The sequence below is a fragment of the Carettochelys insculpta genome, chromosome 3 (assembly GCF_033958435.1).
Source record: "Carettochelys insculpta isolate YL-2023 chromosome 3, ASM3395843v1, whole genome shotgun sequence".
Classification (NCBI taxonomy): domain Eukaryota; kingdom Metazoa; phylum Chordata; order Testudines; family Carettochelyidae; genus Carettochelys; species Carettochelys insculpta.
Genome location: NC_134139.1, coordinates 51,160,198 through 51,418,723, shown reverse-complemented (window position 1 = coordinate 51,418,723; position 258,526 = coordinate 51,160,198). Strand labels below are relative to the sequence as shown.

Sequence of the window (258,526 nt, the reverse complement as noted above, 5' to 3'; positions counted from 1 at the left end):
ACAGGGGGCAATCACTCACCACTAAACAGACTGGATGCAATGGTGAGGCAGCATGATGAGTGTGATTTTCAGGACAGATGTAAGCCTAGTTGAACTTGGCCATCCATCAAAGACTTAGTGATGAAGTGCACTCTGTCTACATGCTCAGTTTTTGCTACCTAATCCACTTACATGCATGAAAATAGTATAGCCTTGAGCACATCTCATTTGGTTGCCTGGGATGCTAATCAAGTTAATTGCATATTTGCTAATTGCATACTTCAGCTCTCTGCCAACTGCATTGAGATTTAAATGCTGATACTCAGCTTATTCACTCTGGATAACAGAATAGTTATATTCCATTTCAGATTTTGCACATTCATTTGGTTTGGGGAATGCTGATTATCATAAGTGGGAAGTAACAGTGGGTCTCAAAAAACTGGTTTTCACTAGAAAACCTTCAGTGGTGTGATTTTAGTGGCAATATAGAACAAATCCCAGGGCGTCCCACAGAAGCATCTGAGGTCTGATCAAAACTGAAACCTGGGGCAAAAGAAGAGAAGACATTCATATATGGGGGAACATGGACACATCAAGAGCACAGCTATTGCATGTATACACAACACAAATCCAGTCGGTCAAGACCTCTCCCAGGAGGAAGGAACAGTAGTGTCTCTCTCTCTCTCTCTCTCTCTCTCTACTTCCCTCTAGTAGCCACAGATTACTCTGAGGACATAAGGGGGCAAAATCCTTTAGCGGAAGCTTTGTTTTGTTTCCCAGGATCTGGCTCCAAATCATTTTGAAAACAGCTCTTAGTTCTTCTGGTTTTCATCTGAGGCACATGAACGTTCAGTCTCCTAAATGCCAAGCTTGGGTAATTGCGTACATCTCTGACCAGAAGATTCAGAGCTGCAAGCACCGTATGAACCCAGTATTTTGCCTATCAGGATAAGACTATGCAGCTTGGTTTTGAAACGCTGCCACACTGCAATGTAACCAACAAATTGGAACTGTCTCACACCCAGCTGTCCTGCCCAGGCAGCAATCTAGTCTAGATGGGCGTTTGGAGACTTTCCTTTGAGTTGGCTGGGCAAGCTGCTGTCCAGCAGTACAAGTGCTGAATGTAGAGGAACCTGCTAAGAATGAGGTTTGTTATTTTTCTACATAACTGCACTGAAGCCCAGGTGAGTCACCGGTGAGCATTAATAAGATGAATTACAGTCCTGGGGCTTTAAAAATCCTACTTCACCCACAGAAAGGGTACTTCCGTAGTTTTACAGGAGCTCATGTTCTTCAATTTCATTTTTCCTTCAGAGTAGGAAATCCTCCTGAAGGTCTTAGGTAGAGGTGCTCCACAGACATATTAATGATTTGAAAGTTGCCTAGGTTAACAACAGTCACTTCATCAGTAGCTTCAAAAATATCAAACGACTGAGTATTGGCATATTAGAAATACTGTATCTTGGAGATAAAGGATGCAGAGAGATGTATTCAATGGCAGAGGTCTACCCTGAATGGAGGTTCCTAGGTCACACACAGTGAACCAGACTATGTTAGGATGTATGACACACCAGAATCCTTTATGACATGCACCCTGGCAACAAAGCTCACATTCCAAGAGGTCATCAGTACATTCAGTCAACAGAGGGAGATGTTGGATAGGTGCAGTGGACCTGTTTCATCATTTGAATAAAGTCTTTACATTAGTCAAATAGAGACACCGAGGGAGGGGGAAATATTTTAGGTGGACCCAAAGGGTACAAATAGGAGTATAGCGATGAAATGAGATAAAGGGAAGTGTTGTCAAGAAAATTGTCCTAGCAAGCAGGTGAATAGTCTCCCAGTGGAGGTGGTGAAATGTAGTGGACATTTAAAAGCAGAGACAGGAATAATCCAGAAGATCCCCATCTGAGACCCATTTTATCTGAGCTACCAGCATATGAGGCTCCAGATAAGCTGCTCTGGTTTTGGCCCATCTCCGTGGAAAACTGGATGAAGAGTGTGTATTGTAGACTGGGCAAGACAGAGTCAAGGGTACAACCCTCTACCAGCCCTCAGGTGACTGGGCCCTCCAATGCATTCTTATTCTCATGTTTCTGGGCGTTCCAAGATTCTATGAAAAAAGAGAGAGATTCTCTTTCCCGCATTAACATTCACTACTCAAATTCTCAAGCAGTCTAGGACACAAATCTAATGGCCACAGGGGAAAAAATATCCTTTTTTTCTTCCCTTCGCCACACCCCCCAAAACCTAGAGTCATTGCCTGATGTTATAATCCATAATGGCATCAAGGAAAAGTCCCTTTTTTGTGAGTGCAGGGAAATGGGATATTATCACATTTTATTCCCCTCTCTCAAATATTCTTTTGATCAAGGCTCTGTGTGATCGTGGGGGGTGGAAAGCAGCCTTTCTGCAAGAATGTGCCTGGTCGCATTAGGTTTGCTTCCAGGATTTGTCTTGTAGAAACCAGCCCTTGGAGAGAAATAATCCATTCTGTAGTTCTGGCTCTTTATTTCTTCCTTGAGAGAGCTGAAAAATGTGTGAGATGCACAAGTAAATGGCCTAATTCTGCTCCAACTGAAGTCAAATGGCAGCGGGACCTAGCATCAATCTTGTTGTTTCATGTAATTTCAAAAACTGCTCTTTTGGTGAGCTGTGCTACCCCCTGCTGTTCAATGTAGTTCGTGCTCCCCAGTCAGCAGCCCAAGGAGGCTGAAAATACTCTGAGTTGAATGGCACCAAACTATGGTTAATGGCAGGCACTGAAAATGAAACACACAGAAAATGTATTGGGTGTATATCAAAGGAATAACAGGGGAGCAAAGGAATGTAACATGCAGGCCAGAAAAAGGCAACATGTAATGGAAAACGTCCTTTGTGCTATTTTATAAAGCTAGCTCGATGGTGTGCCTTAGGGAGCAGAATACCTTGGCTCCAGAATAAAAATGCAAAGAACAAACAGGTAGGGTCTGCTTCCTACCTCGATAATTTATCTAGTCCATTTTAACTTCCCCTATTCTGGATAAATCCACATTATCATGCTTGAAATCTACCCTCTTTAATGAACAAGTCAGATTTCATCAGATAGAAATGTGTCCTAAAGTTCATGTTAAACTCAAATTTTAAAAGATAAAAAACCCACAAAGCCAAATGGTCTTAAAATGATGGGACTAAACAGAGATGCTGTTTCTAGCTCATTTGTTGACTTCCTTTGTGACCTTGGGCACGTCACTTAAGCTCTCTGTGCCTCAGTTCCCAATTGTAAAATTTACCTCTCTTTTGCTCCATCCAGCTGTACCTGTACCAATCTGTTCCCAGTAAATCTCTGGCTCAGCCAGAAGATGTTTAGTCTATAATTGCAAATGTTTGCTATATAAGCTTTGCTCTTTATCACTCTTAATATTCCTCTTATCTCCCACAAATACTATGAAGTACCTCTTGCCAGCTAGGCCAGCAAAACAAAAACATTGAGGTTTGTGGACCAAACTATTTGAGAGCTATGATCAGTAAATGCTCAAAATTCAACTAAAGGCAAATTTTCATCCCCACCCACCACCACAATGAAATCCCAGACCCATTAGCCAATAGGTCTCTGTCTACACTGGGAGCATCTGTCTACAGAAGTTACTGGCAGAAGAGGCGTTCCGACAACTTCTGTCGACAGAAGGCATCTACACATAAAACTGGGTCAATCTTTTGCTCGGCTATGTCAACAAAAGGGCCCTCTACACAGCTATTTTGTTGGTAGTTTCTTTTGACAAAACGTAATTTGTGTGTAGATGCTTCGTGAGATTTGTCAACAAAAAACCCAGTTTTGTCTACAAAACTCTGTAGTGTAGACATAGCCTAGCAGTTTTGCCACTGACTTCAACAGAGCCAGGATTTAACCACAACTTTAAAAGCCTTTAACAGTTACCAAATTTACCTGACAAGAGCTAATGACGTTTCAGGAAAATCAGTTTTGTCTGAGTCAAGTGCAGGATCACAGTGGGGCAGCTGCTATTCTGTATCACTGAACATAGTTTTTAGCACATCTTTAACTTTTTCCATCAAACCAAGTAGCTCCAGGCCAAACAGTGAGACATGGCTGATATTAGCATAGTCTGCAATGTTTTGTCTAGGATCAAAAGCTAGCACATTCAAACAAAGAACAGAATTTACATCTGGGAATCCCTAAGAGTATCACAAGAAGCTAACAGTGAGCACTGGCCATACTTCCATACATAGCTTCATATATTAGAGCCAGAGGAGGAGCTATTGGTCAAGACATCATCATGATCTGACCCTGTGCTCTCCATGGAACACAGAACTTTTACCTGGGGTGCTACAAGAAATGGACTGGAGCTACCTGACTTTAGACATGATGCAGTGATGTACTGAACTCAATGACCAAGACCCCACTAGCGCCAGTGGCAAATGAGGTGTCTTTAGCATTTTGACTGAAAGATGGTGAATAAAAGGCATTCCTTGCGTAGTTTCATTGACGGTGAAATTACACTCAGGAGGAATTTAGCCCTAGAGGTTTTAGAAACCTAACTGTCAATCAGAATGAAAATATTTTCATTTGGAGAAAGTTTTACATTTTTTCTATCAAAATAGAAATTGAAAATCAAAATACATTTGGCTAAAAATAATTCCAGATTTGTTTTCTGAAAAAAATTTTAAGAAAAAGCTGATTTAGAAAATCAAACGTTTTCACTTTCAGATTCTAATAAAAAATACAGATATGTACATGAAATACAGAAAAGAATTCCCACTAAAAATAATCAACATTTTCCACCACTGTCTTTAACATTAGAGTGGTGAGCACTTATAGTTCAGGCTAATATTTTGTCATGAAGGTCACTGAAGTCATGGAACCCATGACATGCAGACTTTTGTGACACTTCCCTTCAGCCCAGGGCAGCAAGTCTGGATCTATCAGCTAGCAAGGCCTCATGCAACTCCAGTCACTGCTGGCCGTGGGAGTCCCTCCTTCCCTCCCTGCCACCCGGAGCCCCTCACCTGGCACCGCAGGTCATGAGGGGACCTGCACAGCTCTGAGATGCTGTTATGGGTGGCAGGTGGAGAGACCCCATAGCTTGAAGCTGCTGCAAGATGCACGGGGGGGGCAGAACTTGCCCTTTCAGCCACCATGGTTGGGAGGAGTCCTGAAGCACCAGTAGCAGTGTGTGCTGGACGCTCCTCCTCTCCTGTTCTCAGATTTTTAATAAAAATCTGAACCAGGTCAGGGGCTTCTGTGAATTTTTGTTTATTGCCCATGACAAAATGTTAGCCTTACTTACAGGTTTAAAGCATAACCCGAGACCTGGACCGTACAATAGAGATGAAGGGTGTGGCCAGTTTTTATTAAAAAAAATAAAGCTCTTTTCTTCAACTGGAACATTAAAAAAGATCTTAAAAAAAACCTCCAAGCACTCTTAGTAGGTTAATCCTACAAGTCTTGCATGAGTGTCTGCAACCCACATTTGCAGCAGCCAACAGGTAAGCCCTGATTACGGTGCATGTCAATCTGTTTTAGATTCAGCCAAGCCAGCAGAAATGAAATCAATACAAAAAGTGGAAATTTCAAATCTTGTCACTTTGGACATTTCACGTGCTTGCCAAACTAAACGTGTATATGACGGAGTGTAGTCCCATATCCACTCAGGTGAGCACCACACTGATGGGTGAAACATGCATGGCAAGCACCCTGCTAGAATTAGATTTCTGTTACTTCCTGAACCCCTATCACTGCGAGCGGAACCGCCAGAGGATCCACTGATATGGCAAAACCCGGCCATACAGCAACTGCATCCAGACTCCAGACTCCAGCAACATGGCACTCTCCTAGTGACAGAGAGCCATCGCTAATCAGTTCACACAGGATCAGTCCTATCACTTAGCCCTGGTTTTGTTCAGGGAAGCCGCTGCACCTTCCAACCTTTGAACACACAAAATCTAATCTGCTACAAAAAGCATGGCACTAAGAACCTATACCTAAGGCATTTCTAATGACTTACAACCTGATAGTAGCTAGGCACCAGCATAACGCACAGTGAATTGCTGTGATTTAAAGGCCCCCTGCTTGAAGTAACACAAGTTACTGCAGCTCCTTTCTTCTTAAAGCATCCTTTAAAAATGCATGAAACCATAGTAAAGCCCAGTGGTAAATACAACCTATTGAAGTTTAGCTTGCTAAGCAGTGCCAGGCCATCTGGCAAAAGGCATGAACCACAAAGCAAATACTTCACTGCAATGATGACAACTAGGGAAACCTACCTTCATCCTTATTTACATGGTTCCATTAACACTTAGGGAAGATTTGCACAGGATTTGGCTATAGCTTTTATGGTAGTATAGCACTGAGTCCAGGTTTCCATGGTCTCCCGGCCATCCATCACCCCTCCGCAGTCACTGCCTAGGTGTCACACTGTCACAGCTCACTAAGAAATTAGACCTGATGGGACCTAATGAGATTCATAAATCCATTAAGAGAATGTGATCTGATTGGTTCCTTTTTTAGGCACTTGGCAAACAGATCTCTGAGACCGGGGAAGACTAGGTGACCTGCCAATGGACTTGCTTTTAAATGAGGCGGGGGGTGGTGGGGAAGATACCTGCTCCACACTGCTGAGCCAAAAGAATTTACAGTCTACTAATTGTTCCAATACAGGCAAGCCAGAAGCTGCCTTTGCTATATGGGAAAATTATGTATTTTCCACTTTATAAATTTCAGAAAGCATAAAAGGTTTATACTGTAAAGCAAAAGTGCCATGGCTAGCAGGCTCAAAATTTGACCTCACTTAGGCTATTTCCTTCTAGCACTGCTTCTTTAGACTTTGACTTCACAAACTAAGCAAGGTCAGGCTGGGAACCTACCAAGGAAAATCTGGAGTACTGCAGAAAGCTGTGCTGATGATTCTGTAGGCAGAACTCCGTTAGGAGTCCTCAGTGAATCAATCAGCCCAGCAGATTGTTCAGGGACCTGTGATGCAGAAACTGCCCGCTTTTAGGGGATAAAATAAAACTAAGGTAGTAACTTGCCGTGCCTAGTAAACAGCCCAGCGCCCTTTCCCCAAGTATAAAGATGTTAGCCCCAGAATCTAGTCAAATAGAAACACATTCTGCTGGTGTACGTGCCCCCTGCAGTTTCCACCGGATGCACTATTTTCCTCACTTTCTGTGCTAAAAGAGTTGTGATGCATTGCTGCGTAATGATAAACAATAGCCATGCTCCACCTGAACCAGGAGGACAATAAGCAGCCTGCAGGCCACCAGATGCTTTATTTAACCAAGAGTCTGCAGGTACAGCTCCTTGCAGCTCCTGTTGGCAGCAATTCACCATTCCCAGCCAAAAGGAGCTAGCACAGGCTGGGCCACCATTCCCCGCAGCTCCCATTAGCCGGAGGGCAAACCGTGGCCAATGGATGCTGCAAGCAGATGTGCTCGCAGATGCCCAGATAAATAAAGTGTCTGGTGACGAGTCAGGGCTAACTCTGACAAACTGTGTCTGACCCAGGGGCTACTTATTGCCCAATTTGTAAGTCTCTTTGGGGCTCTTCTAAGTGACAAGCTTTTCTATATCAATCATAGCTATTTTATGGGGGATTTTTTTTCATTTATATTTTGTACAAAACTTATTGCTTTATGTTAAGGTTTTGGCTTTGTTTAAATTCTCAAAATAACCCTTCGCCAATGTCAACCATGCAGTACTTGGGAACCCAAGAACAACAAACCAGTCTGCAGACCCCTTAGCTCATATTCAACTCTTCAGTACAAAACAAGCATGCTTAGCTTAATACATGAGCAATCTCACCACAAATAATAGTGCATTATTAGTACCAGTGTGCCTGTTTACTATTTTATCAAAAGCTGTCACAAAAACACTACAGCAGTAACCATGCTAACACAACACAAAGCTGTATGTGCTAGTGACCAGGAAATCGCACAGCAAGGCAGTGCCACCACATAGCTAAGTAGTGTTTCGGGGCTTGTTTCCATGTGCCGCCTTTCACTGAGCAAGGTTACTCAGTGACCATGATCCCCATGGTGTGTGACCGAGCTACTTCCTGGCTGTGGGCACAAACACCTCTTTGTCCCCTCTCCCCCGACCTCCTCCGACTGTCCCTTTCCAACTGTCCCAGAACCTTTGTGTGCCAATATTCCATCTGGCTCCACAGCACTCACCTGACGAGGTTGTGAACAGAACAAGTGCTCAGTCAAGCTTCCCCGCTGTTTTGACTGGTTCACACTGGTAGAGTGCTTTTGCTTGGTGCAGGTGTAGAATGACATTTGTGAAGTATGGCGAGTGCCTCTGTGTGTTTGTTCTGACTTGTATTTGTGTGGGTACTTTTGAAGAACTGGAAAATGGACCAAGTAATCCACTCTTCTCCCTTATTTGCCCAGGGTAATTGTTGAACACAACTTGGCTGTAAAGGCAGCAATTGGTTGCATTACCTCTGATATCACCATGACCCGTTGGCATGGCACAGACATATGCCTTATTGTAATTATACACACCACATAGATATAATTCATAATGTCAAAATAGCTGGGAACTTATGAACTGGAGAGTAACAGACTGAATCCAGTGATAATTCAGCCTGGTGATGTTCTGAACAAAAAGAGCTCCTATTCACGCTTTCAGCAGTCCTATAATTTCATATTGACTGTACAGACAGGCTAGGCTTCAGGGTTACAGAGTGACAATCCTGGAATCTTATTCCAGAGATAATTACTTGTTATATAATTTATAGCCACAAGCATGTTATTTGTTATTCTTCCTCTGAAGACGTTTCTGTCAGGTAGTTCGGAAGCCAAAGCACCACTCATGGGACCAATCATACACCATGAATAATCAAACAGCAGTTAGTTGTGATGAGTGGTTTTGAGAACAATCAACAGGCTGAAAGCCATTCATCTAAAATATGGGGTACCTATTTGTGACTAATCAATTCACTCACTAAAGGTGAAATTGGGTTGTGGACAGCACAATGAGCTACACTTGTCATAAGTACGCCAACCACCTCTACAAACTAGCTTGTACTGCACAGCGCCCAAGAGGCGTGCTAGTCAGCTCATACAAGAGGGCTTAATTAATCTGACTTGCTTTGGTTGGCTTTCATTTTGGCTCATATTTTAGTACAATAAGAGACTTGCATAGAGATGAGATGACTCTGAATGGGTTGGATCAGAACATTTGCAATTTTACTTTCTTTGGGATTTGGATTCAGAGGCAGTTTGACCTGCACAAAATCTGCAGAGAAACCAAGTCTTCACTTCGAGCTCTTCTGTCAGATGTTCATGAGATTTCCAGATCTCTTGCCTGAAACCCAAAGTCATTCAATCTCCTTCTACCTTTCCTTGCATGGGGACCAACAGGTAGCCCTGTTCTCACACCTAGCCCCATCTTCACTTTTATAAGCTTTGTCATTAAACACTTTCAAAGTTGATTTTTTCAGAAGCCTGCCTTTTGAATGACCCAACTAAGAATGAGGTAGCAGGTTAGGATTTGGACTTTTTTTTTTTTTTTTTTTAAAGCATCTGACACTTCAAGCAGGAAGTCTAAAAAGCATTAAAAGACTTGGACCAAGACATCAAATTTCTCATGGATTCTTTTCCCCCAAAGTAAATAAGAACATAATTTTTGTGAGACCAGGCAAATCAGTTTGGTTAAAACAAACAAACAAGCGATCATTTCCTTTCCTCCTCAAAAACAAAATCTCACACCTGGGCCTTTTTAGAGGCTTGGAAAAATACCTTTGTTAACATAAAACGTCATGTTACTGCCCTTAGTGATATCCATGAGAAATACCACGAGAACAGCCAATACCTAGTATTTTCAGTGTTGTGCCTGCCTGATGCTGATGGATTGGAATAGGAGGGTGAAAGTGCAACATGGTTTGGAAGTGTAGCAGGACTTTCCCTGAGGAAAGGGATCAAAGGACACTGGTGAAAGCTTGTAAAATGTGAGTTAGCATAAATGAAAAATCTAGTTTCACACGTCTTGCTGCCTACAGTCCAGTTCAGCATTCAGGATAACCATAACTGGGAGATACCACCTGTTGTGTATTTCACATACAAAGAGTGAAACAGATTCTCTCACCTAAAATCATTATTTCAGAACGCCAAGAGCAAACAAAAGTCCTATCATCTGCAGGAGACATAGCCCGGTGTGAAAGGCTTCTCTCAAACAGCTGAGAACAAGAGAGCGGACATGGGTCTGTCCCACGAAAGTTCATCACTGAATAAATCATTTTGTTAGTCTTTAAAGTGCTACATTTCTGCTGCTTTGTCTTGTGTGCAGAGAGTTCTTCAAAGTATAGAGATAACAGTACTCAGAGAACAAAGGCTTCAGTCTCAAGATACATGTACAACAAAACTGGACTCAGGGCTCAGGACTCAGGACTCCTAGGCTACACCTACATGACAGCCTTATTTCTAAATAGGATATCTCAAAATGGCTATTTCAGAATAACACAATCACATGCAAAATGCATTTCAAAATAACACCCCACTATTTCAAAATAGCAGTTCCGGACACATATCGCTATTTCAGTGTGGCTTATTTCTAAGTAGCACTATGCCATGTCTTAATAGTTCCTATTTCGAAATAGTACTTTTAAATAGGTGTTATTCCTAGTAGAATGAGGTTTACTGGAATCGTAATAACACACCTACAATTTTGATTTGATTTCACAATAGCGTGTGCTTCATTTGGATGCCGCCAAAGTTATTTTGAAATATCGTGGCTGTGTAGACAGAGCCCTAGTGGGGTACCTTAATCGTACGACTATCTTTCCTCTAACCAGTTTCCATAGCAAAAATAAGCCTTTGTTTGATTTATAGAAAAGATAACAGCTAAGGATGAGAACTGATAGATTAGACAGAGTGATCGTTTTGTGAGGTGTTCACCGACTGGTAATGGGGGGTGTGTGTGTGTGTGTGTGTGTGTGTGTGTGTGTGTGTGTGTGTGTGTGTGTGTGTGTGTGTGTGTGTGTGTGTGTGTGTGTTGAGAGAGAGAGAGAGAGTTCATTCCAGAGCATAGTGATTGTTTGGTTTTACCCACAAAGGAGTTATTAAGGCATCCGGTGCATGGGAGAAGATACGCTACGGCCGTGTCTACACTGGCACAAATCTTTGCAATAGCCATGCTAATGGCCATTTTGAAGATTACTAATGAGGCGCTGAATTGAATATTCAGAGCCTCATTCGCATTAGGACGCCTCCGGCTGCAGCGCTTCAGAAGTGCCGCTTTCGAAGAACTCCCGTGGCATGGCTACATGGGGGTCCTTTTTGAAATGACCCCACACGTTTTCGAAATCCCCTTATTCCCTTCAGCTGAAGGGAATAAGGGGATTTCGAAAACGTGCGGGGTCATTTTGGACAGGACCCCTGCGTAGCTGCGCCGCGGGCGCTCGAAAGCGGCGCTTTTGAGGTGCTGTGGCCAGAAGCGTCCTAATGCTAATGAGGCGCTGAACATTCAATTCCCATTAGTAATCTTCAAAATGGCCATTAGCATGGCTATTGCAAAGATTTGTGCCAGTGTAGACACGGCCTACATGTTGCAATAGGCAAGCATAGGCCCCAAAGATCTTGAAAGGTGTGCTGTGGAGTTTTGATCCTTGGAGCAGTGGATGTGTGTCTGCCGGCTTTGTCTCTGTTGTTCTGCGAGGGTCAGATACCACTTTGAATTGTCCTGGTCTGTGGGGAGCTTGCTTCTGGCGATGAGCTTGGAGAGGTTGGGAGTTTTTTGAAAGTCAGAAGCGGGGGATTTAGGACGAAGATTTCTTTCAGGATTGAGGTTCCAAGTATGGATTGCAGTTTAATAATATCCCATAGGTGCATCAGAGTGAGGGTGATAGGTGAAATCTGGAGGTGCGCTGCCAGAGAAAACACTCTATATCTGACCTCATCCTCAAACGGAACCTGCACAATATGTTCCAATAACAAGCTTGAGAGCTTAAATTCATATTTTGCTAGAACAATGATGGGCAACCTGCAGTGTGTGGGCCACATGTGTGGCCCAAGAGATTTTGTTTACCATTGCCCAGGTGCAGATTTGCCAAATTCCACTAGTTTCTGCCCACATAGTTGTTTCCTACCAGTGTTGCTGAAGTGACATAAAGCAAGCGCACATGAACTGAGATGCATGCTGAAGGTGCGTAACACTGACTATGACAGCCACGTGTTCCCTCTGCATCCAATCAAAGTGCTGCTCTGCTTCAATCAGAACACCCCACAAATTTTAGGTATGCAAGTCTGGTTAGCAAAACTATCCTATCCCAGGAGACTGTCTTGGTTACAACAATCTTGCGGCCCACTAAGATGAAGGAGGGACAGTAATGCAGTCCACTCACTAGCTTAGGCTGCCCGTTGCTGTGCGAGACACTAAAAACCATGGTCCTCAAAAAGTCTCTGGATTTATAGTTTATTACAATCTGTACCCCAGTAACCCCTCTTTCTGTCCTAGACTACAGGGTATGAATGGGCCACTTCACCTTCAGTGGTCCCTTAAAAAAAATATTCTAATTACTTAAGCTAAACTATCAGTTTGATCTTGTATTTAACTGGGACATTCTGAGTACCTTTCCCAGACCTAAAGTAGAGCTCTGTGTAGCTCAACAGCTTCTCTCTCTCACCAAAAGAAGCTGGTCTAATAAAAACGTATAACCTCATCCACCTTGTCCCTTGACTGTCTTGGGACCAGCATAGCTACACATCACTACTGCATACAATAGTTCATACTAACAGGTCTTGGAAGGGACTTTAAACCTCATGCTTCGGGGTTTAAGCCAGTCTCAGAGGTCAGGAGGAAATGTAATATGGAGGCAGATTATCACCTGTCTCCTGCAAAGTTCTTCCTCTGAAGTACTTGGTGCTGGCCACTGTCCAAGATGAGAAGCTGGACTAAATGGACCTCAGGTCTTATCCAGATTGGCAATTCTTATCTTCCTAATTCAGCATACCTAATGTCTGGTTTTTGCTGAACAGCTCCATCACCTACCCAATTAAGTGTAATCTTAGTAGCAGCTTCATTCCTTTGACAAATTTCTACCCCAAAGTCAACTTGCTGATTTCACATTCACTCGTGGCCTTGTAAACAATAAGGTGCTTAATTCCTTCAGGCTTCATAAACAATGCTGACATGTAATAGCAGCGATTCCAAGATCAGATAAACACCCCAAATACAAAGATGGATAGATATACATTCCAGCTCGCAGTGCAATCAATAACGCACAGCATGTTACAACAAGCTCAACAGTATATTACCAGGAATTAGACAGGAGTGTTTCAGTGTGATCAACAAATCACTATCAGCCCAGAGTGTAAAACACCAAGCGTCAGGCACAGACTATTCAAGGACTAATAGGAAGGGAAGGAGTGAGAGGGGAACGACAACTATTGGAGTATTATATATTACAGGGAAGGTCCTATAGACTTACAGTTGAATATTGGTTGCCTAGAGCAGTGATGTGCAACCAAGGCTCGTGGATGGGCATCACGAGTGGCCCTCCATCTCAGCGAGCCCCAAGCATGCTGTAACCAAGAGTCTTGCTCACTGCACTTACATTCCTAGAATTTGCGGGGTGTGCCGATTGAACCAAAGCAAAACTTTGGCTGGATCCAGAGGGAGCACATGGCTCTCTCAGTCCATGTTGTGTGCAATCAGTACACACTTCCTGTGCAGGTCACTAGAGTAGTACCAGTAGGAAAAAAACCCATATGGAGAGAATAGCAGTTCTGGCAACACCAGGCATGGGCAAGGTAAACAAAATGTCTTGTGGATCACACATAGAACCCCAAAGGGCTGCATTTGTCCCATGTTGCCCACCACTGGCAGGGAGGCTTGGATGGCTTAGAGAGAGTAGAATGCAGAGCCATCCTTTTCCCAATTTCCTCCCTACCACCTAGGGATTTAGCAAAGTCATTGTCATCTGCTGGCTATCCAGTGGCTTGCATGAAAAGAGTTAATTTCAGTCAAGTTACTAGTGAACCAGTACCCCCATCACAAAATCACCATCAGAGCGCGGGGGTCTCTCCTTGCCAGGCGGGTTAGCCTCAGACAAGCCACGGAGTCTGAATTCGCCTTTTGCTCCTAACAAGTTGTTCCTCCAGGTCACAGATCAGGCAAATGAGCAAGGACAGATGGATGAATCTTTCAACTGCGTTCCCTCTGCTGCAGCTCTTCAGTGCTGGACCTCAGACTCCAAAACTGCCAAACATGGTACCTTTCACTAGCATGAATGGTCTTCACAAAAGTCAAAGGAGACATCTTCTGTTCTATAGCTATTCCTGTGTCTTTGGATCTGGTGAGCCGCCTCATGGCATGTCTCTTGGCACTGGAGCTTGGATTCATTTGCCGCTGGGAACAAGCTCTCCCAAGCATTCATTTTAATGCTGGTATTTGGGGGGACAATGGAAGCATACACCACAAGAAGCAGGACCCTAGTCTGAAGTAAATTTGGCCTGCAAAATACTTTTACATTTAGAAATGGAGCAGAGCTGCTGAATTCAGATTTGGAAAGGAGAAGATACTTACTTGTGCAGTAATTAGAATTCTTTGAGATGTTTTATCCCCAGGGATGCTCCACTCCAGGTGTGTGCAGGCACCACTGTGCTTTCAATTAGAGGTTTTCCATAGCAGTGTCTGCAGCCCATTCTGGCACCTTACACGTGGTTGCAATCCAATGCTAGACTATGCAGAGAAGTGTGGCCCACCACGAAAGCCAGCCCAGAGTGGAGTTTCTTCCATTTTCGCAGGGAAGTCTTCCTTGTTAGCTGTTTTGTACTATACGGCAGTATGCTCCGTACCTTGGGGGAGCATGTTTTCCCTAAGCTCGAGAACGATATAGGAGCCAGGCCTGGAGGTGTAGCTGGGCACGGTTGAGATGTTGCAGTTTCCCTTATTCATATGGCAGAAAATCCAGAGTTAGAGGCAGGTGAAGAACTGGCTTCAGGGACAGGGAAATCATGTCTGGGAGCCATATCTGCCTCAGCCAAGCTCTGAGGATTATTTGGCTCGCTCATTTCACTGTATTCAGGAATTTGAGAAATAACCCTCTCAGAGTAGAGCAGCACACGTGGACGAGGGGCAGTCAGTCAGACAGCTGCCAGTGAATCACAGCCAGCAGCTACTCTCAAGCAAAATTTGTGGCATTTCACATGAGATGGGGATTGTGAAAATGTCTATGCCAGGGATGCTTCAGAGTGAAGAAACCTTGGAATAAGACCTCAGAATATTAGGCCTTCTCCTCCTCTTTTTAGTGCCGGGGAGGAGGAAGAGGGGGCCGGGTGTGTGACTTGTGAAAGTTCTCTCCGTATGGAGTGTGCCCAATTATAAACTCATCAGGGCACGGATTATTTGACTGGCTTGACTATTTGGTGTCTGGCACAACAAAACCCAACTCCTGACTTGAGCCTCTGAGCCTATGGTGATTCAGATATGAAATAAGATCATCTCCCCAGCAGGAAGTACCAATGATTGCCTTGGATAGGGGTTTGTGGGGACAGCAGGCTTTCCCCTGATGTCTCTCCTCACTGCTACTCAGTGTTAAAGACACCATCTTTCTGGTCTGCGAACTTGGAATCCTGAAAAAAAGAGGCCTCTTCAGCCTGAATTAAAAAAAGCTGGAGGAGCTAGGATTGCGCATAGGAAGAGTTAACTGTGATTTCCCATTCGTTATGTAAATAGCAATCAATACGCTGTTTGCTAAAAGCCTACACTATTTTTACTGGGGAAGCATAAACAATTGCCCCTGCCCCAAGGATTTTACAATCAGAGTGACAACCCTCACCCCTCCCTAAGGACAGAAACTTAAGTAGCAACTCCAGTCCTTTGACAAATTTCTACCTAAAAGTCAACTGGCTGACTTCACATTCACTCATGGCCTTGTAAACAATAAGGTATAGATTGTCAATCATGCACCAGAGGAGTCTGAGTTGGGAGCCCCAGCATATTATCGACAATTGCATTTTTAACTTTTTTTCTTTCCTTCTATCTTTCTTTAAATTCTGTCCCTCTCAGTTATCAGGATTCTCCAGATCTGAAAAAGTGGGTCTGTCTCACAAAAGCTCATCACCCAATAAAGAATATTGTTAGTCTTTAAGGTGCTACAGGACTGCTTTTTTTGTTTTAGGTAAACAACATGTGATGTAAATAGAAAAGCAACATAAACACGACCAAATTAAGCGTAAAACTGTAATAAGGAAAGCCAAAAGAGACTGAGGAACAACTAGCCAAAAGCTCAAAAAGGAATAAAAAATGTTTTTAAATACATTAGAAGCAGGAAGCCAAAAAAAAAAAAAAACCCAAAAAAACTGTGGGTCCCCTGCTAAAAAACCAGTGCGTCCCCTAGACGATACAAATACAAAAGGAGCAATCAAAGATGGTAAAGCCATTGAGGAGAGACTAAATGATTTCTTTGCTTCAGTCTTCGCGGCTGAGGATGCTGGGGAGATTCCCCAACCTGCACCGTTTTTTGTAATTAGAATTCTTTGAGCTATTTTATCCCCATGGCTAGTAGGCAGTCTCAGCCATGGAGCAGCCAGCCCCTGCTTTAAGCAACTTCCTGCTCTACGTACTCTGCCCCAGATGCCAGGGAAAGAGGCTTTGGTTCTGCTCCCATCCTCTTGCAAAATATCTCTGCCCCCATTGGCTGATTTACAGTTTCCAGCCAATAGGAGCTGAGAGATTTTTGCTGGGCAGTGGCAGGGAAAGAGGGAACAGAGCAGCACACAAAGTTCCCCCTCCTTTCAGCACCTAGCACAGAGAGTCATGTGGAGCACGGAGCAGTTTTGAGCAGCCTGGGGCTGCAACAGGCAGACAGCCTGTCTCAGGGCCCTACTAGGCAAGAGTTGCTCAGGTAAGTGTCTCCCCTCCCTCCAACCCTCTGCCCTTGCCCCACATAACCCTAATGCTCCACCCCCCTCCAGCAGCCGCACCCTTTCCAGGCCCTATACCCAATCCCCTTCCTTAGGTCACAACCCCCTCCTGCCCTAGGTCACTGCCCAAACCCCTGTATCCTAGTCCTCTGCCCTGGGTCACAACCACTTCCTTTCCCTAAACTCCCTCCCAGATCCCTTACTCCAAGCTCCCTTCTGCAGCCAAGCTTCATCCCAGACCTCACACCTCCTCCATTAATATCCTGGAAGAATGCAGCCCTTGGCCACGTTCCAAATTCTTGGAGTTCCCACTCCATCAAAAATTATTGCCCAGCCCTGCCTTAGATTGTGCTGAGAAGGGGCCACGTGCCTCAAAGTATGGATCATGAGGTCCTTGACTTAAGACTTTACAATATTTCATACCTGCCATAAATGAAGGAGCAACAAAAACAGTGGAGGGGAAAGGGCAAGGAACAGAAAGTTCCTACCCTCACACACCCAAGAAAGAAGTTGGAGGGGCAGCACATTTCTGTAGGTGCTGGGGGGCTGCTGCCATCAGGGGGACACCAAGCCAACTGTTAGCTTTATTCTCTGGGCTCTAGCTGGGTGTCCGTGATGAAATTTGGAGGACACTTTAAGCTATTACGATGATCACTAGTGTAGAACGGCATTGAGTTACGCCAGACATGCCTGGTAAGATAGCTACAGAAATGCTATCTGCCAGATATGATAATGTCATTAATATGTTTATATCAACTTTGTCTCCTGGGTTATAAATATGTATGTATATCTGTATTACTAAGCTTGTGCTATGCTTCTTGATGACCCCTCCAGACAGTTTGGCATCAGCACTGCCTAGACTGTTTGATGGCCAATCAAGAGTCATCAGCTATACTATTACCAAACAAAAGGCAGCAAGGGATACACCTTATGACCGAGCAGGGCATGCATGTGGACAGAACTCTAAGGGTTACAGGCCATGTGCTAGACAGGTTGTTTGGGACAAAGGAAGCAGAAGCCCCATGGCAAAAGGAACATAAAAGGCAGTTGTATCTTCTCCATCTTGTCTTCAGGACCTGCTTTTTACCTCTGGAATAGCCTTTCTACAAAGGAAGCTCTGAACAAAAGACTCAATGACCCATGTGTTCGAGAAGAACTTTCAAGCCAAGTAACTCGGTACTACTGCTAGAAACTTGGCTTTGGAAACCTTTGTATGTATCTGGCTGCTTTATCATTTAACCTCTCTCATCTTGTTCTTTTTTCTGTAGAATAAATCCGTAGTTTTAGACACTAACAGATTGGCTGGCAGGGCTATATTCTGGGTAGGATCCAACCCTTTACTGGCTTGGTAACGTGACTGACCCTTTGGGGTCAGAAGAACATTTTGCATATGCAAGCAGAGTTTTTTTAAAATAACCTCTTACTGTGCTGGACCTAGGTGCTGAATGGGAACCAGAGACCTGGAATGCAGTAAAGTGGGGATATGTGATTTCTTTTTTTGGCTTCTCGCTATCTGGAATAGAAGATCAGAATCACAATTAGCGACTAGTTAGACAGTTTAACTTCAGCATTACCCACCAATCTTGGGAGTATGTGCTCTCCCTTTTGCAGCCTGCTCTGACCATAGCATTTCAGGTGAGAGCTGCTCCAGGGACCCCCCACTCACAGTGGCCCATAAATATACCAGGGGTTCTCAAACTCTGGTTCAGAATATCAAAGTGGGTCACCACTCCATGTTAATGGTGTCACCGGGGCTGGTGTTACACTTGCTGGGGCTAAGCCAAAGTCTGAGCCCCACTGCCCAGGGCTCAAGCCTTCAAGTTTTGGATTCCCCCACACCGGGTAGTGGGGGGGGTGCACACACACACATGCATGCACATACCCTGCCTGAGGTTATGTAGTAATTTGAGGCATCAGAAAGGTGTTATGATGCAATGAAGATTGAGAAACCCTGTTCTATGCACTTGTTGGGGGGGCGGGGGGGGGGAGAGAGAGAGAGAGAGAGAGTGTGTGTGTTTGTGTGTGTGTACAATCTCTGCTGGGGGGAAACCAGCCAGCCCTGCATAGTCTACATCTCCAGAATCCTGCTAGGACAGATGAAGACGTCCCAGCAAATAAATAATCACGCTCCCAGACAGGTGTCCCTGCCCCAAAATGAAATAAGGGGCCATTTGGCAAGAGCTTGAAATTATGGGCAAGGAAGCTCTGGCTGTCTAAGACTTCTCATTAGCTCCAGCAATATTTACAGTCCTTCTGAAAGGAAGGGAAAGAACAGGGCTATTTGTAGGGAGCATGTGCTTTGAAGCACTCAGTGGAACAGGAACTAAGCTATTTCTCATCTCAGCAGGTCCCCCACCATCTTTTATCTACGGGGATTTGTCTCATACAGTTTACATCTCCCCCTTTACTTCGCTAGCCAGCTCTGCTCTCGGGCACTGAGCTGAAAACGACTCCCAAGAAAGCCAATGAGGTACCAGTCCCGCCTGCCGCCCCTCCTCAGAACCCCAGCATTCTGGAAATCTGGGTGTAGACACGAATTTTGTGGCCCTGCCATTAGGAACTGAGCAGAATTCAAATCTCTCCTTGCTCTTCCGGAATACATTAGTTCTTAAGTTCTTACTTTGTAAAACACCTTAGTGCACAAAGTGTGGCTGAAAGCCAGATTGCAGTCTGTGCCGTTTATCTGCCTCCTCAAGCCAGCAAGTTGGCTCCTGGTCCCAAGAAGCCATAAACAAAGCAAGGACTGACAACAGCAGTGATGCCGAAAGAAATAAGAGGACCCTTAAGCAAGACTAATCTGGCAACAGAGTCAAGCTGACTGTGGAAGTTAATAGAAGGAAGATTTGTGCAGGGGGATCTACTCTAATCTAATCCTTCACCGGGTACAATGTGATGACACTTAGAGCTCCAGTCAGTGAGCCTATTTCTGCTGTTGAGGTCATCTTTCATCAGCTGTAACTAGGGCCTTTATCTTAAGTCCTTGAGAGAAAAGAAATCTTAGCCTCAAAGTTAAATGAGCTCACGAACTAATCTGCCATTTCCCCTTTACCGTGCTCATGATTGTTTTGGTCTATGGGCAGATCCTCAGCTCTTGTAAGTCACCACAAACAACCCAATGCCCCAAGTGACTCCGGTGGAGTACAGTCGATTTCCACCAGCCAGTAATTCATACAGACCAGGTGACTTTCATTCCTTTGTCTGCAACTTCTTCCTCCTCTCCTACTTGCAGCAAAGGTAATGGCAGCTGTGCAAGTCACCAGAACACCCTACAGCTGGAATGTCAAACTCATCTGAAGGACAGGCTGAATTCCATGTTTAATTATATACCATAGGGCTGGGTACAAGCTCTGTGGTACACCCTCCTCCTCCCAGTGATTTGCAGAAGGCTCACTAGTTGCAGTGGGGGATTTGTGCAGGGACTGGAGAGCAGGGGAGGTAAAATTGCCTTTATGTAATAACTAAATGTAGTTATTTATTCCTTGCTTTATTGCTGCATTCACTCACTGAAGAAACATGTCCTTTTTGGGGTCGTCTTCTGTTCCTCTCTTTGATTCTCTTTTCCCCAGCCTCCTCTCACTGTTTCCCTCCACCAGCCACGTTCAAGAGTCATCTCTGTTCTCGTCACTGCATTGCCGTGACTGTAGCATCCCACCTCCCAGGAGTTTCATCCCCTGCCAAAGCACACAGGAATGAAATATGTAATGCGACATCATTGGACTTTAGAGCTGACTGAAGTACACTCACTGAGCCACTGTTTCAGGCTATCTGCAGACACAGGCAGCTAGCTCTGCAAAACTCGATTCGTGAGTGGAAGGTACTCTCTGCCGCCATGCACATAGGTTGTTTGGGGTTTTGTTTGCTTGCTTGCTGCATGGGAAGGGGGTTTCAGTGAGATTCTGCCCTACCTGCATAGGTCCTGTTACCGTCTAAATAGGCCTTACGGACTGGATCCAGCCATCAGTCCACAAAATATTTGTCACCCTTGTCTTGCCCTCACCTACTCTTGGAGGGAGAGGATAAGCTTCCTCCAGGGCTCCAGAGTGCATGTGAATATCCACAAAGCTGCTTTTGTATTTTGCAGCAAGCACCCTTATGCTCCTCTCTTCCGTTTTCGTAACATTCCAGGCTGCTAAGAACAGAGCAACATCCTAACCTTCCAGGAGACTGACTGATGTTGCACAAGAGTGGGTGACCAAGCCCCACTGGAAGGCTTAGCTGTTCAGAGCATGCTGCAGTTCAGATCCTCAGCCAGTGTCACTGACAGAGGTATGACAATTCACACCAGCTTCATCCTTTTCTTTGCAAGACTGGGGGAAAACCTCCACAGAATAGGGTTGGATGTTTATTTTGGCATTTTTCCTTTCAGCGTCTGAAGGAACCAGAATACAAAGAGCCCTGTGACAAGAGAGCTGACAACATCTACTGAACTTCTTCCAACTTAAGAACTGCTTCAATTCCAGTTTTGGGTGACAAAGGGAAACCAGATGCCAATTCTTGCTGCCCAAGAACTGTGTGTGTCGGTCAGTCCCTTTTCCTTTAGCCGTAGGGTTGGAAGTCAGTCAGTCTTCAGCATTTGGATTTTATACCACCTACTTCTTGGCTTGTGGATGACCTACGCTTCACTCAGAGCGCAAAGGTTCGAGGCAAGATCATCATCTGTTGGCTTCCAGGTGTTTGTTGAGAGGAACAGCTCTGCTAGGCTTTGTTCAGATATCACTGCCAGATTTATTTATTTTTTGGCTGTTCAGTAATTACATGGGGTCCTAGACCCACCTCAAACATGTACAATTGTGCTCTACTCCTTCTCCACTCTCCCTCCTCACCCCCAAGACAGATTACCAGCTACTCTTCCACAGCTCTGTCACCTCATTCCTGAGGTTCCTCCCAAACTGAAACGTGAAAGATGGACACTGTCCACTAAGATGTGCCAGGATCTTAGTTTCCTACTCTATAGCTGATACAGCAACACCAGTGACACTCTGTCCCCTATAGGAGTGGGCTGCTGGACCACCAGTGCTTGTTATGAAGGCTTGCTGCAAATAGCCAGCTCCCCAGCTGTGGTCCACCGAATGATGGCTGGACTGGAAGTTTACTAACCTGGGTCCCATTCCTAGTTCTGCCACTGGCTCAGCAGGCACCCCCAAGGCAAGGCACAAACTCTCTGTGCCTCATCTTCTCCAGCTGTAAGATGGAGATAACAGTGCTCATGCACCTAAGCAAAACACATCGATGAAATGCTATTTTTGCCTCCCTTTTGAAATGGTGACACCATGACGGTTCCTAGGACTAATTCTGTATGGCAAGAAAGGTTCAGTGGTTCACTCAAGCGACAGAAAATTGTCCTGGTGCAGGATTTCACCTTAATAATGGTGACTCCCTAGCTGACTCCCTCTTTCTGAACAACTTTTCACCAGCTCCTGCCTCAAGAGTCACTTCAAATAGTACCAGCTCTTATGTAAGGCTTTTCATCAGTAGGTCTCAGAACTCTTGGAGATCAGCATCATTATCCCCATGACACAGATGGGGGAATTAAGGCACTGACCTGCAAAGTGACTTGCCTAAAGTCACCCAGGAGGCCAGAGGCATAACCAGGTTCTGAAGGAGGAGAAATGTTCAAGCCAGGGCCAGTGAGCAGAGATTAACCTGTGGCTTTGGTGATTTGGGCTACGTCTACACTACGGGGTAAAACTGATTTTAAGTCAGTTAGCCCGATTTTTACCAGTCCCTGCCCTCACTGTAAATCCCATTAGCTCAATTTTTGGACCACTAAAAAATCAACATGATATCAAAATCCTAAAATCGTAGTAACCCGAGGGGCGTAGTGTTCCGTTCGAATTTAAAATGCCGAATGAAGGGTAGTGAGGCAGCGCCATGTCTTTAAATCAAATTCATTAGCCTCCACAGATGTCCCATATGTGACCCACAAGGACCCACAGTTCTCCACTCTGGCCTCTTCCATCTCCACTGCTCTCAAGTGTGGAGGAATTAGGCAACAGTAAGACTGATACAATTCAACACCTGGAAACCTGTGGCTGTAGGTTCATGAGAGGCTGAAAAATCTTCTTTGTCTTTGATAGGAGGGCAGCTGTGGGGTCTGTGCTTCTGTGTATACCCCTGCGAGCTGCCTTATTTTTCTGCGCTGCCTGGTGCCAGCTGCTGGCCCCCCGCACCATGTGGCAGCTAGGCTGTGGGTGGGGGTCATGCTTGTCTGGTAGTACCAGAAACTTCCTTTCAGCTGTTTACATGCTGTCCTGACCCCCACATCCCTGCCCTTCCCTCCCCCGAGAGGTGCCACACAGCCTGGGACAGTCCCGTGCCCAGCCACATCACATGGCTTCACTCTAACAAATAAAAGGCTGTGCTGTTCAAGGTGCCAGGCAGCTTGCACGTGGTGAGGGTCCTGATTTTCAGGGGCTCACTGTAGCTGGGGTTCTTTTAGCCACCCACGGGAAATCTCCCTCAGCGGTCACAATTTTGAGGGCTGGCTGTAGCCGGGGATGTTTTAGCCACCCAAGGGAAATCTCCCTCAACCATCATGATTTCCAGGGCTGGCTGTAGCCGGGGGTCTTTTAGCTGCCCCAAGCCATACATGTCTCAATGAAGGCAATGAGGTAGCTATACAATTACCACGGTTGTCGAAGTAAGGCTTGCAGCGGGGAATATTCTTGTCCTAATGGTCTTCTTTTGCGGGTCCAAACCTGGCTGTAGCCTGGGGTCTTTCAGCCGCGCCAAGCTGTAACTGTGAATGATTCATTCGCGCTTCAGTGTAGCACCTGTGTCTACTTAAACATGCTTAACAAGGCAGGGGAAAGGGGAATGAAATGTGGGAAGATTATATACACATCTACTTGTGGGGCCGGAATGCAGGGATAGGTTCCCATAATATACCGCTGCAGCACTCCATTTAAGCTCAGTTTAGGCTACTTGTGTGTGGCAGCAGTAAGTCAGTTTTGTGGGGAGCACGTGAGAAGGTGAAGGTGCTCAAAATCAAATGAATAAAACCGAGTGTTAAGAAATCGAGTTTAATAAAATCAGTTTTTATCTCATAGTGTAGACGCAGCCTTTGTAGCCTGTTAACACATTCAGATATACTAAGAAAAAGCTGGCAGAAGAGGTTGGTGGGTCACTACTAGAGGAAGTCAATGTTCTGCCAGAGACCGATCCTTCCGTGTAGAAGAGGTTAGAGATACCAGACCTGGCAGTAAATAGGAGAATGGTGCAAATCAGCACCTTGTGTTAGCAGGGCAATCTTTGCATGAACCTCAGGGCTCCTAACTGAGTAGAAGCTCAAGCAGTGCAGCTTTCCTGACCTTGTGTGTCAATGAATTGTGTATCAAGGCTGGCCTTTTATTTCTGTAGGAAAAAATCCACCGGCAAAGCCACAAGAATTTGGCGGAAGAACCTGTCCGTGTCGCTCCACTCCACCACAAAACAGTGTTCGCTCACGAAGGCATAACACACAGAGAAGCCAGCTTATGGACCGAAACAGCTCGTGTCTCTTTCCTTCAGGTTCTCTAGACATAACTACTGGGATGCAGAATCTAAGTTCAAAATGAGGACATCTGAAATTACCATGCAGACAGGAGATGGACACACTGAACACACCTCTGAGAACACAGTCAACACCCCAGAGCTCGGTGGCAAGCATCAGCTGTGCTATGGAACCTCCAGCTCAGCAGAAAACTCATTCCGGAAGCTGCTGCACCTCCAGCTTTCCGTTTATTATACAGGTTACACAGTGTAGTGACCTCCTTTATATGGCTACAAATACCAACAGCGACAAAGAAAAAAGGTCCGCCTTCTGAAACGGAATTTAATTGAAATAGAGAATTCTACAGAGGAGTCAAGTTGATTTAACAGCTCTTTCCCCATTGGGATAAAAATCTCTTAAGGCCTCCTCGGGAATTTGGTTTCATTAATTCTTTCCAAATTGGTCTCCCCTCACCCTTTACAAGTCACTTTTTCAAACATTTGATCTCTTTCTCCGACGTCTTTCATTCAAATTATAAAACTACGCCCCACTGGTTCTGTAATTGTATCATTAACCATACATTGCCCTGAGACACTTGTCTGTAATCTACTGTATAAAAAAATTCACATATACACAAGTTTGGTGATCATCCAAGATCTTTACACCACCAAGCGCTGGAAACCAGCCAACTGAAGCAGCTACTACAAATCCTGAGTGCACACAGCTCGTATGCAGAGCTCACTCAAAAGCAGTCTGCATTACAGAAGCCACTGAGCCAACACAAAAATTAAGTAAAACAAGGAACAGCAGAATCCCACCAACTCTAGTAGACATCACCCATCACACATTCCCTTTGGCATGAAGCGGGAAGGTAAGCAGTTGCACTACATGGGGGTGGGAGGGGGGGAAGTTGAGGGTGCCATCAAGTCCCAGAACTAGACATTTTTGTATTTCAGTTTCACTTACCTCTATGACCTTTTTTAAAAAGTGGCACAAATGGTCTTGTCCGACTCAGGGTGGGAGGATTTTTAATGCACTCACTGATGTGGACATGAAATATTCTTGTTGATCAGTTGCCCACAGCAACTGTTGCCATGGTTATAAATCATTTCTTATTGCCCCCCTCGGTCAGCAGCAGCTGAATAGAATGGGTGAGGTTCACTATGGGAGAGCGAGCGTGACACACACAACAAATAGCTTGGGAAGTCAGTAAAATAATCAAGGGACAAGTGCTCTCAGCTGTTGAGGTCAGTATACAATTCCTGCTTTCATAAGCACATGTACAAGGGGAAAAAGTGAAAACAAGTTTTGCACAGGAGCCAGTGTGTAAACATGCAAGCACAGAGCAGAGCAGAGCAAAGAAGCATGACATGTATAGACATGAAAATACACACATCACCAATGCATCTTCAATTCTTTAAGAACTTTAAAAGACGCCACCAAGACAGCTTGCTGCTTAGCCAAGGCATTTAAGATGAGATAGTTAACCCATTTCCACGATTAGGAGCGCCATGGAAAGTTTGGGTGTAACCATGACGTCCTTCTACTCTTAACTTTGATGAGATTTACTCACATGTGCAAACCTTAGCACAGTAGCAAGCAGCACTAAATCACTAATGACCTCTCATTACAGAGTCTCAGGTTCTGTTCTGAATAACAGATTTTCTTTGTAGAGCTTGTACTAGGTTTAGGGTATTGTAGATGATGTGGCATGTTTGAGGAAAGAGATCAAAAGTGGATGCAGGACAGTCTGCTCAAGACATGGACCAGGTGTTCCAAATAATTCAGAGGGTTACACTTTGGACAGCAGTTTTATCATTAAAACCCATCATCATGGGGACAAGAACAAACTTTGGTGATTATGTGCTACGTTTGAGAGAGGCACCGTTTTTCTTATTGTCCATTATTTCTGGAACCCACATTCAATTGGAGATCGCTTTCTGGCTTATTTTCTTTGCCATCTTTTATTTGCATATTCCACTACAAGTTTAATCTATCTAATCTGGCACGTTCTTGTCTGGTAACCTGTGTAACCCAACATGATTTTAGTCAGCAGGATGGCCACTTATGGGTGTGGCCAACTTTCCCATGGTCCCATAATGTTTGTTTTCAGCCCCCAGTCCTAGTTCTCAGTGTTCTGTGCTGTTATTTAGCTCTAAATTACCCCAACTGTCTTCTCAGAACGCAGGAACCAGTGGAAATGTTGGTAATGCTGCTAGACCATACTGACCTCCCTTACTCCAGCAAATTCTCTTGTTTGGCATCAGTCAGGTCTCCAAGGTGCTGGATTAGAGAGGTTCAACCTGTACCAAACTTTGGGCCTCTGTCTAAAATGTTAGAGAAATAAGCGCCAAGGACAATTTAAAGATAAACTGAAAAAGCTTCAATACTCCCAAGCTGTGCTACCTCCTTAAAGAGCAGCAGGACATTAACTACAAATAAAAAAACCAATGAGAGGCCTGTTTAAGAAATATTTACTCAGAGCTTTTACGAGGTCAGAGAGCATTTGACAGGCTGGCAGCACACAGCAGAAGAAATGACACTCACTGATATTTGCATACCTGGCAAAACTCCTGCTTCCCAAAGCACAGCCGTAACAGCAGACGTGAATTGCAGAGCCACACTCCTCAACAGCCTGTGTCAGCAGCAGCAGAGTTAAGCAAGCCCAAAGTTCCTCAGTTCCCTTCCAATCATTGTGCCCTCATAACCAGAGAGGTTTTCATGGAGCAATTTTGACACCTTCTGGCCGTCTTTGGTAGTGACTGTTACAGCATTCAAAGATCATGCAGAGTGGTATGGGAAGAGAACCACAGAGACCCTGGTAAGGAAGAGATTGGAGGGAGATTAATGGGAGTCACTGAAAGCGGGGGATGGGAAGGTGCCACACATTAAGCTTCCGGAATACAAAAGAGGAAGTGGAGAGATGCAAGAACCCCCTGGCATGTGCAGTGAACATCGTACACAAGCTACAAAGTGTGACCCTCGAGGAAGCCCTCTTTTTGGTGGGTTTATCAGATACCTGCACAAATCGACAGTCAAATCCCCCATTCAGATCATTCTAAAATAGACCTTAACTTTATGCCGCCACTGCCCTCCTATCCCCTGTAATTCTCCCAGCACCAACCAAATCAAATTAGTCCCAGTGCTAGTGAGGGAACAGAATCAAGAGCCAGACACTGCAGCAAGAACAAGTGGGGAGTTCTGGATCAGGTGAATACATTTAGTCTGATATTTCCCTGGAGCTTATCACTGCGCTATTACAGCTCCTCCTGAGCCCAGAAACAGGAATGGCCTAGGAGTTCAGCTTTTCAGGCAGATACAAGTTGTAACTGGCTAAGTTTTGTAAAAGGAGCTGTTTTGTTCTGAGTGCCAGGTGGATCATACTGAGAGAATACCTATTCCTTTGAAAACAAAGCATTTGTAAGTACTATAATGTTTCCTGCTAAGCTAGTACAGGTTGAACTTCTCCAGTCCTGCACGCTCTAGTCTAGGAACATCCATGGTGCAGCATGATTTTAGTTAGCCGGATGTCCACTTATCATGGGTGTGGCCAAATTTCCTGCAGTCCCATAGTTTGTTTACAGCCATGAGTCCTGACTGTGTTCTGTGCTGTTATTTAACTCTAATTTACTCCTAAATATCTTCTAAGAGCCCAGCAAGCAGTGGAAGTGTTGGTACTTCTAGACAATGTTGAGCTCTCATGGCTCTGAAAATTCTCTGGTTCAGTACTAGTTACATTCCAAGGGTGCCAGACTAGACAGGTTCAACCTGTAATCCCAAATACAAGTTAAGTGACCTTTTCATTTTGAAAGCCAGGCTATTCTGGCTAGTCCCATGCGCACCCCCTCTTCAATTCTAGCATGACAAAAGCCACTTATATAGTTTGAGAAAGACTGTTGGCTTGAGAGGCAGTGTGTTCTAATGCACAGACATCTGGAATGCGATTCAGACCCCTTGGGATCTATTTTAGGCTCTGCCACTAGTCTGCTGGATAACCATGAACAAGTCCCTTCACCGCTATGCCAGTTTTTTTTAAAATAACTGACCACCTTTGTAATGCACTTTCAGATGTACTGACAGCGAGTGCTGCGTTTGAAGCTGGGAATCCAAAAATCTCGGCTTTATTCCAGTCATGACAAATCTGGTGCAGTCACTTAAAACCACATTGTGTGCCTCTATTTTCTCAGTTTTTTTATTGTGGATAGTACCACCCGTCAGGATATGAGGCTCAATTAATGTTTGTAATGCACCGAGATCCTCAAATGGTGGGTGTTATAGGAATGCAAAGTGGTTGACTTGTCCTACGGTGATTCTTGGAGCCATAGGTCAAGGTCTACTCTAGAAGGCATTTTGTTTTGCCAGCACAGCTATGTCATTTGAAGATATGATTTTTTAAAGGACAGATTGATCCTTAATAACCCAAATCTGGAGACTTTCCAGGAAGACTGCAAAAGACATCTCTTTTACAGGCAACAAGAAGTCCTGTGGTACCTTATAGACTAACAGATATTTTACAGCATAAGCTTTTGTGGGCAAAGACCCGCTTCATCAGACCCACTGCATCTGACGAAGCGGGTCTTTGCTCACAAAAGCTTATGCTCCAAAATATCTGTTAGTCTATAAGGTGCCACAGGACTTCTTGTTTTTGAAGATAAAGACTAACTTCGCTGCCTCTCTGATGCTCTTTCACAGGGTCCCTGAAGATGACTGACTGTGCACTTTCTATGAGCTGAAGTGAGTAGGTGGACAGGTGAAAGAGTCCCTACAGAATAGATTTAAATGTTCATGAGCTTCAGTTATATTCATTGTATGATTACGTTAAGGCACACAGATTCAAAAATAAGATGACTGTTCCGGGCTCTAAGTAAATCACTATACGAGCACAGCTTTAAGCATAGACAGCTTTACTGGCATAAAAAGGTGTTTTGGCAGTACAACAACCTCCAAAATGTGCAATTTCAAGCTGCACTTAACTTGAAGCTGCTCTGCAGCTGTCTGCCTGCCCATGTCCCCCAGATGGGGGAAGCCAGGTGGGCAGCCTTGGCAGCATGGCTTCTCCCGGACTTCCTCCAGCTGGGAGAAGCCACCCTGCCAGGGCTGTCTGCCCAGTACGGCTTCTCCCAGCTAGAGGAAGCTGGGTGGACACAGAAAGCCACGCTGTTGCAGCTTCTCCCCAGCCAGTAGTGGAGCGTTCGTGGCTCCCCGACTCACTGTGGAAGGCAGGTAACTGACCAGCACCAGGGCTGGTCTGTTTCCTGTCTCCTGTGAGCGGTGAGTAGCTGGAGCCTGGCTTGCAGCTCTCCGCTGCTCCCAGGAGACAGGAAACTGTCTCCTGGAGCCTGGCTCGCTGCTGCAGCACCGGTCAGTTTCCTGGCTCCTGATTTACACAAAAATTCAACTTATGCAGAGGTTGCCAAGAACACAATCTCCGTGTAAGTCATGGGTCTATTGTATAGCTTATTCTGCTAAATGAACAAGCAGAAGGTATACTGCCAAAGCCAAAACACTCTTATGTCAATATAAATGTGTCTACTCTAGAGGGTTTGCCTGTATAAGCAACAGCAGTTAAACTTTTCAATTGTAGAAGAGGCCTGACTTTTTCCAGCTGTTTACAGCAGCAGTTCTCAACCTTTTCTGTATCAGGACCCCTTTTTATTGTTTAGGACCTTCCTTCCAGCTAGAAAGGGACAGTCCATCCCTCTGCATCTGTTCTCTCCCCAACCCTCTTCCTTCAAGTTACTGCAGACAAGCATAGTTTTCTTATCCTCTGTATCAAGCTCAGGACTCCCACAAAATGTATGTCTACACTTGCCTCATTCTTCGATGGGGGCATGGTAACCAGGCTGATTGGAGATTACTAATGAAGTGCTGCGATGAATATGCAGCACTTCATTAGGCTAATTCTTCCCATTGGCAACTTCGAAGTCTCAAACTTCCAAGTGCTGGCATGCATGTAGCCATGGCCACTTTGAAGTTCATATTCATCGCAGAACTTCATTAGCAATCTCCCATCAGTTTGATTACCATGCCCCCTTCAAAGAACGGGGCAAGTGTAGACCTAGCCAAAGCGTGTGTCAAACTACACAAGCCAGAACAAAACCACAGAGATATTTCACTGCAGGAAAACCGACTACACGCAATCCAACTTTGCAAACCTTAAATACAGGGCAGTGGTGAAGGCACCGAGCCAATGAACTCACAGCTGAACTCCCAGAATATCAATGTCATAGGTACAATGAGGCCTAACAGTACATCTCCAGGGGACCACATCCAGTTCCTAAGAGCCTGGGCAGGGTTTACAGCCAATTGTTAATCCATTCAGAATCTCCCTATTACACCAAGAGCATAAATCAGATACAATCCCTGAGCCGATCCAGTTGTTCAGTTGGCAGAATGTGACTTGAGTTACTGCCAGCACCACAAACGGCAGTGATAACGAAATGGCCCCATTATTTGGATAGGAAAGGGAGGAAGGCGGGGGCGGGGGGGGGAGAGAAAAAAATCACATTTGTCATTTTAAAAGCCACTTTTAAAGCTATAATGTAACAGATATGAAAACAAGCTCACAGCAGGAGTAACATTATGCTCTGAAACGAGACTGCCTTTTCTGAGTTTGGATTTACCAACGCTCCAAAGCTGCAGTGGTTTCACTAAAATCTGTTTTTAAATTGATTTATATTGGCACAGCTCTGTCCATGGGAATACCTATTAATTAACAGTTCTATCAATTGGGGTTTGTTTGGTAACGAGTTTATGAAGACAAATCTTTGGGGGTTCTGTGTTTACCTCCGTCTGTGGCACAGGAACGTGTGTCCAGTTTATATCAATAAAGCGATTTCTCCAATTGACACAAGTCCCAACCACCACCTAGGATTGGGAGAACCAAGCCAAGCTTCTCCTGCCTTGCATCTTCACCCACTGTATTTTGAAGTGCACTTGCAGACAGTTCTATGCAGAACAGAAGAAAATCCAACTTGCTCTGACCCAGGACAACTTGAAGCCAAGCACAGTGAAACCTTATTTGTGCCAGTGAAGCCAGCAGGTACAGCTAAAGACATGGGGCGCTGAGAATGAGTTACCACTGGATGTGGTTCAAGTCCAGAACCAGGCATCATTTTCCCTGGATACTTGCTTATGAGACAACTCCCTCAAGCACACAACCTCTTCTACTTCCACACATATTACAGAAAAAGCACTTGGTAAAGGAGATGTATATTTATTCACTTTACAAAGAGGGCAGTATTAAGTTGCAACAGCTCCATTTATAGACAAATATACTGTACATTATACTGGTGAATGGCTCAAACCTTTACCATAACTTGCTCTTAAAAATGTGTTTTTATACCATTTCAGCTTCAATTAGCTGAGCAAATAGCAATCCTTGTTCTGCCACTGAGAGATTAAAAATCAGTAATAAATGTATACACTTTGTGTTACATATTCACAAGCATTCGTTCACCCTCCCTCAACCCTATTTTCTGTTTCATTCCCCCTCCCCCTCCAGATGAAGTCTCTCCCTGGGTCAGCGTTAGACTTATATACAAGATCAATTAAAACAAATCAGAAACCACTGATATTTCTAATGTCCTTCTGAAGCATGAGAAAAGCCATAGATTTATACATACATATAAAAGTCAAGTCCAATTTTGTTTAAAAAAGAAAAAGCTGTTTTGAACCAGGCTGGTATTCAGACCGTGCCAAGGCATAGGTGAACCTACGAGAAGAAAATGAATTCAATAGTGAATTTAAATATTAAAAAAATATTTTATTTTCATTTTTTTGAAAAAATGCAGCAGGATGCCCACTTGCTATTGCTAACTGAAGCAAGAAAAGAAGGTACAGACTGGTCTTTGATCTGTTGCATTTGAAACCAATTCAGTGTAAAGCTGCAACAAGTTTACCACACAAATGGCGGTGGCAAGTTTATTTCACTTGAATACAAATATGCTTGTCCATGAGATGGGCCTAATCCAACCATGAGATGGCAGAAATGTTATATATGAGCTAGGGGATATGGAGCAAGAGAAGGCTGGCATGGTTAAACATCCTGGGTTTGGGAATGCACAGTTCCCAGAAGTGCCTCTGCACCTGGGGAATGCAGACTCATGCCTGGCCTATGCGACTATAGCAACTTTCAGCAAGGTGATCCAGAATTTTAGAGTTCTGGCAGCCTGCTTCTTTTAATAGATGTTTTGGTTTTGTTCAAGACCATCTGTTATTCTTCTTCACTTTCATTTTCTGGGTCCAAATCAGATTCTCCATTGATTTCTTTTTCAACAGCCATTTCTTGTTCATCTGATTGCTCCCTTGTCTCCTCCTCTTCTAATCGCTCCCCCTTCTCTTCATCATCTTCATCCCAGTTCTCCTGGAACAAAAAAAACAGGAACAGCTTAATATTTGTTACCAATGTTTCTCCAACCCTATACTCCCGCAATCAGGCAAGTGAAGGAATGAAGTTCTGGAGAGAGAATTTTACTTACATCCGAATCTTTATCTGCAATCATCTCATCTTCAGAACCATCTTCAGAGGATTCTGTAAACGGAAAATACTACATAAGCCTGGAGAATACAACAGGTTTGACACAGTCTTTGCTCAAATGAAATCTAGGATTGTGCACCACTACATATTAATTGGCTGTTCCATTTAAGACATCTAGAAGAACGGAACTTGAGATTATTTTGATCGATATAAATCAAGCACAAGACACTGCTGCTCGATCATCACATGCACACTATTTCAGAGTCAATGTAAGGCCAAACCCTAAAATACACAAATACGTTTTATCAATTCTTCAGTAGAGACTTGAGCCAACAAATTTGAACCCCTGGCACTGAAGTTAAACATCACAGAGAACTTGCAGTTAAACCAGGGTTTTAATAACTGGCGAGGAAAGAATCTGAACAACCACAAAAAAACCCACGGTGCTTGACAACCTCCTGTATCACCTTCTTCCCTTCACTGATTCAAGCAATCCTCCATGGCAGATCATACAGCAAAAAGCACAAAATTGGAATGGTACCAGCTGGCAAACACTGGCTGCAACCTTAGTGAGGGAGCTGAGCTGGTTTGGTCTGTCCTCAAGGTAACCTCACAGGAAGTCTTCTGCTTACCTTCTTCATACACCAGTTTTGCAGTCTGATTAACATCAGTTACATCCTGATTTTTTTCCAGTGCTGCAACCTGAAAGGGATTGCAAATCACAATAAAAAGTGCAATCTGGTCATCCAACCTTCAAGCCTACCAAGTGCTTACAAGTCTCATCACAACTCAAGTGAAATCACCATCAAGCCTGGATTTTATTCTTCAATCAATCCATATTGGTACCTTGAAATCGCTGAGTATTTAAGGAGGGCAGAAAAATTACAATGCTAAAGAAAGGAGAGTTGCATCTTAAGTGGTTTAAAATTCTCCTGCTTCTTTGCAGTCCAAAAAGATTGAGCGTCAGAATGTAAATCAGAAGGAAAACTGTGATTGAACCTTCAGTGAAAACTTATCCCCCACCATTGAGTAATATTCAGTTTAGAAAAACATGCTCAGTAGCCACAGGCTTGTTAATCAACTGTGCTGCCTGCAGCATTATCAGTGTGACTATCCATCGGCTGTACCGCAGGTCTGGTCATATCAAATTTGAAGACATCCACCACTTCAAACAACATTTCCACCTTATTCCCCAGGGCTTACAGCTTGAACTCACTTGGGTGATGGTAAGATAGAGTTTTCCATGGAGGCGAGAGAGCTTCTGCAATGTTTTTACTCTGCTTTCCATTAACTGATACAGCATACCCAGCTGAGGAACCAGGTCTGGTAACTTTAGAGGGAAAAAGCAAAAGGATCAGGATGTTTTGTTGTCTTCCTCCATTTCCTAATGCGATTCTAGACTACATTTTGGGTGCTGACTGTAGTGTCCTTGTTCATATTACCAGACAAAATGAGAACTGAGTTTCCACTGTGTATGAGCAATTACTTGGAGTAGTCTCACAAACAAGCAGTCTGTAGCACCTTAGAGACTAACAAATTTATTAGGTCACGAGCTTTCGTGGGTAAGACCCACTTCTTCAGATGACTGGAACAGACAAATAGAACAAAATCCCTGGATTCTATTTGTCTGCTCCAAACATCTGAAGTGGGTCTTACCTACGAAATCTCATTCATAAATGTGTTAGTCTCTAAACTATGTCTACACAACAGTCTTATTCCCGAACAAACTCTTATGGAAGAGATATTCCAAAATAGCTTATTCAAAAAAGAGCGCAGCTATACACAAAATACATTTTGAAATACCACTCAGCTATTTCGAAACAGAGTATCTACACACAGTAGTGCCTACTTCGAAACAAAGCCACTGGACATACTATGGCTTATTTTAAACTGGCTCTATTCCCCGTCTACAGCCCCTATTTCAACACACCTATTTTGAAATAGGTGCTATTCCTCATAAAATGCGATTTACCAATTTTGAAACAAGGCACCCACAATTTCAAAATTGTTTTGAAATAGCAGTTGCATTGTGTAGACGCTTGCATAGTTATTTCGAAATAGCAGCTGCTACTTCGATATAACTGCTGTGTAGACCTACCCTAAGGTGCTACAAGACTTATTTTTGAACCTATGGACTAACACAGCTACACTTCTGAGACTAATTTCAAGCAGTGTGTTAAACTAGTGTTTCCCAAAGAGTGGTATGAGGAAGGATTTCCAGGGGTCATGGCAGAATATAAATTACTAAAAATCGGGAGATAAGACTAGGACATCACTGAAGTCCCGATAAGGAGTATGCGAATGTTTTAAGTTTGGGAAACACTGTGTTAAACCCATGCTTACCTAGGCTAGAGGTATGAGCTCTCATCCACTTTCAGCTCATGCACATCTAACTTTCCTTCTTCACTTGAGTGCAGTTCACAGCAGTAAGAGGACCGATGGGAGCTGCACAAGTATCAGCTGGAAGTCTAGGAATGTCAGTGCACGTCAATCCCAACCCACCTACCCTCAACACTGTAGATCTGGACCCTTCTGGAACAGAAGGCCAATTGTGCCAAACCAATGGTTTATCATCACTAGGTCAAAATTAAATTCAGCTTGTGAATTAAGGCAGGCCAGAAGCCAAGAGGCCAAATGCTCATCCAGGACACTCAGCTAATACTCCACTTCCAGCATACTTCATGTAGTAAAGCTAGCCACATTCAAGACAGTCTCAGGTCAGTTTGTAGTAGGAATGTTGTTGGACATCATCTGCTTTGAAAGGTCACCCAACAAGGCTAGATCTTATATTCAGCCAGCTCTGTATACGAGTCCATAACTAACAAAGGCATGCTAATCAACTTCACTTGGATTCCATGCTAAACAGTTATACTGCTTAATGCCAGCAACCAGGTAATTTATAGCATATTGTGGCAAAAAAGTTAAACATGACATGAAACATCCTTTTGGGGGAGTTTAATTTAGAGAATGTTGAAGGCTGACGTTTAATGGAAGAGTAAGAGCAAAATAAGAACAGAGGTAAGTAGTTAACTGCAAACATCAACTATAGAGCAACATACTTACTGTGGAAAGGTAGGATGCATGTATAGTGAAAACCGACTTCAGCCACCGGACCATTTGTAAGGCACTGGAGGAGAGGAGAGCACAATAAATCAAAAATGAGTGTAGCCAACAGAACACTATTTTCTTGCAACCAAAATGGTTAAAAAAAAAAATCTCAATGTTTTGTTTTAGAAAAGAGACAGCAACGTAGAAATAAGAACAATTCATCTACGCAGGTAGGAAAAAAAGCTTCATTAGAAACAGAAGAGTCACACTTCTGAGTTACATTACATTTGCGCTTCATTTTTGCCTCTAAGCTCATCCATACCAAGTTTAGATTGGTCAAATATCTAAAGCATTCTCCTCCTCTTTTTCCAAATTATGAAGTAAACTTTCATCTCAAATTAAGAACAGGGCAGATAACTCTGGGGCGATCTCAGTACTAACAGAACAGATTCTATATAGTGCTGAGATGACTTATCCAGCAGCTATTTAACACTTCTTTTCTCAATATGAACAACTTCAATTTTTTTTTGATTTATGGCTTAATATACCATTCAGATTTAGGTTATTATCTGAGGTATTTATCTTTGCAAACCATATGTTAATTTCCAATATTGACCAATGTACAAATATTTACAAATTCACAGTGTATGTACTCTCAACTGAAACTAAATTTGAGATAACTTGACACACTCCTCCTTTCTGCCTACAATTCCAGGTTGTATGTGGACATTCAGACGTGGAAGAGGCGGTCAACAGGTGTGTTCTAACTGCTCTCACTCACTCACTCACCCACCTCACACACACAGAGCGAGAGAGAAAAGACATTTTTGTTAATGGCTGACCTATTCATTTAAGGATTTTTAACAGACTCCAAAGGCCACTGGGGGACAAAGTTTTGGTCAACTTAACTGAACTTGGAAACCCTCCACTGAACAAAAGACATCTCTCGTTATTACCCCAAAAAATGCACAATGAAAAAAAAAAAAAAAGAAATCAGTAGAATAAGGTTTATTCAGAGGTACTGTGTATTATATTAATTGAAGAACTCACTGCATTTACTGCATAGTTTCTTTAACAACAATACGAAAAGAAAGTTTTTGCCATTTGTCTACAGGACAATTAAGACACCTATGATGTTTTTTGTTTGCATGTGTCTGATAACAGAATTATTACTTCTGTGCAATGCCACAAAGTGGATGTATGTAGTTTCTTAATTTCCCTGCCCTCTTGCTGGAAAGAAAAGTTACTCACCGTAGTAACGGTGGTTCTTCGAGATGTGTCCCCGTGGGTGCTCCACAATAGGTGTCGGGCTTGCCCGGCACCGCAGATCGGATCTTCCAAGCAGTTTCTGCCGGACCACACATGCACCGGCGCGCGCCGCTCCCTTGCGCGCTCCTGGCCATGTGCGTGATCCAGTCCCCGCCAGTTCCTCGACCAACCGCCTCGGGTGCCCCTGCAAAACACTAACAGAGATCCGAAGCGCGGAGGATGGGCGGGTAGTGGAGCACCCACGGGGACACATCTCGAAGAACCACCGTTACTACGGTGAGTAACTTTTCTTTCTTCTTCGAGTGTCCCCGTGGGTGCTCCACAATAGGTGACTACCCAGCAGTAACCCAAGATAGGAGGTGGGTAATCGGATTATGTGCAGCTTGTCCCCGAGAGGACCGCTGCAGAGAGACGGGTATCCTCTTGGAATACCCTGTGAAGGGCGTAATGTTTGGCGAAGGTGTCGTAGGATGACCAGGTCGCCGCTCTGCAAATGTCTTTTAACGCAACGCCCTGGAAAAAGGCTGTTGATGCCGCCACCGTCCTAGTGGAATGAGCCCTGGGAGTGGCCGATAAAAGGAGTCTTTTTGAGCTCGTAGCACATTTTTATGCAGGATACAACGTGCTTTGAGATTCTCTGCAAGGAGAGACCTTCTCCTTTCGATTTGGGAGCGAGGGAGACTAAGAGTCTATCCGTTTTCCGGAAGGACTTGGTCCTGTCTACGTAGAAGGCTAGCGCTCTCCTCACGTCCAGGAGGTGTAGGCGCGCCTCTTCGTTGGAGTTATGAGGCTTTGGATAAAACGAGGGTAGAACAATAGGTTCGTTAATGTGAATCTCGGAAGAAACTTTGGGAACAAAGGCTGGATGCAGCCGTATGGTTACCGCCTCCTTGGAAAAAACAGTGCAGGGTGGCGTTGCCATGACTGCCGCGAGCTCGCTCACCCTACGAGCTGACGTAATTGCAAGAAGAAAGGTCGTCTTTATTGTAAGGCGGCGGAGGGGAACCGTGGCCAAGGGCTCGAACGGTGGTCCCATTAGCGTGGTAAGCACCAGGTCCAAGTTCCACGAAGGTGGAATCGGTTTCCGAGGGGGGTATAGGTTTACCAACCCTTTGAGGAACCTGGTAACCATAGGGTGGGCGAACACCGTGTGCCCTTCCTCCTCGTGTCTGAATGCCGAGATGGCGGCAAGGTGGACCTTCAACGAGGATAGCGAGAGTCCTCCTCTCTTGAGGTCCAGTAAATACTCTAGTATTGTAGGTATAGGCACCAAAAGGGGGGCCAGCTGTTTGGTAGAACACCAAGCCGTGAAGCGAGTCCATTTTTGCTTGTAGGTCTTCCTGGTGGAAGTCCTCCTGCTACTTTCTAGGACTTGCTGTACTTCCACTGTGCATGTGCCCTCTAGGGAGCTGAGCCATGGATTAACCACGCTTGCAGTCGCAGGCTTTGGGGGTGCGGGTGCACTATGGACCCCTGGGCTTGCGTGAGCAGATCCGGCGCCACCGGAAGAGGCATCGGTGGACGGTCCGACATGCGCAGGAGTAGGGGGAACCATTGTTGTCGATCCCACGTTGGGACTATCAGGATCATCCGGGCCCTTTCCCTCCTGGCTTTCTGCAAGACTTTGTGGATCAGCACTGTGGGAGGAAACGCATAAAGCAGGGGGCCCCTCCACGGGATCGCGAACGCGTCCCCCAGGGACCCCCATCCCAGTCCTGCCCTGGAGCAGAATCGTGGGCACTTCTTGTTGTGCTGAGTGGCAAACAGGTCTATTTGGGGAAAACCCCATGCGTGGAAAATCGGCCGTAGCAGATCGGGACGGATCTGACACTCATGTGTGAGTGCAAAACGCCTGCTCAGCTGGTCTGCCTTCACATTCTGCGCACCCGGCAAGTATGAGGCTTTCAAGATTATATTGTTGGCGATGCACCAGTTCCATAAGCGGATTGCTTCCGCGCATAAGGCACGGGATCGAGCTCCTCCTTGCCTGTTTATATAAAACATGGTGGAGGTATTGTCTGTACTGATCCCGACGACTTTGCCTTGTATGTGGTCTCGAAAGTGTCTGCAGGCGTTGAACACTGCTCTGAGCTCCAGTATATTTATGTGTAGTGACTGTTCCGTGGGTGACCACAGTCCTTGAGTCACCTCTTCGCCCATGTGCGCTCCCCACCCTATGAGGGAGGCATCTGTAGTGAGAAAAACCGATATTTGCGGCTGGTGGAAGGGTACCCCTGTTAGCAGGTTCCTGGGGTTTACCCACCATTGTAGGGATTTGCGCACCCCGGCTGTGGGCGACACCACCCTGTGAACGGTGTGTACTGCCGGTTTGTATACACTCGCCAGCCAGTGCTGCATGCTGCGCATGTGTAACCTGGAGTTCTGTACTACGAACGTCGCCACTGCCATGTGGGCCCAGCAGCTGCAAGCACGTCAAGACCGGCACCGTAGGGCTGAAGGTGATGACCTGCACGAGGGAACCGATGGCCCGAAAGCGAGCCTCTGGTAGATATACTCTCGCTGTAACCGAGTTTATGCGAGCCCCTATGAACTCTATGTCCTGTGTGGGGTCTATTTTGATTTTGCCAGATTGATAACCAGGCCGAGTGAAGAGAACGTGTTTGCTGTGACGCGTATCATGCGCAGAACCTCCCCCTTCGAGGCCCCTTTGAGCAGGCAGTCGTCCAGATACGGGAAAATAAATACCCCCTGTCTGTGCAGGTAGGCTGACACCACTGCCAAGGTCTTGGTGAAGACTCTGGGGGCTGAGGAGAGGCCAAACGGTAGGACCTTGTATTGGAAGTGTTCGTTGCCTACCATGAACCGGAGGAATCGCCGGTGAGCCGGATGGATAGTTATGTGGAAGTACGCGTCTTGTAAATCGAGGGCTGCGAACCAGTCTCCATCGTCCAGTGCTGTAAGGATGGAGGCAATTGTGGTCATCCGAAAACGTTGCTTGCGCAGATACCTGCTGAGGCTGCGAAGGTCTAAGATGGGCCTCCAGCCTCCTGTCTTTTTCTCCGTGAGGAAGTACCTGGAGTAGAACCCTTTCCCTTGCAGTTGCTCCGGCACTCTTTCCACTGCCCCTATGAGCATGAGATGGTCCACCTCCTGCCTGAGCCTCGCTACATGGGAGGCCTCCTGGAGGTGGGGCTTGGGTGGAAGTCGTGACGGTGGGAGCAACTGGAAGGGGATGGCGTACCCCGTGGCTATGATCTCCAGCACCCATTTGTCTGTGGTGATCCTTTGCCACTGGTCGTAGAATGGTCGGAGGCGATGGTGGAATAGTCGCTTCGGATGACCTTGTGTGATGGTAGTGATGGCGCAGCCCTGGATCTGTATGTCAAACTTGTGGCCTTTGGCCCCGCCCCGAGGACGCACAGCTCTGTTGTGAACGTCGCCTGGGAGTTCTGTACTGCTGGTGCTGTTGATGTCGCCCTTGCTCGTAACCCCTGTGGTACTGGGGGCACTGTTGCTTGTACTGGTACCGTCTTTGTTGAGGGTAGTACCTTTTCTTTGTGTATGGAGGGGTGTAAATCCCCAGGGTCCTGAGTGTGGCTCTTGAATCTTTACTGGAATGAAGGACCGAGTCAGTTGATTCAGCAAACAGCTTCTGCGAGTCAAAGGGAAGGTCAACTATCTTCGCCTGCAGATCCCTCGGTATACCCGAAGTCTGGAGCCAGGACTCCCTTCGCATCACCACTGCCGTTGCTGTGGAACGTGCTGCTGTGTCCGCAACGTCCAGGGCGATCTGAACTCCCGTCCTCGAGGCCGCGTAGCCTTCTTGCACTATGGCCTTGAGCACCGGCTTTTTGTCCTCTGGAAGCGAGTCCATGAGGGAGGTTAACCTGGAATAGTTGTCGAAATTATGGTTCGCTAAGTGCGCTGCGTAATTTGCCATTCACAACGTTAAAGTGGAGGAGGAGTAGACCTTTCTGCCGAACAGCTCTAGCTTCTTGGCATCTTTGTCTGTTCCCCCTGTCCTGAATTGAGATGTCTTTGATCTTTGTTGCGACGACTCCACCACCAAGGAATTTGGCTGTGGGTGGCTGAACAGGAACTCCATGCCCTTCGCCGGCACGAAGTATTTCTTATCCGCTCTCTTTTGGACAGGCGGAATAGTCGCAGGGGTCTGCCATATCGTAGTGGCGGACTCTAAGATCGCTTCATCAAGCGGTATTGCTACTCTGGAGCAGGCCGGAGGTCTCAAATTTTTGAGGAGCTTATGGTGTTTCTCTTGCACCTCTGCTGTCTGGATGCCTTGCGTGAAGGCCACCCTCTTAAACAGCTCTTGGAACTGTTTGAGATCGTCCGGAGGATGGACGTCCCCCGGGGCCGTAGCCTCGTCCGGGGAGGAGAGCGAGGAACCGCTGGGGTACGTCTCTCTGGACCCTTCCGGTTCCTGCTGGTGATGGTACACCCTCTCGCTAGAGGTTTGCGAGGGAAAATCTCGGGGTTCCATAACCAGTCCCCCCTGAGATGCTTGAGTCTCTGTCCCCGGTCGCAATTGCCCTCGGGGGTACGAGATCATCTGTGGGGATCTTTCCCTAGTAGATTGCCGATGGTGTCTATGCCCCGCATGGTAGGGGCGACCACGGCAGTATAGGCACTGTTCTTGGGAAGGTGACCTAGACCACTCTCTTGGTGCATACCCTCTGCGTCTGGGGGAGGGAGATCGTCGAGACACTGGAGAGAGCGATTTTGCATAATAGTCCAGCGGTTCAAACCCCAGGAAGGGTGAAGGTGGTCCCAGCCAGGGTGAGGCTGGTTGCAAAAATGGAGAAGGGGGCTCCGGGTAGGCTAGGGGGGACCCCTGCCTTCTGGTTGGAGTCTGCAACATAAGCGGAGGGCTGTGAGAAACCAACTCCACAGCCCTGTCCGGAGAGGGGCTGCAATGCCTCCTCTTGTGTGCAGCCTTCCCCCTCCCTGGAGGAGGTAACTCCGCCCCCTGACGCACAGGGGATCCCGGCCCCGTCCACACCATGCTAGGCACGCTCGAAGGCGGTGCCGCACGTGTGGTGTCCTTCGGTGCCTGCAGGCTGCGTGCCTGCGCGCTCTGCACCGCAAGTTCCCCGGGGGTCGGTGCCGCTGCCTGCGGTGCCGCCGGTACCAGCGCTTGTTTAGCCGCCGCCCTGCCTGCGGTGCGGGGCGGCTGGCTGATTATCGGAGGCTGAGCCGCTTCCACATGGCTCTCCGTGCCGCCGCTGATCAGCTGTTGCTGCGGCTGGGGGCTGCTCGCTCCTCCCGTCCCGCTCGCTGTTGCTGCCGGCAGGGATCGGGCTGGGGAGGCTTTCCTCCGTTTTTGTGCTGATGGGGTGAGGGAGGCAGCTTTCCTTTTATGGGCCCCGGAGGGTCCCTCCTGCTGCGGCCGCTCCAGCATGTCTGGCTGGAGGGCCTTATCAAAAAGCAGCATTTTAAGCCGCATCTCCCTGTCTCTCCTTGCTCTGGCTGTTAATTTAGCACAGAAGGAGCATTTCTGTGCAACATGGGACTCCCCAAGGCACCTTATGCATAGACTGTGCCCATCGGACGCTGGCATCGCCTCTCGGCAGGACTCACATTTTTGAAATCCTGAAGAGGACATTGTTGGTGAGTCTTTCAGTTGTTAAACGGGTACTTAGCACCTTCTCTGTGCTGTTTTCCCCTTCCGATGGCCTGCCGCAGCAGGAGGGCTGATGGCCCTATGCTCCTGGCCTCCGGCGCTTGTTACTGGGACTGGATTGAAGCTGTCCCACTTGTAGTTTGTTTGTTGCTTTTGTTTGTTTGTTTTTTTTTGCAAAAATAACAACCGGCTAACTTGCAGTAGCCTAAGTACTTGAAAAACTTTAAAGAAAAACAGTTAAAGTCATTGAATACGCTACTTGGCCTTAGCCTAGTTCGGATTCCGTCTGCAGCCGACAGCGGTTAAGAGGAACTGGCGGGGACCGGATCGCGCACATGGCCAGGAGCGCGCAAGGGAGCGGCGCGCGCCGGCACGTGCGCGGTCCGGCAGAAACTGCTTGGAAGATCCGATCTGCGGCGCCGGGCAAGCCCGACACCTATTGTGGAGCACCCACGGGGACACTCGAAGAAGAATTAACAGTTATTGGATGACTGTCCTAAACTGTTTTATTGGTATATTGATACTTCTAGGTTTTAGCTGCTGGCTGTGACTAACTGTGTTGTTTTCATGATAAAAACTGTGGTTCAGTGAGAAATGAGTTAAGGGGATACTGTTTCCATCTTCAGGTGTCTTTTTCCATTCTCCATTTTCACATATGCAATGACTTTGACTAGAATGAGTTCTAACAGAAATGCTCCCAAACAGCTGAAACCTCCATCAGTCAAGGCAGATATTTCCTTTTATGAGGCTGTAATTTTATAACCACTACCATGGACCTCCTCTGAACAAAAGAAAACGCACCTTTCCTTTAAAAAGTCAGCTAAGCATGCTTGTGAATCATTTTTCTTACCTGTATGGGTGGCCTTGCAACCTCTTTGTAACCTGAAGAAAAGAAAGATGTGATCACTTAGAAGTATAGTATGCATGACTGTTCTCATCCTAACTTTACATCTGTGTATCAGCCTGGAAATCAACTTACAAAAATCCTCAGATATTTCAAGTCTGCTGGCAATCACTGGCACTAAACACATATGCTGCAACACTCATTAACTGCATTATATTGTTGTTCAGGGCACTGCCTACTTTTGCAGAAGCACAGCTTCACTACAGTAACACTACTGAAGCTAATATAACTTGAGTCAAAGTAGGTTTCCATGTACTCTTGTAACAAAGTCATAGTTGGCAGCCAGAACCTGAAGGGAATACCTTTTGACTGTAAATGCAAAAATCTCACTATATTAAATATCTACTACAGTGTCTGATGCCCAGGAGAAGTGTTGATGAGACAGGCTACTGTTGCACGAAAAAGGTACAAATAAAAAGTCTCAAACTCTGGAAAGGATGCTCTTGTTAAGTTAAGGTCTTTACTCTCCCTGACTAATAGTCAAATGTATTTTCCACATATCAGTAAGTGTGATCATTCACATAAAGAGGCATCTGTGCTGGAAAATCTGCATGTCATGTTGAATCTACACAGATACTATCAGAGTGTATCTTTGGTGCTAGTTTAACATTCAAAATATAGAGAATTAGGATAATGAATGTAACAATGCTTAAGTGACTTAGGCTCTAAGAACATTTTCAAAAGTGACTCAAGGTTCTCAGGAACCCAAGTATCATCAGAAGTCAATGAGACTTAGGTTTCTAAGCACTCCTGACAATTGGACTGAAGCATTGTAAAAAAATTTTTTTCACCCTCAACTGGAAGCACATGCATAAAACACTGTTGCTATCATGCCATCTAAATACACATAAGGTCCTCATCAATGTAGTATCTCTCAGTGACTCAGAAGTATAAATGGAATTAGTCTCACACCATTCTCCTAGGTAGGATAATTACTCCCCTTTTTCTGCACCACAGATATTCATTAAGGCCAGGTCTACACTAAGAAAATAAGTCGATTTCAGATACACAATTCTAGCTACAGCAATTTCTTTGCTAGAATTGACCTACCTGGCCATCCTCACCAAGGAAGGCTGAAGGGAGAGTTTTGCCTGTTGACCTACCTTATGACTCACAATAGGGAGGAGTACAGGGCTTGACTGCTAACCTGATAGGTTGCTTTTGGATGTTGCTACCAGACGTGAAATCAAACCCCAGAAGATCGACACGGAACCGGTCAATCTTCCAGGTAATAGAGACATGGCCTAAGTCACTCGGTCTCAAAGGCAGTCACAGAAGGAGACAGCACAATCTGAAACTGAACTCTAATCCCAGGAACCCTGGGCTAGTGTGTTCAAAAAATCATCCTCCCAGTTACTTTTGTGAAAAAACAGCAGAATTAATCACTAGCAGGAGTGACACTAACACAGGACCATTGAACATGCAATTATTTTGCAAGGTTTCAGAGTAACGCAGAACCTGACTCAGGTATCCAGAATTAAACATTTCAGTAAGAAGTGAGACTAGTCACAGATGGCCTCCATTAAGCACCTACAACAATATAAGGTTAATATCTCACTAAAGCAACTGGGAGAATAAGCTCAAATTGACACGGTTTCCATGTGTTTGTACCAGCCTCATGAGAAAATTCAGAGAGTCAAGATGAGAATTGGTTCAATCCTGGATAACCTCCACATGGATTCTATGGAGTAAATGCAGGTGTATATTTGGACTTCAAGTAAGAGGAAAAGCCCAACATAAACTTGTTCTACAACAAAAAAGCAGTCCAGAAGCACTTTAAAAAGACTAAACAAAATAATTTATTAGGTGGTGAGCTTTCGTGGGACAGACCCACTACTTCAGACCATAGCCATACCAGAACAGACTCAATATTTAAGGCACAGAGAACCAAAAACAGTAAATCAAGGTTGACAAATCAGAAAAATTGTAATCAAGGTGGGCAAATCAGAAGAGCAGAGGGGCGGTAGAAGGGGGGGGAGTCAAGAGTCAGATAAAACAAAGTATGTAAAAGACTCTTCGAGCAGCAGGTCTCTGTCTTTTACATACTTTGTTTTACCTGACTCTTGACTCCCGACCTCCCCCTTCTGCTCTTCCGATTTGCCCACCTTGATTACAATTCTTCTGATTTGTCAACCTTGATAAAATCTAATAAAATTATTTTGTTAGTCTTTAAAGGCTACTGGACTGTTTTTTTGTTTTGATAGTATATAGACTAACGCGGCTACCTCTCTGTTACTTGTTCTACAACAGGAATTCACCTACCTCATGCAGCAATGGAATGACAGCATGAACAGGCATTCTAGATACTGTGTTCTTTATTAAAGCATCCTTCCTTGTTTGAAGCACTTTCTGTGAAAAGGAGAATATGAAATCACAGAAACACTCATCAGTAAATACCTATGAATACAAACAAGGATATCCAGGACATACTGCATCCGCAGGGCACTGAGTAACAGGGGACAGAAAAAGGTGAGGCTTGAATCTGACACTCATATATCTCAATCTTGTAAGTAAAGTCTGAGGACATGTGCATTAGAGTGAAGATGAGCCAAAAAAGTCAAGTTCTTCGAGTGATATGGAGAGAAAGCTGTTGGCATATTTGCACATTACAGAAGAGGCACTGTTTTTTCAGTAAATTTAGTGCTCATGAAAACATACCGAAATGACTGGGTTGTAGGTTACTTAATTTCATCTTTTGCGTAGCCCCTCTATGTTACAACTGGAGGGAGTGGGCAAGTTTTCCTTGCTACTAGCTATGTTCCACCTGTCCTATGGATAAAGGATTTCAGATTCAGGACTCCCAGGACCTCCACAGGAGCACGACATTCTCTTAAATATATAACCCACCCATTCCTAAACACACTCTACAGCAGGCTCATTAAATCAACTGACTTGTGTGTACCTCAACACATACTTATCCAAAGCATATCCATTCAGAAGTAGAAATTGTACTCTAATCAAACTCAAAAGGAAACTGTGCCACATTATTATTATTAATTGCAGAACAGATAAACGTAACACCACAGAATTTATAAGGTTAGCTAACCATTGTTAACCAGGCCAGTAAAGACAGGCTATGCTTAGTTTTGAGAAAAGGTGACTGATGGGAACCTGATAACAGTCTTCAAATATATTACAAAAGAGGATGATCAATGGTATTCCATATTCACCGAAGGTAGGATAAGAAGCAATCAGCTTAATTTGCAGAAAGGGAAAGTTAAAGTTACACATTAGAAAAAAAGTTTAACTGTAAGGATTGTTAAATACTTAAAACATGTTTTATACAGAGGCTGGGTAACCCTCACCACTGGAGGTTTTTAAATACAATACAGAAAAACATCTGTTGGGGGAGTCTGACTCTGGATATACTGTATGTGGTCCTGCCTCCATGTGGGATGATGAACTAAAAGACCTTCTGAAGTCCCTTCCCAACCTTACATTTCTCTGTGGTATAACAGATCAATTAGCTTTGAAATCCAGGGGTTCAGCTGGGGATGGGGGAATCCAGAAGACATCTTGAAAAGCAAACAAAATGGAAAAAATGTAGCAAATGTCATTATTCAAAGCCATAAACATGGCAGATAAACATAATGGTACTACTGTTACTGTACATCAACGTAGAGGGATAATGCAAAAAGCAGTGGCAAATGTAACCCTACTCAGACACCCTCATATGCACAAGTCACTTTACAAGTCTAAGCAGAACCTAAGCATCACACGGTGCTCTTACACTTACATTTAAGATAACAGGATCATTACTTTCCAAGCCCTGAACCAAAAGCACCGCAAAGCTGTCAGTTTGTGGAAGGCCACCTTGTGTTTTCATTTTCACAGTATCAATATCCATTGCCCCAAGACGGTCTTCAATGCTATCCTGCAGAAGAGAAAAATATGGCCAGTGTCACTAAAACCAACTTGCAACCAAATACATAAGGCTAGGGCCCCCTATCACCAATTACGTTCTCGCTAAAGTTTTTTTGGGCTCGCAGCTTGAAGCAGAACACTGAACCCACTCTGCAACAGTGCTTGATGTCAAGCCCTGTCTTGCTATATTATTTAAGCAAGACAAGTTCTCTATTTCCCATGGGATAGCAGACACATTTCGGAAAAAATGAGGAGCAAGCACTGCTGCAGAAGGAGACCATAGTGTCTGTGTTGAAAAGCAAGGAGTTCAAAAAACAGCACGTGCTCTAGCAGAAATAAGGCAATATAACAGTTTTTCAACAACACAGCAGAATTGCTGACAACATGAGGGCTTGGATATAAGACCGCCAACACTCTCAAGCCACGTCTACACATGCTGGCTACTTTGAAGTAGCCGCCCCAACTTCAAAATAGCACCCACCACATCTACACGTGGCGAGCACTATTTCGAAGTTGACATCGACATAAAGCGGCGAGACGTCGAAGTCGCTATCCCCATCAGGAGATGGGAATAGCGCCCTACTTCGACGTTGAACATCGAAGTAGGGCTTGTGTAGCCGATCCGTGTCCTACAACATCGAAATAGCGGGGTCTGCCATGGCGGCCATCAGCTGAGGGGTTGAGAGACGCTCTCTCCAGCCCCTGAGCTCTATGGTCGCCGCGTGCAGCAGCCCCTTAAAGCTCCCCGCCCCCTGCCTTCCTGTGCAGGAAGCTGAGAGCGCGTGCAGGTGGCAGCAGTAACACGCGGCTAGCCTGCACGCCTCCCTACAGCCCAAAGACAACCCCCCTGCTGCGATGGCCGCCCGCCAGCCCCCAAGCGCCCCCAGGGCACCCCTCCCCCCAAGGGGAGCCAGGTCTCCCAGCCTGGCAGCCAGCCCTGGAAGAGGTAGCGGGACCCCTCCTGGATGGAGGCCAAGATCCGGGACCTACTGGGGCTCTGGAGTGAGGAGGTGGTGCTCCAGGTAATGGGGAGCAAGAGGCGGAAAACGGATGCGTTCGCTTGGCTGGCCGAGGGCCTGGCTGCCCGGAGTCACCCTGCCCACACTCCTGACCACCTCAGGAGTAAGGTCAAGGAGCTGCAGCAGGGTTACCCGGGCCCGGGATGCGGCCAGCCGATCTGGGGCCACCCCCACCACTTGCCCCTTTTACAGGGAGCTCAGGGAAATCCTGGGCCCCCGGCACACCTCCTCCCTGCCGGCCACTCTTGACACCTCAGCTGATGAGCCCCAGCAGGCCCTGGAGGTGGAGTCTGCCCCAGAGGCAAGCCCTGCACCCCAGGGGCCCCCCCAGGAGCCCACCCCTGAGATGCTGGGGGGGGGGAATCCTCCTCCAGAGACGGGGGGCTCCACATCGCGCTGCCGTCCCAGAGCTCCAGCAGGGCGTCCGCCCACAGGGTGTCCCCCGACCGTGGGAGTGGACCATCAGGTATGTACCCCCCCCGGTGCACACTCCTGGGGTTGAGGGGCGGGGACAACAGACATGACCAGGGCCCTCCACATGCCCAGATGACCATGGCCCCAAGGACAGCAGTGGCATGTCCCTCAGAAGAGTGTATCACCCCCTGCCACCCAGCAGGACAGTGCCATCCCCACCCCTGGGATGGGGGGAGCGGAACCTAGGGTCCCCCTGGGGGAGGGGGTGGGACACCCATCATCAGCAGCAGCATCTCCCGGGGATGGGGAACCAGCAGCAGAGGGGTGGGGGGACGGGGGCCACACTAACGGCTGTCTCCACTCTTCTTCCCTCCCCGCCCCCCGTGTTCCGCAGCTGCACCATCGGAGGGCCCGGAGAGCGCTGGCGAGGTGTCAGTGGTCCCAGAGAGCCCACCGGGGCCATCGCTGCAGGCCAGCCCCTCAGCGGAGCACCAACCAGCCCCAGGGCGGGGCCGACGGTGGACCCAGCACCACCACCCAACAGCGACAGACCCCCAGCTGCTGGCAACCCTCTGGCGACAGCTAGAGGTGTCAGAGCAGCGCCTGCAGGTGGACAAGCGGCGCCTGCAACTGCAGGAGCGGGCACTGGCCTGGCGCCAGGAGGCATGGGGAGCCTTTATGCACACTTTTGAGCGCATAGCAGACTACCTAGCCCCCCATGCCGCCGCTCTGCCCGCCCTGCCTGCTCCACCTACCATCCCACTGCCATCCGCCCCCGAGGGGCTTTCCACTGAGGGGGGCCTGAGGCCTGCTGACACCTGCCGGCCGTATCTGCCAGTTCGCCCGGCCCCCAGCCAGCCTCGGGTCACGCCCGCCAACCCCAAGCGCTGGACAATAGGGGGTGTGGGGCCCAGGACGTGCCCCCCCGCCTTTTGTACATATCCCCATTATTTTGCATGTAGTTTGTATTAGACCCCTGTTATTTTATACGTGCCCCCCCATGTAAATAGTTCTCCCCTTCCTTGTGTTCCACTATTTATCATATAATATATATATACTTGTAGTAATAATAAGAGAATTCACTGTTTTGTGGTTTCAAGAACAACAGGTCTACTTTTATTTGCAAGAAAAGTGGGAGGTGGGGTGCTCTTGGGTGCTCTGTGGTGTGGGCGTAGGGGGAGGGAGTGTTGTGGAGGATGGGGGGGGTGCAGTGGGGGGCCTGCCAGCGTTCACCCCGTGGCCTGGTCAAAATGGGCCCGCAGGACCTCCTGGACCCGGGTCCCCTCGGGGTCCACCTGGCGACTGGGGGCAGCGGGTGGCTGCACGTCAGCCCTGCCAGCCTCCACAGCCCAGCCCTGAAAGAATGCCTCCCCCTTGCTCTCCACCAGGTTGTGGAGTGCGCTGCACGCGCCCACAATCTGGGGGATGTTGGTGGGGCCCGCATCAAGGCGGGTGAGGAGACACCTCCAGCGCCCTTTGAGGCGGCCAAAAGTGCGGTCAACCACCTGGCGCACATTGTTCAGGCGCGTGTTGAACCGCTCCTGGCTGGCTGTGAGATGGCCCATGTAAGGGTGCATGAGCCAGGGCCGGAAGGGGTACGCCGCGTCTGTGATGACGCAGAGGGGGCATCGTGGTGTCCTCCACAGGGATCTCCCACTGGGGGGATGTAGGTCCCCGGCTCCAGCCGGCAGCACATGCCCCAATTCCTGAATACCCGGGCGTCATGGGTGCTGCCAGGCCAACCAACATAAATGTCCAGGAAGCGGCCCTGGCTGTCCACCAAGGCCTGGAGGACCACCGAACGGTAGCCCTTCCTGTTCAGGAAGCGTCCTCCGCTGTGCTCTGGAGCTTGGATGAGGATATGGGTGCCATCCAGATCCCCGAAGCAATTTGGGAAGCCCAGGGTGGCAAACCCCGCGATGGCGGCACCCGGGTCCCCAAGCCGCATGAGCCTGTGGAGGAGCAGGGCGTTGATGGCACGGGCAACCTGCAGGGGAAGGACATGGGAGAGCACCAATGAGGGGTGTGCAGGGTGTGTCTGGCCCTGCCCCCCCTCCAGGGCTCCTCCCTGCCCCGGGCTGGCTCCCCGTCCTCATGCGTTCTCTTACCTCCATGAGGACAGCCCCGATGGTGGCCTTGCCGATGCCAAACTGCTGGCCCACGGATCGGCAGCTGTCTGGAGTGGCCAGCTTCCAGACAGCGATGACGACCCGTTTCTTCACGCTGAGGGCACGCCACATGGTGGTGTCCTGGTGCCTCAGTGCGGGGGGGAGTCACTGGCAGAGCTCCAGGAATGTCTGCCAGCTCATACGAAAGTTCTGGAGCCAGTGGTCATCGTCCCACTCGCCAAGCACCAGCCGCTCCCACCAGTCAGTGCTCGTGCGGTAGCTCCACAGCCGGCGGCGCGTGCGGTAGCTCCACAGCCGGCGGCGCGTGCGGCCTGGGGCGGGGGGAGGGGGGCGTGGAGGACAGCAGGGTCTGGGGTTGCTTCCTCCTCCCCTGGGGGCAGCTCCTCTTCCACGAATAAAAGGTGATCAGCTGCCTCCTGCATGGCATTGAGTAGGGCAAGCACTGCTCCTGCAGGGGCGGCTGGGTGGACCTCTGGCTGCTGCTGCTGCTGGGGGTCCATAACTGCTTTGCCGAGATGTGCGTGCCTGTGGCTCTGCAGACCGCGTGCTGTGCAGGCTGAGTGTGTCTGGGAGGGGCCCTTTAAGGGAGCAGCTAGCTGTTGCCCTGGAAGTGCTGGTCCGCCCTGTGACCCTGTCTGCAGCTGTTCCTGGCACCCTTATTGTGATGTGTGCCGCTTTGGCATGTAGACGCTCCCCTGCAGCGCCTACTTCAACGTGGTGCTGCCCAACATCGACGTTGAACGTCGACAGCACCAGCCCTGGAGGACATGTAGACGCTATTCATCGAAATAGCTTATTTCGATGTCCCATTCACATGTAGAGGTAGCTACAGTTGCAGAGTGCTCATCCCAGATGAAGCCCATTCACATCAAGTAATAGTATCACATCACTGCCAGTGATTATTTGGCCAAAAGGAAATATACAGCCCAATCTGACATGCTAATTACTGCTTGGTAAGAGCACTTGGGATTACCTCTTTATCTCCAGGTTTTCTTTTGCTTTTCATTTTCTGCATTCCAGAGGACTGAGATTTGACAGCTGCACTATGTCCAGGAATTCCGGGCACTAGAACTTTGGCTTCTTTTTTCACAACAGGTGTTTTTACCTAGTGACAAGAGAGACATCCACACACACAAATAGGAAACAGGTTCATATTTGTTTTCCATAGTCCAAAACTCTGGCTTATTCAGACCTACACACCTATTAAAATCTTTCCCTGCTACATATTCTGAGAATTCATGTCTGGTATGGAAACAGGAAAATCCTATAGGGCTTGTCTACACTACCACCTTCCTTCGAAGTTGCTGCAGGAGGGAATTTGCTTAATGAAGTGCTGCCTATGCAAGGCAGCACTTCATTAGTAAACTCCCAACACCCTAATTACCAACCTTCCTTCAAAGGAAGGTGATAATGTAGACAAGCCGATAATGGATCACTTGCTGAACTAACTCCATTCATATTTATAACTGAGCTAATTATATACCAAGTGAAAGTCATTTTTGTCTATTCCATGGTGGTCAACTGAAGGAAGAGTTCCCTCATTACACCTGACAGTGGAAAGCATTACATCTTTGCCGGAAAGATTATCTATGATTGTATGTAGCACTTTCAAACTGTATAAAAGAATCAATCATCTTATCACTGAAAGGAAGCAACCATTTACCAAAAGCACCATACAACAGTTTAGGGCCGTACGTGGAATTGTACATCAGAGGGTATCTAACTGTGTAGTGAGGTCCCCACTTGGTTAGGTGCATTATTCTAGGGAGGCTACAAAGGGTGGGTGTGATAAGCTTTAGGAAATATTTATAATTTAATGAATATGCTTTACCCACAGTAATAAAGAAGCTGATTCGTCCAGACACATCATACAACTGAGTCGATGCTGTGCGTAATCGGCACATATCTCATTTCATATACTTATTGCTTTAATAAAACCAGGAGGAAAACTACTACCTGGATGGAAACCAGCAGAATTTAGTAACCCTGCACATAGGCAACACTAAACAAAATGCCTCACAGGTCACACACAGAACCTCAAAAGGCCATAGGTGACCCACCACTGCTTGAGATGGAACTGTGCATTTTGAGAGGTGTCTGTTAAGCTTGCATAGCATTATACAGTCACTGCCATCTGCATATATTTGCTATGACAGGACGTGCACTTTTAATTGCGAGCATCATCCATAATCATTTTTGATTGCTCTTATTACAATGGATTGTTGGCTCTGTCTGAATCGATGCCTTGTTTTCAATATTTAATGAGTTGTGCATTTTTAATAGATGTATATTCTACAGTGAGAGTGAGGGGTATGATCTACTACAGACAAAAAGGGGCATGATCAAGGTTGGAATTTCGAGCAGTGGGTCTCATTTAGGAAGGCAGAATGTAAGTGCCTCAATTAAATCAGACAAGGATGCCCGAATAAGCTGCCTTTTCTCTTACAAAGTCATGAATAGATTTTTAATGAAAACAAGGAAGTTGAGTTAAAAGTTAGCATGTCCAGCAGCAGAGTGGTCATGTTGGATCAGCACTGAGGCTGCAAAGCATGACACTTACAGAATTCCAACCACCACTTACTGCAGAAAACTGTTTCGTCCTTGGAAGTTATCCACTCAAGCACAGACTCAACCTAATCCTTTCTGCTTTGAGACATGATAGGTTTCCAGTAAGCAGCAGCACAGGCTGTCAGCACACCAATTCAAACTACTACAATAACCATCAAATTTAACTTATTACCTCACGTCTACTAAGAGTTAGATGTAGTTGGCAAGATGTGATACAGGTTGAACTTCTCTAACCCAGAACACTCTCGTCCAGAAACATAATCCGGCATGATTTGAGTCAGCTGTATCAGTGGTATGCAACCTCTTTTCAACAATGACCCCACTGTTTTATTGCACTTGTGTCGCAACCCCTAAATTAATTTGAGAAATTTTTTGCTTAATATATATTTTTTTTCCTATGGCAAATTGAGAACTAATTTTCCATCATAAATAAAGAAAATGATGGGTGGAGTTGCATGCATGGGACAAAACCAACAAGGAAAGTTATGTATATTTTAAAATATCAATTATAAAATGTCTCAAATAGTTTGTTATTTTTGAAAGATAAAAAACAACAATAAAGAAGTTTGACATTGTAGTCAAACTAACAAAAAAACTAAATAATAAGAGCAAAAAAAGACAATAAAAAGTTCAAATAAAAACAAAAAAGACAAAATGTAATGAGAAACTTGAGTATGAATCTTAGATGCTATAATTTCTGCTTTCAGATTTATATCTGACACTGTCACTCTTAGATCTGCCTCCATATTTAGTCTGGACTGATGTTTAGTTTTTATCACAGTGAGAGCTGAAAAAGCAGAGTGAGGAGAAGAGAAGCAGAGAGAAACACACTTTCATAATTCTGGGTGTTCATTTTTTCCACAGATATCCAAAAATTTATCACACGAAGTTTTAAACAGAGCATGCAGAGTTTCATCTGACGATAAAATCAACAAGTGTTTCCTTTTCGTTCATACACAGTTCTGAATCCTTTTCACTGACAGTGGAGGTAAATGAATTTCAAATCTAACCTAGCTTCTTTTCTGAGAACTCTTCAAATCATGTTTTGAAACTATTTAACAGAGCCGTAAGGTATGTTAATATCTCTTTGATCTGATTTAAATCCACATCATTATCACTGATAAATTCAGATAGACAGGAACATTTCCATATTACCAAGGGCAATAGAATTTTTCCACATCATTACCTTCCTGACAAACACTTTCACTTTGAGAGAATTAATATGCTCATATTTTGACCTTGAAGACTTAAGTTGAGCCCGTTTAACTTTTCAAATATGTCTACAAGATAACTGAGAATCACCAACCACTTCCCATTCAGAAAATGTTCCACAAGTGTTCCACTGTGTTCCAGAAGAAAAAATTTGAACTTCGAGTTCAAAGAGATGCAACAGTATTTTGCCATGTGACAACCATCTTATTTCAGTGTGAAGTGTTTCATGATCAGAGCCCATTTCATTGCACAAAACTGTAAAACGTCTGCTGTTTAAAGTCTTTGCCTTTATAAAATTGACAATGCTTACAGCATCTTGTAGTACCTTAATGACATCTGGTTGGAGTTGTTTTGAGCCTAATGCTTCCCTGCGTATCATGCAATGGTGAAACCTTACATGTGGTGCGTTTTTTTTGTTTTAAAACTTCTTTTGAATCCTCTCTTTGATCCTGTTAAAGCAGCTGCACCCTGTGTACAAATCAAAATGCATCTGGACCACAAAAATACAATTCAATTTGAAAAAAAATTACTGACATGGCCGAAAATCTCTTCTCCTGTGGTTTTGCATTCCAAAGGTTCACAAAATAAAAACTCTTCCAAGATTTCCCCATTATAGCAGTATCTAGTATACACAAGAAGTTGAGCAAGATTTGCAACATCTATAGATTTGTTCAATTGCATCACAAAGTGATCAGCTTCTTTGAATGTATCCCATGGTTGTGCTTTAATATCTTGCGAGAGTTCTATGATGCGCTGTGAAACCATGTCTCTTGAGAAAGGAATGATTTTCATTTCATCGTCAAAGTTTTCACCATGCATAGCCAAAACCATTTTAACTGTAGCTGGCAAAACAAGAGATTTGCCAAAAGGGCAAGGTTTCTTTTCTTTGGCTATTAAATATTTAAACGTCTAAAGATGCTCTCAAAGCTTTCTGAGAAACTGTAGTAAAACTCGGCAGAAAAAACTTTTTTTTTTTTATTTTGAGATTCATTTTCATGCCTCTTAAAGCTTTCATCTTTCTTAAGATATTCCAGGTGTTTTGGTTTTAAGTGCCTCCTTCACTGCCCACGCAGCAGCACAGAGCACCTGTCCAGCACCCGAATCCTGCAACACGCCACCCACCCCACCCCCAGCAGAATTAACCCCATCAGCCCAACCCCACCTCCCCTTGGCAGGCTTAACTCCTGATCAACCCCAAACCCACCCTTCCACCCCAGACTTAATCCCTGTCAGCCCAACCCGCTCCCCCACCCCCACAGGCTTAACCCCTATCAGCCCCAAACTGTGGCCCCCTACCCCCAGGTTCTACCTGACTGAAATGATGAGCTCCAGGCTGCTCCTCCACAGGCACGACCTCCCCCCGCTGCTACCCCCCGCTGCCTCCTTCTCAGCATGGCTCCAGCAGGGCCCTCCCCGCCAGCTCTCCTGCAGCCTTAGAGTTGCAGTGTGGGCATCTCCTTTCCCTGCCAGCTTCTTTTTCCAGGCTCCATGCCCCCACTGACTCCACCTGCAGCTCCAGAGGCTGCCAACACTTAAACAAAAACTAAACCCAGTTTTAATAGTGGATGTTGTTCAAGCAGCAACAGCCTCCAGAGCCGCAAGGGGTATCAGTGGTGGCAGCGCTCAGAGTCACAGGTGGCTCTTTAAAGAGCCACCGATCGACAACCCTGTGCCAACTCATAGGGATGTTTTCCTGGGGGTCACCGTGACCCCCAAGGGGGTCATGACCCATGGCTTAAGCACCACTGAGCTGGCAGACCACTTACCATGGGTGTGGCCAAGTTTCCCATGGTCCCATAAAGTTTGTTTACAGCCACCAGTCCTGGCTCCCAGTGTTCTGTGCTGTTATTTAGCTGTAATTTACCCTTAAATGTATTCTAAGATCCCAGTGAGCAGGGGAAGTGTTGGTAATGTGCTAGACAATACTGATCTCCCATGGCCCAGCAAATTCTCTTTTTAGCACCTGCCAGGTCCTGAGAGTGCCGGACAAAAGATATTCAATCTGTACTCCAGTTTCAGGTTGTTACAGTACAGCAGATGTTGTTTTGAAACCTACTCTAGCTGCAGATGTTCCTAAAGCAGTGCCATGGAACTCTTCCTCAGAAGGCATGCTCAGACAGCCAAGAGAAATATGTCTTCATGGTATTCAGCAATAAGCGAAACCAAGATGGAGGTCATCACAGCAAGCCCAAGATTTCCTACAACTGTCATTGTGTTGTGCCTATCACCAATTTCGTGACTACCATAAGAGCATAAGTCCACATCTAGCTCAGAGAAATCCAAAAAATGATGTAGTCTGGCACCCCATAAACCAATTCATGCAACAACATTAAGTGTGCCAAATACTCTGTCTTAACTCAGAGTTATCAGCAAACATAATTTGAGAAAATGCCATCGCTATACATTTATACTTGTGGGATAAGTGCATTAAGTCTGCAAGCCAGGAATCTTCCAGAACAGTGTCTCTATTGGGCCAACTCATACCATAATACCAGCTTCCCAGAGTACAAAAGGGAGCGTAGCTTGAACTGCCCTTTTGTTCTTTCCACTAATTCAGACATTCATTATCTGAAGAAAGTTGAGACTCCAGAGTTGCAAAGAGGATAGAGAAGGGGAAAAAGGAAGAGGAATCAGACAGGAGAAACTCCCTTCAACAAAAGCCACTTACTGGTAAGTGTCTTTGAGGAAGCTTCCCTTTTAATACCCTGGGAACCCTGCAGATGGGGCCAGAGGTGGAAAATGGTCTCAACAGACACTGCTGTGTAAGATTTTAAGTTCACATCCCCAGGTCCTACATCCCTATGAATTGGAATGTAAGGAGGCCACTTCAAAAGTAGTCACCATGACAGCCCAATTTAGAACCTACTAAGAAGGCAGGATTAGTTTTACAAGAATACCAAAACAAGGGCACCCAAAAAACTTGTCCACCTGAGGGCTGAAAGGGCAACTTCTCATGAACCAACAACCTGCACCCCAGTGGGACGAATTGTAGTTGCTTTACCTTTAATACGGAGATGAAGGCAGCAGGCACTAGCATGCAATACCCCATCGAAGCACTGGGTGCTAGGACTAGTAAAAGCCTAAGAGACACATTTTGTTCAAGGAATGATATAAGTGACTGAACTTTTCGGAAGTAATCAATGTAGAACCTTATCTAGTCTGCAAGATTTAATAGTTATAAAACCAGAAGAAGGAACGGGAGGTTTCAAAACAAGATTCACCTTTGTTACAGACATTTCTGTTTGAAGCGCCATGGTCTTCTGAATATCCCTTATCAAGCATATGTGGGATTCAGTGGAGTTCAAGGACTAAAAGGGCGAGAAGAGAAAAATCAACATAAACAGTACCATGACTCATGAAGCCACTTCAATGGCTTAGAAATACTCAGCATTCATTATCAGTGAAGCTAAATTTTGGTTACTTCAGGAATACAGTTGCTCTACTTCTCCCAAGCACCAGACTTCTATACCTTTCAAAGAACTCCTTCAGCTAACGAAAGATCTTCAACAAAAGCCTAACAATTAACATCACTTTTCAAGTTGCTGAAATGGAGAGCTCAACAGCACCTGTTGCAACAACAGGAGGAAATATGCCCAACACGAGCTACATTTTAACTAAAGATTTGAAATTCCCTTTCAGAAAGTGGTACTGAAGGCACTGGACACACCACAGGAATAGGGAGGCTCTGCCTCATTACGCAAGTCCATATTAAACCTCCTCCATTCAGAGAGTAGTTGAGAGTTTGCGTTTATATGCTTACAAAATATTAGGTTGCAAACTGAACAGGCTTTACTTACCACTCTCTCAATGACGGGTTGTAAAGTGTTTCCATACACAAGCAGCAATGACTGCTTGTCAGAGCAAAATGCAGCTGCTAGAATAGGGACTGGTTTCGGTGTGGAGTCACTGTCCTTTCCAGACGTTGCTATCTGGATGGTGTAATTTGATGTTAAAGGTTTTTTGCAGTAGCTGAAAAGAAATTATTTCACCAAAACAGATTTAGTAATACTCTGCACTTCCATAATTCCTTCCATCAGATCTCCTAACAACTTAATCTCAATAGTATATATATTTTAAAGACAGATTAAGTGATGTACAAGGAGGTAAGCAACTTGCTGAATCTGTCAACTGACAACAGAGATGAGTGTAAAACCCAAGAAACTAACTTTAGTTGTTTGCTCTGGCCACTAGATAATCATCTCCCATGGACATATATCCAAAGTACTAACTTTGTACAATACAAGTTTTGAGAAACAAGTGTCATGTCTGGGATGCAGACAGGTCCTCAATTATTACATCCTGGTCATAAGATAGGACCTGAACAGGACCAAATTTGGAAGTTAATACAAATTGCCTTGCAGTATCCCCAGGCTCATCTCAAATACAAGGTTAGGATATAGACTTAAAATACTACTTACCCATTTAAAATGTGTTCAAATAAATGGAGCTGTCCATCTCTACACACAACTGCTAACTTTACCGGCTGAAAGAAAATCAGCGTATGGTCTTTATTAGATCAGAGAATAAAGTTCCTATCATTGATACAGCAGGACGAGTTAGCATACATTACTATCGTAGGAACATAAATTAAATCTACCAAAACGCCACTCCTACTAAAATGACTTGGCCAGAAGTGGAGAGGCATAGCCTTGGGACGTGTTATTTTAATAAAGGAGGATTTTCAGCATTTCCACATGGATACAGTTTCCATTGAAGAACATGCATGTGTGGCAGCAAGTCAACCATAACATACTTTGCCAAGTTACTGGTATGGATACAATCTATCAGTCTGTCTGAGATATCTCCGGAAATGGGCACAAAAGGAAAGAGTAGAAAATCTAGCTTTGAGGTACTGCATTTTAAGAAGGAAAGCGAAGGATGTAGGGAAAAGTGTTGAATAAGTTAAACAGAGACTGAAATATGTTATAGAACACACTTCAGATGTGTCAGCTGAATAAGATTTTTTTCAGTTCTAGTATTCCTTTATGTAGAAGGTTGCCTGCAGAACATGGTAACCTGCTAAAAATCTGACTTATGGAATGCATATATAGTTGATATACTTAATTTGTAGTTCATTCAAATTGCCTCCTCATTTCAGGAAAACCATGGAAATACCTGAACCATATTTTGGAAAGAAGCATGCTCATTTTGTGCTACAAACACTTGACATGTAACAGATATATAAAATAAACTGCTTCAATTTTAGAGCCAGTTAACATTTACACATTATAAACACGAATACTTAAAAACATTTATGGGAAAGAAATCTGAATGATGCTACTGAGTAAGTCTGTAATGCCAGTCAAACAAACTCATTCATTCACATTCCACACCACTCTTGAATGAGTGTTTTCTTCCAACATTAACAAGAAATCAGCAATGAAAACTTGAAACCAAAATGCACAAGTGCAAACTACTTCTCTTACCTCCTCTCTGCTTTCTGACACCGTCAGGTCAATAAAGATTGGCTCGTCTGTAACAGTAAAAGACATCACAGCATTCTTTTCTTTCCTATCTGATCTGATCTGCCTGGAGACAAACAGCACATAGCATAGTAAGACAAAAAATATTCATTTCTCTGCACATCATCCCTGAAGAAAACAGTATTATAAAACCCATAAACAGTGACCAGCTACAGTCCAGCTCTGTGTAGACTAAAGACGTAGTGATTAAAAAGTGTTTTAATTATTCAAAGTGGACCATGCCAATCACTAAGTTTTCTTCAAATACTAAGTGTGTGCTACCAGCCGCAAACTGTAAATTAAAAAAACAAAACAAAATTGTTATACAAAATAATCCCTAAGTAGAAAGTGTGAATGCTTAACATAAGACACTAAGCTAAGTTGTTACTCATGTAACATGCTCAAAGTGTATATTACAGACCCGAGTAGGGACCACATGCTCAGACACAGCCAAGGAAATTCACGTCCTCATTTGACCGTCAGTGAATTGAAACCACAGTTGGCATCATTGCATCAATCCACAATAATCCTCCTGTTTATCCATGAGCAACAGAATTCAATTCATACTTTTGTGAAAAGTCTACACGCAACATTAAGTATCAACAGATTATTGCAAGAGCTGACCTACCACACACTGAGTAACCGGTCACGTGCTGCTCCAGACAAGAAATAGAGCCCAGTAATTCCATCAAAGGGCTGACTTTCATTCGGAGGTCGTACTGTGATGAACGTTAACAATGAAACTGCTGTTGCATGACCTGTGAAATTCTAGAGGAAACGAAATTTTATTTGGGATGGGATGGCAAGGAGCAGCCATACAATACAATTTTGGTGTAATGAGGAACATTACGTAAATTGCACAGGTCAAACCCAAGTAGAGTAAATTATCACACCTGGCAGCCACAGGACTGGAAGGTTGTCAGATATTCAAATATTGTGGATAATAGAAAGGTATACCTAGCAATGCACGACACTAAAGAAAAACAAGATTAGCTAATAAGAAACAAAAATGTATGCAGAGTACTTTATATACCAACAACAGAAGTACTGTACACTGTAAACTTACACTGCATTTGCTGTATTTGTATTTACTCACTATACTTATGGAAAACATGACTAAAATTTACTTATGGTTAAAATGCTGGTTATTTGAGAGTTCTGGATAATAGTATGCAGGATATGAAAGTTTACTTTATTACAGAATAAGCAAAGATGTTTCTGCAGTGTTTTCGGTTAGAATTAGAATGTATCTGCCTTGACTTTATTAAGTCCCCATGAATGGTTTCTTGAACCTCATGTTATTCATCAAGTGAAATGAAACATTACATAAGGAAAAAGACAGATTGACAGTGGAACATCAGATTAGGAAAAACACTGAGAGAAAAGTCACCCTCCCCAACAAATTCTTCTATTTTACAAAGCCCCGGGTGGATGGGACTGACCCATGAGGCAGTGTTACACAGGTACTGCTAGCTCTACTCAGAGTTTATTCCCCATCTTCTCATGGAGTTTACAAGAAAATGTAGGCCTGTTTTTATTTTCAGCCTACAGTTGAGCATGCTGGCCAATCAATGCAACCTAGTTTTTTAATTGGAGAATACCAGCATGTAATTAACTTCCATGCATTGAGACCAAGTTTTTGCCTATGTACAGAGTAAAAGGATGTTTGCTACTATGCTTCCCAACCTGCATAAGTAACAGGTTAATAACATAGCCAGTTATATTCAGACTGGAAAATGCTGCCTGAAAACTCACAGCACTGGGTCTCTACTGAATGCTGCTGGCAGAGCCCACTGCCATATCTGAAAGAAGCTTGTTTTGTCTTTTTTTATACATACCTTTATTCAGAGAATAAATATGTATAAAAAGGCAGCTAGGAGAAAAACATTCAAAGCTCATGCTAATAGCTTGCTTGCACAGGGGCTACTGACAGCACACTCAGACACAGCCAAGGAATTTAGTGTCCTCATTCAACTGTCAGCAAGTCAAAACCACAGTTGAAGGTATCATCACAGCAGCAACTTCCAGTAGCCCCCAGACAGAATCATTTCTTTATTTTCAACATAACTAGGATATAGTGCATCAGAAAATACTATCTGCACAGGAGTAGTTTAATCAGGGCAGGATTTTTTTTTTTAAATCCAATATAAAAAAATTCACGTACTCTGTAGACTTCCTTGGTCTCCAGGTCCCACAGTTTGATTGTTCGACCAGCTGAAAGCAGCATCTTTCCATCTGGGCTGATGCACAGGGAGCTAACGCTGCTGTTGTCACCTTTCCATTTGCTAGCAAGGGAACGGAAGAAGACGTAAGAGAAAAAGGAAAAGGGCACCACTTACTGTCTCTCAAACTCCAAGCAGCAATGCTCAAGAGGCTAAGAAAAATGTAACAGATTTAAGAAGTTACAAGTTGTTTCGTGGCATTTAGTTTTCTGTTCCCCACCAACTGGTTACACACGAGATTATTAATGAGGATTACACACCTACACAGCATTGATCCATTGCTGCGCTCTCTTTAACATTTAAGCGTATGTAATAGTGGTGAAAGGTTCTGGATGAACTGCCCTCAAGTCCTCTTCACCCAGAACAGGCATAGCATGGACACAGCAGTACATCATGATTCCTGCACCATTCCCCAGAAAGCATGCTCAACTTTTTCCGGGCTGACCACCCCAACAGTGTAATTCTACTTTGCTAATATTATAGCTAAGTTCAACTGCTGAGGTCCTTGAATAGAAGTGTCAAGCAGTGCCATGGATTCATGTCCACTAGGAAATGGTCAGTGACTAACATTTCACACAAGCCACTAAACCACAAGAGGATCCATATTTTTTCCAATAGTAAAATGCGTCCCATCATAAACATTCGGTCCATTACTATTTTTAGACACTTTTTCCTGAAATACTTCAATGCAAGCTTCCAAACACTGAATGCCTTTAAAAACTACAGTCATCTTAACAATCCAGAATCCTTTGATTTCATATTCTCTATCTAAGAGGAAAAGAGCAAGACTAAGCAAACAGCATCCAAATTGACTCTTACTTGTTTAAATAAGACCAGGCAGAATATTTAAAGAAATTTGGACCGATCAGTATAAAAAACTAAAAATCCTTAGTCACTATTTAAAAAAAATTCCTTCCATATAAATATTTAAATATGAAATTCAACATGCTATTGATGACAGACAGCAAAGGTTGAAGACAGACAATAAGCTGCAACAGCAGGAGAGAGAAGAGAGAAGTTTTCTACTGCTCTTTTGGGTAGGTTTTGTATCTACCCAAAAGAGCAGCCTATAGAATCATAGAATGCTAGGACTGGAAGGGACCTTGAGAGGTCATTGTGTCCAACCCCCTGCCCTCATGGCAGGACCAAGTACTGTCGAGACCATTCCTGACAGACACTTAACAACCTGTTCTTAAATATCTCCAGAGATGGACATTCCACAACCTCCCTATACAGTGATTTTATTTCTCGCAAGAAGAAGTGTGGAAATTTTCTGCTGTTCTCTGCGGCTGATATTTCTGCTTTTAAAAATGTGTTCTTTGGCAGTGTTTCCCATTCAAAATCAGTTAAATGGACATCAGGATTGCAGATTCAGTATCTCTACCAGTGGAGATTTCAAAACATTATTCCAAGGTTGATTGTTTTAATACAGTTTCATGACCTTCGTTAAAGAACACAATTTGAAATCTAGTCAATTTCAAGAAGTTTGAAGTCATTTCAGATGTCAGACCTGACCCTAGATCATTCTAGTAGAAGGACCCTTGAGAGTTTGACGATCAGTTTTTTCTGTGTCATGAAAATACATTTCTCTGACCTAGTACTGTGTGAACTACTCCAAAAAACAGGAGGAAAGATGAAAATTCTTGTACCTGAGAGCGATCACCTACACAAATACAAATTAAATCGAATATAGAAAAACAGGTTCTTTCCTGCTCAGTTTTTTTAAATCACAGTAGCATTAAGTGCGACACGTAGCAACTGCAGGTAAGGGATTTTCAAAGAGAGGTGTGATTTTTATGTTAACAGCATGCCTGGAGTTTATATATTCTAGTTAAATAGAACTTTGTGGTCATCTACAATAACCATTAACTGCAGAGAATATGGTCTCTTTCAACCCTTCATTCCCACAAGGTAGGGCAGGAAAGAGGTAACCACTGTTAAAAGCTTTGAGCAGCTCCGGAGACACTTTAAACACGTCACATGACAAACCCACGTGGGTGAGAAACCCAGCCTCTAGCAATGATTTTTTCCTGCATTTGCAGGTTCAGTTGACTTAAGCACTGTGTTGGTTCCAATGATGGAACTTCAAAAAAAACAAGACTTCAGCTAACAGTGCTTCCATTCAAGTCACCTAATCAAACATCCTGGGTTACTTTTGCCTCAGTGAGCCACTGAGAACTCAGGGCAACCCATTGAGATCAGTACTACAATAAGGAAATTCTTTAAGGAATGCATATACAAATACAGATCAGTTTTCACCCAACACAAGGATAAACCCCTCAACGAAGATCCACCTCTTCTTTCACGGAGCCTAAAAGAAGCGTAGAGAAGAGAAAGAAATTTCCTCTCCTGACAGGATTTTTTAAATGTAGTATTAAACCAAGCTAAGACCTACATGCACAGTTCTAATTAGTCACTAGATGGTGCTCTTTTTTCAGACTCCTAAAAATAACAGTTAATATGGATTCCAGGGAAAGAATTAGGAGAACTTATAGGCTTACTACTGCATTAATTGGACAGTCTGAGAAGAGGTAGGCTGAGGCAGACTCTCAGAGAACAAAAAATCTTTTACAACCACCTACTCTTACTTAATTGTTAAGTCTTCCATCCCCACAATTGTTTTAATAATGTATACGCAAAACTCATAATGCTTGCATAAGAAGTCCACTATTCTGATTACATTACTAAAGGCAATTATTTCAGGAGAATGGCATGATAAAATTTACTGGTCACCATATCTGCATATACATCTACACTGCAGCACAAGGCACGAATGGCAGCTTAGGCAAACATACCTACACTAGCGAGCCTGCTAAACATACATGCGAGTATGCTGCAGTGAGATCTTCAGGTCAAGTTGCAAAGGCACATAGGCACTCAGGCAGGCTTGTGAAGCCCACACCATGACAACCTCCTTCGTAGTTTTAGTGAGCTAGCATCTACAGAAATTCACACTCAGTGCCCCAGCCACAATGCAGACATATCCTGAAAATTTCCTTTCAAAACAACCCTAGATTCTGTGCAGTACCACACAAGAGGTGTGCACCTGGCAGAGGGGGCAAAGGTTGCTTTGCGCTACATTTGTCTCCTTCAGATTCTGGACGGCTGCAGGACCATTCACGCAGCCTTGTGTGCTCCTGGAAGTTACACCAGCCTCCCCAGAGTTACCTATGGTCTGTGCAGCAAATTAGAAACAGTGCAGTGCCTAGCACCATGGACGGACACACACTGATAAATGTAGCACAGTAGCAGTAGAGTAAACCCTCAATCTGATGGACTAATGGGCATGAGGGGTGTCAGTTAAATTCAATGGTTTACTACCCACCCATCCCCACTAGGCGACCCCAGCCCCAGTCCGCCCGCACCCTCCAAGGAAGGTGGGAACTCAGACTGCAGCCACCAGAACCGCAACTTCTGAAGCCTGCTGTGGGGCAGATGGGCCCCACCCCTGGTGAGAGGAGAGCGTGGTGGCTCCTCCAGGAGGCAGCAGTAAATCCCTTAACTTTTTTTTTTGTGGGGGGTTGGGCGGGAAGGGTTAGGATCTTATGGGCCCCAGTGCACTTCAGGAACAACAGGGTTGTCCCTTGTTTCCGAAGCCCGCTAAATTAGGTCTGTAAAATCGAGGGTTCACTGGACAGAGCCACCTGCACCTATGCCACGCTGTCCGAGCAGCTTTTAGCAGCAAACAGAGAGAGGACAAATCAGTCTCACCCTTACTTACTAAGACCACTGAAGAGATTCCCTCCCTCCACCTTCCAAATACTCTTTGTAATCTCCAACACACACCAGCACATTGGAGTAGAGAACACTGATATAACGGCTTTGCCAAACATACTGCAGGCTACCAGAGAGGTAGCTCTGTTAGTCTGTATCTTCAAAAAACAACAAGTAGTCCTGTGGCACCTTATAGACTAACAGATATTTTGGAGCATAAGCTTTTGTGGGCAAAGACCCGCTTCATCAGATGATAAAGCGGGTCTTTGCCCACGGAAGCTTATGCTCCAAAATATCTGTTAGTCTATAAGGTGCCACAGGACTACTTGTTGATATTGCAGGCTAGATATTGGAAAAAATGATTATTAGCTGACAAGACAATATAGTCCCTGAACACAGGAATTTAAAGTCACTTGAAGGTGATACAGCGCCACAGTGATTGAGCTACTGAACGTGAGATGCTCTGTCACAAACTAATATTGTATTTGTATCAGTATTTTTCTTCCAACTCTCACCAGTAGCAGAGCTAGAATAGGCAGCTGCTGGCAAGCCTGCATGAGCACCTCCGCTCCTCCCACCACCAGTGACAATATACCAATGATAATGCAACGTCACAAGGCTTAAAAGTGCCCTGCAGAGCGCTAGCTTTTTCAAAGATGGCACTTGCAAGTCAGGAAGATATTGTGTAGTTTAATTTTCAAAGCAGATTTTGCAGAGTTGGAAAATGGCTCCTCTGACCCTCTAGCAATTGCTATCTTCAGCAGTTTTTAGCACCAGCCTGCTCAGACAGCCAAGAGGACACGGTCACCACTGCACATCAGTAGTAAGCGAAACCAAGTGGGTATCATCACAGTAAGGCATTCTGCTTCATGAACAGACACAGAAAACTAATTTAACTGACACTATGGTGTCAGGATAAATAACAGCTCTTGGCTTCACACCATCCCTAAGGTAAAAATGTTAAAAAGTGTTTAAGTGACATAGGAACATCAATGTTACACACACTTCTGCAAATGCTACCCGTAGTACTTACATTCTCCAAAGATTCCAGAATTAGCGCAACAAAAAAGTAGTAAAAAAAAAGCACTTGGAAAAAAAAAAATCATCACAGGCCACACCCAGGAAACACAATCAACCAACACTGGTGAGAACTGTATAGCTGTTGGTGTCATACGCATATTCTTGTGTCTGAGAGATTTTCAAATAAACCAGCCACAAATAGCAGTGGTAAGACAGACAAGGACAATGGTGAACCCAACACAACAAAGGCAGGTCACAGGGTAGGAGCACACACTCATCTGTAACTGAGCCTGGTTCTAAGGCTCATATACCTCCTGTGCCGTAATAGGAGGACAGACGTGGTCTCTAGAAGATACAAATGTCAAAAAAAAATAAAAATAAAAAAAAATACAAACATGACAATGGCAGGACTAAGCCAATGGATGAACAACTGGTACCTGCTGGGGTACGTGATGATGTGTGATTTGCCCTACTTATTGGTCAATGTGAACTATTTCTTCAACCAGAAAATGCCCTCTACACAACAAAATCATTCCAAAAAGAACTTCACTTGGAGAGAATTCATGAGATGGCCAGCTCACCACTCTCTCTCTGCACTGTACTGAAATGCAGCAATAGCAGTGGAAACGGGGGAAAGAGGCAGTGCCTAAGAAACTCCAGGAGGGTCAATAAGTATCTTAAGCATGTAGGTAGAATGATACCAGGTCATGTGAAATAGATAATTTTTTCCCCAACCATCTACCTGCTCATCCCGTCACACATCTGCATTGGCAGTGTGTTTGTGGTTGGCTCAAGCATCTAACACCACAATATCCTCCAAATTTTATCAACTGCAGCTGAAATGTACACAACACAGTTCAGGAGGGAACTGCAAATGTGAATTTAAACCACCTCTGAATTCCCTAACGTGCTCTAGCTGTGAGAATGGCTGCTCAGTGAGCCCCTGGTATGCATTAGAACTGTCTGAAGTTTTCCCTAACATGCACATGAAGCTGTTTGGGTTCATGTAACTACTCAGCCTTATTCAAGTTCATAACCTGCTATGCTGGCTCTAGAGGTTCCCCGTAAACAGATGTGACCCACATTTTCAGACTGCTTTGTTCTGGTAGTGATTTGCAAAGCTGCTTCATCACAAAAGGAAATGTGCCCCTACATATGGGTTTCATCAAGTGCCCACTGAAGTGAACAGAATTCTTGCCACTTTCTAGTGTGATCTGCATCAGCTCCAACCACAGCACATCATCTTGACCGTCTCATGATCAAATAAACAAGATACGGCAGTTTCAGGATTGAACAGTATGACACTGCTTCTGCTGCTTGAATCTAAATGAAAGGAACCAGGAAACTTAGACTCTTTTATAGAAGTGGGAGAGAAAGAGGGAAAGAATAATTTTCCCTGAAGAAATTTCGAGGCTCAAAAAAGTTTGACTGAAACCTTACTGATTACTTTGTAATCTGAAACCCAATGAGTTTTGCATACTATGGTGTGTTTCACAGCAGACCAGGTTTTTTTTGGGTTTAATGGAAAGACAACTTCATGATTTTGGAGCTAAAATCCTATTTTCAAAAATGAGTTAGCAGCCCAAGTCCCCAAATCACTTTTGAAAACAGTATTTTAGCTACTAAATCAGTTGGGGAACTTGAAAATTTTACCCTACATATCTGTTGTAGAGATAGCTTGCAGGAATCCATTATTCTGCTGCCGAAAGCCAACAGACTTTTGCTGGGCCCAAAAAGAATGTGATCTTTACCAGTTTTGTACTATAGGTTGAACCTCTCTCATCCAGCACTCTAAGGACCAGAACAGTGCTGGACGAGAGAATTTTCCTGACCACAGGAAGTTATATTCTCTAGCAACATTACCAACACTTCCACTGCTTACTGGGCTCTTAGCATTTAGGGGTAAATTACAGTTAAACAACAGCACAGAACACTGAAAGCCAAGACTGGTGCTGAAAATCAAGTTTATGGGGCCACAGGAAACATGACCACACCCCCAATAAATGATCATCCAGCTAACTAAAATCATGCCAGATTAGAAAGTTTGCCAGATAAGAGAATTCTGGATGAGAGGTTCAACCTGCAGCAGTAAACCAAGGCTCCATCTATACACAAAGCAGCTTAGATGTTTTAATCAAATTTGTGCAATCCCCATGGATTGCATACTTGTTAATCCATGTAAAAGTGACTGATATTAATGTGAGTCAACTTCCCACTCAAGCCAAAGAGGTATACACTCAAGAGAATTTATCAGTACAACTTTCACAAGTAGACAAGGCCTAAAATAGAGACAACATAAGATGGATGAAAACAAAATCTCTAACAATGGTCAAGCTTTCATACAGAAAGTTTCAGTGACAAATTAGTGCACTTGCCTTCTGAATCTTACACTAGGTGGTGGCTGAGTAACAACAGCACAAGAGGAAACAAACGCTCAGATTAAATACACAAGGCTATTAAACCAAAAGGATGCTGGTGCATAGTAGTTGTCCTGTACAGACTCAGGAATTCTGTCAAATTTAGTTCTGCTGAAAACATTTTCCCTGTGTCTACATGAGCCCCTTCCTTTTGGAAGTGGCATGGTAATGAGTGGGTTCGAAAGATGTTAATGATGCACTGCCATGAATATGCATCACTTCATTAGCATAATGGCAGCCGTGGCCATACGAAACTTGGCTTTTGAATTGCGCGCCACCCGTGGAGACAGGGACCTTCTGAAAAGACTCCCCAGTTCTCAAAAGCCCCTTCTTCCTATCTGGTGTTGGGAAGAAGGGGCTTTCGAAAACTGGGGGGTCCTTTCAGAAGGTCCCTGTCTCCACAGGTGGCGTGCGATTCGAAAGCCACACTTTCGAATTGCCGCGGTTGCTATTATGTTAATGAGGCACTGCATATTCATGTCAGCACCTCATTAGCACCTGTCGAACCCGCTCATTAACATGTCCCTTCCAAAAGGAGGGGGCTCGTGTAGACCCAACCTTTAAATAGTAAGACCAAAGAGGCATTTTTGTACATTACTTAAAAGGGAGGCTTACACAATCTTTAATATGTTGTGGTATCTGCAACATTACATGCCAATGAAGGAACCCTCCCAGGCATATTGGTGAAGTAAGAGCAAGCAGTGGCCTATGAACACCAATAACGAGCTCTGCCATTAAGCATGATTTTTAGTAAAATTTTGTGATATGCTCACTGTGCATGACAGAGAAAACCTATTTTTAGGATTTCCTATTTTTTAAAGCTGGTTCTATTTCAAAGGTTATAGTTCTTGCAAGAATTAAGTTAAACTCCTGTCTACACTACCACGGATAACCATTAGCTGCAGTGCAAGCCATTTTACAAATCTGTCTCAAGTGCCACAGCTGCATGCAGTCTATACTATTCTAGCCAGAACAGACGGGGACAATTTCCCTCAGTACCTTAAACAAGAGCACTTACACCTTATGTATACCCTGGGCAGGTTATACTTTAGCATGGTTACCTGCCACAGCTAGCAATATCCATAATCCAAACAAACAATCTTAACTGGGGGCATGCAACTTTCCTAGCATGAACTTGTGTGTAATGCAGACAACGTGGGCTGCCAACTGCTGTACTTCACTGGCAATGGATCTGTGACAATATTTCTACCCCAGCTGCTTTCCACAGAGCACACAATGTATTAAGAACAAATATTTATCCTTTTCATACCAGAGCATAAGTATGTTTTGTTATGGGTAGGTATTAGCAATTTAATCTATGAATATTCTTCCTTTTTCCACTATTTTACCACTTCAATAGTTTCAGTTCATACCTTTAAAAAACGGATGCCTGTGGTTATGCTCTGAATCCATATTTAAACATCCAAACAAGTGATCTCCCTGTCAGAAGTAATGAGCGTATGTACAATGAATTCACCAGGAGATGCCAGGTATTCAACATTTTTAAAAACCCCAGCCCGCATTTCAACTGGCTGACATGGATTTATGTAACTACATGATTGTGAACTACTAGAGGAAGACAACGTGTTGCACAGCATGTTTGTCTTTCAATAGACTTACTTTATAACATAAGAAACACAAGTTCTAAACTAAATGCTCGTGAGATATGTTTAAAAAAACAGTAGGGTCTCAACATTTGCAAGGGTTCTGTGTTTAGAACCCTTATGAATGTTGATTTTTTGCGAATACAGGGGGGTGCCCGGGGCCCCAGGGGAAGCGGTGGCTGCCAGTGCTCCTACCCGGAGCAGTGACCACTTGGCTGCTCGCAAATAACTGAATTCAAAAACATCAAGTTCGTGAATCGTGAGACTCTACTGTAATCCAAAAAAATCAGCTGAGTAATTCAAATTTGTATTTTCATTTAGTCTGGTGACCAGAATATGTTACTGTTTAAGAAAAGAAGAAATGCCACACCATTTTCTTGGTACATGCAGATTTTATGTCCTTAACAAAGCTGTAAAAATCCCCTCAGAGGCCCAGCAGTGTGACAGCTCTCTCTTCAGCACAAAAGACTGGGGCTTGCAACCCTGTTGGCGTTAAGCTCAATGTCAAAACTCCTTGCATAGCAAAATGTGGAACCTCCACCTAGACCTGACAAAAATGATTTGATGGTGGAAAGGAGGAGTCTGTAAAAGAAATGCTGACATAGCTGAAAGCAGACCCATCTCACTTACCACTTCACTTTGCAGGTCTGTGTGTTCCATTCCACAATGTGTTTGTCTTCCGAACAACTATATAAACAACCATTGTCCTGGTGCCACCGTACACAGTTTATTTTATTGTCATGACCACCATCCTACAAAAGAAGCAAAGCTTTAACTGTTAATGGGCAAACAGAAATGGCCTTGGCTAATGAGTTTTCTGGCAATCAGCTTATTGAACAAGATGCTTTTGGGGTACTAAATCAGGTTATGGAAAATATGAAGACTTAACCCAAGGAGATGGGACTATACTGCAGTTTTAAGCTGGTCCCACACATGCAGCTATACAGTAAGGTCTCACAGTATGCAAACTCAGAGTATGTGACCCTGCTCTTACATGTCTGACCCCAATTCCTATTGTAAACCGTGATTTCTAGTTCTGCTTAACTCTCTCCCCCTGCCCTGGCTCAACCTCCCTCAGCTCCTCATGGCCCCAGAGCAGCTTCAACACTGCCCCCTTCCCCCCCCACAGCTCCACTCACCACCCGTAGGCAGCTCCGTCTCACCCTGTATGCCCATGCCTGGCTCTGGCTTACCACCACTCTCACACGGCTGCAGCTCACCCCCCCATCCCCTGGCCTGGTTTAAACAGCCCGCAAGAGGCTCTGGTTCAAGCTGCTGCGCCCCCCCACCACCCCGTGTGGCTTCAGTGCAACCCCCCTGCCAGCTCACACGCCACCCACCTCCCTCCCCCTGCAGCTCCGGTGCAACTCCCTTGGCTCACAAGCCACCCGCTCATACCCCTGCCAAGACTCTGGTGCAACCCCCCGCCAGCTCACAGCCGCCTTCCTACTTCCCCCTGCGGTTCCAGTGCAACCCCCGACTGGCTCACAGCTGCCTGCCTCCCCCACCCCGCAGCTCCGGTGCAACCCCCTTGGCTCACAAGCCACCCGCTCATACCCCTGTCTCGCTTGACTCCGGTGCAAACCCCCTGCCAGCTCACAGCCGCCTGCGGCTCTGGTGCAACCCCCGGCTGGCTCACAAGCTGCCTGCCTCCCTCCCCCCGTCTGGCTCCAGTGCAAGCCCGGCTGGCTCACAAGCTGCCTGCCTCCCTCCCACCGTCTGGCTCCAGTGCAAGCCCCCGCCCAGCCAGCCGCCCCCACCCCTTGCGGCTCTGGTGCAACCCCCCTGCCAGCCCACCTCACTAGCCACGCACGGCTCTGGTTCAACGCCCCAGCCCCCTGCAGCCCACCTCACTAGCCACGCACAGCTCACCTCCACCTCTCACCCCCCTGCAGCCCTAAACCACCCCAGCCTTAACCCTCCCCAACTGCCACCCCCCAGCCCAGGGCTTACCTTTCTGCTGCTTCCCCGGCTACACAACATGCGTTCTGCCCAGTAAAAAGCCAGACCCCCACTGATGCGAAATTCAGGTATACATGAGGGTGCGTGGAATGGAACCCTCGCACTGCAGACCTTACTGTATATTAAAAATGTAAGTAATTACACCTTTAAAATGATTTAAGTGATGATAGTTTTAGTGAGGGAATTCAAGCCAGCTTTAGAACTTTAAAGTCACAGATAAACCATCTTCTGCCTCCTGGCAGCATGTGTCCCATGCCTGGTTGTCTACCAGTGTGGAAAAAAATGAACTGCATTAGAGTCAAAATGAGACCTCTGGTAGTCACTTGAGTCCTAACAACAGGAATAGCAACAGCATTTTACTAAGAATCTAAACAGAATGAGAGGATGAAACACGTGCCCAGAAAAAAAGTTATTGGATAGTCTTCCAAAAATTTAACAGTCTGCAAGTGCATTGCCAAGCTGCTTTTAGCCTTAATTTGACAATTTCCTATAAATTTACTGAATTTTAATATTTGAGTCAGCTGCATCCAAGGCATTCTGCTCACAAAGGCACAGAGGAAAAAAAAGTTGTATTTGATATACTTCAAGACCAAATTCAGTTATGGCAGAGTGAGGAATGTTCTTGAAATTCCAAATATCTTTTAAAAAATAACAAATATAAACGACAATTCTGTAATTAAAATAAGATCAACAATTCCGTGGACCCACCTGAAACAAATTTTGTGGGTAAAAGAAAAATGTCACCAGCAAAGTTTCAGCATTCACCCTATCAGTTTTAAACTAATGTTACCCAAGTTAATAGAGTACAAAGATGCCTTCCCATAAGTAACATATATGCATAGTGCATCAACGCCCATGAAACAGTCTAAGATCAAGGAAAAAGAAATCTATTCCATATTATTACTGGAATTACCCATCATATTCATTTGTTTTGGTACAATTCAGATCTAAAGGAAACGGCAGAAAAGAGGTGAAGTTAACAAAAAGGAAAAAGCAAAGCAGGATGTAACCAGTAGCTTATGGGTTTGGAGAAATCACATACCAAGAATAGAAGGGGTCAAGTAAAACTTTGCATGGAAAGCTAAGTTTGTGATTCCCACCTTTACAGGAAAGCCAACATTCCAGTGCAAGTAGCATCTCTAGATTAAGGATGCAATTTTTGAAATTTTCAAGCACAGAATATTGTGTAATTGCTGAAAATGCAATACACCCAAGATGAACTTCATGGCATCTAAACCCTTACCATCCTCTCAAACTACTGGAACTTAAGAGTTACTAATACACATGTAGTCGTGTGTTGTTGTACTAGCCTAGAAAAAATAATTCACCCTCCATATATAATAGCACCACTAAATGTAGTCTTGTTCCAGGTTTTTCTGATATTCTTGTGGACACCACATACCTGTTCATGTGTTATTACACAACCATTCAGAATTCAAAACTTCGTTATATTAGCTTAGCTCATCCTTTTCAACAAGAGATAGAAGGGCAGCATATATAACATAACAGAAAGACTGAGGCAATGCTTACTAGTTTGCTCTGTAATTCTCCTTTAACTGTGCTGTATAATAAAATACTGCCAACCGCTGTACCAATAGCCAACAGATCCAACTGTTCGCCTGCTTCTGCAACTTCAGATTTCCTTTTTTTCCTCTGAGGCCCTTCCTGAAAAGAGATTAAGAGGGGGAGGAGGGTTAAAACAAGTAACAAGCTAGCACAGTCAGCTTCCCTAAATAAGGATTCTGTAACCCTAGAGTTTGAACAACTAGGGGAAAACGTGTATAAATTCTAACATAGACAGGACATTGGGCTTGTCTACACAAAGAGTTTTAATTCCCACCATATGGTTCAAAAATCAAAAAGACTAATTCAATATTTTAAAGATTGGATAAAGCCGTTATGATAGCATAGTGCTCTTCCACCAAGAAAACCAAGGTCATTTTCCAGTCTTTGCTTTATTCCCAGAGCCAAAGAGGCTGAAGAGAAGTACAAAAGGTATGCTTCACCCAAAAAGTAAAAAAATAAAAATCCTAACAGAATTTAGCATTTATTTTGTGCTTTCCATTTTTTGAAAACACTTTACAAATATTAAGTAAATCCTCAACTCCCCATTTCATAGTTGGGGAAAACTAGGGCAACACAGTTATTTGCCCAAGACCACAAAGGAAGTAAGTATTAGAACAGGTATTATACCCTGTTCTTCCTGGCTGCTACACAGACCAATTCTTCCTCCCTTGCCCTGGCAGTTTGAGAGCCACTGACCAACTCTACAGAGTTTCATCCTGTCCTCCTTGGCCAGAAGTGTGGCGGGATGGCCAGCCTAGGTAAGTAAAAGACTGGAATCAGTATCTCAGGATGCCAAATCATAAGAGGAGAAAAAACCCAACCACCACATTACAGTTCACAAGGGTTTAATGTCAGACTGTATTCATAATTATCTGTTTACAAGCTTCAGAAGAATAAAGCAGACTCAATCCCACGGACCAAAGGAAGACATTTTTCTGCTGAATTTGTTGTATTTTATCTGGACACTATATTTTAGATTTCATTAAAAATTTTTTTTTACCCACAAGACACAAAATGATGTTTCCTCTGTAGAACAGGATATCTGCATTAATGCATAACCAGGAAACTCAAAAAGATCTCCTTGTGGGCTTAAAATAAGAGCAGCCAACTTTGTGAGAGCCTTGCTGCTTCATCTACATAGGTGTCTCTCACATTACAGTAAAAAGACATGCAACATGTAACTAGTTTGTGCCCGTGCCCAAGCCCAAAGATAAGAGAGCTGCAGGGCACCTGGAAACCTACATTTAAATTTTGAATTTTAAATAATGGAGGTGGGGAGAGAGACCAACTTTTGCTCTTTGAAAATGCAGTTACTAACAACTAAAGACACAGGGCTAAATGTAGGATATTTTGGAAACAAAGAATATTTTACTTGAAGTTAATTCTATGCCACTTTAATAAAAATCAGAACAGATGCCTGTATAAAAAATTAACTCCATTCCAAAAGCATTCACATAAAGTCATACCTAAGAAAAAAGCTGAAATCTTTGCCATTGTTTTCAGTGACAAAGGAAGAGTTTTTAAAAATGCATTAAGCACATGAATGCAGCAAAAACTACATCATGTTCAGACCTGGAACTAAACATTTCAAACCAGGTTTAATGCATGCTAATCAAGGTTTTAAACTCATGCTCAACAACAGGTCCAAACATTAAAGCAACTAAAGTTGTTTTGAGACAGACACATTAAAAACTGTATTGAAACAGTTCTTTGGACAGGGAAAATGAGGCCTACTTTTGCACTGGATGCCCGGATTGGACCAGAAGACCCTAAGCACCGTCTGCCTATACTAGCACTTTTCAAACTAAAGATAAACTGCAAAGGAAAAAAGGAAACCAATTCACAGATGGGTGCTGAAAACCCTTTCCCGTAAAAACAGCAAACAACCAGCCATCAGCACATGAGTAGCTACTACTTTACTTAAAATTCTTTCATCCACCATCACCTCCCCTGCACTCACAATTCTTAGTTCACTGGTGATATTCCAGAATCCACCAGAGATACAAGCAAGTCTTAGGGAAGTCCATCCAACTCATAGCATTGTGGATGTCCGAGAATGACGAATCTTTGCTAGTTCCTGGCTCACTCAAAGGAAACTAGTTTAAAGTTACCTCATGGTCTTTGCTGAAAATGCTCCCAAAAGCCTGGCAAGCGAGGGGCACTCTGGATGGCATTTTTGGAATAGAAGGTGCTAAACAAACAGGAAGATTAGATATTGATCTAGAAAGTGCCTTGCTCATAGCAATGCAAAAACACACAGAATTAAAATGAAAAAGTGAAACATGGGGCCTGATCTTGCAACAATCATCAGAAGGCTATATTTCCAATTAACTTCACTGCAACCCAACGTGGACTTCAATACAGGATCAGGCCACAGATACCAGAAAACATCCAGGCTTTCTTACAAAGGAGACAGAACTTGATCCTGCCATGTACAAGTGCCTTTCTGTTTTTCCAAATGATAGATACTGCAGAAATATTTAGCAGTTATTTATGATTTTGACTGAGAAATACTAGTATTTTAATTAAAGCAGCCCTGGTAAAAATAAACTTGATCTTTTTTTCCTTTTAAAGGGCATACTTTTCCACTACATTCTCATCTGAAAAGCAGATTTCTGTAAAGGGACAATTTCGGGGACACTTTCTATTTCTCAGCACTTAAGAAAATACCATCCATCACTGTAAAGTTAAAATATCTCCTATACTGCAAGCCCATATGCTGAGAGAACATGGGGGTGCATACTCCAAGCAGCTATCACAGAGCTAGAATTCCCAGTATCAGAGTTCAAATCTCACTAATTTCTATAACTCACACCCATATGGGCCAAAAAATGGGTAGTCATCATTACAGTGGCAAGAATCATATTTTGCCTTTGTGTGAGGGCAAAAGGGAACAAAAGGAGTACTTTCAGCATCCTTTACTTGGCTCAGCTAGAGGTTTTTTTTTTCCTGATCATTCATTCAATCTGAGCATAAACCAACAAGTTGCAAAGCTACAGAAGATACATACAAAAGATATGAAAAGTTTCCAATTCTTCAGGAGAACAGCTGAGTTCCAGCTAACACTGAGTTCAACATGTTAAGAGATACTCAGCACTTATGATGTGGCGCAGCACTGACAACATTCCTCACTTAAAATAAGCCATTTCCTAAAGAACAATTTTGCACACACTTCTTGCTCAAAAGCTGCTTAAGAAGCTCACGTAACAAATTGTATCATGTCAGAACACCATGTTATAACAATATTTGAAAGCTGTATTACAGGTTATAACAGTGGTTCTCAAGCAGGGGTACGTGTACTCCTCCAGCTACCCAGAGCTCTTCCAGCGGGTACATCAACTCAGTATTTCTCAACCTTTTCATGAATTAAAAAATTAGACTTATTTTATGTTCATCTTTTTTTTGTTTATCCTTCTAGCAAAATCATAAGTGTGACAGCAAATTTAATGTCCATAGGGAATTTCTTCAAACCAGCTAGTTATGATCAAGTTGTTTAAACAAATGTGTTGCCATGGTAGGAAAAAAAAACTGCCTGTCTGAAAACTGCAGGTACTCTGTGTGTGTGTGTGTGTGTGTGCGCGCGCACTCATGCATGCATGTGCACACTAGTGTTAAAAGAGGGTACCTCACAAACGAGCCTGAGAAACACTGGATAATAAACACACACTTTGCTTCTATCCACACAGACAAAAATCAAATCAGTGCTATGATATGGCATATCAATATACAACACGCGAAATGCAGGAAGCCCTACAGTTTCTTCAGTCAATACAGATAGCAAACTATAAAGAATTTTCAGAAGTGTGTAGTTATAATTGAGCAAGTTGAAGTATAGGACAATAAGTTAGGAGATCTAAACTACTTTGCTCTACACCACAGAATTATGTATCCTTGGGCAATTTACAATCTCAGATTTCCCAACCACTAATATGGGATAACACTCAAGAGCACTCTCAGTATAATTAAATATGTAAATGCTTTGAAATCCTTGTACAGATATTATACAGAAATATATTATATGGCGATACCTTGTCTATACAACTAGATAGGGAAACCACTTTCTGAACAAGATCCTGCTTTCATTCAAAAAACAAATGATTGAGGTGTCTTCAAATCTCAGTATAGACAGGATGTAACTGAGGTAAAGCCTTGTTGTAAAGCTGATAGCACCTTTGGCCTGGTAATGAAATTTTAAAAAATAAGACCTAAGACAGCTCTGAAATTCAGCATTGGTATTTCCATGTTCCCGGATGACTGTGCTGAGTGAAATCACTGAATGTTACTCATGCCTATTTAAAGCATTCCTGAATCCTAGGAAAACTCCCTTCTGCAGGTAATTGCAAAAAGACATTTGCAAATAGCAAACACGGTGAGGCAGATGCTCTTCGAAAAAAAGACATTAATTTGTGAGTCTGTAAGGTGGTACAGGACTGCCTGTTACTTATCAGAGGGGTAGCCGTGTTAGTTTGGATCTGTAACAGCAGCAAAGGGTCCTGTGGCACCTTATAGACTAACAGAAAAGTTTTGAGCATGAGCTTTCGTGAGCACAGACTCAGTCTGTGCTCACGAAAGCTCATGCCCAAAACTTTTCTGTTAGTCTATAAGGTGCCACAGGACCCTTCATTCTTGTTACTTATGAATGCCTGATCTCATTATTCTTTCCTTAACAGAGCTGATAGAACAGACAAGAGTTGCTCAAAGAATGAATTATATTGTTTTACAAAGGATACTTACACACTTAAATAGTTCAATTAATTTACATAGCTAATACAAACCTATTTCAGAAAAATGACTGTTAGCCAAATCACTGCCACAGCCAGAGGTGAGAGTGGCTTACCCAAATGCGCTTGCTCCCCCAATAATCTGGATCTCCAGATGTTTTTGATCCCATAAGTATTTTGGATAAAAGAGACTATGAGATGTGTGTCAAAAGCCTCAATGGATACAAGAAAAAGTTGTTCCTTAGTTTTCCCCCTATCTTTGGGCACTGGGTGACCTGGGGCAACTCTCATACTCCTTTCATAAGTTTCCCCAGTCTGTAAAAGTGGAAAATACTTACCCACATCACAAAAGAGCTGGGATTTTTAGTTCACTAACAACTCTAAAGTGTCTACAGACTTCTTAATGAAAGGCACTGTAGGAGTTATTGTGGCATATGTAACATTGCCATATTTGAACTTTCAAAAAAGAGGACACCCCCTAGAGTGCATCTGTATCAATATCTACCAAACCACATTACATTAAAGGATTGCAGTCTATATAGTACATAAATGCAACGTAAGTAGACACATAGTGGTACGCTCCCTCTGAGGCGTCCCCCGCCCCCCCCCCCCTTTTTTTTCTGATAAGTTCAAATATAGGAGGCACAGATTCAGCACCATACACCCAGCGGCTCTGCTACTGCTCCACAGGACACCCCGGAAACCACCTTGGGCCACCTCACTATTGCGCACACACGATCCTCCCCATCCCGTGTTCCTTCCTCTCCCCACTCGCAGTCCTAGGACTAGCCCCATGTAATTACTTCCCTCGCATATACGCTCGCCTGCACTAGCCCCCCTCAGTGGAGCGGCCCTCCCGGGAGGGACCCCCCTACCCGTAGTCCCGACCGGAGCTCAGGTAGGAGCCCCACGTGCGCCGCCGGTGGCCCGTCTACACTAGCGCTGCTCGGCAGGGCGCTGCGCACACGAGGTGGGGAGAAGTCCTGTGACCACGGTCCACTCCCGTGGGGCCTATTCCCCGGCCGCAGCGAGGGGAGGCCCCCGCTCAGGGCCCGCAGCCGCTCTACCCGGGGAAGCCACATGGTGCCGGGGGGTGGGGCGGAGTAGGCCCGGCCCCGCACGGAGCCAGCGGCCCACGCGCTGCGGGCGGCGGCAGCGGCCTCCCGGCCCGGCCCCGCGTTCCCTCTCGCCCCTGTACCTTGCTCGGGGGCTGGCGGCCCCCCGGCGGGGCCCAGGCCAGGCAGGTGCAGGCGGCGCTGAGGTGGGCGGAGGGCACGTACTCGTGCTGCAGGCGGCTGCTCGGCGTGTCCCACACCCGGAGGCGCCCGTCGGGGCCGCACAGAGCCAGGGAGCGGCGGCCACCCGGGGAGAAGGCGCAGGGGGCCCACGGGGCGTCCCCAACACACGCTGCTCCGGTCACCGCCGCCGCCATGGCGCTCTCGGCCCGGCCTGTGCTCCAGGCCAGCGGCGCAGCGGCCACGTGTTCCCGCCCCGCGCAGGCGCGCTGGCCTGGGACGGCTCCCCGTGGGCCCCTCCCCTGCGCGGGTCGCGGCCTTAGGGGCGGGGCGGGTAGAGTGGGGCTGGGGGGAGCAGGGGGCCGAAGGGGAGCTGTGCCTTTAGGCTAGCTCAGGGGTGCGACCAGGAGCCCTGCTAAGCCCGGGTCTGTGAGCTCAGTCCTTGAGGAAGCTATTTAGGGACCTGGGGAAAATAGATTAAAAAAATCCGCCAGGGATGGTGCTTGGTCCCTCTGGGAAGTCAGGGCACCGGACTTGATGATGTCGCATGGTCCCTTCCAGTTGTGTGAGCTATTTATTGGCACGGGTAGCTCAGGGGTTAGCACGTTGGCCTTGTAAAGCCAGGGATGTGAGTACAATACTTGAGGGGGCCTTTTAAAGTCCTGGGGCAGCTTGGTAAAGCGTGGGAAGGATAGCATTGGCTTGCTGAACACAGGGTTGTGAGCCCAATCCCGAAGGGGGCCATTTAGGGATGTGGAGCAAATACATTAAAGGAAAAAAATTGGTTAGGGATGTTGATAGGTCTGGCTGTGAGTGAGAGGACTGAATCTGATGACCTGGGAAGGTCTCTTCCAGCTCTGTGAAACAGGCATAGAGGAGATTCTGGGGCAGGCTGAGGGTGGCAGGAAAAGGGATCTGAGGGAAGGCCAAGGATGACAGAAGAGGCAGTCCAGGGGTATGTCATGTGTGTAACAAACAGTATTTGAAGAGGTTGAGGGGCAGGTTATCAGCAACGTTCCCTCGACATGGAAAATAAATTTTATGTGCTCCAAGGCATGTGAGGTGCACCCCCAGTAGAAAATAAAAACCTAGCTGTAGGTGCTCTGCTAATCAACTGGGTGGCACTGGACGCCCCTGTGTGGCTGCATATGTACATACATACATACAGCTTACAGGGAACACTGATTATCAGCAGGTAAAAGGTAGTAGGGATAGGTTAGTGGTTTGTGCATTAGCCTACTAAACCCAGGGTTGTCAGCTCACTCATGAAGGGGGCCATTTAGGGATCTAGGGCAAATAGATTTAAAAAAAATCTGTCAGGGAGGGCAATAGGTGCTGCTGTGAGGGCCTAGAACTGGATTCAATGATCTCTAAGCTTCCTTCCAGCTCTAGGAGATAGGTATATCTCCATTCTGGGGGCTGAGTATATGACAGCTTTGTGAATTACTTGATGTTTGTTGGGCAAGAGATGTGTGTTTGACAAACTTTTTTTAAAAGGTTCTTTAAGGCCTCAGTTTTGTATGTCTGTCAAATATAGGCTATAAAGAAGACTGTACCAGACGCATAACTGTTGCATTTTAATTTTTTGAGGTTAATTTTGTTGTTAAGTATCAGGGGGTAGCCAAGTTAGTCTGTATCTTCAAAAACAACAGGATTGATATTAGTTAGTGTATAAGGTGCCACAGGACTCCTTTTGTTGTTAGATACTGGGAAGGACTAAATACTGCAGAAACATCTGCTTTCACTCTTCCTGAGCTGATCGAAAGATTAACAGGTTCTAAGGCCAGAAGGGATCTTTGTGATCATCTAGGCTGAATTCTCATGTAACACGGTAAAGTTTCTCCAAAATAATTCATTGAGCAGAGCAGGGAGTTGCTCTAGTCCTGTGGGGCTGGCATGGGGAAAGGTGCTCCAGTGTGGCCCAAGCAATCCCAGTCCACAGAGGTTGAGGAAGCTGCAGATTGGGCCTGCTCTGGCTGGGCTGGAGCCTCGTCACCTGTGGTGCAAAAGGGACCAGGGCTGCTCCACATGGCTGAAGTGTCCCTGCCCTCAGCATGCCTGGGGCTGCTGCAGACAGGGGCTCTTCTGGCTGGGCTGTAGCACCCTAGCCGTGGTGCTTAGAGGCTGAGCTGTGCAGACAGGGGCTGCTCCAGCCATTATGGAATGCCCTCCATCCCTGGCAGCACCATGGGCAGGGACACTCCATTTGGGCCACAGCAGCAGCCCCTTTAATTGGTTAACCGATTAAGCAATTAAATGTGATTTTATATCCCTCCCTAGTTGTAGTTTTTTAATCAAAATGTAAAGCTGTACCAAGTCAAATGTTTTACAGAAGTTGAAAGATACAATGTCTTTTATTTAGATCAGTCTCTGTTGGTGGAAGGCACAAACTTTCAAGCTTTGCAGTTCTTCAAGCGTGGGGAAGGTATAGAAGTTTAAATTACATCAATATCAAACTGGTAATTTTATAAAAAAGGTACTAAGTTTAATAGGATCTGTGTTCAATAAACCCATGTAGATTAGCATTAAATATATTACCCTTGTATATTAATTGAATACTGGATTGGCTGCTCAATTATCCAGTGGGAATGATAGAAAATGTAGCCTGGATAACAGAAAAAAATGGGGGTCTATTAAAGTGCAACTCAGTTTGCCATGAATAGTGGTAGAAGCCCCATTGGTTAAGGCATTTGAAGCAAGAAGTTGGGGACCACCAGAAAGTATAATCTAGGGATCAATCCAGCACTTACAAGGAGGCAGGCTTGATGATTTAATAAATATTTTTCTTCAGTAATTTCTATAATTAGCTTCATTCTCCTGACTATTAGGGGAGTGCAATACAAATTGCTCTGTCAAGCAAGGCCTACATATAAACAGGGATGTAAAAAGCAGTGTACAGTAGTTGTGCTGGTAGACCTCCCTGCAATGTAGATACAATTATAACTGTAAATCTACACTTTTGCATGGCTCACTTATTTCTCTTGATGGTGTTTTGTTTTGGATGGGGAAGTGAGTGAGTAGGGATGCGAGTGGAATAAACTGTCCTTTTGTACTGTGCCCATTTTATTTATTCTATATTCTTTTGCGGCACATAAGCTGTGTCTACACATGCACGCTGCTTCGAAGTAGCGGCACTAACTTCGAAATAGCGCCCGTCACGGCTACACGCGTCGGGCGCTATTTCGAAGTTAACTTCGACGTTAGGTGGCGAGACGTCGAAGTCGCTAACCTCATGAGGGGATCGGAATAGCGTCCTACTTCGACGTTCAACGTCGAAGTAGGGACCGTGTAGACGATCCGTGTCCCGCAACGTCGAAATTGCCAGGTCCTCCATGGCGGCCATCAGCTGGGGGGTTGAGAGATGCTCTCTCTCCAGCCCCTGCGGGGCTCTATGGTCACCGTGGGCAGCAGCCCTTAGCCCAGGGCTTCTGGCTGCTGCTGCGGCAGCTGGGGATCCATGCTGCAGGCACAGGGTCTGCAACCAGTTGTCGGCTCCTTGTATCTTGTGTTGTTTAGTGCAACTGTGTCTGGGAGGGGCCCTTTAAGGGAGCGGCTTGCTGTTGAGTCCGCCCTGTGACGCTGTCTGCAGCTGTGCCTGGCACCCTTATTTCGATGTGTGCTACTTTGGCATGTAGGCGTAGCCTCGCAGCGCCTATTTCGATGTGGTGCCGCGCAACGTCGAAGTTGAACATTGACGTTGCCAGCCCTGGAGGACGTGTAGACGTTATTCATCGAAATAGCCTATTTCGATGTTGGCTTCACGTGTAGACGTAGCCATACATTCAGAAGAAGCATAGAAGAAACACTTCCTTGGAAATGTAATTTTTCATACCCCTTCATTTAATAAGTCCTGAATACTTGCTTTAACATAAAAAAATAATATGATAGACCATGTTCAAAAGCTCACGTTAGGATGAGAGTGGAAGGACCACAAGCCTATCCGTGAAGGGAACGGTCTAAGGGCCGCTGCCGGACGCCAATTTGAAGCCCGCAGCCAGGACCATGTGGGCAAGCACGTGGATCCGGAGACTCGCGGCGGACTAGTGCAAGACGCGCCTCGCTGCCGTTACCCGCGTGGTTCCTGCAGGCGGAAACGGAAGGCGAGGGCGCTGAACGTGTGCAAGCCCAGCCCAGGGGCGGCCGGCAAGCGGCGCCTGCACCAGTTTTGTGCAGAGCCCCGGCCGAGCCGCGCCGGGCCGGGCGGAGCACGCGGACATGCTGCAGTGGGCCAGGCGGCGGCTGAGCCTGCAAGCTCTAGGCAGCCAGAGTCGGACGCTGCAGGGAGGGAGGAGGCTGCTGCTCAGGGGAGTGTTTGTGTCTTGTGGCGGTGCGGCTCGCGATCGCGTAGGGGCAGCCAGCGCCCGGGAGCACGGGGCTCCTCTGTCCACAGCCTATGGCCTTAGGGCGGTGTGCTCCGCTTCGCCCCGGGATGGAGATGGGGCCGAGAAGGAAGACGCCGCCGCTGCCGCTTCGCAGATGGACCCGAGTCAGGCGCTCAGGAGGCGAGCGTGGGAAAGGGCCCTGTCTCCCCTGGAGAGAGTGAGCCGGCTGATCCCAGACGAGCTGCTCTCAAAGGAGATCAGGGACTTGAGGCGCGTGGACCCCGGAGAAACAAGGCAGGAGGACAGCCCTGAAAACAGCGACTCTCCCCCTTCCCAGCTGCCTGGCCCCAGGGGGACTGCCCCCTCAGAGCTGCGGAGGGATGAAGATGGGATGCCTGTGGACATCAATAACAAATCGTCGAAGGATGTTCCTTTCCAACCCGGGGACTTGATTTTAGCGGAGTTCCGCAGAAAAAACTACATGGAGTTTAGATGTATGCAGAGCCTGACAGCCCTCGGGAAAGTGAGAAGCAATTGGGGAGTTATTAGCCACCTGGAGATCATAGGCAAGCTGCCTGGCCAAATGTTTAGGACTTCTATTGGGTGTCAATTCCTGATACGGAGACCAGCCTTAGAAGATTTTGTGATGTTGATGAAGAGAGGACCTACTATTTCATATCCAAAGGTAAGACACGTTTGAGTGAATTGCCAGTTGTTGCAGTGGAGGTTCACACAATTGAACAGTTACAACTTAAAAACAGATTTAAACTGTGGCCAGGGATGATTGTTGGTTTTAAAGGAAGGACCACTTCCAGTTCACCCAGGTGCAAAATGGGTACTTGGTCCAGTGGGGTAGTATAGTGAACAGCCCCATTAGTTCAGAGGGACTTGCATTTTGATGAGCTGTGTGGTTTTTCCAGGTTGCAGAGATGCTTTGGATTTCTGGTATCACTGTTGGCAAACTGAGAAAGCAGGCCTTCAAAAAAAAAACAAAGTTTGGATAGTCCTAATCTAAAACCTGGTTGTAATGAGAGGCAGTCAATAAAAGAGTCTCTCTTGATGTTAATTTGCGTATCCAGGTATCTTCAATTCAAGGAAACAGCAGTTTACCTTTAGAACAGTGGTGTCCAAAAGAAATTCAAGGATAACCACAGCCTCTCTCATCCCCCACTAAATGCCCTTCCTCAGAGCCAGCTGCCCACCCACTCCCTGCACAAACTGCCAGCTGCTCAGCCGAGCACCTGGTGCCACACAAGGTCATGCATGCTGGGGCCACAGCCAGAGCTCTGCCAGTCCGCCAGAGCTGCCACTGCCACGCACTTCTCCCACAAAGTGGTGGGGCATATGTGCAGAGCAAGCCAAGAGCATGCCCTGTGTGTGGCTCTAAGGAGCTGCATTTCACCACACCATGGTGCCCAGTTAACCACGTGTAGCGAACGGCAATTGTATTGGACACAACGGCATTAGAGAGCTTTCTTCCTAGAAAAAGTGTTCTACAGTGGGGTACTTTAGCTTTCATCATCCTAATCTTTTTTGTCTTAATATACGGACCCTAACGTGCCTGTATAAGTAAATGTTAACATTTGTTTTGTGGAGCTGAATAGCTGCAACAGTTTCAGGAGGCTTATGCCCTTGCACAGTGATGTTCAGAGGTGCAGCATAACCACTGCTCCTACCGATTTCAATAGAATCTAAGAATGATTGTGCTAATCAGCACCACTGATGATCAAGCCAGCTATTTAAGTCAGTGATAGGTGACCCAGGTTAGCGAGTGGTCCAAAGGAGTAGCAGCCCTTCATCTTAGGGGGCCACAAGTTTGTTGTAACCAAGATAATGTCCTGGGATAGGGCAGTTCTGCTAACTGCAGTTGCGTACCTAGAATTTGTGGTGTGTGCTGATTGGATGGAGAAGCAGCACAAGGCTCTCACAGCAACGAAGGGTCCTGTGGCACCTTATAGACTAACAGAGAAGTTTTGAGCATGAGCTTTCGTGGGCACAGACTCACTTCATCAGATGCTGGTCTTGGAAATCTCCAGCATCTGATGAAGTGAGTCTGTGCCCACGAAAGCTCATGCTCAAAACTTCTCTGTTAGTCTATAAGGTGCCACAGGACCCTTCGTTGCTGTTACAGATCCAGACTAACACGGCTACCCCTCCGATACAAGGCTCCCACAGTCAATGTTGGATACAATCGGCATGCAAGTCACGTCGTGTGTTCTTGCTTTACACGCATGTTACTTTAATACTGCGGGCAGGGGTTGACTCTGCATGTGGAAATCAGTGGAATCTGTTAACCCTCCATATGGGCAAAAGTAAACAAAATGTCTTGTGGGCCACACATAGAATCCTGAAGGGCTGCATGCAGCCCATGGGCCGCGTGTTACCTACCACTGATTTAAGCAATATTCTAGCATTTTACTATTTGAATATTCAGTGTAAAAAGAGTGCATATTTTCTCTTCTAACCCATAGGATATCAATGCAATGCTTCTGCTGATGGATATCAACCAAGGAGACACCGTGCTGGAAAGTGGTAGTGGGTCTGGTGGTATGAGCTTGTTTCTGTCAAGAGCAGGTAAAAACCCTAGATTTAGCAAATTTAGGAGTTTATTTCAGGAGCAACACAGATAACACTAGTACAACAATTGATACTTTTCCATTATCCAAAAAAAAAAAAAAATTGAAATCACCTGCTGTGACCTCTTTTAGGATGTTCTGTGACTTCTCAAATGTGATGTCTACCCCCAGTGAAGCTTAGCACTACAGAGCAGGCCAGCAAGTAGCCCATAAGCCATTTAACTGCATGTTAAGGCTAGAAGTGGTATATAGGCTTTGTGCAACAAAAATGGGGCAGGAAAAATAATTAGGGTTTTGAAACAGGTGCCACATGAAGTAACAAAATGGATGCCTAGGGCAACAAAAATTATTAGGGGTTTGGATTGGGTGCCCCGTGAAGAAAGATTAAAGAGTGGAACTTTTCATCTTAGAAAAGGAGTCTAAGGGGGGAATATGATAAAGGTTTATAAAATCATGACTGGTATGGGAAAAGTGAATAAGGAAAAGTTATTTACTTGTTCCCAAAACATAAGAACTAGGGGTCACCAATGAAATTACTAGGTTGAAGTTTTAAAACTAACAAAAGGACGTTTTCTTCATGGAGCACACAGTGGGCCTTTGGAACAATTTGCCAGAGGATGTTGCGAAGACCAGGACTTTGACAGGGTTCAAAAAACAGCTAGATAAATTCATGGAGCTTAGGTCCATCAATGGCTATTAGCCAAGTGGGGTAGGAATGGTGTCCCTAGCCTCTGTTTGTCAGAGGCTGGAAATGGATGACAGGATTGCTCAATGACTGTGTGTTCTGTTCACTCCCTTGAGAGCAGGGGTTGGCAACCAAAATAGCAAGAAGAGCCATTCTTTTGCAAATTCAGTAGAAAACCTCAGTTCAAGAGCCTCCACATATCTGAATACAATACAGTCCTTAACAGATATCAAGCCATGTTTTTTGTAACCCCTATTTTAAGAACAGCGCACACACCGTGATTTGCAGTGCAACCCAAGTTTACTTCATGACGTTCACAAGCTTTTTACCTATTCTATTTCCTCGCACTTGACGTGTGTGTTTGTACAACAGTCTTCCTGACATTCCATCCTGAACCTTCTCTCTCTCTGGAGGACACTAGATTCTGAACAATTTTGTTTTTGAAATCACTGTACAGCTGCTCTGATAGTTTGATAAAGCACTCTTTTATATATTCGGCATCCATGATCATTTCACAGTCTCTTGAGTTGCCACAAAACTAGCCACAGCTGGGCTACTTGGTGATTTCACCCATTTGGTGAGTGTGTTCTTTCTTTGCTGTACGTAGCAGCTCCTCCACAGCTTTGATTCTGGCATCTCCAGCTGGATACTGTTCAGCAAAAGTGATTTTTTGAGAAAATGCATTTTTGTTGTTGGCGAGTCTCTCAGAGCAAATGAGACAAAGGGAGCCCAGCCGAAGTGATATTGGCTATTCAGTTTGAAATTCTGTTTTCATCAACAAGTTTCCTCTTTTGAAGCCATTCCAATCCCACTTTAATTATGCCAATTTTCTTCATGTTTAATTTGTTTTCTTTCTTAAAATGAGCGTTGCTCTTCGCAGCAGGAATGCCACAAGCTTCCTTTTCCTTTTCAAAGTCAAGACTTTTTTAGCAACACAGTCAAAATACAGATTCAGTATCATATCCCACAATCCACTGCACATATTAAAGGGGGAGTCATCCAACATTTTGAGATCACATAGTTTGCTATTTAGATATGAGGTGTTCATTGTTGGGGTTTTAGACGTGCACCATTTATCGAAAATAATCAGGAAAGTGGGTTTTTGGTTTTTTGTTTTACTTTGCAGTTATAGCGTCAGGAGCCACAAGAAGTCCTGAAAAGAGCTGCGTGCTGCTCCAGAGCCATAATTTGCAGACCCTTGCTCTGGGGCCTCTGGCATTGGCTGCTGTCAGAAGACAGGATACTGGCCTAGATGGACTTTTGGTCTTTCCCAGTATGGCTGTTTTTATGCTGATGCTCTGCAAGGGCCCAAATTTCATTCCATATTTCAATCATATGTATGTTTGTATTGCCTTTCTAGCCTCTCTTACTATTGGGTTACTCTTTTCTCACCTGTTTACTTACCAACACATAATCAGACTGCAGTGCTGATATCATAGTCATAGTGGAGAAGAAGCTCTGCTATAGTTAAAGTTGAGACTTGCTTAGTCCTTGTCGATGCTACAATGGCACAGCTAGGGCCCTGCTGCCATAGATGCTCGTTACACTGATGGGAGTTAGTTTTTCCATGGGTATCATGACCATCTCTTTGAAAGACAGCAGATAAGTTGATGGAAGAATTCTTCCTTTGACCTAGCTGCATCCCTGGGCAGGGAGTTCGGTTGGCTGAACTATGTCACACAAGGCAGGACCATGAAGTCAGGTGGCAGCATGAGCCCAGGATGATATGGGAGGAACTAATTGCCACTTTGCAAATGGCATCAAATAGGCCACCACAAGAGTGCCAGGCAGGACCGATCACTGATTTTCTGGGACAGGTTTGATGAATTCTCCTGCATTAGGAATAGCAAACACAGACACATACCCAGAGCAGGTATGTGTGGCACAGAAACACACTGCTGAGATCAGGGTGAGATCTTGTCAGTGCATGGCACATTGCTGAGGCTGTACTGGGGAGCTAAGAATAGGAGTGCTGGGGACAGTGCCGAGGACACGGTGGAGAGCTGAGAGCCAGCAAGCCTGACGAAGGCCTACAAGAGCTGACACATGAGGAGGGCAAGATGAGAACACCCTCTGAGAGGAATGGAGTAATTCTCACCCCTTTTTGCAGGCTGTATCATCTCCATCATGCGGGCTTCTCATTCAACTGAGAACATTTCTTTGAGATGAATTGGCCACTGCACACCGCCCTGAGCTTTCTATGAAGAAGGAAACATAGACTCCCTTTCCTATACACTGGACCCAGATTTGAGGCAGGGATTCTTCCTGCTTCTCTGTGCATTCCTCACAGCCCACACCGTCTGTCCTCCCTTTGCCCCGCCCCCCCCCCCCCCCAAAATTTACTGGGGCATGTAGTTTTTATTTCTACCATTTTTCAATGAATAAGTGGCCTTTGCTCTCTGGAGCTCGGGTGCACTGACAGAACTGAACCATACATGTAGGGAGGGGATTTGGGCACCTTCCTATCCAGTGACCTACTTGGTAAGGACAGAAAATGGAATCATCTCAATTTTTCCCACCCCATTCTTCCCCTTTCTCTACAGCTGCCCCCCCACATTCCTTCCAAATTGTTCTCTACAGGCTGCTCCGCCAGCATCAGCTCTTGCGCACTCCTTCCCTGTCCTGGGGAAAGAACCCAGAACACCCCTCCTCCCCCATGCTGCTTCCAACAGCAGAAAAGGAGCTCCAGGTTCATCTTTCCCTACAGTTGTTGCTGCTGTTATGGAAAAGGGGATGCCAGAGCTGTGCACTGCATGAGGCTTAAGAGGTCTGTAGACATCTTGTGTTGGCCCTGTGCACAGAGCTGAATTTCAGCAAGGGTACCATGCTTCTGTGGCTGTGTTTGTAAAACCAACTTGAAGTTATGCACAAGAAATGAATATTTGTCTTTATCTTTCCCAGACTCTTGTGTCTGATACTGAGTGAATTAACTAAAGGAGAGGGTGTTTGGGTGAGGCTGCTGGAGAACTGTGCTTTGATGTGGGTCATGAGCGAAAATGAATACGTTGAGTTGATTGACGTCTCTCTTTGGTCACTGCTTTAATCTTACCCTAGTGTTAGGCATAATGGAGGCAATGCCATGCTGTTGCAGTGATGCATCTCCCTCATGTGGATGCTGCTGGCATGAACTACAGGCTGAACCTCTCTAGTCTGGCAAAATCCATGATCCAGCATTATTTTAGTTTGCTGGATGACCACTTATAGGTGTAGCCAAATTTCCTGTGGTCCCATAAGGTTTTACAGCCATGAGTCCTGGTTATGTCCTGTTATGTAGTTGTAAATTACATCTAAATGTCTTCCGCGTGTCAGGAAGCAACTGAAGTGTTGATAATGCTGCTAGACCCTGCTGACCTCCTGTGGTCTGGCAAATTGTCTCATTAGGCCCTGGTCAGTCCCAAGAGAGCTGGACTAAAGAGGTTCAACCTGTAATAGGTTCCTAGTTTTCATTAATGTAGTCATCTTCAGTCAGGACTCCCTATCCCTTACCTTAATATAATCCTGTCTGAAGAGGACAACATTAACATGTACCAAAAACCTTTTAGTTCATGCCTGCACCATCTGTAGTGCGTAGATGAACCCATGCCGTTTTGGCAGCATTAGCAAAGAGATGGGACTGAATGGACCACAGGTTCTGAATTTTTCTGTCATTGCTAAAGATGATTTGTCTGGTTCAGGATTGAGACAAATTGTTCCGCTATGCCTCTGCTCTCTCTATTCAGAGTAGGTGCATTTCAGCTTCCAAGATGTTAATCTGGCACTCCATACCTGCAAATGATCACTTAAACAAAAATTGATTAACCTTTAAATAATCTGTTAGGGTGAGGAAGGGGAGACAATTTAGACTAACCTATTATTTACTTTGATTTTTTTAAATCTTTTAACTTGAATAAGTAGTAAACTTAGTGTGTTTCATTTGCTGTAAGTTGGGCCTAGAGGACGTGTTATAAGTTATGAAATCAGAAAAGATCACCATGATGTAGCTAAGAAGAACTACAGGTGCTGGCGTGATGCATGGGAAATAAGACAAGCAGAAGAGTGGCCAGATAACGTGGATTTCATAAATAAAGACATTTCAAACGCTGCTGAGGATATGAAATCTATTACATTCGATGCAGTAAGTCTTTACTCAAAAACTTCCTACCTTAAAGAGATTGGTATCTGTTTTTATTTTTCCTTGTTAAGAAAATTGCTTTCATTTAATCTCTCCATTGTGGGACTTCCCACCTCCAACCTCAGCATGAGCTATAAAGAAAGCACCAAGCCTCGGTTGGCAGGGATGGACAAATACCATCTCCCATTCTCAGAAAGTGTTCTTGAAGGTCTGATGATCCATCACGCCCAAAAGAAATACTTGTGTCTATAATATGGAAATACTACATTTACTCCTTGATGTCTTATTGGGGAAAGATTTTTTTTCTCATTTGCAACAAATAGTAGAATTGTGAAGGGAAAATAGACTTGTGCTTTACATGTAGCAAGTTCAAGAAAACTTATATTTACTGTAATTGTGTTGTTTAAGAACTCCTTTATCACCTCTGCCCCGAATATAATGTTGTTACAATTTAAATTGAAGTAATGAAGGGTATTGTCAATGCCTGTCTTCATGCGATAACCTTTAATGCTAACATTTTCATGCAAAATAGGTAAACAACCCACTTTTGATTTTCATATCCTTATTCTTTTACATCAGTGTGTTTCACAAGAATTGTTCGAACCCATATTGTTCCACCATAAACAGTGGGAAGCTAGTTAATGCAGTAATTTAGTACATGGGTTTACTTAGAACAACATGAGTCTTCAGATTAAACAAATAAATGAAATTTTGTTAAGGTCATGTGTACAGATACTAAATGGCCAACACCTAAAATATAATCTGACTCAATCTTGGATACAGCAGTTTTAGTCTACAAATACAGGTATTCTTACATAAGCCATTCTTTGCCGTTTAAATTGTTTCTAGAAGAGGGGTTGTGGAGTGCTGAAACATAACGCAAGTTATCTGAATTTTAATATTTAATATTATTTCATTGTAAAGCACAGTTTGAATGTTTAACTTTCTTAAAAGCATATACCCAAAAATCAATTACATGCAATCTGTTTTAGGCATTAGGGTTTTTCTTTTGCCAGCATGACGGTTTAATTGCTGGATAGTTTGACGTTAACCCAAGACTGCTGGAATGTTAGTTAAATATGAATTGCCATTTAGTAAAAAATTAGATTTTATCAACACTTCATTTGGAATGCAATGACAGACATCCAAGAGTCTGGGGACTTTAAGTACATAAATCTTATGCCTATATAATCTGCTCAGACTGGAATTATTTTTTTTTCCATTTTTTATATATATATTCATTTTCCATTAAAAAAAAACTTTGCTTTCTGCTTTTGTTGACTTGAAACTGGTTTTTATATATATTCAGTTTGATTAATAACTATCTTGTCCTTTTGTAGATAGCTTTGGATATGCTTAACCCTCAAATTGCTTTGCCTGTTGTGATTCCAGATCTTAAGCAGGGTGGGGTATGTGCTGTATACCTAGCAAAGTAAGTATTAAAATCATGGATTTATAAACTTGTTTAAGTCAAACATTAGATGAAAGTGTAGTTTTGTTAAACATATATTTATGTATAATAGGTTTAAAATGTTTTATATTTGTAACTGTTTCCTGTGTTGTTTGTTCTGTAATACTCTGAGCTGCACTCAGTAAAATCCTGCAGTCCTTATGTAGGCAAAACCTTCCATTGGTGGCAGGAGTTTTTTCTTCTGAATGTGTCTGCAGGGTAGTTGCCCATCTTTTCCATGTAGTAGTCTGATTTGTTCACCTACATGAAAGCTGATGACTGCGTTCACCAAAAACTGAAGAGCACAGTGCACAGGATCAGGACTAGCAGCTGCGTAAAGATTTTTTTTTTTAAAAAATTAATGCTGTATCTCTTGCATTTCTCTGAAAGTATCACCCAGGTTATTGATCTGTTGGAAGGAATACGGACATGCAAACTCTCTCTCATATGTGAAAGGGTCATTGAGGTGACTCACAGAGACTGGTTGGTATACCCCGCTAAGCACAAGAATGGCAGGTTAGCAGAAAGAGTGGAACCTCAACAGAATGTAGATGAGGAAGCTCGACTAAAAGAAGATGAAGAGCTTCCTAGGCAAGATGAAGCAGTGTTTAGAGAAATTGATGATGTTGGTAAGGAGCTATCCTGAATTAGATACTTATTTCACCAGCAGACTAATGTAAGTTTTTCCCCTTTTAGTTAGAGATTCTCCCTTACCACATCTGTTTTGAAAAGGAGTTAATGCAGAGAAGTCTGTCACTGTTTCACACCCCCATTCTCACCCATGCCCAAATCATTTGCTTACATCTCTTCCAATGTGCATATATCCTCCACATTTATGAGCCAAAGCTATCAACTTGTAAAGTCTGCTGGTTCCCTTGATCCACACCAGCATCTGGTGGTTTTCTAATATATGTCTGTTGCATAATGCAAAAGTATTAACCTATGTTTAGTAGACAGATGTGTGGTTGGCCTTCCATGTACCTTTTCTGCAGTTTGAAAGCTACAAGCCTGGGTCTCTAAGCATTAAGGAGACACTTTTTATGGTAGAGAATGCCAATATTTTTGGAGGGCTAAAATGTAATAATGTAAAATACCATTTTCTGCTTTTCAGACACCCCAATATACTGCCCCCTAGTTCTTGTAGGAGTAGTAAAGCTGAAGGGGGTTGTGGAGAACAGATTAGCATAAAGTCCTCTCAAATGGACTTTTTTCTGGCTAAGCTCTTTCCTAAATTTGGATTGGGAGTTATATATATTTAAATGACTTGGCCTTTCGATAAATCCATCTGCACATTAAATTAATAAAAATAATTTCCAATTGGCTGCTCAGTCATACTAGTCAATGAAAGTCTTTAAACTTGAATTTAGGAACTGTCTCATGGCAGTTCCTTTATTCAAACTTTTGCTGCTTTATAATCCATTATGATTTTGGGGTGTTTCTAGAGCTGCATATAATAACCATTAATCAAAAGCAGAATTCTTTGAATTTGCTAGACTTGCAGCTTGCAAACAGACAGTACAGCTCATTCTAACTGTTAGTTTATGAATATAGTAAGAGGCTATGTATACTAACAAGTGGCTGCAGAGCAGCCTGATAAGAGTGGATTAACAAAAGATAAAAGGTAAGATGCTAAGGAAGTTAGTCATAAAATATTCTAATCTGATTATGCCATTTATTTTTGTACCTGTCAAGAAATAATATTTTTTATTTTATTTTAATTCAGTAGAATCACTCTCTGATTATGTCGAACCATACGGTTCAGTGCCTTACGTTGCTAGACCTTACCCTTGGCAAGCTGGTCACACAGGTAAGAAGTCTTTGGGAACTGCTTTTAAAATCTTAAGATTTGTTAAACAATGCTGTGTATTTCACAAACACTCTTTCTAATCTAGTATTTTATCACTGACAGAACAAAGGCACACCGAGGTTGCTATAGCATTAATTTTTTTCTTCCAACTAGCATTTCTCATCAAGCTGAGGAAATACAAAGTGGCATTTCCAGACACTGTTCCAGATGGCAACTGCTAATTTGAGTACTGTACTTTGCCAGAATAAAATTAAATGTTGTAAATAGTTTACTTTTGTACACTTGTGAATTTTTAAAAATTACTACTACTTTGATTGTACATTCAGTGTAAATCTAAAGAAGGGAAGCTACTGAAATAGTGAACTCTATGCAGTACTGTTAAACACATTTTGTAAGTTATCCTGAAATAAATTTTATATTGAGCTATGTCTAATAACAGCTATACAACATTTCATTCTTCATTTCCTGTAAACCAGTCCATGGCTTTGTCTTGGTTCATGCAGCAACTCTCTCTCCCCTTGGCGGATATGCTGTTGCAACCTGCCAGAAATTATAAAAAGATCTCCTTTACGTGAAATAAGAATGCATTAGACTAAATTCTGCCTTCTGCTACATCTGCAAATCCTGTTTGTAGTGGTATGTGCCAATCAATAAACATCACCTTTGTTAGGAGCAAAATATGTTTGCACAGTTCTACATAGTCAATGCAATGCACAGAATTTTGGCCTTTTTAAAAATATGCAAATGCATGCACAGTAACTACAAGGCACTGTTTACCCAAAGAAAAAAGTTATTGACAAGGTGGTTTTTTTTTTTGTTTGTTTTTTTGCTGTACCTCTGTCAATCAGGGCTGAAGATTGTTGGGCTGATAGGGAGAGTGGTCAGATCATTTTCAACATCATTACAGAAAGTATGTCTACTGTTTGTTAGAGGGAGAAGAGGAGGGATGGTACTGTGGACAAAGCACAGGACTGAGAAGAAAGGAGTTTTCCTGTAATGGACTTCTTACATAGCTTTGGAAAAATCCGTGCTTGAGTTTCTTCCCATTTAAAATGGAGGTGCTAAATCATATGGGGGTTTTGAGGTTGAAAGGGCAACCCTTCACTGGGTGTGAGCCACTTAAAATACATTCAACATTGTTTCAAGTATTACTACTTTCCACTGAGATCCTCTTTCAATTGTAGATAAATAAATAAATTATTCTCTTTTACAATGAGTTTTTCTGTCCAGAGCTATGTAGAAAGCCCACATAAGTGGAGCAAAATGACAATAATCTTAGCTCTTATCTGAACTAGTATTAATTTTTAAAAGAAGGGGGACAAAATGTGATTCTTCCTCGAGTGTCCCCGTGGGTGCTCCACGATAGGTGTCAGGCTCGCCCCGGCGCCGCAGATCGGATCTTTCCAGCAGTTTCTGCCGGACCGCGCATGCGCCGGCGCACGCCGCTCCATTGCGCGCTCCCGGCCACGTGCGCGATCCGGTCCCCACCAGTTCCTTCTTAACCGCCATCGGCTGCAGATGGAATCCGCTCAGGCTGTGGCCAGAGTCAGCGTATTTAGAGTTTTTAGAGTTGTTAGAGTTTCAGAGTTCTTAGTTAGATTGTTTGTTTCTTTATTGCAAAAAAAAATTATAGAAAGTTCTTAGTAAAAGAGAAGGAGGAGCGGAGGCAACACGGGGACGTGAAGGCCAGTAGGCTTCCTGCCGCGGCAGGCTGGGGTCCGTGAGAGGGGAGCAGGCACAGAGAAGGTGCTAAGTACCCTATTAACAGCTCAAAGACTCACTGCGATGTCCTTTTCAGGATTCAGAAAGTGTGAGTCGTGCCGCGAAGCTATGCCGGCCTCTGATGGGCATAGTCAATGCATTAGGTGCCTGGGGGAATCACACGTTACCCAGAAATGCTCCTTTTGTGCAAAGCTCACAGCCAGAGCCAGAAGGGACAGAGAAATGCAGCTGAAAATGCTGCTGTTTGATAAGGCCCTCCAGCCAGACATGCCGGAGAGGCCTCAATCGGAGGGACCCACAGGGCTCCATAAAAGGAAGGCGGCATCCCTCACCCCCTCGGTGCAGAAACGGAGGAAGCTCTCTCCAGCCCGATCCCTGCCAGCAGCCACAGCGAGCGGGACGGGCGTAGCACACAGCCCCCAGCCGCACTCACAAGCAAGCGGCAGCGCACGTGGCAGAGGCTGAGCCTCCGAATACTAAGCAGCCAGCACGCACAGCCTTCAGAGCGGTGGCCAGGCAAGCACCGGAACCGGTGGCACCGCCACAAGCAGCACAGACCCCCACAGCGCCAACGGTGCTGGGCCAACAGGCACGCAGCCTGCAGGCACCGGAGGAGGCCATCCGCACGGCACCGCAGATACGCGTGCCGAGTGTGGCGCCGACAGCGGGGCCGACATCCCCGGCACGGGAAAGGGTGGAGCCAGGCCCGCAGGGGAGGGGAAAGGCAGCAGCAAAAACCCGGCACCGCAGCCCTTCTCTGGGCAGGGCTGCAGGGCTGCTCTCAACAAGCCCTCCCCTTATGCTGCGAACACCAACCGGGAGACATGGTCTCCCCCAGCCTACCCAGAGCCGCCTCCTCCGTTCCTCCAACTAGCGTCACCATGGCTCGGGCCACCCTCGCCCTTTCTGGGATTTGATCCCCTGGAGTACTATCACAAACCAGTTTCACCATTGTCTCAGTCATCCAGACGATCTTGCTCTCCCAGACATCGGGGGTATGCACCTCGAGAGTGGTCGAGGTCTCCATCCCAGGAACCGTGCCCGTGCTGCCACGGTCGTCCTTATCACGCTGGGCATAGACACCACAGGCATACACCCAGAGGCAGGTCCCCCTCGACCGTCCAGTATCCCCACGGGCACTCACAGACAGGGACGGAAACACAGTTGTCTCAGGGGGAGTTGATTTTGGAACCCCGAGATTTTCCCTCGCAAGCCTCCAGTGAGAGGGTGTACCACCGACAGCAGGACCCTGAGAGTTCAAGGGAGGCCTACCCTAGTGGTTCCTCCTTGTCCTCCCCCGACGAGGCTATGGCCCTCGGGGATGTTGCCCCCCCGGACGACCTCAAACAGCTTCAGGAGCTGTTTAAAAGGGTGGCTTTCACGCAAGGCATCCAAACAGCAGAGGTGCAGGAGAAGCACCACAAGCTCCTCAAAAACCTGAGGCCTCTGGCCTCGTCCAAAATCGCTATCCTGCTCGACGAAGCAATCATGGAGTCTACTACCACCATATGGCAGACCCCGGCTTCCGCTCCACCTATAAACAAGAGAATGGATAAGAAATACTTCGTCCCGGCGAAGGGCATGGAGTTCCTGTTTAGTCACCCACAACCAAATTCACTGGTGGTAGAATCGTCTCAGCAGAGATCGAAGACTTCCCAGTACAAAGTGGGGGGAACAGACAGAGATGCCAAGAAGTTAGAGCTATTCAGCAGAAAGGTATACTCCTCCTCCACCCTGCTGCTGAGAATGGCAAATTATGCAGCACATCTAGCGAACCACAATTTCGACAATTACTCCAGGCTTACTTCTCTCATGGATTCACTTCCAGAAGATAAGAAGCCGGTGCTGAAGGCCATCGTGCAAGAGGGCTATGCAGCTTCGAGGACAGGAGTCCAGATCGCCCTGGACATAGCGGACACGGCGGCACGCTCAACGGCTACGGCAGTGGTCATGCGCAGGGAATCCTGGCTTCAGACATCGGGTATCCCAAGGGATCTGCAGGCAAAAATTGTCGATCTCCCTTTCGACACGCAGAAGTTGTTTGCAGAGTCAACTGATTCGGTCCTTCATTCCAGTAAAGACTCAAGAGCTACACTCAGAACCCTGGGTATTTATACCCCTCCATACAGAAAGAAAAAGTATTACCCTCAACAAAGGCGATACCTGTACCAACCTCAGCGTGCTCAGTACCAACGGGGCTACGACCAAGGGCGGCATCAACAGCAACAACAGTATAGAACTCCTAGGCAACGTTCCCAACAGGGCCGTGCATCCTCGGGGCAGGCCCAAAGGCAACAAGTTTGATGGACAGGTCGAGGGCTGCACTATTACTACCATCGCGCAATGTCATCCACAATTAACATTCCATCATCGCCTCTGACCGTTCCACACACAATGGCAAAAGATCACCACAGACAAATGGGTACTGGAGATCATAGCCACGGGTTACGTGATCCCCTTTCAGTCGCTCCCACCACCAAGACCTCCGCCCAGGCCTCATCTCAGGGATGCCTCCCACGAGGCGAAACTCAAGCACGAGGTAGACCACCTTATGCTTATAGGGGCGGTGGAAAGAGTGCCGGAGCGACTCCAGGGGAAAGGATTTTATTCACGATACTTCCTCACAGAGAAGAAAACAGGAGGCTGGAGGCCCATCTTAGATCTTTGAGGCCTCAACCGGTACTTGCGCAAACAGCGTTTTCGGATGATCAAAGTCACCTCTATACTCACGGCACTGGACGATGGAGATTGGTTTGCAGCCCTCGACTTACAAGATGCGTATTTTCATATAACAATCCACCTGGCACACAGACGTTTTCTCAGGTTTATGGTCAGCAAAGAACATTTCCAATACAAGGTTCTGCCGTTTGGCCTCTCCTCGGCCCCCAGAGTCTTTACCAAGACCCTGGCAGTGGTGTCAGCCTACCTGCACAGACAGCGGGTATTTATATTCCCATATCTGGACAACTGCCTACTGAAAGGGGCCTCGAAGGCAGAGGTACTACGCATGATACGCGTAACAGCAAACACGTTTTCTTCGCTGGGCCTGGTCATCAACCTTGCGAAGTCAACGATCGACCCCACACAAGACAGAGTTCATAGGGGCACGCATAAACTCTATCACAGCAAGGGTTTATCTACCCGACGCTCACTTTCGCGCCATCGGCTCCCTAGTGCAAGTCATTACATACAGCCCCACGGTGCCGGTTTTAACGTGCTTGCAGCTGCTAGGCCACATGGCAGCGGCAACGTTCGTGGTACAGAATGCCAGATTGCATATGCGCAACCTGCAACATTGGCTGGCGAGCGTCTACAAGCCGGCATCCCACACCGTCCACAGGGTGGTGTCGCCCACGACAGACGTGCGCAGATCCCTACAATGATGGGTAAACCCCAAGAACATGCTAACAGGGCTACCCTTTCACCAACCACAAATCTCTATTTTTCTCACTACCGACGCCTCCCACATAGGGTGGGGAGCACACATTGGCGAAAAGGTGACGCAAGGACTGTGGTCCCCTACAGAACAGTCACTGCATATAAATATATTGGAGCTCAGAGCAGTGTTCAACGCCTGCAAACACTTTCGAGACCACATACAAGGCAAAGTAGTCGGGATCAATACAGACAATACCTCCACCATGTTTTATATAAATCGACAAGGAGGAGCTCGATCCCATGCCTTATGTGCGGAAGCAGTCCGGCTGTGGAACTGGTGCATCGCCAACAATATAATGTTGAAAGCCTCGTATTTACCAGGCCCTCACAACGTGAAGGCAGACCAGCTGAGCAGGCGCTTCGCACTCACACACGAGTGGCAGATCCGCTCCAATCTGCTACGACCTATTTTTCACGCATGGGGATTTCCCCAGATAGACCTGTTTGCCACTCAACACAACAAGAAGTGCCCACAATACTGCTCCAGGGCAGGACTGGGGCAGGGGTCCTTGGGGGACGCATTCGCGATTTCGTGGAAGGGCCCCCTGCTTTACGCGTTTCCCCCCACAGTGCTGATCCACAAGGTCTTGCAGAAAGCCAGGAGGGAGAGAGCCCGCATGATCCTAGTAGTCCCAACATGGGATCGACAGCAATGGTTCCCCTTGCTTCTGCTCATGTCAGACCACCCTCCGCTTCCCCTGCCGGTGGAGCCGGACCTGCTCACTCAGGCCCAGGGGTCCATAGTACACCCACACCCCCGAGGCCTGTGCCTACAAGCATGGTTAATCCATGGCTCAGCTCCCTAGAGAGTACATGTACGGAGGGAGTACAACAAGTCCTGGAGAGTAGCCGAAGGACCTCCACCAGGAAGACCTACAAGCAGAAATGGACTCGATTCACTGCATGGTGTTCTACCAAGCAATTAGCTCCCCTTGATGTGCCTATACCTGTAATACTAGAATACTTACTGGACCTCAAGAGAGGAGGGCTCTCCCTATCCTCGTTGAAGGTCCACCTCGCCGCTATATCAGCTTTTCGGCATGAAGAGGAAGGGCCCACGGTGTTTGCCCATCCTATTGTTACCAGGTTCCTGAAGGGGCTGGTAAACGTGTACTCCCCTTGGAAACCGCTTCCACCATCGTGGAGCTTGGACCTGGTGCTCAGCACGCTAACGGGACCACCGTTTGAACCCTTAGCCACAGTTTCCCTCCGTCTCCTTACGATAAAGACAACCTTCCTTCTTGCAATCACGTCAGCTCGCAGGGTGAGTGAGCTTGCAGCAGTGATGGCAATGCCGCCCTGCACATTATTCTCAAAGGAGGCGGTAACCTTAAGGTTGCACCCAGCCTTTGTTCCAAAAGTTTCTTCGGAGTTCCACCTTAACGAACCAATAGTTTTACCCTCGTTTTACCCCAAGCCTCACAGCTCCAGCAAGGAGGCACGCCTGCATCTCCTGCACGTGAGGAGGGCGTTGGCCTTCTACATAGACAGGACTAAGTCCTTCCGGAAAACAGACAGACTCCTAGTCTCTCTCGCTCCCAGGTCAAAAGGAGAGGGTCTCTCTTCACAGAGAATCTCGAAGCACATTGTGTCCTGCATAAAGATGTGCTACAAACTTTGGAAAACCCCTTTACTGGCCCCGCCTAGGGCTCACTCCACCAGGGTGGTGGCAGCATCAACAGCCTTTTTCAAGGGCATCGCGCTAAAAGACAGCTGCAGAGTGGCGACCTGGTCATCCTATGACACCTTTGCCAAGCATTATGCCCTACACCGGGTATTCCAAGAGGATACCCGCCTCTCGACAGCGGTCCTTTCGGGGGCAAGCTGCACATAAACCAATTACCCACCTCCTTTCTTGGGTTACTGCTGGGTAGTCACCTATCGTGGAGCACCCACAGGGACACTCGAGGAAGAAAGAGAAAAGTTACTCACTGTAGTAACGATGGTTCTTCGAGATGTGTCCCCGTGGGTGCTCCACCACCCGCCCATCCTCCCTGCTTCGGATCGCTGTTTAGTGTTTTTCAGGAGCATCCGAGGCGGTTGGTCAAGGAACTGGCGGGGACCGGATCGCGCACGTGGCCGGGAGCGCGCAAGGGAGCGGCGCGTGCCGGCACATGTGCGGTCTGGCAGAAACTGCTGGAAAGATCCGATCTGCGGCGCCAGGGCGAGCCCGACACCTATCGTGGAGCACCCACGGGGACACATCTCGAAGACCCATCGTTACTACGGTGAGTAACTTCTCTTTATCGTCTCAGGTCAAAGGCTCTGTGCAAATGCAAAGTATTGTAATAGTGAGCTGAATCGGTGGTTTGTTCTACTGGATTAATCTTTCTAATTCCTTTTCTGTTGTAAATATCACAATTTTTTTAAAAGCTCTTTAGAACTGGATTTTTACTGATGATATCAAAACAGTACAGTGTAATACTCTATAGGCTGCCTAACGCCAATGTTACTGAAAACTGAGATATTAAAGAGAAATTATGTCTCCAGTTTTTATTTAGGTAAATTAATCTCAGTTCTGCAAAGATGTGTGCATGTGTTTAATATTTCACACTATGAGTAATAGCTAGTGGGTAAGCACATGCTTAACTCTTGGTCTTTTCAGGCTTTATATGTCTTCATAAAATAAATCCACAAAAGATAATCTAAAGCACAAACCAGTCTTAATTAAAATATGAACATATACCTACTTCTATAGGTCGGAGACTTCTCACATACAACAGAAGCCATCTAAGATACTGGGGTGGGTTAGAAAAAAAAATCATCGCCAACTCATTTAATGCATGATCAAGTTTAGAATATATATGATAGAGGGTTGCAGTGTTTTTAAAAAGTAAACCCTGAACTTGTGTGGCTCACAATGATCATCTTAAAACTCACCTATGTGTAATTTATTCTATCAGTTCTAACAGGAAATGTTAGAAAGGAATTTTCAGAATTAGAGAAATTAGTACTGAACAACTTCTTGCTCATAGTATATTCATCAGCACTATAGTACAGTCAGTGAATCACTGTGAATAAAAATTAACAAGATTTGTCAGCTCCCAGGAGAGTTAAAATTGGCAAAAGTTTAACATGTACTAAAGTAGACAAGGATAATTTCAATAGACCTAAAACATCTTTGGTTCATTCAATCACAGAGGCTGCGTCTACACTAGCAAGTTCTTTTGAAATAGAGTTTTCAAAAGAAGGGGGCTCTTTTGAAATATCCCACAAAATGTCTACACACAAAACACATTCTTTCGAAACAAAGTTGAAAACACGGCACTCCCTGAAGTGGGAGTGGAAGAGGGCTTTTAAAAGAAGAATGCCTTCCTTCGTATGCTTCTTTCAAAAGAAAACGTGCGCGGACACTCCTCAGGGCCCTTGTTTTGAAAGTGCAGTCCTTACGGCACCTGATTTTTCGATCCGTGGCCCATTCTTTTGAAAGAGCAGGGTCTGTTTGGACGCTGTCTTTCAAAAGAGTGGATCACTCTTTTGATCTGCTTTTGTGTGTGTGGACACACTCTTTCAAAAGAAGTTCTTTCGGAAGAGATCTTCCAGAAGGGCTTCTTTCAAAAGATCTCTGTAGGATAGATGTAGCCACAGTGTTTAGATTAGTACCAAAAGAAAAATCATAAAAGTAGTCTCTCACAGTGATAGACTTCAGAATAGTTTGGTGAAACAAAACGTACTGCCCTTGATTGCATGTATGTATGAGCCATGAAGGAATGCAAATACTTTTGTAAGAGATGCCTTAAGATAAAAGATGAATTGTTAAAAACAGACAGGTGCCCTTTCTAATACTAAAATATCAGACCTAACAAAGGTTACTCATAATATGCTCACATTTATTTTACCAAGAGTAGCACATGAATAGGATTGTTATTGACTGCAAAGCACAGCACACCTACATTCTTGGAGGTCAAGAAAGTTGATTTAATGTTCACAAAACTAAGCATGCTTGGCACTAATTAGCACATTTTTGGCAGTCTGTCTAGGCACCAATATAATCCCCATTCCCAGAAAATAGATTCTTAATAGAAAGTCCAATGATCTAATAGGCACAAAGACTGCACTATGATTTTATTACTAGAAAAGCCTTACTCCACGAAAGCTCACCAAATAAACTATTTTGCTAGTCTTTCAAGTGCTACTTGACTGCTTTTTGTTTTGATAGTGTATAGACTAGCACGGCTTCCTCTCTGTTACTGCTCTGCATATGTTTCTTCACAATATCAGCAGGGCAGTTTACTGCTGCTGTCTGTGCTATCCCAATTCTGTACATAAATAAAGCAACTGAGATTATCGTCTCCTTTTACAGGCACTTAAATTCACACTTTACAAAATTAACGTGCAAGCAGAGTATGAAATGGTTTGTTTCTCACTTTCATGTCATGCTTTTGGCTAAATGATAGACTTACTACATACAGAACTGGGTGGAGGAATTTAGTCTCACTTTGCACAGAACTCAGTCCTGCAACTGAGGGGAGTCTTTTAGAAATGCTGATAGATTAGATGTACTATACAGATACAGCAGATTCCAAAGTTTTTATGTTTTATATATATGTATATAAGCCAACTAAATTAAAGCGACTGACAGTACTAAACTGTACCTTGAGAATCACCGCAAGGAGAAGGATCAACTAGCATTTTTTCAATAGGGCAAGCGTCCTTCAATTCCTGAGATACATGTTGCTCCATCATCTCCAAAGTCCCCGTAGATGAAGATGATGAGGATGATAATCCCAGTCCTACATATCTTCCTTTCTTACCACAAAGCAAACAATCTGCTGGTGTGGCACTTGGTCCACGGGGCAATTGCAGTTCATCTTTGCTATAATTTCTGACAGCTCCGCTGTGATGCATGGAACGTTCTCGTTGCCATATATAATGTGATGGAGCAATAGCCATTACCTATATTAGAAAACCTTAATTTTGTAAAGAACCAGTATCAGGGGGGAAAAAAACAAACAAGCAAACACTGTACGATTGAAACAGAAACCTATTTCTAATTATGTTTGTCCTGTAAGATGGTACTGTTGTATGAAACTGAGCATTACGGTGCAAAGAACAAATCGGAAACCACCTCCTGCCTGCAAAAAACGGTGAGCCTATATTTACTTTCATTTCTAACTGATGTAGGGATTCAGAGAAAAAAAGCCACTTTCAGGTTCCACCATAGCTGTGTCCTGAGAAATACATATAATTGGTTTTAGAGTGGTATGGAAATTAGAAGTCCTCTTTACTGGCTGACCCACAGGACTGCAATTAAAATTCCCTTAATTTTACAATTTGACAAAGTTTTGTGCTGTTCCACTCACAGTTTACATTGACGTTTTGCATTGGGTATCTTGCTTTCCAGTTAATGATGCCATAGTTTCAGTTTGGACCCTCCTAACTGAAAAAAATTGTTGGGGTAATTGTTTCCTCAGTCTTAAATCCAGTGTCAGGTTGCTCAGTGTTAGGGTGCAAATGTGCAGCTTCACAATATTTAATGGAAGGAAAGATAGCTCCCATCTTTTCCAAATCCAAACAAAAAATGTATTTCACTTTGCTTCCCCTATCACCACCCCCATCCTCCATGTCAGAGCAGGCCATTCCCAGCAGTTGGAGTAAATCTAAACAGAGAACACAAATTTTTCATAGTTTTTTTTTTTTTAAAATACCTTTTCTGCTTACCTCAGGTTTGAAAAACAATGTGGCATAATACAAAAGCAGTTAAAGTTAACTGTTTTTCCATGTAGCTTGAAAAAGGAAATAATAAATGAAATAATTCTAACCTGACTGAGCTGACTTGCAGCATGATGAGTGTTCATCTTTGCTGCAGGATTTGTATATGACACAAGGACCCGTGATCAGCAGAAACCTCATTCAGCAACTTTGATAGTGACTGCTCAGTGGCACAGTACAAGCAGGGCTGGCTACATGGGCAATTTTTTAAAAAAATAGGCTATAGAATTTGAAACAGGATTTTAATGTGTTCACCCTAAAAACTGACCCAGATCCACAAAAGTAGTTAGGCGTGAAACCCCAGTTTTAGCCATTTAAGAGCTTCAGTCCCACTTTTGGGCCCTACTGTGATCCACAAAGCTCCCACCAAGCCCTGTAGCAGTTTAAACTCACTAAGTAAGCTGTTAGGGTAAAAGCTCCCTAAACACCTATGTTTGGAGGATGGGATTTAAGTTCAACATGAACTAGAAAAATTGCAGAAATTATCTGAAGTAAATAGGATGGTATTCAATGACGACAAATGCAAAAGTACTCCATTTAGGAAGGCCCCAACAGTTGCACCCATACAAAATGGGAAATGACTGCTTAGGATGGAGTACTGCAGAAAGGGATTTGGGGTTGTAGTGGACCACACACTAAATGAGAGTCAGTATAACGTTGTTGCAAGACTAGCAAACATCATTCGAGGAGGAGGGTTGTAAACAAGACATGAGAAGTAATTCTTCTGTTCTATTCTGCTCTGGTACAGCTCCATCTGCATATTGTATCTGATTCTGGGACCCACATAACAAAAAAAAAAAATTTGAGAAAATTCAGAGAAAAGTAAAGTAAAAAATATTAATGGCCTACAAAGCATAATCTACAAGGCAAGACTGAAAAAAACCTGGGTTTCTTTAGTGTGAAAGAAGAAGATTGAGAGGGGCTAAGATAACTTTTCAAGAACATAAAAGGTTGTTACAAGGAGAAGGGAGCAAAAAATGTGTTCCTTAACCTCTAAGGATAGGAGAAGCAGCATGGAGTTTAAATTGCAACAAGGGAGGTTTAGGTTGGACATCAGGAAAAAACTTCTTGACTATCAGGGTGGTTAAGCACTGGAATAAATTGCCTAGGGAGGTTGTGGAATCACCATCGTTGAAGATTTTAAGAGCAGGTTAGACAAACACCTGTCAGAAATCATCTAGATAATAATCAGGGCGTGTCTACACTACCGGGAAGATTGACCCAGTCAGGATCAATCTTCTGGAGATTGGCTTCACTTATCTGGTAGACACACGCAAAAATCAAACTATCTGGGGTTGGCAGTCAACCTCTGTACTCCTCGATATCGTGAGGAGTAAGGAAGGTGATCTCCCTCTGGTAAGTCGATTGCAGATGAGTCTATTCTAGCTACACAAACTGCCATAGCTAGAATTGCATATCTTCAATTGATTTAACTCCCTAGTGGGGACCAAGCCTTAGTCCTCCTAGAGTGTAAGAGACTGGACTAGATGATCTCCCAAGGTGAGCCACCTGACTCTACAAGAGGGATTCCGATGTGTGGATTGCTCGGAAGAGATAGGCACCTCCCTGCAACCCAGACGTAGTTATCTGTCTACAGGATACCCCTTTGCTTACCCCTCACTTTCGTAGATCATATTTTAAGGCACTTATCACTTTCCATTCATTATTTAGGGATCCTAGGCAACTAATCAAGCTTTGTGGGTTGTGGTGTTCTGTGGTTTTCTGATGCCATAATGCTCATAGTTGCAAGCTTATGTCCCTTTCTGCATCTGGGCCAGAGTTCTTCAGCCTGCACGTTAATTGTGAAGGACAGTAATCAGTTTTAAAACAGAAAAGGGAAATCCTTACATGTAGCTGTTTTTCCCTGGTAATCCTGGGTTTAGCAATCAATTTCTGTTAAAGAAAATGAATCTAATACATATCAGACAAGATTCTGAACTGGCATAAATAGCTGAAGAATGGAGTGCACAAAAAGTCTGCCTACCTCTTCACAGCAACGTCTGCTTACAATAGCTCTGTAGTCAATTCTGCCCCAGAGCTGGTCTCTTAAATATAAAAAATTAGGGAAGAGCTTCCTCCAGGTTTTTCCCAAAGCCCATGGAAAAATTTCATATTTTGATTCTTCATCATCTTCTTCGACTGTATTTGCCAGATATCTACAAAAATATATATTAAGGATCTCCAACCTTAAGTCATTAGATCACATCATGTCATTGTATCAAACGCCTTTAAAATTATTCCTCCTTTCCACTAATTTGTGGAAAATTTACTACCAAACTTCAGACTTCTCCCAGATTGAGTAGAATTTTCTAGTTTACTTCAATCCATTTCATACAAAAGCACATACGTCCGACTCAAAGATTGACGTTGTCCTGAAGTCCACTGGATATGTGCATGCATAAAATATAAAACAGTTGTACTGCTCTTGCAAAAGCAACAGGGTATCCTCACATTAAAATGAATACGATATGAATCGGCTATGGTCTGAAGAAGTGGGTCTGTCCCACGAAAGCTCACCTAATAAGCTTTTTTGCTAGTCTTTAAAGTGCTACTTGCCTGCTTTTTGGTTTTTTATTAAAATGAATAGGTTTTGATCGACTCCTTTGGGTATGAGGCAGAAAAATATTGTCTGAGGTTTAAAGAAACTGTCAAATGGATTTGCTTTGAAACTAAGGTCTTACAGACACTGTCTACATGTGAAAACTGTACTTCCTAATTTAAGTCTGTTTAGAAACCAAGCAGCACAAATAAACATTAATAAGCAGAAAAATAAAAGTATAATTGGTGCAACCCCATTTTTATGGGGAATCCACTTTAATATCCACATTTCTCCATTCTTTCAGAATATGGTATTTCTTTTTTCCTTGGTTTCCTCCCTTCTGGCCTTCCACCTCACAACTGCAGGCAAATACTGTTACCGCCTATCTAGTGCCATAGAACCAATACAATGAACTTTTAGGACAGCTTACTAAAGGGGCATAACAGTTTAGCAACCCAGACACAAGGATGCAGTTCCACAAAGAGAACATGGTACTTAACTGCCAAGTTTAGGTGCCTAAGGGTATATTTGCACTTACTGGAAGATTGATGCAATGACAGTCGATTCTACAGGGTTCAATTTAGTGTACTAGCAAAACCATGCTAAAATCGAACCATATCTGTCACTGTTGCAAGGAATAAGGGAAGTCGATGGGAGACACACTCCCATTGACCTCCTGTGCGGACAGCCAAAAATCAATTTTGCATACGTTGACTCCAGCTACACAATTCACATCACGGGAGCTGCATATCTTAAATTGACTCCTCCAACTTAGTTCCTACTTCCAGTCTCCTTCCCTCCCCCCACTTCCTCATCTGATCTCAATGTTTCCCACCCAATCAACTGGCTCAAAATCCCATCTGCATTTCCCTCAATGGTTTTTGGTGCCTCACTGCTTGCCCATTCCATCCTAGCCTTGCTGTCCAACCAGTCCTACGCTGCTCTCATGGCCTTGGTTCCCAGTCTCTGTCCAGCCAGTCCTAGTTTCTCACCTTCAATTCTCAGTCAGTTTCTCTTCCACCATCCAGTCCCAGTCGCATAATATCCCTTGTCCCAGTCTACTTCTTTCCTTCTCCCATGTCTGGTCTTGTCTCCTCTGCATTTGAATCAGACTTCCATGCTGCCTGAGTGCCAGCAAAGTGAATAGCTCTATATAAAGACCCAGCAGTGGGAAAGAGCACACAGAACACAGGAGGGACAGACTCCATTCCTCTCTGTTCCAGTGCCTAGTCCTTCCCGCAAGCCAGGAGCAGTCATTACAGGGAAAGTTGTTCTGAGGCTGTGTTGTGCTATGCTGTAGCATGCTCAGGTGAATGATGCAGGTGCAGTCTTGTCATTAACCAACAGCTGAGAGACTCTTGAGCTTGTTTTATGAGAGCATAATTTTCAGAAATTACAGCTTCTTACATTAAAATGTCAACTCAACACGCACAAACTGCAATTTTAAAGGCTTATTACTTTGGCAGATTTTTACAGGGATGGCAAAAAAAAAACTCTTTGTTATAAAAAGGGAAGCCACCTGCCAAATTTCAAGTCTCTGTTCCAAAGTGTGTCATCACTTTTCAAAGACATTGTCTCAAGAATGTGTTAACTTGGATAAATCAATGTAATTTGCTTGAGCCCACTTCCATGGCTATGGACTGGAATGTGAAAACTCTCCCCATAAGAATTCAAATGAATGCATAAAAATAATTTGTTAAATAAACACTGAGCTAAATCAATGAAAAAATACAATAATTCCACTATTTAAAGTATACTTACAGAGCAACAAAGAAGTTAAGCCTGGTGTGCTCATTTAAGCTGAAGCTAGCCCTCTTGAAATAAACAAAAGTCATTGCCAAAAGATACTATTAGAAAAATATAAAATATTAAAAAAATTAGTATTCTTTTTTCCTACACAAAATTTCATAAAAAGCATCTTTTAAATCTGTTTCTGACATCAACACAAGATTATATTCTATTAATTTCCCACTCTGAAGAAAATGTAAATTGTACTTCCTGTATTGCTTTGCCAGAAGCTGTGTGGATATTCTAATGCAGAATATGGTTTATGTCCTTATTACAGTATCAAATGATCAAGGGTAAAGGATGCAAAAAGTGACCTACTGACCAAAAAGGCATCAAATTTACCTTGTCTGCAATTTTACAGCAGCAGTCCATCCACAAAAAGTCTTGAATTAGATCATCATCTGTAACAAAGAACAGCCACGACATTTTACTTGAAAAAAATGATTGGTGAAGGGAGAGGCATCAGGAAGCATTTGTTTCTACAGATATAGATGGGCATTTTATGATGCCAAATAAAAAGGAGATTGGCTGGATTGATTAGAAAGGTTCACTGACAGAACCGATACATTAGGCTTGGGAAAATATCTAAACAAAAGCAAAAAGAGAAGCCATAACAAAGGCAAAGTGGAGAACACAACAAAATTCTCTCAACATTTGCAAGTACAATTCAAAGCTACTGTGCAGTGTTTTTCTCCATTTATTTTATTCCCTGCACTTTCAATGGGTTGGCTATAATTTACATAATAATTTATAGTTATTTCTGACTGACCATACAATGTAGAGAATCTCAGCAGTCTGACAACCATTAATAGGCATTAGGAGTTTATTTGCACAATCAATTTTCCACTTTGAATAAATATTCTACAAATATGAAAATTTACCACAAATTGGTTACTTTAAATTCTGTGCTCTGAATGACTACTGTATACTCAAGTCATCAACAAAACAACTTTCCTCCATTTCTCACTCTCTTCAGCTAAAGCAGAAAAGTAAAAATGATACAGAAGAAAGAAAACTAACTTCTCCAAAAATCCTTCCCTCCTATCTTCATTCCACTTTCCACCATACATAACAACAAGGCTTTTCTTCCCACAGTAACATATTTGCTTACATTGGTGGGAAATGTTGCCTCTCCCAAATCTGTTGCAAAACAATATTCTAAAAGGGTATACTGGCAAAAAGAGCCTTGCTGACTGTAAGGTGGGATCAGTAAGAAGTTAAAAATAAATGAGAGAGAAAGGGGATGGTGTGTATAGGAAAGAAAATTATTTGTTTTGTTTTATCTTTAAGAAAGAGACAGTTACCCGTTCTGTAACTGGTGTTCTTCGAGATGTGGTGCTCATGTCCATTCCCAGTTGGGTGTGTGCAGACGCACACCCAGTTGCCAGAAGCTTTTTGCCCTGCCCAGTAGCCATAGGGTTGGTGCAGCGCCCCCTGGAGTGGTACTGATATGGTGACCAATATATGTACCGCCTCACACCCTCTCCCCCACTCAGTTCCTTCTTGCCAGCTACTCTGACATTGGGGAAGGCGGGAGGGTTTTGGAATAGACATGAGCAACACATCTCAAAGAATTCCAGTTACAGAACAGGTAACTGTCTTTTCTTCAAGTGATTGCTCATGTCCATTCCAAGTTGGGTGAATACAAGCCAGTGCCTAGTAGGTAAGGCCAGAGCCCTGCCCACTGCAGCATCTTCCCATGCATGCTGCGTCAACACATAATGTGCTGTAAATGTATCAATTGAGTACCAAGTGGCTGCCCTACAGATGTCCTGGATAGGCACCTGTGCAAATACGCCAGAGACGACATCAGCGTTCTTGTGGAGTGTGCTCTAACCAGAGGGGGAAGAACCCTATGAGCTTGTAACACTCCTTGGTGCACATCACTATCCAGGATGAAATCCACTGGGAGGTGACCAAAAGGCCCTTCATCCTATCAGCAACTGCAACAAGGAATTGCTGGTTTCTTCTCTAAAGGGCATAGTCCTATCCATATAGAAAGGCAGCGTCCTTCTAACAGCCAAGGTATGTAAACATTCCTCCCTCAAGGAGGCATGGGGCTTTGGGTAAAATACCAATAGGGAAATGTCTTGATTAACAAGAAACACGGAGACCACCTTAGGCAAAAATGCAGGGTGAGGTCTCAGCCTAACCTTATCCTTGTGAAACACTGTATACAAGGGGTCCACTGAAAGTGCCTCAACTCAGATACCCTCCTGGCTGAGGTGATTGCCACCAAAAATGTTTTGTAACTGAGAAACAGCAGGGAGCCAGGGATTCAAAGGGGGCCCCCATAAACTTAGCTAACACCAAACTGAGATCCCATGGGGGCAGTGGTTCCCGAAGCTGGGTCTTGATTCTTTCTAAACCCTTCAGAAACCTTTTGACTATGGGGTCTGAGAACACACAAGACGTTCCACGACCTGGGCAAAAGGCTGAGGTAGCAGCTAAGTGCACCCTAACCGAGGAGAGGGACAAGTCCTCCTGTACCAGACCCCACAGGTAATCTAAAATCAACGGGATGGGGGTTTGTGCGGGAGATAGCCCTCTGTGAGACACCCACACTGAAAACCTTTTCCACTTAACCAAATAAGTTACCCTTGCAGAGGGTTTTCCGCTATTTAACAATACTTCCTTTATGGGATCTGAACAGGTCAGCTCCCAGTCCCTCAGCCATGGAGCATCCACACTGTGAGGTGTAGCAACTGGAGACTGGGATGTTGCAGTCTTCCGTCTTGCTGCATCAGCAGGTCCGGACGGACCGTCAACATCATTGGCTCGCAGATCAACAGGTGCAGGAGGGTCACGTACCAGTGCTGATGGGCCCATGCTGGAGCCATCAAGATGATCAATGCCCCTTCTGAGCGAATCTTGAGGACCCTGTGAACTAGTGGAATCAGACAACGCATACATCAGCCTGCCCCACCAGGGGACACCGAAGGCATCTGCCCAGGACCCCAGGCTCTGATTGTGCTAGGAACAAAACATCCCACATTGAGGTGGGAGGTGAAGACCTCTGGGAGAGAATGGACCACCTCTGGGTGGAGAGACCTCTCATGATCAGTAAAGGACCTGCTGAGTTGGTCCACCAGTGACTTGTGCACACCTGGCAGGTAAAGGGCCTGCAGCATGATGTTGTGCTGTGTGCAGAAGTTCCAGAGCATCATGGCTTCGTGGCACAAGGGAGAGGAGCGTGCACCTTCCTGTTTGTTGATATAGTACATTGTTTTCATGTTGTCTGTACTGACTGACATGCAGTGTCCCATCACATTGGCCTTGAAAGTCACACATGCTAGTGTGATGGCCCTGAGCTCCCTCACATGTATGTGGAGCTGAAGGTCCAACACACTACAAAGACCCTGGGTTTGTAGCTGACCCAGGTGCGCTCCCCACCCCGTCTGAAGCATCTGTTATTAGGAAAAGTGAGGGCGGCTGAGGGGCAAGGGGGACTCCTGTGCGGATGATCCCCTCGTTCAACCACTAGTGCAGGGTCGACAAAGTCCTTGTCAGCACCGCAACCAACAAGTCTAAACTGTCTCTTACAGGGCAATACACCAACGACAGCCATAGCTGTAGAGGGTGCATCCTTAACCTGATGTGCTGTACCACAAAGGTGCATGCTGCCATGTGACCCAGCAAACACAGACAGCACCTGGCCGTCATGGTGGGACCTGCCAGGATGTCTTGGATGATGGCCCCCATGGACCTGAACTGTCGTCTGGCAGGAACGACCTGGCACACCTGGCGTCTAGTTGTGCCCCTACAAACTCTATTGACTGAGACGGGACCAACACCAACCTTGCCTTGTTGATCAAGAGACCGAGGCTTATAAAGGTTTGATGGATCAACTCACATACTGAATCACCTGCTCCCTGGAACGACCCTTGACTAGCCAGGTATGGGAACAGCTGCACCCCTCACCTGTGTAGGTGCACTGCAACTACCACCATGCATTTGGTGAAAACCCTTGAGGCCACAGACAGACCAAAAGGCAGGACTGTGAACTGATAATGGCTCCCATCTGCCACGAACCTGAGAAACCTCCTGTGAGGAGGATAGACTGAAATATGGAAATACGTGTGCTGTAAGTCGAGAGCTGTGAACCAATCCCCCTGCTCTGGCATCAGCAGTATGAGACCCAGGGATATCATACAAAATATTATCTTTTCATGAACTCGTTGAGACCTCTTAGGTTCAGGATGGGTCTCAACCCCACCTTTGATTTTGGAATTAGGAAAAACCAGAAATAAAACACCTGTCCCCTGAACCTGGGAGGACCTTTCTCTGTGGCCCCAGAACCCAGGAGGGATTGCAATTTTTGCCATAACAGGATGTCATGAGAGGGTTCCCTGAAGAGGAACAGGGAAGGGGGTTGGAAAGTGGGGTACGAAGAGAACTGAATAGCGTATCCCTTGTCTACCGTACACCAGACCCACCAGTCTGTGGTGATGCTGCACCACATATGGTAAAAGGGGGATAGGTGAAATGAAAAAAGTGGGGATGCTGGAGTGGGTGAGATTGACTCAATGCTCCCGACTGTGCTATCAAAACTGAGGCTTGAGATTGTTAGCCTGCACAGCGCCTGGCCTTCCTCTTCCACCTTCTACTGCCATCCCTTTGTGGCTGCAGAAACTCTCTTTGCTGAGGACAGGGTTTGAAATGCTTGCATTGGTTGGCAGGTGTAGGCAGGCTCAAGGAGCAGAGGGTGGCCCTAGAGTCTTTCAGACTATGCAGTTTTTATCTATCAATAGGGTAGGGCCATCAAAGAGGAGGTCCTGGATCATCTGCTGGACCCCATGAGGCAGGCCGGAAACCTGCTACCAAGCCCCCCTGTGCATTGCCACTCTAGAGGCCATAACCCTCATGGCAGCATCCACAGCATCCAATGCTGCCTGCAGGGCTGCTCTTGAAATGAGTTTGTTCTCTTCCACTATGGCTGTGAAGTCCTGCTTGGCGTCAGGTGGCATCATCTCAGAGAACCTAGACAGGGTGCTGACTATATTATAAGCATACCTGCTAACCAGAGCCTGCTGGTTAGCAATTCTTAATTGTAACCCTCCCATTGAATAGACCTTCCTCCCATCGTGGTCCAAGTGTTTAGCTTCTCTATTTTTCAGGGAGGGCCCTGGACCCCTTGATGCTCTCTATGGTTGGCAGCATCCACTACCAGGGAGTCAGGTGGGGGGTGCGTGAACAAATGTTCATTGCCCTGGGATGGAACAAAGTACCATCTCTCATTCCTACAAGGTGTAGGAAGGACAGAAGCAGGGGTCTGCCAAACCGTTTTAGCTGTAGTGACAATTGTTTTGATTATTGGCAGAACCACCCTGGTGGGGCCAGCAGAGGACAAAATGTCTGTGACGGGGTCCATTTCATCCTGGACCCCCTCCGCTTGCAACCCCAAGTTTTGGGCCACTCTTCTAAGGAGCTGTTGAAAAGCCCTGACATCCTCCAGTACAGGGGAGGCTGGTGAGCCTACCACTGCCTCATCCGTGGAGGAAGAAGATGATAGCCTTTGTGCCTCCATTTGGAGGGGAAGGGCAGTGCAGACCTGTTCAGGCACTTGGCCCCCCATGGAAATTATGGGCATACTGGGGGGCACCATAGGCAGAGCTGGCATAGACACCAGCTGGCAAGAAAATCCCACCACAGGTGGCACAAATGGCACCGTTACTGCTCCCTGTACTTGAGTCGACGCCAGTGCCTGGGCTGCTGCCTGCCCCATCAGCACTGTAGGTACAATTACAGATGGTGCCAGCACCAAAGGGGTCCAGTCCCACTTTGATGGCACTAATGACGGTGCTGAGGTCAGCGTTGAAGAAGTAGATGCAGGCAGCTTCATGATGACTGCTGCTTCCTGTCCCGTGGTGGGGTGCCCAGTGACAAAGATGGTGCTAATTGCAGGATTGGTGGGGCCTCCAGCACTGTTAAAGGCACTCCAACGGCCTGGTCCTTCACTTTGTGCAATGTCCATGGGGTCCAGAAGGACCACTGCTGAGTCACCTACGAAGCTGGAGGACAACCCATATTGTCCAAGCAACGACTATGGTGCCCGTGACAGCTATAGTGTGACCTTCTCAAGCTCCCACTCCACCCAGAGCTCAAGTAAAAGGAGTCTGACTCAGACGCTGATTCAGCAGCAGATGACCATGGCAGGGCCACTGGAGTCTATGCCGATATCATGTGTGCTGAGGACAGTGCTGGTGCTGAAGTATAGGGCACCTGAAACTGGCCCACTGTCTGCTGGGTTGGCACTGAAGCACTCAGCAACAAATACGGTGTCAGTTCTGGCATCAACATGAGCACAGGTTGGCTCCGAGAAGGCGATGGTGCCTGCATCTGCTCTTGGTGCCAGGAATCCTTAGGCGGCACTGTGGTTGATGGCGCCGATGCACTTTGCACCAAGGACGCTCCACTCTCCGCTCCTGCTGGAGAATCTTGAGGCATAAGAGCTGCCTCCAGTAAAAGGACTTTGGGGCACTGGGCCCTATCTTTCAAAGTTCTGGGCTTAAAGGCCTCACAAATTGGACAACAATCACGCAAGTGTCCTTCCCCCAAGCACAAACCAAACAGGCTGAATGGGGGGGTCACTTTTGGGCATGCATTTGATGGATTTTGAACAAGTCTTAAAGCTTGGGGAGCCAAGACACAGAGGGGATGGAAAGCCCCGCCTCAGCTTTAAATTAAAACACTAAAGGTGCGTCTACACTAGCCAGCTACTTTGAAGTAGCAGGCACAACGTCGAAATGGCATGTGTCACATCTACACACACTGTGCGCTATTTCGACTTTGAAATCGACGTTAGGTGGCGAGATGTCAAAATCGCTATTCCTATCCAAAGATGGGAATAGCACCTTACTTCGACGTAGGGCGTATGTAGACGATCCACATCCCGCTACATCAAAATAGCGGGTTCCTCCATGGTGAGCATCAGCTGAGGGGTTGAGAGACACTCTGTCAAGCCCCTACAGGGCTCTGTGGTCGCCACATGCAGCAGCCCTTAGCCCAGGGCTTCTGGCTGCTGCAGCTGGGGGTCCATGCTGTGTGCACAGGGTTTGCAACCAGTTGTCAGCTCTGTGGACCTCACACTGTGCAGACCGAGTGTGTCTGGGAGGGAAGGAGCAAGGAAGCGGCTTGCTCTCACCCCAGAAGGGCTAGTCCAGCCTGTCACCTCATCCGCAGGCTTTGCTGTCCCCTTATTTCAACGGAGTGTGCTTGTGTGTGTGGATGCGCCGCATTTCCTTCCGGGGCAGCTCCTTTCAACATTCCCCATTGCTACTTCGACGTTGAACATTGACGGCACCAGCCCTGGAGGATGTGTAGATGATACGCGTCTAAGTAGCCTATTTCGATGTTCTAACTTCAAAATAGGCTACTTCGACGTAGTGCGCTCGTGTAGACGTAGCCTAAGACTAACTATCAAGTACTAAAATGATATACACTTCTTCAAGAACTATTTACGCTGTAACAGGCTACTAGCTAAAGAACTGAGCAGAGAAAGCAAGAGCTCCAACAACTGGCATTGCGGCGAGAAGGAACTGGGCGGGGGGTATCGGGCAGTGCATATATTGGTTGCCATATTGGCGCCACTCCAGGGGGTGCCGCACGGACCCTATGGCTACTGGCTAGGGCAAAAAGCTTCCAGCAACTGGGCGTGCGTCCGCACACACCCAACTTGGAATGAACATGAGCAACATCTTGAAGAAGAATGTATTTTTCAGCAGTTTGATGGGACTTTTGTAGTTATATTTTATTTTGTATGTAAATATTTACACACTGAAGTATAACAACAAGTTGTATAACAGAGAAGGAATGGAAGTGTTTTCAATTAACTGAGGAATAACATTCAGCCCCTTCAGTTTAGCGATTTGAATTCTCACTGTGGACTCAGATTTTATTCAGACAAAGCTGTCTGTTAACATATGTACGAGAAACACCCATGATTGTTAAGCAACCATTTTTATAATATAAAGTATTTTAGTATTCAACACAATTTACCCAAAATTGTTAACCTACCAAATAGTTTAAAGAAAGCAGTCATTTCCTGACGCTGAATAATCAGACATGCACCTTTTGGACGTTTAGACTTATTATTGTGCACATCTTTTTCACAATTTTCCTGACTATCTTTAAATATTGGACGTTTTAGACTGAGAGATTTTTTTTGCTGGTGTGATCTAGATCCAGTTGATTTTATGTGGACAGTGAGAGTGCGAGGGGTCTGACAGACCAGATTATGTTTCATTTTTATAATGGAGGATTCCTGTTAAAAATAAAAAAGGAGAATATTAACAAGACAGATGCTATAGAATAGTTGCAATATAAAAGCCTTCAAAATAAATCTTTTTGTCTCTATCCATTTTGGTTTCACGAGAAACCACAGATAATAGAAAGTTAACGTACAATTGCTTTGCAGACTCCCTCTCTGTAATTGTATTATTTAACCTAAGAATTTTCAGATCTAATTTGTTATGGAGAGGGATATACAAAAGAGTTGTAGTGTACTAACAAGTCCCAATCCTGCAAACATTCACGTAGCCAATTTAACATATGAGTAATCCGTCTAAATTCAGTGTGACAATTCACAAGCATAAATTTACGCTGGTATAAAATATTCACATGATTGGGGGCCTCAATATGAATACAATGCAGATTCCATTTTTGTTTTTTTAGCACGCTGATTATGTGGCCATCTTTTGAAAATAATAATAGTTGCCCTGAGTCCAAGATTTTCTGTACATTATATAAAATTGGATAATAAATATTTTCCCTCTAAGTCATCTATATTAACATGTGCAGTACATGATTTTACTATGTATGTATTGTGTGTATTAGACAGTGGAATGTGAAACTTGAATTTGTAAGTATAAATATGTATTCAGGCATGCGAGAACGAAATTAAGTTTGTATACAGCTTTGTCAACACCTTTTGCAATTAGTGGCGTGAGACCAGCAATTTAACTTGTCTAGGCTAAACAGAATTTTCAGTTATATGATCCCTACCTGTACAGATTCAAATTAATGACATAACAGTAAAATTGTAACATAACCTGTTACTAACCTTTTGTGCCACCTAGCACCTCAAATTAATAACAAAAACTATCATAATGTTATCATCCACAAAATGGTACAAGTCCATATAAGCCACCCAGCACTCATGCTATAATACTAGTACTTTCAATTTCTAGAAGTACCTTTTATCCGAGCATCTCAAAGAACTTTGTATCTTCTGAGGTAAGGAATGGGACATTTACCCAAGACTATGGCTCTACTTTAAGTCAGTGTGAATTGTAGACAGGAGGGGCCTTACTTGAAGTAAAACTCTACCTTAGAGGAAGAGGCAGCATCCTCCTTTTCTCATTCAGAATTTCCAGTTAACTATCTCTAAACTCTGTTAGTCACACTTTCATGCCTCCATGTCTTCATTAAACAGACAGTAAATCAAGAAGTCCTCATTTTTACTTTCTTATTTGCAATTAGTGACGCAGGACTAAGAGAGACCTCCTGAATCACTGAATCCAGTCTCCTACTACTGCAAGCAACCCATTTCTATAATCCCAATCATAAACATATGAATCTCCATCTAAAACTAGCTAAATTGTTTGCTCCTACAATTTCTATTGAAAGACTGTTCCTGAACCTCACTCCTTTCACACTTAAAAACATTTTAATTTCTATCCTAAATTTATACCTACTTGTTCTTTTCCCAACATTGTTGTTTATCTTAATTGTGCGCTCTTAAATAATACAAATGGAATTAAATTATGGGCAAATTTAACAACCTATTATTAAACTCAACCACAAAATAATGTTACAGTAACATTATGAGCCTAAACTGTTTTTATAACATTTGTTTCTAACTTTTGCAATAGACCGGACAGAGAAGACTCCCCCTTAAGCAGATTACTAAGAAAAGCAAGCTTTTCTATAAAGTGAGATTGCATACAATTTCAGCTGCAAGAGGATATGAGAGGGAAGGTGAGAAGAATGTTGGGAGGCTGAAAGGGAATAGAAGAGTAATTTCCTGGTGGTGAAGAAAATTTGGGGTGAGAGGTGAAATGGTCTGTTAGTCATTACAATAGGAAGAGATTGCTAATCTGTAGGGATATAAAAAGGAGCAATCTTTGATAGCAAACACAGAGAAAAGTATCTCTAGAGAGCGTTTTAATGCCCATCTGAAATTGCCCATCTCTCTCCTACCCCCAACATACTCATCTTCTCACAAATTAATCCCTGCATAAAACAGCCCTCCGCCCCACAAGAAGAGCAGTTTGTCCAGGACCAAAATAGGCATAGGCACTACAGGCCCATATCAAGAGCCCCAGCTCCTTGAGACAGGGGATTACATCAGAATCAGAGGCTTGTTTGTTTGAGGGGTTTTTTAAGTAAATTTCTAGCCTGGTGGTTGTGAAATTAGGTTGGTGCCTGTGGCTCAGTTCTTACTGAGGTGGTGACAAACATCTGCATCTGAAAAGAGCCTGAAACAGTGGCTAGAAGGAATACAAATATCCCTGTGTGCCTCAGTAGGTCATAACCACCAAGACCTGGTGCTCTGCCAAGCCCCGCCAAAGCCACTCCAGCAGTGGCAGGAGGAGAAATGCATAGCAGGCCCAGACCAGCCGCCCTTGCCAATGTACGCACTGAACAGCCCCATGCTCCTGCTGCTCTGCAGAAGAAGGGGCCTCTTGACAGGGACAGGATGAGCCGGGGCCTGGCCGTGTGTTGTGCCTGAGGCCTCAGGCAGCCTGACTCCATTGCTGGGTTTGCCTGCTGGAAGAGCAGCAGGCGGAGTGCCACTGCCCCGCAAGGAGCACCCCTGCCCCAAGTGGGGCATTGTTCTGAGTGAGGGTTAGACCCCTGCAGGGCAGGGACAGGCTGGAACGGTTACCTCAGACTGGGCAGTCTGGGTGAGAGTGGGAAGCGGGGGAGCTGGCAGCCTCCCAGCCTCCCTCCTACCCTCTCCGCAAAGCCTAGCGCAAGGCCGTTAGAGCCCACTCCTTGTGTAGCCAATCAGGATGCGGGTGGGAGCAGCCTTGGCCAATCAGAACATAAGGTACACTGTCTCATGCCAGCCTGAGGCGCCTGGTTTTGGTTTCCCTCAGGCTTGTTCCAGAGGTTGGGGGAGGGGGAGGGAAAGGGGTGGCTAGGGACATCCAATCACAAAAGCGATAGCTCTGTTGCTAGGCAGGATTGTAGATGAAATGGCCACAGTCAAGTCCCACCCCACTTTACCAGTCTCTCACGACCAGGCTGTGAACAACGCCCCCACCCCACCCTACACACTCCTGAGTGCCTGCCATAAGGGCTTCTGGAACAACTCCCTGTGCCTACAGCAGTTTGCACAGGGCCTAACTTAGGCATGGGCTCTACAGGTTTGAGCGTCTGTGCCTCCTAACAGGATGGGGCACTCTGACACTCCCTTTTCCTGCTGGCCAGCAGACACTGCTCATTTGCTCCTGCCCAGCTCTCAGCCTCAACTGTGCCAGGTGGTTCAGGACACTGCGGCAAGGCTGAATGGGCCAGCCACAAGGATCCTGTGCAAGGAGGTTGGGTAATAGCAGAGGATAAGCAGATGGGAGGTTCAGGGCACAGCAAGGGGACAGAAGGTGGAGGGTGGGATATATAGGAAGCCTTGTAGGGATCAGGTGACTGTTCTTAGTGGCTGCGAGGAACAATGGATGAAAATTGCTAAAATGAAGGAAGTCAGGGAGTTCATAGGCTATTAAGGCCAGGAGGGATCATTAAATCATCTAGGTCAAAGCGTTATTGGGATGGCTGTCAATTACTTTTGAGAAAACTCATCATGTTTCAGGGGGTGAAAGAACCAATACCTGACATCCCTCTGGAGGGTAAATCTTTTGGCAATAGCTTTTGCTACTTGGGTTCTACAATCAGCAGGAATTGTCTCCTTCAGATTGACTTGACTAACAAAGAATTGGAAAACCCATGAAGAATTTTTGGCTCTGACAGAAACATGTATGGAATAACAGGAAACTTGGGACTAAACGGACAATGAAAATGTCATACAGATAGGACGAAGGGCTTTCAAAAACTGGGGGGAGGGGTCCTTTCGGAAGGTCCTGTCTTCTTGGGCGGTGCACGATTCGAAAAGCCGCACTTTCGAATCGCTGCGGCTGCCGTTATGCTAATGAGGTGCTGCATATTCATTGCAGTGCCTCATTAGCATCTTTTGAACCTGCTCATTAAAATGCCCCTTTCGAAAGGAAGGGGCACGTGTAGACCCAGCCTAAGTGAATTCACCAGTACCTGTCTAAACCTCTTATGTGTATACCATGATCCAGTCACCTATGACTACTAGAATATTCTTAGTTAAATGTACCCTCTGAGACAGTGATCACAGTATGGGAACACGGGCTTTTGGAGATCATACATGTACTGTACACAAGAGGGTAAATGAATTAGTCTGTATTCAAATTTTGCTAGCTATAAGCCTGAAGAGAGGTTGAAATGGGCAACACTGACAGCAGGCAGAAGTCAGGCAGGCAGAAGTCTGCTCTATTGTACCCTCTTTCCTGGTTCATGCCTGTAGTTGAGTTGAATCAATCTACATCAGCTTCTGCCTGCAGTTTCTGTTGCCCAGCAAAGTGTTTAAATATGCGGTTTACTTTGCACTTATGGCACCTTTCATTCAAGGACATTGAAGTACTTTACAAAACAATTGATTTACCCTCCCCCTCACATACAAGAAGCTAAATATAACCACTCACACAAAACCCTTATAATCTTAGGCATGGAGAGGTTAAGTGATTTACTTAATTTTATACCTTAGTCCATGCAGTAGGCATAATTCCTCTAATATTCAGAGTGCTTCTATGAACTCTCTCTTCAAAGTTCTTTTCAACTTTCCCTTACAGTACTTGTTGACTAGCGGTCTCGTGCCAGTAGGTGGTAAACTCCATCTATAAACTATGTCAATAAATACAGCGATTCATACATTAATGCACTTTTTTTTTTTTGCAGTTCTCACCTATAAAAATCAACTTAAGTGAGCTGGGATACAGGACAAATAGCAGTTGCTTGGTCTCACATATCTTCCAAATGGAGAGCTCCTGTTTTTGTCTGTTATCCTTTGTAGGGGATGAAGGTTCTTCAACAAAATGTTACAGGATATTTTTGTCTTTTCATTCTCAGATATATAGCAAAAGGTCTGTTACACTCAAGTTACTTCATAGTAACAAAAACAGTGTATTACCAAGTTACATGCCCACCACACAATACAATGCAACTGGTCCTTTAAACATATACAATACAATTTAAAGTCTAAATCACAGAAAGTTTTCTTGCTTGGGTCACTGTGTATTTGAATCAGACACCAGGGGGCACTGTTACGCCTTTTTCAATTTAAGCCAAGATGCGCAGAGAAACACAGATTTCTGTTAAATGTCAGATACTGGATTTAGCGTTACATTTAATCCCTAGTCTGCTTCTATTAAAATAACAACCAATGAGATCATTTTGTTTATGTTCTTACAAAGGGAGTCAAAATTATGTAGTAACTATTACTATCGGTAAGCTTTACTGTGTGTCCCCCAAATTATTTTAAACTAAGCACAAGTATCAAACTAGGTGACAATGGAGCAATTTGCTACCTCTACAAAAGGAAAAATAATCTTATTTAAAATTAATGATTTTCTTATAGTTGGACCCAGAAGTATCCAACCAGGAATCCAGATTGGGTGGTATTAAAGATTAAATCCAAGGTACAAATTCAAAATCTATCCACTTACAAACATTTGCACCAGTTTTGGAAAGAAATCTCTACCCCCACCTCTGTGTATCTGCGTTTTTGCACCTTTTGATTCAAGAAAGGTAAAGTGGCATTGGAACAGTGCTTTATAATGAGTCTCTATCATAGAAAGATACATAAAAGAAGCACAAGAGATGTCTGCTCGGAAAGATGGAGTAGATAAGCAAATCGATGGAACAGCACAAGAAAATTGGAGGATGTGCCTGAAAACATTTAATGCAGCCTGGCCTAAGTGTGTAACACATTGTACGAAGTGATAGATTTTCAGAAACTACTTCAATGGAAAGCCACGTAGTTTTAAGAAAAAATTTTAACAAAATGAGCATGTATACTCTTCATAAAAGCCCTACATTTTAAGCGTAGATCCTTTAAAAATATCATTTCCTTCTTAAAAGCACATCCCCTCCCACCACTCACTGTTGCACCAGAGCAAGCATAAGAATGCAATCTGTTTTTTAAAGGCTGTATCTACAGTGAAAAAATGAACCATTGGTAATTTAATTGGTCGGCACACTGCATGCATCAACAATACAACATATCAGTCTAAGTTCTGTCCCACATCCACACATGTATTGAACAGTACAGTAATGCCTTGATTTACATGATGGTTGTGTTCCCATGCACCCTCCCATAAATTGAATTTTGCATACGTTGGGAGCAGCTTTTTCCCTGGCAGCACACACATTCTACAGCCAGGGAAGCAGCAAGAGCACCTGGAGTGCCTTTCAAAAACTAGGTCCTGGGGTTGGGAAGGCAGATGGGAAGGGTTAAGCCTGGTGGTGGGCTAGAGCCATGGGAGGGGACGGGGGTTTAAGCCTGGGGTTGGTAAGGGCTGCAGGTGTACATGGGGTGCAGTTCAGCTAGAGCCGTGGGGTGGGGGTTGAGTTAGAGCCATGTGTAGGGGTGCTGAGCCAGAGCTGTGCTCAGGTGTTGAGCTGGCTGTAGGGGGGGAGTGTTGAACCAGGGCCAGGGGGGTGAGCTGGAGCCCCTTGCAGAGGGTGGGGTTTGAGCCAGAGCTGAGCTTGGGTGGTGAGAGGTTGAACCGGAACCACAAATGGGGAGGGGTGGGGGGTAAGCCAGAGCCATGTGCAGGTGATGAATGGGGCTGCAGGAGGCGGGTTTGAACATGAACTTGCATTAACGTGAGTTAAGCTCAACTCAAAATCACGCATTTTGAGGGTTTACTGTACTTCCAATGTGAGGATGCTAAAGCCAGAATGATTTGGATTTACCCCAATCCTCTCACTTTATACTATACACAGGGGGAGGGGGGGCATCACAAGGTTATTTTAGGGGTGTTGCAGTACTGCTGTCCTTATTTATGCACTGCCACTGACAGCAGCCACTGCTTTCACAGGGCTGGGCAGTTGGAGAGCAAAAGAACTGGGACCATGCCAGCAGCTAAACGCAGAGCCAGCACCAACAGCAGTACAGAAGTGAAGGTGGCACAGGATGGCATTTCCACCTTTAGTTTTGTGCTGTTGCCTCTAAAGCAGCCAGCAGCTGCCACTCTCAGCCCATCCAACTCTGAAAGCAGCAGAAGCATCAGTGTGGCATGATGTAATATCGCCACCCTTCTGCACTGATGCTGGAAGGATGCTGCCTAGCCAAAAGCAATCGTTCTCCAGCTGCCCAGCTCTGCAGAAGCAAAGATAACAATACTGTGACCTCCCTAATGTAACTTTATAAACCCCCCAGAAATCCCTTTTTGGCAAGGACCCCCAATTTGAGAATACAGGTCTCCCCAGTGAAGTCTGTATAGTATAGGCTAAAAACAAACAAAAGATCAAATTTTATAGGTGAGACCAGATTTCATGGTCCATGATGCATTTTTTTTATGGTCATGGATTTTGTAGGGCCCAAGGTATGGAGAATGCTCTGCAGCGGATATAAAAATCTAGTCTCCTATAACTGACCAGACCAAGGATGGGCCCAGCTTTGGATTTGCCATACTGCTCATTGGCACTTCTGAACCCAGTTTGAACAGGCCAGGGTAAACATGCAGTCAACCTTCACACTTGGGGCCAACAAAAGTAACCCATAAGCAGCTGCAGCCAAAGACAGACATTGCACATAATTTACAGCTATCCCCCAATCAGCTTTGATAGTGGGTCTGAGGCCTCTGCACTTCATTGATGAAGCTGCTACAAATTGGCTACGCAAGCTCTATGTGGGATAAGCAGGAGCTGCTCCAAAACCATAGCCAAGACCTGGTGTTAACATTTACCTGGAATAATTCTGTGAGTGCGCAAGATACTGACAGTGGTACCTCATCAGGCAATGTTTGTAGTCAGCTGGTTGCATAGGCTCTCCCCCTTTGACATTATTCTTTTGTTCCTTGGTCATATCACCAGTCTGACACTTCAGCATTCATCTCAATTAAAATACAAAAGTGTTTTCATCTGAGGTCACTACCGGGGGGGTAGGAGTTCTGAGGGAACTAGGTTCTCCAAGATCAGCACCTCCCTCCATTTTGTTCTCTGTAGCCTTCTGCATTAATATTTTGCAAGTAAGGGATTTTATGAAACAAAGCTCTGGCCCAGTAGCTCTCAACCAGCACTCCAGAGAGCCCTGCAGGGCCACAAGCAGGTTTCAGGGAGTCAGCCAAGCACAGCTAGTGTTAGACTCGATAGCACCCAGGGCAGAAAGCCAAAGCCCCACCACAATGGGCAGCAGCCCAGAACTCCAACCTCCACAACTCAGATGAAGACTGAGCAACTTTGCTTTGCAGGGGCCCTGGGTATAGCCCTGATTGTTACCCTGTAACAATGGCCCTGGCTATTATAAAGGAGAAAAACACTTACAGCACAGCCATTCCATGGAGATTTTATAGCACAGCAGGTGGGGGCTCAAAGAGAAAGGGATTGAGAACTCCTGTTTTGTCCAAGACTTCAGTCTCTTGGGTGGTAGAATGTGTCCATTGAGACTGCTTTTTGAACTACTGCTACACTTCAGGACCTGAGTATGCAAGTTGCTAGTTTACTTAACACTTGCATGGAGATAATGCAGGCTGTGGAGATTGCCCAAAAATCTTTGCACTATCAAATCACATAAAGACACTAACTCTGAAAAAAGTTACTGACTAGTATTATTGCTTTGCTCAGCCTACAAGTCATGTGGCTGTATGACAACAGGTATAGGTGCACTAATAGGGGAAGGAAAGCTGACTGATGACCAAGCTGCTTTCTGCCCAAGACATGCTGTCATCAAGTTGCGAACTGGATAGTGTCACACTGATTCTGGGTAACCCTGCTTACTCCCTTTCACCAGTTAATGAAATCATTCCCTGACTACACACATTTAGACTACACAGATTCATCACACACAACACAACAGCTGAAGGGCAGAGATTGAGGGGAAGACAAAGCAAAAGAATTAAAATATTTGTCAGCTAAATTTGAACCTTAAATTCATGCTGAACAGGTCAGAAGACATGACTTTATGAAATCCATTTACCAAACATTGGATAAAAACTGGTAATCATAAGCCTATCAGTATGACATTCCCTGTCAAGTCAATGGAGCAGCTGATATGGGACTTGACTGACAAAGAATTAAGGGAGGGTAATGTAATTCATGCAAATTAACATGATTTTATTGAAAACAGTGTCAAACTAATTTATTATGAATATACAAGTTTGGTTGATAAAAGTATTAGTGTTGATGTAATACACTTTTCTAAGGCATTTTATTTGGTACCATACATTGATTAATAAGCATAATCATGTAAAACGTATAGTGTTGTAGCTGAGGGTATTAGCAATACATAGTAGGTGAGGGTTTAAGTGGATCCTTTTCTGTGGGTGACAAAGACAAGCTTTCCAGCCTCAGGTCTGGAAGAAGAGCTCCTGTAGCCAACCAGGCTCGGGTTCCCCAGAAACGAGGCTGCACCCAGAAGGTGAGTGCTATATTTGGTTTACTGAAAGAGCGTGACACTTGCGACGGGAGCCCCAGAGACACCGCAGTCACCAGTGGGGGAAAACCCAACACGTCGGAGCTTCGCTCGGGGAGAGGCTCTGGAACAGGCCTCCTAACACGAGCTGATAAAGCTGAACTCATTAACATAAGATTGCCTAAAATTGCCTATGCATTTCTCATCACTCTCTCTTGTGGCCTACTGCCAGCCAGCGTAGCCTTGAAGTCTTGGCAAGTGCACCTTGTATACACTTGTTGTCATGGCAGGGTTAGCTGTTTTGCAGCTTTTCACCTTGCACAGACTCGTCTGTTTAGATTCTCCTGAGGATTCACGGAGGGGTCGGACTGCACCCTCGACCATTACAAAGTCTTCTCGCACCCTACACTCCGCCCTGTGACCCCTTTGTGAATTTCGAGGCTAGTAGGAATTAAGTGAGGTGCTTGATGCTCTTCTGGCAACACAGCGTGCACCTGTGGAACAGACTTGACAACAGCATATGAGAGCAGTGAAAGCAAAGTTACACAAAAGGGTGTAGTTTTGCAAGAGAGCAGGAGTATCACTGACACCTATAAAACATGTGTCCATGAGCTGTCCCACGGCCATACTGTGGGGCAGACAAAGGCAGACGTGTTGATGGCAGTCTGTGCCAACGTTACCCATACGTTGGAGCTGTTACTAATACGTGGGCCCCACTTTGCAGCTATTGCTACAGCAGTCCAGAGGTACCCATGACCCACCCCATTAAGGGGATCGGGGTTCGTACAGTAACGGGCGATACCCGTGACCCACTCAGTGTTCTGCAAAGCCCACACCACTGCTAGGATCTGCTTTTCCAGGGGGGTCTACCCACCTTCAGCTTCGCAGAGGGTTTGTGACCAGAAGCCGATAGCTGTTTTCCGCTGGGTTCCTACCTGCTGCCACAGACCCCCAGGATGCCATGTCGCCGACAGTTGTTACCTCTAGTTCAAACGGTGAGCCCTGCAGCAGTGCAGTGAGGCGGGCGTGTGCCACCACCGCCTCTTTGCAGAGATCAAAGGCTCGTTGGTGCTTCTCTGTCCAGTTCCACTGGGTGGCTTTGCGCACAAGCTCCTGTTACGATGGTGTCTAGGGCAGCTTGAACAGTCGGTTCATCTGGTCCCGAGACCATAACGCTGTCAATGTAGTGGTAGCAGGCCGTCCGGTCAGGGAGGTCCAGACGCTCCAGATTGACCTGCACTAGCTGATGGCAGATCGCTGGGGAGTGCTTAAAGCCCTGCGGTAACATGGTAAACGTGTACTGCTTTGTTAGCCATGTGAAGGCAAACTGCTCCTGACGCTCGGGATGAATGTCAATAGAGAAAAACGCATTTGCCAGGTCTATGACAGCATGCCACGGCAAGGCTGCCACAGTGATGTGCTCCAGGATGGTAACCATGTCCAGAACTACGGCCGTAAGCTCCGGGGTCACCTTATTGAGTTCCCGATAGTCCACTGTCATGCACCACGATCCATCCGGCTTCTTCACTGGCCAGATGGGGCTGTTGAAGGCACTCAGCATAAGGCGAATAATCTCTGCCTGTAGCAATGCAGCAATAGTGTCACTGATCTCGTACTCTCCACCAGGAATACGGTATTGCTTGACTGACACCGGGGTCTGGGGGACCGGCAAGCGCATAGGGTCCCATTTGGGATGTCCCCGCAGTAGGGGCTCCACAGTTCTGATTACCCGAATGTATCGGGGGTGCCCAAAGACAAACAGTCCATACTGCGTATCCACACACCGGCCATGCAAGACGTCCAGTCCAATGATGTATTCACCTAAAGGGGCAGCCAGCACAGTTGCCCAAAAGGGAGGGGCTTTCCCCAGCGTGAGGGTGACCTCCACCAAATAAGCAGTGGTCTCCACTCCTCCGAGGCCCTGCACGACCACCACATGACCCGCAGTCTGGGTAGAATGCGGAATGGTTACCTTGGCTCCAGTGTCTAACAGAGCTAGCACATGCTGCTCCCCACCCCGGGGCCACTTGATGGTTAATGGGATGAATGGGTGCCCGTCCCCTGCTACCTGTTGCACCGCCACAGCCCGTACCACAGGGCACCCGCCTCCCCGTCACTTCCTAGGGGGAAGGGTCCAGTCGACCGGGGCGCTGGGCTCGGTCCTCCCTCCAGCTCCCGTACCTTTCTGTGGTGCCTGAGTCTCACCAGCCCTCTTGGAGGCACCCACATCCTCACTCCGCTGGGTAGGCGGCAGTTGTAACCAACGCTTGTACAAGTCTGGTGTTGGCAAACCATTGATCTCCTCACGGGGCACTCCTGCTTTCAGCAAGTCCGTTCACATGGTTCTCCGGGTCACCCTAACACGCCCTTTCTCCTGTCCAGGGGCTCCCGCCCGACCACCTTTTCCTTTTGTGGTGCGGACCGCTTTCGCGCCTATGACAGCCTCTAACTGCATCAACGTTCCAACCAAGTCACCTACATTCCCGCCCGCTGCCATGACCATGGCCATAAGGGAGGCCTTCAGCTCGAGAGGGGCAAGATGTAACAGAGTGGCCTTGATGGATTTCTGGACCGCTATATCGTCCAGTCCCATGTCGATAAAAGCCACAGCCCACGCCATGCCCAGCTGCCACAGCGCACTCACCCCTTCTGGGATCGTATGCCAGGGCCTCATCAAGGCTTCCAGTTCCCCCGGGGAGGGGTAGACCTGGTCCACCGCTGCAGTCAACCAGCGGTACAGGGACGGCACTTCCACAGCATGTCCCTGTGCATCAGTTAGACCTTGCATAGTCTGCAGTGCCTGTCTGACCTGGGAATCCTGGGACAACACTCCCATCTGGTGGAGTTCCGCAAGCAGCAGCAACACAGTGTTGCCCGCGTTGTCCCATACACACACTAGCCAGGCCAAAAGGCCTTCCCCTGGCTCCTGCTTAAAACTCTTCACCATCTCCTGCAACTCACTTGTCTTAAACGTCCACCAGACCTCATTGCAGTGACCTCCTTCTGCCCTCAGCTCCCGAATGGGGCGTGCCTGTCTCGGGTCGGTTTACACAGCCTCCCCGTTCACCACCTCCTCCTCCTCAGACGAGGAAGAGCTCCAAATGTTACCATCCCAGGTCTCACAGTCCCCAGTGGCTAGCGCAAGGACCGCACGCACTTGGGCCGTTAACACCAGTTCTTTCCCTAATTTCACGCACCACCAATTCGCAACTCTTGCCGCCAACACCTCACAACAATGGGTTAACTCTTGTGTTTCTTTCAGACTGCGAGGTAACCACCTCCTGCGCTATCACGAGTGCATCTGCCAAATCGTGACATTCCTGCTCCTTCCCAGCCAGCGCCTTCTGCAAGCGGAGAAGCTCATCATCCAGGGCCCAGAGGGCAGTTAGGAAAAGCCACGCTACCTCTCCCACCGCCCTTTTTTCCGTCCCTGGCCAGCGGCTCAGCCGCAGCTGATGCAACACCTTCTACCTGCACCGGCGTCATGCCTGCTGCCTCCTGCAACTCCGGCCAGTCTGCCGGGGCTGCCCAACAGGCCACCATCCGCACTACCGGCCCCCATCGCTCCATCGAGGGCCATCCTGGTATGTGCTGCAGGGACAGTGCTGGCTTCCCTGCCTCCCCCGCTTTCGACCAAAAAGGCATCGTAGCTGGAGAACCCTGCTCGCTGCGCCAATTGTAGCCAACCAGGCTTGGGTTCCCCAGAAACGAGGCTGCACCCAGAAGGCGAGTGCTATATTTGGTTTATTGAAAGCGCATGACACCTGCGACAGGAGCCCCGGAGACGCCGCAGTCACCAGTGGGGGAAAACCCAACACGTCGGCGCTTCGCTCAGGGAGAGGCTCTGGAACAGGCCTCCTAACACTAGCTGATAAAGCTGAACTCATTAACATAAGATCGCCTAAAATTGCCTGTGCATTTCTTATCACTATCTCTTGTGGCCTACTGCCAGCGTAGCCTTGAAGCCTTGGCAAGTGCGCCTTGTATACAGTTGTTGACATGGCAGGGTTAGTAGTTTTGCAGCTTTTCACCTTGCAGACTGGTCTGTTTAGATTCTCCTGAGGATTCACAGAGGGGTCGGACTGCACTCCCGACCATTTAAGTCTTCTCGCACCCTACAGCTCCATATAAATTTGAAAGCTTCTCTGTCACCAACATGTTGATCCACTACAAGATACTAGTTCATCCACTTTGCCTCTAAAATTAAAATGACATGAAATGGCTTTTAACAAAATGGCTAATACAGCTCAATGCAATTACAAATAGGAAATGGGCATTGAGCAGGAAAGTTTCCAAAGGAGTCTCAGATTTCTTCTTAGTTCTCTACTGTTCAACAGTTTTATCAATGACCGGGGGGGGGGGGGGGGGGGGAGGGCGGGGGACAAAATCATTACTGATAAGTTTTCAGGTAACAAACATTGGGAGAGTGATAAACAACGGAAAGGCTGCTGATTTGGAGTGCTTGGTAAACTGGGCACAAGCAAACAATGTTTTTTTTAATATGACTAAATGCAAACATCAAGGAACAAAATGTAGGCCATACTTACAGAATGGGTGACTATCCTGGGAAGCAGTGCAAAATCTGGGGGGTGTGTAGATAACTGGCTGAACATGAGCTCCTAGTGTGGCATGGATGACAAAAGAGCTAACCTGATCCTGGAATGTGTACAAAAGGGCATCTTGAGTAGGAGTGCAAAACTTATTTTCCCTCTGAATTTGGCAATGGCAAGGCAGCTGATTGAATACTGGGTCCACTTCTGATGTCCACCATTCAAGAGGGTGGTTGATAAATTGGAGAGGGTTCAAAGATCAACAAGAGCTAAAGGGATGGAAAACAAGCCCATTAGTGACTGAGCTCCTTAGATTTTTTTTTGCTTAACAAAAAGGTTGTAAAGGGGTGACTTCATTACAATCTATAAATGTCTACTTGGGGAATAAATATTTAAGGCCGGACTTTTCAGTCTAGCAGAGAATGATCCAATAGCTGCAAGTTGAAATTAGGCAAATTCAGACCGAAAACATCCCCCTACTTTAAAAAAAACACAAAACAGTGAGCGCAACCAACCACAAACAATTCACCAAGGATTACGGTGAATTCTCTATCACTGACTCTTTAAAAGAGGCTTCCACCTCCCCTCCCCCCCCAAAAAAAGCTCTGCTCTGGGAACTATTTTGGGGGAGTCCTTTGACCTTCTGTATAACGGACTAAATCATCAAAATCATGCCTATGGCCTTAGAATCTTAAAAAAAGGGCATGACTAGCATATGCAAAGATGACAGAATATTCAAGAAAGTAAACCACAGACGACACCTGAACATAATCTTGTTTACTATCCCAGGGGTTGCTATATAGTACCTATTTATTTTTTTGCTTTATGCTGACATTCCAAGTAGTGTCTATCTTTACATAAAGTGCATGTAAAAGTTTTGATAGTTTAGACTGAAGATTAACTTGTGAACTATCTTGCCTCATTTATAAGGTGACCATATGTCCCCCAGCAAAATATGGGACGGGGGAATGACCCCTGTCCCAGCCAAAATGGGACAGATGGTCACCTCTCTGGACCACCGGAAACAGGGCTGCCACCCCACCAGCAAAGCTCCTGGCTTCCCCGAGCTGCGGGTGGCAGCCCATGCCAACACACAGGTCCAGCTCCCTGCTGTCCCAGCTAGGGGAAGCCAGGTAGGTCTGGCTCCAACCCCACTGCAGTCACAGTTCTCCCCTTCCCCCCACTGGCTCAAACCCCCTTGAGTCTGCAGCTCCAGCCACTCCCTCGGCTCCAGCAGCCCCACTCAACACCCCATGGCTCCAGCTCCAACCCCCACTGTCCATGCCCTGGATCCAACCCCAATGAAGCCCGTTTGCCAACCCGTGGCCCCAGCTCAGCTCCAGCCCCCATTAGGGGAAGCCGGGCAGCAGCTGGGCTGCCACTCGGTCTGGCTCCCAGCTCCCTCAGCTGGGAGAAGCTGGTGAACTCTGAAATACAGGGCAATTAGCCCCTTTTGTAAAATAAATCAGGACACCAGAAGGGTACCCAAAATACAAGGCTGTCCAGCCAAAAACGGGATGGATGTCACCCTACTCATTTGTAATTGCTAGCATCTGTATCACTTACATAAATTTGTTTATATGGAAGGAGCATGTCTATCTGTAGTGGTTTTAACACAATTTATCAACTAGGAAGAAGGAAAACTAGCACTATATGATAGGCCAGCTCTCTACAATGCAACTAGCAGTCTCTTTGGACCATTCTGAGAACCAATACATTAAAGCAGCAGTTTCAAACTTGAGGCCCCTGAGGGTAGCTTAAAAAAAAAAAAGTATAATGATTAGGAATTAAAAATTGTGCTTCTGGAATTGCACCCAGAAATTTACATTTGTAGTGTCAACCAGCTCTGTGACCAAGTGTGGGGGGAGTGTGTGTGTGGCATTATCTGTTACTGCTTCCTCTGCAGCAGCGGGTGCAAAGCAAGAGGACTGAAGCTGTTCTCTGTGGCATGTTGCAGTTAGCAACTTCACTCATGCTTCTCCATCACCTGCAAAGCTGCGAGAACCTCGGAGGGAAAGGTGCTTGACTGGCTCTGCCTGAGTTCAAGTGAGCCCCTAGCAATAAACAGCATTCCCTATTCCCTCCACTCCCATGAACAAGTAATTGTTGGCCAAAGATTTTCTGCCCAGCTGGAAATGGTTACACAGAACTATACACCAGCTGTGAATAGCTAGAGTGTAGCACACAATAGCCACTCACCTTTTATTCAGGCCCATGTGGATTGTAGGAAAGAAGCTAAATATGCTGAATATGCTGCCAAGGCCTCATTCACATTGACAGAATCCTCGCAGGGGAATTTGGGGATGGTTTTTGTTTAGGTTTTTTTTTTTTTTATTACCTGAATGGGGCAGATGGAGCAGAGCAGGCCAAAGATTCTCCCCTTGTGTATCAGTAGCCTGTTAGTGCAATATATTATTGCAGTGACATTCAGCTATGTACAATTCAGCAGACCCCAAGTCACCTCTCTTCAGATTCTCATGTCCACATGTCTGCCATGGCCCAACAGAAATATTTTTGGAGACACAAAAGTTGATCTGGATCAAAATCATTCACTGCTGTTTTCTCAATAAAAACTTCACAGTTTTGCTCCAGTGAATAGTTTCTGTATTTAGTGGCTGCTACCAACATTAATGCTTAGAAAGCAAAGTGCAGAAAAATCAGACTGGCCATCCACCCAAACACTGAGTGACTCTACTGGCCAATACTGGACCAGTTACACCAGCAGTACCAACACTGCACCAGTGGAGACTGCCAATGGCAAACCACACTGCAGTATAATCTTGCTTCTCAAGACTAACTTAAAGGTTATTATAGGATTATGAACATTTGTGTGGACAAACACTGCAAGTGTGTTATAGCAATCACATGCCAACATTTCTGTAGCAGACACACTGTTCTAATGACTTATTTCACAATGACACTTAAAATCAAAGTATCTCCACTTCTCCCACCATGTTTTTTGTTAATGTGAGAAACTGGGGGACAGACCATTTCTGTGCCTCAATCAACCACCTGTAAAATGGAGATACAGTTCCATTCCTTTGTAAAGTGCTTTGAGATTACTATATAAAAAGAAGGAAAAAAAAATGAACTACAGTCTCAACCATAACAACCTTCAAAATTTTGAATCTGGGAAGTTTAATTAAAAATCACATTATAGCAATATTTAGAAACTCCCTAAAACTAGGCCCCTAATTCCTTCAACTCTCACCATGCATCAGGATCACTGTTTCTTGTAAGATGTCCACTTGTGCAGCCACTTTGGAGAAATTCAAATGTCACCCAGCTGATTAACGGAGGATACACATTCCTCAGTGGACAAAATTTATTTTGCACATGGATGGAAAAAATGAGACGGAACAGTGGTCAGGACAATGCTTTTAAAGTACCAAATACCATCAGATCTTCCAAAATAACTGGGATCCCTCATTCCTGCTTCTTAGCTCTCCAAAGTGTAAGCCACCTAGTGAACTTCCAAGCATGTGAAATTATGAAATCCACTCATGTATGACATAAATCTGAAAGTACTTTTGCTTCAGTTAAATTTGCACTTCAAAGCAGTTAAAGGTTAAGTGCTCTATTTTCACTGTTACTTTTACATAAGTGGGACATTCAAGCTTCTTCTTAAACTTGGCATCCTAGCTCAGGTTTGTTATCATAAAAGTTGTTTGTTACACTTCACATCCAATTTAGTCCAGGATTAAAAAGCCTGATAAATTGTATTCAACATTGTTACGTGTATGATTACATCATTATAGAATACACTAAGACTGCTTGTTTGAGGACTATAGGCATTAGCTTTTAACTTTGTTATGTTTTTGTTTGCCCTCAAACATTCAGAAGTGTCAAAACAGGTCTTTCCTTGTTTTGCTAAATGTTTTAGATGTGGAACATGAGCTGTCAGCCGTCAACAGTGTAGGGATAGTCATTCTAACAGACACTTAACACTTACAATAAAATACTAAACTCAAATCACTTCTCAGTCAAATTTCATTGGTATGGAATCACCATTGTATAATGAAAGTTCTCCACAACAAACATTACACAACACCTCAATTTCTATTATAAGAGGAAAAAGGATTTAAAAAACAAAACAAAAACTAAGACTCTGAAGACACCTGAATTCTCTTCTGAAGATCACCCTGAGGGAACATTTGAAACATATGCAATCACATTAGTTTAGTACACTACGCAATTCTAGACACTGATACCCGCATCCCTTGCTAAACAAGTACTTTACTTATGAGTACTCACTAAAACGAGGGACACATGTACCTACCTTTGTTCACTAGACAAGTGAACTCCCCACTGCTTAAACAAGCCTCACCCCACTCCCCGCAACCCCAACCCACCTCATCCTGAAACACCTCCCACCCAACCCACTGCAGCCTGAAACCCCACAGCCTCAACCCACTGCAGCCTGAACCCCCACCACTCACTCCTCAGCCCCAACTCACTGCAACCTGAAACCCCTCCACCCACCCCACTGCCACAGCCTGCCTCAGCCTGAACCCCCCCACAGCCTCAACCCACTGCAGCCTGGACCCCCCCTACCCCCGCTCACTGCTCAGCCCCAACCCACTGCAGCCTGAATCCCACCCCGCCCGCGCCACTGCCACAACCCGCCTCAGCCTGAACCCCCCACAGCCCCAACCCACTGCAGCCTGAAACCCTTCTGTCTGCACCACAGCCACAACTCACCTCAGCCTGAACCCGCCCCCCCATAGCCCCAACCTGCCGCAGCCTGAAACACCCCCGCCCGCCCCACAGCCACAACCCGCCTCAGTCTGATCCCCCCATGGCCCCAACCCACTGCAGCGTGAAACGCCCCTGCCCTCCTTGTGGGCCCAACCCACTGCAGCCTTAACCCCCCACCCCCTCCTGCCCGCCTCATGGTTTTAACCCTCCCAATCCCCACCAAACCCAGGGTTGACCTACCTTCCAAAAGGAGCGCCGCTCCTTTACTGAGTTACGAGCACTTGGAACGAATCAGAGACTTTCACGTGTATTTTAATGGGAATTTAGTGTCCCTCTTACAAGTTTTCACCTACAAGCAGAAGTTTGGGAACGAGTTGTGCTCATATAGTGAGGGATGAGCGTACTTCAGAATACAAAAAAGCATTTTCAAATTCTGATTAGATTCTGAAGGATCATTCTACTCCTCGCTCATTCTGGGGGGGAAGGGTATTTTGGAGACAAGCATTCGGGCAGAAATCCAGCCTTTCAAAACTTGAACTGATAATACTGATACAGTAATCACTGATGAATTCAGAAAAGTATGTACAGCAAGCATGAAGTCACAATACAGTAAACATTCTGATAATCAATGGCCATGTTAAAAAAACAATCCCCACAACTATAATAAGCCACTGTCCAAACAACAGCTGATCCTGTTTGCCTGATGGACAGAAAGGCAAGTAGTACATCAACCACTGAGTAGCAAATGAAAAAGGTTTTAAAATAACCAGACAGTCTGCAAATCAATTAGACAACTTTTACTAAATGAAAAACTACATTTAAAATATGCATTTAAAACAAAATGGAATTAGAAAAAAACAAATCCATTTTAAAGAACTTTCTCACTGTGTCAGAAATCAATCTCTTGCATCATATACTGTGCCAGTTCATAAAACATATGCTACCAGAATCCTCAGTTTAACATTTTCGAAGACAATATTAAAGTCAAGAGTTTTACATCTACTGTTGCACATTAGAATGGTATAAATCTGAAGCTTCCCCCAAAGAATCTTACAAATTTGCCATGTTCAATAAAAACTTTTATAATCATGTCCAATAGTGTTACATCCTAACATCACAAATCTGTGTCTTGCAATTTTTACTGTACTACTTTGTGACTTCCCTATACCTTGCCACTTTTCATCAATATGACCCTTTTTAAGAAAGGAGAGAACAGGAAAAGAAATACTACATAACTCTTGATCATGTACAGAAATTATTGCTACTATAGTACACTACAAAGCAAAAGTCTATACAATATATGAACTTTGATCATGAAAATCCAGAATATAATCTTTAGTGACATAAGCCTTACAATCAAACAGAACGTTCACATGGCAATATTAGACAATGCAACCACCACTAGTCAGTTAACCTACTGTTCACTGATCACCACCCTTTAAATACACCCTCTTATGAAAAACTTCAGCTTTTCAAGGCTTATCAAATAAAGATCTTCATGTTTTGTGGAGCTATGCAAGATGCATCTTGATGCAGATAGAACATTACTGGGAAGCTAAGCATGCCAAAGGTGTTTTGTGCTAATAAAACCTAAAAGCCAAGGTACCACATAATCACATTACCAACTCATAGGCAATACCATTTTTGTCCTAAGTGACGTGCCATTGCACAGTGTAATGTCAATAATTTAAAACAATGTAGTGTACAAATCTGTTTTGTGGACGTTTAAGTTAAAAAGCAAGACAGTCTTCTGTCCTTCAAACAATGTTGACTGTCAGGGTGCTTTATTGGGTCACTGGATTTAACAGAGTTTGGCTTTATTATTCACCATTATCCTATCACCGCTTTTGTTACAATGGGGCACACATTTAAAGAGCAAGATAACAAAGAATGGGAAAAGCAAAATCAGTGGCTGTCCTAAAAAGCCCCTTCCTTATTTCTTTAAAAAAAAAAAAAAAAAAAAAAAAAAAAGCCAGGGAACATGACTGGATACCATAGTTGCATTATTCTAGCTACAAAATAACCGAAGTAAAAGCAATCAAGCAACAATAAGACCACATTACACAAATGAACATCATGCTCTCATCTGGTTTAACTATTACATCAAGTTTTAACTGGGATGTTGGTCAACTTTAAAAACCGTGATAAGTGAATATATAATTCAATAGATATTTTTTAATCTGGATTTTACTCTACATTGGATATTAGAACTTGGCGCTAAACTTGTTACAATACAGTGTCGCACATCCTTCTACTAGAAAAATTAGTAAAGATCCTTTACCCGTCTCTTTAAGTTAAACGTGTGACATCATAAAGGGTGTCAAATGGCTGGATGGTTTTACAGTGCACACTTATTATATACTGTAATATGGAGTTTTGTCCTTGATAGATTTGATGGTGTTCTGATATTGTTCCTTTCTTCACCTCTTCTTCGGTGGATTAGCTGTACGCGGTGGAGTGACTGGACGTCCAGAATTCAATCCACCATACTGGTACTTGGCCTTCTTTTCAGATGGTTTCAATATCTTTGAAAAAACAAGGAAAAAATTTCAGTAATTCTATGACAAGATACATTCCATATTACAAGCCAACGTGGCAATTCAAATTTTTGACTGCATTTTGTTTACCTTTGCGGAGCAAAAACAAAGAATATAAACCTTATTCCACTAGTGTTCATATACTACCCTCTATAGACTGACAATTTCCAACTGCCTTTGATTGTTTTTATTCTAGTTAGGTAAAAAACAGAACTGCTAGTATGTCACTTCTCTGAAGCAGAAAGAAAACACTAGTTGAAGAGAGGAGTCATAGTACAGGGTGCCATCAACTCAAAATAAGGATTTGTTCTCTGTCCAGAATTTGACTAAGAAAGATTAACTCAAGTTCTAAATGTGCATCTGTCAACACAGACAAGAATCTAGCACATGGCAACTATGGAACATGGCAAGTTTATTTAAGGAATTCCAAACCTCTCAACGAGCTTCCTGTGGCAAAACTGGTTTGATACCAGCCTGCTGTGTAGACTGTCTTCTTCTTCACTTATTTTCTATTAGTTCATTTGTGGTGCATGGTTAGTGTCAATTTATAGTTTCTAAAAACCTGTTCTAAAAAAGAACACTGACTAAATTTTAATATAACAGCACAGTATACCTGAAAGGAACACATCAAAGTTTCATCCACACTCATCATGCCTCCAGCATTATCAAACTCTCCACAGTAATTTGGAGCTGAAAATAGGGTGACCAATTGTCGTTTAGCAAAGAATTCATACCCATCTTCAACCACCTGTCAATGGGAGGGGGAAAACAGTTAAAGTCAATATAGCTATCTAAAGAAAAACCCTGCAAGCATTAGATTCATTCTACCAAGTAAAACTCGAGTCCTCAGGCAGGTACTAATAGGAACAACATTTAATGGACAGCGATAAACACAGACCACTGGGCCATGGTGCCAAATCAGAAAATAAAGTATCTGAAATCAAATAGCTTAAAAACCAACTACAGCTAGCATGTTGATAAGTATGATTATTTCAAATTTGAAGTCTGAAGTTTGGTAAACATGCTCTCAACTGATAAATATTTGGAAACCTTATTAGTGCAAGAGAGAAGTTTTGTAATTCACACAAATGTTTTAGATAATATGTTTAAAGATGCCATAACAGTACTGCATCCCATATAATTCTCTTATTCTACTTTGGCACCAGCAACATGCTACAATTCTAATAGGTATGTCTTTTAAAAAGAGAATGTGGATGAGTTCATCTCCTGTTGGACCAATTTCTGATGGTAAGAGACCTTTGAGCCACACAGAGCTCTTCTTCAGGTCTGGAAAAGGTACAACCAGCATAACAGCAATATGCAACACAGAACAGGTAGTTTAGTGTAAATACTTAGCATATATTCTAATCTAGGAGACTGTTCAAGGTAGAGTGGTCTGTTAACACCTCTACAGTCAAAGGATAAAAGGGGGCTACTGGATTACTAGTGTAGGGTATCTAGTGTCCAGTCAGTCCATGGCTTTTCAATGTCTAGCAGAATGATGACTTTAAGCGACCAGACCCATACTTTGATAGTGTTGTTCAGGTTTCTTCTCATGAGGACAACAGAGGTGAGATGCAGAGTGACTGCCTTGTGGTAAGTGTTCAAGTGCAGGTGATTTTACGTGTCTTACTTCCCACTTGAGTTTGAGAGCACAGTTAGTCTGGTTTTACTCACTTATTGGGACGTGGGGTGTTCTGAATGAGATAAATTACCTGTTGTGATAGGGATATGTAAGATTCATGGATCTGTAAAGGAGCAGATCACTGTAGCGGTAGCACTGTAGTTTTGCATTTGCTTTGTAAGGGTCTGGAGCAGCTTTGAGTTGGTATGTCCTGGTCTACGTGCCACTAACTTCAGATGAGGAGCTTGGAAAGACTGGGGGTTGTTTGACTAGATGCGGAGATTCCCGAAAGATTTTTTTCAGGAAGGGTTCCCTGCAAGTACGGATGGCAGTGTGAGGTGACAGATGATAACTAGGGGAGTGCGGTAGAGTGTGATTATTTCTGTACGGCAGACCCCTTATTTACGTGAAGGTTGTGTTCATGGGCAACCTTGTGTAACTCAAATTTTGTGCAAGTCAAGGGGAGGTGGGAACCAGGTGGCAGCCTGACTCCCAGCTCCCCTGTGCTTGTGGGAGCCGTGAAACTGACCATTGCTGGTCAGCTTCCTGGCTATCAGAGTGGCAGGGAGCTGGGAACCTGGTGGCAGCCTGGCTCCTGGCTCCCCTTCACTGGCAAGAGCTGGGAAACTGACCAGCGATGTGCTGGTCAGTTTCCTGGCTCCTGTCAGGGACAGCAGCAGAGAGCCTGACTCTTGGCTGCTGCCTGAAAGGAGCGGGGAAACTGCTCCCGCCAGGGGCAGCAGCTGCTCCCATCACCGGTACGGCTGAGAGTCAAGCTCTTGGCTGCCACCCTGGACAGGAGCCAGAAAAACTAAGCAGTGCAGCAATTGGTCAGTTTCCCTGCTCCAAGTGGCAGGGAGCTGGCACCTGGCAGCCCAGAGCCAGGCACCAGATCCCCGCCACTCAGTCACTTTAACCCAAGATATGTGCAAGTCGAGTGCACATCTCTCAGGATTCTACTGTACTGTAGCAAGTTCTCTCACATTCCATAAATGTGATCCACTTCCTTGATGGAGCGTCCTCCTTTGGTGAAAGTGGTTTGAAGTGTATTAAGATACGTATTCCCGACTTCTCAGAGCACTTTCTTTGGTATCTGAGTGCCTAGTGGTAACATAACAGATTCCTTGTATGCTTGAGGTGGTTACTGAACTTAAGACAGTTCTGTTGATCTGTGGGTTTCTTGTATATGGATCCGCTAACTACACATGATAAACCAAGGTTAGACAATTTTTTCAAGGGGATAACTTCAACAATTTGGAAAGTGGTTACAGGCTGCACTTTTCTACTATATTAAGGGAGTTGGTACAGCAAAGAATTGTGAGTGAGGGCAGAGGGTTGGGGTGTGAGGGTCAGGATCTAGCCAGGAGATTCTTACCATAGATGACTCCAGCCCAGGAGAGTACTCAGGCAGGCTGCCTACCTACTACGGCCTCACATGCGTCTCAAAGCAGCTGGCTTCTGGGACAAGCGTGTCTCTTTGTGCCTCTTATGGGGAAAGGGGCAGCAAGTCTCCATGTGCTGAACCCACAACCACTACCACTCCCATTTACCCAACACTATCTTACCTTGCATTTAGCTGTTATACTGGGAGGATCTGACCCAGACTTGAGGAGCTCTATGTGGCTCAAAGGCTTGACTGTCTCATCAACAGAAGTGTTATTAAAAAGAATGCCTGAATAACTGATACACTGGCAGCAGTGCCATCTAAAGGTACTGATCTCAAAACACTTATGTCCATCACAATTATTGCAGCTGGAGAAAGGGTCTGTGATTAAGTTAGTGGAGAGTGATACACAAGTTTGCAAAGTCCATGCGCAAACCTGTTACAACACATGCAATAAAAACTTGCATCCTTTTATTTTCCAGAAACAATGAAAACTAACTCCCAGATGGGAACCAGTCTCCAGAAGTCAATTGTTAGTCTACAAAACTTTTGAATAGAAACATTTAATATTAGTCATCTGTGCACTTGAGCATTACATTAGGCAGTTTCAGAATCAAATCACATCAGACTATTCCATGGGAAATTTACATATATATATATTTGAACCAGAAAAAAAAGGTACCAACTCTGGAACACAATTTCAACACAATCCAATGTTTGATTTCCACAATTTAAAGAGGCTCAGTACTTCTGAAAAAGTATGTGTTAAGCTGGATGCCCAAAAATGTAGACAGCCAAAAGCAGATGTCACTTAAGTTGTATTGCTCAGTGCCCCACAAAAAAAATCAAGATTAGAACTCAAGCCTTGGAACCCATGCTTATGTTTAAGCGACCAGTTTACATCATTCTTGAAATCTAGGCACCTAAACTATACCAGTAAATTATTCACATGCTTCCACTGAACAATAGCCACAGCAATTACATAAGGAGAGCAAGGTATGCATGATATCCCACTTGTTGAAACCAAAATATAAATATTCACAATACTGGTTTCTGAGGAACACCTCTATACTTGATACTTCTGAAAGTACCAAAACAATTACCTCTGATCAAAATGTAAATGCTACATTGGAAAATGGATTCCGCAAATTAAGATACAAGTGGTATCCTAAATATAAATGAACATGATACTTTGAGGTATTAGAGATTGAAAGAAAGACTAGAAGTAAAAATCTGAAGTAGCAAAGGGTAGAGTTCCTACCTGATGAGCTCGACAGATCAAATCCAGATCATGACGGTTCAGAAATTTACTGACCACATCTGCACCAAAGGTAAATGAGACCCCACGATCATTTTCACCCCATCCTTGAACATCTTTGTCCGGATCTGACCACAGCAAGTCACACAGCAAGCCTTTGAAAGACAGTAATCTTAGAAGATGTCCTAATATTCACATTTTTTAAGAAAAGGAATAACCCTAGAACTGGAGGGATTAACATCAATTAGTGACTACTTATACAAATACTGTATGATGAAAAGCCCTCCTCAAAAGAAGGCAAATTATTTGAAAAGTGTCTTTGAAATGAGCCTTTTGGTTAAGATCATATTCTCGATCCTTGAAAATAAACCTGTTTAAAAGTTAAATTTGAATTTAAAACACAAAATACACTAAGACCTAAAAGTCATTCTGACCTCTTACCACTTTTAAATTTAACAAAAAAAAAAAAGATGATGAATCTATGAGTCCCTAACAAAACCTCTGAGATAAAGATTGCTTTCTGTGTATAGACAGATTGAAAGGGAAAAAAAATGAACAGACAAAAAAGAAACCCTAACAGCTTTTATTACTATAGCACAAGAAGTCAGCTTCAAGAACGCGAGAAGCCAGCTTTTCCAAAAGATACGGGCAAATGGAAACTTACATTTCAGACAGTCTCACTTACGCATATTTGAACTTTTTCCCCAGGCTGACCTGAAATATTCAGCTTGATTCACTGACTACAGTTAATCCACCTATTTGATAAAATCATTTAGTTATAGATATGAAACATGTTTTGACAAGAGACGCTCATGTATCTGAAATATTTAAGGTTTGTTTTGTTTAATAAAAATTATGCTTATGTTTAATTAAATTGCAGTTACCAGTCTAATACAGCAGATCAACACAACTCATGAGCAAAACCCTATCTAGTAAATACATCATTCACCATTCTCCAATACACTAAAAAATGTGCAATTGGGGCTGCTTCTACACTCGGGAGGGGGCATGGTAATGAGGCAATCCAAAGCAGACTAATGAAGTGCTAGCATGCATATTCAGTGCCTCATTAGCATAAGAGCAGCTGCATGAATTTTGAAGTGCAAACTTCAAATTGCAGATGGACAGTGTAGATGTGGACAGCTTCAACATAAGCGCCCCACTTTGACATTACCTTATTCCCACAAAACTAGATAGGAGTAAGGGAATGTCTAAGTGGGGCGTTTATTTCAAAGTCACCTGCATCTACACTGTCAATCTGCGATTCGAATCTGTGCTTTGAAATTCATGCAGCTGCCAAATATATATTGACCTGGACCCATAACTGGACCCTTTGGGGCCCAGAAGAATATGTGGAGTTGGTGAAATAGGCTTAATAATGTCTCACCTGGGATAAAAGGGGGCTGCTGACCTAGGCCTTTGAAGCAGCTAGAGTATCTGTGGGTTTGCTTGTTTGGCTTCTGGCTGGCCAGTGGGGTTGGCAGAGGTACATTTGTGGCTAGTTTGATTTGCCTTAATAAGAAGGAAATCCAAGCCTAGGCTGTAAGGGGCCTGGCTGTAAGCAATATACTTTTATGAGTTGGTTCCCTTAGTGTGCCCAGAACCTACTTCATATTACACCCCATTTTGGGGGTTTCCAGAGACCAGGTTTCAGACCAACCCTGAATATGTCAACAGAACAATTTTTAGCCCAGCAGCCTGAGCTCAAGTCAGCTGACCTGAGCCATGGTAGCCATGCTGTGAACACTTTATTCCAGTGTACATGTATCCTTAGGTAACAGCTGTATGAGAAAATGCACCAGAAGCATAGTACAGTACACACTAACCAGAAAAACCACTCTGAAGGTGTTTCTGGTAAGTGTTTCATAATCTTGCATGAAGGTGTTTTCAATTTCTCACACTGATCCTGTTCTGTCCTTACTTGTCCTATCCCCACCAACATTCACTTGTCTGTATTTAACAGGTCATTCAAGAAACTGCATGGAAACCCTCAAGTATTCGAGTCTACCTGAAATGCTAAAATCTACCACCTGCATTCAGTAATCGGCATCTGTAAGAGTACTAATCAAAAAGCGAGCTGTGTTAAAATGGTAAAAGAACCTCTCTTCTATATTTGGACATACGTTGAGAGGGGCGGAAGGCAGCATCACTGCCATCCCTGATGGCTCTTCAACGACAACTTCTATAAGAACATGACAGAAGTTACTCTAGAGCTTTAACTTTTTGGGCTGCACCTGTTCGCTGGGTGAAGGAGATTGCCTTTGCAACATTACACAAGAGTCAGTGCAGAATTATATAACTTGTACAGTTTAACGGAAGTCTTCATAACATTTTGGTTTCAGCTACACAATTATGACAGTTACCACACTATGTTTAATAATTTTAAGATATCAGAATACCATGAAAACAGCACACAGACTGAACCGTAGTATGCTCATTAATACACAAATAGTTATGAAGACATTGGAAAGCACAGTGGTAATTTTCTCATGAGCATTCTCATTAAACGTTCATAATTCATTGCCAGACTATACCAACTATTTCCACTTTCTCACATCAAATCTATAAAGGTGCAAATACTATTTAAAAATTATGGGAGACAAAAGTAAAGTTAGGCCTTCGGAGGAGAGCAGGGGAACTCCAATAGCTAGAGGCACACAATGGAATGGTCATACAAAGGAATTCCCAGCTTTATTTTTAGAAAATTAGATGTTAAATTTCAATTTCAGTGGCTTCTCTGAAGATAAAATTTAAGGTAGAGAGGACGATGAGTCCACTGGTTCTCAAACTGTGGATCAGGACTTCCCAAAGAAGGTCTGGCATTAGACTTGCTGGGGGTCCTGGTTCAAGCCAAAGCCCAAAGACACACCACCAGGGGTGGAAGATGAAATCCCAGGGCTTCAGCCTGGGGTGCTTGGGCTCAGGTTACAGGTTCCCCACCTGGGACTGAACCCCATTGGCCTTTGTCTTTCACCCTTGCCTGGGATGGCAGGACTCAGGTTTTGGTCCCCCACTTCTGAAAATGAAAAAAAAAAATGCTACGTGACCACAGAAAGGTATGTGGGGAGGGTGTACTGCAATGGGGCTTGAGAACCCCTGATCTAGTCTGACCTCCTACAAACAGATAAATATTTCCCAATAATTTCTACATCAAAGTTTAATAACTTGTGGCTGAACGAGATTGGAGAAACAGCCAAGTCATGAGATTTACCGCAATGATTAATAATTACCACATTTTTCAGAAGTATCTTCAAATAAGTTCCTCCCTCCCCCTCAAAATAAGTTGGTTTTCCCTATTTGATGTTTATAAGACCAATCCTCTTTCCTCTCTATACAAGTACAAACTTCTTGCTTCACACCAGCTCAATTTCAGCTTTATATTTTATCATTAGTCAACACCATCTTATGGCTTGACAAGGGCATGCACTGCAACAGAACAATGAAAGTGAACAAGAGCTGTCAAATGCACCAACTAAATTGAAATGAAAACGTTTTCCAGCTACAGTAGTTTTGGGTTCCATTTCAGAAAAAGCAGGTGCCACATTTTCAGATGAAAATATCCCCATGAACTAGAATAAAATAATTTTGAAGGCAACCTTAAGCTGAACTTGCTCCAGCAGTGCAGTCAGACACTTTGGTTAAAAAGCCCTCTTTCTCTTAAGCCTGTTTGTGACAGAGGCCAAATATTGAAGTTTAACTGGATTTTAGAGACATGAAAAAGGAAGAAACTTAAACAGCAGCAGAAGGTGACATTTTAGGTATAAATTAGTGTTGTGATTTACACTGGAGTTGTGAAAGTTCTCCACTATTTGCCTCAGCCTGCCTCTGAATGTGCATTTCACAGGCAATAGCAAGCACCCATTGCTTACAATAATGCACAGGATCCTGCCCATTCATAAACTGATGAAATAAAATTAATATGGACTGAAACAGAGGTCAGCTATGAAAAAGGATCATTATAATCAAATCATGGACTTAATGGAGATGCTGCTCTAATAAACACTACGCTATTGAGATACCTCCTTTAACATGCAAAAAGACTTTGAACCAACAAGTACTCTGAGCAAGCTCATGCATTACTGGATGCCATGCATGCAGGGCTGAGGATCTTCTGAAATGCTAGGAAACAAAACCTGAGATGGCATTACTATAGCTCTGGAGAGACGGGTAGTTTTCACCCAACTAAGTAATTTGACAACAAAATGGCAAATTAATTTTACTTTACATTTATCAACATTAATGCACAATGGAAAAAAATCTCAACTATACATACAAAATGATGGGGGACTAATTTAGCTATAACCACTCAAGAGAGAGATCTTGGCTACACCGTGGAACGTTCTTTGAAAACATCCACTCAATGTGCTGGAGCAGTCAAAAAAGCAAACAGAATGCTAGGAATCATTAAAGGCATAAAGAATAAGACAGAGAACATCTTATTACCTCTTTATAAATCCATGGTACACTCACATCTTGAATATTGCACAAAGATGTGGTCATCTCATGTCAAAAAAGATATTGGCATTGGAAAAGGTTTTTGATTAGGCATTTGGAACAGCTGACATAGGAAGGAAGACTAAAAAGACTGAGATTTTTCAGCTTAGAAAAAAGACTAAGGGGAGATATGATAGAAGTATATAAAATCATAACTGGTGTGGAAAAAGTGGGTAAGGAAAAGTTATTTACTTGCTCACTTAAAAGAAATAGGGGTCACCTAATGAAATTAATGGATAGCAGATTTAAAAATAACAAAAGGAAGGTCTTACTCACACAGTACATAGTAGGCCTGTGGAACTCCTTGCCAGAGGAGGTCATCAAGACCAAGACTTTAACAGGGTTCAGAAAAGAACTGGATAGGTTCATGAAGGTTAGGTCCATCAGTGGATTGGTAATGATTGGTAGGAATGGTGTCCCTAGTCTCCTTTTGTCAGAGGTTGGAAATGGATGTCAGATGAGGGATCCCTTTCGTGATTACCTGTTCTGTTCACTCCCTCTGGATACCTGGCACTGGCCTCTGCAGGAAGACAGCATACTGGACTAGATGGACCTTTGGTCTGACCCAGTATGGCTGATCTTTTGAAAAGGACATAAACATGGCAAATGTGTTGGCAGAAGGGCCAGATTAATTGCTTCCTCCATAAAACATATATATGTCGGTATTAATGACAGTGGAAAAAGATTATGACTAGAACTTTAAAACACAAGCAAGGTCAACATCTGGTGTCAGAAAAGTTGCTGTGCAGGTTATAAAAACTGACAAACCTGCACAGCAAGGAGATTACTACTAATACCATATTGAATTAAACTCAGATGCCATGACAAGAAACAGGGGCTTGAGAAACCACAAGATCTCTAGAAATGTGGTTAATGTTTTGAATACTTCTAAATATTTGGGCCTATTCAAGCAAGCCTAAGGAGACAACCAGGTTTTTGTTTTTAGATTTCAGATTTCACTTTGATAATCTACTGATTTCCTAGAAAGCCTTGTTTTATTTAAGATAATTCGCTGCAAGCCAGTCTTTGAGGCCTGGTCAACACTATGAGGCTAGGTCAAAGTTAATCATGCTAGGTATATTTTTATAATGGGTCTACACCAACAAGCCCCTTTCACCACACTTAGGAGCTTTTAAGGTCAAACGTGGTACTCCACCTTAAGAGTAGTAGCACTGAATTCAACCCTGAATGGTAGACTTTTGGATAGCGCAGACAGAGCACTGTTGAAGTCAACATTATTGAGCCCCAGGAGGTTCCCCCCACAACACCCCAATGTGACTGCTCTGGCCAGCACTTTCAATTCTGTGGCATCAGGCCCAGGTTTCTGGCCACATTCACATAGCTTCCACTCCTTACCATGCTCTCTGATTTGGAGAAGACTGATATTGTGCATGGCGACCTGGGTGAAGTGGAAGAAGTTCTGTAATTGACAGCACTAATGCAATCTTCCTCTATTTGCCCATTCCCCGCCCCCAGAAAAAATTATGACCCCCAGGTTTTCTGTCCGATTTGTGGTGGGCTTGAAGGGATCATACCAGAGAATGACTATCCTGGGTGGGGTACCCCCTCTGCAACCATGTATTTATGAGCTTCTAAACCTCTAACCTGATGATGTCCTCTCCGGATTCACAGTGGCATAGGAATATTTTTAAGAGTGGGGATGCTACACCACCCCATGAGTTCCCTAGACCATCCAGGTTGGGGGAAAAGGTGGGGCAGGGGCAGGGGCAGCAAAGAGGCAGGGCAGGGGTGACAAGGGCAGGGAGAGGTCTGGCCTGTGGCAGGGTGGCAAGTGGGTCTCCGGAAGCAGTCTGGCGGCAGAGGCTGCGGCACACGGGGATGGAGCTGGGACCCTGGAAGCTAAACTGGGAACACAGGGGTGTTGGAGCACCCCCTGCCCTCTTACTTCCCATGCCTATGCCTATTCAGGCCAGTGTGGCAAAGGAGGGCTGCAGTCTGCAAGCATACTGTACAAAAGGGCAGGCCCTTGCAAATGTACCCTGCTCCCTGCAGCAAATGCACATGCGTTAACAATGAGGACTGTAATTTGAAAACACCCTTTCCCATATACTTTCAAAGTGAAACCAAAAGAGCCCTCCTAACATGCTTCCCATGCCTGCCTGCAAAACAAGCTCAGCTGCCTGGCACTCTACTGTGTGTTACAACTTACTGGTATATTCTCAAATTCTAATACAAAATTCAGCCTTGTACGTAAGCCCTTTGTGCCACACAGTTCTTCACTCACTGTAAAAAGGGTTAATTTCTGTTTGTTTTTTTTGTTTTTTTTGTTTTTTTTTTTACAGTGTATCTCCTTGAAACTAGATTTCAAAGTCTCTCTGATGTTCTCTCCTTATTGCCCTGGTATACGACTGCTCATAATTAGCTCTAGGTCATCTGCCCTAACACCTCACCCTGTCAGAAACTTTCCCCCTTCACCATCAGATATTATGCAGAAAACAGCAACAACAGGAATACTGACAGCTAGCCTAATCAAACTGCCAACATCCATTTAAATGGGCAAAGGCACATTCTACCACCATTCCGCACTTGCTCAGCCTATAGCTGAACTGCTCCTTACTGCTGTCCAGGCAGCCCACATACAGCTTCATGAGCCATGGGAACAAGGTGTAGGATTGGTCTCCAAGGATAACTATTGGCATTTCAACATCCTAAAATGTTAATTTTCTGGTCTGGGAAGAAAGTTTCATCTTGCAGCTTTCTGAAGAGACCAGAGTTCCTATAGATACATGTATCATGCACATTTCTGCATCATCCCACACTCAGATGCATGTGACACCATTGAAAAGTACCCCTTGCAGTTTATATACTCTTTAGCAAGGTGGTCTGGTGCCAAAATTGGGATAAAAATTCTATCACCCACCACAGTTAGGAAATCCATCACAGCAAGGCCATTCACTATGCCCTTCATGTTCCCCATAGTCACTAGTGTTCTTAGCAGAAAAAGTATTGGTCACCCTGGCTACTTGGATCACAGCAGCCACCACTGTAGACTAACCCACTCCAAACACTTCCAATTTGCTAGTAGCAGCCTGGCATCACAAACTTCCGGAGGTATAATTTTGGTATTATTTCATTTCAGGGTTGGGAAAAGCAATTCAAAGTTTCATGAAAGTGGCCTTAGCATGTGAAAGTTTTGCAGCCACTGGTCATTCAGTAGATGAACAACTATTCAGTCCCATCAGTCTGTGCTGGTTTCCTGGGACCAGAATCAGTTTTCCATTTTGTCAATGTACCCAAAAACAGACAGCAGGCTCCATTCAACAGGTTTTTGCACATCTATGCACATGGTTGCCACATACTTTGTGTGCCAGCAATTCTTGCTAGGTTCTGGACGAACCTGCAGCACAATGCATGTGGTGTTTGCAACCCTTGCCACAGCAGTTTGCAGCTGAACAGGGACCATGCTTGCCATAATATGACAACTGCATCAATAAAAGGGCATGAAACGACTGTTCGCCATTGCTTTCAAGCAGGGAAGAAGGTGATAAGTATATTGTGGGAGGGTGATTTGTACACAAAAACACCCACGACAAGGTTTTTGTTCCATCAGGCATTGGGAGCCTAGCCCAGAAGTCTAATGGGCTGCAGGAACTGTGGGATGGCTATCCACAGTGCATGGTTTAGAAACAAAAAGGTAGCCATGATAGTGGGAACACACTCCATTGACCTCACGTGCTTAGTGAGCATAAAACTGACTGCTCAAAATCAACCTTAAATTGGACCTACTTTCATATTGTAAACATACCACGAGACCAGGAACAAGCTTCATAATTCTGCCAAGAGGCAGACTGTGATCACAAAAGTATCTGATCTCAGGTGCTCTGTCAAAACAAATACTTTTACCAAAAAGCACAGTGAAATTCTAGTATGCACAAGGAAAGACTTGAGATCTCAAGGAGAAACATGAATAGAGTACTGAAGGTTACAATTAAAGCACAGTTTTGACTATTTCACTAAGCTGAATAAATAAGAAATTGATTCTAAATTCTAATGCCACTTAAGTTTGCTTTAGCATCATTGATTCCATATACATGTACAATAAATTCCGTACACCTCACCTGTGTCAGGAACATCTGTGGGTCTCATAATTCTCCGAATTTGCTCCATTGACTGGAGATCTGGTGACAGTCCTGTAAATATAAAAAACTCAACTAAGCTTCCTGTATTCTTACTTTTAAAAAGGTACCTGGAAATGCACAACTGGAGGCTCAAGGTGATACAGCACCCATCATTTTCACTGTGATACAAGACCAAAAAAAAGTTAGCCAGTTTCTATACACCACAAAATACAACTTACAGGTGAACTAGGAATGCAACAGCACTTAATGAGATCATAACAGTACACCTTCAGAGTTAAAAGCACCCCAGGAATAGACATTGTTCATAAATTTTAAGTCCAAATAAGACATTGCAGTTCTTTTAAAAGTTTAAAGCTCATCATGGAGCTAATAAAGCTTTGAAACTTCATGCAGAAATAAAATACAGCTTGTAAACAATCTTAATTTAAATAAATAAGTCCACAGTTTCCAAACCTTTTTTTAAACTAATACTTTACAGTACAATACTATGCAGAATTTGCTTCCCCTCCCCTCCACCCACCTCTGCTGCCTGATTGTGTATTTTTGATTCAAATGAGGTGTGTGGTTGACCAGTCAGTTCATAACTCTGGTGTCTAACTCTAAAAAAACTACGGTTGAACTTCCGTTTACCACCTCACTCAAGCAACTTAGAACTGCAACCGTGCAGTAAGCCACTCTCATCCTCATTATGTAGACAGGTAAACTTAGGCAGGTGAACTTTAATTCACTTGCACAAAGCACACATAACTGGGTTCTACACTAGTGAAGCAGAGTTCCTTAGCTTAAACACCATTCCCCATTCAACAATCAGGCTGCAAAGCTGCAGCACAGCCCTCCCCATTGTGTGCTGGAATGGCAGTCACAGCTCCTTCAAGCCATTATGCAAAGTATGAAGGAGTGTTTCCAACGCTGACTAGTGAGTAGCACTGCTGTACCGCATCTGGAGAAGATGCTCTACTTGCACTGGCATAATAAAAATACTTCCACGGAGGTGGGAACTATGTTGGCAGAAGATGCTCTCCTGATGACATGGTGGTGTCCACACCAGTGCTTAGATTGCCAAAACTTATGTTTCTGGGGGCAGGCAGGGGGAGGGAAGATGCTTATTGACAACCATCACCACATATACTGACATAAGTAGTAGTTTGTACAAGCCCTCAGTGTCACTAATCACAACAGTTTGTAATTCCCACTGTTCCTCTTCACACTACCCTAAGTGGCGCGGATATGAAAGCATTCTCCTTCACATACAGGAATTTTAAAAAAAAAAAAAAAAAAGAGTACTTACAAGCTCCTCCGCCCTTTAATAAGATGAATGAGAGAGCCCTGAAAGTCCCTCAAAGGATTGTTTCAGACATGCTACCTAGCTCAAAGTAACTTACACAATTTGCATACTCCAAATTGTGTAAGTTATTTTGAGTTACCTTATTTTGAGCTTCCTGGTAAACCAGAAAATGAAAAACCATGCTCAAAATAGTTCTGCTATTTTTGAGCATGGTGTTTGGCCGTGCAGTTTCTATTTCAGGATACAAATATATCCCAAAATATGAACTGTATTGTCGCCTTCACCTATAGAAGCGATTGGTCCAAGACCACAAAATCTGTCACAAAGCTGAAAACAGAATCTAGAAGCTCTAACAAGAGAATTTGCTCCTTATATGGGCTTAACTTTAAAGTCTGTTTTGTTCAACCCAATGTTCTAAAGAATTCATACAGCAGGAAGAACCTTTTGTTATAAGGATAATTTAAATTTTGATTTCACTGAACATTTCCAAGTTGACAGATTGTAGCAGCTGTGTTACTCAAGACCCTTAGGTCAGAAATATAGAGCATGCTATTAGAAGGAATAATAATTTATAACCTAAGATGTATTCCAGGCATTCCCCGAGGGTCAGTCCTGGGACCAATCTTGTTCAACTTATTCGTCAATGACCCAGAGAAAGGGGTGAGCAGTGAGGTGGCAAAGTCTGCAGATGACACCAAACTGTTCTGGATAGTCAAAACCAAAGCAGACTGTGAAGAACTTCAAAAAGATCTCAGCAAACTGAGTGACTGGGCAGCAAAATGGCAAATGAAATTTAATATGGGTAAGTGTATGGTAATGCACACTGGGAAAAATAACCCCAATTATACATACAATATGATGGGGGCAAATTTAGCTACAACAGATCAGGAAAGGGATCTTGGAATTATAGTGGATAGTTCTCTGAAAACATCCACACAGTGTGCAGCGGCAGTCAGTAAAGCAAATAGGATGTTAGGAATAATTAAAAAACTGATAGAAAATAAGACAAAGAATATCTTACTTTCCCTATATAAAACTATGGTATGCCTACATCTTGAGTACTGCGTGCAGATGTGGTCTCCTCACCTCAAAGAAGATATATTGGCATTAGAAAAGGTTCAGAAAAGGGCAACTAAAATGATTCAGGGTTTGGAACGGGTCCCATATGAGGAGAGGCTAGAGAGATTGGGACTTTTCAGTCTAGAAAAGAGGAGACTGAGGGGCAATATGATAGAGGTATATAAAATTATGAAAGGTGTGGAGAAAGTGAATACAGAAAAATTATTTACTTGTTCCCATAATATAAGAACTAGAGGACACCAAATGAAATTAATGGGTAGCAGGTTCAAAACTAATAAAAGACACACAGCGCACAGTCAACCTGTGGAACTCCTTGCCAGAGGACGCTGTGAAGGCCAGGACTCTAACAGAGTTTAAAAAAAGAGCTTGATAAATATTTGGAGGTTAGGTCCATAGATGGCCATTAGCAAGGGGTAAGGTATGGTGCCTAGCCTTTTGTAGAAGGAGGGAGATGGATGGCAGGAGACAAATCGCTTGATCATTGTCTTCGGTTCACCTCCTCTGGGGCACCTGGCATTGGCTACTGTCGTCAGACAGGATACTGGGCTAGATGGACCTTTGGTCTGACCCAGTATGGCCGTTCTTATGTTCAGGCATTTAATAAGGTACTTTTCTCCTTAGTAATTATTTAAAAGACTGGTTCTTTGTGTTAATATAATGCAAAGATGTGCACTGGTGCACATTACAACTTCAAAATTGGGTCCAAACAAGTTTCAAATTTTTAACTTGCACATGAAAAAGAAAGTAGTCAAATGTAGGTAGGCACTAGACAGCTCTAATGTATACCCTCCTATCAGTTATTTTTCCTTCCACAACTTTCTTCTGACCCACTGGCCTGCAAATTGCATCTTCTGGATTTGTTTTCTAGATCTCATCTAGCAAAACTGTGCAACATGATACAAAGCAAAGCCAACATACAGTGGTTAGGAATCCATGAATTGACAAGGAAAAAGGCACTGCTATCCAAAGCTATCCAAAAACACCAAATACAAACTGCCTTTAAAACAAAGTGAACTACTTGCATCAGCAGTGTGTTGTAAATCCAACAGAGGCATAGCTGAAGATTGTAGATATTCAGATTGTATTCTAGCACATAAAACAATCCTTATGCTGCTTTCTTGCACAGAGATCACTTTTTCAAGAAGCTGAAGTTGCCTCTTACTCCACCTCCTACCATTATGAACAACGGAATTGAGAGTGATCAAAAGATTAAGATCCATAGGTTATCTGGATTTAATACAAATTAAAAGAGCTGCCAAACTGCCCCAATTATAATGATTACAGGTGCACTGCAAACTATTAATGTATGAGGTATTACCATTTTTAGCCAATAGTGCAGTTTTTCAGACCACAACTTGTGAAATGATAATACATACAAGCCTGCAAAATGGTCCTCTGATGCAGCCATTTGCTGGTAACAGGATACGGACAAGTATTTTTTACAAACTTTAATGCACCAAAAGGATTATACGGGTGAATGTTCAGTCTAAGCCAAAGCAAGATCAAAACATGAAGTTAATAGGCCTCATTGTCCTCAACCAAAGAGTGATGAATCAAGTAAGGGAAGAACATTATAAATATTGAGAAGAGCAAAAGAAACCCTGCTTACCATCTCAGATTTTTATTCTGTATAAAGTGCATCCAGATAGAATCATATGTTAAAGATGACAAAACGGGGCACTCTAAGTTAGGAATTCAACCCATGGCTCTCCTTGGATATTATGAAATCACGTTTTGCCATTTACATCTTGATGCTTCCCATCACAGGAAGCCCCCGTGCTATGCTATCAATGTCACACCAATCACCAAGTTCCCACCACAGGAATACCACTTCTATACTTCATGTTGCACAAAGACCTTGCCCCCTTCCACAAAAACTAAAATCTAATTCAGACAGGCAAACTGCCCTGGCAAACAAGGTACAAGATTAGCAATGCAGAAGGATAACAGCAGTTATCACTGAAAGTATTCCTGAAAAAGTGGTTTTAAGGAAGCTCTGAAGCAGCAAAAGCCTTTCACAGTCACAAGAAGAAAGCAAGGAGCAGCATGCAAGAAACCCATGAAAAAAGTGGGAAGAAAACGGAAGATAGTTAAGAGGTTGGCTAAATTTAAGCACAAGTGACAGGATAAAATAAAACGAGGATAGAGCTGCAGAAGGCCCTAAAGGCAAGGATGAGACACGACCTTGATGTGTAATCAAAAAGTCAGTAGAAGGGACTTGTAGGGGAACAACATCATATTGAAGAGACTGTAGAAGAAGGGAAATTTGGTTTATAGAGTCAGATGGGGAGGCTAAAGAGAAGATGACTGCAGAAGTCTAGTGCAGGAAAGGAACAAGGTGTGAAATCAGGATTTCAGCACACTGCCTAAATGTCTGAAGAAGGTGCCTTTTATTTACTATGTTATGCGGTTTTGCAAAGTTTTCATTGTATATCCCAGAGGGCAATATTTTAAAAATAAACTATGCAAAAATACGCAATATAGTAAAAAAGGCACCTACCTCACTCCTATAAACTGCCTTCGCGCTCCAGCAGGTTTGTGTTATTACCAGTACAGTATACACAGACATCATGTAAAGGTGCTGAGAATCCATGACTTCAGGGACCTGAAAAGCAGTTTGGAGACGATGAGGAGAAAGAGAGGGCATGTTTACCATTCAAATGTGCTAAGTGCTACCCTAAGCTGCTTGTTATTTTGGGGTATTCAGGACTTTTTTTTTGCACTTTTCATATCTGCAAATCAGCTTTAATAGTGCTAGTACTTCTGTCTCTCTGGAAGCATTACATGTCTTAAAGGGGCAGCCCTTTTTAAATTACTGGATTAGTCAAGTTTCTTAGAATAGTCTTTAAACAGTACACATGGAATTTGAAGTCATCTTACTTTTTCAAAAGAAAATTTGAAGTGTTCTTAAAATCCCATTTGTGTTTATAAGGTATGCTTGCTTATACCTTATATTTGTTCTCTGGAAATAATCACCTTCCACAATTCTCCTGTGGGCCCTAGTTCCCAAGTACAATACAGAAACAACTTAAGAGTTTGAACAGCTTTTTCTCTTTTTGGTTTTTATTAAGTCTAAGGGCAGCAACAACAGGGTCTGCACAAGCCGCATACTCTTAACACTACCTCATTAGTTACTGCCAATCTGTATGTCCTGATTTGAGAAATATTCTGGAACTTATGAAATCTAATTCACAGTGAAGTTACCGCATTTCTGTATCATGGCGATTTATAAAAGTAAATCTTATCTTCTGGAGTAGCTATCTCCACTAAGGGGATAAGCAAAAACCTTCAATTATATGACATTTTAAGAAATTTTCAAGTGTTATTATACCTAAACTATTTGGGAGATATTTCTTCTGCTGTTCAAACTTGCTAGGCAAAGTGACAAGTTTCAAATTTACCACTCTGCTCAGATGCGTTCCCCCTGCAGACTGGCTTTTATTCATTTGGATTCACTGCTGGCATACACACTTAAGAAAAATGAGATAATCATTTCTTTTTAAATGTTTCTTTTTAAAAAGCCAGGAACTCTCAGAATAAAATAAAATTCTGGGACAACTTAATACAGAAACCTGCATTATAGGTAGCAAAAATTGCTTTCTGCTTATTTAGCAATAAGTGTCAGTGTGCAGGGTTTCCCCAAGTTGGCAGACAAAGCCCAGTACTTCAGCATATAAAGCGGCTGAGTTGCCTTAGGCTGCATCTACACTACGAGATAAATTTGAATTTATTAATACCGATTTTGTAACTCTGGAATTTATAAGTTTGAGTTTGACCATCCTCACCTCCCCATGTGCTCCTCACAAAGTCCACTTATTGGGGCCACGCTCAATTGATAAACATCGACTGTTGCAGTAGTGCATTGTGGGAATCTATCTCAAAGTTCCCTCATGCCTGTAGCACTCTGGGTATGCTCGCTGGTCTTTGAGATCATCTTCCCACACTGCATTTTCCTCATTCCCCTCATGTGGTAAGCAAACATCCACTTTTCCTGTTGGAAGGAAGGAAAGCAGGGCGTCCACAGGGATGGCGAAATGTCTTCCTTCTATAGTCGAGTTCTCAACTGGCCATCCACTGAGTGTTTCCCCCATCCCATGATCACATCTGACCCCTGAAAATAACACAGGGACCCCAAAAAGCTTGTAGAGAGAGAAAATAGGAAAGGTTAAAAAAAAAAAAAAAAAAAAAAAAAGAGTTGCTGAAGAGAGAGTCTTTGGCTTTCCGGGGCACTATAAGGCTTCTGTGCACAGGCTGTGTTCTCAATTGGCCATCCACTGACTGTCCCCCTCACCCCATGATTGCACCCGATCCCTGAAAATAGTACAGGGACCTGGACTGTATTCTCTAAGGTAGAAGAAAGACGACAGAAAAGTTTAGGAAGAAAGATTTTTAACTTTCCTCTTCAGTACACAGACATTGTGAACATGGGTGATGGCAGTGAAATATCATCCATGGAGCTTTTAAAGGAAGCAGAAATCTCAACTAACCTCCCTCCATCTGGTGTTTCTGAAGGGGTCAAAGCATGAAGACAGATAGGAAATGTTCACAAAAAGATTTTGTAACAGAAATATCAAACCAGCAGGTGTCTGCAATGGACAGCAAGCTCCCAAAAATATTTTGGTGAGGGAAGAGGGTGCTGTGGTCTGCGGCTGCAGAGCTGCTTGGAATGGTAAAGTAGCTGAAGTGGTTCCCCTCGACTATCTTGGCTGCCAGGGGAGACTTCCCCCCGGTGGCTGCAAGCCCCCAAAATTCTTTCCTGCCCTTGGAGCCCTAAACATGTGCAAGTTAGGACATAGTGCTGCCTGCCAGCATGGTCAGCACTGAACAGCAGGCACATCCTTTTACTGGGTCAGGGGCTACCCACGTGATGTGGCTGCGCATGGGAAAGACCCCAAATGCACGGCAGCTGGGCGGGGGAAGATTTACACACAAATTTAAACTGCTTAGGAGAATTTTCTCAGCGTCTTATGCAAACACAATACTTGGTACAGCAGTGCAACAGCTAGCGCCAGGCAACACACAAAAAAACCCACAAATGTAGAGAGACAGTACCACGAACTCCCTGCAGAGGTTATCTGTAACAGTAGATGGGTTCACAGTGCTAATTGCAAAAAAAAAAAAAAGACAGACATTTCTCAGGTTCTCATACAAACAAGAGCCCAACCACCAAATGCTTGCTGCTCCTGCTTTGAAATTCACAGTATTCCTGTTACCTAATTCCGGCGCACCTGGAGAGCAGCTGCCAGTGTGGAGCACCAAGGGGCATTGTGGGCTACATACGGGACACCTCTGGAGGCTAATAAATTCAATTTTAAGACGTGACACTTCCACGTTGGCCTTTAATTGAACTTTTGAATTCGCGCTGATGCTGTACCCCTCAGGTAATGGTAATATTGTAATCTCAATATTAGTGCTGCAAAAAATTGAGCTAATGGTATTTAAAGAGAAAACAGTCACATAGTAATATTGAGCTAACTGCCTTAAATTCAAATTATCTTGTAGTGTAGATGCAGCCCAAGTTTAGCAAGACGCAGCCACTCTACTAAAAGAAACTCCTCATGAGCTAAAAAGGAAAGGGGCTTAAACAGTGTGACAAAAGGTTTTAGAAGATTCCACTTTGGGTACGCAGAAACTGAAAACCTGTGGTTTATAAATGAACAAGTACTCACCTTCTGCCTTTGCAGATAGTACTCACAATACAAGTAATAGACATGATAACTGCAGGAGAGAGTAACACATTCTCTTTGCTAAGGCAAAATTTGTTTTTAGGAGGAGAGCGGTACTAAACAGGAGCTAGCTGTGCTTGTTCTATACCCAAACACTGAATCCACACCCTAGAAACAAACTGCTCATTTTATTTTAACCAATCTTCCATTGTTACACATGCTTCCCTCATGTTGCTAACAATCAGCACTGCAAAAAGACTTCTGTTCTTTGCTGACAACTGACACAACACTGAAATTATGCATTCTGATCACTCAAGGTACACACGTCTCTTTCACATATGCCCAGGGAAAGGGAGTCGAAATCCAGATCTCACAATCATCACTCTACCAAAATGCTCCAACCAATGCCCTGGCCCCATTCACAGCACAAGTACACCTAACAGGGAATACAGCTGGAGTGCATGCAGAAAACTCCCAGCTGGCTACTGTGAAGTTGAGGTGATCTTTTTCCATCTAGCTATGAAGATCCAGACAAACGTTGACACCCTGACAGTCTGCAAGCACAGGATTCTCTTCCTTTGTTTTCTTTGAAAAGCTAGTCTGCCTTAATGCCAACCTGTGAAAGTATAGTTCTGATTGCTTTGTATTGAGGAAGCAATAGGAGAATGTGATAAGACAGGAGAGCACCAGATGAAGTGGGGGGCGGGAATCAGTATATAGCTATTATGGAGGGGACTCACTGTGAAGTGAAGCAATTTCCAATCACACCCTCTTAAAGAAACCGCTGGATTAAGATGTGTACTTAGCAGCAGTCCTGTGTGATCTATGAATCTTACTAGTTTAAAAGTGAATATGGGGCATCTGGAACATGGAAAGCTGAATGAAATTCTTCAAGAGAACACTCCTTTCCTACCAGACTTTGGTAAGGTGGTTTCAGGCTTTACAGGTTTGTCTCAAGGAATCATCATCTTGAAATCAGTCAGGACTTTCAAGCTTTGGACCACACTTTTTCTGAAGAAGTGATGTTCTTATCAGGATAGAGGATAGAGTCATAAGTCATATACTCATGAACTTAACCAGAGCAAACAAAGTCAGTTTTGCCTTGTCATTACTTGGATACGTATCCCAAGAGAGCCTCCAGCAGCATTATACACAAGCTGGACATCCACAAGAAAGAAGGTCCACTTGAACTTTCTAGACAGGCAAAAATATGAGCTTCCAAGAATCTTGAGAGAGATAAAACAGGAGGGAGGAACACAAACACTTATCAGAGCCAACTACAAGGCCATACATCTAGCAACAAGGAATTCAGGTTATATCTGCAGAATGGAGGATCCTATCTAGGAATGCAGTGAATCTGAAGGAGGTTATGGGATACAGAAAACAGCTCCATAAGACCTCCCAGTTTGATGTGGCAAGGTCTAATGTGATCCTTATACGTATCAACATTACGGAGTAACACAGTGAAGCAATTTTACCTTCACAAATCACTGAAAAGACACACTGGATCACTGTGTATAGTTCTTCTGTCCACTTTTTAAAAAAAAAAAATGTGGCTTTAACGGGATCAAGTGCAAAGCAGCACCACAAAATCAAAGGCAGGAAAAAAGTGTCTTCCAATGAGCCTTCAAGAGCTCAAGCCTATTTAGCTTACCAAAAAGTTCAAGTGATTTGTTTGTGTTAAGTATCTGTCTGGGGAGAAAACAGTAGTTAATATATGGGTCTTTCAGCTAACAGAGATGCATAAGAGGAACCAACATTTGGAAGAAAAAGGTTAAAAAATTGCGTGTCTTGTTTCTAAGAATAAATGCAATTAGCCATTATGACAAACTACTAAGTGGTGGAATCTTCAGGCATCTTTAAGAAATGATACCTTAGTCAAACAAGTTCTCAGGCTGAATAGCAGCTCAAATACTAGCCTGTGTTATAAAGAAGGTTAGACTAAATGAATGAATGGCTCCTTCCTCACTTTAAATTTAATGGCAGTCCACACTCATGATGTTTCCTTATGACCAAGTCCAGATTCTCCACATCAAAGATAGATGTTAAAAAGCTAATGGTATGGAAGACTCTATAGACTTTGACCACTTGGCCAATGTCTGTAAGGACCACCACTTTTCTGCAGTACCGGGGGAGGTCGTGGAAACCTATAGGTGATGTCTACACTAGAAGCATCTGTTGACAGAAGTAAGTGTTGGAAGGGATCTGCTGGCAAAACCTCTGTCAACAGATGGCGTCTACACACACAAGCAGCTCAGAAAAGCAATCCACTCTGACAGAGAACGTCCACACAGCCAGGATGCTCTGTCGACAGAGCAGGCCCTTGAAGCTGGCAGATGGGGTCACGTGGCTGGCAAGCCCTTATGGGGCTGCCAAACCTGTGCACCCTGAAAGGGCTCCAACCTAACAGCTGCTCCCTGCAGCCCAGAGCCACTGCAGCCCCAGGAGGGACAGAACAGACAGGAGCAGCGAGAGCACGTGGCCCGAGGCAGTCCCCCTCACCACGCACCCAGGCATGGATCAGGACCAGCCTCCAGACCTGCCCTGGACCCCAGAGGAGCTTCAGTGGCTGCTGCTCATCCTGACGGCAGCAGCTGCCCATCTCTACAGGCATCATACATAGCCCCCAGCTGTCAGGACCCCCAAGCCCAGTACATTAGACATGCCCCGCTGCCTCCCTGCCCTGATCAGGCGTGTATGGTGCTACTTGATCAGAGCCAACTGATGGGATTGGGTCAACATGGGTGAATGGGATGACCGGCGCTGGGTACAGAACGTTTGCATGTGCAAAGCCACATTCCTCACGCTCTGCACCTGGAGCACCCCCACCCTACACCGGAAGGACACACAGATGTGGCCTGCCATCACCACTGAAAAGCATGTGGCCATAGCCTGGACTGCTACCCCTCCGTCAGGAATCAGTCTGAGGTGGGCAAGTCCACCATCACAGCTGTGCTTATGCAAGTAAGACACTCTTGGTTTGCAGGCCTCACATGGGGGGGACCCTCAGGGCACAGTGGGGGAAAAGGGTGGGGGGGCCAAGAGGGGAGTCCAGTTCCTTACTACTCTGTGGTGGAAGATAGCTCAGTGATTTGAGCATGGACCTGCTAAACCCACAGTTGAGAGTCCAATCCTTGGAGAGGGTCATATAGGGATCTCAGGCAAACAGTTTTTTTTTTTTTTTTTAAATTAAAGGCAGGGGATGTTGCTTGGTCCTGCCAAAAGGGCAGCATCCCAAGGTCCTTTCCACTTCTGTGAGATTTATATGCTCATATATTTATATTTAAATTTATTTCCTGGGAGACTGCGTTGTCCCACCCCAGCACATACCCACTACTGTGGGTGGCTGGCAGGGAGAAGCAGGATGACTTGCGGGGGAAGGAAGGCTGGGAGGTACTCCAGAACGCATGGGCCAGCCCTCTCAGGCCCTCACCTGTGTGTTCAGTCTCCTCCTCTTAACACATCATTAGGGCCATCAATGACAATCTTGCTGCAGAGGGTCATCCAGCTCAGGGATGTGGACACGACCAAAGGTGGATTTGCTACACTGGGCTTCCCAAACTGCTTCAGCGCAGTTGATGAGAGACACCTCCCAATCAGTGCCCCAGACCATTATGCAGCCCAGTATACGTTAATAGGATGGGGTACCACTCCACAGTTATGCAGGCCATGGTGGACCACCAGGATTGCTTTACCAACATCTATGTCATCTGGTTGGGCCAGGCCCACGATGCGAGTGTTCAGGAGCTCCAGCCTCTTCCGAAGGATGGAACCTACAGGGCCCAATGGGAGATGCCTGTGTGAAACACCACCATGGGGACAGATAGCTCAGTGCTTTCAGCATTAGCCTCCTAAATCCAGGGTTGTGAGTTCAATCCTTGCAGGGGCCATTTAGGGATTTAGAGCACAAAAAAAAAAAAAAAAAAAAAGGGTGGGGAGAGAGAGATGGTGCTTGGGTCCTGCCACCAGGGCAGGGGACTGGACTTGATGATCTCCTGAGGTCCCTTCCAGCTCTATGAGATGTATATATCTGTGTTTCATGTTGCATCATAGAGGACACAGCAGACCCTACCCCTCCCCAGCTCCTGTGGCCATACAGTGGGCAACACAGACCTCTCAAGAGCAGCTCTTCAAATTCCCACTTCAACCATGCCCAGCTGCCAGTGTAGTGCACCTTTAGATGTCTGGATCGTTAGCTGGAGGTGGGGGGCACACATCCCCCAAGTTACAGGTGCTTGCTGTGTACTTCACAAACATAGCTGAGAGCAAGAATAAGGATTTCCTCCATGGCTGGCTGGTCAACTCCACCCTCCAAGAAGCTTTAGTGCAGCATCCAACTGCCAGGCCTACCACAACACCATGAGGATGGAGGAGGCCCTCCAGTAGAGCTTTGCACATAGCCCATGATGACCCTCCCCATGGCACCCATTCCTGGGTTCTCAGGCCCCCAGACATATAACCTCCCAACCACATCTCCATCCCTCACTCCCCCCCACCAATGATGAGGGACACTGGGCTGTTATCAGAAAACTCATTTAATACACAAAACTTCTTGTTCAGTCATAATAGAAAAAGCTCTTTAAAATATCCAACAAGGGTTAACTATATACATATAGGGTGGGGGGTCAGGACCCACAGCATCTGCACCATCCCCTACCGGTTCAGGGACTACACATCAGGGCTGGGAGATGGGGTGTGGTCAACAGAGGGAGGGACGGCTGGTGCATTTGAGACCAAGGAGAGGCATGTGGGGACTGGCAAGTATAGGTCAAGGACTGCCAGAGGGAGGGGTGGTGGGGGTAGGGAGGTGGGAGCAGTAGGGACGGTGAGGGGGTCACAGTTGCAGGTACCAGGGCCTGTCAGCCACCAGTAACTGTGGCCAGGTGGTCTATGAGTTTGGCCCAACACCGTGCCTGCCAATCCCATTCCCACACGTCCCTCTCCCACTCATATACGCGCCATGCCGCTTCACCCTACATCCACCTCTTGATCAGCTCATTTTGCTGCTTCATTGCTGGTGTATATGCCCACAAGGTTTCACCCTCCTCCCTGCAGTGGGCCCTGTGGGCAGATGGCTGTTTCCAGACTGGTGGTGTGGGCAGCTTCTCAGGGAGTGCTCCAGGGCTGGCTGGTGCTGGGCTGGCCACAGGGTTGGCTGGCATGGACCTCCAATGGTGCAGCTGTCAGGAGAAAGAGCAACATGGTGAGTCCCTCCCTCTACACAGCCCCCCCGAACATGTACCACCCACTGTGAGCAGCGGGCCCTGTCTCCGGGACATCTGCACCCCATACAGTGGGCCCTGCCATACAGGAAGGTGGCAACCCTCTCCAGTATCCCCATCCAACAGGCCAGTGGCCCAGAGGGCATACGATTGCTGAGGGCTCCCAGCAAAGGTGGCGAGTCGGCAGGGCACACATTACCCACCTTCCCCTACATGTGGCCTGATGCACTGTCCACTGGGGAGTGTGGTGTCTGCATTCATGTGATTGCCCGTGCCCACCCATGGTACCGTCTCCTGCCCGCCCCCCCCGCCCCCCATGCCAAGGGGTGTGCCCATGCAATATTTACCTGATCCTCCAAACAGGTTGGTGCCCTGGAGGATGCCCTGCTGGAAGGACCCAACTCCAGGGCAATCATCAGGGCTCCCTTGAATAAACTGCGCTCTGAGTTGGAATTCCCCCGTGCTTCCTGGGCGATGGGTACCTGCTGGGGCTCCGGCTGGAATGGGGGGGGCACCTCCTGTGTCCAGGGTGCACTTGCAGGGGGAGACATCTTCACGCCCCGCCCCCCAACCCAGAGATGGTGAAGCTCCTTGTAAGAAGGGGCAGGTTGCTTTCGCTGCCCCCGAATGCCAGCTCAAGTTCTGGATCCTCATGTAGCCCTGATAGAGCTCTTTCACCTTGGCCCACACTTGTTCCAAAGTGCAGGCAGGGTGACCATGCTCCGCCAGGGCTTCCACAAGGTGGGCACAGGCCAGTGCGGTGTGCTGCTTTGCCGACGGGTGCACCAGGATGGCCTCATCTCCCCACAGGACCAGTAAGCACTGTAGTTCTGCCCTGGACCACGAGGGCATCTGCTTTTTTTGTTTTGCCCAGGGTAGGTCCTGAAACCCCTCAGTGGTGTTCTCGGGGGTGGGGGACGCTCTGGCCACCTGTGCTTTGCTCACTTGACTTACCATTCTACAAGGAAGCAAACATGTCACACTCATCCCTTGCTCTGAGTACAATTGGCTCCAAACTTTGTGCTCATAGGTGAAAACTCATGAGGGGCACTAAATTCTCATCAAAGCCCATGTACAAGTCTTTGCTTGGGTCCTAGAACTCGGTGAAGGAATGGCAGCAGGTGGCGCTGCTTTGGAGGTGAACTTTGAGTTTGGTGGTTTGCAAAGGTTAAAGTCTGGAGGCAGTTTTGGGCCATGAGTGGGAGGGTTAAAACCTGCTGGCCCATTGGGTCCTTGGGGTGGGGGCGGGATTCAGGCTGATGAAAGTTGGGTGTGTGGTGGTGGTGGTGGGGGTCAGGCTGCAGTGGGTTAAATCTACCTGTCTGGAGGGGAGGGGAGGTGGGGGTCAGGCTGCCATGGGGCCAGTCTGCGGGGGGTGGGGGTTTAAGGCTGCCACGGGTTGGGGCCGTGGGGCCAGCACAGGGGTCAGGCTGCAGCGGAGCTGGTCTGTGAGGCTAGTGGCTAGGGAGAAGGGTCAGGCTACCACGGGGCCAGCGGAGGTGCGGGGTGCCAGACTACGGCAGGTTGGAGCCACAGGCAGTGGATTATCCTTGTATTAGCGAGGGGAGTTCACTCGTAGAGTGAACTGAGGTAAACGTGTCCCTCGTTTCAGCGAGTACTTGTAAGTGAAGTACTTGTTTAACGAGGGATGAGTGTACATTCTGACTAGGCTCTCGGAGGAGAGGGCATCAGGAAAGTGGGCAGGGACTGAAGGTAAAGAAGCTAGGTATGGCCAGAATGGATATGAGTATGGAGAAAAAGCCTTTTAAGCCACTGAGTATTCACACAGATTAGGAAAATACACCGATCCAAATGATTATAAAGGAGCAGAAGTACTTTATGAACTTGTAAAATACAATGGTGAACAAATTGCTTACCCCATGACAGGACAATTTTGCCATGGGGGGGTGGAAATCAGTGTGTGCATGTAAGTCAGTTCTCTAAAGCTGACCTCACATCAAACTTCTGCCTTCTTCTGAAGGGGAAAGTAGTGCAATTTTGTGTTTGTATTTTCTGTTACCATGTAGTACACTGACCTGTGTATATGAGAAGATAAATGTAAAGATCCTGTACCTGAAGACAACAAGGGAGAAAAGAGCGAGGATGAAAAGGCAAATGAATAAGCCACAGTTGTCTTAATGGTTTCATTAATACTACTCTCAATGGTAATTCAGTTGCTTTTTTATGCAACATTTAATAGTGTTTTAATCTCTGGCCCAGGATCAGACTGGCAGTAATTATGCATGGATAGGAAAAATGTAAGTACATTCACGGTCAGACTGAAGTCGTTATCTTACCTCCATGACAGCAGAAGATCTTCTCATCCACAATGGCTGCAATAGGCAGACAGTTAAAGCAGTCCGTGAAGGTCTTCCAAAGTTTAATATTAAATCGCCGTTTGCCTGCAGAAACAGGATAATCTATTAGGAAAGGAAATCACAATGTGCATCATATCCTGCCCAGAGATGTAGGCTAAGTCCGAAATCTGAATTACTGAAGTTTCATAAAATCTGTGAAGATCATCACCTGTTAAGGCATTTCATAGTAAGTTTACATAAAGTCAGCATGCATTAAAAGAGGTGTAAGGTATATTTCAAAATAATTTATGGAAAGCTTTTCTGACAGACTGCTTGAGAAACTCTTGCAATGAAGTCATTCTGTTAAAAATAACTATTATGACATTTTTAAATAGAAGCAATTTTTGAGGACTACAGGTTTTTGCTTACATTCATCATAGAATCCATAGATGCGATTAATGCTAGCACACTCATGGTTTCCTCTTAGGAGGAAGAAGTTTTCTGGATACTTGATTTTGTATGCCAATAATAAGCAGATGGTTTCCAGAGACTGCTTGCCTCTGTCGACGTAATCTCCCAGAAAAAGATAGTTTGCTTCTGGTGGGAATCCTCCATACTCAAACAATCGAAGTAAATCTGTATATTGCCCGTGAATGTCACCTGAGTAAGATAAATTTAAGAAACATTATTATAAATGTTTTACTGAAACAAAGGCACTGCTTTATTACTCATTTTAGAGAGTTAAGAATGGAGAGCAAGATCCTTCACGTGGCCTGTTGAAAAAGGATAAAGAAAACCATAACTGAAGCACACAGTATGGAAATTGCCACGAGATATGCAGAGAATTGCAATGTCAATTCCTCAAGCATTCAGAAGGGTAGAGAATCTCCCTAACAATTTTATTAGGAAGTCCCAAAAAGACAGATATCTCCAGTTTATTTACACAAATTTAAGCTTAAGTTCAGAAGATAGCTGGCTTGATGACAATACATAGCAAAAGGTGGCAAACCTAACTATTTTTAAAAAGCAAAGCAGCTTGTAGTTTTGTATGCCAACTACCATACACTCCACTCTCTTCCCAAGACCAATCAGTAAATAAACTGGACAAGGTCAGTAGGTATAAAAGGTATTCAGCAAGATTGCAAAATAGAGACCTTAAAACAGATAAGTATTATTCTGAAAAGTTACACAGCCAAATTCACCTACCACTTACAATGTATTTCACAACAGATTACTATAAAAAAAAAAAAAAAAAAGAGGGCAGGCTACATATTACACCTCTTCTGTGGTAACTAGTTGGGACAGAATACCATATCACACATTTGCTGGCTAACTAATTGTTTATGAAGACATATCAGAATCAGCAACCTTTCTGAGGAAGAGTGCAGAAATTTAACCTTTTGACCTCTATGTATATCTGAGTGCTAGTGATCCTTTTTAAAGTCACTAATAGTTCTACTTACAACAGCTTTGTTAATAAATAAAGATGCAGAACTTTATCGTTTAAGTGCTGGTTGGTAGCATTAGTTGTTATTTTGTTAATCCAAAAGGCAGCTGATGGGGGAAGAGGGACAGGACTGAGGTCCTGCCTCACATGCCAATGAAAATTGGCACGTGTGCCACTTTTGGCACCCATGCCAGGGTGGGTTGCTGACCACTGATACATATAGTTTGGTCCACTGAAAAAATGTTAATGGAATACAAGCTTATTAACTTGATGTATGGTAGTGGTTTTCAACCTTTCTTCATTAGCAGATGCCCAAAAAAGTTGAATGGAGGTTCGGCCCCCTTTGGAAATCTTAAGTCAGGTCCATGCATCCGCAAGGGTCAGTGGAATATTGGTTAAAAACCAACAATAGCTTTAAATTCATACACTAGTGAACACAATCCACTGGGTTAAACAGTTACATAGTTTATTCCCAAGAAAGAGGCATAGCTTTTATAAAACACCCCCAGAAGCCAATTTGTTTTTGAGTACACTTGCTAACTGGACCTATCATGACACTGGACAAACTGCATTACTTGACTTTGTATCAAGTGAAGTTAATGACTCCTTTAAAGAGAAACCTGGCTAAACCTAAGACTTGGCCTACACTAGGCAGGTAAGTTGACTGCACATATGCAATACAAGCTGTGGCAATTGAATAGCTAGAATAGACTTACTTGCAATTGATTTACCTGGCCATCTTCACCGAGGAAGATCAATGGGAGAAACTCTCCCATTGACCTCCCTTACCCCTCATCATATTGAGGAGTACAGGGGGTCAACTACTGGCCCCAGATAGTTCAGTTTTGCACTTCTCTACCAGGCATGTGGGATCCAAATAAAAAGGAGAAAAATGCGGATGGCTGGGACATACTTTGAGGAAATCCCCATCCAGCATTGTTCCACATGCCCTAAAATGGAATCCTCAGGGGAAACGCAGCCGGGGAAGACCCTGAATAAACATGAAGGAGATCTACAGTCATGGAAGCACAAGAACTGGGATATTCATGGGGCCAGATTGAAGCCATTGCCCAAGATAGAATCAGATAGAGGAGTCTTGTGGATGGCCTATTCCCCACTTGGGGTTCATGGGTTTAACTTAACTAACCAGGCACACAAAATCAAACTCCAGAAGATTGAGCCTTACAGGATCTAGCAAATTCCTACAGTGCATACTGATGCAGTTGTTCTTTCATACTGAAAATGTAAGACAATGGTCACAGAAGACTAGTGGGATTTTTAGTTCATTTTGTGTAAGTTTTCCTTTATATCTTGGTACCTTGTAGACCAATATGTGGATGCATATTGAACTAAACAAGTTGTTAAAAGATCACAGATGCTGCAAAGACAACAACGGTAAACTGACCATGTTTGTTTGCCTTCAGGCCATAAGCTGGAGCAGGGAACTCTAAGACCTACATTTAATATAGAGTAGCGTTAGTCGAATGGGTACACATAATCTATATGTTAAACTAAGATTATTTAAAAATGTAACCAAAGACGTGGAATCTGTCAGACACCAACCTAGCATATAACACTGATAATCAAGGAAGTTTCACTATCTTTTGTCTGGAATCACAGACCCAGAGCCAAGCGCTGAATAAGGATAACTGCACAACTTTTTGAAGAAGTCATTTTAAGAAGGCCATAAATCCATATTTAGCAATTTGCTCAAGATGTGTGACAGACACAAGCTCTGAGATAAAACAGCAAGTCAGATCTGAAGCCTTCCAGAAAAAAGAATTATTTTTTTTAAAAACAGAAGATTGCCATAAAAATGAATGTTTATTATATGAAAGGTATTGGCTTATGCAATCCACATAAATCCCAAATGTAGAGTTAAAAATTCTAAAGATTAACTCATACTTTGTAATGATTTGACAGTATAAAATCTAATCCTGTAGTAGCACCTTAGATTTGGCATGAGAAAAAAAATTATTAGTTCAGATCATTGTTTTATTAAAAGATTTAAAAATTATTCTTCTCTGTAAACTCCCTAAACATCAGAAACATATGCACATCTATCATGTTTGACTGCAAGTTATCACTACATTTTTTGCCCCATTATTTTCCACATAGAACACAGTTTCAGTAGTTTCACACTTTGCTTGTTTTTATTTTCAGTTCATTGTTCATATCGAGTATAAAGGGGCAAAACTAGATTAAACTTCAATTTTAAGATAATGTAGAATAGGTAAGGCTTTTTTTTTTTTTTAAAAAAATAGCTATTTAACATAAATTTGCCATTAATACTAGGGTATTGACAATTATAAAAAAAACCCTCATCTAGTACAAATCTAGTACAAAACATCATGCAAAAAGCAAGGGTGACCAATGAAAGTCTTTGGGTGTGTGCATGCACACATCTGAACCAAAACACTTCAGTATTAAACAGTGAATTCAAAAAACTCATGATGTTAAAGAGGCAGCATCATAGTATTGTTCTCTGCATAAAGGGTTTCCTCCCTACGCAAAAGGGCTGACAAACACACAATTTTCCTGATTTTCTGAAATTCTGTCCCACAAAAGCTCATCACCTAATATGTTATTTTGTTAGTCTTTAAGTGCTACAGGACTGCTTTTTTTGTTTTCTGAAAAGACAGACTAACACAGCTACCTTTCTATGACTAAGCACTGGGCAGTATTTACAGAGCTGGGAAATATACTGCCCTTGTACCTCAATTACTGAAACACTCATTTTAAAACAAACAATCATTACCAAACTTTTTTTTTCCAAATATTCAGCATTAACTTTAGAAATAAACAAGGAAACAGGTAAAATATTGGTAAAACTAAAATCCACCTAAAACTCTTCAAGCTTTGTGGAAGACATTATTAAATAAAAGAAAATCAAACTGGTTTAAAAATACAAACCCAATGTAATTATGTGAGTTTTGAAGTTTTATCAGTTGCTTTATGTGACTGAAACTCTACTGTAAGAATAGAATTGAATCAAATTAGCAACATACATCAGTTAAAGGATCTTGTATTCTGATTGCATTTTGAAACAAACCAGCTATGACAGAAGCGTTTATGCTCTATTTAAATGTGACTCACCATTTTCAGAAGTAATGCATTTGAAATTAGAATGCCACCCTATATCTAGTGGCTCTCCTCCAAATGAAGCTACACAATTAGCATTACAGAAGAATAAATTTAACCACACTCCACCCTAAACGGTGACAGAGTTTGGGAGGAAATGCTCTACCAACTGTCAATCAATTCTTCAGTATTAAAATAACCAATGTAATATCTTGTCTAGCCAGCGGAAAACAACCATTTTTGCAACACACATTGTCCAAAGCCATTTGGCATGTCACTTAGACAAAGATGTAAAACCATCTTCAGTTTATTATGTTCCCCCCTTTCTCAATAAATGACCAATGTTTAAGTGCACACTAGAGATATGTGACAAGATACACACTAATTTACATACCACAAATTTTCAGCGGTGCCTCTAGTTCCAGGAGAATAGGCTGGCTAAGAAAGATTTCTCGTGATTTTATGCATAATCCTCGAACTTCTGCTTCTGTCATCTGCACGATCTTGCCAGGACGACATCCTCGCACTGAAACAACACATTTTTTTCACGTAAATATAACCACAGCTCATTTTTGTTTACAAGAACTGCATTGTAGATACCTGGCTGTCATATCCACACATTCATATTTCATCATCATGGTATATTAGAGGAATGAAGTGTAATTACAGACTACTGTAGTGGGGTGAAACATAAGAATCTAGAGTACACATACTTTTACTGCATCAAGAACCTGAACAATTTAGTTTTCCTTTTAACCTTGACCTGAAACATTACGTTTTAGCATTGTTTGTGTGGAAGCAACATTAGAGTAGTTTCTTCAATTAAGCTTTCTAAGGAGACTATGACTAGACTTTAAAAAAAAAAAAGGTTACTCAAACATACTTGTGTGGTACGCTTAGTCTCCCCTTCCTACTGAAGGCTTATTTCTGGCTTTTATGAAATAAAGTTGGAACCTCTTGTCCAGCACCCTCAGGACCAGACCTGTGCTGAACAAGAGAATTTGCCAGATCACAGGAGAGTCAATGTTGTCTGGCAGCATTACCAATACTGCCACTGCTTACTAGGCTCTAAAACGATACTTAGGAGTAAATTACAGTGTTATGTCCTGGCACTGAGAGCCGGGACTAGTGGCTGTAAACAAATATTATGGGACCATGGGAAACTTGGCCACATGCATGATAAAAGGTCATCCAGCTAGTACCACACTGGATTATGGATGTTGCTGGAGAAGAGAATGCCAGATTAGAGAGGTTTAACCTGTAATATTTACTTTGAAGAAGTCTAACACTTAATATCTCTACCGCACACATCAGGGATCCTTGCATCCCTTTATCCTTCCTTGAGTGTGACCCTGCCATTTCCTTATACTGCAGGGACTTCCTGCAACTTCTATATTGTCTCCTTTAAGCCAGAGGACTCATGTTCCTCATTCTCTGACACCAAATGCTAGAATCCCCAATTCTCCCTTCACTAAGTATTGTGCTCCTATCCACCCTCCCTTCCCCAACCAATGTCTGCCATTCTCCATGCCAGCAGTTGCATGCACAGCAAGCTCCTTCCCCAAACGCAGGTCCCCAAACCTCCTGCCCCACTAGAGTTTATGTACCCCATACCAAGATATTTTTATTTATATATATCTCAGGGAGAGAGAGGTAAGAATGAGTAGAGGTGAGATTAAAAAAAAAAGACATTAATGAATTATGTCAGGTCAGTTCTTTGATCTACAGACAACTGCACACTATGGCTGTAATAAACAGAAAAGGTGTGCATATCCCCTACTTTCTCTCTTCTTGTGTTTTGATTTCCCCAAAAATCAATAGGGTTCTATCCACTGACCTAGAACAGAGCTTCCTAAAGTGTGGTACGCGTACCACCGGTGGTACACAAAAGGATTTCAAGGAGTACGCAGGAAAAAGTACATAACTAAAAATAAGGAGGTAAGCACTGACAGAGGGGGTATGCTAATAAGGCCAAAGTCCCAACAGGCGTACTCAAATATTTTAACTTGGGGAAACATTGCCCTATACCATTCCCTAGCATTTTGAGATCGATGAGATGCAGAATTAAAAGATACCACAGACAAATATCAAAACATTATGGTATTGCAAGCTCAACCAACTAACCAGACAGGTTACAAATCTTCAGACTCTGCAAGCTAGAACAAGGAATTTCACACCCTATCTTCAAGAGCAGGATCCAGAAACTAGAGGAAACTGAAAGCTGTTCTTGTAAGAGAGTAAGAGAATCATACAAAATACTAGGACTGGAAGGGTCCTCGAGAGGCCATTGAGTTCAGCCCCCTGCCCTCATGGCAGGACCAAGTACTGCCTAAACCATCCCTGACGGACATCCATCTAACCTGCTCTTAAATATCTCCAGCAGTGGAGATTCTACAACCTCCCTTGGCGATTTGTTGCACTGTTTGACCACCCTGACAGTTAGGAACTTTTTCTAATGTCCATCCTAACCCTCCCTTGCTGCAGTTTAAGTCCATTGCTTCTTGTGCTATCCTCAGAGGCCAAAAAGAACAAGTTTTCTCCCTCCTCCTGACACCCTTTTAGAAACCTGGAAACCGCTATCATGTCTCCTCTCAATCTTCTCTTTTCCAAACTAAACAAGCCCAATTCTTTCAGCCTTTCTTCATAGGTCACAGTCTCTAGACCTTTAATCATTCTTGTCGCTCTTTTCTGGACCTTCTCTAATTTCTTCACATCTTTCTTGAACTGTGGTGCCCAGAACCGGACACAATACTCCAGCTGAGGCCTAACCAGCACAGAGTAGAGCGGAAGAATGACTTCTCATGTCTTGTTCACAACACACCTGTTAATGCATCCCAGAATCATGTTTGCTTTTTTTTTTTTTTTTTTTTTGCAACAGCACCACACCGTTGACTCACATTCAACTTGTGGTCCACTATAGTCCCTAGATCCCTTTCTGCTGTAGTCATTCCTAGACAGTCTCTCCCCATTCTGTATGTGTGAAACTGATTGTGGAGCACTGTGCATTTGCCCTTATTAAACCTCATCCTGTTTACCTCAGACCATTTCTCCAATTTATCCAGATCATTTTGAATTATGACCCTATCCTCCAAAGCAGTTGCAATGCCTCCCAGCTTGGTATCATCTGCAAACTTAATAAGCGTACTTTCTATGCCATTATCTAAATCGTTGAAGATATTGAACAGAACTAGTCCTAACACAGACCCCTGCGAAACCCCACTTGTTATACTTTCCCAGCAAGATTGAGAACCATTAACAACTACTCTCTGAGTACGGTTATCCAGCCAGTTATGCACCCACCTTATAGTAGCCTCATCTAAATTGTATTTGCCTAGTTTTTTTTTTTTTTACCATGAAACCCTATCAAATGTTTTACTAAAGTCTAGGTATACCACATCTACCGCTTCTCCCCTATCCGCAAGGCTCGTTATCCTATCAAAGAAAGCTATCAGATTAGTTTGATATGATTTGTTCTTTACAAATCCATGCTGGCTATTCCCTATCACCTTACTACCTTCCAAGTGGCTGCAGATGATTTCTTTAATTACCTGCTCCATTATCTTTCCTGGCACAGAAGTTAAGCTCACTGGCCTGTAGTTTCCTGGGTTATTCTTATTCCCCTTTTTATAGATGGGCACTATATTTGCCCTTTTCCAGTCTTCTGAAATCTCTCCTGTCTCCCATGATTTTCCAAAGATGATAGATAAGGGGTCAGATACCTCCTCTACCAGCTCCTTGAGTATTCTAGGATGCATTTCATCAGGCCCTGGTGACTTGCAGACATCTAATTTTTCTAAGTGATTTTTAACCTGTTCTGTTTTTTTATTTCAACTTCTAACCCTATCCCTTTCCCACTAGCATTCACTAAGTTGGGCGTTCCTTCATCAGACTTCTCAGTGAAGACTGAAACAGAGAAGTCATTAAATATCTCTGCCATTTCCAAGTTCCCTGTTACTGTTTCTCCCTCCTCACTGAGCAATGGCCGTACACTGTCGCTGGTCTTCCTCTTGTTTCTAATGTATTTATAAAAAGCCTTCTTGTTTCCCTTTATGCTTGTAGCTAGTTTGAGCTCATTTTGTGCCTTAGCCTTTCTAATCTTGCTCCTGCATTCTTGTGTTATTTGCCTATATTCACCCTTTGTAATTTGTCCTTGTTTCCATTTTTTATAGGATTCCTTTTTTATTTGGAGATCATGCAAGATCTCCTGGTTAAGCCAGGGTGGTCTTTTGCCATGTTTTCTATCTTTCCTATGCAGCGGGATAACTTGCTTTTGGGCCCTTAATCATGTCCCTTTGAAAAACTGCCAGCTCTCCTCCGCTGTTTTTCCCCTAAGTTTTGCTTCCCATGGGACCTTACCTATCAGCTCTCTGAATTTACCAAAATCTGTCCTCCTGAAATCCATTATCTCTATTTTGCTCTTTTCCCTTCCTCCCTTCCTTAGAATTGTGAACTTTATGATTTCATGATCACTGTCACCCAAGCTGCCTTCCACTTTCAAGTTCTCTACCAATTCCTCCCTATTTTTAAAATCAAATGTAGAATAGCTTCCCCCGCAGGAGGTTTTTCAACCTTTTGGAGTAAAAAATTGTCTCCAATGCAATCCAAGAACTTACTGGATAGTCTGTGCCCTGCTGTATTAGCTTCCCAACATATATCTGGACAGTTGAAGTCCCTCATCACCATCAAATTTGGGGCCCTGCATGACTTTTTTAGTTGTTTAATGAAAGCTTCATCCATCTGCGTAGACAGCCTGCAGTAGACTGCCATCAGGACATCACCCTTGTTTTTTATCCCCCTTAGTCTAACCCAGAGACTCTCAACATCTCCATCTCCTACGTCCATCTCCACCTCAGTCCAAGTGTGTACATTTTTAATATATAAAGGCAACACCTCCCCCCCTTTCTTCCCTGTCTACCCTTCCTAAGCAGGCTTTACCCTTCAATACCAACATTCCAATCATGTGTATTAGCCCACCAAGTTTCTGTGATGCCAACGATGTCAGCTATATTTATTTACTAGCACTTCCAGTTCTTCCTGCTTATCACCCATACTTCTTGCATTTGTATACAGGTGTCTAAGATATTGATTTGATCTTACCTCCCTGTTTTGCCCTGACCCTCTTTTCACTCTGACATTGTTGCCCATGCTGCCTCCCATCTCTGACCCATCTCCCAGGTTCTCCACTTACCTGTGGGCTTTGCTCCCCTGCCCCCGTTGAACCTAGTTTAAAGCCATCCTCACTAGGTTAGCCAGTCTGTGCCCAAATACGGTCTTTCCCCTCTTTGAAAGGTGAATACTTAATGGTAAATCAAAAGTGCATATAAGCAAGGCTAAAGGATATTCCTCCTATAGGTGCTGAAGGATAGGTTACACCTATTGCTTGATTTACAGACTTCTGATTTACAACTTTTCGCCAGAATGAACTATGTAAATTTATACCTATTTTTCAATGTATAAATATAATTTTCCACAATAACTAAGAACAAACCTGCATCCAAGCATCCACCAGAAGAAGACTGCACAGCCAATGCTCCACTGGCAACTCCAGCACCAAGACTGGGAGCAAGTGGGGGTGCACAGCTCTGCCAGCAACTCCAGCCCCAGACCTGGACCTGGCCAGGGAACCTCAGCAGCATGATGGCTGGGAGCTGGCAGGGCACAGAACTCCACCAGCAACTCCAGCTCCAGGACTGTCCAAGATCTGGGGAACCCCAGCAGCCACAGGGCTGGGAGTCAGGAGCTATGTGGGGCACAGAGCCCCACTGGCAGCCCCAGCAGCTGGAACCCTGGGGATGGAGGGAGGAGGTGGGGAAACCTGGCAGCCTTATGCCTGGGAGCTGGACAGGATGCATACCTCTGCCAGCAAATCCAGCCTGGGGAGCTGGCTGGGTTGGGGAACCCCAGCAGCTGAGTGGCTGGGTGCAGAGCCCCTCTGTGCCAGCTGCTGGAGCCCTGGCAATGGGGAGGGGGTTGAGCGAGGGGAGAGGAGCTGTCTGCAAAAAAAAAAAAAAAAAAATTGGTATGAACATGCAGGCTTATGCACTTCCCTCAGCCACCCTGCTCTTCCAGGATGGTTCATGTGCTTCTTTGTGTTTGTGGTCATCTCAACTGAGTGATGATATTCTTCAAATACTTTTGTTATTTTTCATCATCATTGTGGGATCCTAAAAGTTAAGTTTCCTCATCAGGTGTTACTAAACCCAAGAAACCAAGGAAAGCAATATTCATGGGTAGCAAATTTGAAGTTATTAAAAGAATCGAAGAGGACCAGCGATCAAAACACGTTTGGCAACAAACCTGGTGGCGTAGACAGTGCATACAATTGTCATGCAGAAAGAAAAGATAAAAGAAATGACCGAAATGTATGTTGGTGGAGTTAAGTTGCATCGAACAAGAAAGGCCAAGGATGCAATACATGGGTAAACGTGAAAGACTTAATACATTGGCTTGACAGCCAGAATGAACACAACATGCCTCTGAGCTTCCTCATCATAAGGGAGAAAGCCCCATTTCTGTTTGGGAACCTGAGCAACAGAGGCAAGTTGGGGCCACCGAAGTAATTTTCAAAGCAAGTCACGGCTGGTTTGAGCACTTTAGTACATTAAACATCATCATAGTCTGCGTGTTACAGACAAAGCAGCATCTGCTGATATTTAGGTGTAACATTTTCCCAGCCACACTGCAACAAATCCATTGATGAAGGTGAATATTCTCTAAAACAAATCTTCAATGTTGATGAAATGGGGCTTCTCTGGAAAAGAATGACTTCTCAAACATTTATTTCAAGGGATGAAATAAAAAACAACATGTTTCAAAGCCTCGAAAAATCACCTGACATTACTTCTAGGTGGAAATTTGAAACAAGACATGAAATTGAAGCCTCTCCTTGTTTATCATTTGGAAAATCCAAGAGCACTTAAAGGCTTAAACAATGCATCACTACCTGTGGTATGGCATTCTCAACAAAAGGCATGGGTGACAAAGAAGGTTTTTACTGCTTACATGACAAGCTACCTTTCGTCATTCATCTCTAAGTACTGTGCTGAAAATAATCTGGATAATAAATGTTTGCTGAGCCTCAATAACGCTCCTGGGTCACTTTTTCAACATCGAACACTACAGCGATAACATTTGAGTGGGTTTTTTGCCCCCAAATACCACTTCCATCCTTCAGCCAATGGATCAAGGCTTCATTGCTACATTTAAAACTTACTATCTGCAACTGTTGATGAGGTTACCTTGTATCTGCTTCAGACAGAGAAGACAAGCTGACTATTAAGCAGCTGTGGAAGAACTACAACATCAAGATGGCTATAGAAAAACATCACAACTGCATGAAATAAAATTACTCAAAGTATCCTGAACGATGTTTAGAAAAAGGTATTGCTAAAATAGGTTCATGATTTCTGTGGTTTTGAGGATAAAAGGGAAGACATTCAAAAGACTACTGTGCAACTGGTAATCCTAGCAGGATTCAATGAGGTAGACATAGATGATGATGTTCAAGATCTGTTATTGTCACATGGTGAAGAATTGACTAATGAATTAATTAAGCTGGAGTCAGAAAGGTTATCAGAAAAAGAGGGAGGAAGAATTGGATTAATCACAAAAAACACTGGATGCTAAAACAGTCTTCAGTGCTCTGGAGGCAGCTATACAAATTCTCAATGACGACACAAACTAAGAACATGCAGAAGAACTGCCATACTGGGTCAGACCAAAGGTCCATCCAGCCCAGTATCCTGTCTGCCAACAGTGGCCAATGCCAGGTGCCCCAGATTAGGTGAACCGAAGACAATAATCAAACGATTTGTCTCCTGCCATCTGTCTCCAGCCTTTGACTAAAGGCTACGGGCACCATACTTTACCCTTGGCTAATAGCCATTTATGGACCTAACCTCCAAAAATTTATCAAGCTCTTTTTTAAACACTGTTAGAGTGCTGGTCTTCACAGCCTCCTCTGAAAAGGAGTTCCACAGGTTGACTGTGCAACAAATTAATGAAGCCATTCAATGCTATCAGGAGTTCTATGACAGGAAAAAGGCAGCTGCAACACAAACTTCAATTCTACCATTTTTTCAACCCTCATCCTCATCACCTTTGCCTACACCCTCAACTCCATTAGCTGATCCTCAACCCTCTACTTCAAAAGCTGAAGATAAAACCCCAATTAAGGAAGCTGAAGTCACTATGGAGCTGTCTTCCAAAGACGGATACAGCAGATGTCATGGAACTCTCATCAACACCACCTCCTTCACTACTAAGAACTGATAAGTGTCACCAAACAAGCATCACTATTTCTTTTGATGATTGCATAGTATTGTAACATACCTGGGGAAAAATACTGGGTGATTTTTCTGAGATTTTGGTACAAGTCAGAATTTTTTACATTGAAATGAATGGGAATTTCATTTTCAATATATGAATTTTCACCTTAGTTTTCATGGAATGAATTATATTAGTAAATTGAGGGATAGATAGATACAAAGAGAGGCTGAAAGCCCCTTTGTATCTGGTGGTCAACAGTGATGGTAATTTTTAAATAGAATCAAGGGGACTGGAAGAAAAAGTTGAAAATCTCTTCCTCCAACAGCTTCAGGAGGAAGGACTGTCCCTTCCTAACAGGGATACTGAAAGGGCAACACCAGCTTTCTAAGGCTGCTTAGATGATATGACCTCCTGTCAGAGATGGCATGGTAATGAGGCAATCTGAAGCAGGCTAATGAGGCGCTAACATGCAGCGCCTCATTAGTACAATGGCAGCTGCACTAATTTCAAAGTACAGACTTCGAATTGTAGATTGACAGTGTAGGTGGGGGGCGCTTATTTCGAAGTTGCCACTTCGACATTCCCTTACTCTGATCTAGTTTTATGGGATTAAGGGAATATCTAAGTGGGGCACTTATTTCAAAGCTGCCCCCACCTACATTGTCAATCTGCAATTCGAAGTCTGCACTTGGAAATTTGCACAGCCACCACTATACTAATGAGGCACTGAATATGCACGTTAATGTTTCATTAACCTGCTTTGAACTGCCTCATTACCATGCCACCTCTGACAGGAGGTCATATGCGTAGTAACAGCTTAAGTATATATCTCCACTGTAGTTTGCCCATGCCCAGGTTCAGAGGGTTTTAAAATAAAGGCATAAATGAGAAGCCAGCTCCACTTTAACTAGGACTTGAATCCACAGGCCAAAGGCTAATGAGATAGGATTAGTCTTTCACTGCTCCTCACACAAATTGCCTGAAGGACTGACAAGTTCTCCCACAAGCAGCGTTCACTGTAAGTTGAATCCTTGTGCAGCCACTCAGGAGATATTCAAATGGCCTGTGGCCACACTTGGCCGAACCTTCGAAATGGCCATGCTAATGGCCAAATCGAAGAATGCTAAAGAGGTGCTGAATTGAATATTTAGTGTCTCATTAGCATTCACGTGCTTCCATCTGCTGCACTTTGAAAGTGCCGCTTTCGAATGCACGCAGCTACATGGGGGTCCTTTTTGAAAGGACCTCACATATTTTGAAATTCCCTTATTCCCCTGAGCTGAGAGGAATAAGGGCATTTTAAAATGTGCGGGGTCCTTTAGAAAAGGACCCGTGTAGCCGTGCGCATTCGAAAGAAGTGCCGCAGCTGGAAGCGCGTGAATGCTAATGAGGCGCTGAATATTCAATTCAGCACCTCTTTAGCATTCTTCGATTTGGCCATTAGCATGGCCATTTCAAAGGTTCGGCCAAGTGTGGCCACAGTCACACTGCCCAGCATATTAGCTGAGCATCCATACGTAGGTTTTGTGTTCTGTTGGTGGTGCATACTTGCACGTGACTCAGCGCAAATAAAACTTTTACTCTGCACAGGTATGGAAAAGATTAGAGGGAGCATTACCTACAACCAACTAGGAAAGAATCTTAAGTGCTGAGATGCTCTACATCACTTATTTTGTTAATTCAGATGTTTTCAGCGCAGTCAAAATAATCTTATTTATGACTTCACTAAGTAATCTATAAGGAAATTTTTGGGATAGTAAGTCAGGATGGTCATTGAATAATAATGAATTTTGCAATCACAACTTTATGCTAAAAGCATTGCAATTCGAGTGTGCAGTGCTGCAAGATCTAGATCGCTAATTTTTAATATTTATTTACATTCAATTGAGGGTATAGAAAGAAATCCACTTGTGGCAGTGCAACTTTAGATTAAAGGCTTTTTAATAAGGACAGTATCACAGGCAAAACAAAACCACTGAAAATTAAGAGTTGCGGCTTACAAACACTAATATGCGACTACATGCACAAGCAGTCCCGCTGAAGTAAATAAAACTATTAATGGGAATAAAGTTAACCACATGCATCCATGTTTGCATCAAAAGGAGCAAAAATTATATTAAATTTTTTATGCTAAAGTTTATAATTTAAATTGATTCAATATTAAAGCACAGACTTTAAATTCACGAACAAAGTCAATGAACTTTATATTCACAAGTTAAACATTTCTCCCCCCTCCCAAAAAAAAAAACCAAACCCCAAAAAACAGAAGCTTAAAGTTCATCTTAAATCACATGGCACTTAACCATGGTATTTTCAAAAGCACTTAAAATGACTTAGAAGCACAAGACTCATTTAATTAAGACTGAAATTCCTAATTAGATATAGCTTTGGAAGGAAGCACTGGCTGGAAGCAAAGGCAATTTTTTTAATCACCGTGTCCGAGTCTGTTCTATTCTCACATTAAAGGATAACAATGAGATTCTGGACTCTCCCCACCCCAAAACAGATGAGCACCTTAAGCGTGAAATGAAATATAAAAATAGTGGATAAAAATCTGAAATTCCACAAACAATTAAGAAGCATGCACAAAACATACACTTTTGCAATTTAAGAATTTAAGAATTAACCATTAAGAAGCATGTACAAAACATACACTTTTGCAATTTAAGACTATAAAATAGGACAAAGAACTAGCGACTTGTAAAACAAAAAATGAATGAAGAGCTGACAAACCAAATTTGGATTTTTTTTAAACAATCACTTTTATGCACCTTGTAAAACTCCAGGCATATTTCTGATTTACCTCTGAAAGTGGAAATGAACACTTCAGACAGACAATCTGTAAGGTCCTGGCTACATAAGGAATTTACCCTGGATAACACCATATGCGGACATGCTTATTCTGGAGTAAGAATGCCTTATAAAAAGTGGGTTAAACCAAAATAGAAATAAAAGTATGCAAGTTCAATTGTCTACATTAGCACCCCTTGGTTATAGGAATAAGGGGATTTTGATGTCTGCAGGGTCCTTTTGAAAAAGACCCTGTGTAGACGAGCTGCACATGACCAAAAGCAGCACTTTCGAAGTACTGTGGCCACCATTATGCTAATGAGGTGCTGTATATTCATTGCAGCACCTCATTAGCATATTCTGATATATCTCATTAGCATCCCCCTCTCGAAAGGGGGGTGCTAGTGTAGATGTAGCCTTCCACAATAAAATGGTACAATCACTGAATTAAATCAAGAAAACTGAAGACAAGCCTTAACTAACCCATACTTGTTTTATTCGGCTAAAATATTTTAACTGCCATGGCACTTGGTTGCCCCTCCCATTCTAAGTCAAAATTCTGTATAGTAATTTCAAAAGTTGCCTTCAAATCCCAAAATCATGTAAAAAGCTCTTTAACATTTCATAACTAATTACAGAATCACTCTTTTAATGTAACTGATTCCAAATTGATCAATTAGAATTAGGCGTATTAACCATTAGCATAGCATTCCATGGGACAGTTACGTTTCCAGTTTATTTCTTGTTCTTTATGAAACAGAAAACCAAACATTCATAGAAGAAAATATTACCCCCTCCATTACGGCCTATAAAGGCCTCTATTTCAGAAATCTTCCTTCCTAGTCAGGCTTTAGAACTGTAGTCCCCAAACTTATGCCGCATATCCCACTTACCCATACTATAATCTCTCCATGCACCTCTTTTGTGATGCAAGCTCCTAGAGTCAGTGTCCTACCCTCAAAGCACTCCTCCAGGCTCCACAGTTTGTGGACCACTACTTTAGAAAGAATGGGTCTGTGTCACAAAAACAGCATATGTTCAAGTACAAGATTGCATCTCCCTGGTTCAGCACCCTCAGAACCTCAGTTGTCCTGGCTGAAGGACTTTGCCATATCAGGGGAGGCCAATGCCCCTTGGTCCCTGGCCGCCCACACCAGCCTGCCACAGCAGGCTCCCCAGCCAGCCCCGCTGCCCCTGTGGCACTGCTGGGGGATGCTAGGACCCTGGCCCCACTGCCTCCTCTGGGGCTGTTGGGAAGCCAGCTTGGGTTGCCTTCCTGCCCCAGCCCTCTTGTCCAGGATCATCCCTCATCCTGCAGGAAAAGGGAAGTTGCCAGACCAGGGAATGTTGGTTTTCAGAGGTGCAACATGTACATGAAGTGCTTACTTAGTTAAGAAAACTGATTAAATTTACTGTGCATCTGCTTCTGAAAAAAATATATATCAGTGGTTCTCTCTTTTGGGAGCAAGCTCTCTAATCCAATTCCTGGGAAAAGCGTGTAGTCCCTCACTCAAATTTGGACATTCCAATAGAACAGTTGTTGTGGGTAGTCCTGTCTGTGGAGAGAAGGCAAGTCTGAAGCACCCAGTGCCACACCCATGAAGGATTTTGAACAAAATCTAGTTCAACATTGAGAGCAAACCATTATGCTGATAACACAGACTATGTTCTTAAGCATACTGGCATTTTGCAACAATTAGTGCTTTTACGAAGGCATGCTGCCTTACCAGCATCCAAAGGGTAAAATAATCTATGATGAGAATGAACAAGCTATGATATTATGCTAGCTATAGTACTGTATTGATTAGAGACATTAATGGTAAGGGATGGAGCAGCTCCCACATCCATTGTAGGCAGAGGATGCATCAGCTTGGCTGGAACAGACCATAGTCTGCAGTGGCTGGGGTGGAGGGGGGGTTGCCCTGCTGGAGCACGTCCTACCCATGGCATGCCAACGGTAGGGAAGCCCCACCAAACCAGAGCAGCCTGGGTCCCCAATGCATTGCAGTCCAGGGTGCTCCAGCTCAGCAAAAGCAGCCTCCCCAGCTGTTCCCCCCAATTAACTGGTTAGTCTGTTGAAGAGTAGATTAGTTTACCATTTAACTAGTTCACCTATTAAACAGGATTCTACCTCCCTAGTACTGAAATTTAGACTGACTTTGAAAAATACAACAGAACCTCAGTTGCAAATACAGAGAATTACAAATTCACCAAATCACACACTTCATGTGGAACTAGAAATATGCAATCAAGCAGCAGAGACAAAAAAAGTAAATATAGGTTGAACCTCTCTCATCCAGCACTCTCGAGACCTGGCCCATGCTGAACAAGAGAGAATTTGCCAGACGATGGGAGGTCAATATCTTCTAGCACAGAACCAAACACTTCTACTTCTTACTGGGCTCTTAGAAGACATTTAGGGATAAGTTACAGCTAATAACAGCACAGAAAACAGAGCCAGGACTGGTGGCTGTGAACAAACTTTATTGAACCACAGGAAACTTGGCCACACCTATGGTAAATGGTTTTCAGGTTAACTAAAATCATGACAGATTACAGAGTTTGCCAGACGAGAGAGGTTCAACCCGCAGTAGTATTGTGTTAAATGTAAACTATTAAAATAGAGAAATAGTAAAACTGATAAGAAAGCTGTCTATGCTTGTTTCATTTAAGGTGTTTAAAAGCAGCATTTTTTCCTGCAAGGCAAAGTCTCAAAAAACAGTATTCAAAGTTCAATTGTAAGCCTTTGAAAGAATCAACATAACATTTTGTTCAGATTTACAAACAACCTCCAATTCCCCAAGGCTAGAGCTACACTGGAAGACTCTACACTGTAGCCCTAGCTTGAAATAAGCTATGCAAATTGTGTTGTGCATATTGCACGACTTATTCCGAGGCATCTTATCTCTTAATTCGAACTCCCCAGTAACCTTGTCATACGAGGGTTATTGGGAACTAAACACTACACTAGAATCAGCCTTGTTTTTTTGAGCATGGTGTTTGCACAATCAGTTTCTATTTCAGGATACAAATATATCCCAAAATAGAAACAAACAGTGTAGCCCTAGCTTAAGTGTTTGTGACTCTTGAGATTCTACTTCCATCTGTCTACACTTCAGAGATGCCCAGCCTACCCCCAAAGTATGTAATAAGGCCCATGGCTAGCCTGAAGTGTGCGTTTGGGAGACAGTCTCCATTAGCCTTCACACATCTTCCCTCCGTAAGAACCATGCACATCAGGAAATAAGGTGGGTTAAGAAAAAAGTTCACTTAAGCAAAATGCTAGTGTAGATAAGGTACAGGGTAGTTTTACTCTGATCCAGCTAGATGAGGTGAACCTCAGGCACTCCTTGCTACAAAACACAAGCTCCAAACACCAGTTTTCACTATTAGATACATTAAGCAGAAACAACTCCAGACCTTGTCTCCACTAGCATTTTATAATAAATTTAGCTAACTCTCTGAAAACTATGCCTTTACCCCCATTGAAGCTACAGCCTTGGGATTCCTGAATAGACTTAAAAGTTCTGATATGTTGATTACGATCTCCACTAACAAGATTACATCCAAAGATTCTAGGCCATGAGTAAACACACTGTCCCTTTATGTTACAGAGCTATGTGTATAAACACTTACACATAAGCAAGCTACTAAAGAACACCAACACACCAAGTCTAAGGCCAGTGTTAAATCAAGGCTGTTATTTCTCAAGTCCAGTAAACCCTCGATTTAATGGACTGATTAGAGGGAAAAGGGGTGTCTGTTAATGCCAAAAGTCCATTAAATCAAAATCTGCAGGAGTGGAGGCACTTTGCAAGGTGAACTAGGGAGCACTCCACCCAAGAGCTGGAAGGAATGAAGCAGGCAAAGGACAAAGCTCAGCAGCAGGCCCTTCCTACTGTGTAAAGAGCAGAGCCTGTGGGCTTGTCTGCCACGAGCCGCTCACCACCTGCGCCCAAGGCTGGGCACTCCCACAGAAACTAAGTTTCCCTCCTCCGGCCCCCAGCGGCTCCTCTGGCCCCAGAGGTGGCAGCTCCGGTGAGTCGCCAGCATTTATCGGGGGGTGGGGGGGGGGGGAAGATGGGCTTGCGGACAGCATCCATTATTTACAAAGCACTTTAAATCACAGTCTGTTAAAAAAAAAAAATCAAGGGTTTACTGTACCAAAAGGAACTCATTCTTTCAAAAACGGATTTTCACAACACTTGTCAGAACAGAGTTGGGAAAACGGCATTCCTACGTTGTACATTTAGTGAAGTCCATGCTTCTGTGATCAAAAAACACTAATTTTCACTGCACTTGTTTTCACAACAGACAAATGTGTATTTTAAGTTGCAAGATTTAACTATAGCATACTTGGGCATAAAAAGCAGATTTTTCTCATTTGGCTGCTGCTTTAGAAATCATAAGGCTTTTTCTACACAGCAAAATGAAATCCCCAGAAGGAAGACTCAGAGCTCAGATCAACTGACAATGGCTCATGCTACAAGGCTAAATACAGCTGTGTAGATGACATTTCCACCTGGGCTGGAGCCCAGGCCCTAACACATTCACCCTCTTGATGGAGTTCAGAGGCTGGGCTTCAGTCCAACCAAGAAGGTCCTTGCTGCTATTTAGTCTTGCATTGAGAGATCCAAACAGGTGAGCTAGGTTCGAGTGCCACTACCAGGGGCTGGGGACGGAGGGGGAAAGGAGGATTGGTGCTGCCTAGATGTAACCACAGCATCATATTGCAGGTAATTAAGCCTCAGAATTGGAGTAGGACACCTGGATTGTTAAATTTACAACATTTTCTTGGGTCAAAAAAAGCTGCCAAGTAATCAGATTAAATACACTACAGCTCAGAACACAAAAAGTCACTTTTTTTAATTGATCCATGCCACCTGCAACACTAGACCAACCAACAAAAACAAACTGTGCCAACACGTCACATCTCTGTAATAGTCATGTAGCAGACATAGTGACTAGAAAAATATGGTGCCTATATAGATTAAGCACATTTACTGTCTATTTCTTTGGGCACTTATTACATCCACAAAAAAAAGAGTTGTTAAAATATGTAAAAAAAAAAATAGAGCCTCAGCCATGTTATGAGCCTCTACATAATTCACAGTATCAAAACAGACCAAGGTCTGACTTTTTGAAGACTGAAAAAGGGATAACTAAGCAAGCTCCAAAACCAAGGGATTTTTCACAAAGAACATGCTGCCTGCAGCTTCCATGGGATTTAGAGTTAAGAAAAACTTTTAGTTTGAGAACAATTGAGGCAATACAATTGAGGTGTAATGAGGTCATCTCATATCAAACCACTTAGGCATGGTCTCTATCCAAAAAAGATGCACTCTTAAATTAGACAACTCTAGTTAATTAACCAAAGTAAAATCTTAGTGAAGATGACACTGATAGCTGTAGCAAAGTCCACTCCCAAAATGTGTACTTGCCTTACCAGCTACAGATGAAGAGGAGTACTGCCATCTTTGTTACCTTAATACCTTGGGTATAACACCCTCATCTGCAAGTCTGTTATAAACGGCACACTAATCTATTCAAATAGGAACCAGCATGTCTTTCAACATTTCTTGTTGCTTCTCAGAACCTATCAACATTAAGTCTTCAGTGGGATTGGACTTCAGCCACCTAGCAGTGTTGTCTACCTAAATGTAAGCAGCACTCAGGCTTTAGCCTGTGTCCCACCATCAGCCAGCTACTTTTGACTGCAAAGCACCAGAGATTTGGGGGAGGTTTTGTAACTGGATGACTGCTGCACTTGTATAGTAACAGAGATGTAGCCATGTTATTCTGTATTCTGACAAAACAAAGCAGTCATGTAGCACTTAAAGACTAACAAAATGATTTATAAGCGATGAGCTTGCATGGCACAGATCCACTTCTTCAGATCTACAGAATTTCCAATCCAGACCCAGATATATAGAACAGAGGTCCAAAACACCTGCAATAAAAACCAACAAATCAAACACATGGACTGAAGAACTGGGGTGAGAGATGTTAAGTGTCTTGCCTGAGATCATTACAAACAAAGGAAGGGAAGCAGTCTTTTTAACCTGTGAGATAACTGAAGAGTAGAAATATTCTGAGTTAACTCTGCGAAGACAACTGTTGGTTGTGTGACTCTGCCTAATGTGTGGAATAGGAAAAAAACACTGCCTATGACAATTATGATCCATAAGCTATGTCAACACTAGCCTCCCCCTTTCAAAAGGTGGATGCTAATGAGCCACTGCAATGAATAGCATAATGGGTGCCACAGCACTTCAAAAGCGTTGCTTTTGATCACATGTGGCTCGTCTACACAGGGTCCGTTTCGAAAGGACCCCACACGCTTCGAAATCCCCTTATTCCTATAATATAATAGGGAATAAGGGGATTTCGAAGTGTGCGGGGTCCTTTCAAAAAAGGACCCTGTGCAGATGAGTTACACACAATCAAAAGCAACACTTTTGAAGTGCTGCAGCCGTCATCATGATAACGAGGCACTGCATACTCACTGCACCACCTCATTAGCATATCCAGAAGCATCTCATTAGCATTCCTCTTTCAAAAGTGGGAGGCAAGTGTAGACATAGCCATAGTCTCTGAAAACGCCTCGTCCCTTATCCTCTGAATCTGACTCCTTCCAAACAAAGAAAAGGTATATCTGAAGGCCCTCTTTCAGGGTTTTAAATACCCTTAAGCAGTGAAGGCTGCCTAGTAATCCCTTTACACCGCGAACACACTCAAATGCTGATAGTCCTCCAGTGCCTTACCACAATTCCCCTCATGGCATTCAGAAAGACAATTCTCCCACAATTCAGTCATACAGCTCACTGTAGAACTAAATCGCAAATGCAACTCCAGAAGTGTTAGCACTCCCACAAGTACAGCACCATTGTGAAAGCAGTTTCCCAAACCCAAATCAGGCCAATCAAGCATAAACCCTGGAGTATCAATCAGCAGTTAACTCTACAGTGAAGGCCTACCCTAAGTTTATCAGGAAAAAAAGACTCTAGCGACTCTTTCACTATGTTCAATTTCAGTTCAAATAACACACTGATAGGACTCAAGGAAATTCAAGAAATGGCCACAAATGCTTTTATACAGTTTTAAATTCCTTACTGAGGTTAGTTTGAAAAAAAAAAAAAAAAGCCCGAAACCACTAAATCAACAGTATTAGCCTTTTCATTATACTTCACTAGTTTTTTTTACTATGTTTGAAACCTGTGTTTAACTAGGTAACCACTCTCAAACAGCCATGCAAAACTACAAACTACTACTCTACATTAAGGTTGTAAAATCACATTTAACTGGTTAATCCAGGGGTCTGCAACCAAAATAGTGAGAGGAGCCATTTCCGCCCCCCCCAAGATCAGTTACAAAATGAATATCAAAATCAAGAACCACAACGCATGTGAATGAGGCAGTACTTAACTTCAAACAGTATTTTTCATCACCCCAATGTTGACAGCAGCACACACACATTGATTTGTGTGTGTTATAAAGTTAAGTTACTGCATCTCCAGGCTTAACCTGCCTCATCCCCAAATCCACCCGTATCCCCAAGCTTTAACCCCCATTCCCCCATACACACACACCCATCCCCAGGTTTAACCCCTCTGAGCCCCAAACCACCCACGATCCCCAGGACTGACTTGCCTCAACCCCAGCCTCTGCCCCACCCATCCCCAGGATTAGCTTGCCTCAGCATGCACAGCTCTGCCACAGCTGCCACCTCCCTCTGCTGCTCCCCACTGCCAGAGGAAGGCTGAGCTGCCCTTACCCCCAGCTGCTCTGCAGACTTAGTGCCTTCCCTACATGCAGTGCGCATGGCTCCCTGCCCCATCAGCTCTCTCTTCTGTAGCTCGCTGCCCTGCCATGGCTGTCTTCTCCAGGGCTCCCTGCTGCTGCTGGACTGCTCACTTAAAAAACCCCTGAGTACAGTTGATTTAATAGTGGGCAACTGAATTTAGTTTTCTGTTTAAGCGGTGTTAGCCTTTGGAGCTACAAGAAGAGTCAGGAGCGGCAGCACTCAGAGCCACAAATGGCTTCCTAAACAGATGCAGGTTGCTGACCCCTGGGTGAACTGAACAGGGCTGCTCCAGGCAGCCAATGCATGTGAGCTCACCATTGACAGAAGCTGCTTCAGCTCCCATTGGTTAACTGGAACTGGTAAGCATCAACTGGTTAACCTTTCCCGTCACTACTCTACATACCATAAATCATGAAGGGGCCTTCTAAATTTAAAAAACACACCACTCATAAGAAACCTCTGACTACACTAGGAAAGCTGCCAGTTTGAAAGCCTTGGGATTAAACAAATATTTTTCCAACATGCATTTGGAATCAGAAAAATGTTTATTTTGTACATAATTACCTGTATATTATCAAGATTCTCTGGTTCTATTTTAGAAGCTCCTAGGTAAAGATATGGATTCAGATTCCTGTATCTGTAATGCCATATATGTGCATGACTTTTAGACAAGTAAGAATAGATCCCCGCCTTCAGGGAGCTTTATCTGCATTAAACAGCAAAAACCTACAATAAATAAGTCACTGGGAGAAGAATTAGAGCTTATGCTATGCTTGCATCCTCTATTTTTAGAAAAATATAAACTGTTGCAGTGTTGGGAACCAGGAGTGGGTGGAGACCATTAATCTCAGCATCTACTTTACAGCTCACTACTCAGGACTTGATATTTGAGAGCACTAATTCTTCCTACTGCATGACAGCTTCTCCAAACATCCATATTTTTATGTTATTAAATTGTACAATTGTCCTCCAAACCAATGTTCTCTACCTGTATTAATGGAGCTTTTTACAGATCAAAGCTCCAAAAAAAAAAATCAAGCAGTTGAAAATTAGGCAGCCGGAAACATGGTGACCCAAGCAACCTTAACTTGGCCCTCTTTCACATAGGGATGGACAGTCAGTTACACAATCACATACCACTTTCCCTCCCCACCTCATCAAACCTGCCCCTTCACAATAGTCTTGGCTTAGTCAATGCACAGGGTTTGCAACTGTCAATCAGCATCCATGCCTTCTCCATGTGACTATGCCTTATTAGCTGCACACCATTCACACTTTGAAATGAATGTAAAATTATTGATTTCTTACAGCTCTATTTATGAAACATCAGTTTTCACAAAACATCTGAGGTGACAGCATTATCCCCATTTTACTGAGGAAAACTGGCTACCTGTAAACTGGTTTAAATAAAGTCTGTGGCAGAAGTAAGATGGAATCCAAGCCCCCAGTGAGCTCACAATCAAAAAAAGAAAAGGAAGGCATTCCATGCAATTATTTTACTGAAAGAGAGCAAAATGTTCTTTTTAAGTAGAATTAAAGTTTACCATTTTCATAAATTTGTATTGTCCAGCAGAATTCAAATTATACCCACAAACATTAAAAATCAATTAAGGATGCTTAAGGGATCACACACCCAAACAAATTCTTAAAAGCAGAGAAACGTCCAGTTAGATCTCCTTTACCATACTTCAACCCCTCTGCACCATATTAATCACTTGGACTGGCTATGTCTTTATACAAATCCCATACATCCATATGTACAGCTAACACACACAACACTATTAGCTGCACAACAATTTTAACCTCAGCCTCAGAAACATACGTGTGTTAGACACCATGAATGCTAAATGTTCTTATCCTAATGAAAGCACAAGTGTACTTTGTGACCCTATGCCAACATGCTGAGGACTGGGAGATTCGTTCTGAAAAATGGAATGCCAAAACAAGTAGAAATTCCTGGAAGAACTTGACAAGAAACTGATTAAGTGGGTCTTGCACACGAAAGCGCATTTGCTAATAAATAAAATTGTTATTCTTTAAAGGTGCTACACGACTGCTTGGTTTTTTTGTGAAGCTACAGACTACCACTGCTACCCCTCTGAGACTTGGACAAGAACGATTCTTTTTAAAAGGGGAGGAGGGTGTCACTTTATATAGTTCAACTAGAAAGTCATCTCTGTGACTTAAGAGGTGTGATAATATTTGTGGATGGGGTACATATGTTGGAAACATCAGGCAAAGTTCCAGAAGACTATTTTGATGATTTCTTTTGTAAGAAAACTGGCTAATAAAGTATTAAAAATTCTCACCTATACCCCAAGTCCACTTTTAACTTGTTTGATGGTCATTTAGAAGATTTATTGCTATATAATCCAACTTTGGAACAGTCAAGCTAGGGCAATTATACTGCACATGCACCTGGACCTTATATAAGGCATCATGGCTTTAAAGCATAAAAATAATATTGTGCCACTGCCAGTTCTATTGTTTGATAGTTTCTAAAACTAACCTGGAAATTGGTATGCAAAAGATTTTAATGATCAAAACACAAGCTGATTTCACGTATTCCCATTCAAGGGCAACCCCACACAAACTCCAAAACGAGGTCTAACTTTCTAATCTAGTGCTTGCTCTATGGGTGCATTTATCCTATTTTCCTATTACTATTAGTATCACACTAAAGCCCAAACCATGAGCAAGAATGCTATATATTACACAAACAGAAGCAGTAATCCTTTTCCCTCAGCTATGCAGAAGATAAGCCTACCACATGAAAATCTCACTGGGTAGTTTTCTAAAAAGGCGCAGCTTCCTTTTTTAGGGAGACTGGGGAGAGACTACAATGACTACAAAACAGATAGTAATCAAAGATACATCTAAAAAATTAACAAGGAAGATGATCTCACTTCACGACATTTATAACAAACCTTACATTGTATTCTAAAACCTGTCCTCCAGAGGCTCTTTGACTTAGCAGGTCAAAAGCAGTTTGATCTGCATCTTGCTAGTCAGAGCTAAACTTATAGATATGAAAAGTGAAAAGCTTACTGATCTTATGACATTTATTTTAGGACATGTGGGGTTTGATAAAATACAAAGGCTGAGTCTACACTTGTCTCCAACTTCAAAGGGGGCACGTTAATCAGGGCCACAGGAGATTACAAATGAAGTGCTGTGGTGGATACACAGCACTTCATTAGGCTAATTCTCCCCCACAGCAGCTTCAAAGCGCTGGCATGCATGTAGCCGTGGGCACTTTGAAGTGCCAGCACTACTTCAAAGTCCCTTTACTTCTCAAAACTTTGGGGCTACAACGTGCCGGCTTGTGTGTAGCCCCAAAGTTTTGAGAAATAACATAAGAACAAAAGAATGGCCATACTGGGTCAGACCAAAGGTCCATCCAGCCCAGCATCCCATCTGCCGACGGTGGCCAATGCCACGTGCCCCAGAGAAGGAGAACAGAAGACAATGATCAAGTGATTTATCTCCTGCCATCCATCTCCTGCCCTTGTTCTGAAGGCTAGGGCACCATACTTTATCCCTGGCTAATAGCCATTTATGGACCTAACCTGCAAAAATTTATCAAGCTCTTTTTTAAACCCTAATAGAGTCCTGGCCTTCACAGCCTCCTCGGGCAAGGAGTTCCACAGGTTGACTGTGCGCTGTGTGAAGAAAAATTTCCTTTTATTAGTTTTGAACCTACTACCCATCAATTTCATTTGGTGTCCCCTAGTTCTTGTATTATGGGAAAAGGTAAATAATTTTTCTATATTCACTTTCTCCACACCATTCATGATTTTATACACCTCTATCATATCGCCCCTCAAATCGCCTCTTTTCCAAACTGAAAAGTCCCAGTCTCTCTAGCCTCTCCCCATATGGGACCCGTTCCAAGCCCCTAATCATCTTAGTCGCCCTTTTCTGAACCTTTTCTAATGCCAATATATCTTTTTTGAGGTGAGGAGACCACATCTGCACGCAGTACTCAAGATGTGGGCGTACCATAGTTTTATATAGGGGAAGTATGATATCTTTTGTCTTATTATCGATCCCTTTTTTAATAATTCCTAACATCCTATTTGCCTTACTAACTGCTGCTGCACACTGCGTGGACGTCTTCAGAGAACTATCCACTATAACTCCAAGATCCCTTTTCCTGATCTGTCGTAGCTAAATTTGACCCCATCATGTAGTACGTGTAATTTGGGTTATTTTTTCCAACATGCATTACCTTACACTTACCCACATTAAATTTCATTTGCCATTTTGCTGCCCAATCACTCAGTTTGCTGAGATCTTTTTGGGACTTTGAAGGAGTGCTGGCACTTCAAAGTGCCCGCGGCTACATGCATGCCAGCGCTTTGAAGCTGCTGTGGGGGAGAATTAGCCTAATGAAGTGCTGAGTATTCACCACAGCACTTCATTAGTAATCTCCTGTCACCCTGATTAACATGCCCCCTTTGAAGTTGAGAGCAAGTGTAAACAAGCCCAAAGAGGAACCAGTCTACATTAAGCAAGCATGAAATTGTACCACAAAAGGGTAAAACACTGTGCTTTGGACATCAACCTAAGATGGGGTTTTTAAAACATACTTAAAATTCTGAAGGAAAATGTTACACATTACACTGTTAAACAGTAGAATCTGATGTTTTTCCAAGGTTAGTTTCAGAGGAAACCTAACCTAATTAAGTAGTTAAATATAATATGCTTCACTGGTAGTACATACAGTACAAATTGCACTGCCATTTAATTTTATAAAATCCACAAACATCCCTGGTCACTAACTAAAGATTTTAAAAAAAAAAAAAAAAAAAAAAGTCAGCTCAACTGTCCCCATTAAAAACACCTTTAATATAATGAAATTAAGTTACTGTATTTTCTTTACATTAAAACCTAGGTGTACTATGAAGACAAGGTAGTTGGGGGAGTCAAGTTAAAATCAGAATATACAAAGTTACGTAAAGGATAAATTAATCATTAACTGAGATGCTCAGTTTGCCACTTGTATTTTCTTACTTGCACAATAATGTCATCCAAATGTTTTCTTCAGCATGCTCTCATCTCCCCCTAATTCAGTGTTTCCAGGATTTACAGTAGGCTAAGTACAACTAGATTATTATTTTAGTGCCTTTTGGGATTGATGTTCAAAATGCAACATTCCCCCTTGCCCCCGAACACACCTTTTTGGTTCCCCTGCCAGCCCATGACTAAATTCAGGATATGCATACACTCCCAACATAAACCAGTTGCAACTGATCACTATTACAATAGTCAGAACATGACAAACCAGTATCTTGCTCTTTTTTCCTTGTTATTCTCTCCCCGCTCCCCAGCTGTTTTTATGATACTGTATGTCTGGATCTAAATGAGTTTACTCCTCGCAGTCCCTTTTTTTCATAATTTATGTACCTTTTTCATTGAGGTTTTATAATTATTTTTTCTCTTCTGAAAATGCCCCTCATTTCCCAAATCTAGGGCAATCCACTCTGGGATATAAAATAAGAGAGGAGCCGTCATGTAGCACTTTAAAGTCTAAATAAAATTTATTAGGCAATGAGCTTTCGTGGGGCAGACCCACTTCTTCAGATCTGGAATTAGTGTTGAAAATGAACTGGCACAACAGGTCTACAGCAGGGTCTCAACATTTGCGAACCTTCGAGTATTCGTGAGCACTGGTGGCTGCTGCTTCCCCTGGGGCCCCAGGCAGGGAGCGTTGGCAGCTGGACTCCAGGTGGCAGCAGCTGCCACACAGTACTGTATTCACAAAACTCAACATTTGTGAGAGTTCTCAACACAGAACCTCACAAATGTTGAGACCTTACTGTAGAACAGAGGGATAACCAACCAAAAAAATTAAATGAAAACTGACAAATCAGCTGGGGAGGGGCAAAGGGTAGGAAGTTATTTACTGCAAGTGTCTTGAAGTGACTTGCCTGAGATCACTACGAATATATCAAAGATGGGGAAATGGTCTTTATAATGCACTAAGGTAATTGCTCTCACTTTTAAGGCCAAGGTACAGTGTAGAATGTGAGAATAAATTCCAGTTCAGGTGTCTCTGTTTGTACATAAGAACATAAGAATGGCCATACTGGGTCAGACCAAAGGTCCATCAAGCCCAGCATCCCATCTGCCGACGGTGGCCAATGCCACGTGCCCCAGAGAAGGAGAACAGAAGACAATGATCAAGTGATTTATCTCCTGCCATCCATCTCCTGCCCTTGTTATGAAGGCTAGGGCACCATACTTTATCCCTGGCTAATAGCCATTTATGGACCTAACCTGCAACAATTTATCAAGCTCTTTTTTAAACCCTAATAGAGTCCTGGCCTTCACAGCCTCCTCGGGCAAGGAGTTCCACAGGTTGACTGTGCGCTGTGTGAAGAAAAATTTCCTTTTATTAGTTTTGAACCTACTACCCATCAATTTCATTTGGTGTCCCCTAGTTCTTGTATTATGGGAAAAGGTAAATAATTTTTCTATATTCACTTTCTCCACACCATTCATGATTTTATATACCTCTATCATATCGCCCCTCAATCGCCTTTTTTCCAAACTGAAAAGTCCCAGTCTCTCTAGCCTCTCCCCATATGGGACCCTTTCCAAGCCCCTAATCATCTTAGTCGCCCTTTTCTGAACCTTTTCTAATGCCAATATATCTTTTTTGAGGTGAGGAGACCACATCTGCACGCAGTACTCGAGATGTGGGCGTACCATAGTTTTATATAGGGGAAGTATGATATCTTTTGTCTTATTATCGATCCCTTTTTTAATAATTCCTAACATCCTATTTGCCTTACTAACTGCCGCTGCACACTGCGTGGATGTCTTCAGAGAACTATCCACTATAACTCCAAGATCCCTTTCCTGATCTGTCGTAGCTAAATTTGACCCCATCATGTAGTACGTAATCTGGTACGAAAGTCTTTGTTGTAGGACAGAGATTCTCAGGTCTGTAATACTATGATCTACTAAACTGAAATGCTCACTGACAGGTTTGTGTGTATTCATATTCCTAATGTCTGATTTGTGTCCATCCATTCTTTAGCAAAATGACTGTCCAGTCTGTCCACTATATGTACCAGAGGGGCACTAATGGCACATACATGATGGCATATATAACATTAGTGGAGGCACAGGAACAGAAGCCCCGATCATGTAGCTGATGTGGTTCTGTCCAGTGATGATGTCTCCAGAGTAAATATGTGGATGAAGTTGGCAAAAGGTTTATTGCAAGGAGAAGTTTCAGGATTAGTATTTCTGTGGTATGAGAATTTTCCTGAGGTTAGGTGGTTGCCTGTAGGATAATACAGGCCTCTCACCCAGAGCCTTTCAGAGCATCATGTTCCAGTATAGGTTGCTGATAATGCATTGGAGGGGGTTTGAGTTGGGGGCTATATGATAGTGGTGTTATCATCTGTTTGGGCCTATCCAGAAGTAGCTGGTTTCTGGGTATTCATCCGGCCCTGTCAATCTATTTGTTTACTTCTCCCAGAGGATAATTAAGTTTTATGAATGCCCAATAGAGATCTTGAAGTTCTTGGTCTCTGTCAGTAAGACTGGAGCAGATGTGATTGTATCTAAGGGCTTGACTATAAACAATGGATCGTGTGAGCTGTCCCAGATGGAAGCTAGAGATGCGTAGGTAAGAGTAGTGCTCAGTGGGTTTCCAGTACAGAGTGGTATTGATTTGGCCATCTGTGATTTGCACAGTGGTGCTCAGGAAATGGATCCTTTGTGTGGAATGGTCAAAGCTAAGATGCATGGTAGGGTGCAGGTTGTTAAAAGTCTCTGTGGAAGTCTTCAAGAGCCTCTTTACATGGGTCCAAATGAAAAAGAAAACATTGATGCAGCATAAGTAAAGGAGGGGAAACTGGGAACGAGAGCTGAGGAAACATACTAAGTCGCCATAAAAATATTAGCATGCTATGGGGCCATGTGGGTGCCCGTAGCAGTGCCACTGATCAAGAGATATAAATTGTCCTCAAATCAGAAGCAGTTGAAGGAGAGAAGAAAGTTACTTAAGTCAGACACCAGACATGCTGTGGTAACACCTGGGATAGTGTTCCTAATCACTTGTAGTCCATCTTCATGCGGAATATTGGAGCAGAGAGCTTCTACACTCATGGTGGCAAGGAAGGTTTCAGACAGGACATGGCATACAAGATACCAGGCTGCCAAATCATTTTCCACGTAAGCCATGTATGAAACATGGTGGGAGCAACAGCATATCGGAGAAGAGAAAACAAGAGAATGATTCCGTGCTGGTTAAGTGTTTTCAAAAAATGAAGAAAAATGATCTTTCATAACAGCCAAAATAGTTTATTTTCTTCCATGATACTGAATCCAAAGAATGGTTTTCATTTAGCTTACAGTTGGCATTTTGGAACCATTACAATCTCACCCTTTAGTTTGAGTTTTTCTATAAAGACCTGACCACATAAAACAACAAGTGCTTTTAATTCCCATTGAAATTAACAGGCGTTACAGATGTTTAGTACTTCATAAGATTAGGTCCCACACAGTGGACAGTAGGAATACTGCACAATGAACATTATTTTATTTTAGCAAACATCAAAGGCAAAAACTTGACAGCTTCAGAGCATGAATATTTTGGTGTAAATCCTGGCAAGCACTGAGCTTTTTTTCAAGTTACTGGTACTGAGTAGCAAGAGCTGATTAGACAAGGATGAGTAGGAATCTGAAGGCTGCCTGTATTTTTCAAAATATGTTCAGAGGAAACATTAAATTATCTCAGGCCACCAGGAATGTAAACTAATACAGCAGCAATCAGAAAGCTGGGAGTTGCAGCTTTGCTGGGATTAGTTTCAGGTATGTTGGAGGAGGGTTCGAACATACAGCTTAAAAAACTCTCAGGCTCTTGCCTCCCGTTCATTTTTACAATTCCTACAGTCCTCCACCACTAAAAGGCTGTGGACACACTTGGCCAAAACTTCGAAATGGCCATGCAAATGACCATTTAGAAGATTACTAATGAGGCACTGAACTGAATATTCAGCACTCCATTAGCATTAGGACGCTTCTGACCACGGCACTTCGAAAGGAATAAGGGGATTTTGAAAGGAGTGGGGTCCTTTCGAAAAGGACCCCCATGTAGCCGCGCCGAGCCATGCGCTTTCAAAAGCAGCGCTTGCGAAGTGCTGCAGCTGGAAGTGTCCTAACGCCAACAAGGCACTGAATATTCAATTAAGCACCTCATTAGTCATCTTCGAAATGGTCACTTGCATGGCTATTTTGAAGTATTGGCCAAGTGTGGCCATAGCCAAAACAGTTTAAGCTAGAACCAATGTTGTACAGCATACAAAAACCTATATTCTTGTCAACTGTGAAATATGTACATCTGCATATTCCTGTGTTTTCATGAACTCCTGGAGTCTTGATGAAACTGAAGAATCGAGCAGTCAAAACAACAGGATTTAAAGACTGGTGTAAACTTTCTTTCTCCCTCCCCACCCCATATTTGTTATTGAACATTGAACAAAATGTGAACAGTTCCACATAACAAAATGTACATCATTAACCAGATTTTCCAATTACTTCAAAGAATTAAACATATTTTATGAAAGTGCCACCTTTGATCACTATGCCAATTAAGTGCTTTTACATGCACAGTTTACTATGTTTTAAAACCTTTTGTCCATTCCTGTTCTGGAAGATGGTTTTGCTCTAGGTACAGTTAAATGCACCAAGTTGAAGGAACCTTTAATCAACAACATTTAGATCTTGGTTTCCCAGACTGGCGGGGCGTGAAGAAATTCCTGGGGGCGGGGACAAGGTGACCCAGCCCCACCCCCATCATTCTCCCCACCCCAAGAATTAACTGGCCTTTGCTTCCAGGTCCAAGCCCCGACATGTTACGTGGGTGAGCCAGAGTAGCCACTATGAAAAGCAGGCACCCGGCAAAGACCCAAGTGGAGCTAGCTGCCGCCTGCAAAGGTGAGTGAGTGTGGGTTGGGGGAGAGGGTGAGGAGGATGGGGTTAGATGGGGACTGGAGGTGCCTGGTTTTGGAGGATGGGGGTAGCAGCTTGCATGTGTGGCCTGGGGCTCATGGGGCTTGGGCTGGTGCCTGGCCCCAGCAGCACAGGGCTTGGGCAGCTGGTAGGTGGATGACTGGCCCCAGCAGTGAGGGGCTCAGGCTTCTGGTGCATGGGCAGCTGACCTAGGCAGTGCAGGACCCCAGCATCTGGCAGGCAGCTTGCCCTGGCAACGCGGGGCTTGGGAGGACAGCTGGCAGGCAGGCAGCTGGCCCTGGCAGCAGAGCACTTAGGTGGACCATTATGGTGACTGGACCCAGTAGCATGTAGCTCGGGCGGCTGGTGGGTGGACGTCTGGCTCCAGTAGCATGAGGCTTGGGAGGGCAGATCAAGCATCTAGCCCACTGCCTTGCAGGGCTCAGGAAATCAGCAGGTGGGCAGCTGGCGGGTGGGCAGGCAGCAGGCACTGCTGGCTGGCAGGCCAGTGAGGTGCTTGGTTGACTCAGGTGGGCAGCTCGGGCAGCACAGGGCTCTGGCAGGCAGTTGGCGCAGGCAGCTTGCCAGCTGGGGCTGTACCAGACACCCACAAGGGGCCAAGAAAAAGCTATCTGTGCTTAATTTTTCCATTTTAAATATTTTATAAACAAGCTTGTGTTTATTATAAATTATGAATTGAATTTTTTGTAAAGAGGGAGGTTGGATGATAGTAAAGAGGTGGGGGGCATGAGGGTTTCTAAAAATCAAAAGGGGGGCATGATGACAAAAAGTTTGGGAACCACGGCTTTAGCTAAGCAGACTTCACTGTACGACCTAAAAAAGGACCATGTTTCTACAGAATATACCATGGCTGCAATTCTCTCCCAGAACTATGAGAGGCTGTTTGAATTTCATGTTACCCTCAGACTATCTTACTTCTACATTCAAGGAGCTAGGACCATCCAATGAAGTCAGAGCCCCCACCCCATCAATTTTTTTAAATAAAAGGGGTGGAAACTTACTTTTAGTCCCCTGACTGGGCACTTGAAGATTTACTTAAATATGGAAGCAAGTTTTATATCAGCAAATTGCTCAGGCTTTATTAGAGAGGGAGTTAGACTTTGATGAAAGCTAATGTTCTCAACTAAGTTATGTAATACTTCAGAAGTGTATGATATTTAAATTTTTAAAAAAAAACATCTTATAGAACAATACTTCACACCTTAATAGGTGACAATTTGGCAAACCATATCAAACAGAACTATCAAAACAAAAAGCAGTAAAGTAGCACTTTAAAGATAAACAAAATAATTTATTAGGGGAGCTCATGGGACAGACCCACTTCTTCAGACCATAGCCATACCAGCACAGACTCAATATTTAAGGCACAGAGAACCAAAAAAATAGTAATCAAGACTGACAAATCAGAAAAAAAATATCAAGGTGAGCAAATCAGAGAGTAGAGGGGAGGGGGAAGGAGTCAAGAATTAGATTAGGCCAAGTATGCAAAAGAGCCCCTATAATGATCCAGAAAATTCACATCCCGGTTCAAACCACGTGTTCATTTGTCGAATTTGAATATAAAAGTTCGGCAGCCTCTCAAGAGTGTTGTGAAAATTCCTCTTCAGGAAAATGCAAACTTTCAAGTCATTAACAGAATGGGCCACTCCATTAAAATGCTGGCTGACCAGTTTGTAGATCAGAAGTGTTTTTATGTCTGTTTTGTGCCCATTAATTCTTCGTCTAAGAGAGTTTGAAGTCTGCCGAATATACAAAGCAGCTGGATATTGTTAGCACATATGATGTTAGTTGAGGAACATGAGAATGTGCCCATGATTCTGTGAATAACCTGGTTAGATCCAGTGATGGTATCGCCAGAATAGATATGTGAACAAAGCTGGCAGCATGCTTTGTTGCAAGGAAAATTTCCAGGACTGGTGTTCCTGCAGCATAAACTGTGGTGGCTGTTGGTGAGAACCCTCATAAGGTTGGGAAGTTGTCTGTAGGAGAGAACAGGCCTGTCACCTAGTGCCTTCTGGAGTGTGGCATCCTGATTAAGGATAGGTTGTAGGTCTTTCATAATACGTTGCAGTGGTTTGAGTTGGGGGCTGTAGGTAATGACCAGTGGTGTTATGTTCTTGGCTTTTTTGGGCCTATCTTGGAGCAGCTGGTCTCTGGGTATTCATCTGGCCCTGTCCATTTGTTAGCTGGCAGCGAACTTTGTTGCAAGGAAAAGGGCTGCAGCAGGCTTTGTTGCAAGGAAAAGGGCTGGCAGATCTTTCTTGTGCCTGGTCTATAAATGAGAGTTACGAAAATTGTCATCATATATCTACTCTGCTACAGATACAGCACTGCAGCCATGCCACTGTAAACAGCATACTGTGTAGATAATCCTTCTATTGCTGTAGAAGGAAATCTGCCTTCCAGAGCACCAATAGCTTGATCAACAGAGGAATTCTTCCAGTCACCTAGCTTCAATGACACGGAGTTAGGGCAACTTAATTGAGGGAGCTCAAGAGTGTAATTTTCCACTTCCCAATCAATTTAGCTAAACCTAAGCATGTATCAGGCCTTGAACTGATTCAAGCCCATCACTGGGTAATGCTCTGGCCAAAAGGCATAATTCATAAAGAGGACTACTGAACAAAAAGTAAAGTTACATTATATCTGTATTTGACACTCGTTCAACCACTGCTGTAGTAATATGTCCACTCCAACATACTTCCTGAATTGTGGAAATGTGAAGACTGAAAAGGGTTCAGCAGAGAGCGATAAAACAACTAACAAGGACTAGAAGGCACACCTTAGTGACCAATTCAAAATTCCAGTTCTAAGAGAAATTAATCCAAAGACGTCCCATATTCTGTGTTACACAGTTTGTCAGACAATCATCACAATGTTCTTTTGACTTTAAAGTTCATAAATCCCTATATGAAGTTTACATCAGTAAATTTACAGGTTGAAGTTAAAACAAATATTTGACAGATGGATTATATTTTATTTTGTGTTTATATAGCGTCCAACACAAAGGGCATCAGGTCCATGATGGGGGCTCCCAGGTACTACTACAATACAAACAATCAGTTTCAAACAAGCATACCCACAGAGAGGTTTACACCAGTTTAAATTAAACCAACACTAAGTCAACACCGCCACTTTGCTGCACTTTAACTTTCTGACACAGGAGTTTTAACACCCTAGAGTACTGCTGTAAAGTGCCAGTGTAAACAGGTTCCCAAAGGTATTAGCTACACCATTCATGAAGATGGTTTACAGTGAGTGCTCGGAGAACTCTCACCCACGGCTCCTGCCATGGCCACACTTTTTCCTTTAAAAAGCTGATGCATTTTAATTTTAAAAGTGTAGACAAAGTCCAACAGAACTTCTGCATCTAGACAAGCCGAAGTCCTCACTAGCTATCTCTCAATATAAGCCACACCAGGTTGCAAGACCAGGCTAATGGCACATGCCTGCAAATCATTAAATGAAAAATCAGGGGGGTGTCTACCCCCTTGCCCCCCCCCCAACATCCCAGTGCAAGAAGAATAGGGGTGAACGTCTGCCAGTTCTTCCCAGACGGAGAGCAGGAAAATAAGAGGCAAAGGATAAGGCATGCCTGCTATACACTATACTAGCAGCATAGTTTATAAACCAGCCAGTTCACTCATGGCATGCAGGATTCATTCTACTTATTTTCTCTACAAAATAGGCACTTATAAAGTAGTGGTTCTCAAACATTCTAGGCTATTGGACCCCTTTCAGGAGTTTGCATACCTCTAAATTACACCTCTCAAAAACCTATCTGCTTACAAAATCAGATCAAAATAAGATGAGTATCATAGCACGCTTACTAAAATGGCTTATTTTCTTATTTGTTATAAAGTTATAAAATCATTTGAAACAAATCTTCAACCTACATTTCAGTGTATAAGACAGTATAAACAAGTTATCCATTTGAAATTTTAGTCTGTAATAATCTCTAGTGATTTTTATGTAGCCCATAGTAAAGCCAGGCAAATATCTAGATATGCTGATGCATCTCCTGGAAGAGTTCTGAATACTGCAAAGAGCACCCATGCAAAGTGAACTCACGAAGGAGTCATTTTAGCATCCTGGTGTTCATCGCTTAATCTGGATTCCCCCACACCCACCCCTTTACTCCAGGATGCATACTAATATGATGAAATGAAAGGTGGCTTTTGCAACAGTCTGAGAAGCCAATCTAATAATTGCTCTTATCTCTTCAAAAGCAATGTTTATTCTAGAATCCAACATTAAACTTGGCTTCCAGGTCGCAAGAGTTTCCATCCTCTGAAAGGAGCGTGTGTTCATGAGTGCAGGTGTCCATGAGCTGTAGATGATAAGGTATTCTCAGATGTAGTATGCGTCTGAACTTGAAGACCTGGGAGCTAGCAATACAAAAGGAAGCAAGTGGAAGAGAACACACTGATGTGCTCTCAACTGCCAGTTCTGAACAAGACAGACAGGTTGCCCTGGGTTGTACAAGACAGAGTTTTACTGGAGTCAAGACTCACCACGGCACAGGCAGTTACAGTACTCTAATCCAGTCTCAAAGTAAATGTATAGATTATGACAGGTAGGATCATGTCCAAAGACAGGTGTAATCATTCAGTAATCTAGAGAGGACAGAAATTTCTTGCTATTGCTACTGTTTGGTAAGTATATATTACACTGTAAGCAGCAGCTTTTGGAAGACCCCGGTATCAACTGCTGTTCTAGCCATCCATTTGATTTAAAGGGAGCAGAAAGCCCTAGAACATGCTGTGGAACACAATATTGTCTTTTAAAGCTTTTAAATATATGATTTCACTATAAAAACTATTTCAACCATCTAATTTGGAAATGGTAAAAAAACTAATTGGAGCATAAAATACTGCTCCTAGACTGAGAATTAACAGGTTTACTTTTGGCTTGAAATACATTTTACATTGCAACCTTACCAGAATAGAAGCAATATCATAAACTATGAATCGTTATGCATCAGTTTACAGCACATAAAAGAAACTTTAGAGTTAACACTGCAATAATAAATCTATTATTTATCTTATGGTACATTCATACTGCAGAAATCGGAAGATGTGAAACAAAAGAAAAATGTAAATTAAAGCCAAAAATACCTCCCTCCCCACATCTGCTGTTTGTGGAGGTCTACAAAAAAAATAAATAAAAATGAAGTAATAGAACCTCTATTTTCCCTCTGATATAGAGAGAAATCCATGTTAAATTTAATGGGAGGTAAGTGAAACAAATCTGTCTCGAGTCTAACAAAGATTTTCTTTAACTTAATTTACACTCAAATAAAAAGTGAACCAAAAACTTAAGTTTTAAAGGGTTAGGTTCTGTACACAGACTTGCACACATCTGAGCAGTTATGTCTAAAATTTTCCTTTATCATACACATTTTAAGAACATGCTTAAAATTTTTTTCCACAAAATTTTCCCTTTGCAGTCACGACTGTGAATCTAAGTTATCTACAAGGTGGCAGTGACCTATGACTAACAGTCACTACACCCTGGAAAAACATCAACTATTTTAATATAGTTATGCACGCACATCGGATAAAAACAATTACTGAATATCGAACAAGTTTTTATCGTCTTAATAGGCTAACACTAAGATACACGGCAACAAGCAGGCCTAAACACCAAGGTAAGTTTTAAAAATCACAACTCTATAAAGTGAAAACAACTAAAAAACATTAAAAAGTGCAACCCCCAGATGACAATTTGAGCCAAAAAGTATTTGAGCCCTGAAAGTTGAGTTTATGATGGAAAGGGAATGTTGACTAGGGCACAAATGAGTCTATCACAGAATAAAAATAAAACAGAAGACAAAATTCATTTGTAAAAGCGTCTTGTTTAAATTTGTTAGCAACGTTTCAAGCTTCAAGTCACTCACAGAGATGAACTCTTAACTCATTCTAAACAGAAAACATCAACCTGTATTTCTCATGAAATACAAGTGCCTGCAAGTCCTCATATTATACTGGATACTTTAAATACAGGCATACTAACCTAACAAGTGACAAAGAACAGGACATTTACATTTTGTTACTCTTTAAGTGTTGCTTATTATACATTCAACAACATCCTAGTAAAACTTTCCTGTTGTTTCACCTTCAGCAGGACAAAGGAATGACTACAGTATGAGGTTTACAAATTTATACATTATGTTAGGTAACCAAAGCCGTTAAACTGATACCACCCAAAAATTAGAGTCTATGCAAATTCAAAACAGAATTATTAAACTCCTGTTTCTCTCTTCCAGGCTAACAGTTCCCACTCTCAAACAGATCCAAATTCAGGCATTGCATCCATTTTAAAAACTACACAGAGTTTCTTCCCTCACCAGATATTTGTTCGGGGTGATCAGAAAGGAGGCAAGGAAAACTAGAATGGCACTGTCCAAGATCAGGATTAGGAGGACGTCGTAAGTGGTATCACACTCCTTGGAAAACAGGAAGTTGGTCAACTTTCTCTTACCTTAAAAAATATATCGTTGGTAATACTAATAAAAGGCATGTTAACCCCCTTACTGCTTATTCTCTCTACAGCAGACCAATGCTCACATTGCACAGACCCGCACCGGCACGCGCGCTCACACACGCCCATCCGTCTTCCGCATATTGATGCAAAAGATACGATGTTTCAAAGCATTAGTCTCCTATCATTTAACAAAGCACTGAGAGGGCGAAGCAGACAGTGCACCCAGGTCATCACCTGTATCCCCCAGCCCTTCAGCAACAGGGAAGTATGGACAAGATCTCTCTCCCGCCCCCCACCCCACCGCATCTCTGACAGCTTACAAACCCTACTACGGCGGGAGTAATCGCCTCCCCGCCCTTCCTTCACTGCTGCTCGCCCTCCACCCCCGCAACGGACAATGGCCTCACGCCGATCTCCTGCTGCGTGGGCGAAGGGAGAAGAAGGAGGCTGCAACTTTATCCCTACCCACCTGTGGCGGGGGGGGGGGGGGGGGGGAGAGAGGATCCCGCCGCCCCCTCCCCACTTCAGCGAGTGTACACGCGCGGGATCGCGCCCTACCCCTTGTTCTCCGTGTGCTCGCGCGCGGGGGCGGAGGGGGGGGGGTCCCTGTTCGCTCGCCTCCCCTCCTGTGCGCGCGTGCCAGAGAATGAGGCTCGCTCACCTTCCAGCAGCCGGGTGATGAGGCTGTCCACATTCAGCTCCCCATCCGCCATTTTGTGGCCACCGGACTCAGTCCCGAGCGGGGAGAAGGCGCGGCGGAGAGCGCTTCACAGACGAGGAGCGGCGGCGGCGACTCGGCGCAGCAATGCCGCCGGGCGCTCTGCTTCTGCCGAGCTGGCACCCGAAAGCGCCAGGCCCGGTCCCGCTCCGTTTAATGGAGGAGAGACCAAACCCGCGCCTCCTCCCCGCCTCAGAGACCGGACCGCCACCAACCACTGCGCATGCGCCGACTTCACGGCTTCGCTCCCGAGCCGCACCAACTGCACAGGCGCAAGAGACTCCTCTAAGCCCAACGTTCCCTCCGCCCGGCGCGATGAACAACAGCGCAGGCGCAATTGGGTGTTCTCGCGGCACGTCAATCCCTCCTCGAGGTGCGCACGCGCTCCAGTTGATCTCCCTTTCCCCGCTCCCAGTAAGTCATGGGGCCAGGCAGCGAGGGAAGGTTTGCCAGGGCGTCCTGTCGTCTGAGAAGCGCCTTCGTCACTCGCACGGGTAGCTGGGGGCCTGTCGGGCATCCCTCAGCCAGGCTTTGCCAGGTGGAGTCTGCCTGGGCTCACTCCATCCCGTCGTGCTCTTGGGCGGCTGATCAGCGCCCCTCGGGTTTATACGGAGGGCGGGACTAGCAAGGCCTCCCAGCCCCAGCCCCCCCCCGTACGTGTGGGGTGATGCGGTTTGGGTCAGTCACTGCCTCGAGCCCCGCCGTTAGCAGTTTAGTGAGCAGATCCTCTGTCACATCAGTTTCTGCTATGCTGGAAGGTCAAGTTCCTGGAAACGTGTTTGGAGAAAAGCCATTTTCATTAAAAAATAAGTTACTAAGCACCCTGCTTGGAGAAGAGAGGGCACCTACCACCAGGGTTGCCAGCCATCAGTACACTTACGGATGGGCTGTAGAAAGTTAGCCGAAATCAGACATGTCCGTAACATCCATAAAATAATTTAGGTGTCCGTAAATTTTGTAAAAGTGCAGTAAAATTAAAAAAAAAACTGCAATTATGCTCCAGCAATTCATTTTTTTTCTGTGCTGCTTCAGCCATTCTACTGCAGAGCAACAGAAATTGGACGTTTTAGTTGTTTAGCTCAATGGTTGAGGTGTTGTAACATGAATCACATGATCCATGTGATGTTATCATCCACACAATCCCACTGAGTTAGCCTCAGCACATTGGCAACATGACAAAATGAAAGTGAGTTAAATAGCTTATTGTTCTTGTGATGTATGAATGACAGGGATTACTTTTCACTTTTGGCCATTTATGTTGTCTTAGTGTAGTATAAACATATCCATAAAAAATTTGTCAGTAAATTTTTCCCACTTTTTCTGTAAGTGAAATTCTGTGGGTTGGCAACTCTACCTGCTGCTCTCTACTCACACATTTTGCCAATAGGGTCTCCCATCAGCCATCTTCCTGCTGAACACGCATCTGTCAGTGCTCCCACTTTTTAAACAAACTGGCCCATCATAATGAGCAGGTCAGGCTCACTGCAAACAGGCTCTCAGGCAGCTGCAAGAGACAATTTGCTAGCTGGTATGGGGCAGTTTATGCTCCAGTGTGAAGGTGAACTTAAATGTAGTGTTAATCTCATCACTGAAATATTTGCCAATATTACTTCTTAACCATTTTGGCATACGCAGATTTTGCTTTTGAAAGAAGCTGTTAACAATATTCAGGAATCGGGTAACATGTTCAACTAGCTGCTGAAATAGAGCTGCTGGTCAATTGCAGTGCAAACTGCAGCTGCTCTAGAAAAATCAGGCCACTTGGATACCATGGATTTAGATTCCTAGCTCAAGGAACTGAATTCTGAATTTTTGCCTAGGTCCATACAGACCATGTAACCTTACATGAAAATGAGTTCCTGAAAATCAAGTAACAATCAAGGAAAAAGGAGTATGAAAACTTTAAAAGTTCCTGAATGATGCTATGTGAGAGTCGACAGTAGGCCCAGCAACTCAGCTGAGAAAGCTCTTTCCAAACGTGCAGACTTAAAAAGTTTCAGTGGATATAGTAAAATATAAAAAACCTCAGATTTTGACTTTATATTCACATTTGGAGACTAACACCAAAGTGTAATTCCACCTCATCTGCTAAAAGTGTATATGCTTGTACAAACTCCCTTCTTTTTCAGTCTTTTCCATAAGTAATCAAGAGCTAAATGACCCTTGGAAATTTATGTCCAATTAGGAAAAATTAATTATTCAGCTTTTCAAAAGAGAGCGTTCACCACTGCTCAGTATAGTGGATATGCTATTCATCCTGGTCTTTAAAGTGTCACCCCAGTGTCAGCAGATCAGTCCCATATTACTCAACTGCACTGAAAGCCATTACAAGACTGTGCTGTGGTGTGATGTTGCACAGTGATAGAATGTTGTCTGGCAACAGGATGGAGTTATGTAGTTACATTGCATTGTGGTACGGATCCAAATCATTTTACAGCACAAACTCCAAAAGGTAGCAAATGATGCTGCCCTGGGTCAAACAGTGTGATGTCCCCAAACAGGAGCTCCCACAGGTGGACATACGTGCCCTCCTGCATCTGTCATCAGCCACGGATTCCAGAACTCCCGGGCATCATGGGCCCTGCCCAGCCACCCCATACACATGTCCAGGAAACGGCCCCTCTTGTCCACCAAGGCTTGGAGTACCACCAAGTGGTACCCCTTCCTGTTAATGTAGGTGTCCTCTGCTGTGGTCCAGTGCCTGAATTGCCACATGCATCCCGTCCAGGGCTCTGAAACAATTGGGGAAGCCCAGGTGTGCAAACCCAGTGAAGGCAGTGTCCAGGTCTGCCAGGGTCACGACACACTGCAGGAGCACTGTGGTGATGGCTCAGATGACCTGCAGGGGGAGAGGAGGACGGAAGACACATCCATGAATACCTAACCAGGAGGCTTCCCTGCCCACCAAGGGCTCCCAGCCCAGCAGCCCCCTCCCCAGGGTGGGTCCATGGTGGGGGCTGGATCAGCACTGCTTACCTTGATCAGCACCGCTCTGACGGTGGCCTTGCCGATGCTCAGTTGGTGGCGGCCAGCCTCCATAGTGTGATGGCCATCCTCTTCTGCGCCAGGAGTACTGACTCCATATGTGTGTCCCAGTGCTGGAGGACTGGGGTGAGCCAGTAGCAGAGGTCCTCGAATGTCTGGTGGGTCATCCTGAGGTTCCTCAGCCACCACTGATCGTCCCAGTCTTCCAGCACAAGCTGGTCCCACCTCTCAGTGCTGGTGGCGAAGGCCCACTGGCGCTGGATCGGGGGACCCAGGGGAGGGGCAGCAGGGCTCTGGCCAGGGCCTGCAGGCGGGGTCCCATGTGGGTGACCCAGCTGTGTCAGTGTGGAAGAGGGTTGTAGGGTGCGAGAAGACATTGTAAATGGTCGAGAGTGCAGTCCGACCCCTCTGTGAATCCTCAGGAGAATTCCAAACAGACCAGTCTGTGCAAGGTGAACAGCTGCAAAACAAAGTACGCTTGCCAAAACTTCAAGGCTATGCTGGTAGTAGGCCACAAGAGACAGTAAGAGTAATGCACAGGCAATTTTAAGCAATCTTATGTAAATGAGTTTAAGCTTTTTAGTTAGCATTAGGAGGCCTGTTACAGAGCCTCTCCCCAGAGCGAAGTTCTGACGCGTCAGGTTTTCCCCCACTGGTGACTGTGGCGTTTCCGGGGCTCCAGTCACGGGTGTCACACTTTCAATAAACCAAATGTAGCACTCGCGTTCTGGGTGCAGCCTTGTTTCTGGGGAGCCCAAGCCTGGTTGGTTACGAGGGTGGCCATCGCACTGGTCAGCCACCAATTCAGCGTCAGCAAGGCCACTGTCGGAGCAGTGCTGATCAAGGTAAGTCCAGCCCCGACCATGGATCCGCCCTGGGGAGGGGGCTACTGGGCAGGGGAGCCTCCTGGTCAGGCGTTCATGGATGTGTCTTCCTTACCTCCCAGCAGGCTGGCCAGAGTAGAGAGGACATCGTGGTCAGGGAGGGTGGGAGCGGGCATGGTGTGCAGCTCTTCTCCCTAGCACATGCTCTGCTGCTGTCCGCAGCCTGGCAGCTTTGAGCGCCCACAGGGTGCGGGTGGTGGGATGGGCCTTTAAAGGGTGTCAGCTGGCTGTGAGCCCAGAAGGGCTGGTCAGCCATTTGACCCTATGCCTGCATTATTTCCTGGCCCCTTACTTTGAAGTAGGGGCTAATTCTGTGTAGACATTTTACTTCAAATTAGGGGGAAGCCTACTTCAGAGTAAGCCAGGGTGCTTTTTATGTGTAGATGCTTTACTTCAAAGTTATACTTCGAAATAAGCAACTTTGAAGATATTTTGTAGTGTAGACACAGCCACTGAGGACTCAAAAATGACTCTTAAAAAAGACCCTTAAAGAGAAGATAAATTAATCTACTTTATGAAAGAAAATAATTGTCTGATGATATTATGCCTCAGTTAAGGAAATTAAATTCACGGAGGTGAAAGCTAGAATTTTATGTATTCATTACACAGTACAATGAAACATTTTTAATTTTAGACAATAAAGTTATTTAACTCTAACTTTGTAACTTTGATGCACCATTTAAAATTAAACAGGAATATGCCAAAAATATATGAATCACAGAGTTCACTTTGCATACCATTAAATTTGATTAATTTTGGTTAAAGATACAACAGAAAAAAACAAATACGAAAGAAAACACCCCCACAAGTACAGCTAATACAACCCTAACTCTCACTGATCAAGATGATGTCCACCTCTGCCACGCATGTATGCAAAGTACAGGTTGAACCTCTCTAATCTGGCACTCTCTCATCCAGCAACATCTGTAATCTGGCATGATTTTAATTAGCCAGATGACCACTTATCATGGGTGTGACCAAGTTTGCTGTGGTTCCATCAAGTTTGTTGACACCACCAGTCCCAGCTCTCAGTGTCCTGTGCTGTTATTTAGCTGTAATTTACCCCTAAATGTCATCTCAGAGCCCAGGAACCAGTGGAAGTGTTGGTAATACTGCTGGACAATAATGACCTCCCATAGTCTCACAAATTCTCTCATTTGGCACTGGTCAGGTCCCAAGGGTGCCAGACTAAAGAGGTTCAACTTGTACGGGTACCATGCTCAGCTCCTCCTTCTACGTAAAACACCTGCTGATGGGAGAAGGTCAAATGGGAAATTACATCAGCACATTTGTTCATTTTCTCTTATTTTGAAATTTTGTTTGTTGATCTCACACTTCTCTTTGCTTCCTGTTCTCTCTCTCTCATCTTCATTACCATCATCCCTAGACAGCTCTTCTCCTCATGCTTCTCCATTCCAGTCAGCAAGCTTCCCTGTAGTATCATATTTGTGCAATGGTGCACTTGGGAATTTATAAGCTTACAAAAGATGCAAGCTTTAAAGAAGATGTACAAAAGAGGATGCAGGGGGAGATAATGCCCCCTAATACTGTCCTCTGCACACTATAAATACCACATTATTGTCAATAATGTGAAACTGACCCCATTCCCAGCTTCATAGCATTGTTTCAACATCTCAAACTGCTTCTAGTCATCTGCATCATTACACTGGTTCATCCAGTCAGTCACTGTCTCATTGACACAGCAATTATCACCTCAAGATCAAGCACTCTAAGTCTTTATTTAGCCACCACAGCTGCTACTTGAAAGGTATCAGCTTTAGGGGTACTGTTCCCTAACCCCATTGTTATTGTCTGCCTTATAAAGATATACAGCATTCTACATGCTGGTTGAAAACTCTGAAGAGATTAACTATAGTTTCCCCTTCATTGAAAAAAGGAGATTTTTGAGTACTTTGGGTACCAGTTTCCTGTTCGGAGAACAAATCAGTGATGCAGCCTCAGTTGCTTTCTTTTAATGCTATGTAATGAATTACTGTTTCCTTGAACAGACTTAATAACAAACTGCAGACAGATATTGCCTTTTGCAGAAACCTCAGATACAGTATCCTTCCCTGTCCGAGAATGAAACACCTGCTTTGTGCTTCTCGCTCTGCCTGGGGTAAACACAAACTTCAAAACAGATGCAAATGCTTACCCAAAGAGCTGCCCACTCACCTGCTTCTTACTTTCCCTTCTACCCCCCAAACCCCTGTACTTTTTATCTGGACTGGGACAATGCCCAATTATGCCAAATGGTTCGGAAGGATGCCCCGATCATTAATCTTTTTGTGTATCTGCTCTGCAACAGAAAGGACATTAAGAAGCTAAATACCGAGGCAAAGTAGATTCCTCTAATCCATATATAAGACTCTTTGACTGCAGTCACTACATGGCATTAACTTCCTTTACAGACCATTACATCCTGTGTGGTGCTCAAATATCAGTGACCATTAGCACCTTTTGCCATTGTAGTATTTTAGACAAAGTGGTACATGAAACTTGGCTTTCTGTAAAACATTGCTGTCCCCCTAGCTGTATTCCCACTTCCATCTCCCTTCACACTCCTAAAACTTCCCTAGCCCGTCTGTTTTTTATTAATAGAGAGCTATTAGTGAATTGTTTTGATGGACTGCAGAATACCCTATACTGGGCCGCCCTTAGAATTTATAGGTCTCTGGGATTTATGGAGCACAAAACAATAAATATGCCCAAGGGCAGCTGGGGGAGGGGGAATTTTTTTTTTTAAGAAATGAGATTTTGTAATCTTCAGCAACACATTAAAATCATATTTTAAACTAAAGTCCTGTAGACTAACACAGTAAATTCAGAAACTGACAATATATACCTGGGGTTGCCAAATACCTGTTAAATGGCTTCACTATCGTTTGATTGGCTCTTTCATAGGTTCAGTGTTCTGCTAATAGCTCTGGAAGGCTTTTTAACTTTTAAGTTAACTACATCCTCTCTGGAGAAAGCAGAGCCACAGAACAAGGATAGGAAAAGCTGAGCTGGTAGACATTAAGACCCAGTGGTACCCTATGCAGCTGCATATGGATAAGGATGGCCCTGCTCTATATCACACTCTCTTTCTGAAATCACACCTTACATGAGATTACAGAATTTAGAGGCAATCTTTTAAAATACTACAGGAGAAAAAATTGTAAATATTTTACCTACATTGTCCTGTTACCCACAAAGAGCTAAAGAGGCATCATAGTGCTTAGAACAGTTGTTTAGGACTGACATTTCTGGATTCTGTTCCTGGGAAGAGACCCCTGCTCCCAATCAGAAAAAGGGGGAAATGGAACTTAGGTTTCCCACATCCCTTAAGCTAACCTCTGTGATAAAAGTTATATGGCTGATGGCAGTGGCTGCAGGAGCACACCATCTCCTCCTTTGGCCTAGATAAGTTCATGGAGGTTAGGTCCATTGATGGCTATTAGCCAGGATTGGGTAGGAATGGTGTCCCTAGCCTGTGTTTGTCAGAGACTAGAAATAGATGACATTCTGTTAACTTCCTCTGGGACATCTGGCACTGGCCTATGTTGGAAGACAGTATACGGGGCTAGATGGACCTTTGGTCTGACCTAGGATGTAGTAGGCATCCTTCAGTCTGCACAGACTATGGATCGCGCCCTTTAAAGTTTCAATTTAAGACTTCATTTACAGCGTCTATTGTGACTATAAAGACCCACACGAGAGTGACAGTCCTTGCTGCATCTCTTGCAGATGCAGTGGGTGTCTGGCAAGTCCTTATTGTGCTTTCTGTATGCTCGCTTCTCCTCTGCTAGCTGTCTGATCTTCAACTCGCCCTTCTGAAGGCCCTTGTGTAACCCCTGCCTCCATCTGCTGCGGTCGTCTGCTAGTTCTTCCCAGTTGTCCAGCTCGATGTCTACCTCTCTGAGGTCTCTCTTGCAGACATCTTTGTAACGCAACTGGGGGCGTCCGGGGGGTCTTTTGCCAGACGCTGGCTCACCATACATGATGTCTTTTGGAATCCTTCCATCGTTCATCCTGTGGACGTGGCCAAGCCAGCGGAGCTGACGCTGCCTGAGGAGGGTGTGCCTGGTTGGGATTCCAGCTTGCTCGAGGACAGCTGTGTTGGTAACTCTGTCCTTCCATGATATTCCAAGGATGCGCCTGAGGCAGCGCAAGTGGAAGACGTTCAGCCTCTTTTCCTGGCAGGCATACAGGGTCCAAGTCTCGCTGCCATGAAGGAGGGTGCTGAGGATGCAGGCTCTGTACACTTGCATTTTGGTGTGAGTGTACAGCTTGTTGTTATTCCACACTCTCTTGCTGAGTCTGGACAGAGTTGTGGCCACTTTTCCAATCCTCCTATTTAGCTCAGTGTCCAACGACAGGGTGTCAGTGATGGTGGAACCGAGGTAAACGAACTCGTGGACAACCTCTAACGTATAGTTGTCAATGCTGATTGATGGGGATTCAGAAACATCTTGACCAAGTACATTTGTCTTCTTTAGGCTGATGGTAAGCCCAAAGTCCTTGCACGCTTTGGAGAACCGATCCAGCAGTTTTTGAAGCTGGTCTTCTGTGAGAGACACTACAGCAGCATCGTCTGCGAACAGCATGTCTCTGATGAGGACTTCTCGCACCTTAGTCTTAGCTCTCAGCCTTGCAAGGTTAAACAGTTTCCCATCAGATCTTGTGTGCAGCAAGATGCCCTCTGTTGAAGATCCAAAGGCATGCTTCAGGAGGAGTGCGAAGAAGATCCCGAACAATGTCGGAGCAAGCACGCATCCTTGTTTGACGCCGCTCCTGATTCTGAAAGCATCTGATAATGCGCCGTCATATTGGATGGTTCCTCATGTTTTCATGGAATGACTGGATCATCTTGAGTAACCGTGGAGGACAGCCTATCTTGTGGAGCAGTTTGAACAGACCATCCCTGCTGACCAAGTCAAAAGCCTTGGTCAAGTCGATGAAGGCTATGTAGAGTGGCTTTCTCTGCTCCCTGCACTTCTCCTGCAGCTGCCTTAGAGAGAAGACCATGTCAACGGTAGACCTCTCTGCACGGAATCCGCACTGCGATTCGGGGTACACCCTCTCAGCAATCTTCTGGAGTCTGCCAAGGATGACGCGAGCGAACAGTTTACCAGTGACGCTTAGGAGGGAGATTCCACAGTAGTTGTTGCAGTCGCTTCTGTCTCCTTTGTTCTTATACAACGTTACAATGTTAGTGTCACGCATATCCTGTGGAACCTCACCCTCTTTCCAGCACAGGCACAGCAGCTCATGCAGGGGTTCCAGGAGTGTGTCCGCGGCACATTTGATTACCTCTGGTGGTATACCATCCTGATCAGGGGCCTTTCCTGCTGCAATGCTGTCGATGGCTGTCTTCAGTTCATCCACAGTCGGTTCTTGATCCAGTTCGTCCATTACTGGTAGGAGCTCGACGGCATCGAGGGCTGCGTCAACCACAACATTCTCGCGTGAGTACAGCTCGGAGTAGTGCTCGACCCAGAGCTCCATCTGTTTGGCTTTGTCAGCGACGACTTCACCAGATTTGGATTTCAGAGGTGCCATCTTGGCATCAACTAGATGTGGTCATCACTAGGCATAACAACCTCAAAAACATACTTCTGACACGCAGCTATCACAGTGCTGACTGCGATACAGATCACTCGCTAGTTTGCTCCAAGCTCAAGCTGAGACCCAAGAAGCTGTACTGCTGTAAACCTGCTGGAAGGCCCCGCATTGACGCCAGAAAGATGGCAAACTCGGAGAAAGCTGAAAAGTTCAGAGAGACCCTCCAGGAAAATCTGCACAGCGGCCATGGGGGCGTCGATGCGACATCCAAATGGCAACATCTGAGGGATACAGTTTACAACACGGCCTTGTCGGTGTTTGGAAGAAGAGCTAAAAACACGAACGACTGGTTCGAAGCTAACTCCGATGAGATGATTCCAGTCATTGAAAAGAAGCGCGCTGCACTCCTGGAGTACAAACGCTCACCAAGCCAGAGTACCCAGCAAGCACTTAGAGAGGCCAGAAGAACAGTACAGCAGACAGCCAGGCGCTGTGCCAACAACCACTGGCTCCAGTTATGCAGCAGCATCCAGACCTGTGCCGACTTTGGTAATCTCAGAGGAATGTACGAGGGTATGAAGAAGGCATTAGGACCCACCCAGAACAAGATGGCACCTCTGAAATCCAAATCTGGTGAAGTCATCGCTGACAAAGCCAAACAGATGGAGCGCTGAGTCGAGCACTACTCCGAGACTAGGATGGCTGTTTTTATATTCTTATGGCCTTTTTTAGTGGCCATTTTGAAACAGGTGCCTGACTCAGGCCATGTCTCCATTACCACTTATGTTGGCAAAACTTACAACAGGCAGTGGTGTGCAAAATATTTCCCCCATGCTGCCTAAGTTTTGTCAGTGTAAGCACTTGTGTACTCAGTGCTATAACAGGTGATGCTTTCCCTCAGACAGAGCTATTGCCACTCATTGGAGGTGGTTTAATTGTGTCGACAGCCGAGCTTTCTCTTGTCGGCACAGAACAACTATGCAGGAGATCTTGAAGTGGCACAGCTGCATGTATAATTCTGCCCCATAAGTCTCTAGTGTAGACATGGCTGTGGGCACCTAAGCTACCTTACCTGACTCCCAAGAGAGGATTCCCAGTTGTGGACTGCTAGCGAAGAAGTCCCCAGCCTTAGGTATTTAACTCCATGAGAAGAGCTGGGTTTAGGACACTTCCCTATCATTGGCTTCTCCTGTTGTGTTTAAAAGAGACATCCTCAAACAAAGGCACATTTTTATTATTTATTCCCACAACATGAGTCACTCTGTTATCTGTTGTAGAGGAGGTTATCACAACCCCTTTATTCCTGCTGCATTTACCACATAATTTGCTTTCAATCATGCCAAGTATGTCTTAACACTCCATTCACTGCTGTGGGCCCTTTGCAGAATGAAGAGTAGCAACTCTCAAGGACCAGTGATGAAAGGGTAAGAAAAGGTAGAAGAGGAGTTAACTCTCCAATGCAACACATCTGTAAGCCTCAATTTGAAAAGGCCAGTGACTGAATCATCACTAAAAACAAGAAGTCCTGTGGCACTTTGTAGACTAAAAGATATTTTGGAACATGAGCTTTCGTGGGCGAAGACCCACTTCATCAGACCAACTGCAGCTGATAAAGTGGGTCTTCGTCCACGAAAGCTAATGCTCCAAAATATCTTTTAGTCTATAAAGTGCCAAAGGACTTCTTGTTGTTTCTGAAGATACAGACTAACACAGCTACCTCTCTGGTACTAGAATCATCACTGCATGACTAACACAGCTACCTCTCTGATACTAGAATCATCACTGCATCTGCTGCGGCCTTATCACAGTATTTCCAATGTATCCAGAGAGTTTGGCTCTTACAACACTGAAGAGATCATACAGCGTCATGGGAGTCCCCTACTAAAAATGTGAAGAGCTCATATGTAAGTCACACACAACATGTGTATCGGATGACTTCAGTTGTCAGTGTCAGGATTATTTAAAAATGCAGTGAGAGTTTTTATTAGACTATGATACAGACTCAGTTTCTTTGCCAAATAGTCCAGCTACTCACCAGTTATCGTAAATAAAAGACACCTGCTGCTGCATTATTCCCCAACACAGGCTGGGGGATGGGAGTTTCAAACAAAACAAGACAGATGCTTCTGGCCTTGGACCAAGTCTCTGACATGAGATGGCACTCAGATTTACCACTCCTTTCAATCAGAGAAAAGTGTTCTTGCTCTCTCTCTCAGGAACAGCTGTGGGGACTGAAAAAGTGTCTGCATTCATTTTCCTATGTAAATGCAATAGTCAGTTTCAGGGAACACAGATGGTTTATGCCCTGAAAATTTGCTGGCATTTGACATTAGCAGCTATAGTTTCAGAAAAATAAAATACTTGGTGAGCTTCAGAAGGAAATCCTTCAAACTTGGGTACTAAGCTCTAGCAACATGAGCAACTTTCATCCTTTGATTTCACAGTGTTTAATATACAACATGGTTGATCAAATGTCCCAACATCCCATGAGGTAGTTAAGTATTAGTTTATCCACCTATAAGAAAAATATAAGGCCCAGGTAGGTTAAGGGAGTTGCCTATACAGATACCATTGTACGGTGGGTCACAATTCTGAGTCCACAGACAGTTTTCTTTAGTATTGTTCTAAACCACCCTTTGCTAGTTTAATCCCTTTTGTGCCCTGTTCTCATCTGTGTGCCCAGGCCATGACTTCAGAAAGTGAAGCCATTATTTTTAATAGCATGGCAAGATAGTTGAGGGCTTTGATCTCCCTTTCACAGATTTTGTACTGCACTAAAGAGGTTTGCAAACAATCTTCAAACCCAATAACCAGTGGCAGTTGTGAGGGGTAATAGATGCATGAAGGAGTGGGTTATGTTTTGATGCTTTACAGAAAACTCACTCCTCACAAATATAGCATTTCTCACACAACTTCACAAATAGTAGATAATTAATCTTTACAATCCTGAAAGGTACATAAATTTTACACACACACACACACACACATTACTGAAAAAATATCAAAAAGTAGTGAGATCTGGAAAGGTCACGCAGTCCAAATCATCTGAGTTGGACATTAAATCCAAGACTACTGAATCACAGTCCTCTTTGCTGGTTACAAATAGGGCTAGAGAGAAGAACTTCTATTTCCTCTCTTTTCAGTCAAAGCCTCTATTCTAAAAGCCTGTGCAGCACACTTTTAGGTATTGTAGTGAACAATAATAATCCAGCAGCAAACCAGGTCAGAAACTATTAGATATACATTATCACTTTGTAGCGAAAAGTTAGCTATACTGTAAAGAATAGAAGACACAACTTTGGAACACAGAGAACAGTATGTAAACTATTATGAATCATAGAAAACCTTAAGGCACTTTTACTGAAATGGTCTAGCTTCTTCATGATCTGCATTTCAAGAGTCTGAATTACATTTTTCTATTGTACAGTTATATAATAATGTGGGGAAAAAAACAATGTTTGCATGGAGTATTGCTATTAACTAGCAGATATTTACTTCCATGATTGATGTAGTTCAGTGTCAAACTTAATTTGTTAGTTGACATAACAAGGAAGTGGGGAGAGAGCACAGATGTTTATATAATGTTTAGAAAAAATATTTAACAAAGAAATAGTTACCCATATCTCTTGATCCTGCTTTGGTTTATTAATAGGCAGGCTGCAATGCTTTTAGCTATTGAAATCAAGAGATCAAAGTATTTTTAGTCTGTTTAGACAACAATCCACTTTAGATTCAATAACTGAAATGATACGAGGAATTTAATGTTGCCTGTAGACAAAGTAAAATTAATCACTGAAGCAGAGAAGATTAGATATGTTGCCTATATATATATAGATAGATAGATAGATAGATAGATACATTTATATATCTATATATATATATATAGATAGATAGATAAATAGATATATTTTTTAAGATGAAAGTACATTTTAACCTTCATGCTCATGAGAAATGATGCTTCTATGTATATTCTAGGCCTGGGGTCAGCAACCCCTGGCACACATGTCAAGAGTGGCACATGAGCCAATTTTCATTGGTACATGAGGCAGGAACTCAGCTCCCGCCCTTCCTACCCCATGCAGCCGGGGGCTTGCTCAAAACCATGCCGCCTGTGGATTAAGAAAAGATCAGCTAATGCTACCAGCCACCACCTGAACGATAAATCTCTGCATCTTGATTTATTATTAATGAAGCAGTTGTAAGTAGGACTAAAAGTGACTTTAAAAAGTATCAGTGGCATGCGGACCACACACAGAGGTCAAAAGGTCAAATTTCAACACTCCACCTCAGAAAGGTGGCTGATCTCTGTTCTAAGCCCAGAAGAAGTATCACGTGAAGTTAACTTCCAAATTTAAAAGTTACATTGTATAACATCACTTGATATCTATAAACGTTTAACAGATCATTAAGATTTGAAGATCGTTCCTGTGTATTTGCTCACTGATTTCATTATCAATTAATCTAATTTATATTAGATACATCTAAAGCTGAGTGCTTTTCTACAATATAAAGCTGCATGTGACAAAAGGGCAGAAGTTAGCATATACCACATTCCTTTGACTGTTAAAGATTTATACTCTCATACCAAAACAAGCCCCACAACAAAAGAGCACCTAAGTACATACTTAGTTTCAAGAATGCGAGTAGATCCACTAACTCATCGGAACTACTCGCATGCTTAAAACTGAGCACAAGCCTATGTGCAGTAACTGAGATATAGAACCTCAAAGTTATTTAGGTACTTAACACCCCTTGAGGTTGCAGGTGAATGTGATCTAGTGGTTTGGGCAGGACTCCCAAGTTTCACTGACTCAGTACATACCCTTTAAGGAACCCACTTAAAGTATCTGTGCTTCAATCCTTCCTTCTCCCACCTAGACATGGGAAATAAGAGTTAGAAACCTCTGAGGAATGTTGGAGCCTTAATTAGTGTTTATAAAGTGTTTTGAACTCATATGATAGCAGCTATATAGTATTTAAAAGACACAAATATCAGTATCCAGTTAGCTTTGGTATCCCTGAGCTGGCAGCTTTCTAATTTAAATTTTATATTTTGAATCCCAGTTGACAACTTCACAAGTTGTCTGCTACTATATTATACAGCTGGTTTCTTGATGAAACCTAGCAACGGTAATGTAAATTGGAAACCTACAGCCCCTTAGACTATTGAAATCTCTTAAGACTTGAATTATTCACTATTTGTAGTACTTGAGTAATTATAGGTTATGCTATCGTTTAAGGCTCACTAATCATCTTCCCCACTAATTTTGCTCTCTGCAACAGTACTAGTAACTTCAATTTCCTAAATTAAAGGATAGTGCCTCCAGTTGGCCTAAATTTAACATTCAGGGACACATCTCTGGTGGAATAGAGTTTATGGATCTAGAGAAGACAGCTAATTACCAGAAACTGTGAAATGTGATTGTAACACATTTTCAGGATTTTTATAAGGGTTGACATAGAGGGCGGGAGGAGCGGGGGAGGGGGAGCTGTTTTTGGTGTAGTAGCTAAACATGGGAAAATTTAACTATTATTAAGTAATTACATTCGAACTACATGAACAGGAGAGATTAACTTGTGATAATTTTGTCCAGTTAGCCACATCCACCAAAGCTCTCGCTAAAAACCTCCCAAAGCAATCTCCTCTCCACCCTTAGCCCCCAACCCACATACAACTTATCCTTTCAAAGACAAAATATAAGCATTGAATCATCAGAAAAAACACTGCAATGGGCTGATAGTCTTTCTGAGGGCAGGACAGCCTCCGCTTTCGATTATGGATCCTTCATGTGTGTCAGATACAGCACTGCTGCATCGGGGTAAGGCCTAGCAGTGGATTTTACCATTAGGAGGCAAAGAAATCATCTGATTCTCTGCATGTCAGAGTGGGCAGGACAGTCTCTTCCCTCTCCCAGGGAGATGTTCCCAGATGCCGTTTCACCACAGAACTCTAGACATTTATTCAGCAGTTCTGACTTTTGTGATATGCATTCAGCTCTCTCAACCCTAAGGGCAGCATCACACTGTCTGGCCAGAGCTACTTGCTGAAGTAAACACCTAGTGAAACGGTGCTTTAAAATTTGGTACCAGTGAATGAGTTTCCCTTCCCAAATGTTTATCAGCAGTGTGGCTTTGAGAAGTTTCTTGATTTCAACTTGCCCTGAGCAGGGGTGTAAGTTGACAAAATGTGCCTTGGGGTATATAAAAAGAGGCATTTCAATAAAGATCACTGATCTTCTTAAAGAAATGCACTGCATTTGGTGTCTGTGTGCTAGCAATATATTACCTCCATACACACAATTTAAAAAACAATTGATAATATTCCTGGATGACAATATAGGAAAGCCTTAGGCAGTGAGAAATCTCCTAACCAGCATATTTTATTGTCTAATTCACAATGGTCACAGACAAGACAGAAGGAGGGGGTCGAGCACAAAATTGAAATATACTATTAAAAATAAAGAAATGCAAACTTGTTCCAAGCTTTGTGATAGCTTTCACAGAGAAAAGCTCAGGGCAAAGCCTGGATTTTATTGAAGACCAAAAAGATGATTAAGTAATTAATGGCTTCTTTTTTGAAAAGAACAAAATACAAGTGCACAAAAAAAAGCATCCTCAGATCACAATCAGCTCTCTCTCATCTAGGAGATTAAACTTTAAAGCATTTAGTCACAGCTGGAAAAACAGCAGGCATAGTTCTACCCCTTAATAAAAATTCTACATACTTTCCATCCTTGTGCATGTCCATTCTACATCTTTACCAAGACTTTTCAAAAGCAATCATGTTTCAGAAATTTAGAAATCTCTTGCCTATTCTTGAAGCAATTGGTTACATTTTATTCGTGTCAGTCTGAAAAAAGATTTATTTTTCCTTGTTAATTTTCTGCCTCGCATTTTCACTTTTTCCTCAGTGACAGTTTTGTCCAGTTAGTCATTCTTCTGATGATTTACAGACTCCTACTTCTGATCAAAACAATTGCTCATTCACTTAATGGATTTATTTGATGCTTATCACCACAGGATCTAGTTCAAAGAGAATATTTTTTCTTGCCTGCTTTTGCCAAAATGTTGTAGCACGGAAAAAGCACAAAATAGGTATTTCAACGTCTGGGTTGTATCCGTCTCCTCAAACAAGCACACATGCACTGGTGAATGAATGTAGAGCTCAGATATAGTAGTAGCTACAAGTCAAGAACAGTGAAGGTAGATACAGTGCTAGCTGAACTGAACCATCCTACTACTGGACTTTCAACCTGACTTTGTCAATGAAATTGACTTTCACCTGTGCACAGATGGGGAGAAGAACACCATTCAGCCATTGTTATTCATCAAGGTTTGATCTCAGGGCTCCAGAAGAGAAGCTCACTGCAACCAGAGCCCTTCCGAAACTCCACAGTTCTTTAAGATGGGCCATATTTAACGCAGGCAAGCGAAACCAACTGAACAGTCTCAGAGAGGTGGCCGTGTTAGTCTGTGTCAACACAAAACAAACAAGCAGTCCTGTAGCACCTTAAAGACTAATTATTATTAGATATTATTGTATTATATTATTTATTATTATTGTTATATTTTATTTATTTCTGGATCTGAAGAAGTCATCCATCCCACCAAAGCTCATTACCTAATAAATTATATTGTTAGTCTTTAAGGTGCTACAGGACTGCTTTTTGTTTTGTGTCAATTCAACATTGTTCATCCAGACAGAGAGTTGTGTTGGTTTAACTGCATGGTGCAACTTTACTCCAGTAACAACAAGAAATCCTGTGGCACCTAATAGACTAACATATTTTGGAGCAAAACAAAAAAGCAGTCCAGTAGCACTTCAAAGACTAACAAAATAATGTATTAGGTGATAAGCTTTCACGGGACAGACCCTCTTCTTCAGACCATAGCCATACCAGAACAGACTCAATTTAAGGCACAGAGAACCAAAAATAGTAATCAAGGTTGACAAAACAGAAAAACATTATCAAGGTGAGCAAATCAGAGAGTAGAGGGACAGAAGTGGGGGGTGGGGGGTAGAAGTCAAGAATTAGATTAAGCCAAGTATGCAAAAGAGCCCCATAAGGACCTAAAAAATTCCCATCCTGGTTCAAATCATGCGTTAATGTGTCAAATTTGAATATAAAAAAAGAGTTCAGCAGCCTCTCTTTCAAGATTGTTGTGAAAATTCCTCTTCAGTAAGATGCAAACTTTCAGGTCATTAAACAGAACGGCCCACTCCATTAAAGTGGTGGCTGACCAGTTTGTGAATCAGGGGTGTTTTTATGTTGGTTTATGCCCATTAATTCTTTGTCTAAGAGTGTTTGAAGTCTGTCCAATATACAAAGCATGTGGGCATTGGTGGCACATGATGACATATATAAATGTTAATTGAGGAACATGAAAATGTGCCCGTGATTCTGTGAATAACCTGGTTAGGGGTCCAGTGATGGTATCTCCAGAATAGATATGTGGACAAAGTTGGCAGTGGGCTTTGTTACAAGGAAAAGTTCCAGGACTAGTGTTCCTGAAGCATAGACTGTGCTTATAGGTAAGAATCCTCATAAGGTCGGCAGGTTGTCTGCTGGAGAGAATAGGCCTGTCACCTAGGGCCTACTGGAGTGTGGCATCCCGATTACGGATCGGTTGTAGGTGTTTAATAATGTGTTGCAGTGGTTTGAGTTGGGTGCTGTAGGTGATGACCAGTGGTGTTATGTTCTTGGCTTTTTTGGGCCTATCTTGGAGTAGCTGGTCTCTGGGTATTTGTCTGGCCCTGTTGATTTGTTTTTTTATTTCTCCTGGTGGGGTAATTTAGGTTTATAAATATTTGGTTAAGATCTTGTAGTTTTCGGTCTCTGTCAGTAGGATAAGAGCAAATGCAATTGTACCTAAGGCCTTGACTGTAAACAGTGGATCTAGTTGTGTGTGCAGGATGGAATCTAGAAGCATGTAGGTAAGTACAGTGTCCAGTGGGTTTCAGGTAGAGTGTGGTAAAGATCAGGCCATCGTTGATTTGTACTGTAGTGTCTATGAAATGTATCTCTCGCGTGGAGTAGTCGAGGCATAAGTTGACGGTGGGGTACAGATTGTTAAAGTCTCTGTGGAATTCTTCTTGAGTCTCTATACCATGGGTCCAAATCATAAAGATGTCATCAATGTATCGTAAGTACAGGAGTGGTAATAGGGTACGAGAGCTGAGGAATCATTGTTCCAGGTCGCCCATAAATATATTAGCATGTTGTCGGGCCATGTGGGTGCCCATGTTTCGGTGCATTAGCTTTCGTGGGCAAAGACCCACTTTGTCAGATGCGTGAGTTGGGGGGGGGGGTCAGAGGAGGATTTAAAGAGGGGGTCTCAGTAAAGGGAAGGGCCACAGCTGACAAGGGCTATTCAGTCAAGGTGGAAATGGCCCATAATCAGCAGTTAATGTGGAGTTGTGAACATCAAGAGAGGAGAAAACAAGTCAGTTCACCAAGGGGGATGTGTCCCATTGTCATATGCTACTGTGGAGGTGTGAACTTCAAGAGCAGAGAAACTGATTTTGTAAAGGGGCAACCACACCCACTCTCTGTTCAATCCTTGGCTGATGAAGTCAAATTTGCAAATGAATTGCTGCTTAGAAATTTCTCTTTCCATTTGATTTTTGATATTTTGCGCAAATGAGTGATGGTCATATAAATACCGCCCTGTACCAAAAACCCGCAGACCGCTACGCTTATCTACGCACCTCCAGCTTCCATCCAGGGCACTCTACACGATCCATTGCGTACAGCCAGGCGCTAAGGTACAACCACATTTGCTCCGATCCCTCAGACAGAGACAAGAATCTACCAGACCTTTACCAAGCTCTCCTCAAACTACAATACCCACCTAAGGCAGTGAAGAAACAGATTGACAGAGCCAGACGTGTACCCAGAAGCCATCTGCTACAAGACAGGCACAACAGACCACCACTGAACATCACATACAGCCCCCCCAGCACATCATCAGTGATCTGCAACCCATCCTGGACAACGATCCTTCACTCTCACAGACCTTGGGAGGCAGGCCTGTCCTCGCCTGCAGACAGCCTGCCAACCTCAAACATATTCTCACCAGCAACTATAGACCACACCACAGTAACTCTAAACCTGGAACCAATCCCTGCAACAAACCTCTCTGCCAACTCTGCTCACATATCTACGCCACTAATATCATCACAGGACCTAACAGCAACCATACCATCAGGGGCTCTTTCACCTGCACATCTACTAATATAATATATGCCACCATGTGCCAGCAATGCCCCACTGCAATTTACATTGGCCAAACTGGGCAGTCTCTGCGTAAAAGAATAAATGGACATAAATCAGACATCAGGAACAGTAACATACAAAAACCTGTAGGAGAACATTTCAATATCCCTGCACACTCAGTAACAGATTTAAAAGTAGCAGTCCTACAACAAAAAAATTCTCAAAAATAAAATGCAGAGAAATTTCAGAGCAGCAATTCATTTGCAAATTTGACTCCAGCAGCCAAGGATTGAACAGAGACTGGGAGTGGTTGGCCCATTACAAAAGCAGTTTCTCTGCTCTTGATATTCACACCTCCACATTAGAATCTGACAATGGGCAACATCCCCCCTGACTGGTCTGACTTGTTTTCTCCTCTCTTGGGCTATATCTACACTTAGAGAAAACTTTGAAAAAGCCATTTGGAAGAATACTAATGAGGTGCTGAAATGAATATTCAGCACCTCGGCGGCACTTCAAAATTGCTGCTTTTTGCTCCCATGTGGCTCATCCAGATGGGAGTTCTTTTTGAAAGGACCTCGCCAACTTCAAAATCCCTTTATTCCCACCTGCTGATAGGAATAAGGGGATTTTGAAGTTGGTGGGGTCCGTTTGAAAAGGACCCCTGTCTGGATGATCTGCAGAGGAACAAAAAGAAGCAATTTCGAAGTGTCATGGCTGGCGGCGTGTTAATGAGGCGCTGAATATGCATTTCAGTGCCTTATTAGTATTCTTTGATTTGGCCATTAGCATGGCCATTTCAAAGTTTTCTCTAAGTGTAGACGGAGCCTTGATGTATACGACCAATAATGGGCCATTTCCACCCTGACTGAGTAGACCTTGCCAGCTCTGGCCCTCCCCTTTACTGAGACTGCCCTCTTTAAACCCTCCTCTGACACCCCCACCCCTCGTGCATCTGACAAATTGGGTCTTTGTCTACGAAAACTTATGCTGCAAAACATCTGTTAGTCTATAAGGTGTCACAGGACTTTTTGTTGTTTTTGAAGATACAGACTAACACGGCTACATCTCCGATACATGTGTTTGTTTAACTACTGGAGTAATAAGTAACCTCTGTGTTTTAGGCAAGCCGTCTGTCTTTACAGAGATGAAGATTTTTGAATCAAGTTTCATTAACATAATCACAGCTTTTCCCATGAAAAATTTAATCACTTCTTTTACATTAGTTTTTCCATCTACCCTTTGTCTCCCACCTTCCCTGCTTTATGGATGCTGACTTAGTCTATCACAAAACAACATCCAAGACCCTATCCCCGAACTAGGTGCTGCCCATCTCCCACTGAGGTCAGGAAAGGTCCACAGTTAGAATGCCACACTGTCACACTTCAACATAGACACAACCTGTGCTGATGGGAGGAACGATCCTGTTGGTATAGATAATCCATCTCCTGGAGATGGTGTCTAGGTTGATGGAAGAATTCTTCTATTGATTTAGGGCTGTCAAAATAGGGACTTAGGTTGGCAAAACAACAGCTTTCAGGGGGTGTGAATTTTTCACATGCCTGCTTGACATTTTTGAACTGACCTTATTTTCTAGCACAGAAATAGCACTTAGTCCTGGTCTAAATGTCAGGTCACTGCCCATTTCTTTGCACACATGTACCTATTTGTGCTCTCACAAGCATTTCTTTTCCCCCGGGGAACAAATTAGCCTCCAAAATTTGACATTTCCCTTCTTGCTCCAGCCCAAGTATGTTGCTATGATCTCTGTCTAAATTTGTTCAAAACTTACAGAGATCTGGGATTACTTTTTTGAAGAAGACAAACTTGCTTAGAAAACAAAACAGCAGAAATGTAGCACTTTAAAGACTAACAAAATGATTTATTCAGTGATGAGCTTTTGTGGCCTAACCAATCAAACACCATGAGAGGGTTTCCTGTGGAGGAACTATACCAAATTATTAGCCATTGTTTAAAATTCTGTACATGGCAATATTAACACCTGAGCACAAGATACTGTGGGGCAGTCTTGGAGAACATATATAATGTGTAGGGCAGTCAAAAGCCATGAAATGACATGCTGGCTAGGGTCACTCTTTTGTGTCAGCCTGATGAGCTTGGGGGAACAAACAGTGACAGGCCAGGGAAGGCACACTCAGTATCATGCTACCTATCTGTATAGTCATTGTCATCTGATTTGATTTTTCATAGTCTTAGTTAAACAGGCAAGTTTTGTAGTGTGGCTGAAGAAACCAAGTTGGTAGTAAATATACCATGTCCAGAGAACCAGGAGATTCAAATTACTTTAGCTTGACCTAGGATTTCCTGATCATTTAGCTGCAAGTGTTACAGCCTCACTGCTGTAGTGTAGACAGTTGCTACAGTGCTGGAAGAGGATATTCCATTCCTGTAGGGTTTTCTTTGTTTCCTTAAGTCAACAGATAATTCTTCCATTGACCTAGCTGTACCCATACTGAGGCTTAAGTTGGTTTCACTGTCTCTCTCAGGGGTATGAATTTTTTGCGCTACTCAGTGACAGAGTCAGTCAGCTTAAGATCAGTTCCTGGACTCAGTTCAAGCTTGTCCCCATTATATCTTATTTTTGCTGCCGTCTCAGTAAACTTTGTTTGAACTAACAACCTCTGTTTACATTTTTTTGTAGTCAAGTTAACAATACCTCTTTACAGAGCATGTTGACATGTAGAAACATATATTATCATTCATGATTGTTGCTAGGTTCCCTTCTAGAATGCAACTGTTTGTTCACTGGAAAATGAAGGACAGAAGACTTACACTTGCCAGGGGTAGAACCTGAAGCAGTCACAGAATATATTTATTTTATATTGCACACAAAATAATCACCTTTCATCTGCAAGGAGCACAAAGCTCTCCTTAATAACTAAGGACCAGAACCTGCTTCCAGGAATTTGTAATGTATTTCAAAGGGAGTAAAACTGGGATTTCGAAATTTAAATAAACCACTATCTATTACTGGATAGTAATGAATTCTGGGAGGAAGGCAGCAGCTGTTAAATCTACCACAGTTTGATATTTCTACAATAGGTGACATAGGGTATTTGAGCACTGTTTAACAGCTGTGTAGAACCCATAAGAACAGTAAGTGAAGAATACTGTTTCCAGTCAAAAGTATTGAAGAATTTGAATGGGTGAAACATAGCTATTGAAACTGGAATTAAGACATGATATAGAATCACATATCTACTATTGTAGAAGCATGTTATAGGATCTGATCCACAAACTGGCCAGTTTCTTGGTTTTAGGGCTCATTTAGGGGCAGGTATTGTCAGGCTGTGCTTGTATAGCATCTGGCACAATCAGGCCCTCATATTGATTGTGGTCCCCTGTGACCCGCAGTACAAGGAAAGCTTCCAAACAACGCCAGCGTTGTAGTTCAAGGTAACAGCAACTGCTCCCCTCCTCGCCCCACCACTAGCCCAAGGCTCTATGCTCCACAGCATTCAGTTTCTTGGGCTATGTCTACACTGGACTGGTTGCTGTAAACAAACTTTGTGGAACCACAGGAAACTTGACCACACCCACAATAAGCAGGCATGTGGATAACTAAAATCATGCCAGATTGTGGATGTTGCCAGACAAGAGCATTCCAGATTAGAGAGGTTCAACCTGTATAAAAGACCTACCCCATTGCTTGTTGTCACTCCTGAAAGGCTAACAGTGAGTATGTCTCTGATCAAATACTTACCACTTATCAGTGCTGGTCAATATTGCCGTAAATCAGAAACCTTCTCTTTTGCTGTAAATTTTCACTTGAGTTTTTTCATCAGGAGCACAACTTGATTTCCCGGTAGAGACAATAAATAATCATAGTAACGAGAGAATGTATGTCTTCTAAAAGGGAACACAAGAACTAAGAACATGAACAGGAAGAAACCTCTGGGAATAAAATGATAGAATGTACATTTTGTAAAAGGGGACATAAGAATGAAGAACCTGAACAGACAGAAGTGTTGTTAAAGCAACACTGTCATTTAGCTAATATTGTAATGTGTGTTTTTAAGAGGGACTGGATGATTTTTGTCCTTAGTCATGTGATTCCAAACTTCTCTCCAGGCCAGGTTAATAATATTTGAATCCAGGCCAGGACAATAACAGCTGAAGGTTGCTAGATGACTGATAGATGGCTGTGGTAAAGAGAATTGGTGCTTCTCACTCCATTTTCTAGTGGACAGGTGACAACATGAAAAAACTGCCACTTCAGTCAGTCTGTTTTCTGTCTTAGCTGAAGCACTGAGGACTGAATGAACCGTGGAGAGTGAACACCTCTTCCAACTCTATCCTCCAGATAATCACTTTCAATGAGGGCTGGGATGCAATGGGAATGCAGGGTCAGCTTGCTCTGCTTGTGGCTGATCGATGGATAAAAAGACAGACACTGATCCTTAGCTACTGTAAATTGTAAATTCACTGACTTGACTAGAGCAATGACAATTTGTACAAACTACGGATTCTGCCACACACAGCTGATGTGTCAAGCCATCAACTGGAGAATTTTCATGAGTACTAAATATATTTCTTCCTCGAGTGTCCCCGTGGGTGCTCCACGATAGGTGTTGGGCTCGCCCCGGCGCCGCAGGTCGGATCTTTCCAGCAGTTTCTGCCGGACCGTGCATGCGCCGGCGCGCGCCGCTCCCTTGCGCGCTCCCGACCACGTGCGCGATCCAGTCCCCGCCAGTTTTGGAAAGAGAAGTGGACGAGCTGACTTTTATATTCAAATTCAGCACATTAACACATGGTTTAAATCATGATGGGAACTTTGAGTCACTATAGGGGCTCGTCTGCATACTTGGCTCAACCTAATTCTTGACCTCCCCCACCCACCCCTCCACTCTCTGATTTGCTCACCTTGATTATCTTTTTCTGATTTGTCCTCCTTGCTTACTGTTTTTGGTTTTCTGTGTCTTAAATATTGAGTCTGTTCTGGTCTGGCTATGGTCTGAAGAAGTGGGTCTGTCCCACAAAAGCTCACCTAATAAACTATTTTGCTAGTCTTTAAAGTGCTACTTGACTGCTTTTTGTTTTGATAGTGTATAGACTAGCATGGCTTACTCTCTGTTACTATTTCCCCTTTAGGTGCTAGATCTCACCTGCCTGAGACAGGGCACAATTCTCCAATAGCTTGGGTTGTGGGACAGAAAAGCAGGCACTAGGCATTATGGATCAAATTACGTGCCAGCATAATTCCACTGAAGCCAACTGGAAGGCGTGAATAAGAGTTTCCAGAGCAAAGGGATATTTGAAGAAGTGAGACAATGCAGGTAAAGGAGAGGCCCTCCTCCCTTCAGAAGCAAAAACAGAATCTCAAAAGAATTAAATATCCCATCATTCCAGGATAACTGGTTGGTTGGTTTCCTCAGTTAGTCCTGTAAACAATTTAACAAAAGACAGCCAAAGTCAGACAGTAAGTAGCAAACGATAACCACACGTGCCTGTTTGCAGCCTCGAAAAAGAAGGTTCATTCTCCCTTTTACATTTCTGCAACTCCCATTAATATTAATTTGGTGCCAGGTAGCTTTTTGTGTGCTAAAAGCCTTTAACCCATAAGACATGTAAAACCCCGCAAGTAGCTCATCTGATCCACAGCGTTAAATGGTTTAATGTCACTTACAGGCCTATCTTCAGCAAAGAAATGTTTGTCTCTGGGCGGGGGGAGCAACCACTGATCTACTGACTTTAATGTCGGGTAATCTGACTGATCACACTATTTCCACCCCCCACCAAAAAAAAAAACAACTCTCTCCTTTATCACTGACTGCCCTACTTTCCCTGTAGCTTAGCAACTAGAGCCAGTGACTGATTAACTGAAGTAAGGCACAACTCTTTCAAGCAGCATTTTCTTTTGCAAATACCCATCTTCGTGATTAGAGACTCAAGGCTCGCTAGCCACGCTGGCAGAAGATGCAATTATATGCTTTAGCAAGCTTCAATGCTCTTTAAAACCCTGGAGGAACTTGGATGAATCACAGATTGATCTTTGGTCTTCAGGAAGAAAACACTTTTGCTTATTCAACAGAAAAGCTTGACGATATGAGAGAAAGCAGGACACTTTTTTTTCCCCTAAACAAAGACCAAATTTCAGTTTGGAGTAAGGAAAATGTGAAGTATTCATAGGCTGGCTGACAGACTTTATAGCTTGTGCCAAGGAAAGCTGTTTCAGAAGATACTTGTTTGCTCAAATAAGAAAATAAAGGAGCCTTTTATTCAATCTCAGCCAAAAGAAATTAATTTGCTTATACAAACAGATTATGTCTCAGTTTAGTCCTGAATCTTCAGGAAAAGGTACTGCTGCTGGCTAGCTGTGTTGCTGAGGAACTATGGTATTCATAATGGGAACAAAGGCACAAGAGAGCTACTTAACACAGCAGCATGGGTCTGAGTAGTTGCTGTCATGCAGCCCAGCTGATCTGAGATAAGTGCCAAAGCCATAAAGACAACCACTTGTGAAGTCAGAGAGGAGATGGGAGATTTTGGCCCACCTATTGTCAGGTGCCAAACCCGTGAACAGGAGAGCACAACAGTTTGATTGTAAACTCATTAGGGTAAGATAAGGACCCTTGTGTTTGTTCCATGTCTATATGGTGTCCACAAAATGGCATCTTGGTCTTGGACCAGGGCTCCCTGATGCTACGTCAGTACAAATAATTCTAATAAGGGGAAATAAGAGTAGTAAAGGAGGAGTGTGAAGTAAAAGGAGTCTGATTAACCCCCAACTGGTTCTCTTCCCTTCCTGCCTTCTCTTAACATTACTGTGTCTTCCTCTTGAACTCAAAGGGCTAAAGCTCAAGAGCTCACTGTATTTCTTCAAATTCTCTACTTCCTTCAGAATCATTAGCCCATATTTTTCTTGTTCGAGTGAAACAAGACCAGAGCGAAGGAGCAATATTCCATTCCTGTTAGGGAAAAAAAAAATAAAAACCCACCAGAGCTCAGCTCTTTAGAATGCCATTTTCCTTAGAGTACTGTTTTCTACTGTTGTCAGCTGGCTGTACTAGAGAATACATTTAATTGTGTGTTTCTGAAGGGACTGATGAGTGCAGAAAGTGAAGTGAATTCTGTACTCTCTCTGGGGAGGCCGCCTCTGGGGGGAAAATGATACATACCTTGCTGTGATGCTTTGGAGCTGCTGTGTAATAATTTGTGAACACGGTATGTTGACATGGTTACTGGGATGCTTACTAGATGAGTGTATTGGTTTAGTTTAATGGGGTTATTGTGTGGGTAGCAGGGAGGGGAACAAGCTGGAGGAATAAGGAATGGCTCAGGCTAAGCCTCCCCTCAGAGAGAGAATGTAGGGGACAGTGCCAGCAGTATTGATTTTGAAGATTTTGCTTTCTTTCTAGCTATCCTACTGAACAGTTTGAAGAGCCGCACAAACACAGGAGATCCAAAGAACTGGGGCAGTTTTATGAAGGATAACTTGGAGAGAAGATGAACTAGGCAGCATGACCTACCAAAGCGTCAGAGGAGTTAGGTCTGCCTTGATTGCTGTAAGGAAATGGCATGCTTCTAGGTAAGATAGATCAGCCTGTAGACTGTTTTAAAACCTTATTCTCTCGGGCTGTGGTTACACTAATGAGTTTTACCAACAAAACTCTGGTTTTGACAACAAAACTGGGGGAACATCCACACACAAAATGCATTTTGTTGACAGTTTGTCAACAAAACTCAGCACTTTCGCTGGCAGCGTTCTGCCTCTCAGCCATGAGGCGTAACGCAGCTCTTGACAGATTCTGTCGACAAAAAAAAAATTGTGTGAACGCCCTGGGGGGCCTTCTCTCAACAGACAGTACGTACAGAGCAATGGGCAACCCTGTCTGCTATGCTTCCTAATGCCTGTTTTGTCAAGAGAGCAACAGGGCAGCCTGGCTGTTCTGTCGACAGAGCCGAGAGGTCTCCTGATTGGCTTGTGTGTGTGGCTCCACTTTGTCAACAGAAGTTTTGTTGGGAAATGTCTTCCGACAGTGACTTTGGTCAACAAATCGCTGTAGTGCAACCATAGCCTAGATGTATTGTTCTGAATGAAAAAATCAGTTTATACAGGTGCCTGATATCTCTATAACCACGTCACAGACTCCCAAAAGAAAGAATTGGGCCTACCTGAACTCACACATGACAGGTAAATAGGTGGATATGGGGTCCACTGCAGCCCAGAGTTGGACTAAGAGTGCAAGAATTGTGGAATTCCACCCTGGGGCAAGTAAAGGCATAAGACCTGTTTCCTGAAGGGCCACAATTGAGGGAGATAATACTGGAAGAACTGCAACTTATTCTCTAACTGTGACATCAGTTTTGCTACTGGAGAAAGCTCAGGCTATACAATAAGAGCACAGTGAGCTATGCCTATCTGTAGATTATATTCCAGCAGGCCAAATTTTGGAATTTTTTTGGTGCACAATGAGTACAGAATTAGATCTCATTAGTTAGCTCTTGAGGACACCTGACCTCAGGTTGAAAATGAGGGTCCACGAAAGCCTGTGTTTGGTACAGCACCAAGTTTAATCATCAGGCACTTCTAAGCCAGAAAGTGATCTCTTACTCAAAGGGACAGAATCTCACCACTGTCCAGGCCTCCCAGTTCCAAGCAAGCTCTGGCTGTAGTGTAGAGTGGAACTTCTGCTCCTTAGATCTAAACAGTCAGGCCAACATTTTCCAAAGTCATACCTAATTTGGGGTGCCCAGCATCAGCCAGCTAAAGGCTTCACTCTCCATATTGCTGAGCACCCACAACTAAAATTCTGAATCAATGGGGGTTTTGCCAGAGTAAGAACAAAAGGGTCAGGATGGAGCCTCGTCCTTCCCTGTTTTGTGGCTAGCAGCTTCCATGCATATATACAGTATATCCCTGTGGTCATTAGTGCCAGGAGCACAAATAGCCTGTGTGGGAGTGTGTGCGCTCAGGGGCCACACTTGGGGTTGCATACCTATAAGCACATAAATTGTGCCCCCTACGTCCCAGAATGTCTCCCGTCATGGAGGTCTAGGAGGTAGCTTCTGCACTGGTTTTGTAGGGGGACAAAATATCTCAGCAACTTTTCTGTCTTGTTCCCCTGCTTTCAGGCACTAGTTTTCTGGACCATAGCTATGCATATTAGACTTCAGCCTAGGATAAGAAGAACAGCAAAATGGCAGCCCCACTGCGACTAACATGGGGTGGTACCTGTCCCTGTTTTGCCAGGATAGTCTTGATCTTGGATCAGACTGTCCTCTTCTCAACATTAAAATGGCTTGCCACTTTTAAGTGTCTTACAGGAACCATCTGTTGGTTGAAAGCAACATCACCACATGTCTATTTGTGACACCAGTATGATCGAGTGTGATGTAGTCATCACGCTTCAAAATACCACAATGCAAATGTCACCTAATCAGAGAAGAAAGGCAATGCTCAAAGAAAGTGATAGGTTTCTTAGGACAAATAGAATCTTTAAAATGCTCTGTGATTGAGTGTATGCCTATAACGCAATTAAAAACTCACTGGTGGCCAACACCAGCAGACACGTGCTTCTGGGGCTGCAGCAAATGGGCTGTTTAATTGAATTTCAAGGAGGAAGGATATTTATGTACACAGAAATGGGACTGGAATCAAATATGTGGGTTTAGTTCCATATGCTAATGATTCACTATTACCCTGATCAAACTGTTTCTCCAAAATTTTTAGTAGTCAGGGTCAGTGTTCCCTCTAATCTTGTCCATTCATGTGTGGATTTTTTTCCATCCATGTGTGGAATAAATTTGTGCACCAAGGCATGTGCAAATGTGAACCACTAGTGGAAACAAAACCTAACTGTGGGTACTCTGCTATCAACTGGGTGACAGTTGAATATCTCAAGAGTGGTCACAGAAGCACATAGTTTACAAGTAATTAACCACTGAAACAGTTTAGCAGAGTTAAGGGGAAGGGGGATTCTCTGTTCCCTGAAATGGTTACCTTGGGATTGTCTGTTTTAAATATATATGCTACCATTCAGCCCTCAGCTGTTGGGATTGATGCAGCAGTTGCCAGGGGAGATATTCTGCCCTGTGCTATGCATGGAATCAGACCAGAGGACCATCATGGTCCCTTCTAGCCTTAAACAATAAAAGCATTCAAAAATATTATGTTTGTTCACAGTGTGCAAAAACAAGGAAGTAACACATCTGTGGAATACATGAATGTTACAGACATTTAAAAGAAGCTGCCTTGTAACACCTTTGAGCATCTCTGCCCAAAGGAACTATAGAAATAATGCTGCTGAGTTACTTTGGGTGGATGGTTAGAGATGTCTAGAAGGGGACAGAGGGGAAGAGAGGTACAGTTGTTTATATGCTAAACAACTTAAAGTAAATGTAATCCAAACAAACTTCAGGTAGAAAGTGATCACCACAGAGGGGCAGGAAAAACTATAGATCACACTATTAGTGTGGAGTAGTAACAGAGAGGGAGCCGTGCTAGTTTATATACTATCACAACAAAAAGCAGTCAAGTAGCACTTTGAAGACTAGCAAAATAATTTATTAGGTGGACTTTCATGGCACAGATACACTTCTTCAGACCATAGTCTGTTCTGGTATGGCTACGGTCTGAAGAAGTGGGTCTGTCCCACGAAAGCGCACCTAATAAATTATTTTGCTCGTCTTTAAAGTGCTGCTTGACTGCTTTTTGTTTTGATATTAGTGTGGAGGTTTTTGTTTTATCAATCATAATGGACCAATATTCAGGGCCTAAAACTAGATAAAGCAATGGTTGGGCAAGTCATGTCTCCTTTCCTTATCGGACTATATTTAAGGATGCTTTTCAGTAGTGCACAGAGCTGCTAGCCCTTCCAAAAGTCTCTTACAGTTTCAGTGTGAGCTCCTAAGTCTAAAAGGCTACTGCACTGACTGTTGATTTAAAGGCTTGTTAAAGCTTGCGTGCTACTCCACTGACTGAATCTATTCATACTGTTTTTGTTCTGTCCTTCCAGCACAGCAAATCCACTGATTACATTTAAGAATTTGCCACGTCTATAACTGATGGCTCTGTCATCCCTGGAAGAAACACTGACTGAAAAAAAAATAAATAAAAAAAACCCAGTACATCCTTTTTAATTTATTGTCCTAACAAAAAAAAAAATCAGTTACTTGGGGTCCAGTTTCCAGATAGGATTTTATTCTCTCCAGCTAACAGCGATATATTCATTGGTGGCAAATAGAGTAGAAAGCAAGTCATCACAGAGGCTGAGATGCAAAATACAAGTGGCCTTGGAATTACCATCAACTTTGAGAAGTTCCCATGTCACTGACAACATTAAAATGAGCAGCTCGAGATAGAAGCATTGGAATGCTTCCTAACCACTGCAGCCAAATGTGGGTGTGATGGGGGGGGGGGCGCGCAAACGTAGCCCTCAACAGCACTGACTAAGATTTTGCCGCCTTCTCATTACGAACCTGGAAGTTTACATGATGGTGTCATAACCCTCCATGCAATGTGCTGAAACCCCCTAGATTTAGGATATTGTTTGTTCCACAAACTTAAGAAGAGGTTCTACCACCACTACTTAGTGCATCTTACTCCACGAGTTGCAACACCCATTAAATCAAAGGACTACTTGAGCAGAAAAGAACTACCCAAGGGAAGAAGGGTTGCACTATGGAGGACAGAGCAATGAAGAAGCCACCTCTCAAGTGGATGGGCAGTCCCACTCTAACTGTTGGCACTTACCAGGCCTACCAATTGCAGATAGGGCTGGATGGTGAAGCAGAGGCAGTAACATATATGCCCATTTTATTCAGTCTAAGACTGTCCTCTCCATTAGCCCCCCAAACATTAAAAAGCAATATCAGATAGACTTTGCAGCTTGAGCAGAACCGTAAGAATCTCAGAGCCAGGGACAAATAAACGCTGATCATCAACAGAAAACTATTCAGTAACAATGTGAGACTGTCAACATGTTCATAATGTTACTCATGGGATTAGTCCCCATGAGTTCAGACTACTCACATGAAGAAGTGTACACATGTGAGTAAGGGTTTGCAGGACCAGAACCGAAGTACATGTCTGTAAGATAGAGTGCAAACCACCACTGCATCAGTCTGCCTGTCTGTAGGTTTTCCAGGATACTTGTCTCTAGATCCCCAACAGATATACACTTACCCACCTGTGTAGCTTCCACCAGCAGCACTTACCTACTACGTTCATTTCATTACAATCAAAATTGGTTTTGGATGGAGCTCATTGGGCAAATGAAGAACAGCAGAATGTCCAGGGCTAGGCCCACTCAGACGCTTTAAGGGATTTTGGGAGGCTTACAATATGCACTAGTTAGAGACAGGCAGTGGAGATGAAAGCCTCTTTCTATGGAGAAGTTGCTTCCTCAAACACCTCTCTCCCTCAAATACCTGTAAGCTTTATAGCAACTTTTGACTCAAGAGTCCAGTTCCCCCGCTGAAGGCTTGTCCTTCTCCCCACACCCAACACAGTCCTTCATCAAGAGTTCACCAGAACCATATACAAATCAAACCTTCATCTAGCCAGTGGCTGCCCCCTTACAGGCATATCTCTGTTGCTCTGGAACATCCTCCTGCCTAACCAGAGGCTCTTACACCTCAACCCCACACACAACCTGGGGCTGTTTCTTAAAGAGCAAAACAGTTGAAAAAAGGCTAAAAAGGACAACACTAAACCTCCTTTCACCCAAGGTATCTCAGCCAGCTCTTTGTGAAACACAACCTGCTGTCCTCCAGCTGGGCTTTATTTCAGACCTAGCCCCCCTCCAGGAGCAAGCAGGCTGGTAAGTTGGCCTCCGAAGCCACTCTGCTTGGTCTACTACACAAATACAGCTCTGACTGGCTCTTGTGATACCTTTGAGAAGCAGTGGGTTCTGTCTGGGGTTCTCTCCTGGTATCCCCTTCTGGTTCCCTGCTTTTAGCCCTTTGACCCTCACAGCTGCCCTTGTTATTTTTTTTCCATTATCCCCTGTAATTGAGTTCCTGGTCCTTTTTGAGCCCCCCACAAAGGCTGTGGGAGGGTCCTTTAGTAATACAATCCAATATGACTCCTTTCCCTCAGCTACAGCCCTCTTCTATCCCCACATAGGCTACGTCTACACGAGCCCCAAACTTCGAAATGGCCACGCAAATGGCCATTTCGAAGTTTACTAATGAAGCGCTGAAATGCATATTCAGCGCTTCATTAGCATGCGGGCGGCCGCGGCACTTCGAAATTGACGCGCCTCGCCGCCGCGCGGCTCGTCCCGACGGGGCTCCTTTTCGAAAGGACCCTGCCTACTCTGAAGTCCCCTTATTCCCATAAGAATTCCCATAAGGGGACTTCAGAGTAGGCAGGGTCCTTTCGAAAAGGAGCCCCGTCGGGACGAGCCGCGCGGCGGCGAGGCGCGTCAATTTCGAAGTGCCGCGGCCGCCCGCATGCTAATGAAGCGCTGAATATGCATTTCAGCGCTTCATTAGTAAACTTCGAAATGGCCATTTGCGTGGCCATTTCGAAGTTTGGGGCTCGTGTAGACACGGCTATAGACACAAATTCTTCCTCCCCACATAACACACCCTTAATTTTCCTATCCTAAAGTACCTTCTCCTCACCCCTCTGTCCTCTATTGTCCATATGCACACACCATCCCACACCCTCTCCTCACTTCTTCATCCCTAGCCTCTGCCAGCCCATGTGCCCACACCTACACTTCTGTCATATAGCTCTGCCCTATTCCTTACGCTGTGAGCAATTACAGTGGGAGTGTGGTTAATAGATCTTGGTCTTTCCCACATTCTACCTCTATGATTTTATATCTCGACTACTCCTTGGGGGTGCTCAGGATGCACGGAGCTCCTGGAGATAGCTAGGGTCTGTTGTCTCAGGGGATTAGCAATTAATTATTTAACTTCTCTCTGCAACAGTCTCCCAGCTAGAAACAATACATAAGCTAAGCACTGATGTCTATCTCCCTAATGCTGCTCTACTGCATTACAGACAACTACTTAATTTCTTTGTGACTTACCTTAGGAGAGAGAGCCACAAACCTGCTACGCTGCGGTAGCTCCTGCTTTAGAAGGCAGCAACTGCTTGTGGGTCAGGTAGCATAGGCTTGTGGACTCATTTCACTCCCCACACGCTCCACCTGCCTTGGAGACAAAAGCCTTGGGTCAAGTTCAGACTAGGTGACAGCGGGTACATCTCAGTTGGCTTCAGGGAATTACTCCTGCTTGTGCCACTTTGCTAGCACAGAGGCCATAAGCCTGGCCTAGCCACCTTAAAAACTTTACTGCTGAGGTGGAGGAACCCTGTGTGGCATAAGGTGCAAAAGCTGTGGAAGAGGGCGTATGACTACTGCACTGCAGCTGTCCTTGGCTGCTGGGACGGGCCCATGGGGTCTGAAGGCAACCAACCAAGCACAACTTAGGGCAGCCCTGAGCCCCAGTGATAGGGGAGGTGGAGAGACAGCATAGAGTCTCCTTTTCTTCTGGCCTTCATCCTGTGTTGAGCCAGCTTGGTTGGCCCACTGGATTCAGCCCCACATTAAATTTACAGCATGAGGCCCCAGTCAGATTTTGACAGAGAAGCACCAGATAATTGATAGGGCAATACCAGACCCCACAAGATTACAGAAAGGGCTGAGGTAGATTTGCAAATCATTGGTTACAGCTGTGAGGACTCAAGCACAGCAAAGCTCTACCCTGCTGCTTCTCCCTGCCCCTCCCACTCCTGTCTTTTCACCCTCTGGCTTATGCTCCAGACCTAAAACACACTTGCTGTGCTGTGACACAGCCCCCTGGCAAAAGGTCCCATGCAAACAACTCACCCCAGACTGGACAAGCTCACTTACATCAAGTACATTCCTGGCTGGGTATTTATCCCTAAAGAGTGACATGTAAGGTCTCTATTGAAAGCTTGCAGCTTATCGACATTCACAATCATGGTGTGATGTGCCTACAGGCGGCATGTAAGGAATAATGTAATTATATTGAAGTTTATGTCCTACTGCCTTAAGATACAAAGGTGTCACCAGGGAGTGATATTACTCGGTGACAGCTTGTTCAGCAGGAAGGATTTGCTTCTCTTTGCTGGTTAGCTGCTCAGATAATGCCAGGCTCAGTTTCTACCATTACCCCATCCCAGAGCAGTCAATAGAAAACCAGTAAAGATAACTGCAAATAGTCCAAACCATGATGTAAAAAAGGGCCATTTTGCACCACTGCAGTAGACAGGGGATTGCCCCACCACTGAATAAAGATGAACAACTAAAAGTGGGGAGAGGCACTCTGGATCCGTTCACTAAGGCAAAACCCATGAATGTTTGGATCCCAGTTCCTGTGAAACCAGTCAGCTCTGCAAGAGATTGAACTTTATGGGGAAGTCTACTGCATTAGATACGAAAGGTTACTGTTAATAAGGCAAAGGCCCTAATTCATATTTTCAAACATTTTGTATTATGTCCCTGTGTTTCCATCTCTCTCTCCTGTCTAGCAGAATTGCTATGCTTCTTAAATAACCTTCGTTGGTTTCACTACAAGAGGTGTATGTCATATACAAGAGTTAATATAAGGTAAAATTGGTAAATTGGGCTCCCATGCATCTACTCCTTTGTTTACATCGAGAGTCAGAGATAACGGATACCAGAGGAGAGAACCATTTCCATCACCTGTCTGGGGGTGGACAGATACCAAGCACAGGGGCACTTCTTTCTTTATCAACCACAGGTCTTCCAGGCCATTTTGGGTTACTTACATACTGCCCAATGACCTTAGCGGGCCACAGAATCTGGCACTAACTCTCTAAATGTGAACTGAACTTTCTGAGCTTTGGCAAATCACTTCACCTCTGCGTGCTTTAGTTTCCCGATCTGACAATTTGACAATGTTGACAATTTTCCTTTGAAATCTAAGGCTGAAGAGTACCATAGAAAAGCCAAGCATCATTATTCCTGTCTCCTCATTAGTTCAGTTACCTCCACCGTCTCTTGATTAGTATCTTGTTTTGTGTTTCTTTTGTGTAATATGGCCCAGTTAAATGACTTCATATGGGAAAATGTAAATGCAACACGTTTCTTAGCAACATAATATTATACAGGTAGTGCACAAGGGTGGTTTGTTTGCTTTTGAAATATTAATTTAAAATCTCTTTAGCCTTAATGATCTTGGATTTTGTCTGAAATACACTAGCAGAGCAGGACATCAATATTCCATGCTTTCTGAGACAGAAGCACGTAAGCTATACGGTGCATGTTTCAGCTTATAATTTGTTTGTTAAAAAGCACTGCAGGCAGCAGCCAAAGGCTTCTTCTGGAAGAAAAACGAAAAAGATGGTATTCCAAGGTTAATTGGCAACATAGTACAAATGTTAAGCTTCAGTAAGAATGCAAGTTTTAGGAATACACTGGACAAACCGCTTTAAGCATCTGTTTTATATCCCTCCAATAGATTAACATAAGAGTCATAATGGAACCTATTTGTTCCAGTGTGATTCCATCTATGTGCCCAAACATGCAGCAAACAAAATCATTGGATGTAGACCAATGTGACATTCTTTACTCAGGCTGCCCTTACTCACCTGATCACTTCCATTCACTTCAATGAGGCCATTCACATAAAACCAAAGTGAGTACAAGTTGCAGGATCAGGATGGGGGTGTTTGATATATGGGCATCATGTAACAAACAGATTTGGATTTTACTCTCTCTGATGTCGTATAATTTCCAGTACAACTGTATACTATGGAGGCAACACTCAAACTGACCGTATCCTTTTACTTTCAATGGAAAATAAGGAATTTAAATCTTATTTTGACAGACTCCATCACCATATACTACAGTCAGCCCAGCTGCACTCAATTATCTGTACAATGATGTTAAATGAACCACGGGTTTTCCTATTTTACACATATAGAAATCACTCCTTTTGAATATGTTTGTATTATCTAATAGCAAAAGACATAACGCAGACTTCAAGTTTTCTACATTTATTACATTTTTTCATGAGTCCCTTTCCAGGGTACTTTACAAAAAAAAATATGTCCTCAAAACAGAAAAGAATTATTCCTGTTACTCAACACAGCTGTTCTCACATATGCCTGGGGAAGCTGAGGAGTAAAGCAACAAGCTTAGAGTTTATAAGCATATCCGTCTCCTGTAGCTTGGGAAGTCTGTGGGAGGAAAAATTCCTCCATTGATTCTGCTGACCAGCTTAGCAAGCTCCCTTGGCCAATAGCCACAGCCAGTTCTTTGATGTGTGCCATGAGTGTGACAGAACTGGTGAACGGAAAGGGAGTGTGTTACAGAGGCCACGGGGACTTGATTTTGTAATGGGGCTGGCTGTGGCCCAACAAAGCTCTTAAGCGTGAGTAGTCTCACCAACATCAACACTGTTCAATGGCCTCCATTATGCAGGAGGTCAAGACTCCAAGATCAAAAGGACGTCTTTCGGTTTTAAACTTTATAAATCTATGACCACCCACGTACTTAACGTTAAACAAGTGTCCTCAGCACCTCACAGGAGTGAGCCGACATGGTTCAGTGTTGTGATGGTGCTGAGCGAATGCTTGGAGATTTGTACTGTGCTGTATGTGACTGTCAGTCTAACATAATTTCTTTGCTTTTCAGTGTTTGCATTGTGCCAGTGCAAACTCTTGGGGCCACACCATGGCAATTCACATTTTCAACTAGAAGAGAGGGGTGGGGGCTACATAGGGTGTGTGTGAGTGAGAGAGAGAGAACTGTGAAACATGTGTCAAAGGCCTTGCTCTATTTTTGGCTCATCTATTATTTGCATTTGACCGCATTGGTGAATAGTCACTGTCTCTGTTGCCCCTGAATCCATAGTAACTTGCTTCATTTCTAAAAATGAAAGGGGGAAAGGTGAAGCCAATGCTATGTGTTTAAAACTCAGTTTTAAAAAAGTATCAGAATGGGTTCTTTAAAGGGTGATTGATAAGACATGAGATTTCTGAAAAAGGAGCCAATTTCAGTAAGTGTAAGAGGACTGTGCCCCTATTAAAAGTCACAGCTGGTTATGCACTTGCTACAGCAAGATGGGTCTGTAGTTTTACAAAGTGATATGGGACACAATTCACCCCTGCACCAATGCTAAATCTCAGGCAGAGGATTTGGGGGAGTCAGCTTGGGTTTCCCTTGGTCTGGGACAGTCAACAATGGGATCAGGTCCCACTGAAGACTAAAGTACCTTTAGGGCTGGTGTTAATTTGCAACTCTGCTGCCCTAGACACCATTGCAGCTGCACAGAATTTACTGCGCATAAAGAATGCCCCAGCCAATCTCTCTCCTACCTTCTTGATGCATGAGTCCGCCTGAGCCAGAATGACTCCTTTGCCAAGGCTTTCTCCAAGGTGGGAAGGGACAAAGTCACGTCAGTTACTCCCACAGAAGACCTCTGGGATATTCCGTGGGGGAGTCTATGTAGGTGCTTTGCAGCCCCTTTGCAAATTGAATTTGTGGTCCCTGCCATGGGATGCATTCAGTTGTCTCAAGTGGGGTAATTTATGCTAGAATTGGTATTATTTGGCAGTATTTGGTAATCTGCAGTAATGTGTCAGTATTTGCAGCATCAGGGACTAGCTATAGAGGCTGGATCAAAGCCCCATTGACAGTAGAATGTTAAACAGTCCATTGCTTAATTGAAATACAGGTTCAGAACCATTATTTCTACAGCTCCTAAAGCACATTAAAAAAGCTTTTATGTGCAAAGGGCAGGTGTGCCCACAAACCTCGCAATCGGGCTCAGAAAATGATGGTGAGAGGGACCTGACCCAAGTCCTTGGATGTGAATACATCCCTGCAGTTCAGGTGGGCTGGATCTGATTTCAGATTCAAGCCTGGCCACCACAGGTGCTGGAACGAGGCATGCGGGGTGGTGGGTGTGGAATGGGGGGCAGCAGCACCCCCTGGCTTGACATGGTTTCCATTATATCCAGGGTTACCAATTTGGTTCAATAGCTGTCAGCACGCCCCCCCACCCGCAAAAGTTGTTCCAGTGCCCCTGCTTACCACTGGTATCTACCACTAGACAGGGCAATGTTAACTGAGCTAACATCCCCATCCCTTGGTGTATTGTACTGAAGGGGGTTGATAATGACCTCATCCGCGTGATTCAGGAGTAAGTCCACTAAAGCCAATGGAGTCACAAAAGGGTGAAGCCAAATTAAGTGAGATCTGAATCAGGCCCAAAGTATTCAAATCTGATATAAACCAAATAGGGACTTAGCTATTCCTCTGAGCTAGAGTGAGAGCCTGAACTCTTACGTCAACTTTACACTCTCACCTCAAAGCCCCTTAGACCATAATTGGTCACAGCTGGAATCCTTTGTTTGGCTTCAGCCAGAAGAAAGTCTAAGGATATAACACAAAACATATGTGAACCACAGCCCTTGGTACACAGTCACAGGCAGAAGGAGTTTTGTGTTTTGTTTTGTGTTAATTTCTGGTGTGGTGGCATTTGTGCAACAGCAGAGTGGTTGTAGAAGCGCAGCTCTATGGGCAAAGCCTTTTCTCAGATTCCCATGTAGACATGATGGCATCATTACATCACATCTATAATATAGGCTGCAAGTGGCATGACGTGGTCCTCGGGGCTGTTGCTGTACACTGTTCCCTGCGAGCTAAGCACTTGGGTAGCCAGCCAGGAAAGATTCAGGTGCTGCCCAGCTGATTAGCAGAATGTCCACAGCTTCTACAGCATGTGTGGCTATTGGTGGTGTACATCTGCGTATCCTTGGTGCACATAAAATTTATCCTGCTCATGAATGGAAAAAAAATAGAGAGAACGCTGCTGAGGACCTTGTCAATAACGCAGAGAGAGATGGGGAAACTCAGACCTTGTGCCCTAGCTGTGAAATTGGACTTAACCAAGCATCAGTGACGTTTGTGAAGGGCAGGCAACATGGGTAAGATATTTTAAAAATGAGAAGAACTTTATAGGCTATGTTTTATTGTAGCAAGGGGACTGTAAATCAGGGAATAGCTATGGGATTATACAGCAGCGCATAGAAATGTTGCTGCTTATTCCCTGAACAGCTACACTGCAATGGTGCAATCAGATAAAACACTAGTGTCCACGACATGCTTTTTGCATAGGATCTTCTATAGTTGGTCAAGTCTCAGTCAGCTTCTCGTTACACACAAATACAATTAGAAAAGATCATGGAGAGATTCAGAATTTCAGGATCTAAGGAGATGCCTTGCTGGCCCTTAGCTTCAGTTTTGTTTTTCATCTTGGTTTAATAAAGAATACCAGCATATTTAAAATTCTAGGATGATATGCAGAGCCCACTAGAACATCAGCAACAAAAGGCCCAAAGGATCCAGACAATAAATGATTGCTGAGAACAAAGAATGAGAAACAGGGACAGGCATGGAGGTCATTGTGTCAAAACTAAAGATCTAAGTGGGGACTTGAGCAGAGAACCTATGGCAGCACCTACTGCTCTGAGAAGTCAGTGGCTGCTGCCCAGAAGAACTCTGACCCAATGTTTGCACAAACAAGGGACTGGTAAAAGGCCTTACACTTGCAAATAAATAAGTAAATAAAAACGCCAAAAATGGCCCCTCCCCCTTATCGGGTTTCCTTCTCCTGGACAGATAGATGGACTCGTTGACTGGTGTTAAGAGGAGGTTAAAGGGGCAGTCTCAGGACTTTCTGAGGCCATGGGTAGGGAGTGTGTAGAAGAAGAGGTACAGGGCAAAGTCCAGTCAGCTCTAGTTTTAGAACATTGCCCTAGCCCTGTTGTCTCTTCGCTCATCTCTCTAGAACAGAGGTTCCGAAGCTTTTCAGCATCATACCCCCCTTTTGATGCTTCAGAAACCCTCATGCCCCCCCAACCTCTTCTTTACCATCATCCATCCCCCTTTTAACAAATAATTCAATTCATAGTTTAAAATAAACATAAGAAATTGATTAAAATGTTATTTAAAAATAAAAAATAAGCACAAATAGTTTTTCTTGGCCCAAAAATTTAATAAAAGTGTAATTTAATATCAGAAACTACAGAAACAAAATGAATTTAATGTGAAGGATGATGACCCCCAGCCAGGTGCCCGAGCCACGGGCACAAGCCACTGGAGCCTGGCCAGCTGCCCTAGCCATGGGCCTGCTGCTGGAGTCCCGCCAGCCCACTGCCCAAGCCCTGTGAATCTCCAGCCTGAGCCCTGTGAGCCACAGGCCAGTTGCCGGAGCCCTGGTCAGCTGCCTGAGCCGCTGGCCCAACGCCTGAGCCCTTCCAGCCGCAAGCTAACCAATGGAGCTCCATGAGCCACGGGACAGCCACCACAGCCCAGGCCAGCTGCCCAAGCTACAGGCCCACTGTCCTGAGCCCCACCAGCTGTGGGCTTACTGCCCAGGCTGTGGGCCCACTGCCCAAGCCCCACCAGCCACAGGCCAGCCACCAAAGCCACAGGACCACCAGCCCGAGCCCTGCCAGCCACCAAAGCCACAGGCCCGCCAACCCAAGCCCTGCCAGCCACGGGCCAGCCACCAAAGCCACAGGCCCGCCAACCCAAGCCCTGCCAGCCACAGGCTAGCCACCTGCCCAAGCCACAGGCCGCCTACTGCCAGGGCCAGCTGCCTGAGCTGCCCAAGCCAGAGCCCCCCCACACTGTGTGCAAGCTGCCAGAGCCCAGCACCCCTGCCATGCAAGCCACCAGCCAGCCGGACCCATGGTCCGGCTGCCAGAGGCCCTTCCCTCCCCTCTCCCCAGCCAGACACCACCAGCCCCCCATCCTCCTCTCCTGTCCTCTGTCCCTTCCCCTCCCACCAACCCCCCAAACCCTCACTCACCTTTGCAGGAGGACACTCCACCTGGCTGTCCGCAGCCACCTCCTTTCTATAGTGCCTGCAGGGTCACCCATGTAAAATGGCAGGGGCTGCTCACAGTGCTCCTGAGGGCTGAAGGAAGGAGGACTCAATTGGTAGTTAACCAACTGAGTCCGTGGTTGAGAGCGAGCTCTTTCTTGGGCTGGGGAACGAAGAAGGGAATTGCCTCACATCCACCCCCCTACCCCAGAATTTCCTCATGCCCCCTAGGAATCCCATGGGAATCCATGCTCTAGAAGTTCAGGGAAGTGGGAGCCAGACAAAGGTGGGGAATCTTCTCTCCTCTCTGCTCAAGGCCAAAAGGCTAGGCAGACAGAGACCAGGGAAGGAGGTGAGGCAGCAGGCCCCATTTAAGAGAGTTCTGAACTTACTCTGAATAGGACATTTCAACTGCTCACCTTCAACTTGTGGTCTGTGACCTCCATCCTTGGTGATGAAAGAAATTTGGAGGGAGGGGCACACAGCTGTGCATATCGGTGAGTTGAGAGCCTTGCCAAGGAGAACCAATCACAAACTGGTGCTCCAAAATGTTTCTATTGCTTATGGCTGTGGACAAAATCTTGAACGTATGAACCCCAAAGGCTCCAAGAACAGAAGGTAAATAAGAACCCCAACATTATTATTTTAAGTGTCACAGCTGGAGGGAGGGTGGGGGGCTGACTCAGGATTTTTTGCGTGCCTGATGTTGGCAATATTGCGAGATGGCAGCTTGCCTGGGACAGGTTTCTTCATTTGGGAATACAAATGAGGGGGCTGGGAAGGGAAGTCTGTGCTGACAAGGAGCCAAGGGAAGAGGAGGTGGTGACTGAGCTGTACAAAACAATCTGTTTAAGGTTCCCAACATTTTTCATTTTGTGGGTGGGAAAACCATGAGGGTGAGCCTAAATCCCCCTCCCACTCCCCCACAAGGCCTTGTGAGCTCCTTCACACACGGCCCAGAGTTATCTGTAGGCATTTGGCAGCACATCCCACGCTGAGCTATTTTTAAATGGCCCCCAAGACTCAGAGCCACCTTGTGAGAAGAGACGCACACAGAGCTGGATGCAGAGGGCATGAGGAAGTTAAGAATGTAGCTGCCACAAATCCACTTCTAATCCTCCTTTAATTGCACTGTTGAGCAAAGCATTAATGCTGTGGCAATGCCATCCTGCAGTGGGCCTCAGCAGCTGTAAAGGAAGCAGCAACAAAGAACAGGTGTGTAGGACAGGGACTACAACATAGTAATTAGGAAATTACCTAACTGTGAAGCAGACTGACAGATAAAAGCAGGTGACGTGGCCAGCTGACTGGATTTACACAGACCCTGACTTGTTAGTATTATTGTTTGCCACTTTTCTTTTTCTGGGGGTGCAGCTGCATGTCTGGAATGAGGTAAATCTCCCTGCACAAAGGAGACTGAAATTTATTTTTAAATTGCACCATTGAGACCTGGCCCAGCTTGTCTGGACCCACAGTCTGTACACTAGGCAAACCATAGAGAAGTCCACCTGTGGTCACACCTGGGGGCAGAGAGCCACAAAATGCTGGATGCATCATACACCTGCTTCTCAGGCACGCTCAATCTGCACCAAGGAAATGGCAAAATGAAAGATATTTTGAAATAGTGTGAAGGAAAGAGTCTGGCTAAAGCTAGGTTAAAAACTATAAAACGGCAACAACCCACAATCTTCTTCTGCAGCCTTCAGGCAAGGGGTTCAAACGGCTTTACAAATGTGAATGAATTAAGCCTTATTGCCCCATGAGGTGGGTAAATGTTTTAGCCCATTTACAGCTGGGAAAACTGAGGCAGGCAGTGAAGTTATTTAGGGACAGAACTAAGGTCCAGTGATTCCCAGTCCTTCCGCTAGCTTCATGTCCCTTTAGAATTTAATAAGTCATCTAGGCCAACCCCTACCTGGGCAACACAGAACTGTATGCTGCACTCTAACTTTTAGTGGGCTTCTTTATTCAGTTTGACCAGGCACTAAGATTTTATGAGCCACGGTAACTGATCCAGCAGCTCTCCTCTGAGGTTGGGGTTCAGCCCCAGCTGAGGTTGTGTTAGCAGCGCCTATGTGGCATGCCCTTGTCCTGCTGTTGCCCGTGCTGTACCAGCTCTGTGAAGACAAAGAAGATTTTGGTCTCCAAGGCTGCCAGGCTTGCACCTCACGAAAGGAGAGAGAGAGAGGGAGAGAGAGCACGCGCGTGCGTGTGTGTTTACGCGATTAAGAAAGCAAACCCTCCCTCCCAATGACATTTCTGTAGTGAGAATTGCAGGGGAAGGCTGGAAAGCAAGAACCATTCCTTGTGTGCTGATTAAAATGCCCCTTCACGGAGCTGACGTCAGCTCAGAGAGCTGCTCATTTGTCCTCTCCTTGTTTGTGCTCCATCTGGATGGGCTCCAAGGTGGCAGGGGGGAGGGAGAAGCTAATGCATTTCTAATAGGTTTCTGGACTCCTCTGGCTTTATGCAGGGAAAGGTTCCAGAGTGACCTAACTTTCAATTACCCAGTTCAATTAAAAGAAAGAAAAAGAAAGAAAGAAACCCAGGCCGCTTCTGCTAGCAGACAAGCTGAACTATAATTAGAATGTAATAATGAAGGGGAATGGGGTAAGGCTCCAAATATGATTGCCTGAAAGGACACCAGAGCACACTGCAAGCTTAGGACTCAATAATTTACGGAGACAGGCATGGCTCTAGTCACCCAGAACCAGTGCTGCTGGTATAAGGGGTCTTGCCACACACTCTTGCTTGACAAACACCGAATACACAGTTTCCATCAGCAGCCTCCCCACCCACTGCAAAAAACTCTTCCAGAGCCCTTGTCCAGATCCCCTCCATCTCATGAGTGCTTCCCTTTAAAGGCTGAGCTAACAAAATACAAGCCTTTGATGCGAATGTCTGGTTTCCACCAGCACACTGCAGCAGGGGGATTAGAGGTAACACAGGAGCGACTCCCCAATAAGCCTCCTTTCTCAGGCTAGCCGGGGTCAGCATGATGGTAACAGTTCAAGCCACCTTCCCTTCCCCTGTACAGCCAGAGTGTCTCATGTTCCCTATTTCCATAGAGCACGGTAGTGGTCTGAGGATGACCCTGCAAATGAGGTCAAGCAAGGTGACCAAGGTCAGAAGGAAGCACCTGATCTCCTGGCTCACAGCAGCTGAGACAAGCAGCTGGGACTCATCCTAATACGGAGAGGCATCTTTATTTGTTCTGGGCTCTAGCTGAGACTCCCCATGAAAGGTTTGCCTGGGAACACCGTTTCATTTTGATCCACACATCCTGTACACGAAGCAGCACTTACGCTGTGGGGCTTCTTGTTGGAGATGGTTAAATATAACTGAACTTTGGAAACGTTTCTGAAGTAGGGAAATTGGTTCTGTGAAAGAGCAATACTCCTCCTGCAGCTAATCCATGTGCCTTTCATACCTCAGAGTCCTGTCTCTGACTGATCTTTCCACAATTAGATTTACATGAATGCCAACATTTGGCAAAAGGCATTGCTCTGATCAGAAGAAATGCTTTGCTCCTGATTGGAACACAGATCACGGCCAGAAGTGCGGAACGTTCAGAGTTGGAACTGGTCAACTTTAACGAGCGCCCTACCTAACATTACTTCCATCCACACACACAAAAAGGAAAGACAAATGCTTCCCACAACACACGGACAGAATGAACAGAGCAGCTCAGCTAAATGCAGCACGACTAACCATGCACTGTGCATCGCACAAGTGAGTGCAGCACCAGTGTGGATGCAAGATATTACAACCTTGCACGAGTAGGAGTGGCTAACACACGAAGAGCAGCTCAAATATAAACCAGTCAAGTTAACTCTGCACTGAGGAGGCACCCAAAGCACTTTACGTGTGTGAATGAATTTGGAACAGCTGATCTGAGAATGGACTTTCTTCCTCTCAGGAGAAATGTTGATAATTCCAAACCGTTTGCTATTTCAAAGCAGCGCCTTAAGTCAAAAGATCAGTGTCCACTTGGCAGTATCAAAAACCCAATTAAAATATTTTCAGTCAAAACACAGCAGGGCGGCACACCAGAACACTCTGCACTTCTAAATGAAAAGGGTTTGTTCGAAAAGCTCATTTTGGAGGTGACAGTTTGAAATGACTGGGATCATTATCAGCAACGAAGGGTCCTGTGGCACCTTATAGACTAACAGAAAAGTTTAGAGCATGAGCTTTCGTGAGTTAACTCACTTCTTCAGATGAGTTCATTGAGTTAACTCACGAAAGCTCATGCTCTAAACTTTTCTGTTAGTCTATAAGGTGCCACAGGACCCTTCGTTGCTGCTACAGATCCAGACTAACACGGCTACCCCTCCGATACTTGGGATCATTATGACTCTTCCTCCTGGAACACTGGGCTGTGGGGGGGGAGGGGGGGAGATTGACATTTTCCGATAGGATATTTCAACAGCAATAAAACCACCTTTTCCACCAGTCATTTTTTTTCACCTGTAACTATTTCAGCCAGCTGTAGTCTCGCAGTGAGACCTAGGAGCAGCCCCTCCTAGGCTCCGTCTACATGTGAAGCCTACATCGAAATAGGCTATTTCGATGAATAACATCTACACGTCCTCCAGGGCTGGCAACGTTGATGTTCAACTTTGACGTTGGGCAGCACCACATCGAAATAGGCGCAGCAAGGGAACGTCTACACGCCAAAGTAGCACACATCGAAATAGGGATGCCAGGCACAGCTGCAGACAGGGTCACAGGGCGGACTAGTGCTTCTGGGGCAACAGCTAGCCGCTCCTTTAAAGGGCCCCTCCCAGACACACTCAGCCATAGGCACACAGACCCCGGGCGATGCAGGCATGGACCCCCAGCAGCAGCAGCAGAAGCCAGAGGTCCACCCAGCCCTCCCGGCAGGAGCAGGGCTCACCCTGATCCATGCCATGTGGGAGGCAGCTGAGCACCTCCTTGCTACACCGGAGGAGGAGCTGCCCCCAGGGCAGCAGGGCTCAACCCCCAACCCTGCAGCACCCCGCCCCCCCTCCCTGCCTCACACGCCGGCGGCTGTGGAGCTACCCCACCAGCACCGACTGGTGGGAGTGGCTGGTGCTTGGGGAGTGGGACGACGACCGCTGGCTCAGGAACTTCAGGATGAGCCGGCAGACATTTCTGGAGCTGTGCCAGTGGCTCACCCCCGCACTCAGGCACCAGGACACTGCCATGCGGCGTGCCCTCACGGTGCAGAAACGGGTCGGCATTGCTGTCTTGAAGCTGGCCACTCCAGACAGCTACCGATCCGGGGGACAGCAGTTTGGTGTCGGCAAGGCCACCGTCGGGGCTGTCCTCATGGAGGTAAGAGAACCCACGGGGGGAGGGCAGGGCAGGGGAGGGGGGCCTGGGCAGAGGAGGGGAGGGGAGGGCAAGGGGGCCCGGGCAGAGGAGGGCAGGGCAGGGCAGGGCCACGCACACCCTGCTCACCCCTCATTGGTGCTCTCCCATGTGGTTTCCCTGCAGGTTGTGCGTGCCATCAATGCCATGCTCCTGCACAGGCTCGTGAGGCTGGGGGACCTAGATGCTACCATCGCGGCCTTTGCCACCCTGGGCTTCCCCAACTGCTTCACGGCTCTGGATGGGACTCACATCCCCATCCACGCACCGCATCACAGTGGAGGACGCTACATCAATCGCAAGGGCTACCATTCTGTGGTCCTCCAGGCCTTGGTGGACAGCCGGGGCCGTTTCCAGGACATTTATGTGGGCTGGCCTGGCAGCACCCATGATGCCCGGGTTTTCTGGAACTCGGGCCTGTGCCGCCGGCTGGAGGCAGGGAGACCTACATCCCCCAGCAGGAGATCCCTGTGGGGGACACCACCATGCCCCGCTGCGTCATCGCAGATGCGGCATACCCCCTCCGGCCCTGGCTCATGCACCCGTACACGGGCCATCTCTCCGCTAGCCAGGAGCGCTTCAACCAGCACCTGAATCACGCGCGCCAGGTGGTGGAGCGCTCATTTGGCCGCCTGAAAGGACGCTGGAGATGTCTCCTGACCCACCTGGATGCGGGCCCCAACAACATCCCCCTGATTGTGGGTGCCTGCTGCGCCCTGCACAATTTGGTGGAGAGCAAAGGGGGAGGGCCTTTTTCCAGGGCTGGGCTGTGGAGGCCGGCAGGGCCGACGTGCAGCCACCCGCTGCCCCCAGTCGGCAGGTGGACCCCGAAGGGACCCGGGTCCGGGAGGCCCTGCGGGCCCACTTCGATGATGAGGCCGCGGGGTGAACTCTGCCAGGCCCCCCACTGCCCACCCCTTCCTCCACAACACTCCCTGCCCCTACGCCCACACCATGGAGCACCCAATCGCACCCCCCTCCCACTTTTCCTGGACAAATGACAGCACGCACTTGTGGCTGAACTTAAACTGCTTTTTCTTTTAGAACTTTTCTTTTTTAACTATTAAATAAAACAAGAACAAACTATATACAACATGTGTGGAACAAAAGTAATGTGTACAAATAAAACAATAGTAATAAAAAAGATTGTTCACTAATAAAAAGAAAACCAGGGATGATAAAGGGGAGAACTATTTACATGGGGGGGACGGGGCAAATGGGGGGCACAAATTAATAAGTCACAACTATATACAAGGGTGGGGGCCACGTCCCGGGCCCCTTGCCCCTAAAGTCCGGCACTGGGCGTGGGCGGCCAGGAGCCCCGCCGCGGCCACAGCCCTGTCCGGGGCTGGCTGGGGGTGGGGCGGACCGGAAGATATGCCCGGCGAGTCTCAGCTGACTCCAGGGGTCCCTCGGCGCTCCGGCCCTCGGTGGTGGGTGGCGGGGCGATGGCGGACAGGACGGCGATGTGCGGAGCAGCTGGTGGTGCGGCGGGTGGAGCAGGCAGGGTGGGCGCTGCGGCAGCCGGCGCGGCATGGGGGGCCAGGTAGTCCACCAGGCGGTTGAAAGTGTCCATGTAGGCCCCCCATGCCTCTTGGCACCAGGCCAGCGCCCGCTCCTGCAGTTCGAGGCGGTGTTGCTCCACCTGCAGGCGCTGCTCCGCCACCTCCAGCTGCCGACGGTGGATGGCCAGCAGCTGGGGGTCCGTCGCTGTCGGCTGGTGGTGGTGCGGGGTCCGCCGTCTAGCCCGCCGTGGGGCCGGTTGGTCCTCGGCCGAGGGGCTTGCCTGGAGCGATGGCCCCGGAGGGGTCTCTGGGACCACTGATGCCTCGCCGGTGCTCTCTTCCGGTCCTTCCGATGGTGCAGCTGCGGGACACAGGAGAGGAGGGGGGGAAGAAGAATGGAGACAGGCGTTAGTGTGGGCCCCGAGCCGTGGCCTTTGTCCCCCCAGCCCTGTGCTGCAGGTTCCCCATCCCCATCCCCGGGAGATGCTGCTGTGATGGATGGGGTTCAGGGGTCCCCCTGCACTGCAACCCGTCCCCTGGTAGGAGCGACTCTCACTTCACTCCGCAGGGTCTGACAGCAGGAGAGGTTTCTTAGGCCACAGATGCCCAGTTTCTCCCAGGAGTGACAGCACCAGCTGTCAGAAGAGACAGTCCTTCCAACCCGTCCTGGGGAGAAGACCCCAAGGGGGGCCCCTCTGGGATGCAGCTTTCCCCCTCCTCAGGCTGGCTGCCTTCCAGCTCTCCCTTCCCCTAGCCTCTGCCTGCGGCCCCCCGCCCTCCCCCACCATTTCAAAGCCAGCTCGGCTCCTCCCTCCTCTTTGTTCAGGGCACAGGTGTCACCTGCCAGCTGTAGCCCCACGATCATCCTTTGCCCCTGGGAGCTATTCG

At 44.4% G+C, this 258,526-nt stretch overlaps 4 protein-coding genes and 4 non-coding genes across 11 annotated transcripts; 1 reads left to right on the top strand and 7 right to left on the bottom strand.

The window, feature by feature from the left end:
• Positions 1–31,522: 31,522 nt before the first annotated feature.
• WDR43 (WD repeat domain 43) lies at positions 31,523–80,984 on the bottom strand. Its single transcript, XM_074989825.1, has 18 exons — positions 80,711–80,984; positions 74,756–74,890; positions 71,894–72,015; positions 62,451–62,571; positions 60,915–61,054; positions 60,251–60,353; positions 59,243–59,307; positions 58,622–58,793; positions 58,046–58,132; positions 52,018–52,149; positions 47,355–47,492; positions 45,881–45,967; positions 43,565–43,596; positions 35,859–35,922; positions 34,012–34,125; positions 33,428–33,497; positions 32,797–32,849; positions 31,523–32,681 (listed from the first exon to the last, which is right to left on the bottom strand). The coding sequence occupies exons 1-18, from the start codon at positions 80,942–80,944 to the stop codon at positions 32,532–32,534; spliced, it is 2,019 nt and encodes a 672-aa protein (XP_074845926.1). The 5' UTR covers positions 80,945–80,984; the 3' UTR covers positions 31,523–32,531.
• Positions 56,933–57,010, bottom strand: LOC142011733 (small nucleolar RNA SNORD53/SNORD92). The gene has a single exon (XR_012645197.1). It is a non-coding gene; the product is annotated as a small nucleolar RNA SNORD53/SNORD92 (small nucleolar RNA).
• Positions 60,723–60,800, bottom strand: LOC142011737 (small nucleolar RNA SNORD53/SNORD92). Its single transcript, XR_012645201.1, has one exon. It is a non-coding gene; the product is annotated as a small nucleolar RNA SNORD53/SNORD92 (small nucleolar RNA).
• On the bottom strand, positions 62,221–62,304 carry LOC142011736 (small nucleolar RNA SNORD53/SNORD92). The gene has a single exon (XR_012645200.1). It is a non-coding gene; the product is annotated as a small nucleolar RNA SNORD53/SNORD92 (small nucleolar RNA).
• On the bottom strand, positions 67,001–67,078 carry LOC142011735 (small nucleolar RNA SNORD53/SNORD92). Its single transcript, XR_012645199.1, has one exon. It is a non-coding gene; the product is annotated as a small nucleolar RNA SNORD53/SNORD92 (small nucleolar RNA).
• A 3,848-nt stretch (positions 80,985–84,832) lies between the features above and the next one.
• On the top strand, positions 84,833–124,728 carry TRMT61B (tRNA methyltransferase 61B). 4 transcript variants are annotated; one of them, XM_074989822.1, is made up of 7 exons: positions 84,833–85,754; positions 87,541–87,643; positions 92,254–92,444; positions 93,782–93,873; positions 94,282–94,520; positions 95,618–95,698; positions 123,879–124,728. In XM_074989822.1, the coding sequence occupies exons 1-7, from the start codon at positions 84,963–84,965 to the stop codon at positions 123,905–123,907; spliced, it is 1,527 nt and encodes a 508-aa protein (XP_074845923.1). In that variant the 5' UTR covers positions 84,833–84,962; the 3' UTR covers positions 123,908–124,728. The 4 variants fall into 4 exon arrangements, with proteins under 4 accessions (XP_074845923.1, XP_074845922.1, XP_074845921.1 ...); XM_074989821.1 differs by having other exon boundaries at positions 95,615–95,698; positions 123,879–124,726; XM_074989820.1 differs by lacking the exon at positions 123,879–124,728 and adding an exon at positions 95,852–95,967.
• SPDYA (speedy/RINGO cell cycle regulator family member A) lies at positions 96,107–120,555 on the bottom strand. The gene is made up of 6 exons (XM_074989824.1): positions 118,914–120,555; positions 111,240–111,298; positions 110,871–110,956; positions 108,555–108,726; positions 105,454–105,754; positions 96,107–96,238 (listed from the first exon to the last, which is right to left on the bottom strand). Exons 1-6 carry the CDS (start codon positions 119,140–119,142, stop codon positions 96,150–96,152), a joined length of 936 nt encoding a protein of 311 aa, XP_074845925.1. The 5' UTR covers positions 119,143–120,555; the 3' UTR covers positions 96,107–96,149.
• A 13,858-nt stretch (positions 124,729–138,586) lies between the features above and the next one.
• PPP1CB (protein phosphatase 1 catalytic subunit beta) lies at positions 138,587–209,581 on the bottom strand. The gene is made up of 8 exons (XM_074989818.1): positions 209,282–209,581; positions 173,674–173,805; positions 169,181–169,411; positions 168,752–168,856; positions 153,181–153,252; positions 144,611–144,762; positions 140,955–141,089; positions 138,587–140,329 (listed from the first exon to the last, which is right to left on the bottom strand). The coding sequence occupies exons 1-8, from the start codon at positions 209,331–209,333 to the stop codon at positions 140,225–140,227; spliced, it is 984 nt and encodes a 327-aa protein (XP_074845919.1). The 5' UTR covers positions 209,334–209,581; the 3' UTR covers positions 138,587–140,224.
• Between the last annotated feature and the right edge of the window lie 48,945 nt (positions 209,582–258,526).

Coding starts and splice junctions, on each gene's coding strand:
- SPDYA (XM_074989824.1), bottom strand. CDS start 119,142: ATGAAACATAATCTGGTCTGTCAGACCCCTCGCACTCTCACTGTCCAC. Junction 110,957..111,239: donor GCTGTAAAATTGCAGACAAG/GTAAATTTGATG, acceptor TTTTTCTAATAG/TATCTTTTGGCAATGACTTT. Junction 96,239..105,453: donor TCCTTGCGGTGATTCTCAAG/GTACAGTTTAGT, acceptor AATTTCTGGCAG/GTTGCAACAGCATATCCGCC.
- WDR43 (XM_074989825.1), bottom strand. CDS start 80,944: ATGGCGGCGGCGGTGACCGGAGCAGCGTGTGTTGGGGACGCCCCGTGG. Junction 52,150..58,045: donor CAGAAATGTCTGTAACAAAG/GTGAATCTTGTT, acceptor TCTTGTCACTAG/GTAAAAACACCTGTTGTGAA. Junction 34,126..35,858: donor ATGCATCCTACCTTTCCACA/GTAAGTATGTTG, acceptor TTCCCTCTAAAG/TTACCAGACCTGGTTCCTCA.
- TRMT61B (XM_074989819.1), top strand. CDS start 84,963: ATGCTGCAGTGGGCCAGGCGGCGGCTGAGCCTGCAAGCTCTAGGCAGC. Junction 94,521..95,614: donor TAGAGAAATTGATGATGTTG/GTAAGGAGCTAT, acceptor ATTTTAATTCAG/TAGAATCACTCTCTGATTAT. Junction 95,699..95,851: donor TTGGCAAGCTGGTCACACAG/GTAAGAAGTCTT, acceptor TCTTCCAACTAG/CATTTCTCATCAAGCTGAGG.
- PPP1CB (XM_074989818.1), bottom strand. CDS start 209,333: ATGGCGGATGGGGAGCTGAATGTGGACAGCCTCATCACCCGGCTGCTG. Junction 173,806..209,281: donor CATCACCCGGCTGCTGGAAG/GTGAGCGAGCCT, acceptor GTGTTGTTTCAG/TGCGAGGATGTCGTCCTGGC. Junction 144,763..153,180: donor CACAGATGTTCCTGACACAG/GTGAGGTGTACG, acceptor TGTCTTTCAAAG/GCTTGCTGTGTGACTTGCTG.